At 38.9% G+C, this 266958-nt stretch overlaps 10 protein-coding genes and 1 long non-coding RNA gene across 22 annotated transcripts; 8 read left to right on the top strand and 3 right to left on the bottom strand.

The window, feature by feature from the left end:
* Positions 1-11133: 11133 nt before the first annotated feature.
* On the bottom strand, positions 11134-29843 carry slc52a3 (solute carrier family 52 member 3). Its single transcript, XM_051653332.1, has 3 exons — positions 28487-29843; positions 27222-27345; positions 11134-14128 (listed from the first exon to the last, which is right to left on the bottom strand). The coding sequence occupies exons 1-3, from the start codon at positions 29485-29487 to the stop codon at positions 13913-13915; spliced, it is 1341 nt and encodes a 446-aa protein (XP_051509292.1). The 5' UTR covers positions 29488-29843; the 3' UTR covers positions 11134-13912.
* LOC127414943 (uncharacterized) lies at positions 14083-19414 on the top strand. The gene is made up of 3 exons (XR_007892873.1): positions 14083-14145; positions 14510-14636; positions 19347-19414. It is a non-coding gene; the product is annotated as an uncharacterized LOC127414943 (long non-coding RNA).
* Positions 29844-36559: 6716 nt separating the features above from the next.
* LOC127414932 (plasmanylethanolamine desaturase-like) lies at positions 36560-47303 on the bottom strand. Its single transcript, XM_051653342.1, has 6 exons — positions 47030-47303; positions 44830-44949; positions 44496-44587; positions 43461-43605; positions 43133-43345; positions 36560-40642 (listed from the first exon to the last, which is right to left on the bottom strand). Exons 1-6 carry the CDS (start codon positions 47286-47288, stop codon positions 40521-40523), a joined length of 951 nt encoding a protein of 316 aa, XP_051509302.1. The 5' UTR covers positions 47289-47303; the 3' UTR covers positions 36560-40520.
* Positions 47304-52780: 5477 nt separating this feature from the next.
* On the top strand, positions 52781-54298 carry LOC127414935 (CCAAT/enhancer-binding protein beta-like). Its single transcript, XM_051653346.1, has one exon. The coding sequence runs from the start codon at positions 52969-52971 to the stop codon at positions 53812-53814; it is 846 nt and encodes a 281-aa protein (XP_051509306.1). The 5' UTR covers positions 52781-52968; the 3' UTR covers positions 53815-54298.
* Positions 54299-69402: 15104 nt separating this feature from the next.
* LOC127414928 (tyrosine-protein phosphatase non-receptor type 1-like) lies at positions 69403-110423 on the bottom strand. Of its 4 annotated transcripts, none has more exons than XM_051653334.1 (11): positions 110363-110423; positions 110151-110244; positions 108838-108928; positions 108304-108404; positions 97193-97291; positions 96429-96566; positions 87046-87255; positions 85313-85474; positions 84329-84501; positions 83387-83619; positions 69403-69693 (listed from the first exon to the last, which is right to left on the bottom strand). In XM_051653334.1, exons 2-11 carry the CDS (start codon positions 110205-110207, stop codon positions 69623-69625), a joined length of 1335 nt encoding a protein of 444 aa, XP_051509294.1. In that variant the 5' UTR covers positions 110208-110244; positions 110363-110423; the 3' UTR covers positions 69403-69622. The 4 variants fall into 4 exon arrangements, with proteins under 4 accessions (XP_051509294.1, XP_051509293.1, XP_051509296.1 ...); XM_051653333.1 differs by having other exon boundaries at positions 110327-110389; XM_051653336.1 differs by lacking the exon at positions 69403-69693 and adding an exon at positions 80595-82972 and having other exon boundaries at positions 110327-110389.
* A 3486-nt stretch (positions 110424-113909) lies between these two features.
* adipor1b (adiponectin receptor 1b) lies at positions 113910-124572 on the top strand. 2 transcript variants are annotated; one of them, XM_051653708.1, is made up of 8 exons: positions 113910-114180; positions 116593-116797; positions 116900-117013; positions 119431-119602; positions 121928-122114; positions 123199-123386; positions 123486-123679; positions 123795-124572. In XM_051653708.1, exons 2-8 carry the CDS (start codon positions 116654-116656, stop codon positions 123921-123923), a joined length of 1128 nt encoding a protein of 375 aa, XP_051509668.1. In that variant the 5' UTR covers positions 113910-114180; positions 116593-116653; the 3' UTR covers positions 123924-124572. The 2 variants fall into 2 exon arrangements, with proteins under 2 accessions (XP_051509668.1, XP_051509669.1); XM_051653709.1 differs by lacking the exons at positions 113910-114180; positions 116593-116797; positions 116900-117013 and adding an exon at positions 117069-118412.
* A 5392-nt stretch (positions 124573-129964) lies between these two features.
* Positions 129965-149001, top strand: LOC127414596 (kelch-like protein 12). 2 transcript variants are annotated; one of them, XM_051652738.1, is made up of 12 exons: positions 129965-130316; positions 131223-131458; positions 135370-135523; positions 140623-140840; positions 142331-142480; positions 142617-142731; positions 142982-143088; positions 143419-143614; positions 144438-144596; positions 145502-145600; positions 145742-145928; positions 148016-149001. In XM_051652738.1, the coding sequence occupies exons 2-12, from the start codon at positions 131276-131278 to the stop codon at positions 148140-148142; spliced, it is 1695 nt and encodes a 564-aa protein (XP_051508698.1). In that variant the 5' UTR covers positions 129965-130316; positions 131223-131275; the 3' UTR covers positions 148143-149001. The 2 variants fall into 2 exon arrangements, with proteins under 2 accessions (XP_051508698.1, XP_051508697.1); XM_051652737.1 differs by having other exon boundaries at positions 131220-131458.
* A 662-nt stretch (positions 149002-149663) lies between these two features.
* tuba5 (tubulin alpha 5) lies at positions 149664-156921 on the top strand. Its single transcript, XM_051652739.1, has 5 exons — positions 149664-149810; positions 154778-155000; positions 155214-155362; positions 155481-156161; positions 156277-156921. The coding sequence occupies exons 1-5, from the start codon at positions 149808-149810 to the stop codon at positions 156568-156570; spliced, it is 1350 nt and encodes a 449-aa protein (XP_051508699.1). The 5' UTR covers positions 149664-149807; the 3' UTR covers positions 156571-156921.
* A 1591-nt stretch (positions 156922-158512) lies between these two features.
* Positions 158513-200106, top strand: LOC127414595 (lysine-specific demethylase 5B-B). 5 transcript variants are annotated; one of them, XM_051652732.1, is made up of 28 exons: positions 158513-158839; positions 162630-162707; positions 162966-163088; positions 163370-163540; positions 164333-164389; positions 167397-167540; positions 168843-168936; positions 169102-169220; positions 174453-174611; positions 174818-174937; positions 175096-175254; positions 175512-175693; positions 176617-176779; positions 176893-177012; positions 177163-177357; positions 177635-177816; positions 181476-181600; positions 182877-183027; positions 183330-183444; positions 183863-184233; positions 185129-185267; positions 185436-185615; positions 186310-186468; positions 186588-187061; positions 189925-190012; positions 190149-190321; positions 199133-199372; positions 199882-200106. In XM_051652732.1, exons 1-28 carry the CDS (start codon positions 158687-158689, stop codon positions 200014-200016), a joined length of 4569 nt encoding a protein of 1522 aa, XP_051508692.1. In that variant the 5' UTR covers positions 158513-158686; the 3' UTR covers positions 200017-200106. The 5 variants fall into 5 exon arrangements, with proteins under 5 accessions (XP_051508692.1, XP_051508691.1, XP_051508694.1 ...); XM_051652731.1 differs by having other exon boundaries at positions 189922-190012; XM_051652735.1 differs by lacking the exon at positions 158513-158839 and adding an exon at positions 162063-162531 and having other exon boundaries at positions 189922-190012.
* A 2283-nt stretch (positions 200107-202389) lies between these two features.
* On the top strand, positions 202390-265011 carry LOC127415298 (leiomodin-1-like). Of its 3 annotated transcripts, none has more exons than XM_051653998.1 (9): positions 202390-203112; positions 205836-207650; positions 208536-210866; positions 260093-260187; positions 260334-260441; positions 260746-260823; positions 260971-261061; positions 264459-264514; positions 264925-265011. In XM_051653998.1, exons 1-3 carry the CDS (start codon positions 202843-202845, stop codon positions 208560-208562), a joined length of 2112 nt encoding a protein of 703 aa, XP_051509958.1. In that variant the 5' UTR covers positions 202390-202842; the 3' UTR covers positions 208563-210866; positions 260093-260187; positions 260334-260441; positions 260746-260823; positions 260971-261061; positions 264459-264514; positions 264925-265011. The 3 variants fall into 3 exon arrangements, 2 of the variants coding, with proteins under 2 accessions (XP_051509958.1, XP_051509959.1); XM_051653999.1 differs by lacking the exon at positions 260093-260187 and adding an exon at positions 211284-211378; XR_007892927.1 differs by lacking the exons at positions 202390-203112; positions 205836-207650; positions 208536-210866 and adding exons at positions 248233-250666; positions 259327-259493 and having other exon boundaries at positions 259852-260187.
* Positions 244952-245950, top strand: LOC127415309 (leiomodin-1-like). Its single transcript, XM_051654020.1, has 2 exons — positions 244952-245237; positions 245622-245950. The coding sequence occupies exons 1-2, from the start codon at positions 244968-244970 to the stop codon at positions 245625-245627; spliced, it is 276 nt and encodes a 91-aa protein (XP_051509980.1). The 5' UTR covers positions 244952-244967; the 3' UTR covers positions 245628-245950.
* Positions 265012-266958: the final 1947 nt, after the last annotated feature.

Raw genomic sequence — 266958 nt, 5'->3', positions numbered from 1 at the left:
CGGCATGTCTTATCACAATAACGGCGCGTTATTAAATAATGAGTCCAAATGAGGCGCGAGTTCATTCATCAAATCATAATTAGTCAACAGCATCTTTGAATGCTTTTTAACCAGGTGCAGAGCAGCATTTGTCGCGTGGCTCGCAATCACGAGCAGCTTTGGTAAAAGACAGCGGTTGGATCTTCAGATGACACACAGCTCATATCTATGGAAAGATTTTCAGGGCTATTTTCAAAACAAATTGCAAACTGTATTTGCAATTGCGTTTTCTATTTGTGGACGCATACATTTTGACATAATCCAAATGCAATTGAAAATTGCGTAATACCGTTTGTATTTTCATTTACACAAACGTACAAAGTCTGCCAAATTTAAATTGGAAAAGCAAAGTCCATTTGCAATTGCATTTGCTATGTGTTACAAGTTATGACTCTGTCATATTGAAAAAGCAGTATTAATTACCCCATTTGCTATTTAACTTCCTCAGCATCCCATTTGGTGCCTGCCCTTGCATTTCCATGCCTTACACAGACACCTGTCAATCAATTTTAGGGGTGGGAGTTTATACTGTGGGTTGTGTTTGTAATTTTAAGTGACCGCATTTTAGAGCACCTGCCGCCTTGCTGTTGAAGGCTAAGAACAAGATGTGCATTGTGTACATTACTTTATTTAAACTGTCCACTAAGGATGGGTAATGAAGCTAAGTAAAAATTCTCTAAAAACAACACACGCTAGTGATGTTACAGAAACTGAAGCTTCAAGGCGTGTATTGAGTACACGGCACATTTCCAATGAAGTCCCATATTGAAGCGTTGATTGAATTAAGTGATGAGCTGTTTCCTTACAAAAGTGCTGTGTTCAATATCATGAAGCATCTTCTCCATATCCATTGAAAAAGAACGTCCTCTTGTCTCCTCGCCAGTGTACCTCCCATAGAATGTCTTTGGGACCGCCGTGTTACGCTGGTCAATGCTAACCATGTATGCTCAGCTTTTAGAAGGGCTCTGGCCTGACTTTCTGTCCAGTCATGTGAGTGCTTTCACTCTAGAAATGGCTTTCATATTACATTATCATAGATCCTGTCTTACAAATAGTATCAAAACCACAAAATAATTAGAACACACTATTTACTTGCCTCAAACAACTCTGTTAGTCATATTTATGTATTATTATTATTATTATTATTACATTGAATCATATGCATTTTTATTTAAATGTTTTGCCACACATTAATGCGTGAATCATATTTTATCAGAAGCTAAAATGAACACACTTAGCGTTTGTAACGGGGTAAGGTGGGCAAGGCGGAGGCGGGAACCGGCTGAACAGTCAACGTGAGATTTAATAACATAAATTAACTCAAATCAACTTAAACACAAACACATAGACACACACACAGCGGCCGCATGTGGCTCTCTCTCTCTCGAACTGGCGCCTTCGGCTCGTCTTTATCCCCCTCCCAGCTGATTAGCCCAATTCAGGGCCAGGTGTGTGTCCTCACGGTCCGGCCCCGCCCACCTCCTTCTCACACTCCTCCATCGTCCGACTCAGGCCAGGGGGAAACCCCCGGCATGACGTATTCCCCTCCCCTCCTTTCCTGGAGCGGGGATGTTGCTCTTCCGGCCATGCCTGCCGGCAGGTCTTCCCTAACTTTCTGGAGCCCTGGGAGATACAAGCGGAGAGAAAGGGGAGAGGGAGCGACAGTGAGAGAGAGAGAGGAGAGAGAGAGAAAACTGTCTCGCCGGTCCCCGGACAGGCCGTCGCCTGGTCTTCAGCCACTCCTCCGACATCTGGCGGAAAATGGTCCTCTCATTTCCTGGAAGTCAAAGAAGCAGCCTACAGTTGCTTTATCTACATGTCAAGCAGAATACATGGCGTTGGCTGCGACCATGCAAGAATGTCTGTAACTTGTACAACTGATGAATACACAGGAAAGAGAGTGCCAGTACGTACCTGTAAAAGTCTTTGAGGATATCCAAGGTGTTATTGGTCTTTCCAAAAATCCTGTTTGTCATCAAAGGTGTAAACATGTCGACATCAGATATCACTTTATTCGATCAGCACTTGGCGATAATAAAATAACTATTTAATATTGTCCTACAACAGAAATGGTTGCTGATGTAATGACTAAACCAATGACAAAGTTTAAGAGGGAAAAATGTGAACATTTTATGTTTGGCATGTGAATTTCATTGATACAAGAATGTATCTGTTTATTGTATTACAAATATACATTGTACAGTATGAGAGCAAGTGGGGGTGTTAAGAGTTTTAGTATGTAGTGCTCTCATTCTACTGATGTTGTGAGTATACGACCCCTGTACGTGATGTTTTCTGCTTTATGCACGCATGCTAATTAAAAGTCATTCTCTTCCGGTTGTAGACAAATGCTGTGAGCGTGTTTCATTACCTCCGTCAATTATGAACAATTTAGCAGTTAATCTACGCTAAGAATGGCTGCGCCAACAATGCGGTTTTCACACTCATAAATAACCATCCTGTGTGTGAACGTAACCGTATTAAGCACTCAAAATAGGTCTGACAACCGTATTCTGCTGCTGTGTGAAAGTGGCCAAAGCGGTAAATCAAGCTCTGTTAAAGAGTGTGAATATGTCAAATGTCCAAAGTCAAAGAGAGAAAGTGGTGGAAATGTTTCAATTTCTCAACTTGTGAGTATTTGGTGTTTGTAGATTTATTGTCTTGTAGCCTACAAAAATATGATAATTATGTTTTTTTATTATTATTATTGAAGATGCCATATTAATTGAACATGGGTTTTTAGCAAAGACCTTCAGCTGACTCAGAGAGCACTTCTGAAGTTCTGGACATCAACATCGTCAGAGCTATGACAAGTTGACATAAACAATGTCATTAAAGGTACATATTTTTCTATTATTTCTCATTATTTTGTATTGCATCAGGCTTTTTTATACTAAATAATGTTTAATTTCTGTTTGAAGTGGCTCTGGAGTGCAGCATTACTAGTTTGACCACCTTCATACAGATAAAACACAACACTCCTATTCATGTAAGTATTAAGATGTAATTTAGAGAGTGTAACAGTATAAAAGGACGGGCAAGAAGGAGGCGGGAACCGGCTGAACAGTCAACATAAATTTTTATGATATAAATGAACTTAAAACAACATAAAACATAAGGACACAGACACACATGCAGAGCGGCCACGTGCGTCTCTCTCTCTCTCCCGAACCGGCGCCCCCAGCTCCGCTTTGTCTCGCTCTCCCACTGATCAGCTGATTCAGCGCCAGCCATGCACCATCACGGCCCGGTCACACCCTCCTCCTCGTCACACTCCTCCCCCACCCGATTCAGGCCAGGGTGCCACCGGACTGACTTACTCCCCTCCACCTCTGGAGGGGAGACACTGCCCTTCCGGCCGTTCTGTCAGCCGGTGGTCCACCTGCCTCCTGTGAACCTGGGGGAGAGATGAGGCGTGGGGAGAGGGAATGGGTGAGACACACAGAGAGAGAGAAATGCACGCAGCCCTGCTGCTTGTGTGTCTGTGTCATTATGTTTTATGTTGTTTTAAGTTCATTTATATAATTAAAGTTTATGTCGACTGTTCAGCCAGTTCCAACCACCTCCTTGCCTGTCCTTTTATACTGTTAGTGGTGCTGAAACCCAGGAGGGAGGAGGAATGTGCTGTTGCGGAGTCCTCGCCGCTGCCATCTGCCAGGGGAGCAGCCGTGGCCATCTGCATGGGGACGGAGGGGTCACTGCCAGCCGCCGAGACCCGGAGGAACCGCTGCCGTCCGCCGAAGAAGGGGAGGAATGGTTCTGTCCACCAGGGGAGGAGCAAGCTAGCATCCTCCAGAGGGCAGAGGAGTGGTCGAGGACCGGGCGACAGCACGTCCGGGAGCCAGCGAGCAAGTTCTTCTCTCTCTCCCGAACCGGTGCCTCTGGCTCCCCTTTATCTCACTCTCCCGCTGATCAGCTGATTCAGTGCTGGCCGTGCACCATCACGGCCCGGCCACGCCCTCCTTCTCGTCACAGAGAGATACCAATTCTTTGTTTTTAATTACTCTGCATACTGACAGCTGGTCTAATAAATGTTTCTCTTACTTACAGGGATCAGTACATCCATCTTCAACCTGATCTTTCATATGGTGCCCTCAGTGCAGAGAGTCGGCATCAAACTGATGACATCTGAAGTGAAGTTTTGTTTAATTTGTTGAATCCAAAAGACCTCACTCAATTTGTCAGACCAGTGGCAACAAAATGATTCTGTATCTGCCCCAGTGCTAAAATTGTTTAACTGCTTATCATATGTCATTTGTTTTTATTTATTCTTACTTAGTTTTTTACTTGTTTATTAATCTTACTTATGGTTATAATGTTAACTCATAGTTAATATTAAATGATTTAATGTTTATGATTTTTGTGTAAATAATATTACTACTAATGAACTTAGCTTATTATTACAAACCTGTGGATTTATTAAGACAATTCTCATAATTATTGCATTATGAATTGTGTTAATTATTGCTTGTGTTGTTGTAAATACAAACTATTAAAAATGCTTTTCTTAATTATATTTAAATGTCTTTTATATGGTTACTTCACTTATATGAACTATTCAATTCGTCTATCCATTAAACATTCTTTTGGTAATAAAACTAAATATACATTTAAAAACTAAACAAAAAACAAATGTTACAGTTGCATTTTGGGAACCCCTAAAAGGTTCTATATAGAATCTTCCAGCTGGCTCAAAGAACCCTTTAGGGTTCTTTTGATAACCTTTTAGGGGTTCCAAATTTGAAGCGAGCGATAGAACCCTTTATGGTTCTATATGGAACCTTTTTTCTAAGAGTGTGGTGCGATCAAAATCTTGCTCTGTTTTTTCAGAGCATACTGACCAGTCCAACACAGCAACACTGGCTCAGCCAATGGTGTGAGTTTAGGGTGGGGCTGTTTGCTTGTCCATCCAATGTAAGAAGGGGGGTGGGTTCATTCCTCCTTTTATTTATAAAAAAAACAAAAACAACAACAACAATCGAGGTTACAGTGAGGCACTTACAATAGCAGTGAATGGGGCTAATTTTTGGAGGGTTTACAGGCAGAAATGTGAAGTTTATCATTTTATTAAAGCACATACATTAATTCTTCTGTTACAGTTTTTTACAATAATTTTCACACATTTCTCAATACTGAGAATGCATTTTCAAAACTCTTCATACAATCAGCACAACATCAGTCTATGTGGACTAAACTTTGGATCAGTTTTCATTGCTTTAACACAAAATCAATTCAGTGACCACATCTATCAGAAATCATGAAATCTTTTGTCACTCACTTTCAACAACAAGCAAAACTTTTTTGTAAAAGCAATATTTTGACACTTGTTTGCATACTGTTTTCAAGACTGCTAAACTTCAGTTCAAAACCTCACACAAAGCTAAATTTGACAGAATTTTCTATATTTCTATAATATTGTAATAGTATACTGAAATCAAGATAAACAAAATATATAATTTAAAATAGCAGCTGATTCCTGCTTTAGCTGAAGACCTACCCAGGTGTTTTGATTTACCTTAAATTGAGATTGCTTGCATGTATTTTTCTGACTGTGACTTTGTCGTTATTTTTTTACTGTAATTTAGATGGAAGTTCTGCTTACTGTAACTTTGTAACTTTTTTCCATTTTGAGCTATTATTATTATTGTGCCACATGCACACATGTGAAAATACATTAAAGCACACTGAAGAAAATTGCAGCATTTGAGATTCATTCCATTAGTGTAGAATGGAGTTCATTTGACACAGTGAAGTGCCTCTCTTGCTTTGTAACAGAATATTGGTTTACATATGTAAAAAATCAAGAAACCTTAAGCCAAAATTAAACATCTAGTAATGATTTCTGTTGTTTGTGTTTGAATGACAAAGTAATTCTACTGGGAGAAACAGTTTGCCAGTGTTATGGTGAAATTAATTGATTTTGAGAGATGCATGAAATGTTGTGATGGTGGAAGGGCGTTTTGGTTAAAGATTAACTGCTGTGCTAATATAAATGTTGGTAGAGATGACTGTGTGAAGAGTTTTGAAAATGTGTTCTCAGTATTGAGGAATGTGTGAAAATGATTGTTAAAGAACTGTAAAAATAATGTATTATTTCAGCTGTAAAGTTGTTTAAATCATCGTTTTTACAGTCATTTTATGGTTTAGGGTTTACGGCGTTACGTCATCATGAAACTGAAAACGTTAAAATACTACGTTTCGACCACTTGGGTCTTTGTCAGGCAGTCAGACGAAGACCCAAGTGGTCGAAACATTGTCTTTTCTATTAAACTACATGGGAGCATTTATAGCAGTGTGCTGTTCTCTTCTTGTTTCGTTAATTTTGTCGATATTTCATGGTGCACCTGCCGTAATGTCTGTATGTGTGCATAGTACTTCTATTTGTTACATCATCCTGGCAACAAAGTTGTAAAATTGGATAGACTTATAACTTTACACAGAAAAGGATAGAAAGTGCTTTCATCACACTAAAATCAGGTTTACACACATATTGTTTTTATCTTGTTGGTATATTTTTGAAACAGTGAGTATTTTAATGTTTACAGATTGGCCCCACTTCCACTGTAAGTGCTTCACTGTAACCTAGATTTTTTTTTTTTTTTTAAGAAAACAAGGGACAAGTCGAAATTTATTTTTGTGGTAATCAACATTATGCCACAAATGCTGACGATAGACCTTAACTTGTAGTGAACACGAAATATATTTCTTTAAGTTAAAATTATGGCTTGATTTCATCTGAGCCAATATACAATATGTGTTACACACAACAACATATTTGTTTACAATGCCTGGTCAGTACAATCAGGAAAAGACTGCAAAGCAACACTGAGCTGAATTTCCTGCACTGTGAGAGGACACAGGATAATATGCTCAGAGAAAGAAAGCTCAACATTAGCCATCTGTTGTGGAGTAATGTGTTGTTTAACCTTAAGAATGTCTTCATAACACATTCACGTGAGAGTTGATTGCTGAATATAGCTGTATGGGATTCACAGAATGACTGAAGTTCTGTTGCAGTAATGTGCTATATTCATGCTAATACAGTTAATGCGCTATTTTCCAGATGTGCTTGTCGTCAAGGTCATCCGCACCCACTAACACAGCACTAATTAGTATTCATCCAGCCTGGAGGGGAATTTCTTAGTCCTAATCCTCTTCTGAGATATGCAGGCCTGAGAAAATCTACTGTTGGCGAATATAACAGGTGAATTGACCCTCTTAGGAAGATTTGCAATTAATTTATCTAAAGTATCTTTCAGAAGAAGAAGAAGAAGAAGAAGAATCTAATATATTTTAACATTAGACTGACCTGTCATCAGTCTATCATTATTATCATATAGGGGAGACCAGGTCTAGTTGTCACACAGGGATGTTGTCACAAGGGTAATATCTCAGAGACAATAAGATTTTGCACTAATGTGTGTTTTCTCTAGCAAAGGTTTTATATGTTAGTTTCAAACACCTAGTTTGAAATGTTCTTAAATTAGTATACATTTTGTGAATTCACATGTTTTCACTAGCATTTTGCTATAGCTCTTGGGTAAACATAATCAAACCACACAGTAAGGCAAGGGTCAACTATATTATGAAGGCAGATTATTACTGAAATGTCAGGTCAGGGCATGTTGTCACATTTTTACACAGCTTGTCACATGTGTTTTTCAGTAAATTATAGACAGACAGACAGATAGATAGATAGATAGATAGATAGATAGATAGATAGATAGATAGATAGAGAATAATGTATGTCAATCTATGTCAGTCAGACAAAGATTTACTGATGTCAAACATGTACTGACCACAACAGACCTCAAACACTTTCAGTGAACAATAATGAACTCAATACAACAGACTAACATGCTCTCACTTCCTCACAGTGTTTCACATCCTAAATGGTCCCCATATGTCCCAACACACCGTCAGCAACTAAAGGATCCCAGTGGGACTCAGTTGACCCTCGCTGAACCTTTCATGTAAAAAAAGGGGAGGAAACATTTACATCTGCCAGACAGTGTGAATGACACAGAGAGCAGTTTATTAAAACATTATCAATGATCACATTACCGTAACACTTAAACAGCTGAACGCAGAAGACAAAACAGCTGATGCAGCTCCAGAGGATGATGCAAAAGCAATGACAACTCACTGTGCTCTAACTCCAGTGTTTCACAATGATGAATTTTGTAACATATTTCCTCAAATCACTGAAAAGGGAACTATTGTTTTACATCATTACTATCCCCTCTGAGAGGAACAGAGAATGATATTCTAAAAACAATTATATGTAACTATTTACAATTCACACTGACTCAAACATCCTCTCACCTGAATGAGTAGATTATTTCTGCCTATTTTGAATATTCTTTGTACAATTAATTCAAAAGAAACAAATACTATCAAGATGATGAATGCGTGCAAACGGAGTGGTTTATAAGGTCTTGTTACACAGCAATCTCGAATACTTGATTCTGATTGGTTAATCACAGCATTCTGCTATCAAATATATTTGGATAATGACTGCTAAACGTTTTATTTTACTGTTGTCCAACAAAAATTGGCAACCAATTTCCACATTACTCCACGGACTCCATGCTCTCTTTCTTCTGACATGATAAAATAATTTAAACTTAAATCAGTATTCATATCCATGTATTTCTTATCATCATTCTTCCCTCTTTCACTAGGTTGGAGAACATCATTGTGTCACTTTTCCATTCTCATTGCTTGTTTCAGTGGAGTCTCTGCTGATGGCTTAGGAGACTTAAGGGCATGTTGATGTTGTTGAAGTTTGGGGTAGAGCAGATGGAACTCGAGCAGTGATTTTTAAAGAGCCCTCAACCCTCTGCAGCTCTCACGTGACCGAAAAGAAGGAAACCAGGTGGCTACGCGCTCTTGGACCAGCTGGGACAGTGAAAGACCATCTGACACTCAGCCAGAAAACCTTACACTCCCCTCACTAAACACTTTGCATGTCAATACCACAGAAGCACAAAGGGACAGAGACAGACAGAAAGAGAGAGATTCAAGAAATTGAGCTAATTATCCTGGCATTCTACAATTTCTACCCCATTTTTCACAGCAGAACAATTGGGCCCTTACATGGATAAACCAACAGAGAACAGTGGTTCGTGAGTGTCTTCAGCATGTAAAGTGACACATATTGAGGGTGTTTGTACAGCTAATGAGGAGTGAATCAGATGACAGAAGTTTTGTAGAGGGTCCCTTTATACAAACAAGGACGTTTGAAAATATCTTCGGAAAATGTAGCCTGTGGTTCAGAAGGTTTTAACAATACAAGATGAAAAACAAGTAAAAATCTGAAATTCAAGGAGTCACATTCTTAGATAAAATGTCTGGAGGTTGATCGATAATGGCTGTTTGGGATAATTCAGCAATGTTAAATAATATTTTTGACTTTAATAAAAGCAGTTAAAATAGATGTTACCACACGAAGAAAAAATTTTCAGTGAGTCGGAAAAAAAATCCCTTTCTGCATAAATTGATTAAAAAAATAGGTAACACTTAAGGTTTCATTTGTTAACATTAGTCAACAACATTAGTTAACATGAACTAGCAATGAACAAGACTTTAAAAGCATTTTTTTACTACATACACTACACTTTTTACACATTTTTAATATACTAATTCATTTCTAAAAATCAAAAGTAGTATGTTAACATTAATGCACTATGAACTAACATGAATTAACAATAAATTATTAACTAACATTAGCATTCATTAACACCATTCATTAAAATTCTTCTAACACAAATATGAAACAAACCTATTCACCAATTTAAAGTTCTTCACATTCAATTATTTTGTATTGTCAATATTTGAACGGCAACACAGACAGACCCATATGATTCTCAGATGTCTCATAGTGGAGATTTCAGGAAAAGCCTTGTTTCCCCTGAGATGCTGACTAGAGAAGAGGGAATCTGCATGATCTTCTGACCTCTGGCCTACAGGCTTTGCGTGGGATGTATGGATGGGGGTAATTTAGGCTTTTTACACCCGTTAGGATCAGTCAAGCATTCCTGAGTGCCCAAGAATCAGGGTCAGCAGCTGACCCCATGCTCTCCTTTATTCTCTATGTCTTTGTCTTTCTCTTGAAACACACTGGAGAAAGGGATGAGTGAAATAATACTGCTCATTTTTTTTTTCATCTCATTCATTCATTCACTAATTCATCTATGAATCATTTCTGATGGTCTGTTCACCTGTAGGGACTCGAGCGGAGCATGGTATATATTTATATTATTAAAACAAATAGTTCCGTCCTTGGACGCTGATTGGTCAATACAGCATTCCAGCCATACTATATTCTACAATATAGTAACAGCTATGATGCAAAACTGTTCACCATATCACTTCAGATCACCCATTGAGAATCCTATTTTTTTTTTTTTTTTTTTTTTTTTTTTGCACAGCAACATTCTTTTATGTCAGGGATTTTATTTTGTACAGGAAGGACTATATTCAATTATGTTACACAGCCTCTCCTACCTTATTGCTTAAACCACAGCCAAAGGTCAAACTCACACCTGCTGTTTTCACACCTGGCTCGTTTGGAGTGTTTGATTCGGAACCTGCCATGTTTTCTCCCCTGGTTCAGTTCATTTAGGCATATATGAACACGGCAATCACACTCAGATCCGCACCAAAACAATTGATCCGAGACCTCCTGAATGAAGTGGTCTCGAACCAACTGCAAACGAACTCTGGAGCGGTTGGCTTGTGGTGAGAATGCAAACCAACAAACCAAATAATATCCCTATAAAAACCATGAACATACCTGATGGATCTGTGCAGAACAAATCTGTAGGTCAGCATGTCACTGTAATTCATAATCAAAACGTGGATAGAGCCTTTTGGCGACTATTTTAGACATTGCTCATTTAAAATAGCAGTTACTTTATAATTCCTGAGCTAAATAGTACTAATGCTCCTTTCTTTGGGACGGCGGCAAGACAAACACAGGTAGGACGACATTAGCAGCTTTATGACAGATGTAAAACATCTTTACTGTACGTAGCTTCATTCTTTCTGATGTGTGTTTGTGTGTGTGCACGGGAGAGAGAGAGCTCTGTGTCCATGAGAACAGGCACTTTTCAATACAGAAATAATGCAAAAGCAGCTAATGACAGATAAAAATAACCATGGCGAAAATTTTAGAATTCATATCCATCTGAGTGACGGATTTTATTTGCAGTGCATCCCCTGACTGGAATGCACATTTTGTGCCACGCAGAAGCCTTTTGCATAACCGTTACATAAACAGTACATTTGTAACAGTTGACAAATTTATGCAGGTATATCATTTTGACCGGTATTTGGATGCAATAGCTAAATACCTGAACAGCACACAAACTTTGACCAATAAGAGGACAGTTTGCTCACATGTGACATTTATTAACACAGTGTTGGTCCGTTTTGAAATGTTGCTTTGTGAAAGTGAACCGGACCAAGAAGAAAATGCAACATTGTAACAATTTAGCCTCTGTTTCGGAACAATTTAAATGAGCTACAGGTCTGAAAACACCCTTACACTGGCTGACATGAATTTGGCAACATACTTTTAAACCTTAAGGGTGCTTTCACACTAGCACTTTTGGTACGCACCCAGGGTCGAATGACGTCAAAGTTCGGTTAGTTTGGATAATGTGAACTCTGTTTTCCGAACTTGGGTGCGCACCCGTGAACAGCACCCGAGACTACCTGTAGGAGGTGGTCTGAGTTCAGTTGCACTGGGACTGTGGTGCAGTTCGCATGAGTGAGAAAGCAACCTGTACTGGGTCCGCACTTGTCCAGGAAGTAAAATGACTTGTGCATGCGTTTTTGCCGATTTAAGCATAATGACATCATCATTTGCACAAACACTCACACGTGCATCATGAGTGGCAGGGACACGCTGTGGGACACAGAAAAGGTGAGATGCATTTTATATATGTGAGTGAGTGAGTGAGTGAGTGAGTGTGCAACCAGCTGTGTCCTCAAAAAAGATGGTTTGTGAGCATCAGATATAGTCTTTCCCCTGGACATGTACAACTGCTGAATTACAGCATGCGAAGCACAGAGGCGCAAGTGTCGTTCACTCTGGTGTGCATAATGATACAAAATTAATAACAAACACACAAATATAGTGACCCACATTGTGCTTTCCATCATGTGCACGTTTGTGATGGTGCAATTTGATGATGGAAAAGCACCAGGGGTCGACAGAATCATAATGAGTCTGAAACCAGACAAACGCTGGGGGGCGCAGGGAACAATCGCACTCTGATTCGAGCCGCAGCAAATGTCCCCAGTGTGAAAACCACCTGGTGTAAAGTAGCAGTGCCATTAGCTGAATATATACAGCAAATGAGCAGCATCTAGTGGTGACATAGGTTTAACTCAAGGTCCAGTCGACAGCATCTGTGACATAATTTTGATTACCACAGATAATAATTTATCGTCCCCCAGTAAAACAAGCAAAGCAATCGTGGGTACAGTAGCTATAAAAGGCAATTACTTTGGCAGTCAATGGGGCATTGCTTTGCACTGGGACAAACGTACACTGTTCCAAAAGTATAGTCTCAAGACTTGAACATTATACATGTTAAAATGAGACAAGTGTGATAAAATCGCTGTCTAATCTGGTGTATACACAGTTATATCCAATATTTTAACTCATTTCATGACCAACATAAAAGCCCCGTAAATTTCACATGCATGGATTGGGTACTGCCAGAGACTGTTTAGCTCAGACACAGACCACTTGTATTAAAATGAATAGGATAAATTAAAAACCCAATATGGCGGGTGTACAAAACGAAGTCATGCCTAAGAGTTAAAAGAGCCAATCACCTTTTTTCAACAGAGACATCACCTGTCAGTTACCTCAAGAACATACATTCACATTAGCTGGACCAGCCTGAAAAATAGTTAAAAATAGTTTTAGTGTGAGCTAAAGGAGCACAATTTATGATACCACTGTTGTCAGATTTCACTGCTGATTTTAAATATGTGATTTGATCTTGACAAACCATTTCTGAGATTTTGGTCTTTCCCCATTTAACTAGATAGGAGCTGTACTTTCATGCCACTTGCATCCATAGAAAATAGCCGTTCGGAAGCATTCCCAAGATAGCGGCCAAGTGAACTGACTTGCCTTGAAAAGCACTTTGACACAACCTGAAGGAATTATGTCAGTAAAACATATTCATTCACCTAGAAATGTAGTCCCTCAGCTGCTACAACGAACTTTACAGCTGAAATAACACCTTTTTTTTTTTTTTAAGAATTAACACAAATATGACCTGCACATTTCTGCTTATTAACCCTCCAGTACATTCGCCAAGTGCATTACTGTATATACACTGTTGTACAAACCGAGTAATGATGCCACAGATGCATAGAACTTAACTTGTTTTGAACCAACAACATTCCTTTAAAACCAGCCTGAGTCAGGATTTATAACATAAAATTAGTAAACTATGTAATTATTAGATTTTGCCATAATATAGGAATGAAATATGGTCTAGAATGATCCAAAAAATATATGTGACAATAAAACATTTCCAGCTGTTAAGAAGACACAACACCATAATAATAATCCACAATAATATAAAAATATAAAAATGATGAATTCATTGGAAACTAAAATGATAGGGAAGCACACTGAAACAATGTTCGGGGATGTGTCAAACACCAGTTCAACATATTTTGTCAATATTTGCAGAATGGCCTGGCACACTTTGATGCACTCATGAAAAAGGATTTCATCTTTTCCACAGAGAGGGTCATTAGCTCTGTGCGCTCAGCAACTGTGTAAGTATTTAATTCCCCTATGAGTCCTTCACACCACACATGAATGCTGTAGAAACTCTCATGATAATGGACATTTGGTATTGCAGATATCTCCCGACTGGAAGAGATGATAGATGTTGATCAGGGGAAACATAATGACAGAGCCCAACAAGGAGCCTGCTTGCACTGCTGCTCCACACCACACGAGTGCACTGTGACTCCGGTCCCTCAGAATCACACCCACCATCACCTTTACATAAGACAGCAGACCAGTGAAGAACACCCACGACAAAACCTGCAGCAGGAAACAAGGTAATAAATATAAAACAAAAAACAATTGATGTCCCTCAGTCATTGTTGAAGTAACATATTTGCAAGTTTGTAAGTTCATGATATAAGTTTAGTTCTGTCATGTCTGACATGACAGAGGTTCTCAGATCCCAGGGGTCGGCAACCTTTTTGACATGGAGCGCCATTTTTTATTTTCCTGATTAATGGCTGTGCCAACGTCCACCCCAACAGCGCCTGAGTCTTCATTAAGTTATGCTTTTATAACTAAAGTTAATAGTTTATTTGGCTGTTTTTGCCAGTTTAAGCAGATTACTAGATCTGTGTTAAATATATAAAGCTATTTTTAATATCAGCTCCTGTTTTTCACATCTATGTTGGTGTGCAGTCAACAAACTGATGGACTGACGGAATGACTGACGCCCGGACCCCAATCAGCCTGATGAGGCAGCGAGGGATAAAGGCGACCGAAGACGGCAGCTCGAGAGGGAGAGAGAATTACGGGCAGCTGCCCTGTATGTGTTTGTGTGTCTTTTTATTTAATTAAATATTATTTATATTGTAAAGCCGGTTCTCGCCTCCTCCTTTCCCTCTAACCCCTTTACAGTAGTGTGACTATTGTTTAAAGCCATGTTGTTACTTTCGCCTGGCTCTGCATTGCGAGCCTCCGCTGACTGTGCGTGCACCTCCCCAAATGGACGAGGTGTTTATACTTGATGCGCTCACCATTGTACTATTCTTTGAACTGAAAGGGGGCGACTTGGAGTAATCATCCTCCTAATCCAACTGGAAGTAGCTGTGAGAATAAGTAATTCAAGCAATTACTTTAGACATACAGTAAGCACAAAGCAGGTGCTTCCTACAAATGTAATTGCTCACATTTACAAAATCAGGCAATTATGGCCGCCCATCAATATAAATGTCTCTTTATGTATAAAGAGACAACAGTTTGGGGTTAATTACTGTCTATCACCGTCAGTGTAGTTTAGTGACTGTATATATTTGTGAAGACACTGATGAATGAAAACATGGTACACCCCCACCCCAGAGGTTTTATTCCTCTTCCAACAGTATGTACAAAACAAATCTAAGCCAATATTTTTTTAAATCCTATGTAAATGAATTCTTATTTTAACTTATAAACTTTCCATATAAAAAACATTTAAAAAGTACTTTACTTAAAATCAGATAAAGAGTCTATGCTTTGTCGTCCTTTAAAGCCTCAAAAAGCACCTGATGGAGTTTGAACTTCACATCAGATTTCTTTGGGTCCACTTTCACAGCATGGCAGTCATAACTACAGCAAATCTGTAGTCTTCATTGTCCTGCTGCATGGCACTGTCCTTCTCCTGGTCCAGATTCTCCAATCTCCTCAGCAGGGCGTCTTCGGTGTTCCATTTTCATTTAAGCAACGAGCCTGTAGGAGATGGAGATGGTGACTGGAAGGAATGCTGTGCAATGCCTCTTGGTGATGGTGCATGTGAGAAAGGCAACGATGGAGTTGGAGAATGGAATTTGGGATGTTACAGGAAGTGGGGTGCTGGGAGGTGGTGATGGCGTAAGGAACACTGGTGAGGAGCTGTTGGAGGTCACAGTGTTTGGTGTTGCAGACGATGATGCAGATGATGATGCTCCAGGTGACTGTGTGGTCGTGGAGCTGCTTGTCTCTGTATGCTCCTCTCTGTTCATGTTATCTACCTCCTTTTTAAAAAAATTTAAAAGCACCCTCTGTGGGGGGCCTGGGTAGCTCAGCGAGTAAAGACGCTGACTACCACCCCTGGAGTTCGCAAGTTCTAATCCCAGGGCATGCTGAGTGACTCCAGCCAGGTCTCCTAAGCAAATTGGCCCATTTGCTAGGGAGGTTAGAGTCACATGGGGTAACCTCCTTGTGGTCGCTATAATGTGGTTCGCTCTCGGTGGGGCATGTGGTGAGTTGTGGATGCCGCGGTGGATGGCGTGAAGCCTCCACATGCGCTAGGTCTCCGCGGTAACGTGCTCAACAAGCCGTGTGATAAGATGCGTGGGTTGACCGCCTCAGACACGGAGGCAACTGAGATTCATCCTCTGCCACCCAGATTGAGGCGAGTCACTACGCCACCACGAGGACTTAGAGTGCATTGGGAATTGGGCATTCCAAATTGGGGAGAAAAAGGGGAGAAAATTAAAAAAAGCGCACTCTGTAAACACAGAAACTATATCATAAACAAGAATGCAAAATCTACCAATTAGTCTCCAATTGTTTTCTACTTTTTCAGCAAAACTTTAAAAAGCATGGGTACACAATTGGCTTCACCCATAAAACACCAACCAAACAAATTTATTTAAATCTAACTCAGAACCAATTGTTTATTAATCATTCATTGTGCTTAAAAAGCATTTGAAAAAAGAATAAGACAGATTTTCTAAATGAAACAAGATGAAACAGAGTGTTGTCTGACACACACACACACACACACACACACAACAGTAATACAACAGTAGTAATCAGTACTATTAATCTACTCTATGTTCCAAACAGTGACCCACCAGGAAGGTCAGACTATATTCTGGATAACTGAAATGTTATTAAACCAAACTGTTTTTTAACTCTTTGTTTTATGCAACTTCCATATTCGATTCTGCTTTACAAACTGGCACAGTCATCCAAGTTCGTTTAAAATTGGCAAAATGTTCTTGTATCCGCCTCGGTCACTGCTTTTTCCATGGACTTTTTTCTTGGTTTTGAAAAACTTGTCTCTCAGATTTTTCCATACTTTTCGGCAAATCGCTTCTTCTTTCCCCACCATGGCTGCAATTTCTTTCCAGGAATTCTGTGCCATCTGGCTGTCTCTATGATCCCGCATGGATGGATCATAGAGATGCCTGTACAGACGTGCCTGTTCGGCAAGAGTCGCCTCGAAGTCGTTCATTTTCGGATGCGGAGTCACGCGCACAGTTACAAAAAAATGCCATGTGCACCGCTACAAGAAATAAGGTCTAGATCACTGAATGCGCACGACCGCCCACTTCGCGATGACGTCATTTTTGCCATGCACTCCCTCGCGCTATTGCAGACACGTCGAGTATAAACCAGGCTTAAAGGAATAGTTCACCCAAAAATGAAAATTTGCTGATAATTTACTTAGGCCATCCAAGATGTATCTGAGTTTCTTTCTTCATCAAAACAGAATTTAAGACTTTTAAGGTCACGCGTCACATGGAGGAGGAGGCAGGAAGCGCGTCATTGTTTACAATAGAAACTTGCACAGAGCACAGACCAAGCGATGTTCACAAACCAAAACAGTCCAAAACAATTTCAAAACAATATAAAATAAAATAAAAAATAATTTCCAAATAATAATACAAAAAACAATGTAAACAATGACGCGCTTCCTACCTCCTCCTCCACGTGATGCATGACCTTACCAACGAGCTTACGTCATCCCTCTCATGAGCGCACATCACAGAGATGTACGGAAGCGAACATTTGCAGTTAAGAAGTATATAAGTATTGTTTTGTTTCTCAAAATAATCATTTGCATTCAGAAGAACTTTATTTGTCAACTGGAGTCGTGTGGATTATTTTGATGCACCCGAAATATGCATTTTAGACCGTCAAAAAATGGAGTACATTCACTTGCGTTGTTTAAAGGAGGAGGCCTGAAATGAAATCCTAAAAGACTTAAATTCTGTTTTGATGAAGAAAGAAACTCAGATACATCTCGGATGGCCTGAGGGCAAGTAAATTATCAGCAAATTTTCATATTTGGGTGGACTATTCCTTTAAGGAGGGTGTACCTGTATGCTGGGTTGGAAATCTCAAGGATTAATAGTGGTGTTTTCCTTATTACATCATGTGTTGTTCTGAAAACAAAAAGAAACAAATGAAACATGGAATTTAGGGTGTCATCAGCGCAGCGTTTTAACTTGTGCAGTTAACCGAAAGTGAAATGCTTGCACATGCTACACAAGTCAGTTGGTTACTGCAGTCTCATCACATTTTTAACTTTTTGTTTAGCCTCCCATTCAGCTGATAAAACACACTGCATGATCATGAGGAAGTATTACATCAAGATGCAAACTGGAATGCAGGTGCAGAATTTCATATAAATAAAATAGTCTACTCCACTCTCGCTGTTGCTGGCGTGCCAGTGATTACCCCTCCGCATGCCATAGGTTGCTGACCCCTGTAGCCAAACACTGGCTATGGCACCAGCACCATTTTGGTAGGAAAAGGGTATGGTGACCTAAAGTTATCAGAGCTATAAATGAGGGTAATTATTCAGAGGTGTTGAGAAAGCACTGGTATCTCTCACCTCGTCTGCCAGTGTTGAATTACACAACTAATCATTACTAAACATTCGACTTTGAAACTAGAAAGTTATTTACCACATGGGTTTGGATTTCTCTGGAAAAAAACATGGAGGTTTACCCCATTATTAGACTTATTTCTGATGTTCACAAAGTTTCATTCTTAGTCAGAATTTTTTTTTTTTTTTACAGGTTATGATAACATTACTTTAAAGGGATAGTTCACCCAAAAATGAAAATTCTCTCATTTCCTCACCCTCATCCCATCCCAAATATGTATGACTTACTTTCTTCTGCTGAACACAAACAAAGATTCTTAGAAGAATATTTCAGCTCTGTAGTTCATTACAATGCAAGTGAATGGTGACCAGAACTTTGAAGCTCCAAAAAGCACATAAAGGGAGCATAAAAGTAATCCATAAGACTCCAGTAGTTAAATCCATATCTTAATAAACAATATAATAGGTGTTGGTGATAAACAGATCAATATTTAAGTCCTTTTTACTATAAATCTTCACATTCTTCTTTTGTTTTTGGCGATTCACATTCTTTGTGCATATCACCACCTACTGGGCAGGGAGGAGAATTTATAGTAAAAAGGACTTAAATATTTATCTGTTTCTCACCCACACATATCATATAGCTTCTGACGATATGGATTTAATCACTGGAGTACCTTTATGTGCTTTTTGGACCTTTTCCTGTTCTGGTTGCTGCCGGCACGCTGCACAAGTCTGTTTGTTTGTAGCTTGCTTATTCCTCTACGCTTATCGTTTTATCCTTTGCCATTTTACCGCATGCTTCATTTTTTTTATCCCACTTTTCTACTGTTTCAACTGCGTATATATTACTGCATACACCGTTTTCTTTTTCCTCTTGTCTACATCTCGCATTTTGACTGCGTGCATTTATTTTCTCTCCTGTGTTTTATACAGATTATTGCATCAATCTCCAACATCTGCTGATCAGGAACCAACACAACAACAGCAAACAACTACACGAGGTATTCACATCGATCTTGAACACTTGCCGCTCATGAACAACCATAACAACAGCAACAAACAATTGCAATAAGTCATGGCATCCACTCATATTATCACTTCCTGCATTGCATGCCACATGTTTACTATAGCTTCATCCGTCAGCAGTGAGGGATTTACATGTGATAAATGTAAGGAATTAGTCAGGCTGACGGAGAAGGTTAATAAGTTAGAGGCACACATCCGAACACTAGTGGAGGTCAGTGAGAAAGAGAAGCCTGTAGATACTGTTTTGAATGCGGGTAGAACAGCGAGCAATACACACTTTGGTTCCGGCTGTAGAGCCCCCGCAGCAAGGTTTTTGGGTGATGTCTTGGTGGCACAATCGCTCAACAAAGCAACACCACTCTCCCATACCTGTTAGGGTTTCCAGTTGATTCTCCCCACTCAGTGATGCACCTACTGAGATTCGTTGAAAGAGCCCTGGTTATAGGATATTCTATTGTAAGGAACGTGGAAATAGAGACTCCAGCCACTATTGTTATACGCATTTCGGGGACTTGGGCATCTGACATCAGATCAAATTTACAAGTGCTGTCTAATGCAAAATGCAGATTTTCTAATATTTTTATTCATGTCGGCACTAACGATGTCCAGCATCGCCAGTCGGAGATCACTAGAGATAATATTGAAGAGGTGTGTGAACTTGCAAAAACTATGTCAGACAATGTAATATGCTCTGGCCCCCTCCCTGCATGTCGGTTTATAATAGATTAGTGTCACTGAATGGCTGGATGTCTGAGTGGTGTCCGGAGAATAGCATAGGATTTGTTCACAATTGAAAGATTTTTTGGGGTAGACGCTAAAGAGAGACGGACTCCATCCCTCCAGGGAAGGTGCCGCTCTCCTCTCTAGTAATTTGGCTCATAGTCTTAATAGTGAGAGTATTTGACTAACTGGGGCCCATGTCAGGAAGTAGACAAACTGGCTAATCCAAACGTCTGCCAGCTGCCTTGAGACGTCACACAGGTCACATAAACTACAACACACAGAGACTGTATCACCTAGATTTCACATAGAGACTGTGTCTGTTCCCCGAACTACCAAACACAAATCCCTCAATAAATAATGTAGAAAACATTAAGCTAAAACTTGAAAATGAATTTTTTTTTTAAGATAAACACCATGTAAATTTAGGGCTACTAAACATTAGATCTCTTTCTACCAAAGCACTAATTGTAAATGAAATTATTACAGATCATAATTTGGATGTGCTCTGTATGACTGAAATCTAGCTTAAACCATATGAATATATTAGTTTAAATGAATCTACTCTCCCAGGTTATTGTTATAAACATGAGCCTCGTCTGAAGGGTCGAGGAGGAGGTGTTGCTGCAATATACAGAGAAGTTTTTGGTGTTACTCAGAGGACAGGATATAATATTAAGTTTTGAACTAATAATGCTTAATGTGACACCGTCAGATACAAATAAAAAATCTCTGTTGTCTTTTGCCCTTGCTACAGTATATAGCTCTTCTGGGCCGTATTCTGATTTCCTTGGTGAATTAGCAAATTTTCTATCAGATCTAGTAGTTACTGTGGATAGAGCTTTAATTGCTGATGACTTCAACATTTACATAGATAATGAAAATGACACATTGGGATTAGCATTTATCGATATTCTCAACTCTCTTGGAGTCAGACAAAATGTGACAGGACCAACTGATCGCCATAATCATATGCTAGATTTAATTCTGTCATATGGAGTTGATGTTGATACTATAGAAATTCTTCTGTAGAGCGATGACATCTCAGATCATTACCTCGTCTCTTGTTTGCTGCGATCAGCAAATGTCATTCAAGCTACACCATGCTATCGTTCAGGTAGAACTATTCTTTCAATCACTAAAGATAGATACACTAATAATCTTCCAGATTTATCTCATATACTCAGTAAGCCAAAAAGTCTAGAAGAACTTGAAGCAATAACAGAAAATATAAATATAGTCTTCTCTAGCACTCTTGATAGTGTCACCCCACTTCATTGAAAGAAAATTAAAGAAAAAATCCCTGCACCATGGTACAATGATCACACTCCTGCTCTCAAGAGAGCAGCTCGGAAAATGGAGTGCAAGTGGAAGAATACAAAATTAGAGGTATTTTGCGGTGTATGAAATGATACTGTCTGTAGCTACGGACAGGCACTAAAAGCTGCCAAGTCAGCATATAATTTAGAAAATAACCACAACAATCCTAGGTGTTTATTCAGTACTGTGGCTAAATTGGTTAGGAATAAAGCCTAGACTGAACCAGATATTCCTTCACAGCACAATAGTAATGACTTCATGAATTTCTTTACTGATAAAATTGAAATCATGAGAAATAAAATTGGAATTATGCAATCGTCTGTCACATTACCTCAGAAAGCAGTGTCTCATCATTTTCCTCACAAGTAACTTCAATCCTTTGCTGTCATAGGTCATGAAGAGCTAACAAAACTTATCAAAACATCAAAAGCCACAACATGTATGTTAGATCTAATACCAACTAAGCTCTTCCCTATAATCTCAGAACCTCTTCTTAATATTATTAACTCCTCACTATCCTTAGGACATGTCCCAAGAAACTTTAAAATGGCAGTTATCAAACCACTTATTAAGAAGTCACAGCTTGATACTGGAGAATTGGCTAATTATAGACCGATTTCAAATCTCCCGCTTATGTCGAAAATACTAGAAAAGGTAGTGTCCTCACAACTATGTTCATTTCTACAGAGAAATTATATATATGAACAATTTTTGTCAGGATTTAGGCCCCATTACAGTACAGAGACTGCACTTATTAGAGTTACAAATTACTTGCTCTTATCATCTGATTGCGGCTGCATTTCTCTTCTAGTGCTTTTAGATCTTAGTGCTGCCTTCGACACCATAGATCACGACATTCTCTTGAATAGGCTTGAGAATTATGTTGGCATTAGTGGACTTGAATTAGCATGGTTTATGTCCTATTTATCAGACTGCTACCACTTTGTCTGTGTAAACAAGGAATTGTCCAATCAAACAAAAGTTAAGTATGGAGTGCCACAGGGATCCATTTTAGGGCCTCTGCTTTTCTCCTTAAATATGCTTCCCCTGGGAGATATCATCAGGAATTGTGGGTTAAGTTTCCACTGTTATGCCAATGATACCCAACTTTATATTTCTTCTAAACCCAATGAAATTTAGCAATTCTCCAAATTATCAGAGTGAATCAATAAAATCAAAGATTGGATGGCCAGAAATGTCCTTCTACTCAATTCTGACAAAACAGAGGTACTAATTATTGGATCAAAAACCTCTAAAAATAACCTGCTAAAATATAATTTGACTCTCGATGGATGTACTGTTACATCGTCTTCTGCAGTGAAGAACTTAGGTGTTATTTTTTTATACCAATCTATCCTTTGAAAATCTAATTTCCAGTGTTTGTAGAACAGCATTCTTCCACCTCAGAAATATTGCTAAGTTACGACACATGCGCTCTGTTGCTGTTGCTGAAGAACTAATTCATGCGTTCATGACCTCAAGACAAGATTATTGTAATGCATTACTGGGAGGCAAGTTCAGTAAACAAATTTCAATTGGTTCAAAATGCAGCAGCCAGAGTGCTGACTAGACCAAGAAATATGATCATATTAGCCCCATTTTATCAGATTTTAATGGATCCGGAGGCCTGGGAGGCGGCCACAGGGCAGGGATTGGGTCAAGAGGCCTGGGAGGCGGCCACAGGGCAGGGATTGGGTCAAGAGGCCTGGGAGGCGGCCACAGGGCAGGGACTGGGTCAAGAGGCCTGGGAGGCAGCCACAGGGCAGGGACTGGGTCAGGAGGCCTGGGAGGCGGCCACAGGGCAGGGACTGGGTCAGGAGGTGGAACCATTGGAGGAGGAGAATCTGGGGAAGCGGGCAGAGCCGAGGAAGAGTCTGAGGGCCGAGCCGTGGAAGGCTCTGGGGCAGAGCCGTGGAAGACTCTGGGGGTGGAGCCGTGGAAGGCGCAGCCGTGGAAGGCGGAGCCATGAGCAGCTTGAGGGGCGAAGCTGTGGAAGGCGCGAGGGACAGAGCCGTGGAAGGCGCGAGGGACAGAGCCGTGGAAGGCGGAACCTCGGAAGGCGTGAGGGACAGAGCCGTGGAAGGCTCAAGGGGCAAAGCTGTGGAAGGCGGAGCCATGAGAGGCTCGAGGGGCAAAGCCGTGGAAGGCGCGAGGGACAGAGCCATGGAAGGCGGAGCCTTGAGAGGCTCGAGGGGCAAAGCCATGGAAGGCGGAGCCGTGAAAGGCTCGAGGGGCAAAGCCATGGAAGGCGGAGTCATGGGAGATGGACCCAGGGAAGGCGGAGCCATGGGCGGCTCAAAGGGCAGAGCCGTGGAAGGCTCGAGGGACAGAGCTGTGGAAGGCAGATCCATGGAAGGCTCGGGGCTGAGAGCCATGGAAGAGAGTACAGGCCAAGACTGGGGATCGACCTCCAAGAACTCGAGTAGAGAATGGGGAACGACCTCTGCGGTCGAGAGCTTGGGTTGAGAATGGGGATCGAACTCCGTGGTCATGAGCATGGGCAGAGACTGGGGAACGACCTCCGTGGTCGTGAGCATGGGCAGAGACTGGGGAGGAGTCCTTTTCCTTCTCCTCTTCCGGCCAGCAGGGAGCATAGATACGGGGATGGTAGAGGCTACCGGCACTGGCTCTGGGACGGTCGAGGCTACAGGCACTGGCTTGTTAACCGTGGCAGGCTTGGGCATTGGCTCATTAACCATGGATGGGAATCAACCATCAGAGCCAGGAGAGGATGAGCCCACTCAAAAAATTATTTAGTGGACTAGAACGGAGAGGAGTTACCATGGAGATAGGGGCATGGAAGGTGCGGAGATAGAGGCCGTGGAAGGCATGGCGACTGGCCGTGGAAGGTGTGGAGCGAGGAGTAGCGGAAGGCTGGAGGATGTTCACTGTGGGAGGAGATTCAAAGTCCTCATCCTCCAAACCCACAGTGAATGGTGAGCCGCAAAGCTGCAGAGCTACATCCACATAGTCGGAGATCGTCCAGTGAGGACCCGATGGAGGCATCAGCTCCTTCAATGCACTATTCAGGCCAGCCCTGGAGAAACTCACTAGAACGTGGTCATCATAGTGCACCAAATTTGTGAGATGGAGAAACTCACGTACGTGATCCTCAACTGGATGGTCTCCTTGTTGTAGAAGGATGATTGCTACTGCAGGCAGTAGATCCATTTGGTTCGGTCAGTCCTTCTGTAACGCTGGGGTCTAGTAGTGGAAGAGGAAGAGAGGAGATGCAGGAGTGGAATCTTTAAATCCTTTAATTATAAACGTTGGAGTGGAAACAAACGCTGGAGTGCAAAACAAACTACAGGGCTAACAGGCTAACAATACAAAAACATGACACTTCATAGCATAGCACTTCAAGGACTGACAAAGGATAAACAGAACTAGAGGGTATTTATACAAACAATGACTAATGATGGAATGGAGGACAGGTGAGGAGGACTGGAAACAGGTGGAAGTGATTAGGGCAGTGAATTCTGGAAAACGTAGTGCAGGGGAAAACTTCAAAATAAGAGTCCTTGAAGAACTGAGGAAGATAGACTGTTTCGTATTCATTTTAACATTTTGTTAACTACATACAAAGCTTTGAATGGTCTAGCTCCGCAATGCTTAAATGACCTTCCACTATACTATATTCCATCACGTTCATTACGATCCAAAAATTCTGGCCTGTTAATAGTTCCTAGAATTTCAAAATCCACAAAAGGAGGTAGATCCTTTTCCTATTTGGCTCCTAAACTATGGAAAAGTCTCCCTAACACTGTTCAGTTTAAGTCTAGACTAAAGACTCATCTATTTAGCCAGGCATACACCTAATTTATCCATCAACTCACAATTAGGCTGCTTTAGTTAGGTCTGCCGGAACTAGAAACATTTATCATGATCTATAACTCTGCAATAATTGAATGGCATCGACACTAATATTATTCTATTTGTTTCCCTGTCTCAACCTTGGGATTCATATCCCGAGGTTACCAGAACCGGCCAGATCAAGCTTCGTTCCTGCTTGGTGTTGGACTCCACTGCTACGTGTCTCTGAGTGATGATGACTAAATGCAGCCGGTGCCAGCCAGACAACACTTCAGTCTATTACGATGGACTTCAGGGGATGAACTGATGCTAACTCCAACCATAAGACATGAGATACTTCATATGCCATTGCCTGAACCTTGGATTTAGGATTGACCTCACCAAAATGACCTGCCCTTTGAACTGCAATGCACCTCACTGATCTCTGCCTGCATCACCTTGGTCTAACGATGGACTGCACTCTTAAAATTGAATAAATGGACTATCGATTAATTGGCAACAAAAGCCTACATCAGCCAACTAAGAAAGGACAATGGATCTATGTGAACTGCAGTTAATCCAGGATGAACTTCAAAGACATTAGTCATTAATCTTACAGGTCATACAAAATCTTTGTTTAATTACTGGCCCTTAACACTTACTCAGTTTACTCATTTTAAACCATGACTTGCATTGCTCATAAATAACTAATATTGGGATTATATTCATGCTGTTTAGCCAGAGCGGAACTGGCCACCACAGTAAGCCTAGTTTCTTCCAAGGTTATTTTCTCCATTAACCAAAATCTTATGGAGTTTTGTGTTCTTTGCCACAGTCGCCTTCGGCTTGATCACTCGGGTTCTAAATACAATTATTATTTAAAGGTGCTATATGTAATATTTTTACTGTACTAAATCATAAAATGACCATAATATGTAATTAGAGAATAGCAAACATGCTAAGTTGAAATAATGGCTTCTCAGATAACAATGCTACAGCCAGTATATATACTTTGAAGTTTCCATTCCGGGACGGAATTTCTGTTTATTTGGCCTGTGTGATCCTGCCCACTGCCCACTCACCAGCAGCATTTCGACACCACCGGGTTGCCAGATTTGAATAAGTTTGCAGGCAAACAACACTCTGTGCTGCAGCCATGGAAGCCAGCAAACAAACTGGATCAGAGATAACAGATTCCACCTGACCTAAAAAGCCTCGCCATCCATCTAAAAACCACCATGACCAGAGGCGTAGTAAAACAAGGATAAATACTGGGGATGCCTTTGGAAGATGGAGACAGCTTAATGTCCAGAAATCCTTTAAAACGGATGCTGAGTTGGCTAATTTGCATGTCAACCTCCTGGCAACCCACATGAGCATCGAGTCTGGGGCGGGGCAGACAACTCTCCAATATTTTGAATTTGGACTGCAGTAACCATTTCAAACGCTTGTTGTCAATCTTTCATATAGCACCTTTAATTTTTTTTATTTTATATATACACAATTTACAATCATATTTAATCAAACTACACAATGATGACTCTAAGACATAGATATTACAGATTATTTTTCTTTTGAAGCATGATTTTCTGTAAAGCTGCTTTGAAATTATGTGTTGTGAAAAGCACTATACAAATAAAAAAGACTTGACTTCAAAGTTCTGGTCACCATTCACTTGCATTGTGAGGACCAACAGAGTTGAGATATTCTTCTAAAAACCTTTGTTTGTGTTCAGCAGAAGGAAGAAAGTCATACACATCTGGGATGGCATGAGTATGAGTGTGTAAATGATGAGAGAATTTTCATTTTTGGATGAACTATCCCTTGGCTTTTATCTTTTAACATTTAATTTTGAATGGCAACAATGATAGGCAAACATTACAATATTAGACAAAAAACATAGACAATATTTATATAGAAACAGGTTGAATACAGTACTATGTAACTTACTATTATAGCATCCCCTAGAGGTGTATCTTGGAGTAATGGGCAAGGACTCATGGCAGCCATGGCCATATTGTAGCCTCCAAAACCAGAGCCCAGCAGACACAGAAAACCCAGAAATACTAATGAGCTGGAAGAGAATCACATACACTCTCTGTTAGTCAATCTGTCATTATGGGGGCACATGCCAGAACCTTTCTAACACATCATCATGTGCTTAAAATGAATATCACGTGTTAAATACAACTTAAGCTCTATTGACAGCATCTGTGGACTACTGTTGATTACAACAGAAAATAATGTTGACTTATCATGATGCAAAAACCAATGAAGTTTGATGTTATTGATGTGTCACCATATTTGATTTAAAGTTTATTAATTGAATTTATTAATGATAAATAATACATTTTGGTTTATTCATCATACAAAGTGATTGTATTCTTTCAGAAGATTTGGAATTGATGTGACTTGAAGTCACATAGACTACTTTTATGACACTTCTAAATGCCTTTTTAGGTTCACCCAAAAATGATAATTCTCTCATCATTTGCTCAAATTTATATTGTCTCAAACTTGTATGACTTTCTGAATGAACACAAACAGAGATATTTTAATGGCGATATGATATCTGTTTGTCCATACAATGCAAGTTAATAGTGACCAAAATGTTTAAGCTCCATAAAGCACATTAAGGTAATCCATAAGACTCCAGTGGTTTAATCTATGTCTTCTGAAGCAATCCAATCGGTTTTGGGTTTGTTTTCCGTGGAAGAGAGGAAGTAGCGGAAGATGACATATGGGTGAGTAAATAATGAGAGAATCATAATTTTTGGGTGAACTATTCCTTTAAGCTTTAAAGCATGTCACTATCCATTGGTATTGTATGGAAATAAGCAATCTCTACTGAAAATGTATCCTTTAGTGTTAGGACATGAGGGTGAGTAAATAATGACAGAATTTAATATTTTAGTGTAACTATTCCTGGTGTTATGATAATACTTTGTAATTTGTGGTACTGTCACCTTGCCTGCTAGGCTTACATTGGAAGTGTATTACCCTACACACATTTTTCATTTGTTTTTACAAATTGAGGGACAGCCGTAGGTGTTGTCGAAATAGTTTAATGTGTATTTAACCTCCAATATATATTTAAAACACCCTCTTAAAATTACATAAAATATATGCAGCTTACAAAAACAATGCTCACAAAACCAAACATGAAAACATGAAAGATGGCTTAATTGGAACCAAGGAGAAGAGGAGATGTATACCGTTTAGGGAAAAACATGGCAATGATGCATGCTACTGGATTGGCCACTGATGACAGAGCAGCTGACAAGTGATAGGCCATATTTCCATAGGGCATACAGGAGAACGTCTGCACAGATGGCAGCAGTCCATTTGTTGCACCATTCACCCACACCACCATGAAATAGATGAATGCAAGCTGGTAGCCAGTGTGCAGCGGTACAGGGAGTAGCACTTTGATCTGCTTCTTTTTATCTTCATCTGGAATTCTTGTACTTGGATTGACGTCTTCCAAGCCCCTGCAGACTGTTGCCACAGTATCTGTGTCTGCAACAAGATTTTCAGTAGAGAGTTCAAAGGTGCGAGGTACACGATTTAGTATGATGAAGGCACCCAGACTTATTACTGTCATTACAGCTAAGAAGGAGAAAAAGATCTCTGTGGAGAAATTGGGGGAGAGGTACTGCGTCTCCACTTCATAGGTTGTGTCTCCAGTAAGGTTATCTGATGTATGTGACACATTGACACATTTTGATATCCCAACCCCTTGCGCCAGTGCCACTAGGCCTGGAACGAGACCACTCAGACCCTCTCCAATGAAGTATGTGGTGATGTATTTAGCTGGAAGTTGCATCATAAATGGCAGGAAGGTCACAGAGGAGGTGCAATCCACTAATGCGAGAAAGAGCGTCAGGATAAAGAATGCTGTGCTACGTGGTTGACCTAGGAGCACTGTGGTGTTCCTCCAAAACAAAGCCAGTAGAACACAGGCTACAACACCAATTGACAGGACTGTGTAGATAACCAGATTTTCACGTAGTCGTCCTGGACAGAATTTGTGTGCCAGGGTGACCAGCAGAGGGCCAAGGTTGGCAAGCTGAATGATGACTGTGAGGTAAGAGGGTAAGTCCCAGCCCTCTGGCAGAATATTGACTATCAGTGGAAGCTCCACCCACAAGCCATTAATGGACACCCAGGAGCCCAGACCAAAAGCACATGCCAAGGCATGGATGTACAGAGGCATACTGAAGACTTTGTAAAACAGCAAATGCGTTGGTTTGAGAAATGTTTTCAGTTTCAGATTCGTTACTTTGGTATCAGTTTTGGTGTGACGTCACTCCAGTTGTAATTACTTTGAATGTCTTCTTGCCTTTGTGGAGACATCAGCCAGTCACCTTTGAGAGAAACAAAAAGTAGTATTGTAGCAGGAAACAAGTATTGGCAATTGAAATATGAATGATAGGCAAGTGTGAAATCCTTCACACTTGCCTATTGTGAAGTATGTGTGAGACTAAACTGTAAGTAAATATACCAGAGCATTATTAATCTACACTGAAATTGACTTTGACTTTCTACTTTCCTGAGCTTCAACATTGCAGCTGTGGGGTCATTTTAATTGTTTTAAACGAAGTTATTTACAGGGCATGAAATCTGGCGCGGGATTGTGGGTATTGTGCACAATTTTATCAAATAAAGCATGGTCCACGTTCATAATGCCGGTGCTATTTTATTCACTTTAACATGGAGCTGAAAATTGATAAACCAATCCATACAGATCGCTCTCTCTCTCTCTCTCTCTCTCGCTTTCTCATGCACACTTGTTGAGTTTAGTGTGAGTGTGTGCAGTGAAGAAGCACATATTTGCTGATATTAAGATGTTACAGATCTATAAACTTGTTAATACTGCGTCTCTGTATGCAAGCGATAAAACTTTCGCTCCTGTTTATAATCAATGTTGCAAGCGCGAGACGTTGGAGCGATCTAGTTTTGCCGGCTTTCATGTTGTGGCGCTTCCTCATAATAATACAGCAAAGAGAAAGGCAGAAATAGCAAAATGCTTTGTGTGCAACCAGAACTGCTCAGCTGCAGGGTGAAGAGAAACACTTAAATGCCTGTTACATCTCTCATTTCCATCTCTCTAGAGATCCATCTGACCTATACAGGTATTTTCTCTGCCATGTGAATCAGTCAATTTAATAAATATGTAATAAAATACATAATAAAATGCCATAATATTAATAATATACTTAATATGAAATATATTATTATCTATCAGTCTTGATATACATATTATATAAGCAATGTTCTCTCAGGATTTCATCTGTTAACATTTTCAATGGATTTTGTCAACATTACACGGCCATTTTTAATGTAACTGGTGAGAATTGACTTGTACTCTTAAAGGGATATTTCGCTCAAAAATGAAAATTCTGTCATTACTAACTCACGTGTTGTTGCAAACCTGTATGACTTTCTTCCGTGGAACTCAAAAGGAGATAAGGGAATTTTTATTTCAGTCACCATTCACTTTCACTGTATAAAAAAAAAATGCAGTGACAGTGTCTGGTGACTGAGATCTGTGTTGGGTAAGTTACTACAAAAAAGTAATCCACTACAAATTACTAGCTACTTCTCCAAAATTATAATAATATTACTTTCCTGATTACTTGAAATTGAAAAAGTAATCACATTACAAATTACTTTAATGTTACTATCTAAAAAATTTCCACTCAACAAATTCAAAATAATGTCTATTTTCTCCTTGTTCATTGTCACACACCTTTAGCTGACACAGAAACGCAAACAGATGTACATATGAATTCAATTTTTAACTGTATCACACATAAATAATATTTTTTTGGAAATATTTGTAACCCAAGTAATGTACTTAAAAGTAATTCCTTTCAGGAAAGTCAGTAACTGTAATCTGAATTATAAGAATTTAAAGTGTAATGCTTTACTTTTTGTGCTTAAAAGTAATTAGATTACAGTAAATAATTACTTTGTAATCCAGTTACACTCAACACTGACTGAGACCTGCCTCATGGGTGCCTGCAGGATTTCATCTGAGGATATGCACAGAAATCTGCCAAATAACAGTATTTCTTGGGGGGTCCGGGGGCATGCTCCCCCGTGAGATTTATTCTGTAAAAACAACACCAAAGCATTCAATTCTGGTGACTTTGAGAGAAGCATTTTTTTTTTTTCTCGAGTATGAGTAGCGTCCTGTTCTCGTGCTTGAAAAAAGCAAAACGTACAACAATGAATAGAGCAGAACACAGGTGTCTCGAGACGCATTTTTATCAGTTGAAGAAGTTCTTCGTAACTTGACACAGCGTCTAAAAATGCAACGCTCCAATGAGAGATGCTAAAAACACAGTGAAACGTGACACAGTTGTCAAAAGACATCCATCTAGCGAATCGATTCAGACCATTTTGCAATCCCGTTTGGCCAATTCACTGAAAAGAACTGACTCAAAAGAATTATTCATTTGCAAACTGGGCATCGCTAGTTCTTTTAAACAGCAAACAGAAATACAGGACAATTTATGAGTAAATATTTCTCAGGTCAGTCGGAGCGCTCATGGTACACACAGTGCGTACGGCCGTACAGCTGCAGGCGTCACTGTTCTGCTAACATCTTTCAACCCGATCTCAGGAAAATTCATAGATATTTTACGAGTAGGCTATTTCGTATAATTTTGTATGATTTCGTTCGTATGAATTCGTACGATTTCATCACGTGCAAATGCCTGGATGTGTAATGCGGAAGCTAAGCACGAGTTCCACATGTGAGGTGTCAAGGACATGCTTATTAATATTATGCCCTTACCCAAACCCCTTATCTAAACTTAACCAATCAGTACAGTGTGTAAACATGATAGGAAGCTGTTATGTGTGACAGAAGCAAGTAATTGTCATATATTAATTGTCGAATAATATCATACGAATTAGCCAAATTTACGAAGTCGTATGAATTCTTACGATTTCGCTGTGAGAGTGTTGCATCTTTTGAGTTCCACGGAAGAAAGTCATACAGGCTTGAGGGTGAGTAATGATTACAGAAATTTTATTTTTGGGTGAAATGCAGTTGAACTACTGGTTAAATATTTTTTAATAGGTATCTGCCAAGAACAACAACGTAAATGTAAGTCAGCACATGACTATATCATGTCTACAATGTAGGCTATATACTTAAACAATATATAATTCCATCTGAATAAAACTAAAGAAAAGAATTGGGGAAAGTAGCCCCCCGTGTGATTAGGAGCCATGTAAGGGATTTTCAGAAATGAATTTCAGGCCCTGATTTATGTAGCACCTCGTGCAATACAAAGTACAAGTGCAACATAGCAACATGAAGATCACAAGCAAGGTTTTCAACAACATTAATAAAACATGAATTATAGTCACTGGTTCATTTGTTTGTTGTATTAAATAGGCTTTCTATTTAATGACATTGTCTGATCCAGGTGGTCACACTTTTATAGGCTTCACCCAAAGTCTTAAAGCTAAAGTAAATCTGAACTTGTCTTTCTCCTGGATCCAGGACTATAGAACACTTTGGTCAAAGAGGACAAGATATGTAGCAATTAAGATTTATGTGTGCTGGCAATTGTTCCAACATGATAACAATACCAGTACATGTATTTCAGTCAGCTCTAGCAAACATCAAATTCAGTTCATCTCTGAACAAAAGACTTATGCGCTTTTAAATAGTAATTGTACACGTTACCTTACTGGTGGAGTATTAAACAAATATGTTACTCACAGACCTGCTGATGCAATGAGACAGATAAAACGCCCTCTTCCTCATGGCATCGACAATATTTAGGTGTAGAACAGGTAATTAATAGAAAAGACTATTCCAGTGGTCCAGTATCCAGTTTCGCTTAAGATCTCCACAATGATTTATGGTTTTAAAAAATCAGCATATGAGTGTGTATGCGGGTAGACTGTTTCCCTCGTGAAAATCAAACGCTTCAATGAAGTGTTACTTTTCTATCACATGACCAAGTTTCACAAAAATACGTTTTAGCTGGTCCATTGTTATATTTGCAAAACTCCTGTTCTATTATAGCAATGTCCTGGATAATAAATAAGGAGAGTGGCTACAATAAGACAAATACAATAGCATGAAAGTATTTGGACAGTGGAGTCACATTAAATAATGTATGAAAGTCTTTGCAAAATATAACAAAAATATCAAAGCAAGTGTCATTCATTTTAAAGAAAGATAGCACAAGTAAATTTTTCAAGCAAAACATTTAATAAAAATATGTTTGTTAGGTTTTGAGTTATAAAACATTAGACACTTTGTTCAAATTTAAGACAAATTTAAGATTTTGACACTTTCTAGTGGTCAAAGTTAGTGGAATATTTCTGTAGTCAAAGTGATGAAGTATACTTGTGGTTACTCTGCTAGGAACTGTGCAGAATGAGCTTCTGAGGGGAACTTCATCCAGCCACTAAAATGACCTTGAGACCATTTGGTTAAAAGTAATTGCAAAAAATGAAGAAAAGTGAAATTAGTTCTGAGAAAAGGTCTAACACAATTTATTTGCATATGCCACTTGGTTTGATATTTATGCAGTGTTGCTTAAGTGTCCAATTATTTTTGGGGTGCACTGCACAGTTCAGTGCATGCTAAAAAAAAATAATTAAAAAGTATTCAGACTCAAAGGCCTGTTTGAGATGTGTATTATTTATAGATTTATTACTGAATTACAGACAGAATGTCCTGCAATCTGTTGGATATCTTATTTGTACTTTAACAATTCTTCTTATTCAAGATTCATAACTGACTTCAAAAAGAACATGTTATACGCAAGAATCTTTAAGTAATGTTTGAGTCAACGTAATTATACCAAAATTTAAAGTTGCATATACATCAATTCTTGATCTAGAACTTTTATAATAGAACACTTTGAACACAGTTATGAATCTTCATAAAACATTAAACTTGCCTAAGGTTCTGTTTATTTTTATACTCACTCTGATAGCAGGGAAAATCCAAGCTAACGGATCACAAAGCATCGCAACCCTGTTTGTGACAAACTTAAAAGCTCATTCTAGACTTTCTTGGGTGTGTCTTAAATGTACAACCCTCATTACTGATTAACAGCTAGTATTATACAGCATTTATGATCTGTGGCTTTGAACTTTTACCTAAATAAAGAGGAATTATTACAAATTCCTCAAACACAGTTCTCAAAAAAATAAATGATTCGGGCAGTATAGATCTTAGTCATTTATAATACTAACTAAAACTACACTGAAAACATTTTGGAGAGAGGTTTACTTAACCTAGGAAGCAATTTCCATACAGAAATTGCTAGTAAATTTAACAGACCATATTTTCAAGTAAAGGCTAGTACACACAGTTCTTGGTGGCTTTAATTAGAACTTCTCAAGTAGAGTTTACTTTGCAATACTCTGTTTCAAGTACATTTTACTCAAGCAATGTAGCACTGAATTAAGCCATGCTTTTAAAAGTGTACTGGCGTTTCAATGCTTTTCTTATGTACTTATTCATGTACCACATGATACATGGAAGCCTTCCATGGGGAAGCTTAATGCATGCTTTGTAGTCTATTCAACAACATCACCTTGTTTTAATGTCGACAGAAACAAGATCCAGACCTGCAGACCTCAACACTTCGTGCATAAAACATGATGACAGTAACAATCAACTTCACAAAACAAAATTGCAATACAATTGGTGTAAATCAACTTGCAAACAGTAAAACTTTTATTTAAGCCCGGAGCACAGCAGCTTTGAAAGTTTAAGTATAATTTACTTATTTTATATACCTGTGAAATTTACTAAAATTAGCAAATAAATATGACACGGTTTTCCTCTTTAGGATTCATACATGATGACACATTGTGAAGATAACAAACAATCATAGCAAATATTTATAAGCAAGAACATTAATTTTTAAATGTTTGAATTGAGTACAAATGTAGAATTTACTTAATATTTTCAAGTTCACACTTAACCTAACTTATTCAATGTAGAAAGTACATAATCTTTTCTGCTATATTTACTTCACCACAAAATCATTTTTGATATTGTTCACCACATTGATATTGTTCTGTTGGCAACTTTGATGTTCAATCAACTACAATAACAATTCTTAAAAAAAAAAAAATTACACAATATTTGATTGTTCTCTCGTGTTAGGAAACAGAATATGATCTTGTTTAAATAATGGACATCAATAGAGAGGAGGAAAAAACAATCAACTGCTGCTGAAGTTCGGGGATATTAAAACTCCAATTCCCCTAAAGAATCTCTCTTAGTTGCATGACAGTATACACTGAACTGTGATTGCCTCTAACTATTTACATCTGAATGTAGGTCATATGAAATGCAGCTCATACTGTATGCATGGTGGAAAAAGAGCATTTTGGTGTTCAGGTTATGGCAAAACAGATGTTTTTCTAGGTCATTCAGTTATTGTGACAGTTGAACCCCATTTACTTATTCATAAATATGAGCTAAGGACTGCTACCTTTCCATGTAGTGGTTGTCCAGCAAAATAATTCCAAAACCAAGGGCTAAAAAACATTAGAAGGTTACATAGAAACTCAGTTATCTATCTGCTGTCATGTATAGATGTATTCAGTATAACAAGAATGTATTGTGGACAAAAGCTTCTTTATGATGGCAGGTCTCAGATTACATGTAAGAGATGATTTCTGGAAATGAGAAGAATTTCAGGGTGCCTATCATGCATCTTAACACTGATCCTATACAGACAAGCAAATGGAACATATGAGATAAAGGATATTATGGCAAAAATAGGTCAGATACTATCCTCAACTTAACCCAAATGCCCAAACCAATCATACAAGCCAGCCCAAATATGTCGATGTGTGGGTGTCTGAGAGAGAGAGAGAGAGAGAGAGAGAGAGAGAGAGAGAGAGAGAGAGAGAGAGAGATTGAACTTTGGAATGCAGGTGAAAGGTAAAAGAACAAGAACAAAAGGGACGTGCTTCACATGTTCATGCTTCAGTTTTCCAAATAAATAACATCATTCTCACAAGTTAACATACCTAAGGGTGTAGGAATTTGAAAAGTGGGAGCTTGAATTAAAGTATGATTATCAGACAAAAAAACAATTATAATGTTGTTAACATTCCTGAATGCACCCACCCAACGGCAAAAGTGTATCAGAGTGAATTTTGGTGGGTGTTTCAAATTAGCTGTCGTCTTCAGTAGACTGACCAACACACAAACAGCAATCATCGTGTGATCAGATGGCCCAAAACAGACATAATAAATAATAAACACAAATCAGGCCACAATCTTGTGAGTTCTTTATTAATTTTATTATAAATATGAACTTAATGACATAAAAGTTTCCAAAACCGGAGACAACAAAAAGGCATTAAGGCGTTATTTTCATTTTTCAACAAGCAGCCACCCTATAAAAGCTTAAGAGTTTACAGAATGTGAGACTTTGAGGCAAATTGCAAAATCAACCAAGACAGCGTTTTTAAAAAGCTTCTCCAAATAAATCTATAAGGACAAACATTCAGTAAATGCCAAAGATCATTAATCAAATGACCCAATAACAGCTGCATCAAATTCTCTCAAAGTCCCCAGGGATTGGCTTAGTTTGTTACTGAAGGAAAATACAATATTTTTGAACAAGTACAATGTGATTAGTTCAATATCTTCATAACCACATGGCAAGTTCTATGTAGTAGCCTGTACTGTGCATGGAAAGAGTCAGAGAAATCATCTTTAACACTCTAAACTTGCATATTCAATAATACAGTCACCCTGCTACCACAATATCAATCTCCCTTACACACTGCACACAGATCCAGTTACATTTCTCAAGCAGAATCTAGAATATCGATATGCTAGAGCCATTTATGACCATAAACAGAACTGAAGTACACAAGGCTTGACCAAACAGAAGTCTTCACCACACCACAATCACAAAGGTTGTTCCACCCCTTCCAACATTTTAAATGATTAAGAAAGCTCAGCGATGTGTTAAAGCTGGTGAAGTCCTTCATTTTCAGTGTATCCAAACCCATTTTTATCACATTTATGTAAAGATATGAAATATGATTCTTCACACTCACAAGTGTAGAATGTTGGAGAACATAATGATGTCATAATACAAATCAAATGCAACAATCAGAATTAAATGGGAGAAAATGCAACCTTATTGTAACAAAAATGTAACATTCTGCTAAATCAAAGTAATTGGTTTAAGCTCTAGTTCTCTGTACAAGGACAATTTCCACTGGTGTGTATTCTTACCACAATAGATCTTTTATAAGCAGAGCAAAAATAATTTTGGCATCTCATTTCAGCATAGAAATATATAAGCTATTAGTCAACTGTCAAAAATACTACATTATCCCACTGATGAAGTCTTCCTGAAAAACGTAACACAGCACATGACACATTGAACACTTCATCTGTCTTCATGTTCTTTTTTAAACAGTTCTGGCTGACTCCATTGTAACAGTTATACAACTTGGACAAAAGAATGTGCTCTCTAAAACACTTTATCAAACCTTCTGTAGAGCGGGCTTATCTAAACATTCACTATCACCTTACTGGCCCATCTTTGACCTACTGAAACAAATTACCACATTGCTGCAAACAGTAACAAGGTTTTCAAAGTTTGGCATGAAAATGCACACAAGCAGAGAGCCTATGCAACTTGTTTAGGTTATTGTTTTTTCAGTTTGGAGGGGTGAAGGTCAGAAATATTTTACTGATCAAATCATGTGATGTAAACAGGGTGTAACATTTATTGATATAACATTCTGTTAGGAAACTGATTCAAAAATGAAAAACATAAAAATGGCACAACTATGTTTTCAAAGTGCAGAGTATAACACATTTCTTCCTCACTCTTTTTAAGAAGAGGTGTGTTACAAGATGAATATACAGGCTAATCTACATTGCTTAAATAGCGACACATACTTAAAGCAAATTTCTTTTTTTTTTTTTTCCCATAGGTGAAAGACCACTTAATTTTTTGTAATAATTGAAAAATATGACTAGTCAAGTAAAATAGTCTTTTGCTAGTCCATTGTCATTGCAGCTTTATAATGGAAAATGTGCATCATTAAATAAATCAAATTATAAGCAGTTAGTAGGTGTAAAATCTTTTTTATCATGCTACTATACCTAACATTTCAAACTATTATTAAATAAGAACTAGGAGCTGTGACTTGAATGGATATTGCACCCAAAAATGAAAATTCTGTCATCATTTACTCACCATTATGTTGTTCCAAGCATATATGGCTTTCATTCTTATTGGGAACACAAAAGGAGATGTTAAAGGGATAGTTGACCCAAAAATGAAAATTCTCTCATTATTTACTCACCCTAATGCCATCCCAGATGTGTATGACTTTCTTTCTTCTGCTGAACACAAACAAAGATTTTCAGCTCTGTTGGTCCTTACAATGCAAGTGAATTGTGAACAGACTTTTGGAGCTCCAAAATGCACATAAAGGCCACATAAAAATAATGCATATGACTCCAGTGGTTAAATCTATATCTTCAAAAGCGATATGATAGGTGTGGGTGAGAAACAGATCAATAATTAAGTCTTTTTTTCCTATAAATCTCCACTTTCACTTTCACATTCTTTTTCTTTTGTTTTTGGCTATTCACATTCTTTGTGCATATCGCCACCTACTAGGCAGGGAGGAGAATTTATAGTAAAAAAGGACTTAAATATTGATCTGTATCTCACCCACACATATCATATCACTTCTGAAGATATAGAGTTAACCACTGGAGTCTTATTTATTACTTTTATGCTGCTTTAATATGCTTTTTGGAACTTCAAAGTTCTAGCCACCATTCACATGCATTCTATGGACCTACAGAGCTGAGACATTCTTTAAATGTGTGTTATGCAGGGAAAAAAAGGTTATACACATCTAGGATGGCATGAGGGTGTGTAAAGGATGAAAGAAATTGTAATTTTGGGTGAACCATCTCTTTAAGGCAGAATGTTAGCATCAGTCCCCATCCACTTTCATTGCACAATTTTTCAATACACTGAAAGTAAATGGTGACTGAGGCTAACATTCTGCTTAACATCTCCTTTTGTGTCAAGGAGGAAAGAAAACCATACAGGTCTGGTACAACATAAGGGTGAGTAAATGATGATAGACTGGAATTTTTTGGTGAACTATGCCTTTAAAATGCTAGCGTTAAATTGAACATTAAATGTCTCACCTCAAGTTAACTGCATAGGGTATTTATTATGTAACAATGTATGCAAACCTAAAACCCAAGTAATGGAGTGAGTTTTAATTAGTATCACTCAGCTATCTAACATCAGCCTTCCCGAAGGTGAATACAATATTTTTTTTTAAATGTATACATATGAGACCGCAGAGGCCTTTTCTGCGTATCATTGGCTTTCTTCATTTATATGCCAATGTCAAGCAGCAAGAACATTAACATTGCTCTCATGGCTTATTCACACCGAAACACAAACGACCTAAATATTGATCTACCTGAAAATACTTCTAACAATGCACACCTCTAGGTCAAGGGCTGACTGCTTACAGCACCTCTAAAATTGCAAATGTGCTTGAAAACAAAATGATTAATAATGAAGAGATTTGTATGAGTGTAATGAGGCCAAGCTAAGCAAGCTTTTTAACTGTGATCCATCTTTTAAGGCGTACTGAAGTAAGACTGCATATGATGCTGCTCTGTCCATTCAGACACAAGCAACAGATGAAGACACAGGTTTTCAGCCCTCTGTGGCAAAGAGCAAAAATGCCTTTAGTTTACTGCACTTTAACCCCGAATAAGAGGAGGGTGAGGGCAAGAAAGATCAGTCCCAAAGGCCAAAGCCAAGACCGCAGAGACCAGTCCTTCAGAGACCAGCAAAGCTATGATAGCAGTTGAAAGATGAGATGATGTCCAGAAAAGAGCCACTTTGTTCAAGTATTGACCTTTCGAATTTTCATTTTTTGCACTTTAAGGAGTTTTAAACAATTAACAGTAGTCTCAAGTTTTCAACATGGATTTGGATGTTTTGCACACAGAAAGGGTGATGATTAGAGTGAGCAGGGTGAAATATTGCTTTCAATCGCTTTGTCAACCCCCTGTTTCTAACAACTGATGGCTTTCTAAGTTGGGCTTTGATATCTTGCCATTCCTCTTGTTCTGTCTGAGGGAGGACAAATAGATGAAGAAAAGACAAGCTTGTTCTCCTTTTATCAGCTCTGAGGTAGGGGAAGTGGGTCGATGGCAAAGGAAGATTACTTGGTTTTCTGGGCCCATCTGAGGTCATCTGATCTGGGTTTCTCTCCTGTCACGCTCTGAATCAGATCTTCTAGGTTCCTCCAGAATCCCAATTTCTCTAGAGGATAGTTCAACCAGCCTGCACACACAAACAGATATCTACATGTACAAAATACACAATGAACTTGGCTGTCTTCATTACAGAATACGTCAAATACCAAGGGTGTGTAGTGCTATAGTTCAATTAAGGGAGCCTACACACTAGAGAAAACTCAGACTTGAAACCAGTTTGATAGACAGGAGTGCGTGAAGATGTGTTTTAAACTGTGTGCAAGTTTGGGAGATTCCTGGAGATAAATCTTTGAAAGACAAATGGTTTTGTTTAAATGAGATGTACACATATTTGCTGATAGTATATGACAGAAGTGTTATTACCTTTTAAAGGCAGTTAAAAGTTACAGTGAACTGTTATGGATAGAGAATGGGAATGAAATGTGTAAGCACTTTGAATATCATGAGCTTGTGTGTGGTACTGTTTGAAAGAGATTTTGTTGCACGCCAGGCTGTTATTGTGGTAACACAATGGGACATAAACAGAACTGTGGTTGGTTGTTTTCATGTCTCAGATGGCTTCTTCACATCAAAGCACAAAATTTTCTGGGCTTGCAAAAAGGCTTGCAAAACTACAGAGCTCCTCAGTGGACAAGGCAGGAATTTTGTTTCGGAAATAGTTTTGCATTCCCTCGCAAATATGTTTTGCATGCCTTCGTAATAGTTTGAGTTCCCTCGCAATAGAAAATAATTTTAACCATGATATTCGTAGTGAAACTATAGTGATAATAATACTGGAAAACGAAAACTTTGGCAATAAAAATCATAATTTTGTGGTTATGGTTTTACGATACAAATACCATAGTTTAACTTTGGTTTTAATATAGTAATATTGTAGACTGTAGTACCCATAGTTTTTGGCAGAAATCATTTTTCTACAGTAATATTATAGTATCCATGACTTTTGTAGGCTAACTATGTTTTGTTTTTTGTTTTTTGTTTTTTGGTGGAAACCATGGTTTTACTACAATAATATTGTAGTAACTCTGAATAGTAAGTTACGTAATTATGTTTTTTTGGCAGAAACCATGGTTTTAATACAGTATACCGTAAACACATAGTAAACAAGGTTTTACTATAGCTTAACCATGGTAATTCTTGTGATTACTATGGTTTTATTAACCACAAAATTATGTTTTGTTTTCCTGTACTACTACTACTACTACTATGGTTTTACTACAAATATCAAGGTTAAAATATGGTTACGAGGGAACGCCAAACTACTGCGTGAACCGTGAAGCAGACTCACTCTCTGTCTTTAAAAAATGGCTAAAGACACATCTTTTCCATGAGCACTTGGCCATGCACTCATACATGTTTTTTTCATGCACTCTAATCTGTCTTGGATACTATTATTCTGATGCAAGTGAAACTTTGAAATGCAGCACTTTTCGTACTGCTGTCTCCTGAAGACGATTCGCTTATGATTTTTTAAGTCGCTTTGGATAAAAGCGTCTGCAAAATGAATAAATGTACATGTATTGCGAGGGCAGGCAAAACAATTTCAGAAAAAAATTCCCACTCTGGCCACTAAGGGGCTCCGTATTAACTGGCCGGTGCAGAGAATTTAAAATGACCAAATGTTGGATGATTTACCGTCCTCGGCAATACATCGCTCGAACACCACCAAAAACTGAATTTCCAAAAGCAAAATTAGAATCATCTCTCTTAAATCCTTAAGTGGTCAACAGATGCCTATGCTGTACTGCAGCAGAAGTAAAAAAAATTCTGAACTGTTGCTCACAAAATGGAGCATCTCTTACACAAACCATTGCATTTTCCTCTCTACATCATTGCGACATGCCGTTCCCATTTAAACCAAAGGATTAGCAACATTCTCTTGCGCAAAATCAACTTTAGGCTGTTTCTCAATGTGCGTCCTTATGCCTTCTTACGTTCTTATGGACTGGTTCAACATCATTGTCCATTGACGAAGTTCAATTCCAGTACACAAGAAATCAAGTAAAGAAAATGCATAAAATTACCCGAGTGTGCTCTTGATCAGGCAGAATATTGGGGATGCATTAGATGGTTCCTTGAGCACAAGAACCCATTTGAAGTTCCAGAGGTTATTGCGGCACTACGTGCTCGTGAATGTCTGATGGCTCATGAGAGTCGTCATACCCCGTCAACATTTGTTGTTCTTTTGGGCACCATTTCAATGAAGTAATAAACACATGGAGCAAACGAGCCTAAACAGACTTTGTTCTTTAAAGTGTGATTAGTCCTGCAAAACATCACTGGTGTGATGCCAATAATGCTGTCACTGGTGTGTGATAATCACTGGCTACTACAAATGCTCTGGGATGGTCAATTGCACAACAGGAAGATTGCAGAACTCGCATAATCCTCCTGTTCTTCCAAGTTTGTTCTCTCAAGGTAGCTAGACGAAACCAGTCTTCATGAGAGTGCAAGTTTGAGCTTTGCGTTCTTACCATTGAGAAACAGCTCTCGTGTGTAAGAGCCATTAGCATATGAGCACAACTGTAAGTATTTATGCAAAACAATGCGAGTATACCTGTGGTAATGCAGAAGTAGGTCTCATGAGGTGAAACGTGGTGAACTCTGTGGTGTTTCCTTGGTAATATGATGTGACAGTCCTGAAGAAACGTCACCCAGCGTGGGAGCCCAAAATATGTGTGCGACCATTTATGGATCTGATTGGTCAATGTAACAAAAATGGCTAGAGCAAAGATGTAACAGTACCAGGGGTAGTTCCGATAGATCTCCACTGGAGAGAGATTGAGAAAGAGAGCAGAGAGCGATGTGAGATGCGAAGTCAGAAATTGCATTTTTGGTTCATTATTTGTTTCTCTATGGAACGGATAACGTTTTTGTGGTCTTACCTGGTGAGAGCATCATGAAGTTTGCAGCCATGTTAGCCAGAGGGATGATGGTTAACATACAGTTATCACCATTTGTCTCAATGAAATCATGCCGCGTTATAGCTGTTGGATCGATGTGGTGCTCTCGAAACGGGCGAATGAAGGCCTGGGAGAGAACAAACAAATATACATTTATTTTTAAGAGAAACAACTTTACTAATGCAATTAAAGATTGGTTGAAAACTTTTTGCTAAGAGTGTAGTTGTCAAATGGCCAGTTACTAGTGTGATGTACTCCGTAATCTGTACTCCTATATACTGTTTTGTTTTTTTTGCTTTTTCACACATGTAATCCAATTTTCATGTTACAAAATTAAAAAAGGAGGAGAATTGTCTCTTTAACACAACTCTGTACAAAAACTTTAATTGTAGTCCTAAAAATTAACTCATGGTCCAATGGGATCTGTAGAAGTCAATATCTGTTAGTTTACAAACTATGTGATGGAGAACCTTTTTATATGCCTAAATCACTCTGGAGACCAAATATGTATACAGTCGGTAATCTGGAATAACATTAAGGGGAGAAAAATAGGGGGGGCCTGGGTAGCTCAGCGAGTATTGACGCTGACTACCACCCCTGGAGTCGCGTGTTTGAATCCAGGGTGTGCTGAGTGACTCCAGCCAGGTGTCCTAAGCAACCAAATTGGGCTGATTGCTGGGGAGGGTAGAGTCACATGGGGTAACCTGCTCATGGTTGCTATAATGTGTGGTTCTTGCTCTCGGTGGGGCACATGGCGAGTTGTGCGTGGATGCCATGGAGAATAGCGTGGGCCTCCACGTGCGCTACATCTCCACGGTAACGCTCTCAACAAGCCACGTGATAAGATGCGCGGATTGACGGTCTCAGACGCAACTGAGATTCATCCTCTGCCACCCGGATTGAGGCGAGTCACTACACCACCATGAGGACTTAAAGACCATTGGGAATTGGGCATTCCAAATTGTGGAGAAAAAAAGAAAAAAAAAAGAGAAAAATAATGCAGTTTCACCCCTGTACCTTCCCAAAGATTGGCAGATCCACCGACCCCCATGTGTCAGCACCCCAGTGGACCAGACCAGAGGCAAAATCTGCAGTCAAAATTCCTGCCACTGTACACACAACACACACACACCAAAAGATAAGCAAATCTATCACAAATTAAAATCCATTTCAGTTCCCAGAGGGGAAAAAAAGAATAATTTTACATAATGTTCAGCTAGTTTTAAAGACACATAGAGAGAAACGTTATAGTAGCAACCAGAATTTCAGAGATGTACTTATAATAATGTTGCGTCTGCATGTGCTCAATTAAGGCTTGATGTGTTTGTGTAGGTTTGTTTGTTGTACCAACCAATGCTGAGGAGGATGTACCAGGAGTGTCCCAGGTGGAAATATGTTACTAGGTAACAGAAGTTGAAGGCCATGAGTGTAAAGCAAATAATCACACTGCTCAATTCCTGACATCGTTTTCCTGAGAAAGAAAGAAAGAAAGAAAGAAAGAAAGATCAAAAACGTTTCTTTGGTAAACATTAATTGGAGTTGCAATTAATAAACGTCTATCAGCTTTTCATCTCAAGTGACGTACAGTACACTAATTGCAGGTACACTGTGACCCAAAAGCAACCTAAGAATAAGTGCCTTGCTCCAGGGTACGCTGTTGCTATATTAGGATTGATTTCAGGAACAGTTAAATTCCTGAACGTTAAACTACATTTCAATAAAGAGAACAAAATGGAAAATTCAATCAACAGACCAGCATCATAAATAAAATAACTAACCCTAAAGTCTTCAACAGTATTAACTGACAGTTAAAAAAAAAAAAATTGCAACGCTGTGGTAGAAACTGCTGTACAATTCAGAAGTTTATAACAGGCTGAGACAAAACGTATATAAATATGAAATTGTGGTGGGTCAGTAGTCAAAGCAACGCTCTTAGAGTCACATTGTTTTCTTACACAGTGACAATTGTGTCACAGAACAAATCTGAATTCACAACACAGTTGACACAACAATGACAGATACTGTGTCTGAATCTAGAAATAATGCTGTGTTTGTTCCAGGGTGACAAAGTCAGTCAGAGTTGGCCTGATCGAATACTGAGAGCCTGAACACTCCCTCCATTACCATGGCGACTGTAAAAAGCACCACACTGTTAAAGGACATTGATGTCAATTTGGAGGACACTTCAGAAACACAAAAACCCACATCCTTTGCTCTCCATTCCACAATTAACTAGGACACCCCATCCACACAAACAAAATCATACACACCTATGCCACACCCTCACACTGGTCTGCAGTGCTTACTGTGCAGTTTAGTTTTACATTTCCGCTCCTGTTCACCGTTCATATATGCAGTGTTTTCCATACAATGTATGCTATTCCCTTCTAATCCTCCTTCATTTACCACACACAGTTAGATAAACTAGGGCTTACAGGTTTTTTTGTATCTATTGTGTTAATACTAAATGTTAAATAAATGTGTGAACACTGTGTAATCAGCCATTACTATTAAAGGGACAGTTCACCCAACTCACCCTCATGCCATCCCAGATGTGTATGACTTTGTATCTTCTTTAGAAAACATGCAAAGATTTTATACCTAAGCTCTGTAGGTCCATACAATGCAAGTGAATGGTGACCAAAACTCTTAAGCCCCAAAAAACACATTATTCTTCCTTTTGTTTTTGGCAATTTGCATTCTTTGTGCATATCGCCACCTACTTGGCAGGGAGGAGAATTTATATTAAAAAAAGATTTAAATGTTGATGTGTTTCTCACCCACACTTATCATATCGATTCTGAACACATGGATTTAACCACTGGAGTCTTACTGATTACTTTTATGCTGCCTTTATGTGCTTTTTGGACCTTCAAAGATCTGGTCACCATTTACTTGCATTGTGAGGACCTACAGAGCATAAATATTCTTCTAAAAATCTTTGTGTTCTGCAGAAGAAAGAAAGTCATACACATCTGGGATGACATGAGGGTGAATAAATGATGAGAGGAATTTTCATTTATGGGTTTACTATTCCTTTAAGGTACTTCCAACGAGCTAACCACTGTCATTTAATGTTTTATTATTAAAAAAACGATATGTGGAAGGCATAATTAAATCAATAATGAACTCACAAATCAATTCAATATTTAGAGTCCATCAGTGGCAAAATTAAATCCCATGGGACTCAAAGAGAGAGCTCATAAATGGCCTTATTAAGCCTGAAGACAATCCTGTTTGACTCATCTAATGATAGGCATCACTGGTGGGGCGTTGCATTCATTCAAACCCACTGTCACATCACTTACAGTATTCATTACAATAATAACTGCGTCGTGTTTACACTTGCACAGACTGAAGCTACACTCGTTCTGCTACGTGCACTTCTTAAACCGACTTCTCTATACCAGGAGGCAGATGATAAAGCTCTGCGAACGACCGTGCTGTCCAGGCGAAACTCGTAGCTGGCAGTCCGTGCATTCCGCCATGTAGGCAGAGGCGGGCGGATAGCGGCGCTAACTAGAAACACCAAAACAGGTTTACATTCTCACCTGGCGAGTATAATTCCGCGAGCTCTCGAGCACCCGCGTGCTGTGGACCCCATCTTGCGCCCGGCTGGTCTGATCCACTTGCTTCGGGTGTATGAAAGTTTTCCGAAGCTCTGCTTTTGCTCTCGGCGCTCGCCATATTCAGTCCGATTCGGGCGTAGCGAATGCGTTGCCGTTGATTCCGCATCCTGAACTCCAAGCCTCGGTCTGCCTTGTTCCGGGTCTCCTCCCTCCACCAATCGCACTCGTCCCGCTTCAGCATTCAGCCAATCATCAATTAGATTGTGTTTTCATAACAAGCATATAGACCAATTAGAAAGAAGCTGTGTCCTGGCCCCACCCGGATGCAACCAATCAGAAAACAGGCTACACTGACTTATTAATAATGCTGTATATAATATTATTAAGTTGTGACTGAAGGTTCGTGTGGATACTGTTCCTTTTTATTGTTTTAATTTCTCTCTGTATACCTCACAAATACCATTTTGATTATTGACATGGTCTACATGTTGTCTAAATTTCAATTTTCAACGTGTCTTTCTAAATCCATGTTTAAAGCTGCTTTAAAAGTCAAAAGAGGCGAAAAACAGTCTCCAGATGCCACAGTGCAGGACAAATAGCAGGTATTTATTTACAAGTCACGCTTAGCATCAGTAAATCATACAAGCAATAAAATAGAGTTGTTTTAGTAGAGCAATTTTAGTTTGAATATTTAAGTGCTAAAGTAGGTTTAGATGGGATGTGTGGGTTATAATTGTAAGGGTATTGTTACTATGGGTTTTCTTAGCTTGTAATCGCGCCCAGAATATATATATATATATATATACATAGGGTTGAAGTAGTCATTAAACAGTCATTAAAACCAATTTTTTAACCACTCCACATATTTCATATTAGCAAACTATAGTTTTGGCAAGTCGTTTAGGACATCTTTGTGCATGACACGAGTACATTTTCCACCAATTGTTTACAGACAGATTGTTTCAATTTTAATTGACTATATCACAATTCCAATGGGTCAGAAGTTTACATACACTAAGTTAACTATTCCTTTAAGCAGCTTGGAAAATTCCAGAAAATGATGTCAAGCCTTTAGACAATTAGACAATTATCTTCTGATAGGAGATGCACTGAATTGAAGGTGTACCTGTGGATGTATTTTAAGGCCTACCTTCAAACTCAGTGCCTGTTTGCTTGACATCATGGGAAAATCAAAAGAAATCAGCCAAGACCTCAGAAACAAATTTGGATCTCCTCAAGTGTGGTTCATCCTTGAAAGCAATTTACAAATGCCTGAAGGTACCACGTTCATCTGTACAAACAATAGTACGCAAGTATAAACACCATGAGACCATGCAGCCATGATACCGCTCAGGAAGGAGACACATTCTGTCTCCTAGAGATGAATGTAGTTTGGTGCGAAAAGTGCAAATCAATCCCAGAACAACAGCAAAGGACCTTATGAAGATGCTGGAGGAAACAGGTAGACAGGTATCTATATCCACAGTAAAAAGAGTCCTATATCGACATAACCTGAAATGATGCTCAGGGAAGGAAGAAGCCACTGCTCCAAAACTGCCATAAAAAGCCAGACTACAGTTTGCTAGTGCCCATGGGCACAAAGATCTTACTTTTTGGTGAAATGTCCTCTGGTCTGATGAAACAAAAATTTTACTGTTTCATAATGACCATCGTTATGTTTGGAGGAAAAAGGGTGAGACTTGCAAGCCGAAGAACACCATCCCAACCGTGAAGCATGGGGGTGGCAGCATCATGTTGTGTGGGTGCTTTGCTGCAGGAGGGACTGGTGCATTTCACAAAATAGATGGCATCATGAGGAAGGAAAATGATGTGGATATATTGAAGCAACTTCTCAAAACATCAGCCGGGACGTTAAAGCTCGGTCGCAGTTGGATCTTCCAAATGGATCCCAAGCATACCTCCAAAGTTGTGGCAAAATGGCTTAAGGACAACAGAGTCAAGGTATAGGAGTGGCCATCACAAAGCCCTGACCTCAATTTGTGGGCAGAATTGAAAAAGCATGTGCGAGCTACGAGGCCTACAAACCTGACTCAGTTACACAAGTTCTGTCTGGAGGAATGGGCCAAAATTTCAGCAACTTATTGTGAGAAGCTTGTGGAAGGCTACCCAAAACGTTTGACCCAAGATAAACAATTTAAAGGCAAACACTAACAAAGTGTATGTAAACTTCTGACCCACTGGGAATGTGATGAAAGAAATAAAATCTGAAATAAATAATCTCTCTTCTATTATTCTGACATTTCACATACTTAAAATAAAGTAGTGATCCTAACTGACTTCATGATGTCAGGAATTATGAAAATTCTAATGAGTCTAAGTGTATTTGGCTGTATGTAAAGGTATATTTAAACTTCCGATTTCAACTGTTTATATATATATATATATATTCAGAAGGAAATTGGTACTTTAATTCACCAAAGTGGCATTCAACTGATCACAAAGTTTAGTCAGGTAAAATGTAAAAAACAGCATCACCACTATTTGAAAAAAGTCATTTTTGATCAAATCTAGACAGGCCCCATTTCCAGCAGCCATCACTCCAACACCTTATCCTTGAGTAAGCATGCTAAATTGCTAATTTGGTACTAGAAAATCACTTGCTATTATATCAGACACAGTTGAAAGCTATTTGGTTTGTTAAATGAAGCTTAACATTGTCTTTGTGTTTGTTTTTGAGTTGCCACAGTAATCAATAGACTGGCATATTTTACGGTCAATATTAGGTCAGAAATGCATCAGTCAGTCATTGTTTTGAGGAATGAAGGCTATACAATGCTTGAAATTGCCAAAAATCTGAAGATTTCATACAAAGACTACAGTCTTCAAAGACAAAACAACTGGCTCTAACAAGGACAGAAAGAGATGTGGAAGACCAGATGTACAACTAAACAAGAGGATAAGTGCAGCAGAGTCTCTAGTTTGAGAAATAGATGCCTCACATGTCCTCAACTGACAGCTTCATTGAATTCTACCTGCTCAACACCAGTCTCATGTACAACAGTAAAGAGAAGACTCAGGGGTGCAGGCCTTATGGGAAGAATTGCAAAGAAAAGCCACTTTTGAAACAGAAAAACAAAAAGAAAAGGTTAGAGTGGGCAAAAAAACACAGACATCGGACAACAGATTGAGCTTTTGTGGGATCAGCTAGACTGTAAGGTGTGTGAGAAGTGCCCGACAAGACAGCCACATCAATGGCAAGTGCTACAGGAAGCGTGGGGTGAAATGTCACCTGAGTATCTGGACAAACTGACAGCTAGAATGCCAAGGATCTGCAAAGCTGTCATTGCTGCACATGGAGGATTTTTTGATGATAACTCTTTGAAGTAGTTTAAGAAGTTCTGAAAATTGTTTTCTAATTGTAATAGTAATTTTTCATGTTATTAATGTCCTGACTATACATTGTGATCAGCTGAATGCCACTTTGGTGAATAAAAGTACCAATTTATTTCCATAAGAGCAAAATCTGTACATTATTCCAAACTTTTGGCTGCCATTGACTATACATTGATATATGCACTGCTGTTCAAAAGTTTTGAAACACATGACTAAAATGTTTCACATGATCTTAAAAATCTTTTGATCTGAAGGCATATTCTTAAATGTTTCAAATGAGTTTCGTAGACAAAAATATAATTGTGCCAACATATTAACTGATTTCATTACAAAACTAAAATTGTATTTAAAAAAAAAAAATTACTTGGACCAAATAATAAAGAAAAGCAGCCAATAAGTGCCCAACATAGATGGCAACTCCTTCAATACTGTTTAAAAAGCATCCCAGGGTGATACCTCAAGAAGTTGGTTGAGAAAATGTCAAGAGTACATGTCTGCAAATTCTAGGCAAAGGGTGACTACTTTGAAGATACTAAAATATAACACAGTTTTGATTCATTTTGGATTTTGATTAGTCACAACATAATTCCCATAGTTCCATTTATGTTATTACATAGTTTAGATGACTTTACTATTATTCTAAAATGTTAAAAAAAAAAAAAATATATATATATATATATATATATATATATATATATATATATATATATATATATATATATATATATATATATATATATTGATTTATTTTATTTTTTCTTTTTTTTTTTTTTTTGACCGGTAGTGTGTGTGTGTGTGTGTGTGTGATATATATATATATATATATATATATATATATATATATATATATATTCCACTTATATCACAGATTTTAATTGTGAGGACCTACAGAGCTGAGATATCATCTTCATTTGTGTTATGCAGAAGAAAGAAAGTCACACATCTGGATATGTCATGCATGAAGATGAGTAAATGAGATCATTTTTATTTTTGGGTGAACTGTCCCTTGAAGCAGCAAAACAGAGGCATTACACAAACAACAAAGAGTATATACTCACAATAAAATTGAAAAAAACTGAAACTGAAACTGATATTGAAGGTCTGCTGACAGTTTAATGAGTTCAGACACACGAAATTCCGTAAAACAGCTCTTGTAATGTCATCTTTTAGCCGCCAGATGGGAGACTAACAACAACATTGAGGACGCTCAAGGCGCGTTCATTGCAACATCCAACGCCTGCTGGCCGCTGGGAAATGACGATGACTGTGAAATTGATTTATTTCGGGGGTCAAAGAATAGAGTATGCTGATAATCTATGCAAATAAACCTGATATACTAACTTTAATGCGCGAATAAACATTGTGGACAATCCTTTAGAGAACATGACGATATGCCTTGGCAATGGTGCTGTTAAAGGAATATTCCGGGTTCAATACAAGTTGAGCTCAATCGACAGCATTTGTGGCATAATGTTGATTTACCACACAAATTTATTTCGACTCGTACCTCCTTTTCTTTAATTAAAAAAAAAAAAAAATGGAGGTTACAATGAGGCACTTACAATGGAAGTGAATGGGGCCAATGTTTGGAGGGTTTAAAGGCAGAAATGTGAAGCTTATAAATTTATAAAAGCACTTACATTAATTCTGTTAAAACTTGTGTATTATTTGAGCTGTGAAGTTGTTTAAATTGTAAAGTTGTTTAAATTTATGGTCCTTTTAGGGTTTACGGTGATACGTCGTCATGGCAACAAAGTTGTAAAATTGGATAGATCTTTACACAGAAAAGGTTATGTGAATTTATCACACTAAAGTCATGTTAACATGCATATTGTTTACATCTTGTGGCTATACTTTTGAAACAGTGAGTATTTTAACATTTACGGATTGGCCCCATTCACTTCCATTTTAAGTGCCTCACTGGAACCAAGATCTTTTCATTTTTCTTTTCTTTTTCTTTTTTTTTTTTTTTTTTTTAAGAAATCAATCAATAATGCAACAGATGCTGTCAGCTGAGCTTAACTTGTATTGAACCCGGAATATTCCTAAAGGTTTTGTTGTTGTTGTTGTTTATCCAGTCCTATTTTTACTTTTAACATGTTTATCTAATCTAGACCTCAAGACAATGTATGTTGCACTCTTGTGTCGGTAGAAAGTTGAACAGGTGTTTTTTTTTTTTGTTTGTTTTTTTTTAAGAAGCCTAAACTCAGCACATGTTTATGCCGTGTTTATTTTCTTTTGTTATGCACTGACGGTGTGTTCACAAACTCCAATTTAGAGTCCTGAGAGTGTCTGCGGTCAAACCAGAAGAACGCGTCACATACCGAATACACAGTCGCCGCCCCCTCTCACACCCCTATAAACACCCCAATCCGAGACATGGGAACTGACTTAAGCTCTCCAGCGATCGCTGGGAAGGCAAACTCTCACATATATACTAGACACAAGTCATCCAGTTAAATTTTGCCTTAAGTCTGCGCGGCTGTCTTTGCCACTTGCGCTCGCGACTTCAAGTTATCAGGGCGGCGAAACCCTGATCTGCCGTAATCCGGCGGGTGTTAAGATCCATGGAAGTGGCCGGTTTTTACGAGGGGGACTACCTCGCTTTCAACAGCGCAAACACCATCAGCAGTCCGGTCAGCGCCGGCGTATGCAAGCAGCCCACTAACGGCCCCATGACGAAGCTTCATGACATCTCTGATCACGAGAAAGCAATAGACTTCAGCATCTATTTGGACTCTCAGTACCAGCATCTGGCCAACCAAGACGAAAGCCGGCACCGCGGAGTGGGGATCTACGCCGACTTTCTCTCGGAGGAAAACAAGAGCAAGAGACTGGCAGCGTTACAAAACTACAAGAACTACATTTCGCTGACCGAACGCGACCTGAACCAACTGGCGTATTCGGAGCTACAGGAGACGCGCATCAACACAGTGCTCAGCCCGGACTTTCAGGGCAGTTTTGCCAAAAGTAACTGGCGACACGATCACAACGAAGAGCCGCAAATGGATGGTTCTGGGGGCTTTGACATGCGCTCGTATCTGCCGTACCAGAACGCTCCGAGCGGGAGCCTGGGCAATATTTCCACCGCGTCCTCCTCCTGCTCAAGTCCACCAGGTACACCTGCGCCGCCAGGTAAGGGAAGGTCACCTCAGCCGGGCGGCAAAATGGCCTCCAGTGGCAAAGGGAAGAAGAGGCTGGAGAAAGACAGCGACGAGTACAAACAGCGGCGGGAGAGGAACAATCTTGCAGTGCGCAAAAGCAGAGACAAAGCCAAAATGCGCAACCAGGAGACACAGCACAAAGTGCTGGAACTGGCGGCGGAGAACGACCGGTTACAAAAGCGCGTGGAACAGCTGTCCCGGGAGCTGGCGACGCTGCGGAACCTGCTCTCCGCCACCGGCCAGTGCTGACGGGACACCATGGTAGCCTACTTGGAACATGTAGCCTGTACAGGCAAGGACTGTCAAATGACTTTAAAGAGTGCATAATTCAGAAAAAGTTTCTTTGTGATCGATACAAAAGCGAGCGATCGCTCGTTCAACGCGTTTACAACCGAGAAAGCAAAAAAAAAAAAAAAAACATGAAAGTGGACTGTGCGCCTGGATTGCGCAATATTCCCGTTCGGTAATGTGGAAACCCTGTCATGTATTTCGTCTGTAAAGTATTTTTGTACGGGTTATAAAGTGAGATATCTACTGTTTAATATTTTGTTATTTAAATTCATTTTGGCATATCTGGAGCAGTGGTTGTCATGGGAAGAGTTGTACTGCAGAGGTATGATGCAACGCATTGTAACAGTATTGGTAACGCAGTGAAGTAGTCTTTTATAGATGACTAAAGTACCACTGGTCTACTGCTATATACTATTTTATTGAATTAAAGATTTTTACTGTATCCCTGTGTGTCCAACTGAATTTTATTACCACTGTCATAAACATATCATAAGCACACCTTTGAGTGCAGGATTACTTGCCTCATTTTCACACATGCCCACCCACAGCAGCTGAGGTTCAGTTTTCATTCTGCAGTTTACTCTTGGTTTCGCTTTATTAGTTTCTTTTGAGGCATATAATAATAGCAGGACTGATATATTTGAAATTCAACTGGAATTTAAAAACTGTTCTAAAAAAAAAAACATCCCTATTATATAATTATTTCAATGCACACAGTTCATTTACATTTATTTGATAAATGAGATCTTTTCAAATCTGTGTTCATGAGTCACCTCAGTACAGAGATACAATTATCTAAAATACACAGGCAGGGTCCAGAATCCAAAGAGTTCAGCAATGTGTCAGACTCTGATTCAAGGCTAGATAAACATTGAACTTATACAAACCCCGCAAAACACACAAACACATACAAATAAACACACACACACACACACTGGTTAACAGACTTATGTCTTATCACTGAACAAAAAGCATGTGATGGTGAGGACATCTCAGAGAAAACTAAATATTAAAACATGGACTTTCAGTGAAATGGTTTCATTAGAGTGCATATCAAGATTTAGATAAGGCCCATGCTGAAAGTTCAGTAATCAAGACCTCTAAATCAACAGACAGTAAGCTTCAATTGAATTACAATACTTATTTGAAATGCTTTTTTGACCTGAGGCCTAAAGGCAAGACTTGGCAGCAATGGGTTCTTCACAGTGAATAAGGCTAATTTAGATTTTCAATACAAGTTAAGCTTAATCGACAGCATTTGTGGCATAATGTTGATTACCACAAAAATTTGTTACGACTTGCCCCTCATTTTCTTTAAAAAAATAAAATAAAATAAAAAAAGCAAACAATTGAGGTTACAGTGAGGCACTTACAATGGAAGTCAATGGGGCCAATATTTGGAGGGTTTAAAGGCAGAAATGTGAAGCTTATAATTTTATAAAAGCACTTACATTAATTCTTCTGTTAAAACTTTTGTGTTATTTGAACTGTAAAGTTGTTTAAATTGTCACTGTTATGGTCATTATATGGGTTCCAGTGAGGCACTTACAATGGAAGTGAATGGGGCATATCCGTAAATGTTAAAATACTCACTAAAGTAAAGCCACAAGAGGTAAACAATATGTGTTAACATGATTTTAGTGTGATAAAATTGCTTACTAACCTTTTCTGTGCCATGACGACATAAAGCCGTAAACCCTAAAACGAGTGTAAAAAAAAAAAACTATATAAATAACTTTAGTGTAAAATAATAAAAAACTTTTAACAGAAGAATTAATATATGTGCTTTATACAGTTATAAGCTTGATATGAAAATTGGCCCCATTTACTTCCATTGTAAGTGCCTCACTGTAACCTCGATTTTGGCTTTTTGTTACTCTGTATGTAAATACAATAAATACACTGCAATAGCTGCCACATCACATAAATCCTTATCTCTCTACAGATATATGTTCTACATAATTATAAATTCATGTTACTGATGAGATATGAAGCAACTAAAATATTAAAGAACTTTAAGAGATGAAAACCCTTGCATTGACATATAGGCAACTGACTAATTAAATCAACTACAAATAAGATTCAAGATGAACCTGATTCAGTTAATTAAAAAATCACCTCATCACAACATTTTCACATCAAACAGCCAGTATACCTGTTTAATCTACTTTTTATGAGATATTTACTGTTGGGATCTAAGTATGTAGATTAAAGGGAAACTCCGAGCTGCTGAGGTGTGACCATTCCTGCCTGAGTCCTACAGGAGGAAATAGAACCTGATGTACAGGTTGAATGACCTGTCTGTCAGGGAGGAGAGTAACTAACAGGTAGACATGGAACAGCTAATCACCATGACAATAGAAGGTGGGAGAGAGAGAGAGAGAAGGACAAAAAGAGATGGAGTTCATTTAGATAATGCTTGTGTTAGTGGGTAATTTGAACTTGTGATCATTAGCTGAAACTTCTATAATAAATCTTTCTCTTGTGTGTGAGAAGAAGGACTGAAGTATGTCTGCTTTAAGTTTTCACACCAAAGACAGAGCAGCCAGTGGAAAATCAATAACATGTATTTCAAAGAAAGCCTTCAAAAAGTCATTGAAATATACTATATTCAATAAACTAACACTAAATAAGTAAAAATATGTTTTTATACTGACTGACACTTTATTCTTCTAACTTAGATACCTTGATCATTTCCGGATTGTTTTAATGTATATAATTCCATCATTTAATTAGTGTGCATAAATTCCAAATATCTGTGGAAATTCACACAGTATTTTGTGTTTGAATATATCGTGGGATTAAATTGATTGTCTTTCTTAATTAAATGCCCTCAAAATGAGTTATGAATGAGCCTAAATGGTGATTGCACCACAGTCACAAATTTCTGGAGAATATCCAGTTTGACATTTTGTTTGATGTTTGAAGGGGAACCTGTAGAACGGTGAGAAAAAGATTGGTAAAGGAGGAAAAGGGTGTTGTTTTGAACAGTGTATTGCATAACACTGTCAGTGGAGGAGGATCTGTGTTGCTCAATACTTCCAACTTCCTTCTCCATCTGTGCATGCATGTGTGCATGCTCTGTAACCAACTACTGCCTTAGATCCTCTCTTGTTTAATACATAACTTAGTCCAACACAAACATACCTAACATCTCACCTGAAATGTGAATATTTAGAAGAGACTTAGAGCTAACAAACAACATTTCATACACTATATGAATCCAGTGAATGAGATTTTGTTTACTTTTTACTTGAGAAGTTTTCTTTGTTAAAAGCAAAGCATTGCTGTAAGCGAAGACACTCAGAATGAGGGAAGGAGGACACTGGGACAGGGTGCTTCAGGTCTCAGGTGAGCTTTTAATCACAAACTTGGGGTTAACACAGTCACAACTGGCACCATAACGTCTTCAACTTCACAAACTCTTTAGCATCACAGGCTCCTAGTCACAGCCTCTTAATCATCACACAGTCTTTATCACAATTCTTTAATGTCACAACTCAGTAGCTTTACCGTGAGACTCTCGTGCCAGACTATTTCTCTCTGCTAGTGGCGTGGCTGCTTATATGCCGCTCTCCCCATGCTCACTAGAGACAGGTGTTAGACATAATCTAGCTCAGGTGCAAGCGCCCTTACCATTTTCTCTCTCTCCGGACGGATGCTTGACCACGCCCCCCCTGCCACATATCCCCACCGCCCGACTCAGGCAGGGGAGACATCCAGCCTGTCTACCACTCCCCCCATTTCTGGAAAGGAAGTCAGTGACATCCATCTGCACTCCCGGTCTGTGACCACCTTGAACTTAAACAACTGAAGAGCCAGATACCAACGGGTGATCCGCGCGTTGGTATCTTTCATGCGGTGGAGCCATTGGAGTGATCCGAGCAGAGGGTGAAGGCCCTCCCAACAGGAAGTACCAGAGAGTGAGGACCGCCCACTTGATGGCGAGACACTCCTTTTCTACAGTGCTGTACTTAGTCTCAGTGAGAGCTTGCAGCTAATGTACAGCACCGGGAGCTCCTCCCCCTCCACCACCTGCGAGAGTACGGCCCTCAGCTCTCTGCCTGAAGTGTCCGTCTGCAACACAAAAGGGAGAGAGAAATCGTAAGAATGTAAATGCGGCCCCCCACAAAGCGCGGCTTTAACCTGCGTAAATGCCTTTTGACACTGCTCTGTCCACTGGACCGGGTCTGGAGCTCCCTTTTTAGTGAGATCAGTCAGCGGGCTGGTGACATCCGAATAATTAGGCACAAATCTCCTATAGTAGCCAGCCACCCCCAGGAACTGTCTCACCCCCTTTTTGGTCTTGGGCCTCGGGAAGGCCGCAATCTAGTCAATTTGGAGACGCACCTGCCTGTGGCCCAAGTGGAACCCCAGATACCGTACCTCCACCCGCCCAATCACGCACTTCTTGGGGTTTGCTGTGAGTCCCGCTCGTCGCAGAGATCTCAGAACCGCCCTCAGATGCTGCATGTGCCGCTGCCAATCATTGCTGTAAATGATGATATCATCTAAATAGGCAGTGGCGTAAGCCGAATGCAGTCTGAGGATTCGGTCCATGAGACACTGAAACGTAGCCGGGGCCCTAAACAAACCGAATGGAAGCGTCACAAATTGGTGTAATCCAAACGGTGTGGAGAAGGCCATTTTTTCACAGGAAATTGGTGTCAAGGGGATCTGCCAATAACCCTTTGTCAAATCCAGTGTCGAATAAAATCGAGCAGAGCCCAACCGATTTAGCAACTCGACTCTAAGATCAAGAACGTATTGAATTTAATTCTTACTGTTTGAAGGTCCCTCCTCCCAAGCTTCGTGTATGACATCAAGCACGCAGCGCGGGTGCCGCCCATACAGCAGCTCGAATGGAGAAAACCCAGTGGAGGCTTGTGGGACCTCTCATACTGCGAACAACAGGGGATCGAGCATCCTCGCGCATGAACTTACGAATCACGTTTTTAAGGGTTTTATTAAATGGCTCCATCTGTTTGTGGATGGTAAACGCTGGTGCGAATTGACTTAATGCCCAATAATTCGTAAAGCTTGTGTAGCGTCCGTGACATAAAGGTTGTGCCCTGATCGGTGAGGATCTCTTTTGGAATCCCCACCCGGGAGATTATTTTGAAGAGTGCTTCCGCAACACTACGAGCTGAGATGCTGCGTAGAGGCACTGCTTCCGGATATCGCGTTGCATAGTCCACTAGGACTAATACAAAGCGATGTCCGCATGCTGACTGCTCTAATGGCCCGACAAGGTCCATGCCAATTCTCTCGAAGGGGACCTCGATCAGCGAATTCGGCGGATTCACCAGCTGACATTCACGGCAAGCCGCACACCACTGTCCCCAGCTCCATCACAGGGCATTGATCAGGAAGTGTCCCGGATCCCCGCAACTCCAGCAGACCGGCCCAGGTGCCATGCCCGCACCTGTGTAGGTGGACACTTCCACCTAAGGGGGAGAGCGGCAGGGCACTGTCGATGCTGTGGGCGGTGCAAACCCCTGCACGCGGGGTACTGGCTTCTGTGGCAGGACTCCTCACCTCTGCGGGGCAGGAACGGGCTCTGGTGAGAGAGCAGAGTGAGAGGGAAGAGGGGAGGGGGAAGAGAACGGGGAAAACATAGGGGGAGGGGAGGGAGAGTAGGAGGGCTCTTCCGCCCTCGGGTACGCCGCCATATGGTCCTCCACCAATTGGACAGCTTCCTCCAGCGACGCCGGGCGGTGGCACTGGACCCACTCCGCTGTTCCTTTTGGCAATCGATGGATTAGTTGCTCCAGCACCACCTGGTTGATCACTCCCTCGACATCATGATCCCCCGCCAGAAGCCATGTCCGGCAGGCGTCTCAGAGCCATTGGGCGAAGGCGAACGGGCGGCCGGTCCACTCCAACTTCATGCCACGGAAGAGCTGCCGATTCTGTTCCAGACTCCGGCCAACCCGCTGCAGGATGGACATCTTCAGGTCCTCGTAAGCCAGGAGACTAGCCGCCGGCAGTTGTTGAGCTGCGAGCTGGGCTTCCCCAGACAGCAACAGGATGATTGGCCGTGCGGCCAGCCCCAGATCTCGGCAGTACGCTCAAAGAGGTCTATGAATACCTCGGGATCATCTGCTGCCCCCATCTTCTGAAGCGTGGGCAGGGGCATGGGGGATGTGGTGTCCAGGGTCGCGGCCGGGCTTTCTCCTGGCTGAGGAGGATCCGGATTGCATGCCGGTCCTCTGTTTGAGCTTGTAGAATCTCGAAGAAACGACAGCTCGGGTGCAAGCGCGCTTACCGCTTTCTCTCTCTCCGGACGGACGCTTGACCACGCCCCCACTGGTACAATTGCAAACAAATAATATTACCTAATTTTTTAGCATTACATTAGACATTTCAAAACATCACATTATTTAAAAGTGTGTCACAAATTTTTTATAATTTCTACTGTAAAGGCTGTGTAAAGGTAAAATATTGGGAAGAATATTACTTACAGGTCTGTCTGTGCTGATCACAACCATAATTATGCACGTAAAACACTGATAATGCATGTTACATGGAATTTTGGAGCAACAGTTTAGGGGCTGTTCACACCGAACACATTTTTATGCCCTTTTGCGCTATTCTTATCTTAATTGTTTTTGTTAGACAGACGTCTTTGACCATTGCATTGTGTCCAGCTGTTTCTCAAGTGTCTTGCACAGCAGCACCACGTATTTTAGAAGCCATGTTAAGTAAAATAATAATAATAATAATATGGTCAGGACAACACTGTCCTTGTGAATATTCTGAATCAGGTCCATCTTAAAGGTTATTTGTGGCTGTTGTTGTTTTCATACTAGTGACAGTCTCATTGGCAAATGGTTGTAATGTTTTCAGGAAAACCTCATTTGTGCCACATTTAGCTACAAAAGTGAAGTAGCTAGGCTACACAGTTTACATTATCGAGTGACTGCCTGTGATTCACACACACATCATATGTGTCATCATACAACCCTAAAATGACTTGTGAAAGTTGTCCCTTTTGTTTTTCCCTCTTAACAGAATTTTCCGGGTTTAATACCAGTTAAGCTCAATCGACAGCATTTGTGGCATATGTTGACTCCCAAATTTTCTTAAAAACAAAAGCAAAAAGCAAGGTTACATAGAGGCACTAACAATGGAAGTGAACGGGGCCAATTTTTTGGGAGGTTTTAAAGGCAGAAATGTGAATTTTATAAAAGCACGTACATTAATTCTTCTGTTAAAACGTATGTGTTTGAGCTTTATGATGTTTAAATCATCATTTTTAGGGTCATTTTAGTGTTTTAGGTTTTAAGGCGTTATGTTGTCATGGCAACACAGTTGTAAAGTTGGATATACCACACTAAAATCGTGTTAACACACATATTGTTTATGTCTTTTGGCTAGGGTTGCCACTTTGAAAGTTTTAAAATAAGGGACACTTAAATGAGGAGGGGATCACGACCCCTAACCACATCCTCCACAGTTTTAGCAATAAATGCGTTGAGTTAATATGCGTTATTAATAAAAATTTTATATCCTTTCTTATATGCTGAAATTAGAACTTTCCTGACCCTTATTAAAAGAAATACATCTTTTATGTTAAAAATGCATTTATTTTTATCTTTTCTATTATTTGTCTCCTTTATCTTATTTATGTATACATTTTGGTTGGTTTATACATATTTTTTTTCTTCCTTCACCTGTACTTGTCTTTATGACTCAGTGAATGTATTCATGCATTGTTTGATCTTATTGAACATTTATATAGTAAAAAAAAATCAACAGTTTTAGCACCATTTGTGTACTTTTCAGACGGTCCTTTACCCACTATAGTCACATTTTCCAATTTATATCAATGTTAAATTAACGATCTGGAACGATTTCACAGTGACGCCATCTGACCAGTTTAAATACGGGACAAATCATGTCCGTATTGATTCGATACGGGACGATCCCGTATTTTACGAGACGGATGGCAACCCTACTTGTGGCTATACTTTTGACACAGTGAGTATTCTAATGGATACGGATTGGCCCCATTCACTTCCATTGTAAATGCCTCATTGGAACCAAGAGTTTTGCTTTTTTTTTTTTTAAGTCAAAATTACTTTTTGTGCAAATCAACATTATGCCATAAATGTGTACTGAGTTTAACTTGAACTGAATCCGGAAAATTCCTTTAACTGTCAGCCTACAATTTATTTATCGTCATCGACCAAAGCTTTAAAACATACCCAGACCTTAAGCCTTCAGCACGCTTGGACTTTTTAAAAGATCACGACCCAAATATCTGTTTTTTGGGAGGCGCAGCTATGCGCGGTAAGATTATTGGTTTAAGACATGGTGCATTTAATCTGGGGTCAGACTCCCGCAGTTTCGGATCCGGTCGCTAGGTTCATATACCTTAGTTCGTGTTGCAGTTGTCTGTGGACCAGTGCACACACACAGGGGTTTCCAACATCAAGATTACAAGTTTCCTTTCCCCTTTTACTAGAGAGCAATGCCCCTCCCGCTTTCAGGCAGGATTTTACCGTCAATAGTGTTGCGTATGTTAGTAAACGAATCGCTGCGTCACGCCTCCGGACGACCTGCTGATACTAATATGATCCATCCTACACTGGATTCTCATGCCCTCATCCCACTCACTCGCACGGCTTACCTAGAACAATAAAACAACTCCACATTGTGTTTTTTGCGTTGCATACGTTGATTTAGGTCATTGTGTGCTTTTTAAGAATCACTGTAGAATTTGGCTGAAAAGTCTAAATGAAGCCGAAATCAAATGTTTTTTTTTTTGTATTTATTTTTTAAAAAATAATAATAATAATAAAACAGACCTCGTGTTTCCACCAGATATTTTTAATATGTGGTTATCCTCTCACTTTGCTGAAATGACCTTTTCCTTCATAGTCAATTAGTTTCTGACACCTTTCCAAGTAGTCAACATCAACATCAAGATGATGTTGCTCAGTTGGCATGAGTAAAACTAGAAAAGAACTCATTTTCAATTAAGAAATGGCCAAAAGACACCAGTTTTCTGCTTAAGAGTTAATCTAAGTACATAAACAGGCTCTGGAATATATACCTATATGCTGTAGGCAAGATTCTTGACTGGAGTTAAAGATATGTTTGGTGTCCACACATCAGCTTCATGGATCCAAATTAGGCATATTGAGAGTCCAATTACTCTATTTAAACATCTAAAGTGTTTATGAGGAGAAATAAAGAAAAGGTGAGTATAGAATCATTGTGGTACTCCATGGAGTGGCAAAGTGGGTTTGTTGGTGCGAATGAGGTTTGCAATTTGAAAGTGCCATAGTGTACCAATTTTAAAACCATTCATTCATTCACCACTTCCCTGTTTCTCTATCTTTATGTCCCCTTCTGTTTCTCCTGGGCTCAAATGGATGATGCTGGCGGTGAACATCCGGGTTCCTTGCGAAACGGTTGCCGGGAACTCAGGCGTCCACAATGGCCGTAAGAGGTGGAGCCATGACCCAGCAGGACACTGGCCCAGATTTCGACATTGTTGCACTTCTGCTATTCTCCTTCTTGCGCTTGCGCAGTCCCTCATGTCAACCGCCACTTCGCTTGGTTGTACCACTCGCATCATGCAGGACAGGGTTGAGTAATTGACAGCTTTCCTGTTCTTGCAACACAACAGAACAGTGGTCAGAATAATGATGCCACTCTGGCCAGCACTGGCCACCCATTCAGGTTTGGTAATTGCTCCCCTTTAATGGGCCATTAACACAATGTCATTACAGTAGTGTTAAACACTAATATTTAAATTATATTAGAGTTATTTTATGAGTTATAAATTAACTCAAACCTAACAATTACCCTTAACCACTAGGCTACCACCACCTGTGGAATGGTAGTTGTTTATGATTAAGGCTTTGCCAGGTAGGGCAACTGAGAGAACCGTTTCATCCTATGAAGGGAAAGGTTGCTGCAGGAACAGTTACTAATACTGTAATTGTAATCAGTGTACTGTTGGTCGCTTTGGAAGAATAGTAATGACAAGTAATGCAATTTGTTTTTTTATTCAGAGAATCACATTTCAAAATGCATTAAAAATAGAGACTAAAGAATGTTTGAGTTGTGCTTGCCTGTGCAAAACTTTCCATCACAATGCTAGTTTGTTTTTCATGAGGACGTTGCTACAATATAAGGTTGCTAAGACATTCTCAATTTATTTATTTTTTAAATGTTATGCAATTGCAAGGATGTTCTGGGTGGTTGCTTTCTGGCCTAAGTCAAAAGAGCTCACTTCTATGATATTCTGGTCACTAAATATGGCATTTTCCGTGCTGGGTAAAATAATTCTTCTAAACAAACTGCACAATTTGAGGTATCTTTAATGTCCATAGCAAAACATGTGTGGGATGTGTTCCTGCCCAAGTGAAAGGTTAAAGCTGATTTGTGTAATTCTTTGATGTTCAGATACTTTCTCCTATCCCAGGTTAATATGCAGAAACAATTATAAGTAAACCATTTGTAGTTTGATTTTACTGAAAAGTGTTAACATTGCAGTTCTTTGGCACTTTCAACATTCATCTGTTTGTTTTGAGCGACCCGTCCAGCAACATTGGCTTAACCAATGGCATGAGTTTGAGGCGGGACTATCTTTTATCTAGACCAATGTCATGTGTATTCTGTTGATTCATGTCTTTTATTTTGAAATGTTTAGTTCCTGTTTCCTTTGTCATGTGATTCCTGTTTTCCCTCCATGTTCATGTGTCATGTTTTCATTGGTTTATTGTTTAATTTTCTTGTTAGAGTTCTGTTTGTTCATTGGTTTATGTTCTCCCATGTCTTGTATTTAAGCCCTCATGTTTGCATTGTCTAGTTGTCTAGTATTAAATATGAATGTTTATAGTCAAGCTATGTTTGTAGTCAAGTCATAGTCAAGTTCATGGTTCACGTTTGTAGTTAGGGTTTATTGGTTATATTTAATAAACTGCACTTGGGTTCTTCATCTCATCATCGTCTTCATCATTGTCAGCAGTTCCAGCATACGTTACAACCAATGGCGGATGAATGGTTTATTCAGAAAGCTCTTTGAAAACAATGTTTATTTTTTCAATTCTGTTTGATGGTGCTAGTGGTGCAGAAATTACACACTTCCGTTTTAAGTGTTTAGAACAAACTAACTCTAACCCCAATGGTGTCAGTTACGGGTGGGATATATCCCTAATAAATGTTGCCTTTGCTAATTTTGCTCCCACCAGCACTTTTTGAAATTGCTTTCATCAGGTAAACAGCTAATCAAGAAGAAACATCGTCTCGAGCAGGAGCTTCCATTTCGTTCTTGTGTGTTATAAGTGTCGATCCAGCACTGAAGTGTGTTATTTTTTATGTTAAAATGAGTTCTCATTGCAGCTGTTATCAGTGACGGTGAGAGACAGCGGGTGATGATGTTCTCTCTTGCATCCAGCTGCACACTCTACTCAGGCCTTGCTTCACAGGGGGGCCTGGGTGGGCCTGGTCTACCCAATCATGAGTTAGGCCCACCTTGGCAACCACACCCCCACCCACCCCTCTAAGTGATTTGCCCACCCGGAGCATCTCAGCCTGGCTCTACTCACTTCACTGTTGCCCAGCTAGCACTCTTTCCAGTTAAATCCCAAAATAATATGCAAACAGATGTGTCCCAACTGATGATATACATCCACTGACGTACATGTTCAGTCTTCCTTTATTAAATTAATAAGTTATATTAGGAGCTAGATTAGGTCGGATAAGAACCTGGAACTCCTTATAGAGGTGAAAACTTTACAACGAGACCAGTCAGCCAATCTGCTAAAGCTGATTCATGTATTTAACACTAACAAAATCCCAGTACTGACAGTTTTGGTTATCAAAAGAATTATGTGAAATATTTATTGGAGTGCTTGAATTGGTCATCTAGAATGACTATTTATCAACACAGTAATAGAATATTTGATATTATCTGTATATATCCTATTTAATATTCATGAATTTTGCCACTTTGTGTCCCCACCACTTTTTAAAACAAAGTGATGGCCATGCCTAACCCTTTATGAGCAATAATAATAGCAATGCTTGCCCTAACTACTGAGTTATAACCAGCCCATCATTTGTGAACACTTTGATTTGAAGCAGTTTAAGACTAAACCTAAAAATAGTGTCTTAAGACCATAACTGTCTTTGATCTATTTACGCTTGAAGCTTCAGATTTTCTGTTGTCCTGGTAGTCCAAGACTACCATATCGTTTTTAGAGATCGAGCTGTTTTTTTACACTCATAATGTAACTATCTTCTTTACAAACGTTAATTTCCACCTGCCATCGCTCCATCCCCGAGCAGCAAGGGATTCTTAGCCACCCCAGTTAACGGTTGCGTCTGCTCTCTTCACCTCTAACCAAGAGATAGACAATCGTTGCGGGCGGCTCAAAAAAGGCCACCATCAGGATCAGAGGATACTGATATTGGCTGTTGTGTGTTTGTGTACGTAAGCATGAATTACCCCTCTTAAACTCACGTGATGGAATCTTAACTGTCTGATATACACACAGTGGCACTCAACTCAATCTACATCACTATATTGGATCTCTTCCTTCCTGGAGAGATAACGTGAAAAAGAGAATGCAAAAAAGCAGAGAGCAACAGCGTAAACAAAACAAATTTTTTTTAATAATTTTTATAAATGCATGTCAGAATTAAACTGCAGAGAGTTCTTGAAAACACACTGTCATTGAAAGTTAGTGTGTGGATGTAATGGCCATTGCACCTCCTTGAGGTGTTTATAGTATGTCCATTTCAAAAGTATAGCTACAAGAGGTAACAAATATGCGTGTTAACATGATTTTAGTGTGATAAAATCACTTACTAATCTTTTCTGTGTAAAGTTCTATCCAATTTTACAACTTCATTGCTTTGACGATGTAAAACCGTAAACCCTAAAACGACTATATAAACGATGATTTAAATAACTTTATCTCAAATAATACACAAGTTTTCACAGAAGAATTAATGTAAGTGCTTTTATAAAATTATAAGCTGCACATTTCTGCCTGTAAATCCTCAAAACAAAAACAAAACAAAAAATAAATAAATAAATTGGCCCCATTCACTCCCATAGTAAAGTGCCTCACTGTAACCTCAATTTTTGCTTTTTTTTTTTTTTTTACGAAAAGGAGGGCCAAATTGGAGTAATTTTTTGTGGTAAATCAACATTATGCCACAAATGTTGTCAACTGAGCTTAACTTGAATTGAACCCGGAATATTCCTTTGAATCACACTTAAAAATGTCTGAATGTAATTTCATTAGGGTGAAAATATCAAAGCAAGTGGCATTTTTTCAAACAAATAATGCTAGACATTTTCTCAGAATTAACTTAATATTTCTGAGCCACTTTTTCAATTACATTTAAACAACTGGTCTAAAAATAAGAAAGTCTCCAAGCCTCACTTTTTATTTCCATTTTGATCAATAAATGTATTGTTTTATTATTTAAAACCTAAAAAAATAAATAAATGGCGCAATGTTTTGCTTGAAAAATGTGTTTGTGTTTTATATAGTGCAAAAACATTCATACATTTTTAAGTGTGCATATTGGGGCCACTGTATGTTCAAGGGGCAAAGTTAAATTCCAAGAGGATGACATTGACCTGCTTGTGTGACCTTACAAATGCTTGGTTGGACCACTGAGGACACAATAGGTGACATATTGGCTTGTTAAGCTCTTAAGATCTTATATAATGAAACGCCCTTCCTTTTTACAATACTGCATATCTGTTTGAACTTTAAAAACCCTTAGAATGATTACACACATAAGGTCAGTCCTTGACTTTGTTTTATCTTAGTCTCTGATTGTGGGTAGACTCTGTAATATCCTCTTGTGCTAAGCAGTACTGTATATTCTGTTACAGAATCTTGTGAGGGTTAATGGTAGAAATAAACTGAGTTATGAGCATGAAACATGAAACCCCTATGATTGCTCACTTTCAGTTTCCATATGTGATTGAAAGGAGGACTGATACAATAAAAACCAGTCTGATTGTTTCAATGAGTGATCCCAGAAACGCATACAGTAGGTCTATACCCTACTGAACGCTCCTGAAACTCCAGACACACCCATTACAGCCAGACATATGACTCATATATTAGCTATATTCTCAAAGGTTGACAAGGCTCTATTGCACATTAACTAATATGCTTTGCATACATAGCACTTTTTTTTAGATGTCTGATATTAGAGCATTTTAAAAATAGACTTTTATTAATCCAGAGTTACATATCATGGGACAGTGTCACAGATAGATTGTTAATGTTCTGAGATGATCTGCATTGTTATTCGGTATTTATGTTTTTTATCTGTGCCTTTGAAACCTTACTTTAGTTTAAAAGGCCTACAATTAATCCATTATTAGGTATTTCAGTTGAAACCGAAGCTCCAAACTTAAGTAAACACTAATTAAAGTGTTAACTAAACAATTCCATTATATCCTACATTATATCCATTGTAATTAATTTCCACTTGAACTTTTAACATGACTTAGAGATGCCCATGATGCAATCTGGGAAAGATTCCCCAATGAAGGAGGAAACCACAGGAGATGAGAAGATCTTAGTGTTGGACATTTGTGGGTTCTTGGTCATGGTTTTTGCTGCACCTGAGAGAATATCTGCTGAGTCATGTCATCTGACAGAACTTTAGTCATGCTAAGAAACAGAATGGAAATGGAACACAGACACAAAAGATGGGGGGCCTAACAGTTCAAGATGTGTGGTCTGAAAACAGGGGTTTTCAAACTGGGTCCGCAAGGGGGTGCATGTGGGTCTGTGGAAAATTTCAGAGAGAAAAAAAAGTGAAATTATTTGAATTTTGTTCATTCTAAAACTCTGGGATTAACAGCGATTATTTTATTCTATTGACAGCCATAGTTTTAAACAGTAAGAAATAAAAACAAACTGCATATCATTTCATATATTATGAAAAAACATTTCTGTATTTCACTAATCTCTTTACGAGTGACAGTGTATTGTAGTGGGTGATACTTGTCGATTTGCAGGATGCAGACAGAGACACTTGCAAATAGGGAGTCCCTCGCAAGGGGATTATCATACTTGGGGGTCCTTGGCATCATAAAGTTTGAAACCCTTGGTCTGAAAATACCCAGGTAGGGGTGACAGAGGAACTAGAGAGTTCCTGTGGTCAAAGTCTTGCTTGACAAAAATCACTATTTTTGCCCTTGACCAAGGATTTCTATATGGCAGGGGCTTTGCTGGTGCAGGCCTACTTCTGGGGGGTCCTGTAAGACTGAAATCTGTTGTCTTTGCTCATCGGCACTAGGGGCACAGAAGTTTTTGAGCCAATCAACTGAGCTGTAAATGCCATGTGACATATTCACTCTTGAGCCACAGGTAAATGATGTCATAACAATGGTGATTGGTTGATAGCACTGCAAGAATGTGCAAAGTCCCGAGGCCTTCACTTGAAACTTGAAAGGCAGTAGACAGAGAAAATATCAATTTTACATTTCATGCTTTTAATGGGGTAGTTCACCCAAAAATTTTAATTCTCTAATCATTTACTCACCCTCATGCCATCCCAGATGTGTATGACTTTCTTTCTTCTGCTGAACACAAATGGAGATTTTTAGAAGAATACCAAAATATAACTCCTTTCTCACTGTACATCTTGATAACAGCCTCCTTGGCGATCATGATTTCAAGCCTCACTCTCCTGGCCTCATGAGACGCACTAGCGACTGAGGCTAAAGCCATGTCTTTTCTAGCCTCCTTGCTAGCGTGTCCGACTACCATCCCAGGGATTGCTGGTTTGAATCCTGCTTGGGGCGGGTCGAGTAGGAAGGGTCACACCTACAGCCTGCAATGGCAAGATGTACAGTGTAAAAGGAGTTATATTTTGTCTGTTCTCACTTAAAACCAACTGGATCACTTTAGAAGACATTGATTAAACCACTGGAGTCTGATGGCTAACTTTTATGCTGATTTCATTGCATTGTATGGACCTCCAGAGCTGAGATATTCTTAAAAAAATCTTTGTTTGTGTTCAGCAGAAGAAATAAAGTCATACACATCTAGGATATATAGAGTTAATGATGAGAGAATTTTCATTTTTGGGTGATCCTTTAAGGGCCCTTAAAAAAAAGTCACTTGAAAAACATTTACTATAATATAACATCAGACTACAAAGATAATTTTTATTGGCTGTATATTTCAAATCCCGGGTTCAATTCAAGTTAAGCTCAGTTGACATTTGTGGCATATGTTGATTTACTATTTTTAAAAAATGGACTCGTCCTTCCTTTACAGTGAGGCACTTACAATAGAAGTGAATGGGGCCAATCCATAATCGTTAAAATACTCACTGTTTCAAAAGTATAGCCACAAGACTTAAAAAGCCCATATTATGCTTATTTACAGGTTCATAATTTTATTTTGAGGGTCTACTAGAATAGGTTTACCTACTGTACATTGCTGCAGCACCTTTTTCACCCTCTGTCTGAAATGCTCTGTTTTAGCTCCTGCCTCTTTAAAGCCCCCTTTTCCGAAAAGCCCAGTCTGTTCTGATTGGTCAGCTGGCCCAGTCTGTTGTGACTGGTCAACCGTTTAGAGCGTGCATCGGAAATGTAACGACCCTTAACCAAAGTAGCCCTTAGGCGGGCATTATGCAAATGTGTTACATAGTGACATAGCTAAGTCATGGAAGTAATGGCTGGACTGCAAACCAGGCATTTCAGAGAGTTCAGGAGCAGTGTTTTCTGTGGAAGAGAGTAACTCCCTTTAGTGTGGACTTTGTGCTTTGTAATTTTGCAGACCTTTTACATGCACAAACAGCTATATTACACACTAAAGGCAAGGTAAAATCCCAAATGGGAAATGGGTGAAATCCCAAAAAGCATAACAGGGCCTCTTTAAACAATATGCATGTTGACATGATTTTAGTGTGATAAAATCGCTTACAAACATTTTCTGAGCAAAGTTATATTGAGTAAAGTTGCCATGACGAATACGATGTAACGCCATTAACACTGTAATTACATAAAAACGACGATTTAAACAACTTTAAACCCTTCAAAATTTGGCCTCATTCACTTCCATTGTAAGTGCTTCACTGAAACATCTATTTTTGACGAGTGAAAGTTTATTCTATCCAGAATATTCTTTTAATGGAGAAAGATGCTTTTTGGGTCCAGATGGTGTAGTTACAGCATCTACCAGCAGAAGCTAACTGGGTCATGCTAACCAGCCGACTCCTTGCACTTGACCAAAATTAAAGGAGTGGTGGCGGCGGCGGCATAGTGGACTAAAGCACTGATCTGGTAAGTAAAAGGTTGTTGGTTCAATCTCCACAACCACCACCATTGTGTCCTTGAGCAAGGCACTTAACTCCAAGTTGCTCCAGGGGGATTGTCCCTGTAATAAGGGCACTGTAAGTTGCTTTGGATAAAAGTGTCTGCCAAATGCATAAATGTAATGTAAATGTAAAGCCCAGGATGCTGCAAGGGGGACATTTTCACTGTGTAGACATTAAATTGTGTTGAATTTGAAATAGATAGGTGATTAGCATACACAATAACACAGCACACATTAGTTCTCACTGCTGCTCTGTATCTGCATGCAGTCATCAGGGCTAATTTCAGAAGAGTGAAAAACAGACATGATTAGAGTCAGAGAACATGCTCTTTTATGCTTGCATGTCCTGTGTATGAAAATGTCCCCCCATAAATCACATGTAGCAGTGAGCTGCCATGACAACTGTGATGTAAAAGGTGGTGAACGATTGGACTCTTGTTGTGGAACATCTCAACTTTAAGCAGGTCATCATACAGCATTTACATCGCGAGCCACTGCGCACGTCAGCAAGCATGCGTGTGTGTGTCAGTGTGTTTGCAGCAAGAGGAAGGAAGTGCTCTTCGCACAGAAGGGGAAGCACCGAACTGAGCTGTTTACGTAAAGTGCACAACTGCGAGTCAGATCAGCTTCGAGGTGTGATGGAGTGCATGCGCACGCCGTGCACACAGCAAACAGGAAATTACAGCACAATGCTCGTTGTCATGGAGATCAACCTCAAAAATACAAGATGCGGTCGAGGGGTGCCCTCAAACACACTAGCAGTGTCCCCAAACACAATGGCCAGCAACCATTTTTTTTGTTTTTTTTTTGGTCCATTTCCTTATGCGTAAACAAGCAAAACAATGGAAGAACCCATGCAAAGTGCAAATTTTAATTTATTCACTCAAGTAATAGGAACAAAAACTTTTATGATGACATGAAGGTCACAGAGGTTCAACTCTACAATTAAAGCAATATTTCACCCAAAAATGAAAATTCTGTTGCCCACATGTCTTTCAAAAACAGTATGTCTTTCTTTCATGTGAAAATCAAAATCAGATGTTTTAATGAATATCTCAGTCTGTTTTTTTCAATACAATGGCAGTGGATAGTGCCTCACTTTAAAGCTTAAAAGAGGACCCAAAAGTATCATAAAAGTAATCCATGTAATTTGTGCGTCATAATCCATGAAGCGATACGATCAGTTTTGGGTGAGAACAGACCAAAGTCATGATTTGAAGCTTGATTACACTTCCTTGCTGCTCCGCCTGCTCTGCCCATGTACGCACTAATAACAGCATTAACTGAAAGAGATTTTCTTTCATACTGTATATAAGCAAAATTGACATTATAACTGAAATATAACCAAATGAATTGGAATTGAAAGCTTGTGAACTGGAATTGAATCATGATATCGTGATATATCTTATTGTGAGATGGATGGCGATACCCAGCCCTAATGCAGTGCACAGAACTCTGATCATGCGTCAAGCGTGAGGAAGTGTAATGAAGCTTCAAATCATGATCGTGCCTAGTGCCAGGAGACTGCAGATCTCAAGATTTATAGTGAAAAAGGAGGTACATTTTTCATACATATTGTTTCACATATTTTTCAGACACATCAGACTTACATTTTGGTCTGTTCTCACCCAAAATAACTATATCTCTTCAAAAGACATGGATTAAACCACTCGAGTCGTATGTATTACCATTATACTGCCTTTATGTCCTTTAGGATTTTGGAAGTGTTGGTTCCCACTGACTTCTATAAATATATTCACATCATATCTCCATAAAAATATCTTCGTTTGTGTTCCGCAGAAGAAAGAATGTCACAAGTTTGAGACAGCATAAGAGTGAGTAAATTATTAGAGAATTATAATTTTTGGGTGAACTATTACTTTAAGCAATATTGCACAATCAAATTTGTTGTTGAACTGAATATCAGCACGGCTGTGATTCAGCCGTAAGAGGCCGCATAATTGCGAGTGTGATATTGCTTTTTTATTACACGGCTATCTGGAATACTTGATTTGATTCAAATAAAATCCAATAAATCTTTCATGTCCATTCATTTTTTTTAATTTGGCAAGTATTTGTGTAATATGCTGGATAATGAGCAGTCAGATGGTCATTTATTTTACAGTATAAACACCAACAGAAGGTTGAATTCAGCTTTTTCTGGAGACTTCTCTGTCTCTTTCTTCTAAAATAATAAAGTAATTTCAAAATAAATATGTCATGTCCGTTTAATTATTTATTTGGTAAGAAGCCGTGTAATAAGTGGGATGGTATACAGTCAGCCGGTCATTATCGCAAAACAAAACCCCCTCAGGGTAAAACACGACCTGACCACCCTGTCTGGGTTTATTTTGTGATAATGACCGGCTGACTGTAGATTGTCCTTTTTTGGTTCTATATAGAAGAAATAAATATGGAGTAACTTACATTTTAGACAACATGGCCAGTTATTTTGTCTATTCTTGCTACTTTTTAACTATTTTTGCTGATGAAAATACAGTAGGTCCAAAATAAGCCAAATCAGGATCAACCTTTGTATGTCACTGAGCAACACACAGACTGATTGTCTGTCTGGAGTGCTGCAAACAGTGAAGCATATCAGAGCTATTATAATACATATCAGCACTCTTGGAATGGCATTTGTCAAAATAGATTAGAGGATCAGAACCAACAGTTTTTGAACTGAAATGTATTAAAATAGGGACCACAAAAGAGGGTCAATAAAATAACTGGAATTGTCACTGGACAATTTAATTTTGTTTTAATTATTTCTTTATTTTATGTGTTAAAGGTGTACTAGCTACTTAGTGTTTGTTTAAACATCTGCAGTTTGACAATAATCAAAAGTGAGTCAGAACATGAGTCAGACTCATGTTTTTTTACTCTGGAGTTTCCTAAATCTGTTGCACCCAGGACATATTCCAAAAGAAACGGAAATAGGAGGAGAGAGGACAAAGGGAGGTACATACAGGAAAGAGAGACAAATGGAGGAGCAAACCAATGCCATTCCTTATTTATACTGTCACTTATACTGTAACACACAGGCAATTACATGGAACACTGGCCATTTAACCATCCAGAGTATGTCTCTGTGCTTGCTATAAGAGTTAGCAGTGCTCTAAAAAACAAAAATTACAAGCATAAGTAGCACTTGAACCCAAAACTCGCCCCCAGCCCCGGCAGGAGTTTCAAGTTAACTGTCTTTTTAAGAATGTTTCCGGTACTAAGCCCCACCCCTCAATATTTTTTCAGAGTAGCCTGTTCTCTCTTGTCTGTTTTACGTCAAAGTAACACGAGTGTAAGGGAGTGCCCTGACTCATATTCACACAATCACACACAAACATTCCTGAATAGCGTGAACCGCAAGCTGCGTGCACACAAACACATACTTAAGAACACACTCACACCTGTACTGTACGTTTTACCCACAGTAGAATGTGATTGCACAAACAAACACACACACAGACACACTGTGTTGCACAGTCATACAAGTTTACAAAAAGCACTGCTCACTTTACCATATAAAAGGCTCTCTGGAGCAATACCTGTCATTCTTATAATGGCATTATATCTCATAAATAAAATGTTACTCTTTCCTGATGATTTACGCACATCCAAGTTCATTCTAAAAATGCATCCATCTAATTGAGGAGTATCTACATCTTGAGGAGTTTTCCCTTGCCACCGTCACCACTGACTTGCTCACTGAGGGGTTTGTAAGGCATTATTACACGTAAAGCTGCTTTGGGCCAACATGTATTTTGAAAAGCAGAATACAAATAAGTTGAAAATGAAAAAACTAATTAAGATAATGCAGTCCTGATGAGACTGTAATCATTTGCAGCTGCTACTATTTTGATTAAATCCAAAATAGTTAAGTTGGAGTGTGTGTGTGGCAGTGTCAACTGAATCAGTTTTATCAGTCTATTATTGACATTTTATTTCTGTAGGCTACTGTTATTTGTTTAAGATCAAGGGATGTGGGTGTGTCTCGTAGATAATAAAATATCTATGGGCTGAAATATTTTTCAACCATTTCTTTTCAATAAGGAAATAAGAAACAGTTAATAAACTGCTCAAACAGCCCAAAACTCAATTCCAAACTGCTGAATCACCATGAAAGACAAAAGGATAGAGAGAGAGAGAGAGAGAGAGAGAGAGAGAGAGAGAGAGAGAGAGAGAGAGAGAGAGAGAGAGAGATGACAGCAATTCAGGGGAAGAAAGGATATAACATACAGCTACATATAGGCTATAAGCTACGTCACAGGAAATGGAATGAGCAGCTTGGCAAATGCAACATAAATCATACTGTACCACTAATTAATACATTCCAAGGATGTGTTTAGGCACGAACTGAATATTGACTGATGTTCTAGAACATTGTAGACCGGTATAAACCAACACAAACCAGTACATTACAGTAAAGACAGGTTTAGGAAACCATAAACCAGACCCGTCAGACCAGTACAGACCAGAAGCCAGTGAAGAACACCATTAACTCAACCTAGCAGAAACGTGTGCAAAACAGCGCAGGAATTGGATAATAACATCCCCTTCCTACATACACAGGTAAAATGAATGCCCATTTTTCAGTTTGAGTTGTAAAAACAAGCAAGGAATCAACATGATTCCTTCAAGGGACATTGTCAGTAGGAGCTGTGTCTAGCAGAAAACACCTTGGCAGCCTAAATCTCGCGAGAGTCTTATTCGCTGTGACTAAAGATAGGTTTAAGGATATATTTAGTTGTAGAGTTAAGGTTAGGGTATGTTTAAGGGTAGGTGTAGGGTTTCTGTAGGACTCCAAATAAACAATAAACACAGCGTGTGAACGTCGCATGCGGCTCTCGCGAGATTTTGGGTAACCGGGAGGTTATCTTCTAGACACGAGCGTCAATAGGGGTAGGTAAGGTTTACAGGAAATGCATGCATGGGTATGACACACAAACAAGCACGTACACAAGAGAAAGAATTATAGACTTGTGTTATACAGTGGTGATTTCGCGGGTGTATAAACATTTCGGCATCTGCATATCTGCTCTGTGAATATGCTAAAACTATTTTAAAAAATGTTTAATATTACAAAAGGGCACTGAAAATTAACAAATATATTGAATACATACTATTATATTGTGATGACTCGGGTTCCGACAAATTGAAAGTAAAAAGGAGCTATTTTAGTTCAGTTATTGGGAAAAACCCAACTGAAATTCATAGCCAAGGATTGAGTTACTTAATCCTAAAGTGCCCTCCTCTGGCCACTTTAAGTTCTCAAAATACATTAAAATGCAGTTCACACAATACAAACACCTGTACTATAATTCATATTTTTTTTTAGTTTCTGAGTTCAAAGTAATTTAGATTTTTATTTTATTTTATTTTATTTTATTTTTTTATTAATTTTTTTAGGCTAAATATAAAAAATATCTAAGTGGTTTAACCACCCTGAGATGGTAAAAATATATATAATTAAAAGCTGAAATTCAAAAAAAAAAAAAAAAAGTTAGTATTAGTAGTTTGGACTAATTTATTATTTCCTTAATTTTTTAAAAAAAAATCTAAATTACTTTGAACAGTAAAACAATTTTGTTTTAAAATATCAATATTTAAAAACTTTTGTCCTCCAAATATAAGTCATGTGGTGTAACCAGAATGCAGGTAGACATTCTATTTTCATGTGGCAAAAAAAATAAATAATAATAATAATAATAATAATAACAATAAATAAATACAGAGATGACACCTATAGACCCTCATGAAGGTGTGTGAAGTTTGAAAAAATATCAGATATTTTGACATTTTGGTGAAAAAGCACATTTTGTTTAGGTCAAACGGAGTAACCTTGAAAAAAATTCTTTAATCTGTAAAAGTATGTTTTTTTTTTTTTACTTGAAAAAGTTTTTGAAAACACACTCAAAATTAAAGATTGAATTGTGTACTGTCACTTGTATTCAGTGTGCAAGGAAAGTGTTTTAAGTCAGTAAATCATAATTTTTTTTAACGCTTTTAATGTTTTTTTTTGTTGTTGTTTTTTTTAATGATGAAACCAACATTGACACAATGATTGCATTTATATAAACTCAAGATTTTTTAAAGATTTCTTATTTTTATCACATCGGACAAACCTTTTTTGTCAATGACCCACATACAATCTTTGCACCAGCAAATACTGTACATAAGGGCCATAACCACCATAGAGACTGAGAAGGACACAACATTCAGAATAGTGGAGCTCAATATGTTTTTTTCAATGACTGATTCAAAACTTAGATAACTTGTCTTCCACGACCTTATATTTATTTCAATATATTTAATATTCAATCAATATTTAATGAATCAGTCCTTGCATTACATCCTCTCTGTCATCACTGGGGCCTCCAGTCTTTTGATACAACCCTGTAAGTCAAATTCACTGTGACATTTTGAATGTGGTATTAAATGTGAGCCTTAACTTCATAGTAAAAAGGATGATGCAACAGCACATGAAACAAGCTCAAACTACACTGCACTTAACACATTTTTGAATGTATAATCTATTATTTAGATTTACTTTACCATTAGAACTCAATGAGAGCTCCTTAATTTATACTTTTTAAAGTTTCAGGTATGAGATCTTCTCTTTGCAAAACCAAATATCTGAGCAACTTCCCTCACCATTGCAGTCAGGCAGAGGATGAAACGCATTCTGCAATAAGGATAAAATCAAAACGGACGAATCAGAGAAGTATAAGTTTATTACAAAAGCGTCTGCTCTGTGTTCCATCCAAAAATAAAATTTCAAATGTCAATACATCCAGCCGGAACAAAGCATATGCTTTTCTTACAAAAAACAAACAGATAACATTAAAAAGGAAAAAAACAGGATGGTGGGGAAAAGGAGCCTCACACAGAAAGACCCAGGATGTTTTCACACGTCTACCAATCCAGAAATAACTGAATATGACAAACAAGGACACAGACAAATAATTTTCTCTATATATGTGTGTAAAAGCTGGCAAGAAGAGACTTTACATTCTGTAGTCCAGCTACTGGACCAGATTCTGGAAGTGAATAAGAAAGTCACTACAATTGATGGTGGCATCAATTTAACAAGAGCTTCAGTGTGTGTGAAACATTTATCCCAACCTACAAAAAGGAAAACTACCCAACAGCCCAAAATTGCAATACTGGACTGGTCAAGTAGTAGTCAAAGAGCTGTCACAATTATGCTTAAAGGACATAAACAACAAAGTGGATTCTCACCTGGCCTCAATATATACACTGCCGTTCAAAAGTTTGGGGTCACTTGACTGAAATATTCTCATGATCTTAAAAACCTTTTGATCTGAAGGCGTATGCTTAAATGTTTGAAATTAGTTTTGTTGGCAAAAATATAATTGTGCCAACATATTAATTTATTTCATTATAAAACTAAAATTTAATAAAAACAAAATAAAATGAAAGATGACTTGGACCAAATAATAAAGCAGCCAATAAGTGCCCAACATAGATGGAAACTCCTTCAATACTGTTTAAAAAGCATCCCAGGGTGATACCTCAAGAAGTTGGTTGAGAAAATGTCAAGAGTACATGTCTGAAAATTCTGGGCAAAGGGTGATGCTAAAATATAACACAGTTTTGATTTATTTTTAACACAATTCCTATAGTTCCATTTCTGTTCTTCCATAGTTTTGATGACTTTACTATTATTCTAAAATGTGAATAAAGAAATAATAATAAAGAATGAGTAAGTGACCCCAAACTTTTGACCGGTAGTGTGTGTGTGTGTGTGTGTATATATAAATATATATATAAGGGGCTTTATTTGTTCTTGGGTAATCTTTAACATTTAACTACATTAGTTACATGAACTATGAACAATACTTTTACAGCACTTATTAATAAAGATTAATTTCAACATATAAATGTTTAACATTAAAAGTTGCATAAATTAACATTATGAACAACTGTCAAATGTGTATGTTATATACATATATACACACACACATATATATATATATATATATATATATATATATATATATATATATATATATATATATATATATATATATATATATATATATATATAACACACACACACACACACCGATCAGCCACAACAAAACTACCTGCCTAATATTGTGTAGGTCCCCCTCGTGCCACCAAAACAGCGCCAACCTGCATCTCAGAATAGCATTCTGAGATGATATTCTTCTCACCACAATTGTACAGAGTGGTTATCTGAGTTATCGTAGACTTTGTCAGTTCGAAACAGTCTGGCCATTCTCTGTTGACCTCTCTCATCAACAAGGCATTTCCATCCACAGAACTGCCACTCACTGGATGTTTTTTGTTTTTGGCACCATTCTGAATAAATTACAGAGACTGTTGTGTGTGAAAATCCCAGGAGATCAGCAGTTACAGAAATACTCAGACCAGCCCATCTGGCACCAACAATCATGCCATGGTCCAAATCACTGAGATCAAATTTTTTTCCCCATTCTGATGGTTGATGTGAACATTAACTGAAGCTCCTGACCTGTATCTGCTTGATTTTATGCACTGCACTGCTGCCACATGATTGGCTGATTAGATAATCACATGGATGATTGATGGTGTCAGACAGGCTGGTTTGAGTATTTCTGTAACTGCTGATCTCCTGGGATTTTCACACACAACAGTCTCAGGAATTTACTCGGAATGGTGCCAAAAACAAAAAACCTCCAGTGAGTGGCAGTTCTGTGGATGGAAATGCCTTGTTGATGAGAGAGATCAACAGAGAATGGCCAGACTGGTTTCAACTGACAAAGTCTACGGTAACTCAGATAACTGCTCTGTACAATTGTGGTGAGAAGAATATCATCTCAGAATGCTATCCTGAGATGTGGGTTGGTGCTGTTTTGGCGGCACGAGGGGACCTACACAATATTAGGCAGGTGGTTTTAATGTTGTGGCTGATTGGTGTATATATATATTGTATATTTATACACACACACTCAAAAAATATGAGTCTATTTTTTAAGATTTATGCATTTCAATTTCATAACAAAATTCCATCAAATTGAGTGGAGTAATTTTTAACAAAATTAAATTAATAAAACTAAAATATTTAAGGTATTTTTTTTTCTTTTCTTAAAGATGACTTAATTCAATTTGAAGCAATTTTGTGAAATTAAAATACATAAATCTTATTTTTTGAGTGTATACGTAAATTAACTTTAAGATAAATAAATGCTCTGAATAATATTGTTCATTGTTAGTTCATGATATACCCAATGCATTTACTAATGCTAACGAACATAACCTAATTGTAAAGTGTTACCTAAATGTTTATGTCCACCTGCTGTTAATCTCTCAGGATAAAAATTACTATGACAAAAACATGAATACAAAAACAGTAAAACAGAAAAGACAGCTCACTGTCACTGATCTTTTTCTGTCCATTCATTCTGTGCTGGTGTTTTGTTTTTGGTTACAACTTTCATCAAATCATTTTATATGGACCAGAAGCATCTGAATGTATATGTATTGCAGCAGACAAAAAGTGAGACAGAAATTAAAATCCAAAGCAAAAGCACCAACCCCAGTGAAATTCTACATTATACTCGAAACATGCTGGTCTGACTTTGCTACACTTTTGTTTATTTAATTTGGCCTGAAAAAAATAAAAGATTGTGGTTACATGAAGCCATTACTTACAGCTTCCCCTCAATTGCTGGAGCTCTAAGACATAGGTTTACTCAAAATCTAGAGTAAAGACCCACCAAATGCAGAAAATGAGGGCCAGTACAGAGGCTGCTAGATTGTAATTGAACATTTCGATTAAGTAAGGCAGACCTGCAATAAGACAGTGACCCAAAGAGAGACAGAGCCACCTGCAGTGAGCTCTAGTTTGACTCAACTGGAAGGCTGCAGTTACTTTTATTGCACTGAAACTCTGGAAAAGCAATCAATAGGCTGGATGGGATTTGACTGAGGTTTGTGCTGAATGTGGCATCCAAAGGTAAAAAGGATAGTTCACACAAAAATGAAAATTCTGTGATTATTTATTCACCCACATATTATTCCAAACAATCATGGCATTCTTTTTTTCAGTGAAACACGAAATGAGACTTTAGGCAAAATGAAAGGGACTGACAGCCTCAGTCCCCATTAAATTTCATAGAAAAAAAAAAGAGCAGCGTCATCATTCTTCCAAATTTCTTCTTATACAGGTTTGGAACTTCATGAGGGTGAGTAAATAATGACAATTTCTATTTTGGTTGGAATGAACCCTTTAAGACACCAGCTCCAAAAGTTTTAAAATGTTCTGAACCATCTGGTCAGCAGGAAACAGATTTGGAGATAAAGGAAAACAATATGCCAGAATAAGACTCAACAGCAACAAATGAATGAATGAGGACAGTGCATCAGTCACTTGCTTGAGCATTTTACATTGTCTCTGGTCTCAGACAGGTGAAGTGGCAGTATCACCTTTGGGGTACACACAAAAGCTGAGGGAAAAATAATGAAAAAAAGAGAGAGAAAGAGGGAGGGAGAGAGAGAGAGAGTGAAAAGGAGGGAAGGTTCAGTCTACAAGTTTGGGATGTTTCCACTGAGAAACATCAGGTTTAAAGAGATAATTTTCATTTTTGTGTGAACTATCTCATCATTCACTCACCCTCATGCCATCCCAGATGTGCATGACTTTCATTTTTCTGCTGAACACAAATTAAGATTTAGAAGAATATCTCAGATCTGTAGATTTATCCAATGCAAGTGAATGGTGACCAGACCTTTGTAGCTCAAATAACATAAAAGAAACATAAAAGTAATGCATATGACTCCAGTGGTTAAATTCATGCCCTCAGAAGCGAGGTGTGGGTGAGAAACAGATCAAAATTTCAGCCTTTTTTTTTATTTTATTTTTTTTACTACAAATCTTCACTTTCACTTTTACATCTGAAAATCACATGCAGTGCCTGTTTAGTTTCACTTTCATTAAGAGATTTAAATATTGTTCTGTTTCTCACCCACACCTATCATATCGCATGGATTTGACCACTGAAGTCTTATTGATTACTTTTATGCTTCATTTATGTGCTTTTTGGACCTTCAAAGATCTGGCCACCATTCACTTGCATTGAAGGGCCTACAGAGCTGAGAGATTCTTATAAAAAAATCTTAATTAGTGTTCTGCAGAAGAAAGTCCTACACATCTGGGATAGTATGAGGGTGAGTAAATGATGAGAGAATTGTCATTTTGGGGTGAAAAATCCCTTTAAATTTAGAGTTCACCAAAAAAAAAAAAAAAAAACAACAACAACAAAACAATGTCATTTCCTCACTCTCATGTTGTTCCAAACACATTTGACTTTCTTCCATGGTAGACTAAAGATGACGGTAGGCAGTATGCTTGGAACTGACAGCCTTAATCATTCACTCAGCCTTTTTTCCATACAATGAAATTAAATGGTGACTGAGGCTGTCATTCAGCTCAATATATTTTGAGTGTGTGTGTGTGTTCCACAGAAGAAATACAGTCATATGAATTATGAACAACTTGAGGGTGTTACTGATGAAAAAATATTTTCATTTTTTGGGTGAACTATCCCTATAAGACAGACCACTTGATCTGATTATAGACACACAAGACTCTTCACAAAGTCTTTTTCTCTGACACACACATACATATACAGGTTTCTCTCATGTACAGCAGGTCTGTGTTCAGCATGTATAAGAATGACGTCCCCTTGACTTTGAGAGGAGCTCATCTTCTGTACAGCTCCATTTGGAACATCTGAAGACCAACACTGATAGTCATCAGACTGACAATGCAAAGTTACATATGACTGAAATACATATACATAAACAAAATTTCCCTTAATTACTGCAGCAATGACAGAGTCTTTTGGATTTGCTTTACCTGTGTGTAACGTTTGGGTAGTAACACCTGAATTGTGAGGCCCTGAGGTTTTGAACGGACACACAGGTTTATAAAAGTGTGTGTGTAAGAGTGTGTGACAAAGTGTGTTTGGAGAAAAACAACAGCAGTTTGGCTGAGAAAAGCCTCTTAAAACTCTCCAGATTTTAACAGCTGAGAAAGTGTGCGTATCTGTGTATGTCTCTCACTCTCTTTTCCCCCAACAACCAGCAGATAGAGGGATAGAGAAAGAGAGAGATGAGCCGAGATGGAAAGAAAGCGCATCAGTGGAAATAGGTACGGTAACAGACGTAAGCACCTAGAGCCAGTGCTGTGCACAAGCACACGTTGGACAGCAGGGGGCTCCAGGCTCCATGGGCATCATCTGAAGGTGGAGTCTTGGGAGGGGAATGCGCAGGTTTGGGAGGGGCTTCTGTCGCAATGATGGGGTTGTCGGGCTGTTCGCTTGGCAACGTTGTCACTCCAACCTCACCAGCTGCACCAGCAGCCCGTCTGCGAACGTCTGGCCAATCTGTGAATGTCTGAGGCGCACTAAAAACACATCAGAATGAAGATTTTAACATTTTGACGTTTACATTTATGCATGTTGCAGACGCTTTCAACAAAGCAGTGCATTTAAGTTATGCATTTTTATCAGTATTTGCGCAACCTGGGAATCAAACCCATGACGTTGCTAGTGCTATTCTCTACCAGTTGAGCTATAGAAACACATCACAAGATATGAGCGGTCCTTGCACATGCAAAACTGGCTGACATAGTGCTATTGTGTGGATGGTTGCTAGGATGTTACTACATAAGTCAAAAGAGAACACTCCCCAAGTCTTTGTTATAGGGTCCCTCTTATTATATTCAGGTCTCTTCTTCAATGCAAGTCTATGGGATTTCTTTTCTCCTATTTTATCATTTGCCAGAAGAAAATTCTATCGCTTAGAAAAGTGATAACACACCCGATTGCTGGGATTATTCAGGTCCATAGCACATGAACATGCAGGACAGGTTACGCACCGACTGAGTTAAGTACCAAGATTTTAGAACAAATGAGCAACAGTAATAGTCATTTTAGAATGGATTTTAAAGTATACAAATTAAATATTACCTTTCCAATTCAATCATTACATTTACATTTTAATCATTTCACAATTTATTTTAAGAACATATGAACAGACTGTAGCTGTTTAAGTATAATCCTTGGGTGTGCACAGGCAATACCAGACAGAAAGAAAGGTACTACAAGGTTTACCTGTTTGCACTGATTTCTATGCTGTTCTTTGTTGTCTCAGTGAAGAAGTGTGCAGGGTCAGAGTTCACAAAGTCACCTGCGCCATTAGGGGGGTTAAGTGAGGGTCGTGGCCTGGGAGGAGGAGTGAATTCAGGGGGGAGGTCCTCCTCATTCGATAACTCCTTCCATGACTCCTATATACAGCACACATGAATACATGCACACAAACATTTAACTTACAGATACATCCATCGCATCCTCAGCAAACAGTACAGAAATGTAACAACTTAGGACACCCAATTTAAATGTTTACGGTGCACTCAGTAATTTTTTCCCTCATTAAAAAAGTTTTAAAGCTCATAAAGAAATTAATTTAATTAAACGTATAACATTTTGAGCCTTGAGACACCAGTCATATAAGTAACCTTATAAAAGCTGTTTTATTCTACATGGAGAGGGTCCCCTCATGGGGGCTGCCATGTTAGGATCACATGACATGCCAAATATTTCTCACTTAACCTCAGTAACCACTTTCACTCATGGATTAAATTAATCATGGCTGACTGTGAATGGTGATTTTCTCAGTGGCATTGGTAACTAAAAACATTACATTTGCATCCATGCCATTAGGTGTCAGGGTAAGTCCAAGATCACAATTTTAATTTAATTAATTTAATTTAATAAATTTTATTTTATTTATTTATCACAAATTATACATTTGCACATATACAGTGAAATTCTTTTTTTTCACATATCCCAGCTAAGCTGGGGTCAGAGCACAGGGTCAGCCATGATACGGCGCCCCTGGAGCAGATAGGGTCAAGGGCCTTGCTCAAGGGCCCAACAGTGGCATCTTGGCAGTGCTGGGGCTTGAACCCCCAACCTTCTGATCAGTAACCCAGAGCATTAACCGCTAAGCCACCACTGCCCCAGATGACATAAACAAAAACATTACTGAGTGCACCTATAAAATATATTGGTCACTTTTACATGGCCTTGCATTACCTGTACAGAAGTGTCTCCCATGATGTATTTGGCACCCTCTATGACAGCGAGGTAAGAGAAACGCAGCTGATCAGCTGTTTGTATCAGACCCATGCGGTATTGTCGCATTTCCAACAATACCTCTTGGATGCGTACTGATGATGGATCTTTCCTTTGAGACATCTGAGAACACAGCAGTTATTTAGGAGACATAAGGAGACTGTCTGCTGAGCTCCAAGTCCTGTGCTGTTCATCAACAAGCTCATCAAGAGTGACTGTGTCAAGTTAGTTATATATACGTAAATAAAGACTTCCAGCAGGTTTCAAGACTTAGGAAGTCAAAAGAACCAGTACATTGGCTACGTTCAAACCACAGCTTTATGTGACCCAAATCTGATTTTTTTGTCAGGTTGTTAACATGATATTTTAAATGTAGCCCATATCAGATACTGGTCTTAACAGCCAACACTCTTAAACTGCCTAGTATGAGTACAACACTCCCTACTTGGGAGTATAACAAACTCTGGCATTTTCATCATTATAATATGAATAATTAATTAAATAGCATTTAAAATGTAATTAGCTGTTTTTTTGTTTAAAAGTGGATAGGACAATTAATGCCTATATATCTAATAATATGTCATCAAGTTACGGTGAAAGACCATCTTGATGGATTAAGTATTTATAAATAAAGTATTTGCCTTCATTATGGTACAATTTAATTATCAGAGAGTGATATTACTAAAGAGCGAAACACACCATAAAATCAAAGTACAGCAGGAAAAACAGCATAAAATATATGTAAGATAAGGAGAGTTATCTATAATTATTTCAGATTTCCATTAACTTGCTTGCATTCGCATTTTAATACAGTTTGAAAGAATATAGAAACTGTTTTCTGCACGAGTGACATGAGTAAAAGCATTTACATAAATCTACTCTGTATTTTTCATATGCATATTTTACTACGTGTAGTCCAAACAAATCGCTGAATCCAAACGTTGAGCCTTTAATTTTGCTTTATTTCCTTGAAAAACGAGAAAAGATATGACACAATTAAAAGTTTAAAACCATGACACACCTATAAATGCCGGAAATATAGCACACAATTAACGAATGTTGAGCTAGATTAATGTAAAAATCACATTAAATCTGACCTGGCTATTCACACTGAAGGCACATTGGAAAAAATTAGATACATATTTGATTTATTTCCACATATGAAAGGCTATGTTCAGATCCAATTTTTTCATTGTGTTGTCATTCATGCCAACATCATACAGAAATTCAAGGAGTTTTATTTTAAATTGATAACTACTGTATTTTTTTCAGTTTCTAAATATTTACTCAAATACTTGATACTGCAAAAAATCTGAAAAACATCAAGCACTGTTTACTTAATTTGAATAATTTTTTTATTGCTTGTAATTTTTCCTTGTTCTTTGTTTTATTGCTTGCAATTATTTTTTTTTTATTAGTACATTTTTACTTGAATAAATTCTGAAGCAATATTTACTTCATTGAAAAATACTTAAAGGCTACAATTGATTTTCTTAATATTTATATAGAAAAAAATTTTTAAACAATGGAGTATGTTTAATGGCATGTTAGTTTCTGCTGTGGTTTTGAAACAGCATGATTCTCAGTCAAAGTCAGGTTTATTGTCAAGTTTAACACATTGTAAAGCAATAGAAAAAAATATTAAATGTGGTGATCTGGCATCACAGAGAAATAAAAGCATTCAGTCCTCTCACCAGTAGAAGGCAGGTGTCTACCAGGCAGAATGTTCCAGAACGGCCGATACCAGCACTGCAGTGGACCACAACAGGGCCATGATCGGGGCTCAGACAGCCCGACTCACGCACTTTGAACAGGAAGTTAAGAAAAGATGCAGGCGACTCAGGCACACCAAAATCTGGCCATGTGGTGTAGTGGAAATGAAGAATCTCCCGTGTTTCCTGAGTCTTTTAACACACAAAACAACATTAGTCATGATAATGAGTGTGTTTGTCTGGTATAAGCTTTTGGCATGTGTAATATCCTGAGACAGTAGAGTCAAGTCAACAGTCTATTCAAACCTGTTCCGTTATAACAACGTTTTTGTTTTGGAAAACAAGCATTTCAGCTAAATGCGTAATTTCTGTGCCAATTTTTGGAACTGCAAAAAGAATGATTCTGTTTGCAAACAAACACTCCAGCCCCAAACTCCATGCTATTGGTTGAGCCAATGTTGCTGTTTCAGGCTGCTTAAACAAGCAGAGCAATGTTTTGAAAGTGCTACAGAGCCATAAAAGCCGCATTTCCACTGTCAGGCCAAATGAGGGTGTGCTTGTGCGTGCCAGGGCCAGTTGCGTTCCCATTGTCGTTTCCGGGGCCTCATCATGGCTCCTCAGTTCTTTCTCAGAGAGCCAACAGTCAATGGCCTTTAACCCGCCGATTACCCCTGGGCCAAACAAGGCCAACTGGGAATTGGCGGAGCGTCAGGCGGGGTCAATGTCAAAGTCTCGGAGTCTCACCGAACTCACCAGGTTGTGTATCCAGCGCACAACGGTATAGGTTTTAAAAAAAGAATTAAAAAAATAAAAAAACAGTACAAATCGTTTAAATCGCACAATGGACAAAGCAGTGCCCAAATAATGAACTTTCCATGGGTAGAGATCATGGATGGTGTGCTGGGACATCATCCTGCTGTTAGCGGAGAGACCACTCGGGACACCATGGCAGTTACAGTCGGCGAGTTGTCAATGCTAACTTATCTTGCTAGCTGGATAATGTTTACAAACGATATAAACTAGATATTTTAGATAGCTGAGTAACATGATACCTCTCGCTTGTGTTTCCCTCTTGCTTCTGAATGGGAGGGGTGTGTGATGTTGGCAGCAGGGCGGCATATTTAGGGCCAGTTTTAGGGCAACACTGCGGGACTATTGGCCCGATGGTGGGAATGCAGATCGCTTTTGATCTCACAGCTCAAGGTCCAAGGCTATTGGCCCCGGCTAGCCAGTTGATAGCCCTGGCTTGCACTGGCCTGATAGTGGAAAAGTGGATAATGTTTACACTTTTGGAGGGAATCAGCCTATGAATGGCATACTTACAGCCTTCTCTTCATTAAAGGTGCACTAAGTAACTTTTGTCTTTGTGTCATCTTTGACTTACACTGACACCTAGCAGCTTGGATGCAGCATCATTTCAGTATCAGAATCAGCTTTATAAGTATATATAGAAATACACAACAGGACAAATATATATATATATATATATATATATATATATATATATATATATATATATATATATATATATATATATATATATATCACACACACACACACACACACACAGTGGTGTGAAAAAGTGTTTGCCCCCTTCCTGATTTCTTATTGCCGAGATCCAAAGAAATTCAGGAACAAATGAGAAAGAAAGTAATTGAGATCTATCAGTCTGGAAAAGGTTATAAAGCCATTTCTAAAGCTTTGGGACTCCAGAGAACCACAGTGAGAGCCATTATCCACAAATGGCGAAAACATGGAACAGTGGTGAACCTTCCCAGGAGTGGCCGGCTGACCAAAATTACCCCAAGAGCGCAGCGACAACTCATCCAAGAGGTCACAAAAGACCCCACAACAACATCCAAAGAACTGCAGGCCTCACTTGCCTCATTTAAGGTCAGTGTTCATGACTCCACCATAAGAAAGAGACTGGGCAAAAATGGCCTGCATGGCAGAGTTCCAAGACGAAAACCACTGCTGAGCAAAAAGAACATTAAGGCTCGTCTCATTTTTGCCAGAAAACATCTTGATGATCCCCAAGACTTTTGGGAAAATACTCTGTGGACTGACGGGACAAAAGTTGAACTTTTTGGAAGGTGTGTGTCCCATTACATCTGGCGTAAAAGTAACACCGCATTTCAGAAAAAGAACATCATACCAACAGTAAAATATGGTGGTGGTAGTGTGATGGTCTGGGGCTGTTTTGCTGCTTCAGGACCTGGAAGACTTGCTATGATAAATGGAACCATGAATTCTGCTGTCTACCAAAAAATCCTGAAGGAGAATATCCGGCCATCTGTTCGTGACCTCAAGCTGAAGCGAACTTGGGTTCTGCAGCAGGACAATGATCCAAAACACACCAGCAAGTCCACCTCTGAATGGCTGAAGAAAAACAAAATGAAGACTTTAGAGTGGCCTAGTCAAAGTCCTGACCTGAATCCTATTGAGATGCTGTGGCATGACCTTAAAAAGGCAGTTCATGCTCGAAAACCCTCCAATGTGGCTGAATTACAACAATTCTGCAAAGATGAGTGGGCCAAAATTCCTTCACAGCGCTGTAAGAGACTCATTGCAAGTTATCGCAAACGCTTGATTGCAGTTGTTGCTGCTAAGGGTGGCCCAACCAGTTATTAGGTTTAGGGGACAATCACTTTTTCACACAGGGCCATGTAGTTTTGGATTTTGTTTTCCCTTAATAATAACAACCTTCATTTAAAAACTGCATTTTGTGTTTACTTGTGTTATCTTTGACTAATATTTAAACTTGTTTGATGATCTGAAACATTTAAGTGTGACAAACATGCAAAAAAATAAGAAATCAGGAAGGGGCAAACACTTTTTCACACCACTGTGTGTGTGTGTGTGTGTGTATATATATATATATATATATATATATATATATATATATATATATATATATATATATATATATTTAGTGCAAGGGAATGTAATGGCAGGTAGGATATGTTTATGGATTTGAATATGGATAAATATAAATAGACTATGCAGTGTATTGCACACAATTATTGCTCAATGGGGCAGTTTTAACTGCTGAGATGGACAGCCTGAGGGGAAAAAACTGTTCTTTTTGTGAATAACATTTTTATTAATTTTCAAAACAAAGAAAAACAAAACATATATACAGTGATTCAACATTAACACCTACTACTTTCCCTCCCCGATCAAGAACCCCACCCCAAACGAACATCCCAGTGGTCTTAGATAAGTACACACATTTACAGAAAATAACATAATAATATATATATATATATATATATATATATATATATATATATATATATATATATATATATATATATGTACACACACACACACATATATATATATACTGTATATAATAAACATACAACACTAAACTGTACCTCTCTCTCCACAGACCCACTGCGAGAGCGCCCCAAAAACGTCAAATATCTACCCCATTTCCCAATAAAAGAATCCCATATCCCCAGCCTTCTACATGATACCTCAAAGTATGACTGTCTTGCCCTGAACAACCAAAACTCCACTTTCTGTGACAGAATAGTATTATACCTGTATTTCAATCGTGTCAGTTCTCTGAGGCCATCAGATGACATATGGCGCTTCAGCTCTGCCTTGGCACTTTTAATATTTCCTTCCAACTCCACAAGTTCTCGTGCTTTGAATTCTTTGATAAATGAGGCATACTGTATGATTCGACCCCTAAGAACCGACTTAAGTGCCGCCCAAGCCACGCCCACAGAGGATACCGAGGACCAGTTGGTCTCCATATAGACACTGATTTCAGTCTTTAACATTTGTTGAAAATCAGGATTTTGCAAAAGGGATACATTAAAGCACCAATTATATGATTTCCTTTTCTCTGTATGTGGCAATATCTCTAAACTCACCAGGGCGTGATCTGAGACTAAGATATTTCCAATTGAGCAATCAACAACAGATGAAATGAGGGACTTCGATATAAAAAAAAAAACAAAATCTATTCTAGAGTAAATCTTATGAACTGATGAAAAAAAAAAAATTTATAATCCCTACCAGATGGGTTCAGAAGTCGCCAGATATCTATAAGACCAAGATTTATACAGATCTTGTGAAGTGTCAATGTAGCTCTAGGGGGTTTACACACTTTTGCTTCACTGTGATCAAGGACTGAGTCCATCAAAAGATTAAAGTCTCCTCCCAATATTATGTCATGAGAGATGCCAGCAGCTTGCAACATCCCTTCAAGATCTATAAAAAAGCCCTGATCATCAACGTTAGGTTCGTAAATATTAGCCAATTTCAACATTTGCCCCTGAATTTCTCCTAACACAACAATGACTCTTCCTAATTTATTTTTAATCTGTTTGAGACATTTGAATTGTAGATGTTTATTAATCAATATAATGACTCCCCTGCTCTTACTTGAGCCCGCACTAAAGAAAACATGCCCACCCCATATCTTCCCAAATTTTTCAGCTTCTTGCGGGGAAAGATGCGTTTCTTGAAGAAACACTATATCATATTTCTTGCACTTAAGAACAGAAATAACCTTCCTTTTTATGGGGTGCCCCAACCCATTTACATTCCATGTGGAGAGAGATAACCCATTTACATTAACATTTGACATACAGATGTAATAAAAAATTTAAAAAATGAGTGTGTCAAAAACAAAATTATACAGACCACATTCCCCATTAATGCAACAATCAAACCCCAAACTTCCCCTGGAACAAAACAAACAGAAAAAAGAAAAACGTGCGCATTAACCCCGCGCACGACAGCGCCAACCAGCGACAATCCCTCTAAACTCAAAGAGTCCATGTACGCCTACGAGAGCCCCCGCGACAACTTTGCCATCGAATTGCTCGAGTCCGATGCTTCTGCACAAATTTTGTGAGGCAAAATTACAATAACAGAAAATACTTTGTAAAACATACCCCAGCCAACAGGCAGAATAACAGAAAAAAACATGTAGATTCATTCACAGAACTGTCTTGATAAACTCCAGCTGATATAAAACCGTTCAGTTTCGTCGGACAGACAAACAATTGTTCAGTGAACTGGCTGTTATGAGTGCAGCAGATGAGGTAATCATTCTACTAGGAGGCATAAGCACAAAGAACAAACATATTTAACCACAACTGTCCCGAAGTAGTGTAATTCCATAAAACAAGCTCCAGCCATTAGGCAGAGCCAACGTGAAAAACAAAACCGGCATCCCAGTTCCTCGGATGATCAAGAGCCAAACTAACTCGGAGGCCGCGCGCCAAAAAAAAAAAACACACCATAACTTACTCGTCAACTTTATAAAAGACGTCCTTTATGTGAGCATATAGATATTTTGTGGTCATCCAAGTTTCCATTCTCGATCTGGCTGGAAACTTCAGTGTAACAAAAAATCTTCCGTCAATGCAAAAGTTTCTTGGAGTCATGCTATAAAACAAACTCCAGCCTCTAGGCGGAGTTAACACAAAAAGAAACAAAAATGGCACCCAGCTTCCTCAGATAATAGAGTCCCTGAACCGCGAGTCAGTCCACTAATATAAGAAACATCAAATGGCTTACTCCAATGTATTTATAAAGGAGAGTGCCTGTTTTGGACAAGTAAATACTTTGCGACCATTCTTCGTTTCTATTCTCAGTTTAGCCGGGAACATCAGAGCAAACGAGATCTTTTTCATGTAAGAGTTTCTTTCATTCCTTGAACCGATCGCGTTTCTCTCGTGGAATTCGCAAAGTCCGGGAACAAGAAAATATTATGGTTCTTCCAAGAAAGCTTCCCTTTGCTCCTTGCCTTGCACAACACGAGATCTTTATCGGATGATTTCAGAAATTTGGCCAGAATGCATCGAGGCCCATCTCCCTCAGCAGTTCTGCGAGCAGGCACTCTGTGAGCTTGCTCGATTTCCAGCTTGTGGCCTGTTATGTCGAGCAGACTCGGGAAAAAATCGTCCAGGAATTTCACCATATCTCTGCCCTCTTCATGCTCAGGAATTCCAACAATTCGTATGTTATTCCTTCGGCTCATATTTTCAAAATATTCCAGTTTTTCTGAAATTAATTCCAAATCTGTTTTGGATGCGGATTAGCGGTTAATTCCCTTTCCGATGACTCAAGATAATCGATTAGTTTTTCAACTTCTGTCACTCTTGTAAACAACTCGGAGAATTTTGTTTCCATCGCCGTAATCAATCGACATATTACAGCGAGATCCTCCAAGTCAGCAAGAACCTTCGTTAGCATCACCGACATGTTGGACAACTGACGCTGAATATCTTCTCCCGACGTGCCGTCCAAATCGTGTCTCCGTTCCGCAGTCCAAACTGCCTTTGTAGTCTTCTGATGTCAGATTTCATAGCTGAACCAAACCAGACAATTATTGAAGTGCAGAGGACAGACACAATGACTGCTAAGTAGAACTGTATCAGCAGCGCCTGTTGCAGGTTGAACTTCCTTAACTGGCAAAGGAAGTACAACCTCTGCTGGGCCTTTTTTACAATGGAGTCAATGTGGGTCTCCCACTTCAGGTCCTGTGAGATGGTAGAGCCCAGGAACCTGAATGACTCCACTGCTGTCACAGTGCTGCTCAGAATGGTGAGCGGGGTCAATGCTGGGGTGTTCCTCCTAAAGTCCACTATCATCTCCACTGTTTTGAGCGTGTCCATCTCCAAGTTGTTTTGACTGCACCAGACAGCCAGCTATTCAACCTCCTTTCTGTATGCAGACTCATCATCATCCTGGATGAGGTCGATGACATTAGTGTCGTCTGCAAACTTCAGGAGCTTGACAGAGGGGTCCTTGGCGATGCAGTCGTTGGTGTACAGGGAGAAGAGTAGTGGGGAGAGCATACATTCCTCGGGGGCACCAGTGCTGAACATACAGGTGCTGGAAGTGAATTTCCCCAGTCTCACTAACTGCTGCCTATCAGTCAAAAAGCTGGTGATCCACTGACAGACAGAGATGGGAACAGAGAGTTAATCTAATTTAGTCCAGAGAATTGCTGGGATGATGGTGTTGAAAGCCGAACTGAAGTCCATAAAAAGGATCCTTGCATATGTCCCTGGTCTGTCCAGATGTTGCAGGATATGATGCAATCCGATGTTGACTGCATCATCCACAGACCCGTTTGCTCGATAAACAAATTGAAAGGGATCCAGAAAGGGTCCAGTGATGTCCTTCAGGTGGGCCAACACCAGTCTCTCAAATGATTTCATAACCACAGATGTCAAAGCGACAGGTCTTATGCTTTTGTTTTTTTGGGACAGGGATGATGGTGAAGCATTTGATGCAGCAGGAAACTTCACACTGCTCCAGTGATCTGTTGAAGATCTGTGTGAAGACAAGTGGGTGAAACACCATCTGGGCCCTTGTTCTTTCCTTGTCTTTTGTTTCCGGAAGACCCGGCTTACATCGTCTTCCCAGATCTTAAGTGCAGGTTGAGTAGCAGGAGGGTTAAGGAGAGTGGTTGCAGGAGGTGTTGATGTTTGTGTGAAGTGAAGGTCAGAGCGGGTGTGGGGTGTGAGACTGGGCTTTTCAAATCTACAGTAAAACACATTCAGGTCATCAGCCAGTTGTTAATTCCCTACAGTGTTGGGGGATGGTGTCTTGTAGTTAGTAATGCCTTTCAGGCCTCTCCACACTGATGCAGGGTCGTTAGCTGAAAACTTGTTTTTCAGCTTCTCAGAGTAGCCTCTTTTATCCACTCTAATCTCTTTTGTCAGTGTGTTTCTGGCCTGATTGTACAAGAATTTATCCCCACTTTTGTAAGCATCCTCTTTGGCCTGATGAAGCTGCCTGAGTTTTGCTGTAAACCATGGTTTGTCATTGTTGAATGTTAAATAAGTCCTAGTCGGAATGCACATATCCTCACAGAATCTGATATATGATGTCACAGTATCTGTGAGCTTGTCCAAATTGGTGTCTGCAGCTTCAAAAAAAAAAATCAGTGCAGTCATAACAGGCTTGTAGTTCCAGCTCTGCTTCATTGGTCCATCTTTTTACAGTCTTTTCTACATGTTTAGCTGATTTAAGTTTCTGCCTGTAGGTCGGAAGAAGATGAACCAGACAGTAATCAGAGAGTCCCAAAGCTTCTCTAGGGACAGAGCAATATGCATCCTTTAATGTTGTGTAGCAGTGATCCAGTATATTTCTGTCTCTGGTGGGCATGTAATGTGCTGTCTGTATTTTGGCAGTTCACGGGCGAGCTTGGCTCTGTTAAAATCGCAGAGAATAATAAGTGAGTCTGGGTACTGTTGTTCCGTGTCTGTGATCTGATCAGCCAGCTGTCGCAGCACTGTGCTCACACACGCTTGTAGAGGAATATAAACACTCACCAGAATAAACGAGGAAAACTCCTGTGGCGAGTAGAAAAGGCTTACAGTTGATAAAGAGTGCTTCCAAATTAGGACAGCACATCTTCTTTAACGTTGTTACATCTGTACACCAACGTTCATTTATGTAAAAGCATATTCCATCGCCTCTCGTTTTCTCAGTTAACTCCGCAATGTGATCCGCTGAAAGCCTGGCAGCGCTGTATGGAATGGCTTCACTCAGCCAGGTTTCTGTTAATCACAAGGCAGCAGAGTTTGAAAAGTCCTTGTACGGGTGATGTAGTTCATCCGTTTAATTAGGAAGAGAGCGGAGATACTTGGCAGTGCTGTTCGAAAGCCGTGCTAATGGAGATTGACCAGGACACCGGCTCACTTCCCTCACTTGCGTCTCATAGCACGCTTGAACACAGCAGCGCCTCTGACTAAAATGTCCAGCAAAAAGTCATAATAGTCAAAAACCGGGAAAAGATTGTCTGGTATGTGCTGCCGAATGTTCAGCAGTTCGTCCCTGGTAAAACTGATTGGAAAAAAATTACTAAACACAGGACAAACAAACAAAAACAACAAAAGAATTGGAGAGCTCCACATCTTGTAACATGTCGAGATGTCATTGTGGACATTTTGTATTCACAGTTCAGCCACGATTGCTTTAATCAATGAGTAAAAGTGTCAAATAACAGTATGGTTACTGAGATTAAGCGAGTAGTATTCGGCTGGTCATGTGATTCTAAAATGGCAGCCTCCATGTGTGGACCCTCTCCATGTAGAATAAAACAGCTTTTATAAGGTTACTGATATGACTGAAGTCTTCATTTTAATGTGAGTGGTCATGATTTCCTACATATACAATATTGCAAAATAACAATTCATTTCTTTAGAAGTTAAACTTTTTTAATGAGGAAAAAATTACTGAGTGCACCTTTAAGCTGGACCAGAAGAATTTTAACATTCAAAACCAGTAGACACATCACCTTTAAAGTACTTTCGCTGTATAAGCAATGATAATAGTTGCATGAGTGGAAGAGGAAGGGATGAGAGGAAGATCAAGCATCTCACCGACAGATTCTCCAACTCCAGCTGACGTACTGTGTAGTACGACTTCACATCTTCTGAGATCAAAGTGAGTTTAAAGTTTGTGTCCTTAAAAACAGCGTCCCTCTCCTCTCGCTGTGGCCAGTACTGAGCACACTTTACCTGCACACACACACACACACACTCCACAACAAACACTGCATGCATATGCTGGTGTGCAAATGTTCCAGGTTGGCATCTGTAGATATTGTGTTCATCTACACTACCGGTCATAAGTTCTGAAACACTTGACTGAAATGTTTCTCATGATCTTAAAAATCTTTTGATCTGAAGGCGTATGCTTAAATGTCTGAAATTAATTTTGTAGACAAAAATATAATTGTGCAACCATATTAATTTATTTCATTATAAAACTAAAATTTAAATAAAAAAAAAGAAATACATTTTTGAAATTGATGACTTGGACCAAATAATAAGCAGCCAATAAGTGCCCAACATAGAACATAATTGAGAAAATGTCATGAGTACATGTCTGCAAATTCTAGGCAAAGGGTGACTAATTTGACGATGCTAAAATATAACAGTTTTGATTTATTTTGGATTTTGTTTAGTCACAAAATAATTCCCATAGTTGCATTTATGTTATTCCATAGTTTTGATGACTTTACTATTATTCTAAAATGTAAAAACAAAAAATTATAATAAAGAATAAGTAAGTGTTTCTAAACTTTTGACCAGTAGTGTATATTGTAGACAGAAGAATAGTTGTGTATACATGTTTAACTTACAGAGCCTTTCTCTATAACACGATTCAGCATCACAACCCCTCGGCAGCGCTGTTCCCACACCATCTCCCAGAAATGACCACAGGTGTTTGGTAACGGGCCCTAAACACACACATACACACAATCACCAAAACAAGCACATCCACAAGCATTCCATTGCCATCACATACATGAATGAACATGTCAATTTCATTATTACAGATCTGTATGATAATGTGGAGTTTGACTGGATGCACAAAAAAAAAAAGAAAAAGATATCGGAAGTGTTATCTCCTTACTTTTAAGAGTTGAGTAGCCCTTTTTATTTGGCTATCCAAATTATATGTTTAGTTGCATTTTATTATTTGTGTTTTTTTTCCCACTGCAGTTCTGTGATAAGAACAGATCTGCGACCAACCAGTTAACCCTTTAAACTCTGAAGGTGTTTTTAAAGATTTCCTTTTCAGTGGCATACCCAAAATTAAAGGCTTATAACTCAACAAAAGACAAGGAGGGTTAAGTGTTTGGTATCACTGTAAAGAACTTTTTTAATTTTTTTATGATATAGATTATGATCCGTTCTGAGACTCTCAGAAACTGTTGAAAAAAAAAAAAAAAAAAAAAAATCACAAACAAACTTAAGCTAAAAATAGACTTTTTTCCTTATATTTCTTTTTTTTATTTGACATTATATTTCTCAGGGTGTAAATAAGGTAGATCCGATTTTTAGTTTTTTCCCCAATCATGTCACCAGTATGTGAGTATCAATTTTGTGTTGAAAGCAATCAAAAGTTATAGCAGTAAAAAATTATTTATCCTAGTGTCCAAAAACATCTGCAAGTGTCCAAAAGCTTCAAACAAATTAAACACTATAATTGTACATAAGAACTAATTACACAATAGGGTTGCTCCGATACCAAAATTTTGGTTTCGGTACAATACCAGCCCTGGTAGCTTGGTATCGATTCTAAATCGATACTATAATCAACATATAAAAAGCCTCAGATTTTTGATGAAATTACATAGAAAATGACTTGATTATTATAAAAGAACTACAAAAAGTCTTAAAAATACAAATTATGCGTTTTCCATTAAAAATCTTCTGGATTCCATGTTAAATGTTTTAATTAAATGTTAAGAACAAATGGTGTTTAATCAAATTGATACATCCAGTTTTAATCAAATAAATAAATATATATATATATACACACACACACACACACACACACACTATATTGCCAAAAGTATTCGCTCACCCATCCAAATAATTGAATTCAGGTGTTCCAATCACTTCCATGGCCACATGTGTATAAAATGAAGCACCTAGGCATGCAGACTGCTTCTACAAACATTTGTGAAAGAATGGGCCGCTCTCAGGAGCTCAGTGAATTCCAGCGTGGTACTGTGATAGGATGCCACCTGTGCAACAAGTCCAGTCGTGAAATTTCCTCGCTACTAAATATTCCACAGTCAACTGTAAGTGGTATTATAACAAAGTGGAAGCGATTGGGAATGACAGCAACTCAGCCACGAAGTGGTAGGCCACGTAAAATGACAGAGCGGGTTCAGCGGATGCTGACGGGCATAGTGTGCAGAGGTCGCCAACTTTCTGCAGAGTCAAACGCTACAGACCTCCAAAGTTCATGTGGCCTTCAGATTAGCTCAAGAACAGTGCGTAGAGAGCTTCATGGAATGGGTTTCCATGGCCGAGCAGCTGCATCCAAGCCATACATCACCAAGTGCAATGCAAAGCGTCGGATGCAGTGGTGTAAAGCACGCCGCCACTGGACTCTAGAGCAGTGGAGACGCGTTCTCTGGAGTGACGAATCACGCTTCTCCATCTGGCAATCTGATGGACGAGTCTGGGTTTGGCGGTTGCCAGGAGACCGGTACTTGTCTGACTGCATTGTGCCAACTGTGAAGTTTGGTGGAGGGAGGATTATGGTGTGGGGTTGTTTTTCAGGAGCTGGGCTTGGCCCCTTAGTTCCAGTGAAAGTAACTCTGAATGCTTCAGCATACCAAGAGATTTTGGACAATTCCAATTTGGGGATGGCCCCTTCCTGTTCCAACATGACTGCGCACCAGTGCACAAAGCAAGGTCCATAAAGACATGGATGAACGAGTGTGGTGTGGAAGAACTTGACTGGCCTGCACAGAGTCCTGACCTCAACCCGATAGAGCACCTTTGGGATGAATTAGAGCGAAGACTGCAAGCCAGGCCTTCTCGTCCAACAACAGTGTCTGACCTCACAAATGCGCTTCTGGAAGAATAGTCAAAAATTCCCATAAATACACTCCTAAACCTTGTGGAAAGCCTTCCCAGAAGAGCTGAAGCTGTTATAGCTGCAAAGGGTGGGCCGACGTCATATTAAACCCTATGGATTAAGAATGGGATGTCACTTAAATTCATATGCGTCTAAAGGCAGATGAGCGAATACTTTTGGCAATATAGTGTATATAATTTATTTATTACAAATAATTGCAATTTTATTTTTGGTAAAATAAATGTTGTACAGCAGAGCTGTCACGATCCTGCCAGTCTGAGTTTTGCGTGACAGGATCGTGACATCATTGTTCTATGTCTGTCTTGTGTTTTGTTTTCTGTCTTTGTGCGAGCGCACGCTTCAGGTGTGGTTTCCCCGCCGTGCGCTCTTTGGTTCGTCTTGTGTTTCATGTCCAGAGCATGGTGTCTGGATCCTGACTTCCCTGTCTGGTTCGGTTTCGGTTGGTGTCAGGATCCGGACACTCATGCCCCATATTCTGTCTTTTATTGGCGTGAGTGTATTGCAGTTATGTCATCTTGGAGGCATGCACTCACGTCAATCGTTTATGTCTGTCTCTCGCGACCACGGACACGCTTTGCGTTGCGCTCGCTTTCATCTGAGTCACGTCTTCATGTTGTGCTGAGGTTTGGTCACTTCAATCTGAGATGTCGGGTTTATTTGTGGCCGAACTCTCACACAGGTGTCTTGTCTCGTGTTGTCACCTGTTACGTGCATCACATGGTGTTTGCCTCTGAAGTACGCTCAGGCTTTGTCTAGTGTGAGAATGCAGGGCATTGCTTTGTTGCCGTGCATTCTCTCGTCTTGTCTGTCAGTTGGCATGGGCGCATGTTGCCTTACTGTCCTGGCGATATGCGCTCGTGCCATTTGGGTGTCTGTGTCTTGTGAGAGCATGTGGTTTTGTTTCTGTATTGCCATGTGTCTCTCAGTTTTGCATTTGCATTTTGTTTGCCCATTATTAGTTAATCTGTTACACCTGCCCCCCTTGTTAACCTGTTTGATTTCTCTCCCTATTTTAGTCTCCTCGTGTGTGCTGTCCAGTGCCAGTTCGTCTTGTTTTTTGTGTCCATGTAAGTATTGTTTCTTTTCCCTGTTTCTAGTCGATCTTGTCGGTTCCAGTCGGTCCTGTATCCAGTTCGTGCCCCAGCCCAGCTTCTGTGGGTTTACAGCTTGGACTGCGTTTTCCCCTATGGGGTAGTTTATGTTTGGTTTTGTTCCTTTTTTGTATAAATAAAACCCCTTTGTCTTCACTCTGCGTTTGGGTCCTGCCTCTGCTACTATAAACCGTGACACAGAGCTTCACAGTATTAATGAAAAAAAATCTGATCACCTGTGGCAAAAGGCTGCTTACATTTGTGATATTGCTCACAAATAATAATAATAATACAACCATTTAATACCACATAATTGTTATTATGAGTATGATTGCTACTTTTGGATATTACATTTTTATACAGTAGTTATATTTTTCTGTCTTCAATTTCACGCATCCATTTGAACAGAGCTTTCATGTTAGCAGGACTTTTATTTTGACAAACCTTTGAGTTCTTATTGTTTTTACAGGCTTCCCATTAATTCTGGGATACTCCTGTCACGATTCTCGAGCTGAAATCTCCGAGCTGCACCTGAGGAGTTCATTTAAGTGTTAACAGCCGTTTATACTCTAAACACACTGCATTAAAAAAAATTAAGCACCAGCAGTGTGTGTTGAGTTTGTGCGAGTGTGTGTGCATGAGTGCGCCCGTGTGTTTGTTTGTGAAGCAGATAACAGAGCAGAGCAGCACCTTTTGTTCATTCTGTAGCGTGCAGCGCATGTGACTGTATATTATTTAATTAAATTACATCCATCTGCTGTTTAATGATCATACTTGGCCATATCCAGAGGTTTATTTTATTTTTTAAATGTCACTGATTTAATCTCAAATTTGTCACATCACGATGATATTGTACCGTTTTAATTTGTTTGGTATCGATATACTTCGTTAGTACCGGTAAACCGTGCAACCCTATTACACATCCAAATACAACAACTAAAGGTATGCTCTCTCTCTCTCTCTCCAAAGCATGCAGGCTTGAGTAACAAGATCTCATTCAGTTTCAATCTGTGTCATTTGAGCAATCATTGAGTCTGTGTCATGTACTTGGCGCCATCTCCTGGTGGCCATATATAATTACAGTAAACTATCCCCTGCCCATATTTGGATGACTTCCACCTCTGGTTGCAGCGATCTGAATCCTAATACAATTGGTTTGGCGTTCCATGACACTGGACAACGTATTACATAATTTCCGATAAAGTCATCTGATCCAGGAAAGCTAACGTGTTTTTAGCCAGATAGCACATTAAGTGGTGTGTGCACATTGTACTTCGTGTGGATAGGCTAGTTGTATTCTACTCTTTCAGAGCTTTCCAATGACATATGATGCATGGCTATTTGATCAGTCTAATGTTTTTACAGATTACAATAATGTGGCATGCAAATTCTTTTTTTTTTTTTCAATTATCAAAATGGAACACTTCTGATTTGTATACAAATTTCAAAGCACTTGTTCAGTTTTGGTCATAATGCCTAAATGAATTGGAAAAGTAGAGCTAAGCTTTCAAACGATACCTATTTTGTGTTGGTCAAGACTGTAGTTAGTAATATATATATATTTATATTTTAATTCTCACGGGTCCACCGGCATAAAGAGTTATGAACCACTGTTATAAAGTATTATATACAGTATTTGAGTTCTACTTAGAGGGGAAACTTATGCATTCAAATCATCTTAAATTCTCATAAAGAAAGTCTGTGTAGTAAATCACAACAAAACATCTGTAAAGAGTCTGCTTGAAGTAAGTGCTGTGCGTGTGAGAATTTGCGTGCAGATCTGTGTGTGTTGTGTCTCTCAGCTGGCAATTCTCTGACGTAACAAGGCTGGCAGGTTGAGACGAGTCCACTGCCATCTCAGAGCAAAAGTGTGCATCTCTACAATAAAGAAACATGCTGTGCTGACGCAATGCAATATTTCACAACATTTCCCACTGTACTCTCAAAATGTGGGAGAGAGAACATTTCTCTGACAGATGTCACAAGTGTCAAAACAGAACGTCACTGTATTAAATTAGTGTGTGACTTCGCTTGAGGTGGTGGTGGTCTAACGGCTTCAGGCATGTAAACATCAATGCCAGGATTTCTGAACAGGGAGTTACTGAAAATCACCACATTGACCATTGCCTTAATATACTTAAAGAAATAGTTCACCAAAAAATTGCCATCATTTACTCACTCTAATGTCGTTCCAGATCCTTATGTCGGTTTTTCTTTTGTAACAAATCGTTCAGACAATTTTTGTGAAATGAATCAACCAAATCACTGCAAAGATGTGACTTAAAAAGAATGATTCACTTACTAAGGAGACACCAGCTACTTCTGGGCTTGTCAAGGAGGGCTACGTCATAAGATTTTCAGTGAATAACTTAAAGGAATATTCTGTGTTCAATACAAGTTAAGCTCAATTGACAGCATTTGTTACATAATATTGATTACCACAAAAATACATTTTGACTTGCCCCTCCTTTTCTTTAAAGGGGACCTATTATGCAAAATTCACTTTTACATGGTGTTTGAACATAAATGTGAGTCGGCAGTGTGTGTACACAACCACCCTACAATGTTAAAAGTCCACCCACTCCTCTTTCTTATATTTCTATTAATCAAAAACAGCGTCTCAAAATGATCGGTCTTCGTTTCTACTCTAAAGTGACGTCACTTTAGAGCAGGCCTCGCCCACGACTGGTGACGGACTCCACCCTATTATCATAGATCCTCCCCCGAGTGATCTACACACAGTCCGCCATTTTGTTTCATACCAAAAACATACCAAAATTCGATTATGTTTGTGCAAATCATTTTACACCGGACTGCTTTGTGAATGAGGCTCAATATTGCGAAGGCTGCACGGGAAAGGACGAGTCGGGAAGCTCAGACACCGTCAAAGTAAGGCTTTTATTTTCTGCCCTCTGCACAGCCTGTACACTCTCTCTAGTGTTTTCCTGGGTTAACAAAAAATCTCCATAAACATAAACTTCGTAAAAGACATTTTTGACATTCAGGACACAAGCCAACACTGGACTGACGTGTCGTTCTCTCTCTGCCTCTGACGGTGGTGTGGCTGTTTATATGCCGTTCTCCCCAGCTCACTGGAATTAGAGACAGATGTTAGACATAATTTAGCTCCGGAGTAAGCGCCCTTACCGCTTTCTCTCTCTCCGGACAGTCGCTCGACCACGCCCCTGCTGCCACAAATATAAAGAAGGATTTTCCAAAAATATGATTCTCAAGCATGGATCAGTACCAACTGTTCGTGTTCCAGCTTTAGTATCGCACTTTATATTTTGTTAATGTTTGCAAATCGCCTTTCCGAATGTGCTTGTTAGCTGATTCCACGGCTAAAGCAGCTAAAGTTGCCATCGTCTCTGATTGTATTCACGGAAAACAGAGCTATGTCATTATTTTTAATTTTTAACCTGAAAGTGCTTACTGTCAGTTACCATTGTATGTGATTGTATTCATGGAGACCAGAGCTATGTAGTTATTTTTACGCTTACTGTCTGTATAATAATAGGAGAGATGGGGAGCAGCAGCTCATTTGCATTTAAAGAGAAACACAGGAAAACAGCATGTTTTTGATTCCACCTAAAAAGAGGCATTTACAACATGGTATAATAAATGATCCGTGGGGTATTTTGAGCTGAAACTTCACAGACACATTCTGGGGACACCTGAGACTTATATTACACCTTGTAAAAAGGGGAATAATAGGTCTCCTTTAAAAAAAGCAAAATGGCTTACAGTGAGGCAATTACAGTGCTAGTGAATGGGGCATATATGTAAACATATACGCCTCTGGTGGACGGAACTGCTCATCCCCTGCTCGGTAGACGGCCGCGGTTACTCCGGCTCTCGGCAACCGGCAGCAACTCCTCTGTCCCCAGGCAGAGAGCCGCGGCTGCTCCCCTGGCGGATGGCAGCGCCGAGCACTCCGCGACAGCGCATCCCTCCTCCTTCCCAGGTTTCGGCACCACTGTAACAGTTAAAGGTTGGGAAGGAGGCGGCGGGAACCAGCTGAACAATAAACAAACTTTTAATGCATAAATTAACTTAAAACAACATAAAACTTAAGGACACAGACACACATGCAACGTGGCCGGCGTCTTGTCTCGCTCTCCCGCTGATCAGCTGATTCAACGTCGGCTGTGCTCCATCACAGCCCGGCCACACCCTCCTCCTCATCACAGTGTAAAGTTATGACAACAAAATTGTAAAATTGGCTATGACGATGTAATGGTAACAAATCCTTTAACCCTTATATAACTGTACAAAATACGATTTAAACAACTTTACAGCTCAAATAATACAGGATTTTTAACAGAAGAATTAATGTAAGTGCTTTTATAAAATTAAAGTTTCACATTTCTGCCTTTAAATCCTCCAAAAATCGGCCCCATTCACTCACATTGTAAGTGCCTAACTGTAACCTCGATTATTGCTTTCTTTAAAGAGGAGGGACGAGTCAAGAACCCAGAATATTCCTTTAAATTTTGGTTTCTCACCCATAGCAATCATATGTCATGAGACAACTTGGAACACAGCGCAACAGTCGCATGAACCACTTTTATGATACTTAATATTTAAAAATATGCTCCAGTTCCAGTTCGTTGCAATTGCTTGGAAAACAGTGACCAGCGCATTCTTCAAAACTGCTCCTTTTGTGTTCGTTTGAAAAAAAGGAAAGTGATACAAGTTTGGAATGACATGAGAGTAAGTAAATGATGACAGCATTTAAATTTTTGGGTGAACTATTATTTTAAAGGGGTCATGAAATGGAGAATAACATTTTCCTTGATATTTAGACATATAAGAGGTAACTGTCCTATAAAAACATACTGTAAGTTTCAGAATTCAAAACTTTCTCCCTAGTATAAAAAGAGCATTTGTAGTTACCACATAGTTTATCGCTAAGTAGAGGTCTGCAACCCTACCCAGGCCCGACGGGACCCGAGAACTCATCAGGTTTCGGGCCGGGTTTGGATCAGTTTTTCAATTAGGACTTCAGGATATTAAATGAAAAAATAAACAGGCCTACCAAACTTGTTCCTTGCTCTCACTCAAAGCACGCACAAATTAATGAGTTAGGGGCCGTTCACACCAAACGTGTTTTTACATGCATCTGCTCTGTTCATCATCTCATCACTGTTTTCCCATGTAAACACATGTTGGACAAATCTCTTTGACTGTTGCATTGCATTTTGCTGTTTCTTCAGCATCTCGTACAGGACCGGCACATTTTTAGAAACCATGCCAAGTTAAAAAGAACTTCAAGTCTTAAAAATGCATGTCGAGGCACCTGCACTCTGTTTAATTTGTTGTGCTGCTTCTAGATGTTTTTAGAGTGGGTGTCACAAAGATGCAAGATTCAGAACAAGTTCAGGCTGCAAAGAGGTGTCTGTTACATTGTTTAACATTATTCAAGATTGTTCTGCACCAAGCAAAGTTTCAGCGCTTGATAAACAGTAAAACAATTTTTTTCCCCCTTCTGCTTTAGTGTACTGAGGGGCTAACGTGCCTTGTTAAAACTGTTTGTGTTTACAGTTACAACACTGTTACGAAGTATGATGTGAGTCTGCATGGGATAAGGCTGAGCCGGATGCGGCAGCTGCGTGTGGCTCTCTCTCTCCCGAACTGCCGCATCCAGCTCGGCCTTATCCCTCTCCTCGGCTGATTAGCCCATTTGGGGGCCATGCAGACTCATGGCCCCACCCTCCTCCTCGTCACACGAATATTGCCTACGATGCTATCACAAAATACAGCTTATTGTAACAGTGCTTGCTAAGAGAAGGAATGATAAAGACAGTGAGCAATTTTGGGTTTGGGTTGGATATGGGCTTAAAATCACTGCTGATTATCAAATCAATACATCAACGGATAAAGAATATTTGTTTAAGTTGAATAATTGTATTATGTGTGAAGAAAGCAGAGTGAAATAAAATATATTATGGTAATATACTAATATACACAGTGTGGGGCGTGGATACTATTTTTCTGATGCAATGACGTTAGCCAATCAGAACAGTGGGCATTAACTTTCAAGTTTTAAAGGAGAAGCAGCCTAAAACAGAGCGTTTCTGACAGAGGGTCAGAATGAGGATGGAAAATGGAAAAGTTGGTGGCCTGGGTAGCTCGGTGGTAAAAGACGCTGGCTATCACCCCTGGAGTTCGCTAGTTCGCTAGCTTGAGTGACTCCAGCCAGGTCTCCTAAGCAACCAAATTGGCCCGGTTGCTAGGGAGGGTAGAGTCATATGGGGTAAACTCCTCGTGGTCGCTATAATATGGTTCGTTCTCGGTGGGGCGAATGGTGAGTTGAGTGTAGTTGCCGCAGTGGATGGCATGAAGCCTCCATACGCGCTATGTCTCCGTGGCAACGTGCTCAACTAGCCACGTGATAAGATGCGCAAGTTGATGGTCTCAGACGCAGAGGCAACTGGGATTCATCCTCCGCCACCCGGATTGAGGCGAATCACTACGCGACCACGAGGACTTAAAAGCACATTGGGAATTGGACATACCAAATTGGGTGAAAAAGGTGGGGAAAAAAATCAACAACAAAAAAAGAAAAAAAAGAAAATGGAACAGTTGTACAAATATTTGACCGTTTTTTGTGCAAAAAACTTTTATAAAATTATAAATCAACCTCAAGGAACATAATAAAAAAAAAATTGTTTTTAAAGCATTTCATGATCCCTTTAACATTTTATTGTTTTATAATATGCAGGAATTATCACCCCTAAGTCAGGTTGCAACAGCTAGATATCAAGTAACTTTGAATAGTTAAAGATCACACTAAAAGAAGAACAAAAAAACAAACAAACACCTGTGTGGACATGACTTTCTTTTTCTTTTCTTTTTTATGCCATGCCAGCTTCTATGGCTATATTCACGGTGAGAGCCAGGTTTAGTTATTCAAGAACAGAACTATATAAGGTGTTTAAGATTCATTTTTTTCTAGAAACCTTAAAACGAAATTTGGATTCACTTGATTAAAAACCTTTTCAAAAGTATCAACAGAATAATACAAGTTCCTCAAATGTGTAGAAGTATTACAGTCCAGTAAAATATGTTTAATAGATAGTGGATTCTGACAAGATGAAAACTTTGGTGAATTATCTCCTGATAGTAAAAATTGGTGTGTGAGTCTTGTATGTCCTATCCGGCATCCTGTGTAAATGACCTGATCCCAGCGATTATTAAAAAGGAACACTTATCTTGTCCCAACAACAAGATTTATTTCACGTAAATTGTTGTTTAAACACTGATCCCATTCCGACTGCCATTTGTTTTTAATGTATATATTTAATGTTGGTTTCAGATCTGTGAAAGATATAGGGCATTTTACTGGTTCTGTAGATAATGCTTCTCTGGCAGCTCTGTCTGCTTGTTCATTACCGGAGATTCCTGAGTGACCAGGTACCCAGCAGAAAATAATACTACAATTCTTTGATTCAAGAGATGACAATTTGATTCAAATCTTTTTTTAGATTTTATAGATTCCAATGCTTCAAGACTATTATAAAAATTAATAAAAATTAAAAATAAAACGTGTGGAGCAGTCTCAATGAACTTCAGTGCCAGTAGTAGAGCATTTGCAACAGAAAATGTTTCTAATGGTACATTAATGAAGCCTGCTGTACCTTTTTTTCTATCTGTATCATCCTCATATTTGTGTAAAAGGGTGTGCGGGTGCAAATATGGAATCACACTGCTCAGCAGATGCAAATCTGGGCCTTAAGTATAAATGTTAGTGTGTCACCTGAGTAAGTATGTAGTTTCTCTGAGCTTCCTCCACAGAGATCAGACTGGCATTGATGTAGTCATTATTCCCAATCTGTAGACGAATACGGCTGTGGTCAACTGTGAGAAGAGAGAGATATTAAGCTGTGAGGTACAATACCCATGATGCTTTGCACATTCAGCTGTGGAACCATTCTTTTTCAGGTCCTGTTCTCAGTTCCCCCCAAGAAAGAGAAAAAAACATCTTCATGATAAAAATGCTCAATTGAAACCAAACACACAAACATTCATTCAACAGGCTTATGTGCTGTTCTTTACGCTAAGGGCCTTTCGGGGTTGTTGTGGAAAAAGAGAAAGACTGAGAGAGAGAGGAAACCACAACAGCATCGCTCTTTAAAGTCTTTGTGAAGGAAGAGTTAAAAAAAAAAGAGGGGGGAGAAGAAAAAAAAGACATGACATTTTGAGTGTGAAATGACTTTAACAGCTCACTGAAAGCAGGCCCCTTCCGTTAGATGTCACTGACTCTAAAGAACAAGGGAAGCGACACACTTACATGGGCTGACGTCTCTGTAGCGATTACGACTTCTGTTTTCTGGAAGTTTGGCGAGCTTACATGGTAGGTCGCTGGACTTCTGCCTGATCTCCTACAGTTAACAAAAGTAAATGAGATGAAATTACTTAATTCCCCTTTGCAAATAAAGTGAAACAAAAAGGCAAATTATTTGCTTGGTTCAACTGAGTGGCTGAGAATCTCTGTATGCAAATCATACAAACAGTTAGGACAGTAGAGCAGCGCAGGCATCTAATGTATGATCCCCTACATCCTTTACCGGCACTGAAAAACGAAAGTGAGCAAGAGAACTGGACAAAAGTGTCAAATCAAGTGCAGATCATTACAATAATAACAGACTTCCTCTTTTAAAAGATTAACTCATCCTTTTCATCTGTATACAGATCTCTATTTACAAATGATTCAGTTAATCTGTTAGGGGCTGTTCAGACAGAACGCGTTGTTCAACTAAATAAAATAAAAAAAGAAGCTAGACGCAACGCAACGTTTAGGACAGAACGCAGGGGTCTCGAGACGCGTTTTTAACAGTTGCCGTCGTTTCTTTATTGCCAGGGTATTAACAAAACGAAATGTACAGACTTAGATTAAATAATGTACATCAGAAAAGGGGAGAAAAAAAGAAAAGCACCAGGTACAAAAGCATAAAATATTGACGTTCTTTCTACTTGACACGTCGTCTAAAACGCGAGACCTCGAGACTCTCTAGAGCGTGTTTACATTGAAAAACAACTAAAAAGCAGTGCAGACGGACGCAACAAAACAAAACAAAAAAAGCGTTAGGATTAGTTAGGTATGAACGGCCCCTTACAAAGTACCTTTATTCTATGATATTGGTAGAATATGGCAAATTATAAATATCAACTTGCTTTTGAGTCTTTATGAATAATTAAAGCGACATAAAGGAGTACTATCAATCTTATTTTCCCCATCCATCTACTCGTGACAGGGTGACAGGTTGACAGGTCAGAATTTGAGCATCTCATTGAATCTAATCTCCGGTCCATTTATTACCGAGGACACTCGCGCTTTCCCTAACCATTAACAGGACACGGATCGTCTGCTTCTGGTGTTTGAGTTTAAACCCTGTTGTACCAACAGGTCCATGTGATTGTCTAATATTTATCCGGTGTGTTTCGTGAAGTTCTGCTGGTACCTGAGCTGGCCTGCTGGTTAACCTGATGATGGCAAAGCGCTCATCACGTCGATAAAACGCCATCTATTATAATCACATGTAAATGTACCGACCTGACCCACAATAAACTCCCAACCGTCCGGTCTGAAATCCACGGCTTTACCTGGTAAACGGCGGTCCAGTTCCCAAACTCATCGATTTCCCGAAACTCGGCTTCCATTGCCGCGTGTGTTCCCCGCCTTTCGATGGATGACTCCCTGCCAATATAATCAGTTACAGATTCGATGTCGAATCACATGAGAATAAAAGACTTTTAAAAGTCAGCTTTAATTTTCTTACGGAAGGTTTTTAGTGGTACTGTTGTGTCGCTCTTACCGGAAACACGCTGCTCGCCCCTCCCGCAGCACTGCTCTCCACCATCCGTCGTGCTCACGCCCCTCTTTCCTCAGATTGACCAATGAAAGGCCGTGTGTGAAGGCCAATCAGCGCTAAGCAGTGGGGCGTGACAACCAATTCGACCAATCAAATTACGGAGCGATCCCTCTCAATTATTCTGGGTATTGTAGTTTGTTGTAATTCGGGAGTTTACACATGTGGGTATTAGGTTTAGAAAAGTACAGAAATTAAAAGGGCTATTATTACATCCAGAAGGTTCTCTTAGCAATATTAAAGGTGCACTCAGTAATTTTTTTTCCTCATTAAAAAAGTTAAACTCCTAAAGAAATTAATTGTAATTTTGCAATATATGTAGGAAATCATGACCACTCACATTAAAATGAAGACTCCAGTCATATCATTAACCTTATAAAAGCTGTTTTATTCTACATGGAGAGGGTCTGCACATGGGGGCTGCCATGTTAGAATCACATGACCAGCTGAACACAACTCGCTTAGTCTCGGTAACCATACTGTTATTTGATTCACTCATTGATTAAAATAATCATGGCTGACTGTGAATCTTAAATTTCTACAATGGCATATAAAACTGAAAACTATTGATTTTAAATTATGCTTCATCCAAGCCGCTAGGTGTCAGTGTAAGTCCAACATGACACAAAGACAAAGAAGTGCACCTTTAAAAGGCGAATCCCTGTGAAAAACCTTTAAAAAGTTATTTATTTGAAGCCAGCACTCAATAAAGTAATTTTGTAACTTTAAAATTTGATATAAAAATTCCAAATATTATTATTATTTTGTGCATGACATTTTATTATTATTTAATCATCTGTTATAGAATAAGACAAATACGTTATTTTGGATATTGTCCTACTTTTGAGCCAGTCTGTGAAGGTAAATTAGTGCCTAAAGGATTTGCATGCGTAGAGTAAAATTGGTTAAAGCATAAATAAAGTTACCAGCAGGGTTGGGAGTAATGGAATACATGTAACAGGATTACGTGTTTAAAATACAAAATATAAGTAACTGTATTCCACTACAGAATACAGTTACATTAAAAAAGTATTTTTAATACTGAAGAGATTACTTTGCATTTTATTGTTATTTATTTCATGTAATATTTTGTCTATTCAGTTGGAAAACATTTATCCATATAAATTATCAGAAGATGTCATTGTGTACACTCAGTGGTACTGTTGGGTTTTGAAGCCAGTTTGGAGCAGCAGAAATAGTTAACCTTGTGTAAACTGCATGTAAACTTTTAACTTTATGCTGTAAGCTAACATTTCTAGCTTTTATACATGCACCTGTTAAAAGGCACGATTATATATATATATATATATATATATATATATATATATATATATATATATATATATTTATCAAGAAAATCCACGTTAGATCATAATTTTTTTTCTCTAGTAAGACATTTAATATTAGAGCAATGATGTACTGCAAAAATCGTATTCTTGATGTGAATTTTTGTATTTTTTCCTATAAAAATATCTGAAAATCCTTAAAATAAGATACAATTGATATCTCAAGCAACACTGCATGAGATATTTAGGCTTTCTTCAGAGAATGTATTTTTAATGTGTCTTATTGGACTAGCAAAATTTTTTTTATTTGTTATTAACTTATTTATAGTCAAAACAAGTTAAAAAAAAATATGCCAGTGCTAAAGAAGTAACCCAAAGTATTGAGATTACGTAATTGACCTTGAGTAATCTTTCAGAATACCTTACAAATCAAATTTTCAGCAGGTATTCTGTAATCTGTAGTGGAATACATTTTAAAATTCAGGGGCATAGCAGCTGCGGGGGACATGGAAGACATGTCCCCCACACTCTTAAAAAAGGTGATTTTAGTCCCCCGCACATTTCCAAGATAAACCATACCGAGTCCAAATAGTGGATTTGTAGACAGTATTCTTTCCGTTTTGTTCCTTTGGGCTGATTAAGCAACCATCCAACCAATCACAGGTGAGTTTCATGAGCCGAAACAACCCTTACGTAATAGACCGTCAGTCAGACAGTCTAATCAACGCGGCTCCGTTAATTTCTACAAATTTGCTTTCAACAATGCATTTATCCATGTTTTTCATTGGCATCGATGTTGATCTAAATGAAAAATCTAGAGATGAGGAACACACAAATGAGTTATTTTTTGGCATATTGTTCTTGATTGGCAGCATTACATTATATATATGTTGACGCTTTTTTTATACATGAAAATGTACAGACGTTATTGAAACTCATAATTTTTACAAGACTATTATTGTTGTCTTTTGATAAAAGTCATTCTCAGCAGTTCACAAACTGTAGGGAAATGATAGATTTGCTTTGTTATTATAATGCTTAAAACCTCAACTAAATTTTCTTTGTAGGTCTGTAGACATACAAATGTTAAAGGATTAAAATTTTCTTTTGACCGTTGATTCAGTGACTAACTAATTTCACACAAGACACTCATTTGTCATCACCTTCTGGCATCACCAGAAATGGTCACTAAATCATTAAATGGATCTGAACGTGATATGATGAATTTTGGTGAACATAGTCAAAACACTTGAGCCACTTGGATACATTTATATCCCACAATGCACAAGCACAGAGTAAAAAATTAAATTGTGCACATGCACAATTGTTATTATTGTAACTGATTAAATTATTTATTCAGGACCAGCTTGTGCTCAGTCTTTTATTTCATGTGTGAAAGAGAAGCAAGTGCTCCACAAGATGCCCTTTATTTTTGCAGCTAATTGTGCAAAATTGTGCAATTATTTTGTGATACTTGAATCTTTAAAATACTACAGATATTAAAAATAATATATATTAATATAATACTTACAGTATATCATACTTATATATTAATATATACTGTAATATATTAATACTGCGCTGTAAGTGTTGGGTCTGTGCGAGCCACCCACTGACAGCTGTGTCCCCCCAACTTTTAAAATGACTGCTACGCCCCTGCAAAAATTGTAAGCTTAAAAATGAAATGCGTTTATTTTTAAAAAGTACATATTTTCTTCCCCTTGTAAGCCAAAAACAGTGCTTAGTCTTGTACACCTTCTCACCTATCTGATGTCAAAACAAACATCTTTAAGATATTTTCATTTGGATCACTTTCTTTCCCCCAGGCTGAGAAGACATCACTGGTCCCTATTCACCCTGCAGCTGTCTGACATTGATAGTTGAGTCAGAAAGATTTCAAATTCAGTTATGCTGGTGATGACTGCATATTCATGCATCACTCTTAAACAGTTGTCAGTAGTTTCAGGAAGATCCCATTCCTGGCTCTTCTGGTACATTTATGATGATGGCATAGTGTGTATAAATGGTTTTCGAAACTACATGGGCAAAAACATAAAAATATCCATTCCAGTCCCACATCCTATGGATGAAAGCAAATGTCCTGGCTCTGCCTTATGAGTTGTTTAAGGTCCACAGTAACAGACTGGTCTGACTTATATACATATTGCGGTATTTGAATGTTTCCGCCAGCATACTATATTCTGATCACACTTTCCTCATAATAAAGCATATCTGTGATAAACCGCATGTCCACTCAGTCAAGTGCCAGTCCAGTTCCGACACCACGTGTCCTTCACTCTGACAGATAGACAGACATATACTGACCAACACTGATCTACCTTAAATGAGGTATTTGGTTTATAATTTGCTACTGAACCGATTCGGCTGGTTCTACAGGTTTCTTCAGACTCAACGCAACTAAACGGCGACCTGCGTCTTTAAAACCCAAACCAATCTATTGACAGCCTGTCCAGCAAGGTAAAGTATAAACACTGATCTGTGATATTATAATAAATATACATATATATATCTATAATGACGAAAGCGGTAAATAATAGAATCGATCGTGGGGAACTGCATTAGCATGCTGGCTAGTGATTTCCGGTTTGGCCAACCTGATTCAGTTCTAAATCAGCGATATGACACAAAGCATAATGTGTAACACACAACTAGGAAACACTTGTAAGATAATTTAGCATGTTGCTAAACGTGAGGCTGTAGAAAAAAATACGGTGTTAAAATGATTGCTTGGTTAGCATGTAAGCATGCTAAGCTAGCAGAATTTAAACCTTTGACACAATTACTGAAACTGTACAAGGGCACTAATAGCACAGACTTATTACCACATGGTACGTCTCCAAGACTTTCAATTGATAAAGGAATTAAACAATGGTGTCCTATCTCTCCTTTACTATTTATAACTGCTGCGGAAATGCTCTCTATTCTCATAAAAAACTCAGACTTTGAAAAATAAACAGCTGGCAATAAGCCAACTGGCAGACGACACAACCATATTTATGAAAAATAGTAACCAAGTTCCAAAAATCCTCAAAACAATAGATTTATTTTCTATGGCATCTGGCTTAAAATTAAACCTTAAAAAAATTGAATTACTTCCAATTCATAACTCCCCTCTGTTGGCGGTTCATAATATCCTTGTTAAGTCAACCATTAAATACCTAGGCATACACATTACAAAGGATAAAAAATGCACTAAATAATCTCAACATTTGGAATAATTTAGATAAATGTAAATCTTATTTTAATTTGTGGTCTCAAAGAGATATCTCTATTATTGGCCGTATTTTTCGTACAAAAATGGAATGTATTTCCAGATTTATCTACCCAGCTTACTCAATGTCACTCCCCAAAAATGCAATAAAAGCTATAAACCAGGCAAACTTGAATTATATTTGGAAAAGAAAAACACACTACTTTAGGAAAGGAATTATGGTGAAAGAGCTTGATGGAGGTCTGAAAGCCATTGATACTGAGTGTATTGATGGTACTATCAAAACAAATTGGCTAAGATCCTTTGTGAAAAATGAAAACAGCCTTTGGTTCCATATCCCTAGCAAAAGTTTTATGAAACTAGGGGGCATCTCCCCGTCAAGTTATCAGAGTTCCGTCAACAGGTATTACTATATTGGAAGATGATTTACAAGCATAATTTTAGACCTCATAACATCATGTTGTGGAATGTGGTATTTAAGAACAAGTCTTTGTTCTACAACAATTGATTTGAGAAAGGAATATGGTCTGTGATGCACCTTTTGGAAAATACAGGAATCATTATGCCTTTTGAGATTTTTTACCGAAAACAGTATGATATTGTTATCAAAGCAATCCCACAATCTATAATTCAAATGTCTTATAGTTTATGTCAAAGTAATGTAAATCCTCATCTTCCTAATCTCTTGGTGAATGGACTAGCTCTCACTAACCTGAAATTGCCAAACATCACAATCCGGAAAGCTTTTGTCAATGAATTATATCCATTTTCTTAAAAAAAACAAAAACATTTCACAATATTTTTCTAATGATGAGGTTAAGAAATTGAGAACAAAATATTTTAAATTCCCAATTGCACCAAAAGCAAAGGAAGTCCACTTTAAAACTCAACGGAATATATCCTTCTGGAGAATTTTTAAGACGCAGATTTGGTCTAGATCATAACAATTTCTAATTAATAAATAAAATACATTTATTAAAAAATAAATAATGAACAAATTGAAAGGACAGAACACTTATTTTATTAATGTAAATTACCCCCCCCCCCCCCCCCTTGTATTTATCTATTATTTATGTATTTATTTTATGTTCTTCAGTTTCTCATCCTTTACATGTTTCTCATGTGACTGTTTTTTGTTTTTGTGCTTGTCTGTTGTCTGGAAAAGAAATGTATATTATTGTACCAGGGCATTTATGTTTGTAATGTACCTTTCTAACTGGTCAATAAAGTTCAATAAAACATTTTTAAAAAATGACAGCCTGACATGTTGTGTGTGAAGAAAACAGCTCTTATTTCAACTTGTGTTCCTAAAACTTTATATATAAATATTATATATAATTACTAATATATATATATATATATATATATATATATATATATTATATATATATATATATATATATATATATATATTGTTTTACCATCTGACTGTCAGATTCAGGTAAAACCCCAGGGAAATGTTCTAAAACTTATTACTAATTTTACCTGCATGTCAAAAGTATACATATTTTTAGAAAAGACTGTAAAAGCCTCTATAGCTTAGAATTACAAAACTACAGTGATAGGTACAGAATACCGAAAGATAAATGGCATTTCCTGTGATTTATGAAAATCAAGACTTAAATTAATTCTTAATCGGCATGTTTGTGTATCACCAGGCTTAAAGTGTTAACTGTGTGACAAGGTGGGAACTCTGAAGAGTTTAAGGCTCATCTCCCCATGACAACGTGTCACCATGGTGACAGCGGCTCCAACAGTGAGACCGAGTGGCGCTCCTCTGATGATGAGAGGAACATGGAGGACGTGGAGCTCACTGAGCTTGGGCCACTGCTGAAGACTTCGGAAAAATCAGAGGAATCAAAAGTGAGTGACGAGGACAAATTTGTCTGACGCATAGAGACAGATGGTCTCTTTACCTCATACATTACAGGGAATTTAGACTAAAAGCATGATTTGTTTTCACAGGGTGTGTCCGCGTGTCCTGATGAGGATGAAGATGAAGGGGAAGGTTTGCGGGTAGTCACATTGCCCATGCAGGCGCACCATGCCATGGAGAAGATGGAGGAGTTTGTACACAAGGTGACACATCCATCCTCACCTGTTTCAAAAGTCCCAAATGTACAAATTTAAGTTACAAATAATTAATTATGGTGCCCTCAAATTGAATCAAAAGCATTACTTTTGCACTGAGGATATTAAAAGGGATAGTTCGACCAAAAATGAAAATTCTCTCATCATTTACTCACCCTCATGTCATCCCAAAATGACGTTCTTTCTTCTGCAGAACACAAATGAAGATTTTTAGAAGAATATCTCAGCTCTGTAAATCCATGCAATGCAAGTGAATGGTGACCAAAACTTTGAAGCTCCAAAAAACACAAAGGCAGCATAAAAGTAATCCATAAGACTCAAGTGGTTTAATCCATGTCTTCTAAAGCAATCTAAATGGTTTTTAGTGAGAACAGACCAAAATATGACTCCTTTTTCAATATAAATCTTGACATCAGCAGTCTCCTTAACGATCATGATTTCAAGCTCAGTTACGCTTCCGAGCATCATCTAGTGCTCTTCAAATGCATCAAACACTAGAAAGTGTAATCGACTGATTGGACTGCTTCAGAAGACACTGGAGTCATATGGCTGCCTTCATGACCCCGTTTCCACCTGGTATTAAGATGTGTTTCGGGTGAACTGATCACGTGTGGTCAGCCCTAAATACAGGTCTAAACGGGGTCTAAAACGTTTTGTGATCGGATCACAAAAGCCACATACGAATGTGGTCACAAACGCATGGGACCACATCACATCTGAGGTGTAAATGCTAATCCGTCCTGTATGCATCCCGCCAGCAGTGAAGCACCACCTCTCACCTGTCAATCAACCGCTGCGCAAAAACGAGAGTTTAAACTTTAAAAGGAAATAACCGTCTGATCAGAAAATTAAAAAAAGCAGATACATACACAGTCACAGGAGCTTCATGGATCTTTCCACGCTTTCTTTGTCTTTTCTGACATTGTTGCGCTTTAATCCACAATTGGCCCAGTTGACCACTGGGCGGTGCCATGATGATTCTAATTGCCTGTTTTCTGTTTCTGGTCAAGGCGCACTGTAAAACTAACTAAAATGAGCAATCCAGATGGAGAACAACAACCATTTGTGGTTGAAATGTTATTTGGAGTAAAAATGAATTTTTCACTCAACTTGTGCAGTTGTTGGCTGTCATAACAACTCAAAGTAAGTAATGATATCAAAGTAACTAACCTCGGACCATCGCTTCATGTCATCTACATACACAGGTAAGGTACTGTAAAAATAAATAAAAAAAGTGGTATTGCCACTATATAGCCACATGTTTTTGACCATTTCTACAAATGTAATACTTTACCCGCTTAGAAAATACGCCGATGTGGGTGAAAACACTGGAGACCTGAAATTGAAAACAGGCGAATCATGGAACACTTCCACGTTTAGGAAAAAGGTGGATATCATGAAGTAACACACTGGCATAGTGATTGATGTATGTTGTTATGAAACAGAGATCCTCCCCTCCAAATCTGAACACAAGTGGTCACAGGAGACACATTTAAGTGACCAGGGGCCAGTTGTATAAAACTGTTTTAGACTAGTCTTACTATTTAGTCATCCAAAATGTTGGTCTTCATTTTTTCAGTCAGTTGCATAAAAACTCAGATCGGTCTAATTTAAGACCAAAATGTAAGACAGCAGACACCTAGGCTAACTTTTGTTAACATTCTATGTTGCCGTGGAAAATAACTGTCAGCTGAGCCAGTGGGGGCTTCAGCTGAGAGCAAAAAGAGGCTTGAGTTAAGACTTTGTAGAAGACTATGACTTCAACGATGATAACAAAACGTCATGTGTTTTTTATTATTGGGGTTAAAATCACTAAATTTGTTCATTAGAATAAATTTTAAGCACTGTAGTCTTCTAATAAGCAAATATTTTCAGCAAATGAAAACTGTATTGAGTGTCCACTGTAGGCCATTTTCTTTTAAAGCTGTTCAGTGTCTTACTTTTCCCACAATGCAATGCAAATAAGACTGTCATACTAAAGACAACTGTGAGCTTGTTTTATGCAGCAGGCTATCTATGGCATCTTTAGCTAGTCAAACTTATTGTTAGATCCAGTCTTAAGTTAATGGCTATGTTTATGCAACCGGTCCCAGGTGTAAACAGCGACATGTGGTCAGGTGAGACATGTAATCGGATCACCTGAGATGCATCGTAATACCAGGTGGAAACAGGGTCTATGTGTATTTTAGAGCTTCAAAGTTTTGGTCATCAGTCACTTGCATTGTATGGACCTAGAGTAGAGAGCTGAAATATTGTTCTAAAAGTCTTCGTTTGTGTTCTGTATAAGAGTGTAAGTCATACACATCTGGGATGGCATGAGGGAGAGTAAATGATGAGAGAATCTTCATTTTTGGGTGAACTATCCCTTTAATTGAAGCACATTATTCTGTTTTCTCGGTTTCCAGGTATGGGAAGGACGTTGGCGAGTTATCCCATACCATCTCCTCCCCGATTGGCTAAAGGACAATGATTACCTGCTTCATGGACACCGCCCACCCATGCCGTCCTTCCGTGCCTGTTTTAAAAGCATCTTCAGGGTACACACAGAGACTGGAAACATCTGGACACACCTTCTGGGTCTGTACTTATGACTGGTGCTGCACTTTTGTACTAAACACTGCATCAACATAAATATTTTCATTGTGTTAAAACATAATGTAAATAAGTAGATATCCTAATAAGTGGATACCCAAACACCACTCCCATTTGTGCTTGTTGACCATTTTATTTCAAATTATAGCCATTAATCCCTCTTTTTGCAGCTATAACAGCGTCTACACTTCCGGTAAGCCTTGCCATTAGATGTTGGAACATGGATGCAGGGAGTTACTCCCATTGATTACTCCACAAACATGTTGCAACAAATTAAACACAATATTCTCTAGAATTACATTGTATGCTGCCGTAACATTAAGATCTGTCTTCACTGGAATTTCTAGAATAGCCAAACATATTAATTAGAAGGGGGTATCCAAGATCAGGTGGGGTTTATTCGGGGCCGTAGCTCTTCTGATAACATTAGGCGTTTCATCAATATCATGTGGTCAGTAGCGAATGATCAGTCTCCGGTCGCTGTCATCTCACTTGACGCCGAAAAGGCGTTTGATATGGTAGAATGGGATTAGCTTTTTAAGATTTTGGAAATGTATGGGTTCGAGAGTACATTTATTGGTTGGATTAAGTTACTTTATAAACACCCTGTAGCAGCGGTACAAACAAATGGATTAATTTCAGATTATTTTACTCTGGATAGGGGCACTTGGCAGGGTTGCCCTCTTTCCCCATTATTGTTCTGTCTTGCCCTGGAACCATTAGCAGCCATGATAAGAAAGGAGGATGATTTTCCAGGGGTGGTGGCGGGAGGTTTGGTGCATAAACTTTTGCTTTACGCAGATGATATTTTATTATTCGTCTCTGACCCCACTAGATCTATGCCTTGCCTCTACAGAATTATTAATTCCTTTTCTAATTTTCAGGATATAAAGTCAATTGGTCTAAATCCGAAGCTTTGGCTCTGACAATGTACTGCCCAGTAACAGCTTTTCAGCTGGGCACTTTCCAGTGGCCCAAACAGGGCATTAAGCATTTGGGCATTTTATTCCCAGCAAAATTTTGACCCCTTAATAAAACGGTTTCCGAGCGATGTGAACAGGTGGGCTTCATTACATTTATCTATGATTGGGAAAGTTAATGTTATTAAAATTAATTGTATTCCAAAATTCAATTACTTGCTACGGTCTCTCCCTATAGATGTCCCCCTCTCTTATTTCATGCAATTTGATAGCATAGCAAAGTCCTTCAATTGGAATGGTAAGCGTCCCAGATTACATTTCAATAAATTACATAGGCCGATTGACAAAGGTGGGCTAGGCCTACCCAAGATTTTGTTTTATTATTATGCATTCGGTCTCAGGCTTCCACCTGAGAGAGCCCCTCCCTGGTTTTGTATTGAACAGGAAGTTCTTGCCCTATTTCGCCATTGCAAAGCCTTTCTATCAAACTAATCGGAGAAGTTATGTTACACCCCGTTATCTCGCATTTGCACTCGGTATGGACAAAAGTGTCCAGACTGTTTAATTCGGACATTTTTTTAAATGTTGCCTCGAGCATATGGCTGAACCCAAAATTAGGTATCAACAAGTCCCCTTCTTGCTGGTCAGAGTGAATTGGGAGGGGGGTTACTACACTCGGTGACCTATATGAGAGTGTTGAGATCCTTTCAAAATTTGGTTCAACTTTTTGGGATTCCCAGATCTCAGTTCTATAAGTATTTACAGCTGCGCCACTTGCTCTTTACTGTTTTTGGGAGTAGTTTACGGCAGATACTCTACTCTGGAAGTGGTGATTACTGCTTTTGGAAAAGGTCATGAGGCATCAGTGTATTACTCCTTGCTAATTAAGAGTCTGGGGGACGGAAATTCAAATTCTAAAGGATAAAGGATAGTGAGGGTTAAATATTGATTCTGTATGTATATGTTTTGATGTTCTTTATTTAATAGATGAATCAATAAAAAAAATGTTAATCACAAAGAAGAACTTTTAGTATAGTGTAAAACAACCACTAGCAAAAACTCCACAACAGTTTGATGAACATACACAGTAATCAACTTCTCCTGATTCTCAGGGTTTTAGTTTCCTGCTGAGGTATTGTATATACTTTATAAACTCAGTCTGTGACTGAGTCTGTGAAATTTTGATCTTCCCCACAAAAAATGAGGTCAGAGATATTATCAGATAAACTGTATAATTTCTGTCATGTGATAATCTGATCTGTGTGAATTGTTGCCTTAGGACACACTCCACTTTGGTTGTTTGTGCTAGTTATACCAGAAACCTGTAATTATATTTCTGGCAAGGCAAGGCAAGACAAATAAATCGATTGCAAAAAATGTCTCCTTGCAGGCCTCATTCTGTTCCTGTGTTTGGGCACACTGACAATGCTGCGGCCAAACATCTCGTTCATGGCTCCTGTGCAGGAGAAGGTGGTGTTTGGGATGTTCTTTCTTGGTGCAGTGCTCTGTCTGTGTTTCTCATGGCTTTTTCATACCGTCTACTGCCACTCTGAAAAAGTCTCTAGAACTTTCTCCAAGTAAGTGACACCAGTTTTTCAAGGACGAATGAATCTACATTTGCTGTTTGTGTAGGTGTATTCTTATTAGGGGTTTTACTGAAAATATGGAATTTTGAAGAAAATTTCAATAATTAACTTTTTTTTTTTTTTTCTAGTTATGCTTAGAAATGCATAACTTAATTGGCTAGAGATTGCTCTGTAAAGAAACTGCTCTAATCTCTATGACATTATTTTTTAAAATATCCTTATTCAGTAATCATTACTGGAAAAGTCATGGAATTTCTTTGGTCAAAAGTAGTGAGAACACTTTCTTAAATTTAAAGGAATAGTTCACACAAAAATGAAAATTCTCTCATCTTTTACTCACCCTCATGCCATCCTAGATGTGTATGAATTTTATTCTTCTGCGGAACACAAAGTTTTTTCGAAAAATATTTCAGCTCTGTAAATCCATACAATGCAAGTGAATGGTGATCAAAACTTTGAAGCTTCAAAAAGTACATAAAGGCAGCATAAAGGTAATCCATCAATGTCTTCTGAAGCAATCTAATCGGTTCTGGGTGAGAACACACCAAAATGTAACTGATTTTTCACTATAAATCATGACATCTGCAGTCTCCTTGGTGATCATGATTTCAAGCTCATTTACACTTCCTACAGCGCCATCATGCACTCTGTCCATGCGTGAAACACTAGAAAGTGTAATCAAGCTTGAAATCTTGATCGTGCCTAAAGTCTGTAATGGCAAGATGTACAGTGAAAAAGAAGTTACATTTTGGTCTGTTGTCACCCAAAATCGATTAGATTTCTTCAGAAGACATGGATTAAACCACTAGAGTCAAATGGATTACTTCAGTGCTGCCTTTATGTGCTTTTTGGAGCTTCAAAATTTTGGTCACCATTCACTTGCATTGTATGAACCTACAGAGCTGAAATACATTTCTAAAAATCTTTGTGTTCAGCAAAAGAAAGAAAGTCATACACATCTGGGATGGCATGAGAGTGAGTAAATGATAAGAGAATTTTCATTTTTTCAATTTTCATTAAGCAGAAGTTTCAGGAAATGGATCATGTATCTTTGTGTTTATATTTTTGTCCCTAGGTTGGATTACTCTGGTATTGCATTGTTGATCATGGGTTCATTTGTTCCATGGTTGTACTACTCATTCTACTGCTCTCCTCAGCCACGGCTCATCTATCTCTCAGTTGTTTGTGTGCTGGGTACTGCTGCTATCATTGTGGCTCAGTGGGACCGCTTTGCCACACCTCGCCACCGGTCCACACGTGCAGGTAACACACATAATCACTGGTTAATATCAGCGCTTGAAACTTTCCTCCTATATGATTGTTGAATAGAGCTGATTTCAATGTATTTTTCTTTGTGTTCAGGTGTATTCCTGGGCCTCGGGCTGAGTGGGCTCATTCCTACAATGCACTTTACCATCGCAGAGGGTTTTGTGAAGGCAACAACAGTCGGTCAGATGGGCTGGTTCTATCTAATGGGTGCCATGTATGTCAGTGGAGCAGCACTTTATGCAGCACGGATACCGGAACGCTATTTCCCTGGACAATGTGACATCTGGGTAAGACTATTAATTACATGATTAATAAAGAGAATGTTGCATGTAAAAAAGTGTAAGATAAGTACCAATTAAGATGCAACTGCAGTCATAGTCCCTCTTTGTTTTTCATTCTCAGTTCCAGTCTCATCAGATATTCCATGTGTTGGTTGTGGGTGCTGCATTTGTCCATTTTTATGGAATATCAAACTTGCAGGAGTTCCGTTATAGCCTGGAAGGAGGCTGCACAGATGACTCCCTGTTATAAAAAATAAATCTACACCATTTACCACAAATCACTTAAACTGTGGCCAGAGCCTTCTCACTACACAGTGAAACTGGATTCAACACAATACTTATTTCAAGATTTTATTATCTTTTAAAGGATTTTAACATATAGAAAATAATAAAGAACTAGGTGTGCTTCAGAGGTTTTAAAAATGTATACAGAGTTCATGCAGGGCCATAAAAAGTCTTTAATATCTTAACTGGTATAAAAAAAAGTCTTAAGCATTTTAAGAGGTCTTAAATTTGGTGAGGGAAACACAGGAATCACAATATGGGCTAATGTGATTAAATAAATATAGTCTGCCTGCTTCAAAGTGAAGATGCGGTACTGTTGCACATTCTACAAGAACGTGAGGGGCTTGTGAGTGTTTCCAGCGATTATCTACTGTTGATGAATTACTGCTCATATTTATTATATGACAATGTTTACTTTATAATGTTTATATTGTAATACATTGTAGATGATTGTAAGTGTGCATATTTTGTTTCCCTTATCTGTTTTTGTGAACAGCTGGCAGCACGGACATTTAAAAATAAAAGTCTCCCTTGTTTTTCGTGTCTGTTTATAGTTAAAAGTCCAGCGTTTATATTTTGGTTGCACAATAAACTGCATTTGGTATTTCATTCAATTTGGACTCTTGTAGCATCTATGTCTGGGCCGCACTGTCGGAGTAAGGAAAGACTAAGAACATTTTTTTAAACATTAATATATTGATTTAAAAATCTATCTGCCAATTCATTGTTTATCTGTCTTCTTTAATCACCTTTATTGGTATTGGAAAATCCAATATCGGTCGAACACTGATGAAGGCCTGTTTGGGCTGATACGTGTTGGTGCTTTTATAATATGTAGCACTCACAATAAAGGCTTTTTAACTTAAAACCCCACAAGAGTGCCTAGATGTGGATTTTTGTTTCCAATATTTGTTTTTCAACTAATTCATCTGTACTGGTATATAGATACATTAACCAATTTTAATACAGAGTGACTATTTGCACCCAGGTGTAAATAGCACCTGCCACACAGCGCAGCTGTTTGCACACTAATAGTCTGGAGGAACCACAGAAATATACAACAAACTGGGCTTTAATATGTGTCGCTGTAGTGTCGTGGGGTGTAAAGATGGACCAGTCAATTAATTCCAGAATAAACAGTTGGTGGCATACTTTCAGGAGGTCTAAAGCTCGAGAAGTGTCTAATGCCTTGAAGTCCCTCTGCATGGTCAATATTATTATACAACGTTTCTACATCCATTGTGACTAAGAAAGATAATACTATTCTTAATTTCATTAATTTTATTCAGCACATAAGTACTGTCCTGAATAAAGTATGGGAATGCAAAAGGTTGAATAAACAAGTCAACATACTGAGATGCCAGTTCAGTCAAACAGTCATTGCCACAAATTATAGGTCCGGTGACATCACTTGATTTTTGTGAATCTTGGACAACATGTAAAAGGATGGGATATGAGGAGGATCTTTACAAAGTAAAAAATAATGTTCCTTGTGAGAGATACATTTTTGATCCTTGGTTGTAGATAGTGGAGTTCCTTTTCATCTTCTCCATAGGATTGGAAGTCAAAATTTGGTAGTACTCAGGGTTGGTCTGCTGTCGTTGTCCCTTCTGTATTTACTGGTCTTTTCCCCACACTACAATAGAACTTCCTTTATCACAACAATATATTTTGTATGATTGTGATGTCTAGATCTTAAAATAAATAAATCTGATTGGCTGATGAATCTGACTTTAGTTGCTCACTCATTTGCACTGTTGAGGAATTCTGTAGAAATTCTGAAGGCCTGAGGGGGTGGAGCTCAAACTCATGCGTTGCTTCAGTCATGTGATATGTGAAACAGCTATCACACTTTGCTTGTAAGCATCAAGGAATAAATTCTGACTGGATAAACTTTTCGTTTTTCTCTATTTGTTTATAGATTAATTAACAGTGGAAAGCAATTAAAAATACATAGGCAAAAAGGTGATTGAGAATGAAAGGATTTATTTAGGATAATTTATTTGGCATGTTAGGCCAGCAGAGAAGGCTTTGCTGGCCTTGAGAATTCGCCACTGGTGTTAATAGATGTGTCTGCATATAGGAAGGTATAGGTTAAATGGTTTTACACTAGTATAGCATAATAATTAGTGTGTCAAATATAGGCGATAGAATATAGTTTTTTTTGTTGTTTTTTTTTTCCAACATCTTGCTGATCCTGGGACTGTGACCATCTCCAGCTGAACACGCAGCAGCAGCCGAAACTGGAGCCCTGATGATTCTGGGAGGAGGGAGAAGTAGTAGGAAGGAATATTCTCTGGTCTTTGCTAACAGAAGGTGGCGGTAATGCGCTATTTTGGTTTGCGAGCCGCCATAGAAAAAAGAAGAAAGCAATAAAATCGTGCGCGTTTATTTTAGAGCTTGAATTGATCATTAAAACTCTAGTGTTGACCTACCTCTGTTGGATGCAAGGCAAGAAATGGGTCAGAATGAACAAGAGGCATGCATAGTGAGGGAACATATCTGGTCAAAATATGGTCAGTACACACAGGCAGGGTTGGGGAGTAACAGAATACATGTAATGGGATTACGTATTTAAAATACAAAATATAAGTAACTGTATTTCACTACAGTTACAATTTAAATCATTGGTATTTAGAATACAGTTACATTCAAAAAGTATTTTGATTACTGAAGAGATTACTTTGCATTTTATTGTCATTTGTTTCATTTAATATTTAGTCCTTTCAGATGAAAAACATTTATACATATAAATAATGTGATCCAAAGTGCATTTGAACAGCGGTGAAACACTTTCTTGTGATGTGTTACATTCATACGAGCAGACAAAGAAATAAGTTTGAAGTAAGTTTGGAGCAGAAGAAATAGAAATAAACCTTGTGTAAATTGTCAGCTTTACGCTAAGCTAAAATGCTATTTCAAGCCATTTTACATGCACATGTTACCAGGCACAATCATATTTTTTTATCAAGAAAATTCACATTGGATCATAATTTCTTTTTTCTAGTAAGACCTTTGATATTAGGGCATAAACCGTATTCTTGATAATTTTTTTATTGTTTTCCTGTAAAAATATCTAAAAATCCTTAAAACAAGATCAATTAGATTAATCTTGTTTTAGAAACAACACTGCATAAGATATTTAGGTTTTTCAGAGAATGTATTTTTAACATGTATTTTTTCTTACTGTACTGGCAGAGTTTTTATAGTCAAAACAAGTGAAAAAATCTACCAGTGCTGAAGAAGTAATCCAAAGTATTTAAAATACGTTACTGACCTTGAGTAATCTAATGAAATACGTTACAAATTACATTTTACAGTATGTATTCTGTAATCTGTAGTGGAATACATATAAAAAGTAACCCTCCCCACACACAGGGTTTTACTGATGCATTAAAAGATCCAGAGAAGGGGCAGGTGGGGATTGCTTATACTATCCCAAAGATGAGAGTGTCAGAGGGGAAAAGGATATCAGATCATGTTTCAGTGTTCACAAGAGAACTTTTAGCCATTATGATAGCAATACAAAAGAGATATTATTTGGGATCAATTCATGCTCTCATTTGTTCAGATTCTAGCTCGGCTCTGGTATGTCTAAATGCTCAACAGTCTGACACAAGACTGTGTTGTGTTGGAGATCATCCAGATCTTATATATAATGCAGCAGTCAAACATACAATTTCAGTTTTTGTGGGTTCCTGCTCATGTTGGAGTGGAAGGGAATGAGGAAACAGACAGGTTGGCAAAAACAAGCTATGGTGAAGCAGGTCATTGATATGCAAATAACATAGTAGATCAGAGCTCAAATCAATAGTTTAAAAGAAAATACATTAGAAATGGCAGCAATGTTGGGATAATGAGGAAAAGGGCAGACAAAGACACATACACTCAATACAACCTCTGGTGGGAAGAGGAAGGACTTTGGGTAGGAATAGAAGAGAAGAATGTATAATTTCAAAACTCAGATTGGGGCACACAGGACTTAATATAATGATGCATTTAATAGCAAAACATCCAACATGATTATGTGATTGGTGTGGGGTCAGTGAATATGTAGAACATGTAATGCAGTACAGGAGGTATATCCACAACATTCTCAGCGAGTCCACTGTATTTCGCAAGGTGGGCAGAATTTCCGGTTGGCTAGCGGAAGTGCAATTGGTTGGTGTTTTGTGTGTAGCTGGTCAATGCTTGTGTGTCATGTGGTTAGATTTTTACTTTTTAAATGTTGTAAAATGTCTCTAAAATTTCCCGGACAATGCGTGCAGTTCATGGTTATCATAATAATCAAGCGAAACTAAAGTTTTATCTAAAACAGCAATATTATGATCAGAAACCACTCGCAAAGCACTCCAGTCCCAGATGCTGCTTCTTCCATCGCCTGATTGACTTAGAAACATCTGTTTGAAAATACTTGGAATAATTTGTTTGAGTGTTCTTTTCACTTTATTGGCAATTAAGAAGTCAAGAGCGGGGATTACTTATATTATCCACCATTACGGTCCGGCCACGATAGACGTCCAGAAACGGAGCAAAATGTATTACATAAGCGTTAGCATTATTGTGCTAACAGGTGTGTGTACATGTGCTGAAAGTTACTAGAAATTTTGAGTTTGTTCATTTCTATTTAGCATCTTTTTTTTTTTTCTGTGTGTGTGTGAATGCTTCACATTTTGAAATGGCATTATTACTGAGTATAAAAAAGAACAGTGTTTTTCCTGAACTGTCTTGAGTAGTGACAATGTTTTCAACTGTTTTCATGCTGTGATGCTAAATGGATAAATTCTTAGATGAGACATGTACAGTAGTGAGATGTTTTATCATGTTTGAAATTAGCTGTATTCTGATTTTCCTCTTTCCTGCATTGTTCCTGCCTGCAATTCACTTTCATTTGAGTGTTTTTGCAGAATATGTCTCCCCTTAAGGGGAAAAGGTGATTTGGAAAACAGTGTGCACCTTAAGTATCAATTAAATGTATTTGTACAGCTAGTGCTTTTAATAATACATACTATTTTATAGTTGCTTTACAGAGAACATTGAACTTTTGTGTACAATGAGCTTACTACACATTCATCTCCTGCAAAATAATTGTATTTTATCCGAAAAACGGCAGCAGGACAGTCTCATTGCTTGAGTCCTGTAATACACGAGCATCCTGCTGTCTGGACCTTCCCTGTATCTGCAGTAAGTACATCATCTTGGTACAACAAACTCTTCCGGTTCTGACTAGACTCAATATATGCTTTAAAATAACCATAATTATTTACATTTCTCAAAACATGTCCAACTTTACAGCTGTGAAGGCGCTAATAGGCTACATGGCTTTTCAGGTTAGTCATCGATAGATAAAGACTCAACAAAATAACTAAAATGCTTCTATTTGCGATATTTGGCCATAATCCTGAAATCCATAATCATCAACAGATAGGTGGGGAAGAACAATATCGCCTTGCTATAATTCGGTGATAATTTGTTCTTAAGTTTCTGTCATTTTTTATGCTGCCTTAGTATATAACATAACAATTGTTTACGCTTAACCGGAAGTTCCGCCCACATCGCCCGCAAAGCGTCATGGGACTCAGGAATATTGTGGATAGAGGAAAGACATAAACTATCAGAAGAATTAAGGAAGAAAGGAGAACAACAAATAACACTAAAGAGTGAATTAATTAAATAATAATAAGGTATATATACCATACCTTACAGTATATATATATATATATATATATATATATATATATATATATATATATATATATATATATATATATCACACACACACACACACACACACACACACACACACACTGTAAGGTTTTTTTCTCTTCTCCCCCTTCTTTCTGGGCTGTGAGGGGCTCGCAGCATACGCTGGAGGAGCTGAAAACGCAGCGCCAGCGGAGGCTTGAGCCCTGATAGGTTCAGGGGGACGGGGTTCAAATAGGGGTAGTCTCTGATCCAATGCTTACAGTAGATGGCGGTAATGCACTATTTTAGCTTGCGAACCGCCATTAAAAAAAGAAAGAAGAAGAAGATCATCAACACTCAGTTCGTCACATCTAACAGACGATTTATAATCTTTTACTAGCGCTCCTTCAAATTAACGTCGTGTAAGAATCTCGCGAGATTGACGAGAGAGCGATCCATTCTAGACACGACCTGTTTTGCTGGGGATGAGCGCAAATGTGAGCGCTGTTATTTTTCACTGCTGGAGTAGAATTAATCAAAGTACTTGAATTAATTCACTTCACACATGCGAGGCTCTCCTTGAGAGGGGTGCCAGCAGATGGACAAATAGACCGCCGTGTGTTGTCATCTAGTTCTGGTCCATTTCTGTTCTGCTGGGGATCAGTTGAACACTGTGAGTTCAGGTGCAAATGTATTTGTATGTGTGTTAGCATCCGTGTTAAGTTAGCTTTAGCATGCAGCTCCATCACACTGAGGCGACGCTTAAACTCTTACTTGAATTACACAAAGCACTTTTTGAGGAAATGATCTTTATAAAACAACAATACATCTCTAGAAATGATTTCTTGCTGCGGTCTGAGCACCCACCACACAAACTGTAACAGGTTGTCATAAAATTACTGTACAGCACAGATGAGCAAATCCTTCTTACATTTCATTACAACTGATGGTTTATCATGCTGCATTACCACACAGTTAAGTTCCAGATTGTCTTATTTTCCAAGGAAAAGCTTCTCGTTTCCATAAGCGTAGTAGGTTATTTCATTGAGACATGTATGACAGTATCCTGTTGTACACTAATAATATTTGTTGCCTTTATAAGTCAATAAACAGTGCAGTAAACTTAATCAAACCGTTTACAACGACTTTCTAAATTTTCAAGGGCAAGTTTATTCCCCCATTTCTATGGATCAGTTTTTATTTGGTTAAGTGTTTATAGCTAATATATAGCCATTCTCATAAAACTTGAAAAGTTTGGCTTTGTGCATGTTACAGCAGCTATCAACACAGCTACTTCAATAAAGAAAACACAGATATTGATTTCGACGTGCAATGCAATGCTTATCAGTATTTCTCCTCTCTTGATCTGGGAATTGATTATTGGTGTAGTAGTTTGCTACACTGTCTCCTAAGTGTTTAACTAATAAAAAGTGTGTGTGTGTGGTTTTTTTTTTTTCATCCCAAATTTGGGATGTGTACACAACATCTATGCATTAGACTGTGCTTTTAGTTTGTTGCCAGGAATTTTGCGATTATTGGTCATATAAAGTAGTCATTGATTGGTTGTGTCCTGCAGAAGGCATCATCCTGTTGTGCCTGAGGATTTGTCACTCCACCCCTCCCCCTGTTGTCATGGCGCCCAAGGACATCATGACCAATTCGCACGCCAAATCCATATTGAACGCCATGAATGCCCTGAGGAAGAGCAACACGCTGTGTGACATCACTCTAAGGGTGGAGGGCACAGATTTCCCTGCCCACCGCATCGTGCTGGCTGCCTGCAGTGATTATTTCTGTGCCATGTTCACCAGTGAGGTAACAAACACCCTCCTTGTCCACACTGGTTTTGAAAATATGTCAGAAATCACTGTTTAAACCACAATGCTTTTACCTGGCAATGTTAGCGCAGCTTGTTCTCAAATTATTTGCCTGAACAAACAACCTTAAATGAATAATTCACCCAGAAATGAAAATTCTCTCATCATTTACCCTCATGCCATCCCAGATGTGTTTGACTATCTTTCTTCTTCTGAAAAATGAAGATTTTTAGATGAATATCTCAGCTTTGTAGGTAAAAAAAATAAAATAAATTCTGCTCCTTCACAGTAGGAGGCGCAAGTGTTCTTTTATTCTCCGACATGCTGAATCTGAGTGGAACGATCTCAAAGGGCTGGTTAATCCGTGTATCATTCGTTCATTTCATATTCAATTTGGAATTCAAAATCAGAAAAATAAAAAAACAACTTATTTCATTATTCGTTTACAAAACCAATATAAAAAAAATAATGACTTGTTTTTCATAATTTCGATTTAATGCTCACGTTAAAAATAGGAAATTTGAAAAATAGCCATGGGACACTGTGCGTTTTGATTATTTAAGTAATATATGACTTGAATATTTGATCCGCAAAAATGGGTGGGCCTGAAACGCCCCTTTCTTCTGATTGGTCAATCTGCACCGTCGTCCTCCTCAATGCTGTGAGACAGAATATTAAATTATTCTCCAAAATTCGCCATGTTTATTGCAGCTGAGATATCTCTCTCTCATCAAATAGTCAGATTTATCAGACAGCCCTACGCATAAACCTAATGTCTTTGACGTTGCTCTGGTTTGAAAAGGCATGGTTATAACCATACATTCATAAGACTATTGAAGCATATACATACATTGTAAAGACTTAGGCTTAAGTTTAACTGCAGGGTAAAGTTAGTTTTAGGTTAGATATTTGTTGGCTATTCGCCTATGGTGCATAAGGGATCGTCTGAAAACTCCACCCACAACTAAAATGTCACTGGGGTCAGAGCAGTCATTTATGTGACTATTGACTTGCATGTTCTATCATAAAAAAACTTAGTTATTTAAAAATGCAAACAAACAAAAAAAAAAAACAACATTTCACAGGTTTAGTAGAGTGATCAAATCACTTTATTGTCACTCAACCATATACACAAGTGCAATAGTGTGTGAAATTCTTGGGTGAAGTTCCGAGCAACATAGCAGTCATGACAGTGATGAAACATATACCAATTTACAATAAACATCAGATTTACACAACACAATTTAAAATCTAATATACACATAATTACACACAACACGATATACAAATAATAATATACAATGTACAGTGTACACATACACACAATATAGAATACACGATATACAGTAATATACAATAAATATATTATTGTATATTTATATACAATATAAAAATAGTATATATAAAATGTACAGTAGTTTGTATTGTACTGTATTGACATTCAGGCTGTCGGTTGATAGTCAGTTGCCAGTGTGTTGTTAAGAGAGAATATAATTTATGACAGTCCAGTGTGAGATAATAAGATTAATAAAGTGCAGTGCTGATGTATATTGATCGTGAGAGATCAAGAGTTCAAAAGTCTGATTGCTTGGGGGAAGAGGCTGTCATGAAGTCGGCTGGTGCGGGTCCTGATGCTGCGATACCGCCTGCCTGATGGTAGCAGTGAGAACAGCCCATGGCTCGGGTGGCTGGAGTCTCTGATGATCCTCCGAGCTTCTGAGATGGCTGTGCATATGAATGTACAGTATTCACTTGTATTATGGGGGGAAAAAAATCACTAAAATTAACGAAAACATTATTTTCACATTCCAAAAGGTTGTAGTAGCTTCCCAGTGGATAGACTGACTTACTACAGGTGAGATTTTTACAGTACGTCCAATAATATGAGTAGTATTAGATTATTTAAAAAGTGAATTAAGTAAAATTCACCAAAATGTTATTTTCACATTCCAAAGGTTGTAGTAAATTCCCAGTAGATAGACTGACTAACTACAGGTGAGATTTTTTACAGTTAGTCAGTAAATCTACTGGGTAGTTACTATAACCTTTGGAATGTGAAAAAACATTTTCAGGAATTTTTATGATGTTTATCCTAAAATAACCTAATACTGTACTCATATTATTGAATTTACTGTAATAATCTCACCTGTCATAAATCAGTGGAATGTGAAGTAACATTTAGGTGAATTGTAGGTTGTTGTTTTTTTTTTTCTTGAATAATCTAATACTGTACTCGTATTATTGGACTTACTGTAAACATCTCATCTTTAGTATGTCAGTCTATACACTGGGAACTTACTACAACATTTGAAATGTGAAAATATAATTTTGGTGAATAATTATTTATTTATTTTAAATAATATAATACTGTATTCATATTATTGGATTTACTGTAAAAATCTCACTTGTAGTAGCTCAGTCTTTTAACTGGCAACCTACTACAACATTTGGAATGTAAAAGTGTACTTTTAATGTTTTAAACTTGCTCGTCAACTGAATGAGTGATTGGACACCGCCTGTGTTTAATAGTGAGTGGAAGTTTCAGACAGTCCCTTTAGAAGTAAGCAATGAAAGCACATTGGATCATTTTCAGTCGTTACTCTGCAGCCACACCAACTGACAGTTCTGAGTGCAGTGTTTTATGTCTGTATATTAAAGTTATATACCATTTATATTTATATACCATGTGTGCGCAATCTTTGCAAAGTTGCCACCGGCAGAGAGCGCGGATATGAAAAACCGAATATAAAAAAATATCGAACCTAAAGCTAACTGTACCCCGCTCTGGGAGCTTAGGTGTGAGGGACTTGCTCATCATGGAAATTATGCTAAAAGAAGGCAAGTTTATTTTATTTAGTTCATGAATGCTCATCTCTCAAAAGCTCGACCAGTGAACTTAAAATCAGCATTTACACATAGCCTTCACATTTGTCCGATAATAAAAGGCACACAAAACTGCCATTTATACGACCCAGTAGGTAAAGGTTACCCATATTCCCATTCAAAAACATGGATGTGGGAATGATCTGATAATTTATTATTTACTGTTATAATTCACTGGCATGAATGCTCATCTGTCTTGGAAGCACCCTATGTTAACTCTGTATATTCCCTGAACCACATCTCGCTTTGTTCATTGCACTGCAATATGTAAAAAAGAAAAAATTAACTGATTCTTTCAGTACTCTGATTTCTCATTTCAAAAACGCACAAAACACTGATGTCAATTTAAAACGCTTATTTATAGCTGCCTTAGACTAATTATTAGGACAAAAGGTGTCCTGACTGTAAGTCCACCATGACACGGTACATGACTTGTAAAATCGGAACTGTCCACGGCTTTAAAGTGACATCTGGTCACCCTAACTGCGAATGCCAGTCGATTCTCCAGTGCAATGTGGACCACCAGTGCCCAACTGATCAGCTGCACTGCATGGTACCACTTATAAATGAATAAAACAAGAAGGATAACTGTTAGAAGACATTTGGCATACAGAGCGAGGGATTAATCTTAATAAACATCTTAATGTGTGTGTGTGTGTGTGTGTGTGTGTGTGTGTGTGTGTCGCTCTTATCAACTGCTTCACGAGGCAAACATTGTCCTAATGCTGAATCGCAATTTTTAATATTGGTTTTGTTAAAGAATTTTCACTTCATTTTGTCAATTTTTCTCGATATGGAGTAATTTTGGAATGCCAGTTCTGGACACTTGACCCAAAACTTATATATTTGAACTGTGAGTTTTTTCTTCCTTAGTTCTTACCCCCAAAGCACATGGTGCTAAACATAGTTCCTACTCCAACATACTATTTTGCCATTGCACAAAAACAAATTTTCTTCTTTTTTTTTCAGGTATGTGTTATATTAGTGTAGTTATTCACTTATTAAATCTGACCTGTCTTTGTCTAGCTTTCTGAAAAAGGGAAGTCCTTTGTGGACATTCAGGGCCTAACTGCCTCCACTATGGAGATCCTGCTGGACTTTGTTTACACAGAGACGGTGCTGGTTACCGTTGAAAATGTGCAGGAGCTGCTGCCTGCTGCCTGTCTTCTGCAGCTTAAAGGTACAAACACACAAACCTGCCCAACTGACCCTGCGCTAAGCTCCAACCCCCATTGGTTACCGTTTCTTGCTCTGATAAGCTTTGTAGAACTTCCCATAGGAATGAAAGGAAGATTGCCATGAACAGCACATTGTTTTGGCAAAATATTTGGCATAGTGATTAAAAAATTGACCCGGGAACACAAAAGATGTAACAATTTTATCAAATGTATTTATATCTCTTAAATAATTTCTTCTAAAAATCTTAAATAAATTAATTATGTTCATTTTGGTAGTCTTGACAAAGACACAAAGTTTGGTTCCTGTACAAAAAACTATGTGGTATTTAAAAATTATGATTTACCTCTACTGGGTCAAAAATTACCTGAACACAATAGGAGGGTTAATCCATAGCATGCACTTCTCAGGATTAATTTAAAGAAAAACACATGTATCCTCACTGGGTACCTTTTGTCACTGTTATAACTGACCCTGCAAAAACGGGGGGTTTTCCCCATATTTTTGGATAATTTCCATAAAATTTGGCTTAAAACTACTCATGACTACCATAGACTCTCATTTGAAAAAAGCAAAAGCTTGTCAGATGAAAATGGCCTACGGCAACATTTGCTAAGATAAGATTGGTCAGTTACACTTAAGGCAGGGCTTCGCGAAGGGTCAATTCATATCTTTGTGTTTCTGATCATTACTTTATTACATTATTTTGTCTGCATATATGCAGCCTAATGCTCTGTTCACAAATGCAGTGACTTAATATTATCGCTAGTCTCTGTGCTGTGAAGTCTATAGTGGCCGTTCCTTCTGCTGTCGCTTTATTGTTATTGGTGGACTGGATGTCTGGCCATATCTTTTGAAAATCTGATCACAGATTAGATATGTTGCCTGTAAAAGTAAGATATCATTCTACACCGATCAGCCACAACATTAAAACAACCTGCCTAATATTGTGTAGGTCCCCCTCTTGCCACCAAAACAGCGCCAACCCGCATCTCAGAATAGCATTCTGAGATAATATTCTTCTCACCACAGTTGTACAGAGCAGTTATCTGAGTTACCATAGACTTTGTCAGTTCGAACCAGTCTGGAAATTCTCTGTTGACCTCTCTCATCAACAAGGCGTTTCCATCCACAGAACTGCCCCTCACTGGATGTTTTTTGTTTTTGGCACCATTCTGAGTAAATTCTAGAGATTCCTGACCCGTATCTGCATGATTTTATGCACTGCTGTCACACGATTGGCTGATTAGATAATCGCATGGATGATTATTGGTGCCAGATGGGCTGGTTTGAGTATTTCTCCTGGGATTTACACAACAGTCTCTAGAATTTGAATGTAGAACACAATGTTAGGAATGTTAGGTGGTTTTAATGTTGTGGCTGATTGGTGTAATTTGACAAGGCCGTTTATGCCGTATTAATGGTTGACAAATGAGCATTCTGCAGTGGAGATTGTTGATATATTAACTACAGCAGTACATTAAATCACTGACTAGATGATGAACGACCCATCAATGTACGAATAATTTGACAAGAAATCAATTTTCTTTTTCCTAAAAATGCACATTCTGAAGGGAAGAGTGTTTTAATATGAACTGCAGCAGTGCTCATTGCATGAAATCATTAACAAGATGAATGATCTATCAATGTACAAATCAAATTCATTTAGACTGCTGACGTTTTTTCCACACATCATTTTTACTATATCAATGTGGTTACAGACAAATCATATAGAACAGTGAAGTGAGCTCCACTGACACTGACCTCCACTGACACTGACCTCCACTCATGGTCTTCAGTCCTCTTGGTAGTCGCTTAAAACATTTCTAACACTTTCTGAAGTTGCTGGACATGCCCACATCTAGTCGCACATGCCACCAGCTCTCATTGAAAATTAATGAGATCATGTCGCTTTGTCTCTGGAAGTCGTTGCATGTGTAAACAGAGCTAAATTAACTTTTTTTTTTTTCTAGTTTTGCATTTGTTGACATGGACGTTATTACTAACATCAGTAACCTGTTAACAGGATTACATTATAATATCTATCATTAACAAACTAGTTTTACTAAGATAGCTTGTGTCAAACAAAAAGTTTGATAAGTGAGTTTAGTACATCTGTATCATACACATGATGGTGTGTAGCCATGTGTTTTACTCGTGCAATATATGATAGAGATATGATGAGAAAAAGATATGAAATCCTAGTATGTCTAATGTAAAAAAAAAAAAAAAAGAATGACAGACATTGTGTTTTCAACTTTTTTTGGTTGATGTGATTTTATGTTTATGTCATGAGGCAATATACATTAAAAACTAGATGAGAGCATAAGAGAATGCTCCACTGGGAAGAAAACAAACACATGGACAAACCTGTAGTACATGAGGGGGTTATTATTGTCACAAATCTGCTATTAGAACATTGCAGAGGATAAAGTCTAGAGAAGACTTAAAAGAGTTTCTATCAGTCTTTGTCTCCACTGTTAAGAACAAATCATTGTTAGTGATATGTATTACTTTTTCCAGAAAGTAATACATTATTATAGGCTGGAAAAAGCTTTTAGCCTTCTTAGAAACAGTATTTTTGAAAGAAAAAAAATCTTGAGCACTTAACTGATTTGCCATTTTTGAGAGAATGGATAAAAGCCCTTTCTGAGAAGGACCAACATTGATTTGTTGACTGGAGTTCGCCAAAAGCCCTGTGACAACCTAAAAGCTTTTTGTCATTTGAACTCTTTGGCCTGTTTTTGAAAGTTGAGCTCTTTGGCCTAAAAGAAAAACATTTATGTTTGGCACATACAAAATGCAGCCCAACATCCAGGTAACACCATCCCTGGGTGGTGGCAGTACCAGGCAGGGTTGCTTTTCAATGAGATGTGATGGAAAGCTTGTTGCGTTAAATGTGTATGACTTTCTTTCTTCTGCTGAACACAAATTAAGATTTTTAGAAGAATTTCTCAGTTTTGTAGGTCCATACAATGCAAGTGAATAGTGGCCAGAACTTTGAAGGTCTTAAAATCACATAAAGGCCACATGAAAGTAATCAATAAGACTCCAGTGGTTAAACCCATGTCTTGAGAAGCGATAGGATAAGTGTGGGTGAGAAACTGGGCCCGTATTCACAAAAAATCTTAAGGCTAAAAGTAGCTCCTAACATGGAAATTTAGGAGTAACTCTTAAAAATTAGGGGTGTGTCACTCAATTTTAGGACTCTTTAACATTTTTATCTAAGAGTAATTCATTAAGCATTTTAACGCTAAAGTAGCTCCTAAACTCACGACAGCTTAGAAGTCCTCCTGAGGACTCACAAACAATCCGAAGCATATCTGCTGTTGTCAATCCACATTAAAATCAATATATTAGAATATTATTATGACATTGACTGTTTAAAAAGGTATTGCCTGAATCACGAGTCTATGTATTTTAATAATATTATATAATTAATATTTTAATGTTGACATTGACCTTTAAAAAAGGTATAGCCTGAATCACAAGGGTATTTTTATTATTGTAAACATAGTTAGAGGTGCAGTAACCTCTCTCAAAAACTGAAACAAACCAATTACACCAGAGATAAAGGTTTTAAAAACTCTGTGCTCCCGGCCACATCAAAATAAATCTGTGTAGCGTGGATGAATTGAGAATTTCTGTCATTCGTCAGCAGAATCATCTATCAAACTATATAATATGCCCTCTCCAGACCGAATATCAACTGACAGTTCATAGCATATTTTTTCCAGAGGATGCGCATTTGCTGCAGAGAAAAAGGGGGCATTCACGGGGAATCACGGCAATCACAGGGCTACCCAGTGTTTTGGTGCTGTTGATGGGATGCATGCTCATTTCATCCATTTTCATCCATATCTAATCTACTGTATGTATGTATATATATATATATATATATATATATATATATATATATATATATATATATATATAATATAAATATATATTCTACCGCCTATAGAATGTCAATGGGACCGTCGTGTTATGCTATTTTATGCTATTGTGGGCTCCTCTTGGTAGAAGGGCTCTGGCGCTGTGTCAGTTTGTGAAGTGTGCATCAGTGTAATGACACCGGATGGACACAATACAAAGGTTTCACCCTTCACACCAGTGTTTATGCCGTATTAATGGTATATAAGTTAATCGCGATTAGCAAAAAATGTATGTGTTAAACTTAATCACATGCGTTAACGTGTTAATTCTGACAGCTCTAATATATAATACTGTATATCGTTGTCTGTCTTGGCTGACAAATAGCGGTTCCCTGTCTACCAATCACTGTGGGTGATTTAAAAAAGCACACTAATAAAACGTGACGTCATCCATAGCAACAAGGTCAACTCCGCCTAACTCTCATCTTAAGATTTCCTTAGTTAATTTGCTCTTAGCAGTTTGGTGAATAGGTTTTAAGAAAAAACTCCTAGCTAGGATCTCTTTGGAGAACTCTTAGTAGTAAGATAAAAATCTTTGTGAATATGGACCCTAATCAATATTTAAGTCCTTTTTTACTATAAATTCTTCTTCCTGCATAGTAGGTGGCGATATGCACAAAGAATGAGCATCGCCAAAAACAAAAGAAGAAAGTGAAAATGGAGATTCATAGTAAAAAAAGGACTTAAATATCTATCTGTTTCTCACCCACACCTATCATATCTCTTCTGAAGATATGGATTTAATAACTGGAGTCGTATGGATTACGTCTATGCTGCCTTTATGTGCTTTTTGGACCTTCAGAGAACTGGCCACCATTCACTTGCATTGTATGGACCTACAGAGCTGATAAATATCTCTTATTTAGGAGGTTTTTTTGTTTGTTTTTGTTGTTTATTAGCAGAAGAAAGACACACCAAGTCATACACATCTGGGATGGCATCAGAGTGAGTAAATGATGAGAACTATTAAAAATGAAAGGCCTTGATTGTTTAATACTACTAAAGTAACGGTACAATAATCAAACCATTAAAGAGCCACACATAATACAGAAAATAGTTTGCTTATTTGTATCTGCTTATTCTGTTTTCTATTGTGCCTTTTTACTACACAGCTTAAACCCATTTGATGGTGTGTATGTTTATTTGTGTGCGTGTGTGGTCCCCACAGGTGTGAAGAGAGCTTGCTGTGATTTTCTTAATAGTCAGTTGGATCCATCAAACTGTCTGGGAATCAGAGACTTTGCAGAAACGCATAACTGTCTGGACTTGATGCAGGCTGCTGAACTGTTCTCACAGAAGCACTTTGCAGAGGTAGTGCAACAGGAAGAGTATATGCTGCTCGGTCAAAGTGAGGTGGAAAAGCTCATCAAGTGCGATGAGATCCAGGTGAGATTCAACTTCAACTCTGTCTTTCCCTTACAGACACCTTACCTGCATTCAACTCCTTTGTTCTTATGGATATCTCAGTCTGAGTGAAACAAAGGTTATTATACACTGATCAGCTACGACATTAAAACCACTGAGAGGTGAAGTGAATAACATTTATTATCTTGGTACAATGGCTCCTGTCAAGGGGTGGAATATATTAGGCAGCATGTGAACAGTCAGTTCTTGAATTTCATTTGTTGGAAGCAGGAAAAATGGGCAAGCGTAAGGATCTTAGTGACTTTGACAAGGGCCAAATTGTGATGGCTTGATGACTGGGTCAGAAAATCTCCAAAACAGCAGGTCTTGTGGTCTAGTGGTTAGTACCTACCAAAAGTGGTCCAAGGAAGGACAACCGGTGAACCGGCAACAGGGTCATGGGTGCCCAAGGCTCATTGATGTGCGTGGGGAGCAAATGCTAGCCCATCTGGTCCAATCCCACAGAAGAGCTACTGTAGCACAAACTGGCAGAAGGCAGGCCGGCAGAGGCAGTGTGATGCTCTTGGCAATGCTCTGCTGGGAAACCTTGGGTGCTGGCATTCATGGGATGGATGTTACTTTGACAAGTACCACCTACCTAAAAATTGTTGCAGACCACGTACACCCCTTCATTCGGTATTCCCTGATGGCAGTGGCCTCTTTCAGCAGGATAATGCGCCCTGCCACACTGCAAAAATTGTTCAGGAATGGCTTGAGGAACATGACAAAGAGTTCAAGGTGTTGACTCGGCCTCCAAATTTCCCAGATCTCAATCTGATTGAGCATTTATGGGATGTGCTGGACCAACAAATCTGATCCATGGAGGCCTCACCTCGCAACTTACAGGTCTTAAAGGATCTGCTGCTAACGTCTTGGTGCCAGATACCACAGGACACCTTCAGAGGTCTTGTGGAGTCCATGCCTCAACGGGTCAGAGCTGTCTTGGTGGCACGAGGGGAACCTACACAATATTAGGCAGGTGGTTTTAATGTTGTGGCTGATCGGTGTATAAAAGCTTACATATCTCCTGATCAGAGTGAGACTTCATTGTATCTTAACTGTGTCTGTTTTACAGAATTTTGCGCTTCACTCATAAAAACCAGTTCAGGCCAGCTGTCTTGGCAGTATATTTCTCTGCAAGTTTGAAATTGTCTTTCTTTTGGTTTCCTTTCAAGTGCAGCCCACCCCCTTATTTTCATGTCTTTCTTTTATCTGTTTATGCACACACAAACTGTTGTTAAATTGCTGACTTTCAACTTGGCCCATTTATTGTGAAGGTTTAATTACAGCCACTGGACTTGAATTTACAGTCACATCCAGAAGTTGCAGTTCTAAACCTTGAAAATAAAAAGGAATAATCGCTGCAATAATGTCATGCTTCAGGGACCTTTGTCCTAGATTATGTCTGAACAAATCTGAATGGTGTATTCGTATGTGTGTGTGTGTGTGTGTGTGTGTGTGTGTGTGTACAGGTTGATTCTGAGGAGCCTGTTTTCGAGGCAGTTTTGAACTGGGTGAAGCACAACAAAAAGGAAAGAGAGCCGTACCTGCCCGATCTGTTGGAATATGTGCGCATGCCGCTGCTCACCCCACGATACATCACTGATGTCATTGACATAGAGGTTAGATTCTCCAATGCACCTGAATAAATAAGTGTACAGGATGAAGCAGTTGCATGTATTTTTGCAGTTCATTTTTTGTGCATTATTCAGTGATCATTGTACATTAAATGGAGTGATGTGTCTGCGTGTGTTTTAGCCATTGATACGTTGCAGTTTGCCATGTCGAGATTTGGTGGATGAAGCAAAGAAGTTTCACCTTCGGCCAGAGTTACGAAGCGAGATGCAGAGTCCTCGAACCCAAGCAAGACTCGGTCTGATGCCTCTGTGTGTTTTTAGTATTTAGGCCTGAAATCCTTCATTCCAATGAATCCTTAAAAATGACTTTTAGACCATTAGTCACAGTGATGATGTAAAATTCATTATGTAAGATCAGGCTGTTGGTGAATCAGATAAGCCTGCCTTAACATGTTGATTTTCTAGGGAAGCCTTGTTATAATTAATTAATTATTAATTAATAATTAATTAATAATGCATTCAGACTTTTTTTTGAATGGGTTTCAGGTGCCAAAGAGGTCCTGTTGGTAATCGGAGGATTTGGAAGCCAACAGTCACCCATTGATGTTGTTGAGAAGTATGATCCCAAAACCAGAGAGTGGAGCTTTCTGCCTGTGAGTGAAGTTTTCTTTTGTTCATCTTTTGAGCACACTGTGACGAGGAGGAGGAGGGCGTGCATCCTCACGGCCCGGCCACGCCCTCCTCCTCGTCACACACACCTATTCACTTTTTTCCCAAAGTCAGTGGCTAAAAGGGCTGTTAGAGCAAATTGTGGTTGTGCATCCATCACCCCAGATCATGTTATGACTCTGACTGTTTGCAGGTCTGTGGTAATTGCATGCTGGAGTAATTAAGTGTGATGTAAAGTGTGCATTTTTGACTGCGAAGTAGTTATTGACAGCTTTGTTCAAAATAACATCCCACCTTGTGCTTTTATGTTCCAGAACATTGCAAGGAAGCGACGGTATGTTGCAACTGTTGCGCTTAATGACCGTGTTTACGTTATTGGTGGGTACGATGGCCGATCACGACTGAGTTCAGTTGAGTGTTTGGACTACACAGCAGATGAAGATGGAGTCTGGTATTCCGTCGCAACAATGAATGTACGTCGAGGCCTTGCGGGAGCCACAACTCTTGGAGGTAAAAGTGTCACATTTGTCACTCTGAACCTAAGTTATTCTGATGCTTATTTGCACACTTTAATAAAGTTTCTTTTAAGGATGAGCCATGATAGTTGACTAGTTGTTTAGTGAGGTCGACTAATTTATTTCAATTTGATGACTGTTGTTAGACTGTTTACATGGTAAAACCCTCTCAGAAAAGAGTTTAAATTCTTCCCCTTTAAAGCACGGTTGACACAGCCATACACACTGGTCTGTTTTTTTTTTAGTCTTGCTTAAGTGTTGTGTTTTTATGATGACGTGTCAAGATAAAAATTGGCCAACTTTCAGAAAAGTGGTTTGAGACTCATGCATTCTGTTACATTCTGTTACATTCTGTCTGTGCTCCATTTTGAACCCAAGAATGCATCTTATGTAAACTCCCCCTAAGAAACATTGTGTCTAATTACACAAGATTTCTTTAAGATTGATTAGACTTTGAGCATATGTAGTTTTGTACATCCCTGTTTTCTTTTAAATTCTGGCCTAATGTGGGCTGTATTTATGTAGACTTTTTGAGATGTGACGATTAATTGAAGCAGTACAGATAACACAAGGCTGAAACTAAATCTTCAACCAAACAAGTTCAGTAAGTCTAAATTGTGTTCAGTGGATGTAAAGTAGGTGATTTCCTTCAGTAAACGTTCTCAGGCTGAACATCACCTAAAGCACTTCTTTTTTCAGAAGAATTATTGTCAGTTGAGCAAACCACCTTTTGTGTCAATAAAAATGTTGGTATTTACAAAACTTCTCTGACTCCCATTTTCTGCCCTACATTATACTGATCATTTTTTCTTTCCCAGACATGATCTATGTGGCAGGTGGATTCGATGGTAGTAGACGTCACACCAGTATGGAACGTTATGACCCCAATATTGACCAGTGGAGCATGCTGGGAGATATGCAGACTGCCAGGGAGGGAGCAGGACTTGTAGTTGCCAGTGGACTCATCTACTGTTTAGGTAATGTTCTACAGATGAAAATGTATGGAACTTCAGAATGATACAATGGATGTTTCAATCAGATTCCTAGTTCAGTAGTCAGGGCACTGATCAGTGAGTCAGCCATTTCTAGGGCTGTCTAATTCGCTAAATCGTTCCAGTGCACTGAAACGTTTGCTCCCAAAAAAGTCGGAGAATGCACCGTAAAAACCATGGAGCATCCTTGCTCACTATGTCCCCTTAGCGGAAATGTTGTCGGTTTTCTGAAGTCTCAAGTCTCACGAGCACAATTGTAAAACTATGAAGTCAAAACTTTATTTTCTATTTAAAAGAGATGTTGTTTGTAATGTCATTCATCCATAATGACCATGAAATGGAAACAATCTTTTCAATTTTAGAGTTGTTAGAAGAAGCATAAAAATACACTCCTTTATATTTTTATTTCATGGTCATTTATCTTTCATAATAACAATGTACATTTGAATATCTACAACGAAAATGCACAACAGTGTCATCTATACAGAGATGTTGTTGATTAATACCAGCTGTGTGATGCGCGAGCCCGTTATCGTGTCGCAGGTAATTGAGTCATAAGTGTCTCAAAGTTCAGTGGATTAACACCTTTGCCAGTGCCTGAATTTGTGTTCACGATAAACTGATTCACGACATAGGGAGCTGATTGAGATGCACCAAATATTTATTCTCAGAGAAAAAGTTACATTTGTTATATAAAGGTAAATTGAAATTCACTGGAAGTCTATTAAGACTTAAATTATTTTGGTGTTCTTGTACTGAGAAACCAGAAATACAATTCCTCCCAATCAGCATGCATAAGAACAGAAAGCTGGGAGGGTTGGCACCGACATGTTTATGTAGACCTACAATTCTTCTGTCCTGTGGTAAACATTGTGGTGTTGTGGCTGCAGGAGGCTATGATGGTCTGAACATCCTCAATTCTGTAGAGCGGTATGACCCTCACACAGGGCACTGGACCAGCGTCACTCCCATGGCCAACAAACGATCGGGTATGCATGCATGCATGCATATATTTTATATTCTGTAATAAGTCCTAAAACATATTTAAGTGAGTAGTTGGGAAACCAGACTTTTCTGTATAACGTTTCTAGCATTATCACCACTCAACTGTTTTTATCTGTGTATGGCAGGTGCTGGCGTGGCTTTGCTGAATGATCACATATACGTTGTCGGAGGGTTTGATGGCACAGCCCACCTATCTTCCGTAGAGGTTTATAACATCCGCACAGACTACTGGACCACTGTAGCCAATATGACCACTCCACGCTGCTATGTCGGAGCCACTGTCCTGAGGGGCCGCCTTTACGCCATTGCAGGGTGAGATGTCAATATGCACATTAAAGGAATATTCCGCATTCAATACAAGTTAAGCTCAATCAACAGCATTTGTGGCATAATGCTGATTCCTACAAAAATGAAAACTGTTCCTCGTTTTCTTTAAAAAAATAAATAAATTCAAAAAGTGAGTGTTCCAGTGAGGCACTTACAATGGAAGTGAATGGGGCCAATTTTTGGAGTTTTAACGCAGAAATGTGAAGCTTATAATTTTATAAAAGCACATATTAATTATTCTCTTAAAACTTGTGTATTATTTGAGCTGTAAATCATTGTTTTTACAGTTGTTTCAGGGTTTTAGGGTTTACAGCATTACGTCTACAACAAAGTTGTATAATTGGTTATAACTTTTACATTGAAAAGGTTAGCAAGTGATTTTATCACACTAAAATCATGTTACCAAACTTATTGTTTACGTATTGTGGCTATAATTTTGAAAGGACGAGTATTTTAACGTTTATGGTTTGACCCCATTCACTTCCATTGTAAATGCCTCACTGGAACCCAAATGTATTTTTTAGTTTTTTATTTGTTTTAAGAAAATAAAGAATGAGTTGAAAAAAATGCTGTTGATTGAGCTTAAAGGGGTCATAACATACTCTCTTTTTATTTTATTTTTTTAATCTTCTCTGAGGTCCACTTATGTAAGTAAAGTTTTTTGCACCAAACAGTCATAATATAGTCATATATAATAATCTTCCACACTGTCTCTTAGCATCTGTCTGAAACGCTCGGTTTTAAGCTGCCTGGCCCTTTAAAAAATTAAATGTAAATGCCCACAGTTGTGATTGGCTAACATCATGCAGTCCTTCCAATACAGCCATTTTTTTAACTCAATCTGAAGAAAATAAACAAACGAAACACAACATTATAGTACTACATTTCAGGGTTAACATATAACGTACACTCAACACATTTCATCTGAACATATCAAACTGTTCTCTCAAGTACAGCATAAACTATCAAACAGTCATGACCTTTGAAACATTCATGAATGGAATTGGTTTCTTAAGTTTTTTTGTCCAATTTTAACAGCCCCATCTTTCAATATTAGTTCCTTTGACAAGCAATACATGCTGATATGAGTCGAAAACACACATTCTACGCTAAAATGTTATGAATACGCAAGCGTAATACAATCCACGGTGATGTTGGGTGCTTCAAACGGCTTCAATAGGCCAAAGCTGTGACGCTGGTCTTCACCAGAATGACATCTCACATTTTCCAGGTTTGTTTACACACAAGACTGCATGTATTTCTTCCAGTCAGTGGCATTAGCAGAATGAGACGCGTTTTTAAAAGTTGCGCTTGTACTGCTATTAAAACGCAGCACACATCGCCGGTGCTGTGTGGAAACGTATCAATACGATCAAATACGTAGATCTAGTCCATGTTTGGTCCAAGACCAAAATTTAAAAAAGAACAGATGGGTGCAAAAACGGTCCAGGACGCCTTCAAACAGCAAGAAAACAGCAGTGTTTTTGGAGTTATAACTTGACATTGCGTCTTTTAAAAGCGGTGCGAGAGGCATGATAATGGTCAAAGCCATGCACATTTATGTAGAAAAACATTTAAATCCAGATAGGCACATGAAACTGTCCTGTGTAAGTCCCATTTGGATGAATCTCCCATGACAGGCCCATCTCTCTCTTCTTCCTGTGTGACTGACTGAGTGTCAGTGGGCGGGGCCAAGAGTGCAATGATGGAAAAATAGGCGTTGAAGAGGGAGTCATATGCAAATGTATTTGGTCCTTGTGACGTCACAAGTTCCACAAATTCTAAACAAGCCATTTTTGTAGCTTGGTTTAAATAAATGGTATTTTTCTACTGAAGAGGAAGTTTTCAGTTCTGAAACTTACAGTATGTAAGTATATGTCAAAAGATCAAGGAAAATGTTATTCCTCATGTCATGACCCCTCTAACTTTTACTGAACCCAGAATATTCCTTTAAAAACAACTTCTCAGCTTTGTGTCTTTTTGTTAGTTGATTTGATTGTCTGTGATGTGAAAATAAATGCATGTTCTTAGTTAACAAGATGCTTTGATATCCTGTGTATCTCCTTTTGCAGATACGATGGCAACTCCTTACTCAGCAGCATTGAATGTTATGACCCTGTGATCGACAGCTGGGAAGTGGTGACTTCAATGGCAACACAGCGCTGTGATGCAGGTGTTTGTGTGCTCAGAGAAAAATGAGAAGAGATGTGAGTCTGAAACAGATGAGCTTTAGAATATTTGGAAACCGGAATTGGTGATCCACTGCTCAGCGGAGCATCCAGACTCCATTTTTATGACTCTCTCCTCTATTTGGACTCAAGTTCTGTTGCCATCTGAGATATCAGTGTTTTCCCTTGAAGTAGGAAAAACAATAACTTTAAGATACAGTCAACATGTGTTTTGCCACCATGTTTTTTTCTTCATACAACTATGGTTGGTTACCTGTGAGATTCACGCAGTTGGGTCCTCTAAAGTGCAATATAATATACTGGTGTCAAAATGTCTTCAAGAAGAGAGAAGTTTGTGTATGCCTTCCTGCCCATCTGACCGAGTCCTTCCTGCATACTGACTTCTTTAGTCAAAGAAGAGAAAATTACCAGATTCATCTCGATATGTTGACAAAGGTGCTTTGTGTAATTTCTCTCGTAGTCTGTAATGTCTGCAGTGACATTATTATCTCTTAGTTCTGTCTCTGGTGGATTGGGCTCCCATTATTGACCTAACCCTTTATAAATGTGCCTGATGCACCATGGATTTTTCCATTATCATGTACAGAACAATCAGCAAGATGCCATAAATGCAGTATGCTGGTGTTTTAAGTGTGCTTGGTAGTATGAATCGGAATTAATGGGTTAATTTAGCTGTATGTGCTCAGTAAAAAAAAAAAAGACCTTATGTTGTTTTGTTGAATACTAGCAAATTGACCCATTAATAAGAATAGAGGACAAATTGCATGGATGAAGTTCTGCAGTGCATTGTTGATGTGATAATGTGGTTTTAATATGGTGAATTCATGATAAAGACAATAAAGGAAATGTCTGTTTATCATGTAACAAAACTGAGACAACTGCAAACATCTAATCTCATTTTATCTTGCCTGTGTGAAGATTTTAGATGGACGTTCCCAGAAATCAATCTATCTTTTCACAGTTTCACACTTGAAATGCAGAATAATTTATATGCCAGGGTAGCTGCTCTCCCTCCCCTAAATTTGCAAATGCAATAACTCGCTGTGGTAAAATGCAGTTTTTTTGTTTTTTTGTTTTAAGTGATTGTAAATATATTTGTTAATATTTTGTAAACCATGAAAATGTTTTGTTTAACTCTGTTCTGTTCTTTATGGACAAAAATATGATTGTGCATCTTTGATGACTGAGTTAAACTATTTTAATTTTTTTGTTACCCTGCATTGAAAAGTTGTCGAACAAAAGAATTACCTGAATCACCTAAAGAGGGAATTTGAACTGTCCAACGATACCTCCCCCTCTTGCAAAGAAAACGATATGAATATTTTCTTGTCAGCAAAGGGAAAAGGCGGAGACATAGCAGAACCATTTTGCTTTTGAGAGAGCGGTTAGAAGTGTTGCAACCTCTTTTAAATCGATAGATGAGCGTTTGGTTACACCAATAGTAAGGCGAGGCGGGTCTTGATGCTTCTGTTAGCCAATCGCAAGGCTCAACGTCACTACGAGCGTGCAGGCGAGTATAAAAACTAAACCGCGCACCTTTGGACTCTTACTGCTGTGTTGGCGGAGACACGTAACGCGTCTGTAGTCAACGGAGCTCACAAAGTTTTTGGCGTTTTCCCACCGAAAAAACTTACAAATTTCCTCAAAAAACCTTCTCCTCGAAGACTAAGTCAAAATGGTAAGTAGGGCTCTCCCTTGTAGAATCTGACTATCTGCAATATTAACAGAAAAGCTCAAAAATGTCCTGTCCTACCCATGTAGAGGAATTATTTTTAAGTCTAATTCTTTTAACATTTGACAAAAACCGGTAACTTGTAATAATCTAAAATTGGCGTTACTTTAGTGATAATATCAGCCAACTTTATAAGCATCTCTTCCAAATCTTTATTTGCATGTGAAATTTTTGGTGTCATCTCTGCAGGAAGTGTGTATTTATATATATTTATAATATGTATATTTGTTTTAGGCGATCTTAAAAAATTGGTACAATACGTTTTTGTCCGTGCGGTATGTATGCATTATTGAAGTATAATGTGATCTGCACGCAATGGCCAGATGCTGCGTGTGAGGAATTCGCGGAATCCCGCAGCGGAGGGCCCCTTCACTCGCCTGGTCCGGTGGGAGCGCGAGGCTGGGGGATGGGGAAACAGTTGACGTCACATTTTAACCTTTTCTAAAAAATATTTAAAAAAATTATACTTTTCTCACAGAAAACTCGGTCACTCTTTTAAAGTACAGTTACATATTGTCTTTTGTCGTTGCTTTGCTGAATAACGTTTTTTTTTGTTTTTTTTGTTCTCACTATTGTGCCAGAGTTCGGATTACTGACTCCTTCCTGTCGCCCATTTTGCGATAAAACGTTAAAGGTCCGGGTCTCAGAGAGTTCGTTCTCTGAAGTCACTATCCCACTGTTAACTTACAGTCTTTGCTTTATATATTTATAAAACCACGTAGAATTTGGGTTTGATCGAAGTCTTTCTAAATAGTCTGTGGTTTTATATAACTGTCCTCTAAAGCTACCAACAATCTTCAGAACTTTCTATTATGATTTCATCTGAAAGGTAATTTAAAAAAATGCATCGATACTTTGACAGGCGGGAACTTCAGGTCAAGGAAGTGAAATGTGTGGTGTAATTCATTCCTGATAACTATGGCGTTAGAGTAATTTCCTTTTATTTTCGTGTAATGAACCTTTTGAGGAAAAAAAATGTAATTACCGGATGTAATTTTTTTTTATTCTTTAGTCTTCACATCTGCTCGCTGGCCAACTCAATAATTGTAGGCATCTGACTCCAATGTTTTACAGGTGTAGGCGGTTCCTAGTGCTCTTTAGTCCAACCTTTCAACTTCAGTTAGTGATTTGAAAACCTGTAGTTATTATTTCAAGTTCAGATGTATGAGACAGAAGTCAATTTCCATTTGAGTTTAGCCATATAAGGTTAAGAATTATATGAGGCTTTTTGAGCAACCATTGCACAACACACCACATGGGTTCCCACCTCAAAAGCCTGCATTTCAGTGTACTACTAAACCTGTCAAAGACAAAAACAAGACCATTATTTTTATTTTTTACTTGTATCCAATAATAAAGTTAACTGTTGTGGTGGGAATTTTTGGCCTACAGTGTATTTAATTTTTTCCACCATGTGGCCACACCTGATATAGTTAGACTTGAGGCCAAAGTATATTTTGGTTCTCTGAGTTGCTGATGGCACCACGCACAGTATGCGTTTTGCAAATTTCGACACAGTCCGCACGGACTGACCACGTGTGGCCCAGATTTTCTCCACAGGGTCCTGGTCTGTGCCCATCTTTGCCACCTTTGCCTGCCACTAAGAATGCTCCGATCAGGATTTTTACAGCTGATACTGATATTCTTGTCACCTGATCGGCCGATACCGATCATTTCACCTTTTATCAGGATATCTGTCATAATTAGCTACATCCAAGCTTTCTGCACACTGTCACTATTAATTGAATTTTCATCTTCCCAGTAATATCACTTTGCCTGGTTTTTTGCAGACAAAAACAGTTTAACTAGTTTAAAAGGCTTATTAAAAATCACTTATATATGTCTTTAAATCAAGTATAGGCAAAATATTACTATTATTATTCCTTATTTTATTTTTGTATTATTTTTATACATCATATTATGGTATCTTAATATAGTATAAATAGTTATATTTATAAATTCCTTCCCTGCCTTGTAATTTTGTTGAATGATTGTATTAATAGTTCATTTTTCACATGTTGCTGCTTGAACTTTTTAATGAGGGAAACGCGCTCTCTCATGAGGGCAAGAGATGAAAGAAAAGCGGAGAAAGAGCGCATGTTTCTAGACTCAACGTGTGCTACTATTGTTAATGCCATTTAATGAGGAAATATTTTATAAAGATGTTTGAATTACACCACATCTTGTAACTCATGTTATTACAGAGATGCCCGATGGAGACTGGGAAGCTACCGCCATGAGTGATAAGGACCGTTTCACAGCTTGCGTTGTTTTCCCTTTGCTTGTTGTGTGTGAAGCGCCACAATAACAGTACACAAACTTTTCAAATTCGCCATACCTCTACCACTGCATCGTTCTTAACTGCTGAATAAAATTTTTGTCTTGCAACACTATGCCAGTATTCCCCACACTCTGTGATGCCATGACAGCGCTGCTGAAGTAGCCTTGCGTCTTTTGTGACAGGAGGAGAGGGCGATAAATCAGCCGATATTCTGACTTTTTCGTTATCGGCCGATTAATTTTTGTATTTATTTTTTTCTTGAGGCCTCTGAAAATCGCCTGCCTGCATGTGAAGCGTCTGTGACATGTAAACAACCAGTCACGGTTCGTTTTGTTATGTGCCATCGTGTTACTACAATAATAGACAGGTGTGCAACACAGTGTCATTTAAACTTTCCGCATATCAGAGCAGACGCGTTTGAGCTCGTAATGTTAAAGTGCTCTCCTTTTTCATTCTCCCTCTCTCTCCTCAACAGTTCTCTGTAACTTTTAACTGTCTTGTCTAATGAGAAAAAGGCAAATATAAATAAAACTAATATCATCTACCGTCTGCAAATATGCACATATCTTGTTTAAACAGATGTAATAAACCAACCTCACAACTTCAGCAGATCCAGCATCCTGTGGAACGCTTATAAATTTTCCTCTGAAGCACATATTATAACAGTCTCTCCTCAACAGTTCCCTGTAACTTTTCAAATGATAAAAGGCAAATATAAATAAAATGTATATAACGTCTGCAAATATGCAGATATCTCGTTTAAAAAAAAATCCAGCATTTTCTTCCAGTCGAGCGTTTATCTAATATCTTCCTCTGAAGCACATATTCTATCAGCCATAATAAAAAATATCAGGATCAAAATTTCCTCATTCACAAATTGTGACGGTCCATCTGTAACAAAGTAGGTGATCCAGGCCGTTAAATTGTCACAAGATTAAGGCTCGCGGTGGATCAGCACGAGCGCGTGAGTGCAACTACGAGGCTGCCTCCAAAACTAGGAAAATGCTGCCTCCAGAGGCTGTATACGGAGGTACGATGAAAATAAGATGCTTTTCAAACTGTTGGGAGATCAGTTTCCTTAAGAATTCCATTCCGCTGTCAGTTAAGCCATTAACTGATTAGGCAGCAAGTTAGCAAGTCAGCTGCCTACATTTTCGGATGCAGCCCAAGATAAAAGTGCTTCACATGCGCTATAAGTAAATGTCTTATTCACTATGCACTGTATGTAAAATTTTTGCTATGTTTGAGGGTTTTTTTTTTTTTTTTTTTTTTTTTTTTGGGAGTAAATGCAATTGCTAACGTGGACATACCATCCATGGTTGCTGGACTACTGTGTGTAGCAACCATGGATGGCATGTCCACGTTCACAATCGTGGACATGCTATCTACTGTTATCTAATATATCAAACAATTTAATATAGCTGCATTGTATTGGCCACCCTTTCTCTGGATATCGGCCATTAAAAAAATGATATCAAACAATTTAATATAGTAGATAACAAACATAAAATTGCTAAAAAAAAAAAAACACCTCTTATTTAGCACTATATTTACTCAATTTCACAACTTTACCTTTTGTAAAAAAGAATCTAAAAAAAAGATATTGTATTTTAAATGGTAGATAGCAGTTTCTTCTGATTTCTGTTTAGTCAAATTGTAGTAATTTATTTGCTCATGAAGAAATTAATATATTAGGAAGAAGCAAATAACAGTACACACAGTAGTCCAGCAACCATAGATGGCATGTCCACGTTAGCAATCGCATTTTCTAAAAAAATACAGAATCAAACCAATTGCACACAGTGCATAGTGAATAAGACATTTACTTCCAGCACATGTGAAGCGCTTTTACTTTGAAGTTGCACTCGCGCTCGTGTGGATCCAGCTTGAGCAGCAGTCTCCTGACAGTTTAAACGGCCTAGATCGCCTGCTTGGATTGTCACACACTGACCGTCATGATTTGTGAATCAGAGGGACTTTTGTCTGACAGAATACTATTTTCAGAGGAAGATATTAGATGAGTGCTCGACAGGATGAAAACGCTGGATTTTCGTGAAGTTCCTGAATTACATCTTTTTAAACGAGATTTGCAGATGGTATATAATAGAAGCTTTATTAATATTTGCCTTTTATCATTAGACAAGACAGTTAAAGGGAACTGTTGAGGAGAGAGAGGGAGAATGAAACAGCTGAGCACTTTAACATTATGAGCTCAAACATGTCTGCTGTGGCTTTGATATGCAGACTGTTTAAATGAGACTGTGTTGCACACCGGTCTGTTGTAGTAACTCGATGGCATGTAACAACAATGAATTGTGTGATCGTTTACATGTCTCAGTTGCTTCACATGCAAGCAGGCGATTTTCAGCGCCCTCAAGAAACAAATCAGCCAAAGGGGAAAATTTATCGGCGGATGCCGATAATTAAAAAAACTCTGAATATTGGCTGATTTATTGGCCTCTGCAATATACGGTCAACCACTAATTTACTATATCATCATTCTTTCGGCCACCCTGCTCTCTGGATATCGGCATCGGCCATTAAAAAAACCCATATCGGTTGACCACTAGCCTGGAGCCAGTTGTTTGTAAGCAGCCATTTAAACCCTTTTCTTTTGTGTTTGTCTGTGTAGCGCGAGTGCATCTCCATCCACGTGGGCCAGGCAGGAGTGCAGATTGGCAATGCTTGCTGGGAGTTGTATTGCCTGGAGCATGGCATCCAGCCTGATGGCAATATGCCAAGTGATAAGGCCGTTGGTAGTGTAGATGATTCCTTCAACACTTTCTTCAGTGAGACTGGCTCTGGGAAGCATGTGCCACGAGCTGTTTTTGTAGATCTAGAGCCTGCAGTCATTGGTAAGTGGTTTGGCTTTTATAAAAAATGTAGCTACCAAGTATAGTGTATTCAAAGTATTTTAATTGTGTTTTATGACCCCAGAATTTGCCATCAAAATTGTGTACTTCCAAATAACAGATTTGCACTCATGAGGTCTGCAAAGCACATTTTCCATTTTAAGTCTTTCAGATGTACCATCAAGGGCTCTTTAATACCTGTAACTTATGTTTCAGATGAGGTGAGGAGTGGAACCTACAGACAACTGTTCCATCCAGAGCAACTCATCTCTGGAAAGGAAGATGCTGCTAATAACTATGCCAGGGGCCACTACACGGTTGGCAAGGAGATTATTGATATGGTCCTGGAGCGTGTCCGCAAACTTGTATGAAATTTTGATCTTAGCATTTCTCTTTGCCTCTATTAATTTGCTTTTGTGCTACAGGTAATTTGATCAATATACTGGAAATATATAATGTTTTTCTCTTTCCCTCTCAATCTAGACTGATCAGTGCACAGGTCTCCAGGGTTTCTTGATTTTCCACAGTTTTGGTGGAGGTACTGGCTCTGGTTTTACATCCCTACTGATGGAGCGTCTTTCTGTTGACTATGGAAAGAAGTCCAAGCTGGAGTTTGCCATTTATCCAGCTCCTCAGGTCTCTACTGCTGTGGTAGAGCCCTATAACTCTATCCTAACCACCCACACCACACTGGAACACTCTGACTGTGCCTTCATGGTAGACAATGAGGCCATCTATGACATCTGCCGCCGAAATCTCGACATTGAGCGTCCCACCTACACCAATCTCAACCGTCTCATTGGTCAGATTGTGTCCTCAATCACCGCTTCACTGCGCTTTGATGGTGCTCTGAACGTCGATCTGACCGAGTTCCAGACCAACTTGGTGCCATATCCCAGAATTCACTTCCCCCTTGTCACTTACTCTCCAATCATCTCTGCTGAGAAGGCTTACCATGAGCAGCTGTCTGTGTCTGAGATCACCAGTGCCTGCTTTGAGCCATCCAATCAGATGGTGAAGTGTGACCCCCGACATGGGAAGTACATGGCCTGCTGTATGCTGTACCGTGGTGACGTCGTACCCAAAGATGTGAATGCTGCTATTGCCAATATTAAGACCAAACGCTCAATCCAGTTTGTAGACTGGTGCCCTACTGGGTTCAAGGTAGAATGGAATGAAGCACTTTTTATTATTTTTTATTTTTAATATATATATATATATTTTAGTCTTTTCTTTCTTCTGACAGGACCAGATTTGTTAATGTCTCCCCTCTCAACAGGTTGGCATCAATTACCAGCCACCTACAGTGGTGCCTGGTGGAGACCTGGCTAAGGTGCAGAGAGCTGTGTGCATGCTGAGCAACACCACAGCTATTGCTGAGGCTTGGGCCCGTCTGGACCACAAGTTTGATTTGATGTATGCCAAGCGGGCCTTCGTGCACTGGTATGTTGGAGAGGGTATGGAGGAGGGAGAGTTCTCCGAGGCCAGAGAGGATCTTGCCGCACTGGAGAAGGATTATGAGGAAGTGGGCACAGAGTCTGTAGAGGATGAGGAGGAGGGAGAGGAGTATTAAACCCTGCTGAGGGCAGGTGAAAGATGCTATAAGCTGCTGATGTGAGACTAGCTTTGAGCATTTGCCAATAATCAAGATGGAGATTTAGGTTAAAGCACTTATTAGCAACGTTTGCCTCCCCATTGTCAAGCTGCCTTATTGATGCCCAAAGAAAGGGAACCATACCCTGATGTTTGTGATGTGTTTTGTACCTCAGTCACGTTTCATTCTTTTCTGTACCTCTATTCTGTCTGATTTCAAAAATGAGTTGCCAAATGCATTTTGGTCTGAAACATTTGTTTTGTAAGCTGTCTTTGTCACACAATCAATGTGTTGTAACTAATGCAGTTTCTCAATAAATTGTCAAATGTGTCAGCTTATTTTATGGGTTTACTTAATGGCCATCACTGAGCAGTGTAAGGATACTCTACATAAATGGATTGTTTCAGCACTGAAATTGTTGTCTTGGCAGTTAGTAACTTCTCATCTGTATTGATGTGTAGGCTAATGCTTAATGTGACTAGGGGTACAACACTACCTTCCCAGTGTCAAATAAGTCAATTGGTGATGAAGTACAATTAGACTATTCAGAATTTCTTGACATATTACATAATGCATTGTTTTGCACCTAAATGTCTGAACGTAATTTCATCCATGTTAATTCTAACAGATGAGCTTCGTATAATACTTACACAGAACAGGCATGTGTAGTGGCATTTCTACAGTATGTATGGATTTTCTAGTAATTCATGATTTTGAATAGCAAAAATATGTTTGCCACGGTACCAAAGTTGCCTTTAGTGTAACACTCATGCAATGCTCGACTAGAATGTATTAAGGGCTTACTACGACTCCCCCTCCCCCTAGCAATCCGCCACATGGAGCTCCTGAAGAGAGCTATCCGTTAGCATACCCATTCGTCTCTGACTGCTCAGCTAGCGCAGGGTTCCCAGAGAGCGTGCGAAATGGAGGCTGCCATCTTTTCTCATGGGCGCTCAGTTCTGGGATCGGGTGTCACGTGACTGATCACTCGTTAATGGGAAGAGATAGGGAAAAATATAAATCAATTTCACGCTTTTAAGAGCCCTTCAAAAACAATTCGTCACCGGATGACGATGTGCTATAATGTAATGAAATAATTTAAAATGAAATGGCTCCTGTAATTTTTATTTATTTATTTTTTTCCATAAAACATGGCTATTTTTTAATGGCTGTCTATGGAGAAAAATGCTTTTTGTCATCGGGTGGTGTAGTTCCAGCATCTACCAGCAGGGGCTAACAGGGACCTGCTAACCAGCCAATTCCTGACCCCCGATCCGCCACACGCTCTATATGTAAATCGACCAATCAGCAACCGCCCAGAGTCTATTTAAAGAAGAAGTCCCAGTCAATACCAGCTGTCACCTGAACGTATCCATACGCGGAGGTAAACACTGGGGCGGAGCGAGACGACGGGTTGAAAGTGAAACACAACCCCTGAAGATCCTACATAAAAACTATGGGACAGTGAAACATTTGTTGATTAGTAGTTGTATATTGTGCGTTTTCACGCAAAGGTATTAGTCAAAAATGCATTTGATTGACGTTGACCTTGAATTTGTAGAGCTTTTTGTATGATACCATGTAATTACAGCTCTTTATCTTGATTCTTCTGTCGGTCTATTATGAAGTACAACCCACATTAAAGAAATAATGTTCATATTTGTAAAGGTGGAACTCGAACTCGTTTCTTTTTTCCTTCACTATAAATAGCACGTGTACAAATGTGTAGAAAAACAATGGAGTCTTTCCTAACTGTTACCGTTACTCGTCGAACAGTCAGACAGAATAAACGGTAAATACCAGAGCCGAATTTTCCGTTTTAAGTGTTTATGTAAGGCTTTAAAATAAGTGGACATGCTTTCTTCGTCTCTAGATTTTTGAGCGGATGTGGTGTCAGCCTAAGAGCAGTCACGTCACGGTGAGTGTATGTATGTGCGCGTGTGTGTGTTGATTGTTCGTGTTGTTCAAGTGTTAACCGGACTGGGGGAGTAACTGACGGACAGACCGTGTTGCGGATCCCAGGAAGTTCTGTTCTGTTTCTCTACGCGACTCAATTCTGCTCTGCTCTGCTTCGCTCCGGAACCGGACCTGCAGGATGACCCAACGGGGCCCGGCCGAGTTTACCCCGCCGCCGGAGTGCCCGGTGTTCGAGCCCACTTGGGAGGAATTCGCAGACCCGTTCGCGTTTATCAATAAAATCCGACCCATCGCTGAGAAAACCGGGATCTGCAAGGTTCGACCGCCGCCGGTGAGTGCTGCCTGGACGGTCTGAAGCGGACCGGCCGAACCGGGCCGGATCTGTGGAGTGATTCTGAGTTCGGTTTAAAGGGAAATGTCTGAACATGGCGGCGCAGTGACAGCGCTGCCGAACCGCTTTGTGTGCAGCTATATTCGTGAAATTAGTCGAACTTCCAAACCTCTGCCGGGCCTGTGCACGACCTACCGACCTGCATGACCCGGAATTCTGACTCATGAGCAAAATAATTGTGCTCAGGATCCGCAAACGTCGCAGAAGTGAGAGAAGATAGAGGAGAGTGTCTCTGTGCCCCCTGCGTGTATTTTACGGCCTGGTTTGGTTTTAATAGCGGATTAAACGTCAGGCTTACCTGCAGTTTAGTTCTCTGTTGGTCAGTGTTTATCGCTGATATAGAGCATTATTGGTCTATTCATATAAGTATGGTGGTTTATATTGAATTATTACGACTGCTGTTGTTGATTTGGCATCTTTTTGATGATTTTAGACTGACATTCACCAGCATTCCCCATCATTTAATAACTAATCTATACAAAGGTTTATAAGAAATTCAATTTACAGAAGAGTTTAATGTCCTCAGATAAATAAACCGAAGGGGATACCTGCCAATGCGGAAATAAACCTTTCCTTTCGTTTTCACCTCAGCACATTTACTTAATAAATTTATAAAAATAAGGTGATAATTTTATTACACTTATTTCGTTGCCCGTATTAGCAAAATATGTCAATATCTTAATATAATGATTGGGTATATAATATAGTTTTATTTTGTATTCTGGACATTAAAAAAAATCCATTCTGTGACAACAGTGGTTCTGTGCGGATCGGATTAATTAAATGATGCAATTACCGTTTATACTCGGCGGTTTAATATAGGCTAGTTCACAATGATCCGGTTCAGACCAGCGGGGTTAATCTGAATCCGAATTTTTTACTCCCGAAATAATTTGACCCAGTTTGGAGCGTTTCAGTGGTTCTGATGGCGACTAATGGCTCTTTTAGTGACGATTAGTCGAGCCCATGACACAAACATTAGGATTTCTCATCCCCGATCATCAATGTGTCGCTGTTTGGGTCTGATAAACCGGTTCTTTATATTCTTTGTTTTCATATTTATGGACATTTGAAGATATAATTTCTGTTTGAATGTCGAATGAAAGGAGATGTTCTTATTTATTGGCATGAATCTGAGTCCGGCTGTTAAGGTTTAGTCTCTCATTGTGCGATGGATCAGACAACTTGATGGTTCTGGTTCAGGCTTGATTCAGGCTTAATATTAATTCGGCGTCTTATATAAATCTGTTGAACTTGCTGCTACGTGACGTGATTCACGCATGAGGTCGCGGATAAATGCATCAAACAAGCGATGAATAACGGGCGAACTGGATCCTGACACGTTTTAAATCACTTAGACAGTGTGAAATGGTTCATAGACTCGGTTCGGCCCATATTCTGGTCCCGAACCCAATGGATGGATGAAGTCCCCTGGCCGGGTGCGTCCTCCATGTTGTGAATGAACCATCTGGCCATTTTGTGTCTTTCTGTAACTGTGCTTGTCTGAACAGCAAACAAGGAAATATTGTGTTAAATGGACATTATATGCACAAAACCCACCTTCAGTTCATAGATTGTGTAGCTGAGGTAGTTTTGGGATGCGTTGTGTCGATTCTTGTTCTTTGTGGGGAGCAGCAATCCGTATGTTTGTGTAAGCAATGATCTCCACCATCTCCTGTTGGGAACTGTTGGTAGTTCATTACATACGCAAATGATTATATATTTTTATGTGTTTAGGTTTTTTTTTATTTTTTATTTTTTTAAGTCAGGTTAAATCATTATTTTTTTTTTTTAAAGACTTATATGAACACTAGAAGATTTTGTTTGTTTTCTCAGGTGCATAGATGCTTATTACATAATTACATGATTATTATACATTGAGGCTATAATATGTGGTTTTGCAATTACCTTTGATTGTGATGATATTGAATCCTGAGGTTCCTTTTTTTGTGTGTGTGTGGCTAGGATAAGGTAAGACTTTTTTTGGTCCCAAGAGGGACATGCTGGCTTATTTTGGTGGCTGTCTGGCCTCTGTAATCAAACTATTATTTACATTATGTGGAGACAGGATTGTGTATGTTTCTGTTGTTCTGAACGCAGTTGTAAACACTGCATTGCATGTGGTTATGTGTGGCTGTGCGTCCATGTGCTGGAGACAATGAAAATGCACTAAACTGGGACTGAAAAGGTTTTACTAGGCCAGTATAGGCTACCGAACAGAACAAAAACCTCAGTTCCACCGTTAAGCCATCTACACCACGCTGGTCTTTATGTGTGAATGAATGTGTGACTTTTAGCTCCCATAAGCCACTGTATAAGCAGGCACACATTCATGAGTGTCTTGACCACAAACCACAGGGTACTAGTCACATTTGTAGAGGGTCTCTTCATCAATTTATTTCAATTACATTAACAAATAAAGAGTGAGGATTCATTCAGTGAATAAGGATAATTTCTAATATGTTCCTTATGGGTTGATAATAGTGCTAATACAACTTTTCCCTGATTCTCAATGTGTTTATTTAAAAAAATGGGCCAGCATACATATTTAATGGTGTGTATTTATATGCCATTTTAAGGCATAATTCACCCAAAAATGAAAATGATCTCATCATTTACTCATCCTCATGCAATCCCAGATGTGTATGACATTCTTCTGCGGAACACAAATATTTTTAGAAGAATATCTCAGCTCTGTATGTCCTCACAATGCAAGTGAATAGTGATCAGACCTTTTGAAGGTCTAATAGTCACATAAAAGCAGCGTAAATGTAATCTGCAGAACACCACAGGTTAAATCTATATCTTTAGAAGTGATATGATAGGTGTGGGTGAGAAACATCAACACTTAAGTACTTTTTTACTATAAATTATCCTCCCTGCCCAGTAGGTGGCGATATGCAAAAAATAATGTGAATCGCCAAAGACAAAAGAAAAATGTGAATGGGAAAGTGGAGATTTTTAGTAAAAAAGGACTTAAATATTTATCTGTTTCTCACCCACACCTATCAAATCGATTCTGAAGATATGGATTTAACCACTGGAGTTGTATGGATTACTTTTATGCTGCCTTTATGTGCTTTTTGGACCTTCAAAATTTTGGTCACCATTCACTTGCATTGTATGGACCTACAGAGCTGAAATATTTTTCTAAAAATCATCATTTGTGTACAGCAGAAGCTAGATAGTCATACACATCTGGAAAGGCATGAGGGCGAGTAAATTATGAGAGAATTTTCATTTTTTGGGTGAATTATCCCTTTAAATTATCAGTGTTCCTCTACTCTCAGTATGAGAAAGTCTTGTCTCTAAACAAAAGAAATGGTTGCTTTCTAATTAAAAGCTCCAAGTTTACGTGTGTCTGTTTGTGTAAACATATTCAAAATGAATTGGAAACCTAATCAATAAATGGTCTCATTGAGGAAGACCTTCTTGTCTTGTTCATTTTTGTCTTCCTGATCTCAGAGGTAATGAGCTATGGAAGCTCAGCTCAAGGACAGATTCTGTGGTTTGGATTCGCTGTTGACGGGATTGAAGTTTGTTTTTGTAAAACCTTGAATTGGACGAAAGGCACAAGAATGTAGAATATAATTCACAGTGGCCCACAGGGTTTGCTGTGCGTTTAGTTTGAGGTAACATTGCATATTAAAATGAAGTAAAAACTGAGATCAATTAATTGATTTTAGGCTATTTGTATGTTTATTTTGTTTGTGTGTGTGTGTGTGTTTAGGAATGGCAACCTCCATTTGCATGTGACGTCGAGCGGCTTCATTTTACTCCTCGAATCCAGAGACTCAATGAATTAGAGGTAAGTTTTACAGTTTTGCTTTGAGTTGAGAAAGTGTGTGTGTGTGTGTGTGTGTGTGTGTGTGCCCACATTAAGGTCAATGGTCACTGTCTGGCATCCTTGTCAGCAAAATTTGGGTCTTTTGAGATGTCTGATATTAAATAACACCATTTCTGAGATACTTAATTATTAACACACTCCATTCATAATGTTGCTGATTCTTGTTTTTTGTTCTGTGTACTGCATCCGACCCCTTTCTGTCACTTTCCCCCCTCTCAGGCTCAAACCAGAGTTAAACTCAACTTTTTGGATCAGATTGCGAAGTTTTGGGATCTGCAAGGATGCACGCTCAAAATTCCACACGTAGAGCGCAAGATACTCGATCTGTACCAGCTCAATAAAGTGAGTGAGTCTGTAGGTCGGGATCTCACCTGATCCAAAAAGCATTTGAGTGTTAAGATGTGTATATTATGTTAATATGGAGACCTGAAACCGGTTACTCATCTCTGTGTGTGTCACAGAGTAATTAGTGTAACCGCTGGATTCTTTATCATTGACCAAAAAAAAAACAATGAATGTTTATTGTCTTTTCAGAATGAAGTCATCAGAGAAAATAACACTCATGCCATTAACACACACTCTCTCTATACCGTTTTCTTGTTTTCTATTTCTCAATTTGTCAGCTGGTTGCAGATGAGGGGGGGTTTGACGTTGTTTGTAGAGAGAGGAGATGGACAAAGATCGCCATGACGATGGGTTTTGCCCCAGGCAAAGCCGTGGGGTCACACCTGAGAGCCCATTACGAGAGGGTCCTGTACCCCTACAACCTCTTCCAGTCGGGGGCAAACCTGCTGGTGAGTTTCACATATAGACGCATCAGATTAGCATGCATAAAGCTTTCAGCTGGCATGCAGGAGTTCACAGCATGTGTATGAATGACGATTTTCTGCCTTTTGGGGTTAAGAGTCTGGGCCTATAGGTTTAGCAGTATTTGTGCATTATTGGGGTTGTGCATAAGGTTTGATGGAGTATGCTGTGCTTATGAACGCAGCGTCTGTGGTTATTAAGTGTGCTATTAAGTGTGTTTGAGCCACCTGTTTTGTGATATTGTGTGCTGACTGCATATCTTCCTAGTGTTACTGCTGTTTGCGCCGCATTATCTACCAAATGAGGTCGCAATGGACTTAGTCTTTAGAGTAGTATTTGATCAATAAGGATTTTTCTATGGCCGGTACCAATATCTAGAGAGCAGGTAGGCCAATAGCCAATATAAAAGCAGAAAAACATAATACAATTTAACAACGGCAAATCAGATGTAAACAAAATTTCTAAAGTGAAACAAACACTTAGTTTATGCAATATTTACTGAAATTTGCTTTATCTTGAAAAGAAAAAAACCTTGAAAACAGAAAGTGTAAGCGATTCTCTTTATGTCAGAAGAATACATCAATATGATTAATTGTCTTAAGCCTCCTCTTGAGGCACTTAGACACAAATAATTTGATCATATACAAGAACATTGAACATAAACATTATCTTGGAGCCATTGACTGAATGCTTGACATCTCTGTTAGAGATGTCGGTGACCTCTGACCTGGAGGTCACTGTAAATTTGTGTGTAATGTTCGGTGCTTTTTCTACATCAGGCTCCTGATCTCGCCGCCAAACTGATGAGTTTTGCGGCACCTCCTGGGCTGGAGGAGGTATGTTTCAACTTTCCCCATTACCTAATCAGAACATGTAACTCTGGACAGGATGTGATGTCAATATGAGAACTGTGGGAATTAATGCTTCGTTAAGTTGTCTCTCTGGCTCTTATTGTCATACTGTGCTCCTACGGTCTGAAAATCACACCATCTATCTTTTGATGTAAGGATCGGTTATTTAAATGGAAGGGATTTATTTGTGGTATCTGACCTGATCAGCCTATTATTCATGTTTGACACTGAAAATCTCTGTCTTACGTTTCTTCAAACATTTTCATTGACTGCTTGTGTCCTTGTGTTATTTTAACCCAGTGTTTTGTTTTTTGGTTGACAAATGTAAATGAGCTGGTGTTTCTGTGACAGACAGCATCTGACCTTTCCTGACCCCCCCCCCCCCCCAACTGTCCTGCCGAGACACTGTTGCTTTCATTCTCCACCTACTACTCTCGTCTTTGTTTTCATTCTCTGTTTCTCGTGCTGCTCTTTCTGTTTTTTGTCTTTTTGAGATCTGCTGCATCCTTTCTTGCACCCCCCTCCTCCTCTCAGCCCACAGAGCTGTGACCTGCTTTCAGTTCACACTAATCTCTTTACACCTCCAGCTGTTCTCTCTCCTCCTATACTCTCCCTCTATCTGTCTCTACACTAATATGTAATCTGATAGTGGAAGCAGGCATCATCCAGTTTAGAGTGCTGAAGATTTCTGCCTGCATGCGCTTACAGACATGACACTCTCATTAACAAATTATTTACACATTAGCGCTGATAATCTGTGGGGAGGTGGGCACTGATGACGGCTGTTTTGATTTAGATGGCATTTCTACAGTGTGAAATTTCAGAATTTTCTTGTTTCCACTGTGGAGAACCCTGATGTTACCTTTTCATTGGCTTAAAATTTGGCAAGTTTTGTAAGTCTGAAAGACAGCCCAGCAATCTTTAAATAGAACTTTATATCCTCATTTCATATTGTATTTCCTCTATAGTCTGAGATCAAGATTGAAGATGAGTGACTCCAGCCTGGTCTCCTAAGCAACCAAATTGGCCCGGTTGCTAGGGAGGGTAGAGTCACATGGGCTAACCTCCTCGTGGTCGCTATAATGTGGTTCGCACTCTCGGTGGGGCGCGTGGTGAGTTGTGCGTGAATGATAGTGCACGGAGAATAGCGTGAAGTCTCCACATGCGTTATGTCTCCGCAGTAACGCGCTCAACAAGCCATGTGATAAGATGCGCGGATTGACTGTCTCGGACACAGAGGCAACTTAGATTCATCCTCCGCCACCCGGATTGAGGCGAGTCACTACGCCACCACGAGGACTTGGAGCGCATTGGGAATTGGGCATTCGAAATTGGGGAGAAAAGGGGAGATTTTTATGCCACACGTGGCACCAAGCAAAATTGCAAAATTTGTCAGTTTCAAGCACACCCCTTCTTCCATAGTTGCCCCAAACAGGTAGTCCCGCCCCAAACTAACTCCATTGGTTGAGTCAATGTCTACCTTTACATGCACCCTCATAATGCGATAATGCGATTAAGGCAATACTGCGATTAAACTGTTGCTCATGTAAACAGAATACTGTGATTATTAGCATAATCGCACATAATCATAAGAACAGGTTCGAAAACATCATGAAACAGAAGAAGCTGCACTTACTTCTCGGATTCACATGAAACGGCAGTTTCTTGCACTGTTTTCCAGCAGTGTTGCTCCCCCGCTGCAGAATCTACAACCCCACGGCAAAAATAAAAAATATTTTCCAGAGTTGTGAATGTCCTGTTGCAGTCTGAATTTAATGTTGGTGAGATAAAAAGACCATTTACCACAAAAAAATGGCACGCATACACGTCTTTCAAATGAATTTGTCCTTGCGGGTGGAACACAACGACTTCAAGTGCGTGTATTCTGATTCACAAACAAATGACTCTTATGAATGATTCTTTCTAGTGAATCAAAACAGACAGAGCAACCAGTGTAGTTTGACAAACAAATGTTTCAAAGTGAATCAAAAACAGACATAGCCGAAAATGACTCTTATAAACCAGTTCTTTTAACAACTTGTTCAAAAAGACTCAAACTGACTAATTTTCTTTATACCAAGTATTTAAAGATACATATTTACAACCAGATGTTTTTTTTTTAATTTTTTTTAATAATTATTCATTTATAAAAAGCATTAAAACATCACATTTCTCAGCGAATAATCAGAGTATTGGCAAGTTGCATGTAAACGGGTGTAACAAGGTTAAAATGGGAAAGGAGGCGGCGGGAACCGGCTGAACGGTCAAAATAATATTTAATGAAACAAAAAGACCCAAAGAACAAACGCACACATGGCAGCTGCATGTGGCTCTCTTTCTCCCGAACTGCCGCATTCCGCTGCACTTATCCCTCTCCTCGGCTGATTAGCCCGATTGGGGGCCGGGCGTGCATAATCACGGCCTGGCCCCGCCCTCCTCCTCGTCACAAAGGGATTGAAGAGGTTTGCCCAAATCATGTAAACATCTTAATCTAATTATTCCTCATACTCTGATTATTGCAATAATCAGAGTATTTGTGTACATGTAAACATAGCCAGTGTTATGTCCAGCTCAGTCGGACTGCTCAGAGAATATTTGGTGGTGATAAAATTACACAATTCACCTTTAAACTGTAGTATGTCACTATTTCAGTGTTAAAATACTTTCTTCTATCACCACTTAATATGCAGAGACGACTATAAGTAAGCCATAAGTGACCCGCCCCAACAACGTTACACAACCAATGGCATGACTTGGAAGTGGGACTATCTGAATGTTTGAATCACTGCAGACAAGGGGCGTATTCAGAAAGCTGTTTTCCATTCAGTGGTGCTAGTGCCATTGAAATTACATAATCAACTATAATATTAATCCAAGAAGCCCAAAGACGTTCATTGTATATTGACATATTGTATATGCTTCATATGTAATTTTATCTGTCAGAGTTAAGGCCTTGTGTAGCCAATAGTTTTGTTTGCATGTTTTTTTTTAGTGTTTGCAGAAGCAATCACTGGATGATGTAAATGGCAAAGATAAAGAGTACAAACCCCACGACCTGCTGCAGAGGCAAAACATTCACTTTCAGCCCAGTGACACAAGCGCGCCTGCTAGAAGAGCCAAGAGGATGAAGGCAGAGGTGAATGTTAAGGAGCAAACACACACACACACACAGCACTTGAGTGATACCCCTGTACTGTAAAGACTGTTTACATCTCGTATTAATCCAATCGCAAATGTGCAATGCTAAATACGGGGTCCAATGTGTCTGTGTTGTGATCTGATCACTAACCGCATTCAGGTAGTAACCACTTTGTAGTGTAAACGCTACTGATGAAATCATTGCGGCAAAAAAAAAAAAGGGTGGGTTTTTTTTTTAGCTTTAAAAGAAAGCCTTCCTATCAGAAAACTTGGAAAAGCAAAATCTGATCCAAAGTAATCACTAGAGATGCATTTAAGAAGCATGGTAATATCAGGGGCGAACAACAATCTTTCTTGGCTGACCGTTTGTGGTCAGATCACTTAAAACAGAGAAACAGGTGTAAATAGTGCCTATGTTTCGTCACAGTCTGTGCTTTTTTTCTTTTTTTTTTGTCATTTTTATTTCAAGTCCTCTTTCAAATGTTCCATTCTGTGTATGACCCCATTTACACCTGGTATTAAGATGCGTCTCGGTTGATCCGATCACATGTGGTGTAGTGAGACATGTTGCTATTTACACCTTGTCGCTTAAATGCGTCTCCTGTGACCACTTGTGTTCGGATTTGGAGGGAAGGGTCTCTGTTTCATGACGACATACTGACATAGTTATTGATGTGTGTTACTGCATGATATTAAAGCCCAATAAAGTCAGAAAAGACAAAGAAAGCACACTGTTTCTCTCAGATGTGGTTGAAATTTAATCTAAGCATTAATGCAACATCAAGCAGAATTATCCGTTATTTTAGTGGATTATCTGTATTAAAGGAGCTTCAGGTGTTTGTGCTTCTCATCTGTGTTGATATCAGACACACTAAAGAAGATCCATGAAGCTCTTGTAATTGTGTACGTATCCACTTTTTAAAATTTTCCGATCGGATGGTTATTTCCTTAAAGCCATTTGAAAACGGCAAAAAACTCTTATTTTAGCATAGCAGTTGATTGACAGGTGAGGGTGTTGCTTTGCTGCTGCCGGGTTGCATACAGGAAGGATTTGCATTTACACCTCAAATGTGATGTGGTCACATGCGTTTTTGATGACATTCGTGTGTGGTTTTTGTAATCCGATCACAAAATGTTTTAGACCCCGTTTAGACCTCTATTTAGTGTTGACCACATGTGATCGGATTACCCGAAACGCATCTTAATACCTGGTGGAAACGGGTTCTATAAGTTTGTATTTACAACGATTTGTGTTGATTGAACAGTTCTTAACTGATATATTCTTGTTCTGTCTTTTTAGTCTGACTGTGTAAAGTCAGAGGGAGGTGAGGTGTGTGACAACAGGCTCAATCTCAGGAGGAGGATGGGCTCTTTTGTTGCCAAACCTGAACCAGGTGAGCAGCTTCTTCTCTGACTAACATTGCCATGTCTCAAATCTTCAGTGTCCAATAAGATCTCAATATCTGCAATTAATCAAACAATCCAAACATGTGATTAGTGATAATTTGTTAGTCAAATTAGGATCTTTACATAAACAGATGTGTTTGGGTCTGTTGTAGAGAGGGAGATCCCCATACAGGTAAAGCAGGAACCTGTGGAGGTAAAAGTGCCAAACCCTGAACCAGAGAAAAGCAAATCACGCTACAAGAAAAACTTCCCCCCTCCTCCAGTCAGCATAGTGAGTTTCCTCCTCCTCTTCTCATATTCAAATTTATGTTCTGCTGAGTTTTTCTGTCACATGTAAATCAGATGTCATCAAAGCTCTGTGGACAAACCGATTCTGTTGATTATAATGAGATGTAACAGACTCTATACACTTTTAATAGACTGTACACAGACATAGATATTTCATAGGAGAATTTAGAGGAAAAAGTGTTTGGTTCACTTATAAATGACATTTACATGCTAATACCATGCTCTACCAGTTGAGCTACAGGAACCATACATTTGTTTATAGGCTTTGTAGTGTAATTATTTGCATTCCAAGGATTAGATGGCACATGGCTTTAGGGCTGGGCAATAGGACAGTGTAATCAGATTTCAACCATATCTTTCAAATATAATGTTGATTGCGACAGAAATAGACAGATGATGATCAACAATATGAAAAACCATATACCTGGGAAGTTTTCAAGTAATTATTAGAAGCCCAGTAGTTATCATGCACTTAATTGTTTTTAACAACTAATCAAATGATTAAACCTTTAAATAAATTATGGATTAAATAGGCCAGTTGCGTGTCTATTTTCACTGCCGACATGTACTCTTAATAGCATGAAACATTTTCAATAGCGATTATTACCCACTCTCTAGACTCGGACATGAACGGTAACAGATACGCTATGGCTTAGCAACTTGATAAAAACAGCATGTATTTTAGAAATGTCATAATTCAGAAAATACAATATTATTAAATGTAATTAAGGCAAAAATAATGAGAATGATGGAACATTGTCTTTATTAAATGTTTTTATTCAAAAGCTATTTAAAACACATTGCTTTGTGACATCAACTTGTATTCATCATCCACTCCATAAAGAAAAGTTTTTAATTTGAAGGCATGGAGTTAAACCAATTTATCTTTTGAAATAAAATGATGGCGTGCGTATAGGCCCCATTAAAGAACGTTACGATTTGCTTAGGAAAAGCAGTTGAAAGTTGAAGTAATTAATTCATAAAATAATACAAAAACACAATCACCTTGTGCCTAAAATTGAGTTCAATTTAATTTTCTTAGGCAGTTTTCATTCCAGACTCGCCCATACTGTAAGATTTTAATACCAGATGAAGATCCATCATTATGCTTCACATGCCAGAGTCCACTATCTTTGAAGCATATTTTATTGGGTTGTGCTGGTTTTATTTCTTTCTGGAAATTATTTTACTCGGCAAACACTTTTGAAGTGATTTTTAACAGTCAACCCTGAATCAGTTTTAGAGTTCTTATCGATAATACATTCAAAAAAAAAAAACGTATATAGGTTTTTATACCACGGGTTTGTTGAATGCTTGATTCTGATTGGTTGACGGACTTTCTAAGATGTGCAATTATTTTTCAAGTAAACACATGGCTATAAAGTAGTTTCAGTTATTTCAAAGAGCCCTACAGGCTACCACAACAAAATAACAAAATAAAACAAAGACATTGGTTAAGCACATCGGAAAAGAATGACAAACAATGTCTATAATATCCTAAATTTATTTCAATTTCGATTGAAATGCATCCATGGGATCCCTCTCTTTCTTACTCTTTCGCTCTCGTCTCACCACGCCACCCCCCCACATACATGCACACACACACACACACACACACTTTACATGCTACCACAGCAAAATAACCATATAAACAAAGACATTAAGTAAATTGGTAAGTAAATCGGTTAAGGCCCAGACACACCAAACCGACATCAAAGAACTAGCGGCAACAAAAGCCGACTGTGGTGTCGCCTCATGTCACCTGCGTTTGGGCCAGAAAGTTGCTCTTGAACACACCACAAAGTCTACACCCAACGGCCAACTAGCATGCACGTTCTGTGCCTGCATGAGAGGAAATAACTCTCCATACCAGCAGGTAACAGTAGTCTGTATTCATCATTCAGAAAGGGAAACCGGAAGAGCTAGGACCAGTAGTGATTTTAACCACCACGCAAACCACGCAATTCACGCAATTACGTGGAGCCCCCGGGGGCCCCCCGGCATGAGTAGGAAAGCTCTGCAAAAACCGCTTGAGGGGTGACATGTTGTTCTGGGTACACACGTGAATACGCTGTTGTCTGCGGTCTCAGAGCGGTTCACGAAGCCGCCGGGTTCGGGTCAGTAGGACTTTTGGGTTCGGGTTTGTAATTTATTAAAAAAATATACAGGCCTTCCGACTTTGTTTTGCACACACGCGCTCACTTACACAGATACGCACAAACGGACGAGGGGCCGTTCACATTGAATGTGTTTTTGCATGCTTCTACTCTGTTTTTCCATTGTTTTTCTATGTAAACACGCGCTTTACGAACGTCCTTGACTGCTGTACCGCGTCTCGCTGTTTCTTCAGTGTCTCATGTAGGACCGGCACATTTTTAGACACTGTGTCAAGTTAAAAATAACTTCAGATTTCAAAAACCCATGTCGAGACACCTGCATTCTGTTTCAGCCGTTGCGCTGTGTCTAGACTGTTTTTAGCACAGGTGTCACAAAGATTTAATGTTCTGAACAAGTTCAGGCTGCAAAGAGGTGACTGTTTTTAACATTATTCCAGATTATTCTGCACCAAGCAAAGTTTTAGCGCTTGATAAACGGCAATGTTGTGTTTTTTATTTATTTATTTATTTATTTATTTATTTATTTTATGCTCTAGTGTGCTGAGGGGCCATCGTGGCTTGTATGTTTACTGTTACAATACTGTAACGAATGTTGCCTATGATGCGTAGCCTACATAAATTACAGCCTTTTGCAAAATGGTGAACAATACACTGCAGCAATAGAATATAAGCTCCAGGTGAAAGTAAATAAGACAGAACTATATTACTATTGTATACAACAAATCCTCAAAGTAATAATAATACTGTATCATATTATAATGACAATCTGGACAACAATAAATAATTGTTCGGATATAATATTAATATACTGTAACAACTGAATTTCAAAATGTTACTGGGTGAAGTAGTGTTTTGCACACCCTGTTCACATACACACACACACACACACACACACACACACACACACACACAAAGTGTTTTGTAAACATATGTAGGTAAATATAGCTTTTTTTTTATCACTGTATTGTGGAAAAACTGGAGAACATGCATTATCTTTAACTAGATTTCTATTTCATTAAACATTTTGAATGTACTTGGCTACAACGGCTGATAGGAAGAATTTTTAAAATTATGATTTAAAATAAATTGTCTTTTTTTATTTATTTTTTTTAGCAAAATTTATTGAAATGGGGCTTGGTTGGTTGGTTGCTTGGGGCCTCAGAAATCGTAAACCCGCCCCTGGTTAGGACTGCAGATATACAAACCGTAAACAAAGCAGCACTTGCTTACCATTTTCACACCAATCTCACTCACCACATATGAATGCTCCGATGAGATGAAGATGAAAAATGAGAAGAGCCCTCTGTGTGTGTGCCCTCTTGACTTCTTCGTTTGCTTGCTTTCGTCACTTCCGTTTTTCTTCTTGTGCACTGGTTCGCTAAGCTGAACAGCCAATCAAACTGATCTGTCTCGCCGACGGGCTCCGCCAGCGATTCAACATGCTCAATCGGCCGAACATCTGCCGATGGGGGTCTGACTAGTGTCAATGGTGTGGAACACTGCAAAAACTAGGCTGACAGACGCTCAACGATGGCCCGACATTGGCCGACGGCCGATTAAGAACAGTGTCTATAATATCCTACATTTATTTCAGTTTCGGTTCAAAAGCACCCTCGTCTCCCCCGCACTTTAACACATTCAGACACAGATATACGTACGCACATGCACACACACACCATACGTGCTACCACAGCAAAATAACCATATAAACAAAGACATTGATTAAAGTAAATCGGTTAAGAACGTCAAACAATGTCTAGAATGTCCTACATTTATTTCAATTTCGATTGAAAAGCACCCTCACCTTCCCCACACTTACACACGATCACACACATACATACGCACGTGCATGCACACACACACACCATACACACGCAATACATTGTTACTCCAATGCCGAAAAGCGGTGCATCCTCCGTTGCTAGTTCTAAAGTTATGTTTTCGAACTAGCAACGAAGGCTTGAGCTGTATCAAAGCTAGATACACTTGATCAATACAACAGTTTCTATGTTATCTGAAATATCTGTGGGAAGCACCCTCGTAAACTTTTACTTACTAACTAACTAAAGGCAGTATTAAATACTGTATAAAAGTACTGTAAATAAAAGTGCTACCGGAAAACTGGTGTTTTCTATTCGTTTAAGCACAGACTGTGAAGTAAACAAACTGTTGTAGCCGTTTTATGAAAGTAGAAATTATGTGGCATGTATGGGTTTTTCTAAAGGTGATTTATTTATTTTTCAATTATTATTATTTATTTTCAGTATTATTATTATTATTATTATTATTATTATTATTATTATTATTATTATTATGTTTACATTTATAATTGTCTTTTATGATCATAATTTTCCACCTGTTGTCGTAGACTGATACTTACATCACGGCAAATGGGGCCGGTGGAGGATGTTGGAGACGGTAAATTTTTGGCTTTGTGGAAGTGGTTTTATATGATTTTTGTACCACTTCGTTATTTGAATTGCTTTTTAGTTTCATTTGAAGTGTAATTTTAATTTAGAAATATCTTTGGTTTAAGTTTTCTCTGTTTCAATAAATGAATTTCCAAGGCCTTGCCTGGAAGGCAGACACAAACAATTGTTGAATAAAACCGCTATTCAAGGATGCCTTATTACATAAAGTACAGCCAAAAAGATAAATTTTTTGCGACATCATCTTACGCAGGTTTTTAGTATGTAAAACAAACGTATTCACCTTCTTCAAGGTTAAACATTGCGGAATGGGAAAAACTGTGAACAACTGAAAACCTATTCTGACTCCTTATCACAGACACACACAAGAACTTTTGAATTTATGAGACAAAGCGAAGAATGTTACGGCAGTTCTGCTTGGTGCATGTTTTAATATTTTTATAGTTGTGTTTTTTTTTTTTTATTATTATTTATTATTATTTTTTTTTAATTCTATTTATTTGTATTACTTGTCTCAGGTAAGTAAAACGTTACATAATGGGCAGGGGGCTGATGAAGTAATCTGACATCGCAATATTTTTTTTATAAAAATAGCATGAAAATATTTCTTGCATATCTCCCAGCCCTACATGGCTTACAATTGTAACATACAATTCTCTCTTTCTTTAGGTGGACTTGTACGTGTGTTTAGTGTGTGGGAAGGGGAACGATGAGGAAAGGTTGTTGCTATGTGACGGTTGTGATGACAGCTACCACACCTTCTGTTTGATCCCACCCCTCACTGATGTTCCCAAAGGTGATTGGAGGTGCCCTAAGTGTCTGGCTCAGGTGAATGGAACAGATCTGTAGTTTTCAAAATAAACAATAACAGAGTTTGTTCAATGTTTAAAGTAAATAGAAGCAACTGAATCTGAACTGCTCTGTATGAGTATCACTAACCTATTGAAGATCAATGTAGCTTTATATACTGGTGCCAAACCAGGATTCGATTCAGTAGAACAGGGGATTGACTCATTATTTATATGTTTCCGCAGGAGTGCAGTAAACCTCAGGAGGCATTTGGGTTCGAGCAAGCGCACAGGGACTATTCTCTGAAAGCGTTTGGGGACATGGCTGACTCCTTCAAGTCAGACTATTTCAACATGCCTGTTCATGTATGTACAAAATCCACATGAAACTCTGAAATTGACTTACATGAATATAGATTTACAAAGATGACTTTGTCATTAAGGAAAGTAACCATAACATATCCAGATATAAATTTTGGTGCTTTCTATTCATTTTTATTAATATGGACCTGTGTGTATTTCAGATGGTGCCCACCGAATTGGTAGAAAAAGAGTTTTGGCGTTTGGTTGGCACCATTGAAGAGGATGTGACAGTGGAATATGGTGCTGACATTGCCTCGAAAGAATTTGGAAGTGGATTTCCAATCAAGGGCGGAAAGTTTAAGGTTGCGCCACATGATGAGGTACAGCTGAAATATCAGGACTTTTTAGAGATTACTCCTTACTTCTAACATTTATTCATTCAGTTTCCAAACCCATAAACTGTGCTTCCTCCCTTTGAAATACCATCATTTGCACATTTACAAAAGAAATTTATTTTTGTCCCAGCACTGGGTGAGTTGAGAGAAAATCGATTGTGCAGGCTCCATTGTGAACTGAATTCAGTCCTCCTGATTCCATGATTGATGGAATTATTTTGTACTGTGTTTGGTTGTTGTAGAAATACCTTAATTGTGGGTGGAACCTGAATAAGATGGCCATGATGACACCATCAGTGCTCACCCACGTCACAGCAGATATCTGTGGCATGACCCTGCCGTGGCTCTACGTGGGCATGTGCTTCTCCTCTTTCTGCTGGCACATTGAGGACCACTGGAGCTATTCCATCAACTACCTGCACTGGTAATTAACCATTCATAATGCTTAATAAGGGCTCAAATATGTGTACAGATTATAATATATGCATTATAATGCTTGATAACAGAAAATAAACACATCAGAATGCTTAAAGACTACTTGAAATGGCATTTGTAAAGCATGTTACTTCCCTAATGTGTGTATTTTGGAATGATACAGAAAATAATGCAGGGTAGGACGTCATGTTATCCATTGTGATGTGTGAGACTGATATGGTTAAAGGGATAGTTCACCCAAAAATAAATTCTCTCATTTACTCACTCTCATGCCATCCCAGATGTGTATAACTGTCTTTCTTCTGCAGAACACAAACAATGATTTTTAGAAGAATATTTCAGCTCTGTTGGTCAATGCAAGCGAATGGTGTCCAGGCCTTTAAAGCACCAAAAATCACATAAAGACCACATAAAAGTAATCCATATGACTCCAGTGGTTAAATCCATGTCTTCAGAAGTAATCTGATAGGTGTGGGTAAGAAACAGGTCAATATTTAATCCTTTTTTTTTTTTTTTTTTTTTTTTTTACTATCTCCACTTTCACTTTCACATTCTTTCTCATTTTGAAAGTGAAAGTGGGGATTTATGGTAAGAAAGGACTTACATTTTGATCTGTTTCACACCCACACATATCATATTGCTTCAGAAGATATGTCTTAAACCACTGGAGTCATTTGGATTAGTTTTATGCTGCCTTTATGTGATTTTTGGAGCTTCAAATGTCTGGTCACCATTCACTATTAAAAAATCTTCATTTGTGTTCTGCAGAAGAAAGAAAATCATACACATCTGGGATGATATGAGGGTGAGGAAATGAACAGAGAATTTATATTTTTGGGTGAACTATCCCTTTAAATGGCAGTTCATTTGGTGACAACCCTAATAATGTATTTCTGTTTGTGTGTTTGTTAGGGGAGAACCTAAGACATGGTATGGTGCTCCGGGATTTGCTGCTGAGCAGTTGGAAGCAGTCATGAAGAAACTGGCCCCAGAACTGTTTGAGTCTCAGCCAGACCTTCTACACCAGCTCGTCACAATCATGAATCCTAATACACTCATGGCCCATGGAGTACCTGTGAGTGACTCACACATAATCGCATGTCTCTCTCTCACACAGAGTATGTGAGTAACACACACATGCTCATCATCTATGTTAATGGACCAACTCATTCTGTTCTGTTCCATCAGATTTACAGAACCAATCAGTGTGCAGGAGAATTTGTCATCACTTTTCCACGAGCCTATCACAGCGGCTTCAACCAGGGCTTCAACTTTGCAGAGGCTGTGAACTTTTGCACGGTGGACTGGGTGAGCTGTTATAGGATCAGCCTGAATTCTGCCATGAAACTGACTGATATTATTGTTGATTTTCTTGAGCAGGGTTATGTGTAGATGGATGTTCTTATGTTATTTCTATCCATTTCTTCATTGTTGTGCTTTGATAAATGTGGTGTGCAGATGCCACTGGGGCGTCAGTGTGTGGATCACTACCGCCTGCTGCACCGTTACTGCGTTTTCTCTCATGATGAGATGGTGTGTAATATGGCCATGAAGGCTGACAGCTTGGATGTGGTTCTGGCATCGGCTGTACAGAAGGACATGCAGCTCATGATCAGAGAGGAAAGAGAGCTGCGAGACAAAGTCCGAAAGATGGTGAGAAAACACAAACAATATGAAGTTGTGTCACTTGCATACTTGCAGCATCAGGGCCAGCTTTTAAAACTACAGAATTATTCAAAAAAATTTATATCATAAAATGAATATACCCTCATAATTGATAATTTTAATAGATTATAAGGTTATATATGTTCGTAATATGACTTTGTCCATTTTCATCAGTTCGCTTACATGCAAGAAATATTTTTCCCGACTTTACTAGACATTTTTTGGTTGTTGTTCAATATTTCAGAACATCTGTTTCTCTCTGTAGGGGGTGGTCCAGTGTGAATTGTTTGAATATGACTTGCTGGCAGATGATGAGAGACAGTGTGTGAAGTGTCGCACCACCTGTTACCTGTCTGCTCTCACCTGCCCCTGTAGACCAGGAGTCCAGGTGTGTCTGCACCATGCCCACAAACTCTGCTCTTGCCCAATCTCCAACTACACACTCAAGTGAGTCCTCACTGCATTCATTACTCTTCTCTGATCATGATACAAGGGCAGCCCTTATCTTTTCCCTTTTCATCAGTCAAGATAGGTCCTGTTGTAATATTTTTTTAATCATCATCATGATTAAAGGAATATTCTGGTTCATACAAGTTAAGCTCAATTGACAGCAATTTTGGCAAAATGTTGATTACCACAAAGATTAATTTTGACTTGTCCTTTCGTTTCTTTTGCAAAAATCTGGATTACAGTGATACAATGGAAGTAAATGGGGCCAATCCGTAAACATTATAATTAGAGCTGTCGGAATTAATGCGTTAATCAAATGCGATTAAGTAAAAACTCATTTACCAGGGGGCTTGGGTAGCTCAGTGATTATTGACGCTGACTACCACCCCTGGCGTCACAAGTTCGAATCCAGGGCGTGCTGAGTGACTCCAGCCAGGTGTCCTAAGCAACCAAATTGGCCCAGTTGCTAGGGAGGGTAGAGTCACATGGGGAAACCTCCTCATGGTCGCTATAATGTGGTTCGCTCTCGGTGGGGCGCGTGGTGAGTTGAGCTTGGATGCCGCGGTGGATGTCACGAAGCCTCCACATGCGCTACGTCTCCGCGATAACACGCTCAACAAACCACGTGATAAGATGCGCGGGTTGACGGTCTCAGACACGGAGGCAACTGAGATTCGTCTTCCGCCACCCAGATTGAGGTGAGTCACTACGCCACCACGAGGACTACAGTGCATTGGGAATTGGGCATTCAAAATTGGGGAGAACAAAGGGAGAAAAAAAAAAAAAAAAGAATCTGGTTTATACAAGTTAAGCTCAATCAACAGCATTTTTGGCATAATGTTGATTACCACAAAGATGAATTTTGACTTGTCCCTCTGTTTCTTTTGCAAAAATCTGGATTACAGTGAGGCACTTACAATGGAAGTAAATAGGGCCAATCCATAAACATTATAATTTGAGCTGTTGGAATTAATGCGTTAATCACATGCGATTAAGTAAAAATGCATTTACCAGGGGGGCCTGGGTAGCTCAGAGTGTATTGATGCTGACTGCCACCCCTGGAGTCATGAGTTCGAATCCAGGGTGTGCTGAGTGACTCCAGCCAGGTCTCCTAAGCAACCAAATTGGCCCGGTTGCTAGGGAGGGTAGAGTCACATGGGGTAGCTTCCTCGTGGTCGCGATTAGTGGTTCTCGCTCTCAATGGGTCGTGTGGCAAGTTGTTCATGGATCGCGGAGAGTAACATGAGCCTCCACATGCTGTGAGTCTCCGTGGTATCATGCACAGCCAGCCACGTGATAAGATGCACGGATTGACGGTCTCAGAAGCGGAGGCAACTGAGACTTGTCCTTCGCCACCCGGATTGAGATGAGTAACCGCGCCACCAGGAGGACCTACTAAGTAGTGGGAATTGGGCATTCCAAAATTGGGAGAAAAGGGGATAAAAAAATAACCACATTTACCGTTAATCACGATTAATGCATTTACCATTAATACAGCATAAACCAGCATAAACACTTGTTGGGAGGGCAGAACCTTTGTAATGTGTCCACCAGGAATCGTTACAGTGACACACACACCACAACAGCGCTTCCCTGTCAGTGATTAAATGATGGAGAACCTCTTAGTGCTATTATTTAATGTACAAAACAAGCCTAGATGGGACTTGTGATAGAAATCAAGTCTATTCAGCGCATTTTAATTACCACTGAAGAACGCCAAATCTTCCTGTGGAGTTCAAAGCAGCGCTGCACGCTGGCGTTGACTCTCTGACGCATCATGAACGAAGCTTCAGGATTGCTGTAGGAAAGCAGATAGCCACAGTCTACCTGCAGATTAATATTGTGGGGGATGAGAGTTTAAGGGATTTAATGCCCATTGCAATGAATACTAAACCTATGGGGACTAAAGCCATCTTTACACAGCAAAGGTGGCACAGAAGCTACATCTGAAGTGGCAATTAGGTGTATTTTCACAGAGCAGGAATAAATGCATTTACACAGCAGTTGCAAATGCATAAATAATGTTATGAGATGAATATTTTAAATGTAAAATTATGAATATAGAAATATGAAATGAATGAAAATATGAATGAATACTCATTCTATGGTGACTAATTCAATAAGTCAACCTCCCAATTAGACTTTGGAAAACGTTTAATGTTACTTGAATAGATGACATATTGTTGAAGGCTTTGTTTGGAAAATGTTAATAAAGCAATATATTGTTACATATTTTTTTGTTTTCTTTCTTTAGATGGATATAAATGCATTTTGACAGGAAAATAATTATATATGGTGTCAAATTTCAGCATTTCCAAAATCTGTGATTAACCACGATTAACTACAAAAAATATGCGATTAATCGCAATTAAACATTTTAATTGACTGACAGCCCTAATTATAATACTCACTGTTTCTAAAGTATAGCCACAAAACGTAAACAATATAGACATTCACATGATTTTAGGTTGATAAAATTGCTTACTAACCTGTTAACTCATGTAGACTTTCTCTCATTGCGTGATTTCAAAAGAGTGATCTATGTGTTTATTTCATCTCGCTTAGATTACTGTAATTCTCTGTACTATGGAATTAACTCCACGACTCTGGACCGTCTCCAAATGATCCAGAATGCAGCAGCTAGACTCCTGATGGGTCTTCGAAAATGTGAACACATTACGCCCATTTTAGCCTCGCTTCACTGGTTACCGGTTCGTTTCAGAGTTGATTTTAAAATGATCTTATTTGTGTATAAATCCCTGAACAACTTAACCCCCGCTTATCTCTCTGATCTACTGTGTTCCTATTACCCCCCTAGAGCTCTTAGATCAGGGACACAAAGACTTCTTACTCAACCCAGGTCTAGATTAAAGCAAAGGGGTGAACGTACATTTGCTAACGCTGGTCCCAAACTTTTGAACAGCTTGCCCCTGCACATCAGATCTGCGCCAACACTACAGATTTTTAAATCACTACTAAAAACGCACTTTTCTCTCTGGCTTTTAATGTTGTCTAATGAGTGTTTTGTTTTATTCTTTCTATGTCTCCATACTTTTGTTTTTAGATTGTTGATTCATGTGTTTATAGATTTTCTGATATTGTAAAGCACATTGGTCAACAGCTGTTGTATGAACTGTGCTATATAAATAAACTTTTACTTTGTTATGTGTAAAGTTATAGCCAATTTTACCACTTCGTTGCCATCTCGACGTAACGACATAAACACTAAAACCTTAAAACGACTGTTAAAAACTACGATTTAAACAATTTTACAGCTCAAACACATAACATTTTAGCAAAATAATTAATGGAAGTGTTTTTATAAAATTACATGCTTCACATTTCTGCCTTTTAAGCCCTCCAAAAATTGGCCCCATTCACTTCCATTGTAAGTGCCTCACTGTAACTTTTGTTTTTTGCTTTTTTTCAAGAAAAGGAGGGAAAAGTCAAAATTATTTTTAACATTATGCCACAAATGCTGTCGACTGAGCTTAACTTGTATTGAACCCAGAATATTCCTTTTAAAGAAATATGTTTTAGGTTGGTTAAATTGAATCACAAGTGTTTAGTCTTTCAGATTAGAATTAAATCTGGTAAAGTTTTACCTAGAGGATCTCTGGCGAAGGTTTCACTCAATTTACTACTCAACCACACAGTTACCGGTTCACACTGGATGACCTTTACCCCATGATGAATGCTGTGAGACAGAGGGCAGAGTCTTATGATGAGTGGGCATCAAGGGTGACTGAGGTCATGGAGGCCAAGCTAGACAAGAAACGCAGTAAGTTTCCAGAACTAACACAATAATTACAAACATTTTGACTAAAATACATCGATTACAGAAGGATTTCAACAATATCCTCTGTTGGGTGCTGGGACATATTGGTTTGGCAGGAAATGAAAAAGCAAATATGGCTGCAAAAGAGGCATTAAACTTTGAGATCTCAGAATGTCTGATACCACCCTCTGACCTCAGGCCATTAATAAACTCGTATATCACCAATAAGTGGCAATCAGAATGGAATGAGTGCAATAGAAATAAATTATATGAAATAAACCCCAGGATCCAAAGAAATTACTTTCAAAATTGTAAATCTAGGCATGACCAAATAGTGTTTACCAGATGCCGACTGGGCCATTCAAGACTAACACATGCGTATTTACTGACTGGTTAAGATCCTCCCATATGTATACCTTGCCAAACCCCTATGACCATCAAGCACTTTTACTGAACTGTAAAACTTTTGGAACTATCAGACAACGCTTTTATACAGAGACTTGTTTAATAGATTTTTTTTTAAAGTACCATCTGAACAGATATTTATAGTTTTTATCTTGTATAAATTGTCTTATTTAATATAGTAAATATTTATTGATGAATCTTTGTTTGCCATGTGAAAAGCCTGGTTGCTGACAAGGCGTTAAAACTAAATAAATAATAATAATGACACAATAATTACTTTTTCAACCCTTCATCAAAACACATTAGCTGAGGTACTCCTGAGTTCCTGTTAGTTTTGACTTCCTTGGTCTAGCCAACAGATGGATATAGCATGGCTTAAGTATGCAAAGAAAGATCGGAGTACCAGTGAGGTTTGAGGTTTTTTGCTAAGTGAGAATCTATTTGCATCACATATCGTTTTGGACACCAAATGTACAAACTTCAATGGTAATTCCTCTAAGTGTACCAATATTCCTCTTGATTATTAAAGACGATATGAAATCAAAATTAAAAGTATTGACTTTCTTAATAAAAGTCCTTTGTCTTACTGTGCACAAATCATCTGCAAATTATTGTACAGACAAAAGTTATTTTCATACTCTTTCAAAGAAAATACTTTTTACCGATGTAACCAAGGCAAACTACATGGATTTTCCAAATCCAAACAAAACCCAGTGATTAAAATATAGTCCCAACCTACTTTATTCCCAGAGAACATTCTGTTTCAGCCAGAAATGTTATATCATGGAAGTAGAAGAGTCATGTTGTCTTTAGTATAAGTTTCACATTTGCACTTGGTCTCTTTTTCTAACCCTTTCTCTCTCTTTTGCTGTAGATGTCACAGTTTTTCGCTCCCTTCTGGAGGAGTCCGGTGAGAAGTCGTTCCCAGAGAATGATCTGTTACGTCAGCTCAGGCTGGTCACTCAAGATGCTGAGAAATGTTCGTCTGTTGCCCAGCAACTGCTAAACGGCAAGAGGCAGACCAGGTACAGAGATACACTCGCACACGGACTACAGTAATACAAACTCACATATACTCACACATGCTAAAGTGATACACACTCTTACATGTGTCATAGCTGCACACACTCATGTAATACAAATACTTAAACTCACGTAGTCTTTAAAGCACACACGTGTGTTTATTTCCATTTAAGGGGAATTTTGTGGGTGGCTTCATCTTTCTGCAAACAGTGCTGTGGTTTGGTCAAAACATATGTGGCATATGAATTTTGTGTATGCATACATGCATATGTGTTTATGTCTGTATGTCATCGTCTGTCTGCAGGTACCGCACAGGCGGGGGGAAATCTCTAAATCAGCTCTCTGTGGAGGAAATGAGATCATTCGTCCGGCAGCTTTATAACCTGCCCTGTAGCTTGACACAGGCACCACTTCTGAAGGTGACTTCCGCACATGTACACACACACACATGCAAGATGCACCATAGCACAGGCAGTTTTCTTAACTAAAAGTAGAAAAACACATTCTGTCATTTTATACTCACCCTCATGTTTTTCCAAACCCATTTGAATGTCTTTATACCATGAAACACAAAAGGAGATGTTAGACAGAATGACAGCCTCAGTCACCATTCACTTTTATTGTATTAAATGTTTTTTTTTTAATTCTGCCAAATATTTCCTTTTGTGGTCTATGGAAGAAAGAAAGTCACAAAGGTTTGGAACAACATAAGGGTGAGTAATTGATGTCAGAATTTGAAGAACCGATAATCTCTGAATGCCTCCGGCTAATTTAGCTCGTGCAATAGAAGCTATTAACTAAATCCATTACTCTTTCTCTCGTCTCTCTCTCTCTCAGGAGCTGCTGAATAGCATTGAGGATTTCCAGCAGCACAGTGAGAAGCTTCTCTCTGATGAAGTGAGTGCTGATTCTGTTAGTGAGATTGAGTCCTTGCTGGAGGAGGGCTCTCAGTTTGACGTGTTTCTTCCGGAGTTGCCGCAATTACGGGATCGTTTGGAGCAGGCTCGTTGGTTGGCGGGAGTTCGGCAAGCAGAGGATCTAGTGACAAACCCCTGCGGCCTCTCTCTGGACAACATGCGCCGGCTGATCGATCGAGGAGTCGGACTGACACCACATCCCTCCACCGAACGCACGATGGCTCGCCTGCAGGAACTGCTCACGATCTCAGAGGAGTTGGAGGAGAAAGCGCAGTCACTGCTCAAGGCCAGGTGGGGGCAGCACAGATGTACACATACACACACTGATCACTTTATTAGGAACATCTGTACACCAACTTATTCATGCGATTATTTAATCAGCCAATCTTGTGGCAGCAGTGCAATGCATAAAATCATGCAGATACGGGTAGGAGCTTCAGTTAGTGTTCACATCAACCATCATGTGATCTCAGAGATTTCGACGATGGCATGATTGTTGGTGCAAGACGGGCTGGTTTGAGTATTTCTGGAACTGCTGATCTCCTGGGATTTTCACGCACAACAGTCTCTAGAGTTTACTCAGAATGGTGCCAAAAAACAAAAACATCCAGTTAGCGGCAGATTTGTGGACAGAAACACCTTGTTGATGAGAGAGGTCAGCAGAGAATGGCCAGACTGGTTCAAGCTGACAGAAAGGCTATGGTAACTCAGATAACCACTCTGTACAAATGTAGTGAGCAGAATAGCATCTCAGAATGCACAACACATCGAACCTTGAGGCAGATGGGCTACAACAGCAGAAGACCACATCGGTAACTTTATTAGGACCATAGTGTTCCTAGTAAAGTGCTCAATAAGTGTATACAGTATATATACATGTTCATATACAGTAGCACCAAGAAGTATTTGGACACTTAAGCCACACTTAAAAATGTACAGTATGAATATCACTACATTAGATAAAAAAAATAAATAAAACCAAGCTTTTTTATTTTAAAGAAAGATGGAACATGCACACAAAAACAGCTGAGGATTTGCATCAGTTTAGGTCTAAAGAAACTTGAAAATGCAAAGTAGACCTTGAATGAGCCTTGTGTAATTCCTGCAGTGCATGTTGAGCACCTGCAGGTGGCAGCACAGTGTGAATCTGTAGTGAACTGACATTTGTTATTATGTTGGTATTTAGGCCTCCAGAAAGTTTGGAGATGCTCTGTTCCCAACTGACTCAGGTGGAAGGTGTACCAGCCTACCTGCCAAACTGCCTTCTACTACAGGACACAGTGAACATGGCTAAACAATGGCTTCAGGAAGCTGACAATCTACAGGTAGTGTATATTAAAGAAACTTGTTCAGTAAAGCGTATACATGTTGACTTGTATGCATACAAGAGTACTAGCTATATATGACCATTGAATGCATGTCCATGAGGTGTCTTAGGAGAGAATAAAATTATGTGAGGTTATGTTAATATGTGATTCTGTTTGCGATGACAGGTGGGAGTTCGAATTCCGCTTCTCGGCTCCATCTCTGATATGGTTCTTAGAGCTCATGCTATCCCTGTGCAACTGGAGCCTCTGAAGCAGCTGGAAGTTCTGGTCTCAGAGGTGCAGAGTTGGAAGGAGTTGGCCACAAAAACCTTTCTCATCAAAAACTCCCCTTTCACTCTTTTGGAGGTCAGACTGGACAAAATAATTATAATAATAAACTTTTTAAAGAAATAATTCAACCAAAAATGAGAATTATGTCATCCTTCACTCATTTTGTTCCAAACCTGTATGTCTTATTTTCTTCTGTGGAACCCAGAGGAAGTATTTTGCAGAATGTTTACAAAAATAAGTTTAGACACCTGACACCATTTTTCAGAAAAGCAAAAGAAGTTCAGACTGGACTGGCCCTCAAGCTAAAAAAAAAATGACAAAAAGCACTAAAAATGCACCACAAAAGTACTCCATGTGACTTGTGCCCTTTTCTAAGTCTTCTGAAGCCACACGATAGCTTTGTGTGAGGAACACACAGAATTGTGTTATTCATTGATAACCTTCCCCTCTGCTGTAGCTCTCAAATCTCATTTGCACTTCTGCAAATTCAGACATGGCACCAGCTTTGATGAAAGTTAAAATTTTTGGATAACCTATTTCTTTTTCTTTCTGTTTTAGATGGAAGTTGTTTTAGTTGTTAAATGGCAGAATGACACAAATGTAACTTTTTAAAACTGACTTGAAAAGTTTAAGTGGTTTAAAGAAGTCAGCCAACAGGATTTACCCATTTCATTTGACCTTTATGAGCTACAAAGATATTATTGAGTTTCATTATTATAAATAAAGTGTTTCTGTCCGGGTGATATAATAGTTTTGATCACCTGTTCAGGTGTTGTGTCCCCGGTGGGAAGTGAGCAGCTCTTCGAAGAAGAAGATGAGGAAGGTTAAAGGAGAGTGTGTGTCATCAGGGAAGAAGAAGCTTGTGAAGCTGGACAGTATGAGTGATGTAGAGCGAGCACTTTCAGACAGCAAAGACTCTGCATCTGCTGTAAGTTCAATATACTGAACATTCCAGAAATGTTTCAGACAAACAAAACAGTACTATTTCTGATTCATTCACACTTCTCTCTCTCTCTCTCTCTCTCTCTCTCTCTCTCTCTCTCTTAGATGTTTACTTTGGCTGAAGTTCGTTTGAAGGAGTTGGAGTCGCTATGCTCTCTTCGTGCAGCTAATGAATCAAAGCTCTTACCTGCAGCGGACTGCGGTGCTCTTAAAGTGTGTGTGTGTCAGAAGCCACCTATGGGTGCCATGCTGCAGTGTGAGCTATGTCGAGACGCTTTCCACAGCGTGTGTGTGCGCGACTCCACGAATCGCCGAGACAGCAAAGCCTGGCTGTGTCCGTCATGTCTACGGTCGACGAAGCCCCCTCTAGACAAGATCCTGTCCCTTCTGGCATCCCTGCAGCGGATTCGTGTGCGCCTCCCAGAGGGCGATGCCTTACGTTACATGATCGAACGCACTGTCAGCTGGCAGCGACGAGCACGAGAGGTTATAGACTCCTATGATCTCTCGCTGACCTCTCAGGACTGCAGAGGAGCTTTACCTACACAGAGCCATTGGACCACTGGACACAATAGGAAGGTCAGACTTTAGATTGCACAGGCAATATTTAAGCAAAATCACACGAGCAAGAGTCCGATATGGCCCTACAGCAGTGCTGATTTAGGGCCATATAGCACGATTGTGATATTGCTTATATACCACAGTTCAATGAACAAGTACATTTTAAAAAATGAGAAAAAAATGGAGTATAGTCATAAAAAACACATTTGTGCATGGAACTACTTTCTTATGCCACGGATCAGAATCTGCTGTTGCTGGTTCAAATCAAATGATGTGTCCAAGCTTCTCAAAAACATCACTTTAGAATTAGTATCAGTATTGGGCTGTTGCTAACAAATTATTGGAGAAACAAGGATGTGTGTGTGTGTGTGTGTGTGTGTGTGAGAGAGAGAGAGAGAGAGAGATGGATTGTTTGCGATCACCTGTTGTCACTCCCAAGCAGAGATGCTGTAGTGTGTTTGTCAGCTTTCTGAAGGTAATGTCATTTTGGTCAAATGCATCCTATTTTCTCTGTGGAGAAATAGCCATCTGATGGGGGGTATTCCTCCTTATTTCATGGTAGCCGGTGCGCAAGAGTCATCCACTATAGAAATCACAATCTCCTCCGCCATTTTGAAAAGTATGTCCTCTCCAATGTGGAAATTCCAGTAACAGGTAATCAGCCTTGAGTTTGTGTAATTAATCAGTCCGTTGTGTCTCTCAGCTGTGATAAGCCTTAACGATTAAGTTGTTAGTTAAAGTTGTTTAAAGCCATTTCCTAGCTTTAGTAGTGATCAGAGCGATCATGTAGTGCTGATGAATAAAAACACTGACTGACGCTGACTCACTGCATGCCACCTGAACTGGCTCATATTACACACAAAAACTGTCTTGCCGCCACCTGCAGGCTAAAATCTGTAATGTCACAAAAATAAATGTAAAGAGACGCATCTAGCTCTTAACACATCTGCACTGCTCTTACACTTTAGTTTAGAATGGCACGAACACGAGCAGCGTGATACACACAATGAAGTTTCCGAGTGCTGATGTTCTGAGACATATACAACTTACTGGTGTGTGTGTGTGTGTGTGTGTGTATATATATACATACACACACACACACACATATATTGTTGGAATTTATATATATATATACTCACTGAGCACTTTATTAGGAACACATTGGTCCTAATAAATTGCCTGATGTGGTCTTCTGTTGTTTTAGCCCATCCGCCTCGAGGTTCGTCGTATTGTGCATTCTGAGATGCTATTCTGCTAACTACAATTGTACAGAGTGGATGTCTGAGTTATCCTAGCCTTTCTGTCAGCTCGAACCAGTCTTCCCATTCTCCATTGACCTCTCTCATAAACAAGGCATTTCCATATATATATATATATATATATATTATACACACACGCACACACACAGTTGAAGTCAGAAGTTCACATACACTTAGGTTGAAGTCATCAAAAAAAAGAAATTATAAACACCATGGGACCATACAGCCATCATACCGCTTAAGAAGGAGACACATTCTGTCTCCTAGAGATGAATGTAGTTTGGTGCGAAAAGTGCAAATCAATCTCAGAACAACAGCAAAGGACCTTGTGAAGATGCTGGAGGAAACTGGTAGACAAGTATCTATATCCACAGTAAAACGAGTCCTATATCGACATAACCTGAAAAGCTGCTCAGCAAGGAAGAAGCCACTGCTCCAAAACTGCCATAAAAAAGCTAGACTACAGTTTGCAAGTGCACATGGGGACAAAGATCATAACCTTTTAGAGAAATGTCCTCTGGTCTAATGAAACAAAAATGGAACTTTTTGGCCATAATGACCATTGTTATGTTTGGAGGAAAAAGGGTGAGGCTTGCAAGCCGAAGAACACCATCCCAACCGTGAAGCAAGGGGGTACTTTGCTGCAGGAGGGACTGGTGCACTTCACAAAATAGATGGCATCATGAGGAAGGAAAATTATGTGGATTTATTGAAGCAACATCTCAAGGCATCAGCCAGGAAGTTAAAGCTCTTCCAAAAGGACAATGACCCCAAGCATACCTCCAAACATGTGGCAAAATGGTTTAAGGACGACAAAGTCAAAGGTATTGGAGTGGCCATCACAAAGCCCTGACCTCAATCCGATACAAAATTTGTGGGCAGAACTGAAAAAGCGTGTGTGAGCAAGGAGGCCTACAAACCTGACTCTGTTACACCAGTTCTGTCTGGAGGAATGGGCCAAAATTGTAAAGCAACTTACTGTGAGAGGCATGTGGAAGGCTACCCAAAAAGCTTGACCCAAGTTAAACAATTTAAAGGCAATGCTACCAGATAATAATAAAGTGTATGCAAACTTCTGACCCACTGGGAATATGATGAAAGGAATAAATCTGAAATAAATCATTCTCTCTAATATTATTGTGACATTTCACATTCTTAAAATATAGTGATACTAACTGACCTAAGACAGGGAATGTTTTCTACGATTAAATGTCAGGAATTGTGAAAAACTGAGCTTAAATTTATTTGGCTAAGGTGTATGTAAACTTCAACAGGATATATAAACAAGCAGTCTTTCGCAGTACTCAGGCAATTATAGGTGCTAAATATTAAGATGTACTGTGATTTTTATTAGTTTTGTCTTCAGCTGGATTTTTTTTAGCTGAAAGACATTGTAAGACACATGGCTTGCAAGTTTCGCATCAAGATTGTCTGTCTCTTTAATGTGGGGAAAAAAACTTACCAAGTATCTTGAATCTGTGCAGCCACGCTTCTGTAACATTTGCGATATATTTGTGACATTTTCTTTTCTTTGTTTTTTTTTGCCATTTTGTGTTGTTGACTGTGTCTCAGTTATGTTTACTACCTATCAATAAATTGTTATTATTGCTTTGTTGTAGCAGCTGTCTCCATCTCGGTGTCAGGACTGGAGTGTTTCTGGGCAAGAACAGTCTGTGTTTTACACAGAGCAGCGCTGCATTCCACTTCAGGGTTTGTATCCTTCTCACATTCTGATACACTTGGAGAGCATTTTCATATTCTCATAAATCTCATTGAGCAGACAGAGCATTAGAGCAACAGGGAGAGAGATGGTTCACATTGTAAAATGAATGTGTATGTGTTTCAGGTCTCAGTGCAGAATTGGAGGAGCTGATGGTAGAGGGTTTGCTTCTACAGGTCTCTCTCCCTGAGACTCAACAGCTCTATAGACTCCTGCTCTCCGGCCCCCTGACCATAAAAACTCCTCACACAGAACACACACCCTACCTCACTCAGAAACACTCCTCACCACAGAGAGAGGTAAAGAGTGTGAGTGTGTGTGCATGCATACATTATTTTGATACTTGCTATTTAGTGGACTCTTGTTCCATCCAAAGAGACTTGGCTTTACCGGTACTGTTTATATCACTTCGCAGCACCCATAGAGGCCAACTAAAAAGCACTAAGTATGACATAAGGCCCCGATATACTTTCTGAGATGATGTTCTTCGTTTAGGGGTAAAAAGAAGATCTAAACAGCCAAGCAATGGTATACTGTTTGCAAACATTCAGACACCCGCCACACCACTGTGGGAGATGTTTAGAGGAGCATTTAAATATGAGGATGCTACATGCTTAACTATTGTGACATTAAAATGTCTTATCAATTACTTTATTCCTCATTCTAGGAGTAGAATTCACATGAGGTCAGTAAAAGAAGCTGTTTTAAGCACTCGATGGTGATTTAAAGTAATAAATATGCAGTAGAAAATGTTTAATTTGACTTGTTTACATTCTGAATTAATTGCGCTAATGCACTAACGCTATACACAGCCAAAATATGCACCGATTACATTCTTTTAATGTAATCTATGATGACAGTGATACAGCTGCAAAGATGGGTATATAAAAGAGTGTTAATGTTCATTATACAGACAAAAGAATGATGTTAAGATATCTTTGGGCAGGTGTGTGAATGGCTTTCGTTGCTGATGGCACATGAGGGAATGGGCAGTATTTGAGTAGATTTGATTGTTTTTGTAGACTAATTAAACTAAAAAAAAAATCGCATGACATGGTCTTGGAAAATTGTCTCTATGTGAAAAATCATACAAAGGTAGATAAATTTGCGCCAGTTTGCTAATAACGCTGTACACCAGTGTGTTCATGTTGACTATCTTGACTGAATGAACAATGTAAGTGGAGCTTCAGGTCAAACCTAACGATGATGTCGACCAATGGCAGTAAGAAGGTGTTTAGCAGCTGGTAACAAGTTTTCCTAAAAACAAGCTGTTACGAACCACCGAATCGAACTCGAAAGCACCTTCTTTTTGGTCAGATTTGGTTCTAAATGACATCACAGCCTTTCTTTGGTTTCATATGAAGTATATCTGGGCCTTAAATAGGAAGGATGGCTATTTCAGTTTGCATAAGTCAGGGTCAGAAATTAATGGAGGCTTTGGGCAAAAATGCCACTGAAAGTTATAAAAAAGCTCTTGAAATTCAAAATGTAGTGGCAAAATAAATCCCCCCATTATGAATTCCCTATAAATATCTGATATTTTTTCTAATATTTTATCCAAAGCCTAACTCATGTTATCACAAAATATGATTTGATGCGGATTTAAATTTATAGGTAACGACCTTACTGAATGTTTTTGGAATTTATATTAATGAACTTATTAAATTCAAGTATTTTACATAAAAGGGCTAGACAGTGGATTTTTTTTAAAATGCGCACAAAGGGAAAAAATGCCCCTGAAGATTAGGTCCCGGGGGCAAATATTGCCCCATAATAAAAAAAGTTCATTTCTGACCCTGGCTTAAATAAGGTTTTGAAATGTTTTGTCCTTAATATCATAAAATCATATATTAACAGTTTAATATCAGCAAAAAGGCATTTGAGGTCTTGCTATATAATGAATATAGTCTGAAGGGCATTGTGAGGGGTTTCACAATGCCTTTTATACTTGCCTGTGTCTATCCACCTTTTTCCTGAACGCAGAATTGTTCCACGATTTGCCTGTTTTCAATTTCCATTCTCCAGTGTTTTCACCCGCATTGGCGTATATTCTTAGCAGGTTAAGTTTTAAATTTGTAGAAATTAGGGGTCGACCAATGTTTTTTTTTTTTCAGGACCGATAATGATTATTAATAATCAAGAAGACTGATAACTGATATTTGGCGCCGATGTACATTTGCAGTAAAAATGCAAATTTTAGGGTCAAAATTTACACTAAAACACACTCCAACACAAAACGTCCTTTAAATGCCTATGAACGTGTTTAATGAAATACTGCAAAACAGAACATTTCAATATTATCTTTTGAAAAATACTGGAAAACAACACATTCTTTTTTCAAAAATAAAGAGGAGGGTGCTCCTAGCAGCATTTCTTGTGAACTGAAACTTTAAATATATAAAAATGAACAAAACAGCTCCCCAAAAAGTTTTTTTTTGCCTGTAAAAATTAAAGTATTTGTGTTTAAAAGTAGTTAAGTAATTGTGTGTATGTTGGGTTCAGTTCTATGAATGTTATGTATAAACATGATAACAGACGAGACTCAACGTTAATGGAGTTGACACTCCATGTAGCTTGCTGGCTAGCCCGTTTAGTAAAGTGCAAAAAGGGCTTATGTTGGTTAGCTAGCTACCACTATTAATGCCATCATCATATAACATGTTAAAACACCAACTCATATGGGCGAGTACTCGGTCCTTATCTCTGCCGCCTGAGGCCCCACATAATGCACTCCGTTGCAGTAAAAGATAGCGCTTTCATTGAGTTTGTTTATGCAGTGATATTTTTGTGTAACGTATGTGCTAATGCAACTAGAGATAGCTAACATTCATAGTATGGTAACAATTAATATTTAACCTGTAAACCCCTTTTCACTTTTGCCCTTTATTAAATGGCGATCTAGTCGCTTAGCAATGTCTCTTTTTTTTTTTTTTTTTTCCTGCTAGTCTGCTACAACCAAACATAAGTTCAGGCATTAGGCCCTTTCCCACCTACAGTCCTGGTACTTTTCTTTTAGTAACTTTCTAGATGAGAACTCGTACGAGGAACGGAATACCCAAGGAGACTTTTCCCCTGTTGCATTCGCATTCACATAATTGCCACTGTAGTGACTTCATCTAGTATCGACCATTTTTCTTCTGACGTGGTTGGAACACGCAATTCAATATCAACAACACCAATGGAGAATGCCATGAGCAGAGTTACACTTTTGTTAGGGCTGTTTTACACAAGCTTTGGCTGCATCCAAAAACGTAGGCAGCTCCCAAGTCAGTTGATGGTTTAAACGACAGCGTTTTTGGATGAATGGAACTCTAAAGGAAACTGGTCTCTGAACAGTTTAAAAAGCACCTTATATCATCCTACCTCCTTATACAGCCCCCTGAAGGCAGCATCCTCCCATTTTCGGACGCAGTCTGTGTCTTCAGGTTACAGTTTTAACTGGGCGCAAGAGCTGTGTGTGCTGCAGCCGTAGTTAATGATGAGACAAGCGGTCAGACTACAATGCAGAACGTGCTGAATTTAGTAGACAACATGTTGAAAGCACTATAAACCTATTTATCAACACAGTCTTTTACCATAAAGGCTTTTGACTCAATATAAATTACTGTACTGAAATACTCACTCATTGACTTAAAAAAATACGTCTTGATGCAAGTTACCACACACGCTCAGAAATCACATTATTTTCTGTATAGTCACACAGTACTTGTAGTGAATACTTTTATTAGACTTAAAATGAATAACAATAACCTGGTGAAGGACCCTGATGAAGGCCTACGTGCCGAAACGCGTTGGTTATTGTTCTTCATTTTAAGTCTAATAAAGGTTTTCACTGCAAGTGTTGCTGGATTCCACTGTGCCATTCCTGTTGTTTATTTATATATATAAATATATATATATATATATATACACACACTACCGTTCAAAAGTTTTGAAACACTTGACTGAAATGTTTCTCATGATCTTAAAAAAATCTTTTGATCTGAAGGCGTATGCTTAATGTTTGAAATTAGTTTTGTAGACAAAAATATAATTGTGCCACAATATTAATTTCATTATAAAACTAAAATTTTATTTAAAAAAAAATAGTTTTTTGAAATTGATGACTTAAGTCAATAAGTGCCCAACATAGATGGGAACTCCTTCAATACTGTTTAAAAAGCATCCCAGGGTGATACCTCAAGAAGTTGGTTGAGAAAATGTCAAGAGTACATGTCTGCAAATTCTAGGCAAAGGGTGACTACTTTGAAGATGCTAAAATATAACAGTCTTGATTTATTTTGGATTTTTTAGACACAGCATAATTCCCATATTTCCATTTCTATTATTCCATAGTTGTGATGACTTTACTATTATTCTAAAATGTGAAAAAAAATTATAATAAAGAATGAGTTAGTGTTTAAAATGTTTTGACCGGTAGTGTGTGTGTGTGTGTATGTGTGTGTGTATGTATGTATGTATATATATATATATATATATATATATATATCAGAATCAGAATGAGCTTTATTGCCAAGTATGCTTACACATACAAGGAATTTGTCTTGGTGACAGGAGCTTCCAGTGTACAACAATACAAAAACAGCAGCAAGACATAGATAATAATAAAAAATAAAAAATAATTATACACATACGTACATACACACATACACATGGGTAGTGCAAATCTAATACAATCTTTTATGTACAGTGTAAATACAAATCTGTTATGAACAGTACAAATGTTTTTTTTAATTTTTTTTTTTATTTTTTTTATAAAGGAATCAAATGGCAGAAGAGGTTGGATGTGTTGGATAAATATATGAAGACTAAACTGTGTACTGCACATAGTTATTGCTTAATGGGGCAATTTAACTGTTCATGAGATGGATAGACTGAGGGGAAAAAACTGTTCCTGTGCCTGACGATTCTGGTGCTCAGTGCTCTGAAGTGTCGGCCAGAAGGCAACAGTTCAAAAGGGTAGTGGGCAGGGTAAGTGGGGTCCAGAGTGATTTTTCCAGCCTTTTTCCTCACTCTGGAAGTGTACAGTTCTTGAAGGGGTGGCAGGGGGCAACCAATAATCCTCTCAGCAGTCCGAACTATCCTTTGTAGTCTTCTGATGTCTGATTTCGTAGCTGAACCAAACCAGACAGTTATTGAAGTGCAGAAAACAGACTCGATGACTGCTGAGTAGAACTGTATCAGCAGCGCCTGTGGCAGGTTGAATTTCCTCAGCTGGTGAAGGAAGTACAACCTCTGCTGGGCCTTTTTCACAATGGAGTCAATGTGGGTCTCCCACTTCAGGTCCTGTGAGATGGTAGTGCTCAGGAACCTGAATGGCTCCACTGCTGCCACAGTGCTGTTTAGAATGGTGAGGGGGGTCAGTGTTGGGGTGTTCCTCCTAAAGTCCACAATCATCTCCACCGTTTTGAGCGTGTTCAGCTCAAGGTTGTTTTGACTGCACCAGACAGCCAGCTGTTTAACCTCCCTTCTGTATGCAGACTCATTGTCATCTCGGATGAGACTGATGACAGTGGTGTCATCTGCAAACTTCAGGAGCTTGTCAGAGTGGTCCTTGGCGATGCAGTCATTGGTGTAGAGGGAGAAGAGTAGTGGGGAGAGCACACATCCCTGGGGGGCACCAGTGCTGATTGTACAGGTGCTGGAAGTGAGTTTCCCCTGTCTCACAAGCTGCTGCCTGTCCGTCAGAAAGCTGGTGATCCACTGACAGATAGACATGGGAACAGAGAGTTGGTGTAATTTATTCCGGAGAATAGCTGGGATGATGGTGTTGAAAGCCGACCTGAAGTCCACAAAAAGGATCCTTGCATATGTCCCTGGTCTGTCCAGATGTTGCAGGATATGATGCAATCCCATTTTGACTGCATCATCCACAGACCTGTTTGCTCGATAAGCAAATTGAAGGGGATCTTGAAAGGGACCAGTGATGTTCTTCAGGTGGGCCAACACCAGTCTCTCAAATGATTTCATGACCACAGACATCAGGGCGACAGGTCTGTAGTCATTAAGTCCTGTTATTTTTGGTTTCTTTGGGATGGGGATGATAGTGGAACGTTTGAAGCAGCATGGGACTTCACACTGCTCCAGTGATCTATTGAAGATCTTTGTGAAGATGGGGGCCAGCTGGTTAGCACAGGATCTAAGACATGCAGGTGAAGCTCCATCTGGGCCCTGTGCTTTCCTTTTATCCTTTGTTGTCGAAAGACGCAGCTCACATCATCTTCACAGATCTTAAGTGCAGGTTGAGTAGCAGGAGGGGGGAGGAGGGGGGTTGCAGGAGGTGTTGGTGTTTGTGTGAAGTGAAGGTCAGAGTGGGTGTGGGGTGTGAGATTGGGCCTTTCAAATCTACAGTAGAACACATTCAGGTCGTCGGCCAGTTGTTGGTCCACCACGGGGTTGGGGGCAGGAGTCCTGTAATTCGTAAATTGTTTCATGCCACTCCACACTGATGCAGGGCCGTTAGCTGAAAACTTGTTTTTCAGCTTCTCAGAGTATCTTCTTTTAGCCACTCTGATTCCCTTATTCAGTGTGTTCCTGGCCTGATTGTACAAAACTTTATCCCCAACTCTGTAAGCATCCTCTTTGGCCTGACGAAGCTGCCTGAGTTCCGCTGTAAACCATGGTTTGTCATTGTTAAATGTTAAATAAGTCCTAGTAGGAATGCACATATCCTCTCAAAAACTGATATATGATGTAACAGTATCTGTAAGCTCATCCAGATTGGTGTCTGCAGCCTCAAAAACACTCCAATCAGTGCAGTCAAAGCAGGCTTGTAGTTCCAGCTCTGCTTCGTTGGTCCATCGCTTTACAGTCCTTAATACAGGTTTAGCAGATTTTAATTTCTGTCTGTAGGTTGGAAGAAGATGAACCAGACAGTGATCAGAGAGTCCCAAAGCTGCTCTAGGAACAGAGCGATATGCATCCTTTATTGTTGTGTAACAATGATCCAGTATATATCTGTCTCTGGTTAGGCATGTAATGTGCTGTCTGTATTTGGGCAGTTCACGTGTGAGATTTGCTTTGTTAAAATCCCCGAGAATAATAATAACTGAGTCCGGGTATTGTTGTTCCATGTCTGTGATCTGATCAGCCAGCTGTTGCAGCGCTGTGTTCAAACACGCGTTTGGCGCGATATACACACTCACCAGAATAAACGAGGAAAACTCCCGCGGCGAGTAGAAAGGCTTACAGTTAATAAAGAGCGCTTCCAAATTAGGACAGCACATCTTCTTTAACGTTGTTACATCTGTACACCAACTTTAATTGATGTAAAAGCATGTGCCACCGCCTCTCGTTTTCCCCGTTAACTCCGTGATGCAATCCGCTCTGAACAGCTGAAAGCCCGGCAGATGAAACGCGCTGTCTGGAATGGCTTCACTCAGCCAGGTTTCTGTGAAGCACAAGGCAGCAGAGTTTGAAAAGTCCTTGTTTGTGCTGGTGAGGAGATGTAGTTCGTCCATTTTGTTAGGAAGAGAGCAGAGATTCGCAAGATGAATGCTCGGCAGCGTTGTTCGAAAGCCCCGCCGACGGAGTTTGACCAGCGCACCTGCTCGTCTCCCTCGCCTGCGTCTCATAGCGTGTTTAAACAACACAGCCATGCCTCTGACTAAAATGTCAAACAAAATGTCTGAATATTCAAAATCTGGGAAAAGATTTACTGGTGTATGCTGTCGAATGTTCAGCAGTTCGTCTCTGGTAAAACTGACTGAAAAAAGATTACTAAACACAGGACAAACATACAAAAACGGCAAAACAATAGAAGCGCTCCACACCGAGGCGGCCATCCGCTGTGCCATCATGATGTGTATATACACCTAAATACATACATACATACATCCTGTTGTACAAACAGTACAGATGAGATGAAAACTCAAAGCGTGTCTCCTGATGAAGTTATATATACACACACACGTGAAACGGGTGATCCTCTTTGGATACTCTGTTGGTTTTATTTTATTTATGTAAAGGGAATTGTAAAATCCTCTGAGTAGCAGGCTAGTGGCTAGTTGTTTACTAATGGTGGCTGTGGACTTCTCTCTTTCCAGTGCTTTGTGCGTCATAGGTTTTTGACCAATTACAGGCTGCAGCACCTCCCACAGTCCCAGTGCGCCCCCAAAAGTACCTATTCCAGAGTAGGGGCTAATAATCCCCCAAAAACAGCTCAGAGAAACTATAGTTCCTTAGGTGCGAAAGCGACGAAAAGTACTAGTCCTGGGGGAAAGTACCTAAAATGGGCTTTAGTACTGCCAGTGGGAAAGGGCCTATTTTCAGTGGAGTACTGTTAGCCCCCCAAAAATTGAAACTGGGTATTGTTATCATAGAAATGGATTATAATGATTGTGATGTTTATTGCAACATCAGTATCTGCATTCTTACCTTTAAAAACAGCTTGTCCTCTCAGTTATGCATCTTTCTCTCGCTGCTTTTCTCTTTCCCACCTCTCCTCCACGAATATGGAGTACAGTGTTAATTGGCCATATACTCGTGACATATAATTTGATAATACTGTGGGCGGGACATTGAGCCAGACTACAAGCAGTAACCTTTCAGAGAGATGCGGTGGCATCAGAGCCAATGGAGCACATTTTAAACTGTATTTATTTAATCTGCAATGAGATCAGACAAAATAATGATTTCAATAATTAGAAAAATTATGAATATCGGATCCGATTATTGGCCAGGCCCCTAGTAGAAATTGTCAAAAAACATGTGGCTCTATAGTGCCGATACTTCACAGAGTCAAGATTACCTTATTTTTTTACAGTCCCTCACCTTAGCATGTAGATGACCTGAAACAATGGTCCGAGATTAATTACGTTACTATCATTAACTACTTTGAGTTGTTATGACAGCCAACAACTGCACAAGTTGAGTGTGAAATTCATTTTTACTCCAAATAACACTAAATGGTTGTTATCCATCTGGATCGCTCATTTGAGTTAGTTTATGTTGCGTCTCAAAGCCAGTAACAGAAAACAGGCAGTTAGAATCATCATGGCACCGCCCAGTGTTTGCTCAGGAAAACTATGGATATTTACAATATAGCACAGCCTCATACCTTATTGGTTAATACATTTCTTTGCAATCTTTTTCTTTGCATCTCTCTTCAGAGGACAAAAACAATCACTTCAGCAGAAAAGAAAGCAAAGCGACGAATGAACAGAGAGTACACAGAGATCAGAGACAGAGGGATAAAGCCGAAAAGCAAGAAGCAGAGGATGAGCACAGAGAAGACGAGAGAGAGGAAAGCAGCTTCAGTTTCTGCCTCGGACGTGTCTCAGTCAGAAGACTCGGAGGAAGAAATGACCTTCTGTCCAGCAGAAAGCTGTCTCCAGCCTGAGGGAGAAGAGGTAAGGGAATCAGTGTGAATCAAGGTGGTTTGTACTACCCTGCAAAGACAAAAAGCAGTAACTACACATTTAGTTAAAACTGAGTTATAACAGCAGTTGGTTCTCTTAGACTATGATCAGTCCTGTGACTGATGCGCTTGGCTCAACTATGCACAGAATCGGATAAATTGGAATGTGACTATTTTATAATCCACATTTGGCTGGACAACAAAAAAACTTTGAAGGCAATTTTTTTAGGTTCACTGTTGTTGTAGTTACTGCATTTTGGCTTTGTAGGGCAGTTTAATACCTGGGGAAAGCTGCCTGTTAGCTGTCTGGTTAACCAGATAACCAAACCTTCACCCCTTGATGTGAGTGAGTGAGTGAGTGAGTGAGTGACTGTCTCTGTCTGTGTGTGTCTCTGTCTGTGTGTGTCTCTGTCTGTGTGTGTCTCTGTCTGTGTGTGTCTGTGTGTGTCTGTGTGTGTCTGTGTGTGTGTGTGTGTTGACTCTGTTCTCTTTCTGTTGCAGGTGTACTGGGTACAATGTGACTGTTGTAACCGCTGGTTCCACATGATGTGTGTGGGGGTATCAGCAGAACTTGCGGCTGAGGAGGATTACATGTGCGTAACGTGCAGCACAACCAACACAGGCCGTCGGAAGTGAGATGGACAGAAAGGACGGCAACCACTCTCACACCACTTCCTCCTCCATCCCCTCTCTTGGCTGTGTAACTGACCCTCCCCTATTCCCAAACTTATGACCTCTGACCATTAACAACGGTGCTATTTTACTCTCTTTGTTGGACTCTACATCCTGAATGATACTGTTTGGTCACTCTTTTGTATTTTTACAGCTTTTTCCCTCTGTCTTAACTGTTTGTGATGGTCTAAAACAATACTAAATATGCTAAATGCTGAATGAATATAGTGGTGCATGGGTTTGTGTTTGTGTTGTTTTCTGGTGTGGAGGAGAGACACTTATTTAACACAGCAAGGATTGTCTCTTCTGCATGCACAGCCGGAAGCACAGCAACACAGGACAAACAAACAAACAGTTTTCACCAAAAACAATAAATGATAAATAAATACAGAGAAATTATTTTTTGGTAACCTGCCGTTTCAGTACACCGGCATCTGGGATTCTCTCCGTTGTGTTGTTTTATTCCTTTGTAGATTAGTTTTATTTATCTGAGCAATAATGTTGTTTGTTAGTTTCAGGAGCTTGGTGGCGGTTTCAGTTGTGTTGGGGCTTTTAGAGATGATGGTAAGATATTCAGGATATGTAACAGACAGATGTCAGATTTGTAGCAAAAAGAGTGTAATGAACTGCCACAAAACCTGCTCAAGCCGTTTTGGGGGGGGGGTTGAGGTACTAGGATTTGAGGTTTGAATAGCTTGTTAAAAAAAAAAAAATGTCCCAATTTATAGTGTGAAATAAAACTCTTTGTTCTAATATCAGAAATGGTCTCTTTCCTTCCTGATTTTGATCACAAGTCAAATGCTTTTATCAGTGCTCATTATTTCTCTATTACACACTCAATCGAATCTTTCTCAGGCAAAACAGCTTTGCAAGTACAAACCTTGAATTGAATTTGAACTACTCTGCTACCAGTTTTTTTTTTTTTTTTTTTTTTTAACCAGGAATTTAATGTTTTTATGTGGCACTCTCTCACTTCAAGGTCCTTTTTAAAAGAATAGTTCACCCAAAAATAAAAATTCTCTCAATATTTACTCACACTCATGATATCCCAGACTTTTTCTTCTTCAGAACATAAACAAAGATTTGTATAAACGTATCTCAGCTCTGTAGGCCCATACAATTCAAGTGAATGGTGATCAAAACTTTAAAGCTCCAAAAAGCACATAAAGGCAGCAGAAAAGTAATCCATATGACTCCAGTGGTTTAATCAATGTCTTCTATAGCAATCCAATCTGTTTTGGGTGATAACAGACCAATCATCAGCAGTCTCCTTGGTGATCATGATTTTAAGCTTGATTACACAGCCTATAGTGCCATCTAGTGCTCTGCACATGCGTCAAGCACTAGGAAGTGTAATCGAGCTATGATCGTGCCTAGAGACAACTAATGTCAAGATGTTCAGTGAAAAAGGACTTTAAATGTTGATCTGTTTCTCATCCACACAAATAATATAGTTTCTCAAGACATCAATATAACCACTGGTCGTATGGATTACTTTTATGTGCTTTTTGGAGCTTCAAAGATTTGTTCACCATTCACTTGCATTGTGAGGACCAACAGAGCTGAGATATTCTTCTAAAAATCTATGTGTTCAGCAGAAGAAAGTCATACACATCTGGGATGGCATGAGAGTGATTACATGATGAGAATTTTCAATTTTGGGTGAACTATTCCTTTGACATTGGTTTTAAATTTTTTCATTTAACTAAAATGACTGACTAAATGATTATAATACAAGCAATCCAAGGGAGAAAACAATACAAGTATTGCTATCATACCAAATTTCTACTAGAATAGTATAACAGCTATTCATTTAAATTCATGGTGTTATGGATTAAGTTTATGGTTAATGTAGCCTAATCCTGGATTATCTTGTTCCATGATTCACACATTTAATTCTTTATCCTGGTTTAGCTATACACAAATGCATGCAGTAATTCGCACCATATTCCTTTGATTCCTGCTCTGGAATAGGGCTTCATAACCGAGGGTGAAAGTAGTGCAAGTCACCTTTCAAGATGACAAGTGTGGAAGTTGGCCTTAAAGGGATAGTTGACCCACAAATCTTTTGGATTACTTTTATGCTGCCTTTATGTGCTTTTTGGAGCTTAAAAATGTTGGTACCCATTCACTTGCTTTGTAAGAACTTACAGAGCTGAAATATTCTTCTAAAAATCTTCGTTTGTGTTCTGTTGAAGAAAGAAAGTTATGCACATCTGGGATGGCAGGAGGGTGAGTAAATGGTGAGAGAATTTAAATTTTTGGGTGAACCATCCCCTTTAACCCAAAGCCCTATATGGAGACATCATAGGTCTAAAACTTACAGAGCCAGGGCAAACATTTACATCAGTAGCAACGACAGATATTTTAACAGTAAAACATCAGAAGTGTAATAGCATTACTATTCAAATGTCTGTAATTGCTACAAAGTCTTATAAGTCTTGGTCGCCTGAATCACCTTTTTACGCATAGACTTACAAGAGTACAATTCGCCTCTATCTGCAAAGAAACAATTGTTCTCCAAGTACAAGAGCGACGTTTTTACATTAGTGCATATGCACAGGCTGCATTTAGTCATGCAGATGTGAAGGATCGCGAGGAATGCGTTTTGGCACACGAACTTGATTTGGAGCTCGTAAAAGGCGCTCTGAGCGCGAGACCATCTGCACCCAGTTCATCATGGATTTAACGGCATTTGTAAAGGGAACAGATATACTTTGAATTGAGTCTGCTGGATTCCTGCAAACTGAAACGTAATACTTGGCTAAGAAACATTACATATTCCCAAAAATGTCCGGGCAACATGACTTCTCGCACTTGGAGTGGCAGGGGAGCGATGACTCGGACACGGACGTGCTGCTCGCGATGCTCTCACCGGAGGAGGTGGAGGAGCTCGAGCGAGAGCTCCTGTACATCGATCCGGATCCGAATGTACCGGTGGGACTCCGTCAGCGGAACCAGACAGAAAAAGTCCCATCTCGAGGATACAACAGAGAGGCCATGCTCGACTACTGCGAGCGGGAGACGAAAAGACTGATTCAGAGAGAGCTGAGCACAGAGGTGATGATTATGAAGACATACACACTGCAATTCATAGTAATGTGAATTCATAATACACTACAACTCATAAATCAATACTGATTTTTAGATAATTACTGATAAAGAAAAGGAGGGGCAATTCAAAATTATTGTTTGTGGTAATCAACATTATGCCACAAACGCTGTCGATTGAGCTTAATTTGTATTGAACCCGGAATATTCCTTTAACACTGTGAATTTTACCAACAATTTGACCGATTCTGTCCATTTACACAATTCAAACTTGACCAAAAGAATAATTTATTGGTAAAAGTTTAGATTGGGAATAGATAGGGAATGCAGACTTGAACCTGTGTTCTATCATTCTATCTCTAACTGTCTGATCATAGTGTGAAATGTTTACAGATCTGAGGACACTGAATGGCTGATTTACTGTAGATGCATCACAAACACCAAGATCCTTGATAACATGCTTGACATGCCGTCCTTGTCCCATGTATTAACACCCATTTTGCTGCAAACACATGGACCACAGAGGGATCCTAATGCCCTATAATAATACCATCATAAGTACTGGTGGTGATGGGTCGCATGACTTCTGACCTCTGCATTGCCTTGGAGTATTTTGTTGTGCTGCACATTTACAGAACACTTAGTCCTCAAAGGACAACTTATTAAAGCTTTTTCGTTATAAATACACCAGGAGGAGATTAAAACAGTTTTAGAAAAGACAAGAGTTTTATTTCAGAGCAAAAGTTTATTTCTCCAAATGTCGTATTTTACTTGCACTTCTGTTTGAAGATAGTGTAAATGTCTCTTAGGTAAAAATGTTGAAGTGTGTACATTTGGTCCACAGCCAAATGTCTTAGTAAACTTTCAGTATCATGGATCAGTTTTTTGTACTCTGGTATAAACACAGGATTCTCTGTCTGGTGGTTGTAGGAGAGGGTTATTTGTAATCTGATTTCAATGTTAACTGTGCTGAACTAAGTTTTTGTATTCATTCACTTGAATACTCAAACAAAATACTAAGTATATGCAGGAAAACTTAATAATAGTATAAGAGTAATAGAGCAGAACAGATGGTATAGTTCTGCTGAGATGGTGTTTTTGGAGTGTGGTAGTTGCACCCTTATAAGGGCACATCTGAGAGTTTTGAGACTTCTTCAAACAATAGCACACAAATCTACAGAGCACACTCATTCCCTCCTAATGGACACTAAAAATAACTCACCAGCTCCAGCTGGATCCATCTACTGCCTGTAATCATTTTACATATGTTTCCTCTGTTTGATGTCCATATGGATTTAATGTTGATGTTGGTATTTATCAATAATTACACACCAAAATGAAAGCAAAATGGAAAGTAATATAGGATGTAAATACAGTGATTAAGATGTCAAAAATGTGATCCTGATTAGGCAAAAACAGATATTTAAACTAGTGCTGTCAGTCAGATAATTTTTCATAGTAAATCATGATTAATCGCAGATTTTGAAAGTGCTGGGATTTTACTCTATATTTCCAGTCAAAATGCATTAATTTCCTTCTCAGGAAAGAAAACAATACAAAATGTAATACTGCTTTATTAACAAAGCCTTTCACAGTATAAAGACAGAAATCCACTAAAATAGCACCAATTCAAGTAACATTAAATGTTTCCCAAAGTCTAAGTGGGAGGTTGGCTAATTGAATTGAAATTGTCTCAATAGGGTGTGTATTTATTGCAAAGTGCATTCAATCTCTTAAACTCTCGGTATTAATCTGCCAGCAGGCTGTGGCTATCGACTTTGGATATGGAGTTCACATGTTTGAACTCCACATGAAATGCGCTGCTGACAGTGTCTGTGTCCGGAATGGCATACTGCCCATACTACTCTTACTGCTTCTGTCATATATAACATAAATAGTAAGGGTAGTGTGGTAGTATGCAATTCCGAAAACGACCAACGTCGTGTTCTACTTTTAGTGCAGGCACTGCCCATGTAATGATACTTCATCCGAATTGTCATTAGGTTATCATTTGGTGACGCTCTACGGGAGAACTCCAACAAGCTGCGCAGCAGTCCCTCATCACTGCCATATATCGTGTTTGGCTTGTAGGTGATAGTTAAGATATGACATGCTTCTCTGGTCAAATTCTGACTTACAAAGGACGCAAAGTACTTTTGTCAATAGTCCCATCTGGGTTTGTTTTGGAAGAGGTCTTTTCTCCATCACTTGACCATAAACTTTATTCACAGTAGTGCCATCTTTGATTTCTGACGGGAATGAAAACAAGGGTATAAGGGAAAATCTTACCATCTCTTCACTGTATAAAGCTGTCGAAAAGCTCCCAAATCACATCTAATTTTCCACAACTCATGTTGTCTTGAGTTTTTTGTCTACTAAAATTTTTTGGAAAGCGATTTTTCAATGTTTCATCTGTGGAACGATGAAAAAACACTTTAAACAAGAGTACAACCCATTGAAGAGACTGTATGTCTATCCCTCACAGCCTCGTCATTCCTGTGAGAAATCAAAGATGGCGCTAATGTGAATAAGGTCTGTTGTCACTAAATCGCTGTTGTGTGTAAATATGTTAATCGTGATTAAGAACGATTAACACATTCAACATTTTAAATTACTTGCATGCGTTAACGTTCATTTTTACATCTGTAATTTTAGCATAACTATCAAAAGGCAAACAACTTTTAAGTATCATGTGCTGTGGTGAATCATTTGTTTTGTGTTTAATGCTGAAGGGTGAGGTTAGAGGGGAGGGCAGGAGGAGAGATCGACTCCGCAGGATGAGGAGCAGAGAGTTCTCCAGGTCACGGAGTGGTGACCCTCCCGACACAGAGAGCAGAAACACTGAAATTGAACAGCCCTCCAAAAAAGATGAGGAGGGGGCTAGAAAAAGAGAGGTTGACTCTAAAGATTTACCTGATGAAGAAGAAATAGACAAAGACAAGAGAATGGTCAAAGAGAAGAAAGGAGAAAGGACCATTAGTAAAACAGAAAGTGTAAAAGAACTGAAAGAGAGGGAACTTTCCAGGAAAGAAAGGGGAGGCAGCAAGACTTTGGAGCTTATTTCCAAACTTCAAGAGAAAAAAGAGGATAAGAAAGAAAGAGAGAGAAAGGAAGAGAAAAAAGCGAGTGAAAACTCAAAAATACGAGGTTTCATTTCCAAAATTCAGAGAGATAAAGATGCTGAGGACCTCAAATTAAAAGACAACAAGGCAGATATAAAAAAAATAGATGAAATCAGAACTAAATTCCTGGACAAACAGAAGAACAGCAGAGATGGAGGCAGGATAAACTTGAAAGTTGGAGAATCGGAGGAGAAGAGGAGCAGAATTAGAAGTGCAGAGGAGAAAAGCAAAATGACAGAGAGAGAACAAGAGGATGAGAAACATCACTCACAGAGGGAAATACCTGAACCTCAGAAAGAGAGTGAAACCAAGTTAAAGAAAGAAAAAGTGCTAGACCGAACAAAAGAACAAGCAAAACGTTCTGAAATCAATGAGCTGCAGATATCTACCAATTCCAACCATAATGTCTCTGGGAACTTGGAACTGGACAACCGTTCAGTTACTGAAAATGATGAGTCTTGTGGTGAAGATGATGACATGGACAGTGACACTGGTTCTAGCATGTTTGATGACCTTCTGGAGCAAGTTCGCAGTGACGACCCTGAACTAACAGCGGTCAATGTCAATAATTCAGATGCCATTAAGACAGACACTCTGATACAGTTTGCAGAGGGTCTCCGTAGCAACACTCATGTTAAAACTTTCTCCCTCGCTAACACGAGAGCGGATGATCATGTCGCATTCGCCATTGCTGGAACTCTACGCAATAACTCCACCCTGACTGGCATCAACCTCGACTCCAACCATTTAACAGGCAAAGGCATCCTGGCCATCATCAACTCTCTGCAGCACAACAGTTCCCTCATGGAGCTGAGATTTCACAACCAAAGACACATCTGTGGAGGCAAGACAGAGATGGAAATGACCAAAGTCTTATGTGCGAACTCGTCTCTGCTGAAGTTGGGATATCATTTTGAGCTGGCCGGGCCCAGGATGACCATGACGAACATCTTGAGTCGAAACATGGACAGAAAGCGGCTACAACGACTAAAAGCACAAAAACTCACCAGACAGGAGACTGACTCCACCCACAAACCCCCAACTCAAGATAAGAAGAGCTCACCTGACACAGATAAACCGAGAACTACTACAACATCCATCCACACTGGGAAGAAAGACTCTAAACATGCAGCAACTTCCAAATTTACCTCTGCTCAGGAAACTCCCAAAGCCCTGCTTACCAAGCCACCACCTAGACCCCTTTCCAAGGTGACAGAAAAGAAAGAGGGGGCAACAGGAAGTAGGCAACTTCCTCCTCCACCCCCTCCTGGCCCAGCTTTAAATGTTCAGGCACTGAGGAGGTCACTGACCCCTATCTCTCAGAGGAAGCAAGACAGCAGTACAGCTGTCCGACAGACAGAGGGGAATTTCAGAGATCAGCTACTAGCATCAATCAGAAACTGCAACATGAACACACTCAAAAAGGTAAAAGAGGTACACTATGAGCACAATGCGTTCACATGTGTTTTCCACCATATTCGACCACCTCCAAATTCGGTTGAAGTGGACAAATCTCAAAACATTTTGATTCCCGTTTACACCTGTCTTTACCGTCACCTAAAATGCATCTTATGGTGCATTTAAGTCATGTCAGAATGATCGTATAAGAGATGAGTGCACATATAGTAAATGCCACCACAAAGTCTTAATTACCAGTGGGGAAACTCTGGATTTTCCAAGTTGGGGGTGTCTTGATTTTAAGAATCATACCGGAAGGAAACTGGTATTGGTAATAATTCAGTTTTACTTATGGGTTTTGACTGTACAGCTTAGTTTGATTGCATTTTTGCACTGTTAAAGACAAACAGCGATAAAGTTGGCCAGAAAATAAAAGTAATTTAGCTGGTTTATGAGGCGAATGGCGTGTCCAACAAAACCTCATTTTCCATCATATATGGCAGTTTGAGAATGATAAAAGAAATAGATAACGCATCAATTACACACTTAATGCATGGCTTTGCTCTTCATTCTGTTGCATTGGTGCTTAAAATGCTTCTTGTCTTCGTTAGTAAATGAAAAAAGAGAGAAAGAAATATGAAATAGTAAAATGGGCACTTTCAGACTGAAATCACATTATATTTACGACTTCTGACCTCGTGAGTATGAACATCCCATGAGGACTTGAACGCAGCATCAATACCAGGTGTAACCGGGGCCATAGATGTCAAAATCATGCATATCAGTGTCATGTCGGTATCAGGCTGTTCATTAAACATAACTGTAACTCACAAGAAAAGCACCTTGTTTTCATGATATGTAAATCTTTTTAATATATAAATGCTTAACACTCTTCCTCTATGTCTCTCTCAGGTTGAGATCCCTAAGTGGTTGAGATAGCATCTGTTTGGTGTAAATGCAAATACCTTCAGATTCCCCACAGTCCTTAGGAACCCCATCATCATGGAAACCACAGAAACATGAAGATGAGGTTCCCTATTACTGGCTCGCTCTCGCTGAAACACAGGCACCTGAGATTGCTTAGCCTGATGTCACTGAGATATAAACATTTGAGGTGTTACACAGTGTATTTTCCAGCTGAGTGTGATTTTTCCATGGACAGTTAGCCATCAGTCAATACACTGAAGCTGTGAGGGGCAACTTTGAGGTTCTAGGACATTACAAAATGTATAAATCAGATAAATAAATTAAATGGGTTTTAGGAATGTCATTTGTAGCTCATTTGTTCTCAGCTCCTTCCACACTTTAAAATTTCTGTATATTTCTGTAAATCTGTCATGAAGTGGTACTAATCATTAACTCTGCTTATACTGCAATATGATAAACAAACATGTTAATCTCAAAAATGTAAAGTGGAGAATTCCTTGTTTATGTGTTTGTTAAAAGGTAGAACATACTAAATGGGAGTCATAAGCTACCATAAAACATATTTATGTGATATTGTATTTTATTTCATTAGCAGATTTGTTTGTGATCTTGGATTTTGGGGAATCCGGACTATTGAGGGAATTGTTTATCATAAAAAGCAGAAGAAAAAAATGAACAATGTGAATAATTTGAGACTTGTCACATCAGCAGACAGTGTCATGTCCATGCCCAGCAATTTTCATTTCCCTTGTAAATCTGAGGACAAGACATGTTTCTAATTGTGAAATAAACAAACTATTAAACTATATGTCACTTGTGAAGCATTGCAGTAGTAGCATTGTTTAAAGTCGACATGAAAACGGCATTTGCAACCCATTTTACTTCTGTAATGGGGTGTATTTGCGAGCAAAACAACATTCAACAAGAAAAAAATCCAACAGGAATGTACTTGAATTTGTAGTCACTCTAACTCAATTAAGATCTATCTATCTATCTGTCTGTCTGTCTGTCTGTCTGTCTGTCTGTCTGTCTGTCTGTCTGTCTGTCTGCCTGTCTGTCTGTCACAGTGATTCTCAACCCTTTTTATACCAAGGCACCCCATTGCCCAAGAAAATATCTGAAGGCTCTGTATTTCCTCTGGTATTTTTTCTGTAATGATGACAAAACTGCTTGTTTTCAAACGTTTAACAGAAGACAGTAAAGTCTATAGATAAAATTATTATTCATAATAATTACGGTTTTTAGCCATTTTTGGTTATTAAGATTATTATAATATAGCTTATAAATGTATTCTAAGTCATTTTAAGGCCCCTTGGAAGTTTGCTAAGGTTCCCTTTTGGGATTGGCACCCTGGTTGAGAACCACTGATCATTCAGCATGGAAAACTAGGAGGTAAATTGGGTATTCCATATATACGTAGTATATAGACAGTTTGCATACTCCACCACACAATATACTGCACATCGGAGAAATAGTAAGAGTATGCTAGTATCCTATTTCAAGCATAGCCACAATCTTGTTTTTGCACCACAATATTATTTAATTCAACAAAATAACAGGTGCAATACATGTGAATTATCTACAGGGGGCACGTACCTTAAAGCAAAACAGATGCTGAATTCAAAATGGCATACTACCCATACTCCTACTACTGCCATATCTGCCTATGTTAAAAGTCAAAGTAGTTTATTGACAATTCTGTTGTACATGGAAGGGACAGAAATTAAAAATGTATTATTTAATGCCATAGTGAGAGGACAAAGGCAATAAATACAAACATTTCCACTAATTAACATTAAATGCAAGCAATAAATGTAGTTATAAGGAATATGTATTTTTTTTATTTATTATTGAATTGAATTCTTTAAGTAAACAGTGGGGTCAGAACTTCAGAGCAGCAGAATAAAGCTTGCATAATAAGTTTGCAAATGTGCTTTAAGTGCATGAAACAAGTGAATTTAAGTGTTTGAAAATGTGTTAACTTCGCTGCTGATCTGATTCATTTCCTCCCTCAACAAGTCTGCTGTTTATGTGTCCTCTAGCCATAAATCTCTCTCTCTCTCTCTCTCTCTCTCTCTCTCTCTCTCTCTCTCTCTCTCTCTCTCTCTCTCTCTCTCACTTTTATAGGGCATGGCATCACAAACACATTCTCAGTCAACTGGAGTGAAGTATTCATCATAGTGTTCTGATGTAGTTTACTGAATATATTATTGTGTAATGCTGTATATTTACATTTTCTTTAAGAGGACATTTTGTTTTAAGAGAATTTGATATTAAAGAGAATGAAAACCTACCTAAAGATGTTGTGTCTTTCAGGTAAATAAATTTTTCCATCCATGTTTTCCTTTTCATTAGATAAACATTAATCTTTTATTGTCTATATTGTATTGTCATATACGTACATGTTAACAATACAGGAAATACATTTTAAAAAAAAATCTGATTAATAGATCTTGCCTGAATTATGAGCTTGCTAACCTCAATGTAAATGTAAATCTGAGAAATATGAGAACTTTCATTTGAGGTTGTCTGGAATTTCTGAATATTGCTGAAAGGGCACCACTTGTGTAAACAGTGAAATTTATTTAATAGATTAATTAACTAATTATGTTTTTTTTTTTTTTTTTTTTAAACTGTGTCTCTCTCTAGCTTTTAGTAGTGTGTTGTCGTCTCAGATGGAAGATACTCTGTCATGAACACTGTGAGTGCAAACTCCTTTGATGTTTCCATCAGAAATCTCAATCTTAAAGACTCCGGTGTTTATTACTGTGGACTTGATCAATGGTTCACTGACTCACTGAGTAAAGTCGAGCTGTCTGTCCATCCAGGTGGGTATTTATGCCTGCACATTTCATGTTTCTTCTAATAATTTTATATAATGTTAAGTATGTGAATATGTGTTATATGAATTCATATGTATTATGTGCTCTTAAAATTCCCTAATCATTGTTCTTTTGCTTGTTATTCTCTGCAGCTCCTGTGAACCCTCCTCTTAACACACTGACTCCTGTGTTCAGTTCTACAAAATCCACTGAACACACACAAACAGTATCTACATGGACATCAACACACAAATCTGCAGGTAGAATTTCATCCTCTCAAAAAATATATTTTGATTCATCAATCCATCATCCATCAACATTTAGCAAACATTTTCAAATTACTTTTTTCAGGTTACTTCATTGTCATTTTGCAAATGCCTCTTATCCAGAGCAATTTACAACATATTATAAGATTCCATATATTACAGTGCCATATTTTATAATTGTAATATTAGCATATTTATTTTGAATACATTTTACATCAAATCTACTGTGTTTTAAATAGGGGAAAATCTGCTTTTTCCTCTCAAATGATATGCTGTGATTCTCTCTCTCTCTCTCTGGCTCATAATTCTGTCACAAATGAACTGTTATTACCAACAGTCCAGTCAACAGGCTCCACAGCCCTGATTAAAAGCTCAGGTAAGTGATTGCCTGTTTGTGGATATTGTGTTCACACTATGTTTTTGTTTTTTTTGACGATAACACATGCTACCAGCAAACTTGATATATTGCAGCATGTAATCTTCGTAATATTGTGATGGTTTTCTTTTCTTTTTTTCATTCCAGTGTACGTGACTGTGGTTTGCGCAGCTGTTTTGGTACTGCTGGTGTTCTGGAGTCTAGTGGCTTTAGTGTGTCTATACAGACGAAGATCATTCAGATGTAAGACAAAGAGAGACTTTAAAACAGGGCATCAGTTATTTTGCTTTAAAAAAATAGAGAAATAGAGAATTGATGACTGAAAGGTATTTTGCGATAGTTGTGCAACAGTACTCTATAAACGTACACATTTTTTTAAAAAAATGTTACAAACATTAACGTACAAATAGCTACTTATACTAATGAGATCAGGCTGCTGTATGAAAAAACCTAGGAAACAATTTCCATGCAAAAATTGCTAGTAAATTTAACAGACCGCATTTTTATGTAAAGGCTACACACAATTCTTGGTGGCTTTAGAGGTGCACTCAGTAATTTTTTCCTCATTAAAAAAGTTTAATTCCTAAAAACCTTAATTGTAATTCTGCAATATATGTAGGAAATCATGACCACTCATTAAAATGAAGACTCCAGTCATTTCAGTAACCTTATAAAAGCTGTTTTATTCTACATGGAGAGGGTCTGCACATGGGGGCTGCCATTTTAGAATCACATGACCAGCTGAACACAACTTGCTTAATCTCAGTAACCTTCCCTTTATTTGACACTTTCACTCATTGATTAAAATAATCATGGCTGACTGTGAATCTTTCTACAATGGCATCTGAAACTGAAAACTAGATGATTCAGATTTTAAATGATGCAGCATCCAAGCCGCTAAATGTCAGTGTAAGTCCAAGATGACACAAAGACAAAAGTTACTGAGAGCACCTTTAATTAGAACTTCTTGCAATACTCTGTTTAAAGATAATTTTACTCACTTTTTGTTTGTAGATTTTACTCAAGCAATGTAGCACTGAATTAAGCCATGCTTTTAAAAGTAGCATTTCAACGGTTTTATAACGCACTTAATCATGCACCACATGACACGTTGAAGCCTTCCAAAGGGAAGCTTAATGCATGCTTTGTAGTCTATTAGACAACATCACCTTGCTTTAGAAACAAGAGTCCAGAGCTGCACACTAGGGTTGCAGCGGTATACCACGGTATAAAAACTGATGGTTATCATACCATGTACATTTGCTTATCTACGGTATTGAGGAAAAAAACGCAACCAGATGGGAAATCTCACCTGCGCATCTCCTTTCCTCTTTGTCTGCCTGTCAGACTCGTCAGCTTGCGCCACACACACACATGCAGCGGAGAAAATGTCAGAGAGAAGCGAGGCGAGGGGGTCTGACATGAGTGTGTGTGTGAGTTAAAGCAGTGTTTCTCAACTGGGGAGTTGCAGGTCTGTTCGGACTGGGTCGCGGACAGCAGGAAAAGAACAATGCCATGGTTCTCCCATTGAAGATATTTCAGCGGCCGCTCGAGTGATAACCTATTTAGGACTGCCGAGGCAGATTTAATAATAATCAAGCAATCAGCTAAATGCTTCTCATCTGCACTTTCACACGAGTGTAACGGAACCAGTTCGTAATCATGATCTACGCTTCTCTGTGGCACGCGTGTGCAACAACCGCTCTTCCCTCGATATTGCGGAGCGCTGCCCTCAAAACTGATGTAACCAATTCCAATTCTAGTGAGACTTTTCTAGTTTAAAGCGTTACGGAGGAAGTCAAGTCAAACCTATCAAACAGTAGGCAGCCCTGACATGCCAAACAGCACTGAGGAGGAAAAGAGCAACTATGTGCTATTTTTTTATATATATAAAAAAATATGTACAAAATTGTTTCACGATTTTACATGAGTAAAAGTAACTGTTATATTTTGTCAAAATGTTATAGTTTCATATGAAATAATCTAAAGGTAGAATCTATTAGACCTCATTTTATATCAACAGTGGCAGTTGTAGTTAAAGCTTCAAGATGTGTTACAGCTAGTATTTATTTTTTCATAAATATTATAATTTGTTATTATTACTATTATTTAAGACTAGCTACACTGACCTAACCATGGTAATGAGGAGCCTTTCCTCCAGTGTAATATGTATGTTCTGTTTGAATTATGTTTGAAATTTGGAAACAAACGGGATAATAATGGGCTCATATAAGTAAATATGTTCTTCAATTTTTTAAAAGAGGGGAGAGAAAACTTCCTGTCGTCAACAAAAATAATGTCACTTGATGCATGTCCTTGTACTTGAAAACCATGAACATAACTATGCAACTTAAAAGGAAATGCGACCCAGGATATATTAAATACAGGTTACGTTTTTACTGTGGTGGGTCGCCACTTGATTTCCAATGTAAAATCTGTGCTGAAGCAAAACCAGTTGAGAACCACTGAATTAAAGGTACAGACAGGAGCAGTCTGGCTGCGCTGTCGCGCACCTACAGTATATGTTAATTATTAATAATCATAGGACATTACTTTAAAGCTCACACAGCTGATGTTATTTTTCATTTAGTAGTTAATTTAACATGCTATGCTAACATGTAAACTAACATGTTTTAGTTATATAACATTTTATTGTTACATGCTATTTTTTTTAATCATATTTATAATTCGGTTTATTATTATAATTCTGTTAGCTTTTTTTATTCTATTTATTTTCAAAAGGGATATATATATATATATTTCTACACATACTTAAATTAAAAAAAGTTTCAATTATAATAAAGCATTTATTAACCCTAACCCCCCCCCCCCAAAAAAAACCTTCTGTTTTCACTCCTTTATGGGTCATTGTAACTGATAATAATAATTATGTAATACCGTATACCTTTATATTTCCTGAGACGGTTATCGTACCATGTAAATCTCATACCATTGTAACCCTACTGCACACGCAGACCTCAACACAGTGCTTAAAACACAATGACCATAACAATCAAAATGTTGTGTAAATCAGCTTGCAAACACTGAATCCATGCAAGCTCATTAATTATTCAAGCCTGGTGCATGCTGGGAACACTAGCTTTGACAAGTAAAATATACTTATTTTATTTACCTGTGAAATTTACTCAAATTAGCTAATACATATGACAAGGTTTTCTCATTCTCATACATGATGACACATTGTAAAGATAAAAAAATCATAAATAATATTTACTTATAAGCTAGAGAATTCATGTTTGAATTGAGTGCAACTTTAGAATTAACTCAAAATTTTCAAATTAACTCTTAAATTATCTTATTCAATGTAGAAAGTACTTAATCATTTCTGCTATATTTACTTTACCACAAAATCATATTTTTAGGGTGGTGACCAGGGGTGTAAAGTAACGAATTACAAATACTCACGTTAATGTAATTAATTAGTTTTTCACAAGAATTGTACTTTAAGTAGTTTACAATTTTTAGACTTTTACTTGAGTACATTTTAAGTGCTGTACTTTTACTGCGCTATTTTCCCACCGCCTGTGTTCACTACTACCTGTCGTGATTTTATTTTTATCTATCAACATGATTGGCTAGAGAGAGTCTCGTGACTCCCATCCAATCAAATCACACCTAAAAAACTTGAACTGCAGCTGTAGATCTGGCGCCAACTGTGGAGGATGCCTCAAGCACAGTTTACAGCTGAACATAACCGGCCGCACCTGAAAGAGATTTTCGGAGTGAAAAAGGACAATTGCTTGATCGAGTCATGAGTTTAACTTGCTCAAGCCAGATATCAGCATTAATCCTGCCTCTAATCTGAAGAAACATATCGAGGTAAATTTCATATTCCTGCTTAATAGATTCTGTGTGTCTATAATGAAGCCTGTAATTTAACTAAATATCACTGAGATTATTGGGCTGCTGTGAGAGATTAATGCAATGTTATCAATAGGGTTGGGCAATAGAATGATCTATATGTTTATCGGAAAAAAGAGAGATGTCCTCGATCAAACTTTTGAGTAATTTTCTATATTTAGCCTATGTTCTACATCTAGAACAGGGGTGTTCATTACATCGATCGCGATAGCAAGATTACAACTGGTTGGTTGATCTAGATGAAATATAAAAGATTGACTTTTTATTTCCAGACGTCTGTAGCTGCGCTCTGTTTGATTGACAGGCGGTTAATGTTTGTATGCTTTACATGCGCGTGTGTTCCGAGAGCGCTAATGCGGGTACGCGCCTAAACGATCAAATACACTTTAAAACTCCGCCAATATCCGTCTTGATGAGGATTTAATGTAAACGCAGTCTTTTATGTCTAAAGTGAACTTAAACAGTGGGACAAAAAGTGTATTTGCATCAAAATGTTGGACTTGAAGTGTACATGTATGTGAATTGAGCACTGTCTAGTAGGCTATGTCATAAAAAGTCTATTAATCAAACAACAATAACAAGGAAACGAGAAAACCACTCACTACTTTTGGCTGAATAACTTGAGTAGCTTTAAAAGTATTAATGTAATAGAATAAAACAGTGACATTTTTAATAATAATATATTTTTTTAAATAATATCGTTAGTTTTTTTTAAATAATACTGACCCCAGATGTAGAGTGTGTGTTAATTGGTATAATAAATTACCAGGAAAGTACAGATGATAAAATAATGTGTAGTTATGCTTTGCCTTTATAAAGATAAAAAAGTATCAACCATTATTGAGCAATACTTCAGCAGAACATTCCACCAGTCACAAACATCAGATAATTGTGCATCATGCATTAGAATGAGAACACAACTATTTCTTGGCTTAAAAGATACAAGAACTAAATCAATGTTTAATATTGTATCTCAAAAGGAGGACAGTGTGGCCCCCCATGTGCTACTTAAAGAAATAATTCACAGAAAAATGAAAATTCTCTTATTTACTTCACCCTCGTGCCATCTGTCTATGACTTTCTATCTTCAGCAGAACACAAATTAAGATTTTTAGAAGAATATTTCAGCTCTGTAGGTCCATTCAATGTAAGTGAAGGGGTGCCAAAATTTTGACACTCCAAAAAGCACATGAAAGCAGCATAAAAGTAATACATCCAGTGGTTTAATCCATGACTTCAGAATTGAAATGACAGGTGTCGGTGAGAAACAGATCAATATTTAAATCCAATTCTTCTCCCTGCCCAGTAGGTGGCGATATGCATGAAGAATGTGAATCACCAAAAACACAAGAAGGAAGTGAAAGTTAAAATGGAGATTGACTGGAGGAGAATTAATAGTAAAAAAGGAATTAAATATTGATCTGTTTCTCACCACATCTATCATATCTCTCCTGAAGACATGGATTAAACCACTGGAGGCACATGGATTAGACTACTTTTATGCTGATTTATGCGATTTGTGGAGCTTCAATATTTGTTGTGCATAAAACATGTTCAAACAATGCAAGGAATGCAAAAAAATGCTAAATAAACAGGATCACTTGGCACGTCATGTCCTGCACAATAGTGGAGGTAGAGCAGGCATGGGAAAAGTTGTTTGGTACAGGGGCTACATCATGCTTAAAAAGGAATAATTCACCCAAAAATGAAAATTCTCTCATTTACTCACCCTCATGCCATCCTGGATGTGTATGACTTTCTTCAGCAGACCACAAATTAAGATTTTTAGAAGACTATCTCAGCTCTTTTGGTCCATACAATGAAAGTGAATCGGTGCTAAAATATTGAAGCTCCACAAATCGCATAAATCAGCATAGAAGTAGTCTAATCCATGTGCCTCCAGTGGTTTAATCTATATCTTCAGAAGAGATATGATAGATGTGGTGAGAAACAGATCAATATTTAATTCCTTTTTTACTATTAATTCTCCTCCAGTCAATCTCCATTTTAACTTTCACTTCCTTCTTGTGTTTTTGGTGATTCACATTCTTCATGCATATCGCCACCTACTGGGCAGGGAGAAGAATTGGATTTAAATATTGATCTGTTTCTCACCGACACCTGTCATTTCAATTCTGAAGTCATGGATTAAACCACTGGATGTATTACTTTTATGCTGCTTTCATGTGCTTTTTGGAGTGTCAAAATTTTGGCACCCCTTCACTTACATTGAATGGACCTACAGAGCTGAAATATTCTTCTAAAAATCTTAATTTGTGTTCTGCTGAAGATAGAAAGTCATAGACAGATGGCACGAGGGTGAAGTAAATAAGAGAATTTTTATGTCACTGAAAAATGTCACTGTTTTATTCTATTACATTAATACTTTTAAAGCTACTCAAGTTATTCAGCCAAAAGTAGTGAGTGGTTTTCTCGTTTCCTTGTTATTGTTGTTTGATTAATAGACTTTTTATGACATAGCCTACTAGACAGTGCTCAATTCACATACATGTACACTTCAAGTCCAACATTTTGATGCAAATACACTTTTTGTCCCACTGTTTAAGTTCACTTTAGACATAAGACTGCGTTTACATTAAATCCTCATCAAGACGGATATTGGCGGAGTTTTAAAGTGTATTTGATCGTTTAGGCGCGTACCCGCATTAGCGCTCTCGGAACACACGCGCATGTAAAGCATACAAACATTAACCGCCTGTCAATCAAACAGAGCGCAGCTACAGACGTCTGGAAATAAAAAGTCAATCTTTTATATTTCATCTAGATCAACCAACCAGTTGTAATCTTGCTATCGCGATCGATGTAATGAACACCCCTGTTCTAGATGTAGAACATAGGCTAAATATAGAAAATTACTCAAAAGTTTGATCGAGGACATCTCTCTTTTTTCCGATAAACATATAGATCATTCTATTGCCCAACCCTATTGATAACATTGCATTAATCTCTCACAGCAGCCCAATAATCTCAGTGATATTTAGTTAAATTACAGGCTTCATTATAGACACACAGAATCTATTAAGCAGGAATATGAAATTTACCTCGATATGTTTCTTCTGATTAGAGGCAGGGTCGATCAAAACCGACCCTGAATTGGTGTTCTTCTTATTGGACAGGTAAGCTACATAAGCATGTGAAACATAGTGCCATAAGGATTGATCTGTGTAATTTTAGCTAACTTGATCTTGCCTGCTAACACTGACGAATTGCAAGCTACCTTGCTTCGTAACTTTCAAATACATTCAACGATCTTCTTTTTATACTAAAAGTCAGGTATGCTGATTCACAGTAACTGACATAAACAATGGTAATCTGTAATTATTCAGCAAGGTAAACTACAATAACACATGAAATGAATGCTAGACAATGTTCAAGATAATGCAAAAAGCTCCATTCATTAGTATAATGTAACTTGGTTATACAGAAAATATATACATTCTATTATTATAAAACTAGTGCATCGATATATAAAAATGTCAGTGGTGATGGAATCACATCAATACTGAATTGTGTCAGCATATTTATAATGTACAGTCTATTTTATAAACAGCTACTGTCATCATCCACCAAATTTAGCTAACAGCTATTGATAAAGCTGGCTAGCTAGCTAACGCCGACATAGGCTATCGTATAAATGCAGTCAATGTATGTAAGATAGAGACTGTTTGAATATAGTAAGACCTATATCCACACTTTTTTTTTAGCCCTGTTCCAGCACTGGAGAGTCAAATATAATATACAGTCTCAAAGTTTGTAGTAAAACAATCATAACTGTGTAATTTTAATTATGCTACCTCATCTGTCAGCATGATGTTGGTGAATCACCTTCAGTCTCTTTGTACGTTACGTCATTGTTTTGGTCGATGCTCGCGTCCCTATGGAGTGTGTGCACGAGCATGAGCAACAGGTAGCTGGCTGCAGTTCACTTAACGGCCACAGGTATCATTAATAACAAGGGTTTCTGAATCTTACATACTGCACCTTTAATCGAAATATGAAAGAGTTTGCTACTACCACAGCTTGCTATCGGAGAATACTATACCAGAAGGTCGCGTTGCCAATGAGATTTCAGCGGAAATACATAAGCAATACACCGTGCATAGGGTCTATTCTAGCGCTGGGTCTCCACTTATTTTAACACACATGAACGAAATGGAAACTCCTGCTCAAGAACTGGAGATGTTGTTCTGCATTAGACACTTAACTGACGAAAACTATTTCAAAAAGTGGTGGGGACAAAATTGACAATGCCAAAAAGAGGTAGGGACATGTCCCAACCGTAAATAACGCAATTACGGTTGCTATGCTTAAAATGACAAATTGCCCAGAATAGTCTGCCATTTTAAGTGTGCAACCTCACACCTTTAGTCTGCTAGCCAATATTTTTGAACATCAGCTCTGCTGCCCTTTCTCTTTTGACACTGTTGCAGAGCACTTGTGGTACATGTGGCCAAAGTGATGCAGCTTCATGCAGACATCCTGCTGTGGACATATAGGACTGGTTATGACAGTTGCTAAATTTATATTGTGCATTTCTTGTTGTAGCTAAGCAAATAAGCAACTGTCACTTTGGGCTATGAATATAGTTGTGTGGTCTCATTTAAAATCATTTAAAAGGAGAAGACGGATAAAAATATACAACATTTTTGTAGTCAATGTAAAATAAATTCACAGATTTCTACTATCCAGTGACAAAAAAATTAGATGAATTCACCTTGTAGGCCAGTATTTCATTGGAATAAAATCTAATCTCAATATTCTGAGAGGAGATTCAATGTTCACTGGATAAATCTCAGTGTTGATGTAAGAGCATAGGAGAACAACAGACATTCAATAAATGTACTGGAATTAGATATATTGAGAATAATTTGAGATCTTCCCCTATCATATGTTACCAAATAAGTGTATTAGCCTAATTTTTGATGATGATTAACTATGAATACAACATGAGTAAGAATATTAAACCATAGAATGTCAATAAAAATGCTTCAACCTAACCATATAGTGCACCAGACTCATTGGTAGTGTGTTGATCAAGAACCCCCATCAAATGTATGAAAAACTATGCTTTGATTGTGGTATAGTGGTGAGTTATTGTGTTACTTTTTATACATATATGCACACACAAACAGCTTGTGTAGCCAACAGCTCACTCATATGGCTATATTGAACTTTTTCTTTATTTATTGAACCATCTCAAAACAATTGAGTGCAATTTAACTAAAAATAATAATATTTAAGTTTTATTAATTTAATTTTGTTAAAAGTTACACAGTTCAATATGATGGAATTTTGTTATTAAATTGAAATGCGTAAATCTTAAAAATAGGCTAAACTATTTTTTTAATTGTATTCATAAATGTGCTTTTAATTTCTGATTCCTTGCTCAATTAACCAATTTTTTTCTGAATGCAAAAGTGTTCCACGATTAATAAAGGATGCCTGTTTCCAGTATCCAGTGTTTTCACTCGCATCGTCGTATGTTCTAAGCGAATGATGTGATGTATGTTTGAGTACTACATTTGTAAAAATGGTAAAAAAAAAAAAAAGCATTTGGCTCCATAATACCGATGTCACGGATCTACCTGACCCTCCTTACACATACACACAACCAGGGTTGGGGAGTAACGAAATACATGTAACGGGATTACGTATTTAAAATACAAAATATAAGTAACTGTATTCCACTACAGTTACAATTTAAATAATTGGTAATTAGAATACAGTTACATTCAAAAAGTATTTTGATTACTGAAGAGATTACTTTGCATTTTATTGTCATTTGTTTCATTAAATATTTAGTCCTTTCAGATGAAAAACATTTATACATATAAATGATGCGATCCAAAGTGCATTTGAACAGTGGTGAAACAATTTCTTATGATGTGTTACATTCATACGAGCAGACAGAAGTAAGTCTGAAGTAAGTTTGGAGCAGAAGAAATAGAAATAAACCTTGTGTAAATTGTTAGCCTTACGCTAAGCTAAAATGCTATTTCTAGCCATTTTACATGCACATTACCAGGCACGATCATATTTTTTTATCAAAAAAAATTCATGTTGGATCATAATTCTTAAAACATCCTTTTAGAAACAACACTGCATAATATATTTAGGTTTTTCAGTGAATGTATTTTTTATAGTCAAAACAAGTGGAAAAAAAATCTACCAGTGCTGAAGAAGTAATCCAAAGTATTTAGAATACGTTACTGACCTTGAGTAATCTAATGAAATACGTTACAAATGACATTTTACAGCATGTATTCTGTAATCTGTAGTGGAATACATTTCAAAAGTAACCCTCCCAACCCTGCACACAACCCTCCCTCTCTCCTAAATACTGATCACCTGCACCTGCCTCTCATCACCGCATCAATCAGCTCCTCTACTTAAACCCCATTCTCCCTTCACTCAGTCTCAACTCAGAATACAGACTCACTTACCTGCCGCTTACCTGACTCTTCAAACGTCATTCCTGCGATCTCTCCACTCCTACGTCTACTTCCCATTGTGTGTTTGACACCCCAAGGATTATCACTACCTGCATCAACACGAACCATCCTCAGGTTTCAATTCTTCACATCTGCACCGATCTGCTCATTTACTACCCTGTTTTTCAATGTTTGTGTTTTGTGTCAATAAATACCTGCCTTCGGGTTCAACACCATCAGAGTCTGGGTTTCTGTGACAACCAATAGGCTATTTTAGAGTTGTGGTGATGATTTTTTTGACAGTGCCTCACCTGAGTGGGTAGATGACAGGAAGAGATGGTCTGAGGCAGGGACAGGCCACTTCATGCCCAGCTGTCAACAGAAATGGAAAGGAAGTCCTGCCTTACAGGTAAAAGGGCCAAACACCTTTTAGATTGACAGGTGATGTCTATCAACTCAAGCTTGTATTGCTAATGTGCATGCCTGGAAAGTTGTGTAAACTGAGCTAAAGAAGCACAATTTGATTCCAGTGTTGTCAGATTTTACAGCCGATTTGTAATGTTCATAATCTAGACAAACCGTTTGAGATTTGTGTCTTTCCTCATTCAAGAAGATAGGAGCTGCACTGTCATGACTGGAAATAGCTTCCTGGGAGTGTTCCAAAAATGGCCGCCAGTGGAATGACTGGCTAGAAAGACTTCCGGTGTTTCGTAATTCTAAGAACGCAGAGAATGGACTTGTGTTCCTCTTACTAAGCTATCTTGGAAGAATGAACTCCGGAGGCCACAGAACGCATCTGTTGCGAGCTTTGAGATGTGCTGCGGTCAGGGTTGGGAGGGTTACTTTTGGAATGTATTCCACTACAGATTACAAAATACATGCTGTAAAATGTAATTTGTAACATATTCTGTTAGATTACTCAAGGTCAGTAACGTTTTCTAAATACTTTGGATTACTTCAGCACTGGTAGGGTTTTTTTTTTTTTTTTTTTTTTTGTCACTTGTTTTGACCATTAATTACTCACATTTGAGATGCATTTATAAATAAAGTTATTTTTAAACTTAATGCAGTCTAAAAAAATGCATCAGTCCTGAGTTGTGGCACGGCGTAACGAACAAAGATGTCCATTCAGTGCGTGCTTGCATAGAGAAACCATTTTAAAACCGGCGCAGATGAACGTGTGAACAGCCCGTAACTCTGACCCTAACCTGGCCTAAAACCTGATGGTTTGTCGGGTACCGTCGGACTCTGATCGGGTTGAAGACCTCTAAACACATGCAGAACAACCGAATAGTGATGTATACTTTTTTTTTTTTTTTTTTTTTTTAAATTGTATTTGAATACCATGAACATCCCTAATAACTCATGATTTTGGATCAGTTCATAATTAAAAAGTACATGTAATTGGCCATGTCAGACATTGCTATAAACTTTTCCGTCTATTTGAAAAATCCAACCAAATCTGCCAAGCATCTTGTAGTACATAAAATGAACATAGTCATGTGACGCATCATAGGGTGCCTCCACGGTGTACCGGCCCATGGGCCTCTCAGTTCTTAATCCGTGCTTGCCTATGGTCATGGAAAACAGGAAAATATCAGGAAATTTTAAGATTGTGTTTGCCTGGCCTGGAAAAGACATGGAAATTTCTATAGTGAAATATATTTTTCTCTGCTCTAAAAAATTTAATTGGCTAGACATTGCTCTTGTGTAGAGTTAAACTTGCTTGCAAGCAATAGTGATGTCTGGTTTGTCAGTGAATAAGTCAGTTATTTTCAAATAATTAGGCAAAAAAGTTCACAAAATGGTCTTGATTCATTAGCAAATTGGTCTGAATAAAAATAAATTAATAAACCAGTATCCTTATTTTAAAATCCATAATTAATTGCAAATGCCTGGAAAAGTTATTGGTCAAAAAGAGTGGGAACCCTTTATTTGTGTTTTTGTTGTTTTCTTGTTTTGCCAGAGATAAAAGTAGAATTTTCTTCCTCTTGGCTGAATAAAGTAAATTATAACTTTAATTTATCATGGCTCTACAATTACTGTTTGAAAATAACACATATAGAATAGAAAACATTTACATGAAGTTTATTATAAAATAAAGTGACCCACATTTTATTAGGTTTCTTTAAAGGATAGTTGATCCAAAAATGAAAATTCTCTCATAATTTACTCACCCCCGTACCATCCCAGATGTGTATGACTGACTGACTTCTGCTGAACACAAAGATTTTTAGAAGAATATTTCAATGCTGTAACTCCATACAATGCAACTGAATGGGTACCAAAATGTTGAAGCTCCAGAAAGCACATAAAGGCAGCTTGAAAGTAAGCCATAAGACTCCAGTGGTTGAATCAAGCAATTTGATAGGTGTGGGTGAGAAACTGATCAATATAAGTATTTTTGCTAGAAATTCTTCTCCCTGCCCAGCAGGGGGTGTATGCATGAAGAATGTGAATCACCAAAAACACAAGAAGAATGTCAAGGTTAAAGTGGAGATTGACTGAGCAGGGAGAAGAATTGACTATAATAATGATCTGTATCTCACCCACACATATCAGATAGCTTCTGAAGACATTGATTTAACCAGCACAGCACATTTGAATCCAGTTAGAGAACTACTGGCATTATCACACCAGTGACAGCATTAATATCACACCAGTGAGGTTTTGCAGGAGAAGTGACATGTTAAAAGAATAAAGTCTGTGAACACAAAATTTCTCCATGTTTATTACTGTATTAAAATGATGCCCAAAAAAACAGCAAATGGTGATGGAGTATAACGATTCTCAGGAGCCATCAGACTTTCGCGAGCTCACAGCGGGAAACTCTTTGGGGGAAAAAACAAAAAGATAAATGTCCTTCGTCTTCCACCATAGTACCGAGTTCTTGCCCACAAGTCACCATCCGATGCATCCTTGATTTCAAGGATACACCTGGGTAATTTTTTCTTGAGGATTGGAATCGAACTTTGGCAGTGGATGATGACATAGAGCGACTCCACCAGAATGTAAGAACACAAAAGAACGCACATTGAGAAACGGAGGGTCACGCAGGTAACCCAGGTTCTATGAATTAGGTCAATATGTCACAGTTTGGGTCAGCCTTGCTGAGGTTATGCTGTCAGGAGACGTATAGCAAATTAATCATGCCCTTGCGTGCAATCAACTACAGGTGCCAGCCGGCCGGCACTTACTCTTTTGCCAACTGGCACCACGCATTTTCCCGAGTGACAACACTGTGTGGCGTGTTGACCTTATTCATAGAACCTGGGTTACCTGCATAACCCTCCGTTCTATTTCACCTTGGTCAACATGCCACAGTATGGGTCAACCGTGTACCAGATAAGGTCAGGAGGGGAAAATAGTGGGGCAATAAGACCAGAGTCACAATTCTCTGGGAAACATACAATTTTATTAGTTTCCATTTTAATTGCACAAATAAACCATCAGGTGTTGTTTATGTGTGCTCCACTGCTTGCAAGACAGAAGATGCCACTGTTGATGCGACATCCAGGTGACAGAACCTGGCAAACATCAAAGAGGAAGTCCAACCAGCTGCTGTACTTCCTCTAGAGAAGCACCCCTGAATAGTGTCCAACAGGCAACCATCCCTCTAGTAGAGTGGGCCACCACCCCCGTGGGAGGAGGCACCCCTGCACTAAGGTAGGCTAACTCTATCAACCTGACACCCAGTTGGCCAGTTGTTGTTTGGACACAGCCTGGGCCTGCACTGATTCCCCATAGCAGACAAAAAGTTGATCTGTTTTCCTTATAGGTTGTGTGCAAGCAATGTATCTCCTCAGTGCTCTGACTGGGCAGATTAGATGCAATCTAGAGTCATAAGGAGGTGGATGAAAAGAATCTAGGACCAAGGGCCTAGATACATTCAAGCAGGGTATTACTTTTGGCAGGTATGCCAGATTTTGAAGAAGAGAAATAGCTGAGCCCTCTTCTCCTAATCTTAAGCATGTCGGGTGCACAGACAGGTCATGTAACTCACTCACTCTTATTGCTGAGGTAATAGCAATAAGAAAAGCTGTCTAAATTGCCCAAGGGTTCAAAGGGGGGCTCTGTCAGAGCATCCAAGACATTATGCAAATCCCCTGAGGGTTATCATTCAAGCTTGTGATAGGCACAATCTACGGGCCCCTTCTAGAAAGCATCTGATTAGAGGCTGGGAACCAGCTGAAGAGCCATCAAAACCATCATAAGAGACTGGGTCCATCCCCCTGGACTGACACCACTGAGGAAACCTTCTCCAACAGTTAGCATAGAGCATTCTTGTAGACCAAGCTCTAGCCACCTGTAAGGTTGTTAGAACTCCTTGTTCAAGACCTCTGAATGGCTCCTGTCCATGAGCCAAACATGCAGCCTGTACTGCCCTGGATTTGGGTGCCAGAGTTGGTCCCAGGTCTGTGACAGCATGTCTTGTCTGACTGGGAGACACCATCGTGACCCCACCAGAAAAGTGACCAAATCTGACATCCATGGCTGCTGGGGCCAATCTGGTGCAACCAACAGAACCCTCTCCTGCAAACCCCTCACTCTGAACAGGACCACTGACAGAAGTAGAAAAGGAGGAAATGCATACAGGAGAACTTGAAACCACTCGTTCACCATAGCATCCACCCCTAAGGTTCCTCTGGACCCCAACATTGAATACCACAGGGGACAATGTGTGGTTTCCTGTGAGGCAAAAAGGTCCACCTGGGCTTCCCCGATGCAAGCCCAGATGGCCTGTACAATGGCCGGGTGAGGTCGCCATTCCCCTGGCCTGGGACCTCCCCTGGACAAAAGATCTGCTGCTACATTGTGCTCTCCTGGAAGATGTATGGCCCTCAGTGTCAACCCTTGAACATGTGCACATTGGAGAATCCTGTGTAAAGTTGGTGAGCACACCCCACCTTGGTGATTGATGAATGAGAAAACTGTGGTACTGTCTGTACGAATAATCACTTGTTTCTCCTGAAACTGTGGCAGGAAATGGGTCAATGCCTAAAACACTACCTGTAGTTCCAGGAGGTTTATGTGTGCCTCCAGCACACTGGGCCCAACGTGATCCCGTCCTTCAGACCTGGGATGGAGAGCCACCACTGTACCATTGCACCGTAAAGTAATCCGGGTCCTGTGCCTCACAAACCACAGCTGCAGCAGGTGCATATGAAGCAGCCCCAAAGGCACAACCAGAATGGCTGCCGCCATAAGGCCAAGCAGCCTCCGGCCACACTTCACTGTCACCTGCTCCTCTGCAAGTACCTGAGACAAGTGATCTCTCAACACTGATTGCCTCTGTGGAGTTAGAAAGGCTCTCATTGTTACTAAATTCAAAATCAAGCTGAGATATGTCACCACCCTGGTGGGAGTGAGGCAACTCTTCTCTTTGTTCAGTGTTAGCCCCAGTTTCTGTAGGTGGGCCAACATGACCATTGTGTTGCTCCTGGCCTGCTGTTCTGTGGGGTAACAAATTAACCAAATGTTGAGGTAATTGGCTATGCGAATACCCTGGCGACGAAGTGGAATAAGTGCTGCATCCATACACTTTGTGAAGATGCGGGGAGCTAGAGACAGACCAAAAGGGAGCACCCTGCACTCTTTGCCTTGAAAATAAAAGCGGAGGTACTTCCTGTGACTCTTGTGCATTGCGATGTGGAAGTAAGCATCGTGGAGATCCAGTGTTGTGAACCAGTCCCCTTGCCTCCCGAAGGTGAAGAGGGTTTTTAAGCAGAGCATACAATAAGGCAATTGCTTTAGATGTTGATTGAACCTCTTGAGATTTAGGATGGGGTGAAGACTTTCTTTTTTGGAATCAGGAAATAGGTGGAATAAAACCCCTGCCCTGTCAACTCTGAGGGCAGGAGTGTTACTGCTCCCTTTCCTAAAAGCACTGAGACTTCTGCTGTAAGAGAATGGATTTCTGTCTCGTTCCTTAGGACAGTAGGAACAATTCCTTAAAAATGTGATGCTGAGCACCCATGGACACTGGGTACACTGGTGCCAATGAAGATGATGTTGGTGAGTAAAGTGTAAGGCCAGAGGCTGACAACTGTCAGCGACGGTTCCTGCCTCATGATATTTGTGTGTTGGGTAGATCTGCAGGCCGTGTCCTGTGAAAGGAATGCTGGCCCCCTGACCTGAGCCCACTGATGATCCTTGGGAAGTGGTCCTACACGGCCCTGGTTGGGACTGACCTGACAACCCTGCCCAAGCCCAGCTACTACCAGCTGATGGCTGCAGCACGTGGACAGCTGGTGTCCGACACACAGAGTGTGTCAGCTCCCTTGCCCAAAAACCTTCCCTGGAATCACTGGAGCAGCAAGGACTGCTTCGAGTCTTGGTCCGCTAAATTGGATTGGGATAGCCATACCTGGTGACGTGCGTGAACCACACAGGCCATGGACTGCCCCAGAGCCTGTGCGTGTGTACTTGTTCTCCGGATCAGCATGTCTTCTACACAAAGAGACTCTGGAATCTTTTCACTGGACACAGTGGAGGACAAATCCTGTAGCAAACCCTTTAGATACACTAGTAGGAGAAAGTTGGTGCATGCAAGCCTTACTGACAAAGCAGAGGCATGATAAGCTTTCCACAGCTGATTGTCAACTGCTCTGCAATGCCTGTTTGGGTGTGTAGCATCTCAACTAGCCCTGTCTGTTGCCCCTGCCAGCATAGCAAATGTGGGCCCTACCTGGGGAGCTGTAGCAAGCCCATAGGCTGCAGCCCCAGCCAAGATGCCTAGCTGTGTCCTGGGGAGGGCGCTAGAACTAGGGGGCTTCCAAGAGAACTGTAACTCTGTCATAAAATCTGGGAGTACAGGTAGCCCCTCCACTCTGCGGCTTTGAGGGCCTCTGTCGAACATGGAGGTTGTCAGTGTTGCTGCTTGGGGAACGCAGCTGTGCATGTTATACTGCTCTAGCAATCACCGCTTTGTGTGAAGGGTCCAGTGGAGCTGGATCAGATGCCTGAGAGTCACCCAGATCCGAATCAGGTAGATCCACTGAGTCAGACCGCAGAGGGTTCTCTTCACTTCCAAATACTCCAGAGACTGCCACTGACAGTTCATTTGGGTGGCGACATTGTTTCGCTGCTGGCTTTACAGAGTCTGGGAGCCCTGCAGGCCTGTTTTTTTTTTTTGTGTGTGTGTGTGCAAAAACACCTGCAAATTCTCTTGCATTTCTCGTATCTGCCTCTGGAGGTGCTACATACCCCCCTCTGTGTTCTTACGTGTATGAGTCTGCTTCCTTCCACTGTGTTTTTGTCTGTTATCCTCCTCCTGTGGCTCCTGCTATGGCTGTTGCAATGCTTGGCCTGGCAGAACCTCAGAGGAAAAGCTACTGCTGTCTTCCTGCAGCATTGCTCAGCAATATACAGCAAGTGGATATAATCCAGGTAGCTTTTGCCCTCTTGGATGAAGAGGTTTGTTTGGCTGTTTATTTATTTGTGATTAATTTGCTATACGTTTCCTGACAGCTTAACCTCAGCGAGGCTGACCCATGCTGTGGCGTGTTGACTGAGGTGAAATAGAACAGCCTTTGTCCGAGGTTAGTTACTTTGATATCATTAACTGCTCTGAGTTGCTATGACACCCATAAACTTCACAAGTTCAGCCTGAAATTCATTTTTGCTCCAACTAATACATAAATGGTTGTTGTTCTCCATCTGGATTGCTCATTTATACATTGTTTCTTGACACCAGAAACAGGCAGTTATCATCATGGCGTGGATACCAGTCGCACTATTAGTAATCTGGCTCATTTTCTTTCTGAATGCTGCTGTTTGTTCATAGCCAGAAGTTGCCTGCCTCTCTCTCTCTCTCTCTCTCTCTCTCTCTCTCTCTGTTCTTATGTTCAGCTGATTATGCAGAATTATGAGGGACAGTAAGCAGATTTCAATATTTGTATTAATTTGCTATGCACGTTATAATCCTGTAAAAGGATGTGCAATGAAACTCTTCTGAACATTTTGTGTATTTTTAAAGGTAACTTCCAATTTTCCATCCAATTTTATTACATTTATGATAAGTAAAAAAAGCATATGCTAAACATTTGATATCCAGATATGGCTGGAGATCTTAAATATGATAAAAATAAACATGATTTGTGATTATAACAATATGTTCAAATCATTTAAATGTGTTTTTCCAAATATATAAATTCTAAGTGTGTGTGTTTAAATATATATATATATATATATATATATATATATATATATATATATATATATATATATATATATTTTTTTTTTTTTTTTGCCTTGATATAGATTGATTAAAAAAGGCCTAATGATACATTTTGAACTATTTTTTTTTCTTCTAGTTATTAAAGGTGTGATGGTGAAGACTGGAAATGTTTAAGCTAGAACATAGGGTGAAGGGGTGGATATCAAATGTCCATATTAACACAAATATTCACCAAAGTACTTTTTCTGTGATCCCTGTACATCCTCTGAGCGTGTTTTGATTAAAGCTAATAAGAACGATCAGGACATCTCAGATGGAAGATACTCTGCAATGAACACTGTGAATGCAAACTCCTTTGATGTTTCCATCAGGAAGCTCAGTGTCAGTGACTGTTGTTTATTTCTGTGGACTTGATCAATGGTTCAGTGATACACTGATTATAGTAGAGCTGTCTGTTCATCCAGGTGGGTATTTATTCCAGCAGAGTTTGTGATCATGATATAGATGTTTATCTATGGAGTTATATTTGTACCAAAATACTGCAAAAAAGAAAAAAAAAAAAAATGCTTTTTTGAACGCATAAAAATATTCTGTGTATGCAAGATGATATCTTGAGTGCACAAAAATATACTAAAACAAATAATAAATAGTTGCAGTTCATGAACCCTTTGTAATGCAAACATAAACCTGGTATGTTTTTGAAAGTCTGCTTAAGGTGTTTTGTCTTAATGTACATTATTTAATATGTTTAATAATAATAATGTGCCTGTTATATTATCATGGCATTAAGATAGCTGCAAGGTTTGGCAATTCATCTGCACTAAGCTTCTTTTAAAATATCCCATAAAAAGACTCTTTACAAGCAATATGAATTGCAGAACCACACTGCTATTTTTATTGCAAGTGTGGCGAATGGGCCAAAAGGATCCGACAGTATTAACTCCGTATCTAGAAATAAAGCTAAATCTGACAACGCCACCCCAGGACTAAACACCTTGGGAACACTAACAGCAATAGGTAATCCCAATAAGGTCACATAGGTTCATTCATACACAAAGAAGGACAAAATACATGGGTTAAGTACAAAAGTTGTGTCTGTTTTTTATTCCATACAAAAATAGACAATTAATTAAAAACACACATAGTCCCATTGGGATGACATCAAAGCCACAGGAGTTACTGCATCAGTAAGGGTGTCAATAGAGGAGTCAATAAAATATAAAAAAAAAAGCAAACAAAACATAAATACCAAGGATACACGCAAAAACACACAATCAAAATTCTCCCACATCCAACGTGTATAGGGCTGCAGCTTAACGGCAGAAAGGCAGGTTATCATGTGGACAGGGAGGGGGGACAATCAGTCTTCAAAGAACAAATCACCTCACAGTGCACATGCACACACGGCACACACACACTCTAAGATTTGCAAATAAGTGAACACCACACCACCATGATGATAAGGACAGCAACCTAGCCTCTCTGCCTTGGCTTACAGCTCCTGAAATACAAGAAACAAACAAAAAAATGTAATAAACATAACACATACACCTTAAAAAGTTCTCTGCACACAATTAGAGCAGACACGGTGGACCCAGCCCAATTGCTCTAACTTGCCTGGGCTCAACTACCCACCATGAAAGGGGGTTCATAATAATCAAAACACATATTCAATACACACAAACACTTTTGTGTGAGGAAGCAAACAGGTCCACCTGTGCTTTGCCGAATCGACTCCAAATCAGCTGGACTGGGGGACGGAGTGGTCTGGATACCAGCTTCATGGTTCCAGCGGACGTTTCCCTCCCTGGGTCATCCATCTCAGGGGCGCTTAGGAGCCTTCCGGGTCCTCGTGCCAGGTCATGAGTTAGGGGGCGTCAGCTTCCTGTGGGGGGCCAAGGACTGGGCTCAAGCTGTGGCACAGAAGGGGGACGCCCTCGGTGAGCAGACGGGGTATGGGATCTTGAGCCGCGTCAGGCAAGATATGCTGTATTGCTTCTGTCTGCTTCTTCATTGCCGAGAACTGCTGGGCAAAGTCCTCGACAGTGTCGCTGAATAGGCCAATCTGGGAGATGGGGGCAAATGAGCATGCTGGGGAATGGGAGGTCTGCGGGGATTTACCAGGTGAGACTGCGGCCATTGGAATCCCCAAATCGCCTCCAGCGCCAGCCAGGCCGGTCTCGTACCCGTAGGTAGTTCCCCCGGAGGAAGGAAAGCCGCAACCGCAACGTTGCTCGCAATGAGAACATGAACCATCCACGAACGCTGCCTCAGTGTGATCGTGGCCTAGACACGTGAGGCAGCGCCCATGGCTGTCAGAGGCGGAGAGATAATGACCGCATCCAGGAATCACACAAATATGAAAGACATCTTTAAAAAGATGCATCTTTAAAAATATGTTCATGTCAATGTGTTGCTCTAATAGAGAAAATATACTATTTGCCGCTGGAATGCGCCGTATATCCAACAGCGTATGCTTCTTTGAGGTCAATGGACCGGCAGTGGAATTCAGCTCGCTGAGACACAACCGCTCGGCTCCGAAGAAAAAATCTGAATGAGTGGTTGCGAGCCAGCTCCTTTTATACCCATATGTCCGGGGGAGCGGCATGCAAATTCCACTAGCCAATTCTCATTGGCCTTTTCTCAAAGATCAGAGGTGTTTGGGGCTCCCAAGAGTGAACCCTAGTGTCACTATATCGACACAACGTCGAGTGAGTGACGGAAGGGGAACAGTAAAGTGGCCCTAAAAGGTACCACGAGCAGTATAACCAAAAATTAATTTAAATAAATAACTAAATGAAAGCAAAAATAATGATACCATTTAGAATCTAACACCATAACCAAATACAATAAATCCTAAAACAAGACAGCAGAGCTTCCTGCAAGTGGCCAATATTCAGCTCTGTAACTCCAGCATGAGGCCACGGGAGTTGGATCTGTTAACACAGCACAAACACTAAATAGAATATATAAATACAAGTAAAAATCAAATCACTCCGCCCCCCCCCCCCCACACACACACACAAATACCAAACAGGGAGTTACTTACCCAAAATACAGTTGCTTACTACCCCATATGAATGCTGTAGCAACCACTCGAGGACACCGAGAAGCAATCAGAGCCCAGCCAGGAGCTAACTTGCCGGAACATAAAACAAATCTAAGCCCCCGAGCTGCTATATAACTCTACAAAACGACCAATCAAAAGATTGCACATACCTGGGGGTGAACTGTTTGTCCACACAAGACAAATTATGCAGTGAAGAACACTGATAAGGTGTCAATTGCTGATGTCTCCATACAGTCCTTACAAGGAAATACTATCCAACTGCACAAGGATAAGGAACCCACCTTCTCCAAGCCATCTCTCCATCCATCCTACCTGCACTCACACACATACTTAACACATCTCTACTTACAAGCATTTTCCCCACTGGATTTAAGTAGGCTCGAGGAACCCCACTGCTTAAAAAAACTGCACTTAACCCAACACAAGTAGAACAGTACAGACCTGTCTCTCTCATCCCATTCATGACAAAAACACTTGAAACAACAGTTTTCAATCAGATCTCTGCCTATCTTTTGCAGAATAAGCTGCTGGATGACAATCAGTCAGGTTACAAAAGTGGACATTCCACTGAGACTGCCCTGCTGTCTGTCATTGAGTAGTTGAGAGCTGGATCAAGATCATCCGTCCTGAATCTAACGGACCTTTCTGCAGCCTTTGACATAGTCAACCATCAGATTTTACTGTCCACCCTCTCTACTGTGGGCATCACAGGAACTGTGCTTGACTGGATTAAGCCCTATCTCTCAGGTAGGTCCTTCAAGGTATCCTGGAGTGGTGAGGTGTCCAAGTCACATCAGCTAATTACTGGATTACCTCAGGGCTCAGTGCTTGGGCCACTTCTCTTCTCTATATACACAAAATCACTTGGACCAATCATTCAAGCACATGGGTTCTCTTACCACTGCTACGCTCTACTTGTCTTTCCAGCCCAACGACACCGCGGTGACTGCTCGAATCTCTGCCTGTTTGGCAGTGATCTCGGCCTGGATGAAAGAACACCATTTGCGACTTAACCCAGCGAAGACTGAGCTCCTTGTCTTTCCAGCCAATCCTGCTGTTGAACACAACATCACCATTCAGTTGGGTTCAACTACAATAACGCCTTCCAAAATGGTCAGAAATCTAGGGGTAACCATCGATAACCAACTCAGTTTCACAGACCACATCTCAAAGACAGCACGACCATGCAGATTTATACTCAACAATATCAAGAAAATCAGACCCTTCCTCTCTGAACATGCCACACAACTTCTTGTTCAGTCACTTGTTATAACTAGACTGGACTGCTGTAACACTCTAATTGCAGGCCTCCCTGCATGTGCAATTAGGCCCCTGCAAATGATCCAGAATGCAGCAGCACGACTGGTCTTTAATGAACTAAAGAGAGCGCATGTTAAACCACTCCTTGTCTCTCTTCACTGGCTGCCGGTTGATGCACGTATCAAATTCAAGACTCTGATGCTGGTATACAGAACAGCCACTGGGTCTGCTCCAGCGTACCTAAAATCATTTCTGCAGAGCTATGTTCCCACCAGAAGACTGCGGTCGGCTAATAAGTGGTGCCTTGTTATACCAACTCAAAGAGGCACCAAAACCCTTTTGCGAACTTTCGGTTTCACTGTACCACGTTGGTGGAATGACCTTCCCAACTCCATCTGTCAAGAAGGCTCACTCTTTGTCTTAAAAAATCAGCTAAAAACATATCTTTTCCATGAGCATTTAACCATGCACCCATGAAAAGAAAAAAAATTATATATATTATATATATATTCTTGTTGCACTCTAATCTGTCTTGGATACTACTATTCTGATGCTAGTGAAACTTTGTAATGCAGCACATTTTGTACCACTGTCTCTTTAAGATGAATTGCTTATGATGTATTTTTCCTCTTTTGTAAGTTGCTTTGGATAAAAGCATCTGCCAAATGAATAAATGTAAATGTAAAATAAGAAAGTATTGCAATTACTTTGCAATTTCATTTTGAAGCTCCAAAACGCACATAAAGGCAGCATAAAAGTAATCCTTAAGGCTCCAGTGGTTAAATCTATATCTTTAGAAACAATAATAGGTGTGGGTAAGAAACAGATCAATATTTAAAGGGATAGTTCACCCAAAAATGAAAATTCTCTCATCATTTACTCACCCTCATGTCATCCCAGGTGTGTATGCCATTCTTTCTTCTGCTAAACACATTTGAAGAAAAATTGAAAAATATCTTAGCTCAGTAGATCCTTAAAATGCAAGTGGATGGTGATATGACCTTTGAAGCTCCAAAAAAAACAGTCAGCATAAACGTCATCCATACGACTCCACTGGTTACATTAATGTGTTCTAAAGACAAATTATCACTTTTGCTGCAAAAAAGGTCAATATTTAAGTATTTTTTAACTATAAATAATCGCTTCTGGTCAGCAGCAGTACATGCGTGTGACATAATCATGTTGGCATGTTCACACGAGAACAGATGCATGTGCGACACACCCGGAAGAGCAGCGCTGTTTACAACGGAGTAGGAGGAACTCTGTACAGAAGCTTTGTTGGTTTTATCTGTTTGTTTACTCACAATGGTGCGTTTATGTGCTCATCCTGGATGTCTCAACTGAGAGAAAAACATGAGATTATTAGATCCATAACACGCCAATGCGAATACGTCACATGAGAGACCGCATGAACTCTGCACTTTCTGGGTGAACTATCCCTTTAATAGCGCTCAATATATTAATCTCTAGCATTGATAGTTGGGCAGGGCAGGAGACTGGTATACATGTTTGTAGAACAGCAACTGTGCCGCCTACTGTACAGGGGGTGAAATAGTTTTTTGTTTAATTTTTACTCTCTGTGAATAGGCCTGTCCCTGGAAGTTTGTCTCGCTAAATCGTCACTGAATTTGATGTGAACAGGCTTTTACACCATTATTTTTTGTGTGTGCAAGATCTCACTCGCTCTCTTTTCTCATACGCTCATAAATTTAGACTTCTTGGTTGCTTTTACACCAGTATTCCAGCAAGTTCCACCTCCTACGTCAGGAGCTGCTTAGCAACCATGAACATCTCAGTGTAAATGTAGCAGAAGTGACAACAGGCACAATGCTTAAAGTTCAGTAAACACTTTTGTGACACCACATCAGGGTTCGTGTGTAGAAATGAGGAGACGGGGAGCAGTGACATGCTTCAGGTCATATTTTTATTCTCTTTCTTTGGTGTGCAGCGTATATAATTTTTGCTGGCTTTTCACTCAGTCAATGATTCACTCTCAAAATAAACAAAACTTCTCACTCAATATAAACCGATGCCAACGCTGCACACTCGTTCTCTCTCCCTCTCCGGCGTGTTTTGGACACTTTTTAGGCATCTCCCCCGCTATCACTGTAACGAGAAACAGCTGTTAGAAATCATGCCAACCAGCTTGACGAGCCACACCACTCCCTCTCTCTCTCACATGACCATGCCCCATCACCACAACTTTATATACTGTATACTGTAGTTATCATTACAAGATATATTTATCTTGTTGATTATAGAAATACCAGGAATACTGTGAGGCTTAACTTACTGTAATGTAATTTTTTCCAAATATAGTAGCCTGGGATCATGCAATGCCAAGGGATTCTTTCCATCTTTTTGCTGTCTCAAACAATTGAGTGTCCAATATTGTACATTTAGTATACCCCCAAACTATGTCAGGTGAGATAATTAGCCACTTTTCCTTTTAATTTTTTTGATATTTACATTTTATTGATTAAAAAAAAAATAAATAAAAAATACAGGTTTGAAGAAACAGAACATACTCACAGAGAATCAAATTATATGTCCCTCCCCCTGAACATACCCCCACAACACCCCTCCCCCCATAACACTACAAACATCCAGTGGTCCAACACAAAATGAAAGTAAACACACATAAAAAAATAAAAAATATAAAAAAAGAGGAAACACTTAAGAATATATATATATATATATATATATATATATATATATATATATATATATATATATATATATATATATATAAAATAAAATCATACATTTAAAACTAAAAATCTCGCTCCACTGCCCCTCCCTGAGAACCTTCTAAAAAAGGCTAAATAGTTGCCCCATTTTTTATTAAATAAATTCATATTACCTAGCCTTCTATATGACATTCCTTCAAATGTCTCTACCCTGCCCATCTCTGTGTGCCAATCTTGTAACGAGGGTGCTCCAGCTGACTTCCATCCCCTAAGGATGATCTGTCTGCCAATCATAACACTGGCTAGGACCCAATTTTTTATGTATTTATCCCCTAAATTAATGTCCGCCCCATCGCCTAAATACAGAGTCTGGGGTAAAATGAAATTTCAGTGCCCAATACGTCACACAGAAAACTCTGAACCCTCAACCAAAATTCTTGGATCTTAACACACCACCAAAAAACATGGGTTGTGTCCTTATCTTCTGACTGGCATCGCCAGCAGGTGGGCATGTCTTTAAGACCAATCCTACACAATCTAGAGGAGGTCCAATAGAATCTATGTAAAATTTTAAATTGCATAAGGTGCACCCTTGCATCTCTAGATGTAGACTTTTTAGAGTCCTAGCTCACACTCCCTTCTCCAATACCAAGTTTAAATCTTTCTCCCATAATCTCTTGAGAGAAGTTGAAGCTCCATCCCCCAGACTCTGAATTAGCAGGGAGTAATACACTGATGCCTCATGACCTTTTCCAAAAGCAGTAATCATCACTCCCAGAGTATCTGCTGCTTTAAGGGTTGTGTATGCTACACCCAAAATAGTACAGTGCAGGTGGCAGAGCTGTAAATACCAAACAAATTGAGAGCGGGGAATCCCAAAATGTTGAACCATAATTTCAAAGGATCTCAACACTCCACTCTCATATAGGTCACTGAGCATATTAACCTCCCTCACAATCCACTCTGTCCAGCAGAAAGGGGACTTGTTAATACATAATGTTGGGTTCAGCCATATGCTCGAAGCAACATTTAAATAAATGTCAGAATTAAACACTCTGGACACTTTTGTCCATACCGAGTGCAAATGCGAGATAACGGGGTGTAACTTAACTTTTGATAGAAAGGCTTTGCAATGGCAAAATAGGGGCAAGCACTTCCTGTTCAATACAAAACCAGGGGGCGGGGGGACTCTCTCAGGTGGAAGTGACCAATGAGCCAAATGTCTAAGACCGAATGCATAATAATAAAACCAAATCTTGGGTAGGCCTAAGTCACCTTTGTCAATCGGCCTAATTTACTGAAATGTAATCTGAGACACTTACCATTCCAAATAAAGGATTTAGCAATACTATCAAATTGTTTAAAATAAAAGAGGGGAACTTCAATGGGGAGAGACTGTAGTAGATAGTTGAATTTTGGAATATAATTCATTTTAATAACATTAACCTTCCCAATCATAGATAAATGTTACGAAGCCCACCTGCCCACATCGCCCGAAAACCTTTTTATTAAGGGGTCAAAATTAACTCTAACTAAATCAGACAAATTTGCTGAAAATAAAATGCCCAAACACTTAATGCCCTGTTTGGGCCACTGGAAGACGCCCGGCTGGAAAGCCATTACTGGGCAGTATGCTGTTAGAGCTAAAGCTTCGGATTTAGACCAATTGACTCTGTATCCCGAAAATTTAGAAAAGGAACTGATAATTCTGTGAAGGCAAGGCATAGATCTAGTGGGGTTGGAGATGAATAATAAAATATCATCTGCATAAAGTAAAAGCTTATGCGCCATACCTCCCGCCATCACCCCTGGAAAATCATCTTCCCTTCTTATCGCGGCTGCTAATGTTTCCAGGGCAAGACAGAACAATAATGGGGAAAGAGGGCAACCCTGCCGACTGCCCCTATCCAGAGTAAAATAATCTGAAATTAATCCATTTGTTTGTACCGCTGCTACAGGGTGTCTATAAAGTAACTTATTCCATCCAATAAAAGTGTTTCCGAACCCATACATTTCCAAAATCTACCATATCAAACGCTTTTTCAGCATCAAGCGAGATGGCAGCGACCGGAGTATGATCATTTGCCACTGACCACATGATATTAATGAGACGCCTAATGTTATCAGAAGAGCTACGGCCCTGAATAAACCCCACCTGATCTATATGTATAAGAGATGTCATAACTTTACTTAATCGGTTAGCCAGAATTTTTGCCAAAATTTTAACATCTAGCTGGATCAGGGAAATTGGACGGTAACTTTTACACTCGCTTGGATCTTTGTCCTTTTTAAGAATCAGACTGATCCGGGCTTGCATCATGGTTGGGGGAAGTTTTCCATTCTTTAATGATTCTGTATAAACTTCTAACAAAAGTGGAGCCAATCCCTCCAATTAATTACCTCATCAAGCTACTCCAAGGTTATCTCAGAATCAAGAGAATTTGTTTGCTCAATCTTCAGTTTAGGAAGTTCTAATGGTTCCACAAAGTTCCTAATATCTTCATCAATGGACGAAGACGTGGAACTATAGAGATCAAGATAGAATTCTTTAAAAGCATTATTAATATCAATGGCCGAGGTAAATATTTCACCACCAGCAGATTTCACTGAGGGAATGGTAGAAAAAGACTCTCTCTGTTATATATATCTAGCCAGATGCTTCCCTGCTTTGTCCCCCGATTCAAAGTATGACTGTCTTGCCAAATAGCCAATAGCCAAAACTCCTCCTTCCGCGACAAAATAATATTATATCTGTATTTCAATTGGGCCAATTTTCTGAGGCCATTAGACGACATTCGGTGCTTCAGCTCTGCATCAACACTTTTAATATTCCCTTCCAATTCCACGAGTTCTTGTGCTTTGGATTTTTTGGTGAATGAGGCATACTGTATGATCCGGCCCCTAAGAACTGCCTCAAGTGACTCCCAAGCCACGCCCACAAAGGATACTGAGGACCAGTTGGTCTCCATATAGACATTTATTACTGCCTTTAGCATTTGTTGGAATTCAGGATTTTGCAAAAGGGATACAAAAGGGCTTGCAACATCCCTTCAAGATCTATAAAAAAGCCTTGATCATCAATGTTAGGTGCATAAATATTTGTCAAAATAAGATTTTGTCCTTGAATTTCAGCTAAAACAATCTTTACTCTGTTTGAGACATTTGAATTGTAGATGTTTACTTATCAGTGTAATGACTCCCCTGCTCTTACTCGAGCCAGCACTATAAAAAAATGCCCACCCCATATCTTTCCAAAATGTTCAGCTTCCTGCAGGGAAAGCTGCATTTCTTGAAGAAACACTATATCATATTTCTTATGCTTAAGAAGAGAAATAACCTTCCTTCTTTGTATGGGGTGCCAAAACCCATTCACATTCCACGTGGAGAGAGACAATCCACTCATATTAACATCTGACATTTTGACATATAAGAAAAAATAGATTGTGTGTCAAAAACAGGATTATAAAGACCACATTCCAACATTAGTGCAGCAGTCAAACCCCAAACATCCCCTAAAACAGAAAAAAAGAAAAACGTGTGCATTTAACACCATACACGACAGCGCCAACTGGCGTCCATCCCTCCAAACAAAAACAGTCCGTGCACGCCTACGAGAACCCCCGTGACAACTTTGCCGTCGGATTGCTCAAGTCTAGTGTTTCTATCCAAAGTTTGTGAGACAGAATTACACAGCAAAAGATAATCTATAAAACAAACTCCAGCCAATAGGCAGAATAAACACAAAGAGCGTATAGCTTCATCCATAAAATTGTACTGAATGTGTATTATTCTACAAAACAAACTCCAGCCGCTAGGCGGAACCAGCACAAAAAGAGCACACAGATTCTTCAGACAGTCAAACGAATGTTCAGTGAGCCAGTCCATTCGGCTGCAACATGAGTGCTAGCAAAAACTCAATGACTTAGCCAGAAATTCTCCACAAAATAAAATAAACTCCAGCCGATAGGCAGACTAAGCACAATGAGCGTGTAGATTCATCCACAAAACTGTCCCGAAGGTGTGTTGCTCTACAAAATAAACTCCAGCCACTAGGTGAAACCAGCACAAAAAGAGCACGCAGAATCTTCAAACAGTCAAGCAAATGTTCAGTGAGCCAGTCCACTTGGCTGCAACGTGAGAACCACAAGGTGACTTACTCACTCCATTTACTTTATGAAGGACATTGCTTGCTGTGGGCATGTGAAAGTTTTACGGCCATGCTTATCATCTATTCTCAATTTGGCTGGGAATATCAGTGCAAAAGCGACCTTTCGTTGATGTAAAAGTTTCTTGCATTCCTTGAATCTATCACGTTTCTCTCTTGTCGAGTTTGCAAAGTCTGGGAACAAGAAAATGCTGTGGTTTTTCCAAAAAAGCCTTCCTTACTCCTCGGGTAACACAAGATCTTTATCGGATGATCTCAGAAATTTGGCCAGAATTGATTGGGGCCTGTCTCCTGCCACAGATCGCCGAACCGTAACCTTGTGAGCTCGCTCGATTTCCATCTTATGGCCTGCTGTGTTGAGCAGACTCGGAAAGAGCCCATCTAGGAATTTCACCATATCCTGTCCTTCTTCGCCCTCAGGAATTCTGATGATACGGACGTTATTCCACCGGCTACGGTTTTCCATGTCCTCCAACTTCTCCCAGACACGCTCCAAATCCACCTTGGTTGCTAGCGGATTAACAGATAATTCACTCTCTGATGACTCCAAATAATCGATCCGTTTCTCAACATCCCCCACTCTTGTAACCATATCAGTGAATTTCGCCTCCATGGCAGTGATCGATTGACGTATCACAGCAAGATCCTCCAAGTCAGCAATGACCTTGCCGACATGTTAAACATCTCTCGCCGCATTTCCCGCATCTCTCTGACCAAATCAGCTCCCTGGCTCGCGGCCTGATCGGGGGTGTCAGCTTGAGCACGGAAGTGTCTTTTAATGTCTCCAGAGCCCAAGGATTTTGAATTCTTTGACATATTGTCCTCCTAGAACAGTTATGGAACAGTGTATCGAATCTCACCAGCAAAGTGTGCAGAGCTCGCCGTTCACACATCCGATCCTCACATGGCATCCCCACTTTTCCTTTTCTACCATTTCTTTTCATTAATCAGTTATATAGCTATAAGCTATAAGGGTTGTGGTAGAATGCATAAACTTTATAAAAACAGATTACTGAACATTCCAAGATACACCACAGCTTTGAAATGCAAACAAACAGTTCTTCTAATTTAATATCAAGAATAGAATGGAATAGAATATGTTAATTTAAACAATATTTATAATATTCATATTATGAAAATTTAACTTCTCTCTGATTGGCGGAAATTGTATCACATTGTAATGCTGTGACCCTGTTAAGCAAGCGAGCAGTCAAAGCTATGAGCACATGCAGTGTGGATATGAGAGTGAGTGAAATCTTGCATACGCAAAAAACAATGGAGTTACATTACTAGGATTTGAAGTTTGAATAGCTTGTTAAAAAATGTCCCAATTTATAGTGTGAAATAAAACTCTGTTCTAATATCAGAAATGGTCACTTTCCTTCCTGATTTATTGATCACAAGTAAAATGCTTTTATCAGTGCTCATTATTTCTCTATTACGCACAGACTCTCAGGCATCAATCAAATCTTTCTCAGGCAGAAAAGCTTTGCAGGTACAAACCTTGAACTGATTTTGAACTACTCTGCTACCAGTTTTTTTCTTTTTTTTTTTACCAGGATTTTAATGTTTTTATGTGGCACTATCACACTTCAAGGTCCTTTTTAAAAGAATAGTTCACCCAAAAATAAAAATTCTCTCAATATTTACTCACCCTCATAATATCCCAGATGTGTATGACTTTTTCTTTTGAAGAACATAAACAAAGATTTGTAGAAAAATATCTCAGCTCTGTAGGTCCATGCAATGCAAGTAAATGGTGACCAAAAGTTTAAAGCTCCAAAAAGCACATAAAGGCTGCATAAAAGTACTCCATATTGTTGGACTCTAGTAGTTTAATCAATGTCTTCTATAGCAATCCAATCAGTTTTGAGTGATAACAGACCAAAATATGACTGCTTTTTCACTATAAACCTTGACATCAGCGGTCTCCTAGGTGATCATGATTTCAAGCTTGTTTACACATCCTATAGCGCCATCTAGTGCTCTGCGCATGCGTCAAGCACTAGGAAGTGTAATCAAGCTTGAAATCATGATTGTGCTTAGAGACAGCTAATGTCAAGATGTTCAGTGAAAAAGGACTTAAATGTTGATCTGTTTCTCATCCACACAAATAATATCGTTTCTCAAGACATCAATTTAACCACTGGAGTTGTATGGATTACTTTTATGTGCTTTTTGGAGCTTCAAAGATTTGTTCACCATTCACTTGCATTGTGAGGACCTACAGAGCTGAGATATTCTTCTAAAAATCTTTGTGTTCAGCAGAAGAAAGTCATACACATCTGGGATGGCATGAGAGTGATTACATGATGAGAATTTTCAATTTTGGGTGAACTATTCCTTTGACATTGGTTTTGCATTTTTTCATTTAACTAAAATGACTGACTAAATGATTATAATACAAGCAATCCAAGGGAGAAAACAATGCAAGTATTGCTATCATACCAAATTTCTACTAGAATAGTACAACAGCTATTCATTTAAGTTCATGGTGTTATGGATTAAGTTTATGGTTAATGTAGCCTAATCCTGGAATATCTTGTTCCATGATTCACACACTTAATTCTTTATCCTGGTTTAGCTATACACAAATGCATGCAGTAATTCGCACCATATTCCTTTGATTCCTGCTCTGGAATAGGGCTTCATAACCGAGGGTGAAAGTAGTGCAAGTCACCTTTCAAGATGACAAGTGTGGAAGTTGGCCTTAAAGGGATAGTTGACCCACAAATCTTTTGGATTACTTTTATGCTGCCTTTATGTGCTTTTTGGAGCTTCAAAATGTTGGTACCCATTCACTTGCTTTGTAAGAATTTACAGAGCTGAAATATTCTTCTAAAAATCTTCGTTTGTGTTCTGTTGAAGAAAGAAAGTTATACACATCTGGGATGGCAGGAGGGTGAGTAAATGGTGAGAGAATTTATATTTTTGGGTGAACCATCCCCTTTAACCCAAAGCCCTATATGGAGACATCATAGGTCTAAAACTTACAGAGCCAGGGCAAACATTTACATCAGTAGCAACGACAGATATTTTAACAGTAAAACATCAGAAGTGTAATAGCATTACTATTCAAATGTCTGTAATTGCTACAAAGTCTTATAAGTCTTGGTCGCCTGAATCACCTTTTTACGCATAGACTTACAAGAGTGCAATTCGCCTCTATCTGCAAAGAAACAATTGTTCTCCAAGTACAAGAGCGACATTTTCACATTACAATACTTGGCTAAGAAACATTACATATTCCCAAAAATGTCCGGGAAACATGACTTCTCGCACTTGGAGTGGCAGGGGAGCGATGACTCGGACACGGACGTGCTGCTCGCGACGCTCTCACCGGAGGAGGTGGAGGAGCTCGAGCGAGAGCTCCTGTACATCGATCCGGATCCGAATGTACCGGTGGGACTCCGTCAGCGGAACCAGACAGAAAAAGTCCCGTCTCGAGGATACAACAGAGAGGCCATGCTCGACTACTGCGAGCGGGAGACGAAAAGACTGATTCAGAGAGAGCTGAGCACAGAGGTGATGATTATGAAGACATACACACTGCAATTCATAGTAATGTGAATTCATAATACACTACAACTCATAAATCAATACTGATTTTTAGATAATTACTGATAAAGAAAAGGAGGGGCAATTCAAAATTATTGTTTGTGGTAATCAACATTATGCCACAAACGCTGTCGATTGAGCTTAATTTGTATTGAACCCGGAATATTCCTTTAACACTGTGAATTTTACCAACAATTTGACCGATTCTGTCCATTTACTCAATTCAAACTTGACCAAAAGAATAATTTATTGGTAAAAGTTTAGATTGGGAATGGATAGGGAATGCAGACTTGAACCTGTGTTCTATCATTCTATCTCTAACTGTCTGATCATAGTGTGAAATGTTTACAGATCTGAGGACACTGAATGGCTGATTTACTGTAGATGCATCACAAACACCAAGATCCTTGATAACATGCTTGACATGCCGTCCTTGTCCCATGTATTAACACCCATTTTGCTGCAAACACATGGACCACAGAGGGATCCTAATGCCCTATAATAATACCATCATAAGTACTGGTGGTGATGGGTCGCATGACTTCTGACCTCTGCATTGCCTTGGAGTATTTTGTTGTGCTGCACATTTACAGAACACTTAGTCCTCAAAGGACAACTTATTAAAGCTTTTTCGTTATAAATACACCAGGAGGAGATTAAAACAGTTTTAGAAAAGACAAGAGTTTTATTTCAGAGCAAAAGTTTATTTCTCCAAATGTCGTATTTTACTTGCACTTCTGTTTGGAGATGGACCAATGACATGACGTGCAGTTTTGATGTCCAAACTAAGGAAAATGTTTATAAAAAACACATTTATTGAATCTATTAATCTCTGTTTATCAAATGATATGAACATGTAACGAGGGTTTTACAAAGTTTAAGAATTATTAGACATTATAGTCACACAATGTCATACCGGATATCTGTCCGGACCTCATGATGAAATGCATAAAAGCTACAAAAAGTGTTAAAAATCAAATAAAACCTCAAATCTTTGTCACAGGCATTATTGTATGAGTGTTGCCAATATTAAAAAAAAATATGACACCCAGTTGATTGTAATGCTTTGGAGCATTCTGTCCCAAAACTGGCAGTCAATGTCATCTGGGATAACAAGCAATCTGGAGCAATTTTATGGGGCATTTTATTTTGACACGTTATCAGACAGGATGTTACACAATCAGGAAGACCCTGAAGGACCCCCAAACAATGGTGAAAGGTTAGTAAGTCTCTTTTAAAATGTGTTTAATTTACCCTTTTGCTCACTGGTACACTAGGTAGTAAAATCCTGTGTCATTTGGGATAATTCTAAAAAAACATATGTAATGTAAATTTTATGCAAATGTATTTATTTAATATGAATTTACATGGAAGTTGAAGGTCAAGGTTGCAGATTTCTAAAGGTAGCCAAAACAACTACCTGATTAAGGTTCAAACTGAGTTTTGTCATACCAGATAACAATTTTGTCATATAGGATAACAGTTTTTTTCTGTTAGCTCAACGGATGACACGTTTGACATTCTATTATTTTTATACAGTTTTCAGCTTTTGTTTGTATAATTTCCATTCTTATTGTGATATTAACACATTAAAGAACATTGTTTAGTTAAATACTAACAAATTATATATTAATAACAATATTTAATTATTAAATTATAATTAAATTAAATGATTGTCCAACCTGTTATATTGGGGAATCCGCCCCTTTAAAAAAAGGCCATCCACACTAGTGACATCACCATGCAGTTTTTTTCTCTCTTCAGTGGTGGGAAATTCAACTGGGTAGGGTTGCACCAGCTGTGCATAAGTCTTCACATAAGTTAGGACATAAAGTTCACACTAAGGACTTAGTAACTACTAGTTTGTGTAACTACTAGTTCGTTTGTAACTAAGTCAGCGCTTAATTTGGTTGCACCACCTGTTTTTTAGGCAAGACTTAACTAGTAGCTCGTAAACTCTCTGTAAAGTAATGCATAGTCGCATAATATGACGTTTACCTGTACTGATCCAATAAAAAGCCTTAAAATTTTTACACTGAAGTATTAAAAAGCCATGCATTTCAGTTTTATCTCGTTACAGTTGATGTTCAAACCTTGTTTCCTCACGTAACTGTAATCTGTAATAAATTATATCCCCATTGAAATATGATATGTAATAAAAGTAGATTTAATTAGTGGTATATTCAGCCTATGTACATAACAATATTTAATAACTAAAATGACAAGGGGAAATAAATGAATAAGTACTAATACAACAGATATTTATTCATTTTAATATATATTTCATATATTTTGAAAATTGACATCGGTCGGCGAACACAGGAAAGTGCACCGTAAGATCGGTTTCATGCTGAAGAAGTACGTTTTTTACATAATTTTTTCTCCTATAAATATAAACGAGTGTAAACGCCAACATCATCATATAGGATATGTCGAAAGTACTGAAGCTTGTCAACCAAAACATGAGCTCATTGATGTCATAAAATATCAGTCTGCTTTTTAATTCCATCACGTCCTACCTAAGTTTAATGGTGCAATGCTCAGATATTTAGTAGTGCGTAAATTGTGACTTAGTGCCCATTTCCGCCACAACTAGGCTAAGCTGGAACTTACGTATAGCTGGTGCAACAGGCCCCTGAGGTGAGTGAGTAGCATACTTTCCTACTGACAAATTTTCCATAGGTTTGCTTACTTGCTTGCTCTGCCCAAGCTTAATGTTAATCCTGTCAGCATAAAATATGCCAGAAGTGACTAGAATAAAACTTTTGCAAAATATGTAAGTTTAACTATACCAAATTCTCTTCAACAACCAGACTAGCTAGTTAGCTAGTTAGCTAGTCCCAGTTTGTGGTAAGCTAATATGCTAACTGAAGCTCAAAATGTGGACGTATTGCCCCCCCACCCCCCCACACACACACATTAATAAAGCCTTAATAAACATGAAATAACTTTTCTTTGTTAATAAAGCGTAATTAAGCATACTTCATCGTACACAGTGCGTTATTAGTTATTTTATGATTAAACGTGAATGAGAGAATGCACCACATTCATAACGTTTTTCATTTGCCTAGATGCTTAATATGTATATAATTATTCATCATTAACAGTTAATATATGTACAGTTTTCACATTTAGATGATTTTTCTAGATGCCACTGTTAAACAAAGAGAGAGCAGCAAGGTTTCTTTACAGCGTAGCCTAATTAATTTCCATGCAAAAACTCCCTTTGCATAACATAAAAATGAATTATTTATGAACATCAATTATGTGTAAGTTGTGTAAAAATGATAATTCATGTGTAAACTCATACCGAGTAACAATTTCAGTCAGGCGGGATAACGCTGATTTCTTCCCTTAAAACGCATAATTTCATTTTATGGAGTTGAGAAAAAAATAATAGTATGATGCCAAGTATTGTAAAACATTGTCAGACATTTTGCAGCTTAAATCACATTGCAGCTTTAAAATGTGGGTAAAGAACTTTAACAAGTAGGGTCACGTTTAAAGCAAACACATTATAATGAGAAAAAATAATTGTGCAAGTTTTATTTTCCGAGCTCTAAATATTGGTTACTGCCTCACTTTATATATTCATTAAGTATTATTGATTAACAAAGTTTTAATATGATAATATTTTGAAAATTCATTAACGTTATCCCATATGACATTTTGACTGGTGTTGTCACATGATTATCAATTTAAACAATTAAAATACATTGTTTGAAAATAAGATTTTCGAAATAAGGCAATATCATCCTCGTAAAAGCAAAAACCACATTGATGTGCAGTTTTAACCTATTTTAATTTTTGGTCAGATGAAAACCTTATTCGTCACTGGGCCAAATGTCTTAGGTAAAAATGTTGAAGTGTGTACATTTGGTCCACAGCCAAGTGTCTTAGTAAACTTTCAGTATCATGGATCAGTTTTTTGTACTCTGGTATAAACACAGGATTCTCTGTCTGGTGGTTGTAGGAGAGGGTTATTTGTAATCTGAGTTCAATGTTAACTGTGCTGAACTAAGTTTTTGTATTCATTCACTTGTGTTTTCATTTCAGTAAAAAAAAAAAAAGTATATATGCAGGAAAACTTGAGTAATAAGAGAAACAGAGCAGAACAGATGGTATAGTTCTGCTGAGATGGTGTTTTTGGAGTGTGGTAGTTGTGTTTTACAGGTTTAAACAGGTGCTAATGAAGCACTAGTTATGTGATACACACTCAAGGGGCCACAAACTAGATTTAGCTAAACTCTACTGAGATATTGAAGTATTTTGTTTGAAATATGTTCAGCAGGCAACAGAACACACTCAGTCAGTGAAGTCTTCTCAAAAGGTATTAAGCAACATTGTCCTCTTTATAAACAGTGGTTCCACCTAAAGCAGGGAGATCCTAAAGTTGATCTTAATTAATCCTGAGTTTTGAAGAACCTTTAAAAATGACCTTTCTGATATTCCATTGTGAAGTTTATGCAGGTGCAACATCATATTTGGCAGTCACACAGATGGATGTGGACTTTCTGGCACTAAGAATGTAAAAATTCTGACTGAATAGTCACTTCCACATGCACTCTGTAAAGCAGCTGTGAATACGATTTATGTTCTGCTTATTTTGCAATAGTCAGTAGGTAAAGTCATTTACTTCACCGATTTGTGAGTGTTTTCTTTAAGCTTGGCCTCAGTGAGGTTTTGGAGCAAGTCCAATGCTTGGGAACTTTCGAGGATGGCATTCCATACGTTCCTCCCTTTGCACCCTTATAAGGGCACATCTGAGAGTTTTGAGACTTCTTCAAACAATAGCACACAAATCTACAGAGCACACACATTCCCTCCTAATGGACACTAAAAATAACTCACCAGCTCCAGCTGGATCCATCTACTGCCTGTAATCATTTTACATATGTTTCCTCTGTTTGATGTCCATATGGATTTAATGTTGATGTTGATAATTACACCCCAAAGTGAAAGCAAAATGGAAAGTAATATAGGATGTAAATACAGTGATTAAGATCTCAAAAGTGTGATCCTGATTAGGCAAAAACAGATATTTGAACTAGTGCTGTCAGTCAGATAATTTTTCATAGTAAATCGTGATTAATCGCAGATTTTGAAAGTGCTGGGACTTTATATTTCCAGTCAAAATGCATTTTTTCCTTATTACAAAAGAAAACAATACAAATGGCTCAAACGAGCATAATAAGGAAGCCACTGGGGTGCGGAAGAGGTCTGGAACAATCCACAGCATGCAGGTGTGATGCGAAGCAAAGCCCAGGCGAGCGATTCTCCCGACATGTGGGCAAACACAGAAGGAATCCTCCTCCAATAATCCAGAGCAGTTCTGACCAGGGCAGCAGCGATCTCCAGGGCAAGTACACCTTGAGACAAGGCAACCAACAGAACAGGTAATCCACACTAACACAGGAGAACACGGTTAGCACGAGACGATAAGCAATAAACCAGCAAACGTACAGGGAAAACATAAGGGATAAAGTAGGGAGTGCAATCAGAGGAAGACAGGTGGAGCGTGTAAGAAAACCATTCACGTAATCGATGCCTCCCCGGGAGCGATCCGCGTTCCTATGGAAACACCGATTACGCTGACCGACTCCACCTGTGAAACACGAGGGAGAGAGAAAAACAAACAACAGAATGAACCAGCAAATGCCTTCTGGCATCCCCAGCCAAATTACCTCACTGCTGGTGAAAGCGATCAATAAGGGCATGATCCAGGATATCCCGTGCCAGAACCCAACACCTCTCCTCAGGTCCATAACCCTCCCAGTCCACCAAATACTGGTACCCTCTGCCCCTCCGACTAACATCATTGAGTTTCCTGACTGTATAAGCTGGAGAGCCCTCAACCAGACGTGGGGTGGGGGTGGGCCGGGAGTGATGGGGAGCAAATTGGAATGAAAAACGGGTTTAATTTTGGATATGTGAAAGATGGGATGAACAGGATGGAGGTGAGGAGGCCATTTGAGATGGACCACCACCAGACTAATAACCTTGGTGATGGGAAATGGTCAGATGAATTTGGGACCCAGCTTACGTGAGGGGAGACAGAGTGGAATGTCCTTGGAGGACAGCCAAACCTTCTGCCCGCACACATAAGTCGGGGGTTTAGATCGATGTCGGTCCACTGACCTTTTAACATGAGTGCCAGTCCATAACAGGGCTTCTCTGGCAGCTTTCCAGGGGTGTCGGCACCTCTGTAAAAAAGCGTGAGCGGACGAAACCTGAGAATAGGGCACTTGGGTGGGAAACGGGGGGGCTGGTAACCGAGGCATCACTGGGTGACAACCTTATAGACGATGACGGCAACGAGTTGTGAGCATACTCGACCCAAACTAAATTCTTGCTCCAAGAAGAAGGGTTTTGAGAGGCCATACATCGCAGGGTCTTTTCCAGTTGTTGGTTAGCTCGCGCCACTTGCCCATTCATCTGGGGATGAAACCCAGAGGTCAAACTTACTGTAGCCCCCAGCTGTCGGCAGAACTCTGCCCAAAAATGTGACACAAACTGGGGGCCTCTGTCAGAAACCATATCCACCAGGAGGCCATGAATACGGAAGACATTATTAATGACCGCTACCGCTATCTCCCTCACTGATTGTAATTTGGGGAGGGGAAATAAAATGAGCCACCTTCAAAAAACCGGTCCACTACAGTCAAAACGACTGTGTTGCCATGGGAGGGGGGGAGATCTGCCAGCTGCGGAGCTGCTGGACCACCGCAGTAAGATCCACGATCTGTGAAGTCATCACTTCCAGAGTGCTGGTTGGAACAGGACCCAAAAGCAGATGGAAAACAGTCTATGAGTCTTTACTGAGGATAAACAGAAAAGCGCTCCTGCACCGGTTCAAACAAGCATAATAAGGAAGCCACTGGGGCACAGAAGAGTGTGTTCGTTAGTGTGTGTGTGCAGTGGAGGTCCGGAAAAATCCACAGCAGGCAGGTGTGGTGCAAAGCAAAGCCCAAGTGAGTGATTCTCCCGACACGCGGGCAAACACAGAAGGAATCCTCCTCCAATAACCCAGAGATGCTCTGACCAGGGCAGCGGCGATCTGTGGGGCAAGTACACCTCGAGACAAGGCAACCAACAGAACAGATAATCCATACTAACACAGGAAAACATGGTTAGCATGAGACAATAAGCAATAAACCAGCAAATGTAATCGGAGGAAGACAGGTGGAGCGTGTGAGAAAACCATTACCGTAATCGACGCCTCCCTGGGAGCGATCAGTATTTCTATGGAAATGCCGATTGCACTCACCGACTCCACCTGTGAAACAAGAGAGAGAGAGAAAAACAAACAACATAATGAACCGGCAAATGCTGGAGCCATGACAAACAGGCACTTTCAGACTAAAATCTTTGGATTAAATAATTAAATTAAACAAATCAGACAAACTTGTTAGGAATAAAATACCCAAATACTTAATGCCCTGTTCGGGCCACTGGAAGGCACCCAGCTGGAAAGCTGTAACTGGGCAGTACGCTGTCAGAGCCAAAGCATCGGATTTAGACCAATTCACTCTGTATCCTGAGAATTTAGAAAAGTAATTAATAATTCTGTGGAAGCAAAGCATAGATCTAGTAGGGTCGGAGACAAATAATAAAATATCATCTATGTAAAGCAAAAGCTTATGCACCATACCTCCTGCCACCACCCCTGGAAAATCATCCTCCTTTCTTATCGTGGCTACTAATGGTTCCAGGGCCAGACAGAACAATAAGGGGGAAAGACGGCAACCCTGCCGGGTGCCCCTATCCAGAGTAAAATAATCTGAAATTAATCAATTTTTTGTACCGCTGCTCCCGGGTGTCTATAAAGTAACTTAATTCATCCAATAAAAGTTTTCCCGAACCCGTATATTTCCAAAATCTTAAAAAGATGATCCCATTCTACCATATCAAACACCTTTTCGGCATCAAGTGAGATGGCAGCGACCGGAGTCTGATCATTCGCCACTGACCACATGAAATTGATGAAACGCCTAATGTTATCAGAAAAGCTGCGGCCCCGAATAAACCCCACCTGATCTATATGTATAAGAGATGTTATAACTTTACTTAATCAGTTAGACAGAAGTTTTGACAATATTTTTACGTCTAGCTGGATCAGGGATATTGGACGGTAACTCTTACACTCTCTTGGATCTTTGTCCTTTTTAAGAATCAGACTGATCCGGGCTTGCATCATGGTTTGCAGAACCTTTCCGTTCTTTAATGATTCTGTATAAACTTCTAACAAAAGTGGAGCCAGTTCTGTAGCATAAGATCTAAAAAATTCAGTGGCAAAGCCATCTGGCCCTGGAGCCTTGCCTGTAGGCAAGGCCTTAATTACCTCACCAAGCTCCTCCAAGGCTCATTCGTCAATTTAGGATGTTCTAATGGTTCCACAAAATTCCTAATATCTTCATCAGTAGACAAAGATGTGGAACTATAAAGATCAAGATAAAATTCATTAAAAGCATTATTAATAACAATGGCCGTGGTAAATATTTCACCACCAGCAGATTTCATTGAGGGAATGGTAGAAAAAGACTCTCTCTGCTTTATGTATCTAGCCAAAATCTTCCCTACTTTGTCCCCCAACTTAAAATATGACTGTCTTGTCCTGAATAGCCAAAACTCCACCTTCCATGACAAAATAGTATTATATCTGTATTTCAATCGGGTCAATTCTCTGAGGCCATCAGACGACATTCGGTGCTTCAGCTTTGCCTTGGCACTTTTAATATTCCCTTCCAAAACCACGAGTTCTCGTGCTCTGGATTTTTTGGTGAATGAGGCATGCTGTATGATCCAGCCCCTAAGAACTGCCTTAAGTGCCTCCAAAGCCACACCCACAGAGGATACTGAGGACCAGTTGGTCTCCATATAAACATTAATTTCAGCCTTTAACATTTGTTGAAATTCAGGATTTTGCAAAAGAGATACATTAAAGCGCCAACTATATGATTTCTTTTTCTCCGTATGTGGCAACACCTCTAAACTCACCAGGGTGTGATCTGAGACTAAGTTGTTTCCAAGTGAGCAATCAACAACTGATTAAATGAGGGACTTAGATATAATAAAAAAAAATCTATTCTAGAATAAATCTTATGGACTGATGAAAAAAATGTATAGTCCCTACCAGATGGGTTGAAAAGTCTCCAAATATCTGTAAGACTAAGATGTTTACACATCCTGTGAAGCATCAGTGTTGCTCTAGGGGGCTTGCACTCTTTTGCTTCACTATGATCAAGGATTGATCTTATGAGGGGTGTCAGCGGCTTGCAACTTCCCTTCAAGATCTGTAAAAAAGCCCTGATCATCAGCGTTAGGTGCGTAAATATTAGCCAAAATCAAACTTTGCCCCTGAATTTCTGCTAAAACAATAATGACTCTTCCTAATTTATCTTTAATCTGTTTGAGACATTTGAATTGTAGATGTTTACTTATCAATGTAATGACTCCCCTGCTGTTACTTGAGCCAGCACTAAAGATGACACATATTCCCTGTTGTTTGTTTTGAATTTTATGTTGAAATTCTGGTTTAGTTCCCTGTTCCTGTTTCCTGTTAGTTTTGTAGTCCTTTGTAGTTTCTTTTCATGATTGGTTTTCCCCTGATTGTTTCCCCAGGTGTTCCTCATTCCCTTGTTTTCCCTTGTGTATTTAAGCCCTTGTTTTCCCCTGGTTTTTTGTCAGTCTTCATCTGTATTATGCTGTGCTTTGTTCCCTGTGTTTTGTTTCATTATGTTCTGAGTTACCTGGTTTACTTTTGTTTTATTAAAAAAAGGCTGCATTTAGATCCTCATTCCTCTCCTGTCTCGTCACAGAAAGACTGACCAAGAAATGGATCTAGCAGTCATCAGGATTCTACTCCTTCAACAAGGGGACCGTCCAGTTGAGGATCACGCCTGTGAGTTTTAGAGCTGGCAAACATAGTGCACTATCCAGACCGCTCTCTGGTGGTTTTCTTCCGGGCCGGTCTGAATAGTGCATTGAGGGAACTCATGCCTCCAGCTGATCCTCACTGGATGCTCGGTGATTATGTGGAGAAGGCTCTGGAACTTAGCGGTTCCCCTTATACAGTGGATTATGGCGGGAACCCCGGGCCAGAACCTGCATCCACGGCCCCTGTCTCCAAGTTGTATGATCTGCCACTGATGTTGGTGCACAGGCCCATGAAGACCCTACCTCAAAAATTGTCTGCGCCCACCCCTGCCACGGTCAATGAGCCAGTGCCCACGCCTGCCACGGCCAACGAGTTGCCAGCCTTGTCCATCCCAGAGCCAGCGTTGCCAGCCTCGTCCATCCCAGAGCCAGCGTTGCCAGCCTCGCCCATCCCAGAGCCAGCACTGCCAACTTCGGCCATCCAGAGGAGGAGGAAGAGAAGAAAGATTTCCGTTCCCAAGTCTCTTCCCATGTACAAGACCACAGAGGTCATTTCCGAGTTTCCTCCCATGCCCACGACCACAAAGGTCATTCCCGAGTCTCATCCCATGTACACGACCATGGAGGTCGTTTCCAAGTCTCCTCCCATGCCCACGACCACAGAGGTTATTCCCGAGTCTCTTCATATGTTCGCAAGCATGGAGGTCATTTCCCATTCATCCAGGACTCTTTGTCTCGAGCCTCCCACGGCTCCGCCTTCCATGGCTTGGCCCCTCGAGCCTACCACAGCTCCGTCTTCCACGGCTCCGCCCCCAGAGTCTATTTCCCCAGCGGCTTCGCCCCTAGAGACTATTTCCCCAGCGGCTCCACCTCCAGAGGCTATTTCCCCAGCGGCTCCGCCTCCAGAGACTATTTCCCCAGCGGCTCCGCCACAGAGACTATTTCCCCAGCGGCTTCGCCCCAGAGACTATTCCTCCTGCGGCTCCACCCGCTCCCCCAGAGACCATTCCTCCTGCGGCTCCGCCCACTCCCTCAGAGACTATTCCTCCTGTGGCTCCGCCCGCTCCCCCAGAGACTATTCCTCCTGCGGCTCCTCCCGCTCCCACAGAGACTATTCCTCCTGCGGCTCCGCCCGCTCCCCCAGAGACTCCTCCTACAGTGCTTCTGCCTCCTGACCCTGTCCTTGTCCTGCGGTTGCCTCCCAGGCCTCCTGACCCTGTCTCGGTCCTGCGGCTGCCTCCCAGGACTCCTGACCCAGTCCTCAACTTGAGGTCTTCTCCTTGATCTCCTGGCATCCACCTGATCTGCTCTGGTCTCCCTGGTCACCTGGCCATCCACCCGTTCTGCTCTGGTCTCCTTGGTCTCCTGGCCGTCCGCCTGATCTGCTCTGGTCTCCCTGGTCTCCTGGCCGTCTGCCTGATCTGCTCTGGTCTCTTGGTCTCCTGGCCGTCTGCCTGATCTGCTCTGGTCTCCCTGGTCTCCTGGCCATCCGCCTGATCTGCTCTGGTCTTCCTGGTCTCCTGGCCGTCCGCCTGATCTGCTCTGGTCTCCTTGGTCTCCTGGCCATCCACCTGATCTGCTCTGGTCTATTTGATCCTCCGAGCCTGCAGCATCACCCTGGCTCTCCATCCCTCCGGCTCCGCCTTGGTTTCAAGCCTCCCTGACTTTGCCTTGTTCCTCTGCTCCCCTTACCCCTTGTGCCCCCCCCCCCCGTTTTTTCCCCCACACCCCATGGAGAATTTGTTTTGTTTTGTTTTTTGGAGCATCTGGAATCCGCTCCTTAAAAGGGGGGCTCTGTCACATATTCCCTGTTGTGACTTTTATGTTTAAATTCTGGTTTAGTTCCCTGTTCCTGTTTCCTGTTAGTTTTGTAGTCCTTTGTAGTTTCTTTTCATGATTGGTTTTCCCCTGATTGTTTCCCCAGGTGTTCCTCATTCCCTTGTTTTCCCTTGTGTATTTAAGCCCTTGTTTTCCCCTGGTTTTTTGTCAGTCTTCATCTGTATTATGCTGTGCTTTGTTCCCTGTGATTTGTTTCATTATGTTCTAAGTTACCTGATTTACTTTTGTTTTATTAAAAAAGGCTGAATTTAGATCCTCATTCCTCTCCTGTCTCGTCACAAAAGAAAATATGCCCACCTCATATCTTCCCAAATTTTTCAGCTTCCTGCGGGGAAAGATGAATTTCTTGAAGAAACACTATATCATATTTCTTACATATGAGAAAAGAAATAACCTTCCTTCTTTTTATGGGGTGCCCCAACCCATTCACATTCCATGTGGAGAGAGATTATCCACTCATATTAACGTTTGACATATTAGAAAAAATAGATTGTGTGTCAAAAACAAGATTATAAAGACCACATTCCAACATTAGTGCAACAATCAAACCCCGAACAAAAAAAAAGAAAGAAAAATGTGCGAATTAACCCCGCGCACGACAGCGCCAACTGGCATCCATCCTTCTAAACTCAAACAGTCCATGTACACCTACGAGATCCCCCGCGACAACTTTGCCATCGGATTGCTCAAGTCTGGTGCTTCTATAAATATATTGTGAGACAGAATTACACAGCAAAATATAATCTATAAAATAAACTCCAGCCAATAAGTGGAATAAACACACAAAACGTGCAAAACTGTCCCGAAGGTTTGTTCCTCCACAAAACAAACTCCAGCCGCTAGCGGAACCAGCACAAAAAAAAAAGGGGGCTGTTCAGTTCTTCAGGCAGTCAGACGAATGTTCACTAAGCCAGACCATTCGGCCGATACATGAGTGCAACCAAAGACCCAATCACTCCAAAGTCCTGCAAGAGATATTCCACAAAACAAACTCCAGGCCTCAGGAGGCATAAGCACCAAAAACGTGCAGATCCATCCACAAACTGTCACGAAGAAATTATATTACACAAAACAAACTCCAGCTGCTAGGCAGAACCAGCACAAAAAGAAATGAAAAAGGTGCCCAGCTTCCTCGGACAATCAAGTGTATGTTCAGTGAGTCAAGCCCACTAGGCAGCTAATTCCCTCTCAATATGACTCCAGATAATCAATCCGTTTCTCAACATCCGACACTCTTGTAACCAACTCTGAAACAATTTAGTCTCCATGGCAGTGATCGACCAACATATTACAGTGAGATCCTCCAAGTCTGCAACGACCTTCATCCGCATTGCCATCATTTTTGACTGTTGAACCTGGATCAAACCAGCCGAATTGAGTCCCGGGCTTTCGGCCTGTTGTTCAGGGGCTTCAGCTTGAGCACGTAAGTGTCTTTTAATATCTCCAGAGCTCAAGGATTTTGAATTCTTTGACATATTGTCTTCCTAGAACAGTTAAGAATCAGGGTGTATTGAATCACACCGGTTTATAACACAAATAGTAATAAAACTAGCAAAGTGCGCAGAGCTCGCCGTTCACACGTCCGCTCCTTGCATAGCGTCACACGACTCTCGAAATAAACACTCTATTAAACTATATGTCATTTGTGAAGCATTGCAGTAGTATCTTTGTTTAAAGTCGACATGAAAATGGCATTTGCAACCCATTTTACTTCTGTAATGGGGTGTATTTGCGAGCAAAACAACATTCAGCAAGAAAAAATCTAAAAGAAATGTACTGGATCTTGAAAAAGGACAGAGCCAGACCTGAATATGAATTTGTAGTCACTCTAACTCCAATTAAGATCTATCTATCTAATGTCTGTCTGTCTGCCTGTTTATCTGTCTCAGTGGTTCTCAACCTTTTTTATACCAAGGCACCCCATTGCCCAAGAAAATATCTTATCCATCTATCTATAGTTTATTGAGAATTCTGTTGTACATGGAAGGGACAGAAATTAAATATGTAATATTTAATGCCATAGTGAGAGGACTAAAGCAATAAATACAAACATTTCCACTAATTAACATTAAATGCAAGCAATAAATGTAGTTATAAGGAATATTTTTTTTTATTTATTATTATTGAATTGAATTCTTTAAGTAGACAGTGGGGTCAGAACTTCAGAGCAGCAGAATAAAGCTTGCATAATAAGTTTGCAAATGTGCTTTAAGTGCATCAGCGAGAAAATGTGTTAACTTCGCTGCTGATCTGATTCATTTCCTCCCTCAACAAGTCTGCTGTTTATGTGTCCTCTAGCCATAAATCTCTCTCTCTCTCTCTCTCTCTCTCACTTTTATAGGGCATGGCATCACAAACACATTCTCAGTCAACTGGAGTGAAGTATTCATCATAGTGTTCTGATGTAGTTTACTGAATATATACATTTTCTTTAAGAGGACATTTTGTTTTAAGAGAATTTGATATTAAAGGGAATGAAAACCTACCTAAAGATGTTGTGTCTTTCAGGTAAATACATTTTTCCATCCATGTTTTCCTTTTCATTAGATAAACATTAATCTTTTATTGTCTATATTATATTGTCATATACGTACATGTTAACAATACAGGAAATACATTTTAAAAAAAAAATCTGATTAATAGATCTTGCCTGAATTATGAGCTCCACACCACATTTCAAAATAGCCTCTTGCCAACCTCAATGTAAATGTAAATCTGAGAAATATGAGAACTTTCATTTGAGGTTGTCTGGAATTTCTGAATATTGCTGAAAAGGCACCACTTGTGTAAACAGTGAAATTTCTTAAATAGATTAATTAACTAATTAAATTTTTTTTTTTTTTTTTTTAACTGTGTCTCTCTCTAGCTTTTAGCAGTGTGTTGATGAAGTCTGAAAATATTTGGGTTGGAACAGAGGGTGAAGGGGTGGATATCAAATGTCCATTTCAAGCTAATTACAAATATACACCAAAGTACTTTTGCCGTGATCCCTGTACGTCCTCTAAGCATGTTTTGATTAAAACTGATAAGATTGATCAGGTCGTCTCAGATGGAAGATACTCTGTCATGAACACTGTGAGTGCAAACTCCTTTGATGTTTCCATCAGAAATCTCAATCTTAAAGACTCCGGTGTTTATTACTGTGGACTTGATCAATGGTTCACTGACTCACTGAGTAAAGTCGAGCTGTCTGTCCATCCAGGTGGGTATTTATGCCTGCACATTTCATGTTTCTTCTAATAATTTTATATAATGTTAAGTATGTGAATATGTGTTATATGAATTCATATGTATTATGTGCTCTTAAAATTCCCTAATCATTGTTCTTTTGCTTGTTATTCTCTGCAGCTCCTGTGAACCCTCCTCTTAACACACTGACTCCTGTGTTCAGTTCTACAAAATCCACTGAACACACACAAACAGTATCTACATGGACATCAACACACGAATCTGCAGGTAGAATTTCATCCTCTCAAAAAATATATTTTGATTCATCAATCCATCATCCATCAACATTTAGCAAACATTTTCAAATTACTTTTTTCAGGTTACTTCATTGTCATTTTGCAAATGTCTCTTATCCAGAGCAATTTACAACATATTATAAGATTCCATATATTACAGTGCCATATTTTATAATTATAATATTAGCATATTTATTTTGAATACATTTTACATCAAATCTACTGTGTTTTAAATAGGGGAAAATCTGCTTTTTCCTCTCAAATGATATGCTGTGATTCTCTCTCTCTCTCTCTAGCTCATAATTCTATCACAAATGAAATGTTATTACCAACAGTCCAGTCAACAGGCTCCACAGCCCTGATTAAAAGCTCAGGTAAGTGATTGCCTGTTTGTGGATATTGTGTTCACACTATGTTTTTGTTTTTTTTGACGATAACACATGCTACCAGCAAACTTGATATATTGCAGCATGTAATCTTCGTAATATTGTGATGGTTTTCTTTTCTTTTTTTCATTCCAGTGTAAGTGACTGTGGTTTGTGGTTTTGGTACTGCTGGTGTTCTGGAGTCTAGTGGCTTTAGTGTGTCTATACAGACGAAGATCATTCAGATGTAAGACAAAGAGAGACTTTAAAACAGGGCATCAGTTATTTTGCTTTAAAAAATAGAGAAATAGAGAATTGATGACTGAAAGGTATTTTGCGATAGTTGTGCAACAGTGCTCTATAAACTTACAAACATTTTACATGTACATTAACATACAAATAGCTACGTATACTAATCAGATCAGGCTGCTGTAAATATTGCTAGTAAATTTAACAGACCGCATTTTTATGTAAAGGCTACACACAATTCTTGGTGGCTTTAAAGGTGCACTCAGTAATTTTTTCCTCATTAAGAAAGTTAAACTCCTAAAGACATTAATTTTAATTCTGCAATATATATAGGAAATCATGACCACTCATTAAAATGAAGACTGTTTCTTTCTACATCTAGAGGGTCTGCACATGGGGGCTGCCATGTTTTTTTGTTGTTGTTTTTTTACACATACGTTTTTAATACCAGATGAAGCCACAATATGCACCGCATGCCAGAATCCACTATCTTTGAAGCATATTTTATTGGATTGTGCTGGTTTTATTTCTTTTAGGAAATTATTTTACTCAGCAAATACTTTTGAAGAGATTACAATGGCATCTGAAACTGAAAACTATTGATTTTAAATGATGCAGCATCCAAGCCGCTAAATGTCAGTGTAAGTCCAAGATGACACAAAGACAAAAGTTACTGAGTGCACCTTTAATTAGAACTTTTTATGTTCTTAAGAACTTCTTGCAATACTCTGTTTAAAGATAATTTTACTCACTTTATGTTTGTACATTTTACTCAAGCAATGTAGCACTGAATTAAGCCATGCTTTTAAAAGTAGCATTACAACGGTTTTATAACGCACTTAATCATGCACCACATGCAGTGTTGTGGGAGTAACGGAATACATGTAATGGGATTACGTATTTAAAATACAAAATATAAGCAACTGTATTCCACTACAGTTGCAATTTAAATCATTGGTAATTAGAATACAGTTACATAAAAAAAGTATTTTGATTACTGAAGAGATTACTTTGCATTTTATTGTCATTTGTTTCATTTAATATTTAGTCCTTTCAGATGGAAAACATTTATACATATAAATTATGTGATCCAAAGTGCATTTGAACAGCAGTGAAACACTTACTTATGATGTGTCACATTCATACGAGCAGACAAAGAAGTAAATCTGAAGTAAGTTTGGAGCAGAAGAAATAGAAATATACCTTGTGCAAATTGTCAGCTTTACGCTAAGCTAAAATGCTATTTCTAGCCATTTTACATGCACATGTTAACAGGCACGATCATATTTTTTTATCAAGAAAATTCACGTTGGATCATAATTTATTTTTCTAGTAAGACCTTTGATATTAGGGCAAAAATCATATTCTTGATAATAATTTTTGTATTGTTTTCCTGTAAAAATATCTAAAAATCCTTAAAACAAGATCAATTAGATTGACCTTGTTTTAGAAACAACACTGCATAAGATATTTAGGTTTTTCAGAGAATGTATTTTTAACGTGTATTTTGTCTTACCGTACTGGCAGAGTTTTTTGAGCTTGCATAGTTTTACAGTTTGCGAATTGATTTACACCAAATATGTTGTTTATTTTGTTGTTATGTTTGGTAAATACGTTACTGACCTTGAGTAATCTAACGGAATACGTTACAAATGACATTTTACAGCATGTATTCTGTAATCTGTAGTGGAATACATTTCAAAAGTAACCCTCCCAACCCTGACCACATGACACATGAAAGCCTTCCACAGGGAAGCTTAATGCAAGCTTTGTAGTCTATTAGACAACATCACCTTGCTTTAACGGTGATAGAAACAAGAGTCCGGAGCTGTGCACGCAGACCTCAACACTTGGTGCATAAAACACGATGAGTGTAACAATCGACAGTTAATTTTTTTTATCATGAACAGGTAACATTGAGTAGAAAATGAACTTAAGACTTCACAAAACAAGAATTTACCAAACATAACAACAAAATAAACAACATATTTGGTGTAAATCAATTTGCAAACTGTAAAACTATGCAAGCTCATAATTATTCAAGCCCGGTGCATGCTAGGAACACTAGCTTCGAAAAGTAAAATATACTTATTTTATTTACCTGTGAAATTTACTCAAATTAGTTAATACATACAGTATGACTAGGTTTTCTCATTCTCCTACATGACACATTGTAAAGATAACATACAATCAAAAATAATATTTACTTATAAGCTAGAACATTCATTTTTTACATGTTTGAATTGAGTACAACTATAGAATTAACTTAATATTTTTAAGTTAACTCTTAGGGTGTTTTCAGACCTGTAGAACGTTTGCTTTGTTCCAAAACGGGGACTAAATTGTTACAATGTTGCAATTTCATCTTGGTTCGGTTCACTTTCACAAGGCAACATTTCAAAACAAAACCAAAACTATGTCACTAAAAGTCACATGTGAGTAAGCTGTCCCCTTATTGGTCACTATGTTTGTTTGCTGTTCCAGGATGAACTCATCCATTGATATACTGGTTAAAATTATATGCCTGTAAAAAATATGTCAACCATTACAAATTTTTGAGAATTTTTGAGCATTGCCAGTTAGAGGTTGTGCTCCAAATACAAATTATCCGTCACTCGGATGGATATGAGTTGTAAAGTTTCCGTCATGGTTATTTTTATCCATCATTAGTTGCTTTTGCATTATTTCTCCATTGAAACGTACCTGTTCACAGATCTGTCTCTCTCCTTCTCTCGCACGAACACACACACACAAAAAATTGTATTTGTCAAAAATTTGCTAACGCTGTCCTACCTGTGTTCTGCCACTATCCAAAAAGAGAGAAACCATTGTACTAAAATTACCTCAGGAATTATAAAACAGCTCCTATTTTAAATGTGCTGTTATATCTAATATAGTTGCCAAAAGGCTATATCCACATTTTGATGATGAATTACAGGAAGTGCTGATCTACAGATGTCTTCTCCAAAGATCCCTCAGTTATGTTCATGGTTTTTATAGGGATATTGTTTGGTACATTTGTCCGCTGGGTCGGCTTGCATTCTCACCACAAGTGAACCACTCCAGAGTTCGTTCAGGCGGTCTCAGACCAGTATGTTTTGGTGTGGATCTGAGTGTGATTGCCATGTTCATATATGCCTAAATGAACCGAACCAAGGGAGAAAACGCACCAGGTTCTGAAACAAACGCTCCAAACGAGCAAGGTGTGAAAATGCCCTTAAACTATCTTATTCAGTGTAGATAGTTCTTAATCATTTCTGCTATATTTACTTCACCACAAAATATTTTTTTTAGGGTGGTGACATGGCTTATTTCTTTAGATCTTCATTGTGCTTTAAGTGGCTTTGACAAGCCAATTAACCATTTCTAACATTATGCTTCTTGGGATATTGCAGCTTTGAAAACTCCCACCCCTGAAAATCCAGCTCAAGATCAACCAGTTCTCAACCAGGTATGAAAGCCTCTGCCCTCTCTGCATGGGATGAGAAATATACTTTATAAGGAACCAATATTCTGGTTATAACAAATACAAAATAAGATCACATACAGCCCTGCTAAAGAAACCAGTTTATACCAGCATGAATTTCCATGCTCTTTTAGGTTGTTTGTGGGCCAGTATAGCCATGTTAGCCAACCAGTCAAACTTAATTGATAAAGCTGATGGACCAAGAAAGTCCTGCTGGTTTAGCTAGCCACCAGCATCCAAAACACAAGATATGCTAGCTGGTGTTCTCAGCAGGAAGTTTAGTCAAATGAGTACACACAGGAAATACGTTGATTGAGCACTGAATTCACTGAATATATTAATGGCAGTCATATTATGTACCCTTATCCCTCTCTCTTTTCCATTGTCTCTCTCAGACTGTAGAATATGTTTATCACCTCTGTGAAGAAATGATGACAGACTATAGCTTAGATGGTCCACCTAAAGAAGACGATTCCTCTGTAATATATCCCATTGTGCAACACAGTGATCCTGCACCCCAGAATGACCTGAACCCTGTATATTCACTCATCACTCACCACTGACGGTGAACAGATTATAAATAATTAAAGATCAGTCTCAATCTCTCTGAAAAGTCACTCTTGAAGCCATGTTGATGTGAGATACATATTTACCATCCCCACATTTGTTTCCAGTTATTCTATCTTTCACTTCCTCTTTTCTAGTATCTTGTTTTAACTGTATGATAAAATCACAGGTGTCACTTTGTTTTAAAATGTGATGGGGACAATGTCACGAATTGGCGAAACTCATGAATATTAATTAGGTTATGTGCAGATAGTCAAATAATATTTGACTGTTTTGAAGTCATACTTGATGACCAATTCAAGCGCTCCAATAAATATTTAATTAATTTGACAACTTCATCTGTACTTAACACTGTCAGTACTGGGATGGATCAGTAAGCTTCAGTCAGAATGTCTCATGGTAAAGTTTTTGCCTCTTAACACAAGGAGTTCTGGGTTCTAATCCGACTTAATATAACTTTTTAATTTAATGAATGAAAATTGCATCTGTTCATCAGTGGATGTATATCATGAGCAGGGACACATCTGTTTGCATTTTGCCTTTCAATTTAACTGGAAAGGAGTGCGAGCTGTGCAACAGTGGTGGGGACAAAATTGACAATGCCAAAAAGAGGTAGGGACATGTCCCAACCGTAAATAACGCAATTACGGTTGCTATGCTTAAAATGACAAATTGCCCAGAATAGTCTGCCATTTTAAGTGTGCAACCACACACCTTTAGTCTGCTAGCCAATATTTTTGAACATCAGCTCTGCTGCCCTTTCTCTTTTGACACTGTTGCAGAGCACTTGTGGTACATGTGGCCAAAGTGATGCAGCTTCATGCAGACATCCTGCTGTGGACATATAGGACTGGTTATGACAGTAGCTAAATTTATTTAGTGCATTTCTTGTTGTAGCTAAGCAAATAAGCAACTGTCACTTAGCTTTGGGCTATGAATATAGTTGTGTGGTCTCATTTAAAATCATTTAAAAGAAGACAGATGAAAATATACATAAAACTTTTGTAGTCAATGTGAAATAAATTCACAGATCTCTACTATCCAGTGACAAAAAAATTAGATGAATTCACCTTGTAGGCCAGTATTTCATTGGAATAAAATCTAATCTCAATATTCTGAGAGGAGATTCAATGTTCACTGGATAAATCTCAGTGTTGATGTAAGAGCATAGGAGAACAACAGACATTCAATAAATGTACTGGAATTAGATATATTGAGAATAATTTGAGATCTTCCCCTATCATATGTTACCAAATAAGTGTATTAGCCTAATTTTTGATGATGATTAACTATGAATACAACATGAGTAAGAATATTAAACCATAGAATGTCAATAAAAATGCTTCAACCTAACCATATAGTGCACCAGACTCATTGGTAGTGTGTTGATCAAGAACCCCCATCAAATGTATGAAAAACTATGCTTTGATTGTGGTATAGTGGTGAGTTATTGTGTTACTTTTTATACATATATGAACAGCTTGAGTAGCCAACAGCTCACTCATATGGCTATATTTAACTTTTACTTTATTTATTGAACCATCTCAAAACAATTGAGTTATAAAATAATAATAATATTTAAGTTTTATTAATTTAATTTTGTTAAAAGTTACACAGTTCAATATGATGGAATTTTGTTATTAAATTGAAATGCGTAAATCTTAAAAATAGGCTAAACAATTTTTTTAAATTGTATTTATAAATGTGCTTTTAACTTCTGATTCCTTGCTCAACTATCCACATTTTTTCTGATTGCAAATGTCTTCCACGATTAATAAAGGATGCCTGTTTTCAGTTTCCAGTATCCAGTGTTTTCACTCGCAATATCATATGTTCTAAGCTTATGATGTGATGTATGTTTG

Source organism: Myxocyprinus asiaticus, chromosome 24 (genome assembly GCF_019703515.2).
Source record: "Myxocyprinus asiaticus isolate MX2 ecotype Aquarium Trade chromosome 24, UBuf_Myxa_2, whole genome shotgun sequence".
Classification (NCBI taxonomy): Eukaryota; Metazoa; Chordata; class Actinopteri; order Cypriniformes; family Catostomidae; genus Myxocyprinus; species Myxocyprinus asiaticus.
This window is presented reverse-complemented; position numbering and strand designations above follow the sequence as displayed.

Excerpts from the sequence above, each read along its gene's own strand:
- slc52a3 (XM_051653332.1), bottom strand. The coding sequence starts at position 29,487 with ATGCCTCTGTACATCCATGCCTTGGCATGTGCTTTTGGTCTGGGCTCC. Across the intron at positions 27,346-28,486 it reads GCCATGTTTTTCCCTAAACG|CTCATTAGTATTTCTGGGTT; the intron begins GTATACATCTCC and ends ATTCTCTTCCAG. Across the intron at positions 14,129-27,221 it reads CTCTAGGGGATGCTATAATA|GTTTTGTCGTGGGTGTTCTT; the intron begins GTAAGTTACATA and ends TTCCTGCTGCAG.
- LOC127414932 (XM_051653342.1), bottom strand. The coding sequence starts at position 47,288 with ATGCTGAAGCGGGACGAGTGCGATTGGTGGAGGGAGGAGACCCGGAAC. Across the intron at positions 44,950-47,029 it reads CGCGGAATTATACTCGCCAG|GAAAACGATGTCAGGAATTG; the intron begins GTGAGAATGTAA and ends TTTCTTTCTCAG. Across the intron at positions 43,606-44,495 it reads ATCTGCCAATCTTTGGGAAG|GCCTTCATTCGCCCGTTTCG; the intron begins GTACAGGGGTGA and ends GTTCTCTCCCAG.
- LOC127414935 (XM_051653346.1), top strand. The coding sequence starts at position 52,969 with ATGGAAGTGGCCGGTTTTTACGAGGGGGACTACCTCGCTTTCAACAGC.
- LOC127414928 (XM_051653334.1), bottom strand. The coding sequence starts at position 110,207 with ATGGAAGCCGAGTTTCGGGAAATCGATGAGTTTGGGAACTGGACCGCC. Across the intron at positions 87,256-96,428 it reads TGGAGTTGGAGAATCTGTCG|ACTCAGGAAACACGGGAGAT; the intron begins GTGAGATGCTTG and ends GTGTGTTAAAAG. Across the intron at positions 83,620-84,328 it reads ATAGAAATCAGTGCAAACAG|TGCGCCTCAGACATTCACAG; the intron begins GTAAACCTTGTA and ends ATGTGTTTTTAG.
- adipor1b (XM_051653708.1), top strand. The coding sequence starts at position 116,654 with ATGACAACGTGTCACCATGGTGACAGCGGCTCCAACAGTGAGACCGAG. Across the intron at positions 122,115-123,198 it reads GTCTCTAGAACTTTCTCCAA|GTTGGATTACTCTGGTATTG; the intron begins GTAAGTGACACC and ends TTTTGTCCCTAG. Across the intron at positions 123,387-123,485 it reads CCACCGGTCCACACGTGCAG|GTGTATTCCTGGGCCTCGGG; the intron begins GTAACACACATA and ends CTTTGTGTTCAG.
- LOC127414596 (XM_051652738.1), top strand. The coding sequence starts at position 131,276 with ATGGCGCCCAAGGACATCATGACCAATTCGCACGCCAAATCCATATTG. Across the intron at positions 142,732-142,981 it reads TCGAACCCAAGCAAGACTCG|GTGCCAAAGAGGTCCTGTTG; the intron begins GTCTGATGCCTC and ends AATGGGTTTCAG. Across the intron at positions 143,615-144,437 it reads GGGAGCCACAACTCTTGGAG|ACATGATCTATGTGGCAGGT; the intron begins GTAAAAGTGTCA and ends TTTCTTTCCCAG.
- tuba5 (XM_051652739.1), top strand. Across the intron at positions 155,001-155,213 it reads TCTAGAGCCTGCAGTCATTG|ATGAGGTGAGGAGTGGAACC; the intron begins GTAAGTGGTTTG and ends CTTATGTTTCAG. Across the intron at positions 155,363-155,480 it reads TGGAGCGTGTCCGCAAACTT|ACTGATCAGTGCACAGGTCT; the intron begins GTATGAAATTTT and ends CTCTCAATCTAG.
- LOC127414595 (XM_051652731.1), top strand. The coding sequence starts at position 158,687 with ATGACCCAACGGGGCCCGGCCGAGTTTACCCCGCCGCCGGAGTGCCCG. Across the intron at positions 163,089-163,369 it reads ATCTGTACCAGCTCAATAAA|CTGGTTGCAGATGAGGGGGG; the intron begins GTGAGTGAGTCT and ends TCAATTTGTCAG. Across the intron at positions 187,062-189,921 it reads CCACTGGACACAATAGGAAG|CAGCTGTCTCCATCTCGGTG; the intron begins GTCAGACTTTAG and ends GCTTTGTTGTAG.
- LOC127415298 (XM_051653998.1), top strand. The coding sequence starts at position 202,843 with ATGTCCGGGCAACATGACTTCTCGCACTTGGAGTGGCAGGGGAGCGAT. Across the intron at positions 203,113-205,835 it reads AGAGAGAGCTGAGCACAGAG|GGTGAGGTTAGAGGGGAGGG; the intron begins GTGATGATTATG and ends TTAATGCTGAAG. Across the intron at positions 207,651-208,535 it reads ACATGAACACACTCAAAAAG|GTTGAGATCCCTAAGTGGTT; the intron begins GTAAAAGAGGTA and ends TGTCTCTCTCAG.
- LOC127415309 (XM_051654020.1), top strand. The coding sequence starts at position 244,968 with ATGTCCGGGAAACATGACTTCTCGCACTTGGAGTGGCAGGGGAGCGAT.